The 222127-nt window shown below is 47.9% G+C and overlaps 1 protein-coding gene and 1 long non-coding RNA gene across 2 annotated transcripts; one reads left to right on the top strand and one right to left on the bottom strand.

Moving 5' to 3' along the window:
• Positions 1-7688: 7688 nt before the first annotated feature.
• On the bottom strand, positions 7689-208273 carry ZBTB16 (zinc finger and BTB domain containing 16). The gene is made up of 7 exons (XM_002754425.6): positions 208105-208273; positions 203428-204785; positions 111350-111447; positions 79935-80021; positions 21432-21602; positions 16037-16204; positions 7689-13398 (listed from the first exon to the last, which is right to left on the bottom strand). Exons 2-7 carry the CDS (start codon positions 204693-204695, stop codon positions 13169-13171), a joined length of 2022 nt encoding a protein of 673 aa, XP_002754471.1. The 5' UTR covers positions 204696-204785; positions 208105-208273; the 3' UTR covers positions 7689-13168.
• LOC144578042 (uncharacterized) lies at positions 167686-179596 on the top strand. The gene is made up of 2 exons (XR_013523058.1): positions 167686-167926; positions 175142-179596. It is a non-coding gene; the product is annotated as an uncharacterized LOC144578042 (long non-coding RNA).
• Positions 208274-222127: the final 13854 nt, after the last annotated feature.

Genomic DNA, 222127 nt, shown 5'->3' with positions numbered 1-222127 from the left:
GCTGTTCTTGGTGTAACCAAAATGCAGGTTCAGCTGCTTGCCACTTGTACAGTCCAGCTAACAAGAGCTCTGGTATAAAGAAAGTGACTTTATTCCAAAGTGTAGCTTAGGGGAGGAAGTCCAGGCTTCTGCATTTAAGGCTAGCACTTCACTTTGGGGACAGAAAGTCGGGGCTTTTAAATGGGGACTTGGCATGAATGGCATGCAGGGGAGGGAGCCAGGAAGTGTGCGGGCCACGTGGTTCATGCATTATCTACCAGGTGGTTGGGCTGGTGCCATCATGGGCAGAGCTAGGTTATAAAGTGGTCGTGGTCTTGAGATATTCTTCAGGTGGAAAAGCGTTTTGTAGCAGGCACACTTCAGATTGTAAATTGACTGCTGTCTCTCGAGGCAAGCTCCGGGTAGGAGAGAGTTCTGCTCTGGAACTGCGAGGTGTACACGCAGTTAGATAAGCTCACCCTGTAGGGAGTGTCTGGTGAAGGGAAGGTAAAGGTTAAAATCATTTCTAAAGAGCTAAGTAGGACTCGGGGAACAGGGTAAAGGAGAAAAGAGGAAAAAGAATCAAAATTGTAAAAATTAACTTCTTTTTCTCTTAGACAAATGGAGGTAATCAGTTACATTGGTGCTTGTTTTCTTTTGTCGTCCTTGAGACGTCAGAGCAATCTAATTTAAATGTCCCAGGCTGGTCTCAGCTGTGCCATGGAGAATTCAGGGAAAGGGCAAGTACCCGTGTTTGTGAAGGGGGTGAAGGAGGAAAACTAATCGGCGGATTTCTGAGAGTAAGGTGAGCATCTGTCAAGTTGAGCTGATGGGGGCCAGTGTCCCCACCTCCCCTGTCATTTGTGACTCCCTCCTTCCCAGATGGGGAGTTATTAGGGAAGATCTCTCCCTTACCTTGTCCGTCAGATGAACCGCCAGGATGCACTTCCTCTTTCTCTCCAGCTTGTGTCGCTAGAAGCTCACTCTACTCTGACGACCACATGGGTTGGTATGAAGGGGAAGCCAAGTGAAATGCTGCTGTTCTAAAAACTGCTGACAGGTGATAGGGAGCCAGGGGTCTGCTTTTCTCTGAGGATCTTCACAGTTGGCCAGAGTCCTAGAGTCCTAGAAGTTTCCTGTTGGAGGGGTTTTCCAAACCACTTAGTTGCATCCACTGGAGATGGCTGGAGGTGCCCAGAGGCAAGGAGAGAGACAAGACGGCCTGTCCTCAGATCACTTCCAATCAAATCATCCGTAGACCCAGAGTCCGGGGTTGGCTGGTCAACTAGTTCTGAGAGCTAGAAGTGGGGTGTGGAGGGTTTGGGACCGGCACCAGGCTCACTCACTTCATTAAAAGGGCAGTTTGACAGGAAATCGAATACTGACCTCATGGTCTCACTAAGTGCGAGTTGAACAGTGAGAACACATGGACACGTGGCAGGGAACAACACATACTGGGGCCTGTGCTGGGTTGGTGAGGGTAGAAGGGAGAGTATCGGGAGGAATGGCTGATGCTTGCTGGGCTTACCACCTAGGTGAGACGGTCTGCAGGAAACCACCCTGCCGCACGTTTACCTGTGTAACAAACCTGCACATGTATCTCTGAACTTAAAGTTGAAGATAAAAAATGAAAAAATTTAAAAGGGAAGTTGGATTTAAAGGCAGGAGCTGACTTCCGCGACCCACCATTATGGGTTTTCTAGGCTCTCGGAAGGTTCAGGACCTCAGGAAATTAAGAGTTTGTCCCATTGCCTCTTACTGTCACTTCCCAGGGTCTCAGTGAATCAGCCCCAGGGGCACTCCGGGCTCCTTCTGCAAACCCTTCCACGCCTGCCTGCTTCTTTCTCAGTCACAAAGCTTTCGAATTCCATCTGAGGTTGATCTTCCCTCACGCAAGATGAGGCCGCATGCATCCCTGGAGTTAGGGCTGACTGACAGCAACTTCCCATTCAGGGAGGAGTTGGATTTGATATGGCAAGTTAGTGGATGAAAGAAAAGTCAAGATAGGAATATTGACTCAGGAAAACTTCTGGAAAGCCCAGCTGAACACTGTGCCCCAGCCTCAAGTAGTTAAAGTGTTCTTTCTCTGGCACAAATCTGGACCACATTCCCTCCTTACTCAGCCCTACCCTGACCTGGGATAGCAGGGGACCCAAAGGAACCAAGGCAGGTTTTTTTTGTTTTTTGTGTTTTGTGTTTTTTGTTTTTTTTTTTTTTTTGAGACCAAGTTTTACTCATTGCCCAGACTGGAATGCAATGGCACAATCTCGGCTCACTGCAACCTCCCCTTCCTGGGTTCAAGCAATTCTCCTGCCTCAGCCTCCCGAGTAGCTGAGATTACAGGTGCCCGCCACTAAACCCAGCTAAATTTTGTGTATTTAGTAGAGAGAGAGAGTTTCACCATGTTGACCAGGCTGGTCTTGAACTCCTGACCTCAGGTGACCCACCGGCCTCGGCTTCCCAAAGTGCTGGGATTACAGGCATAAGCCACCGCACCTGGCCAGCTTTTAATGGGATGTGCAACCCCAGTTGCTTTCCAGGCAGCCTGAGCAGCAGAAGCACCTGCAGCCAGTGCCCACTAGGTGGAGACAGAATCCCGGAGATGCCGGCAGCCGCAGTCACTCCAGAACCCCAGGCTCCTGGGTCCCGGCTCCATGGACTCCCGTCCTGCAAATAAATGTCCAGGACCCCAGCTCCCCTTCCAGACCAGCCAGAGCCTGTCCCCACTTATAACTCACATGTTTATAGCACCGTGGTGTTTAGAAAGCCGATTGACATGCGTTACTCGAGTCGGCTTTTCAGTTGTCCTGAAGATGGGTGGAGCAGGTATTGCTGACCCTCAGTCTTATGGTCGAGGAAATGGGGCCTTCAGGAGCCTTTGAGAGGCAGTGAAGGTCACACAGTGCACAGCAGAGCTAGCCTCAAACCCAGGTCCCCTCGAGTGAATCGCAGGTTCTTTCTGCCAAACCTCAGCTGCCCCTCTTCCTCTGGGGTGCCCTGCAGGGCAGCCACCAAGCTATTTGGCATCAGAGTAGATAGAGCCTGGGTACTTGGTTCCGTGGTCGGTATGCTGCACCCTGATGGGGCCCATCTGGTCTTCAGAGAGCCGCTGTGCCCCAAGGCCAGGGCCCAGCTCTGCCTCAGGGAATTTCAGGGCACTCAGAGATGCATGCAAGGACAGCAGTGTGTTACAGGCACTTCTGCACCCCAGAATGGGAGAACTGGGGTGCAGGACTTGAGCACACAGGAGCCCGGAGCAGGCCTCCTCTCCTCAGACATCCCTGGGTGCGGGAGTGCTGGAGGGAAGTGGGGGTGGGTGCAAAAGTCTAACTTAGTTCTGCTCGGTAAAGGCTGAGAATGAAGGAAAGGCTTTTGTCCCAAAGTTGCCAGCAAATTCTGGCCAGGCAGGTGAATGGAGCAGAAAAGTCGAGAGCAAGCAGTTTCAATTCCACGTAGGGAAGGGCTCCTTTCTCACAGCAAGGGGTGGAAGTTGTGGGAACCACAACGGAAATTGTGAAACCTGGCTGGGTGGGGCAAGTGGAGAGGCCAGCTCCTCAGTGCGCTGCATGACTGATACACCACCTACCTGCTGTGGCATCAAAGCCTCAGTTTATCCATCTGTAACATGAGGCCAGCGCTCAGCACCTCATCCCACAAGTGGAGGCTGAATGGCAGCATCCTGAGTGTGCTGGGAATAGCAGACCCCTGTGGTTGGTGAGCTGTTGTGTGTCGTGCGTTCCCACTCTATCACAGACTCAGAACAAGAGGAACCCCATTGGGTCCTGCAGTAGGTATGGATGAAGGCAATGATTCTCATGGTGTGCAAGTAAAGGGGCCCTGTGCCAGGCTGTATCTCTGCACCCCTCCTCCCTGAGAAGACAGGGGAACGGGTGCAGCCAGCCGGCGTACAGTTGGGAGCGGCTGAATGCAGCCTGGCTTTGCTATTAATGTAGTCAGTAAATAAATAAAGGAGGGCTTAAGCTTAGTGTACAGCAATCAGTTTAGAACTACAGGGTAATTAGCGCCGCAGGGGGCTGCAGGGCTGCAGAATCAGGTTTAAATGAGCGAGTTCACTTTCACTGAGGCACCCCCTGGGGAGCAGAAAACGCAGCCCGGAGAGGGGCCTGCCCTCCTGCCAGCCCACGAGTGGAAGTGGGGATGGCGGTGGGGCTGGGCCTGAAACCACACAGAGAGCTGGGGGATGCACCCAAGGACCAGATGTCACATGTGCACCCCTTACCCCCACTTCTGCCCCCCACCCCACCCAGCAACACCCAGGCAGCTCCCAACTATGAAATGCCACTGCCCTGTTGTCTCCTGCTCCTCCCTCTGACACGTGGTAGACACAGGTCAGGTAGGTGGTCTATGAATTGACATGGGCACAGGTGTGGGGATGCAGGATCCCTCACTGGGCCTCTGCCGTGTGTGTACATGTGTCCTGGGGAGGTGCCCAAGTGGGCATGTGATGTTCCGGCTTCCCTGCTTCACTTGCCCCTGACAACTGCAGCATGTGCCCTGGAGTGCTAATTACCTCTCTGTTTCCATCCTTCTCCCTCTCTTTCTTTCATCCATGTATACGACAAAGATTTACTGGGTGCCCACCATGTGCCAGGCAGCATGAGGCTCTGGGAACACAGACAACACCCAATTCCTGATCTCAAGGACTGACAGTCTGGTCATGGTGAAAGTTCAGGAAACAGGTGAGTACTATGGAGACTCTACAGCTAATTCAGCTCAGGGGTCCGGGGAAGGTTTCCTGAGAGTGAGAAGGTTTGAGCTGAAGAGTGAATAACGAGAAGTTGAAAGATCCAGACTGAAGGGGTGTGCGTGTTTGTGTGGCTCCCAGAAGAGGACACAGCACATGCACAGGCCCACAGGGGACTGGATCTCAGTGTGGCCCGGATCATCCGTGGTCGCATTGGCTGGAATAGAGTAGGGGTTGGCCCAGGGGCTCAAGAGTGATCTTGGGATGAAGTCGGCGTGCAGAGCAGGGGCTCTGTCACTTAGGGTGTCTTGGAACTTTGATAGGGAGTTTGAATTCCATCTTCAGAGTACGGAGGAGTCACCAGGGACTCTCATCCAGGGAGTGACATGATGTTATTTGCATTTTTGGAAATTCGCTCCGGGCAGCAAGCAAGCAGAGGACAGAACAGAGAGAGGCCTGGGCAGAAGCAGAGCATGGAGGTCAGTCATCTTCCAATCCCCAGTCTCCTCCCTTCCTGGTGCCAGGAGAGTGGGGGGCTCCCAAGTGGGAAGGCCTGGCCATGCAGCCGTGGACTTGACTGGCCTTATCCCTCTTCTCACAGGCTGCAACTTACTCAAGTCTTCAGAAGCCTCTGCTGGCTCCAGGCCTCAGCTCTCCACCTTGGGCAGGAGGGGAGTTCCTCAGAGCCACTGGGAGGAGGGAGAGCTGCTAAGGCTGACATGACCCAAGCACCTCCTTGAACCCAGCCAAGACTACGGGGCATCGGGGAGCTCGCAATTAAGGTCACTGGAGAACACCCTGCACCCGGCCTCAGTGCCTGTCCCCTCTTCTGACCCCAGCAGTGTGCCCTCCTGGCAAGTCCGTTCTGGTTGAGGCTGCCCACAATTGCCAGGGCTGGGGCAGAGGGTGGCAGCGGCACCCTCTGGGTGAAGGAAGGGGTTGGCAGGGGGGTGGCCTCAGGGCCGCCTGCCCCGGGCAGGGAGGAGAGGGGTTGAGTCAGACCACGGAGGGAGCATTCTCAGGCTGGCTTGGCCAGGGCCCCTTTCTCTCCATGAGATCATATCTGGGTCAAAGAGCATGTAAAGCTGGCAGAGCTGGCGGTCACACAAAGCCCATTCAGCCCAGCCCCTATTCACTCACCTCCTCTCCCCCAGCGCCCGCACTGCCGCGACCCCAGCACAGCGCCTAAGCCCCAGCTTTGATGTCCAAGAACAGAAAACGGCGATTAAATGTTGTTTTAAAGAGGGAGTGCTCACTGCCCTCCCATCTGTCAAGAGAAAGCTGAGGCCTGGGGGAGGAGAAGAGAGCTGGGGGAGGGGCGGGGAGGCGTGTGTGTGTGTGTGCGCGCGCGTGTGTGTGTGTGCGTGTGTGTGTGTGTGTGTGTGGTGTGTTCAGGGGTTGGGCAGAGTGTGGGGGTGGGGAAATAGGCAGGGGCCCAAGAAAAGATGGGGTCAGGATGGCTTGGGGGAATGGAGATAGCCACTCAAAATCAAAACCAAAACATAGAATTTTAGTCGAGGACTAGTTTCCCAGATGAGAAATATGTGGAGAGACACAATCAGGTGGGACAGAGAAACAAAAGCAAAAAGGAAGGAGAAAAGACAAGAAAGGAGGCAGAGAGGGGAGGAGTGGAAAGGAGAGAAAGAAGACTGGGGGAGAGGAAAAAGATGAGGGGCAGGAGGGATGAGGAAAGAGCAGAGCAGATGGCAAAGAGGGAGAGGAGAAAGCAAAGGCAGAGAAGCAACCTCTAGGGGCTGGAGGCCCCCGGGCTGCTCCTGTTCCTCTTCCTGGGAAGATGTCTTGTCTGGGAATAATGGTACTCCAGGTGGTTCTCTGCACAGCAACCCCGGGGTCAGACAGACCCTGGCCTTGGGCTCCGGAGAAAGGGCTGAAATGTAACCCACCCAGTGCCACCCCTGGCAGGCCAGGCCATGCTTGGCTCCCCAGGCAGGTGGTGGTGGCACAGGAATGATGCTGGAGGCCAGGCCTGGCACTTGGCATGGGCTTTCCACATCAGAGAGACCCAACACGGCAATCATGGCTACGTCCCCTAGGTCTTGATGAGGAGAGGGGTTATTTTGGACAGCCTCAGGCAGTGGTGCTGAAGCATCATGTCTAGGATTGAGTGGCTTTGGTTTTACAGCTAAAGACAAGTAGGGCGATGCTTCCATCCTCTGCTAAGAGGAACAGAGAAAGGGCTGGAGACAGGGAGGGAATCGTACCCATGTACCCATGGAGAGTGTTGTGGAAATCCTTTATTCTGTCCATGACAATGCAGAGCTTACACCGCTGCCTCCCACCCATCCCCTCCCCTGCACAAGGCCACCTGCTCTGATCTCCTCTCTTAACAGCTCTTGGCTGCTACAGACGCAGGCAGGGACCTTTGATTGTGTGGAAGCTTCTCGTTGAGAAATTTCTGAAGCTTGTTTAGCTGCTAAGGAGTAAGTCGACAATGTCTCTCTAAAGACTAAGACGGGAGACCCCTGCCTCAGGGGCTCTGGAATAAAGGAACCTGACCTGGTGTCAGGAGGTGTGGCTGGAGTCCTGACTGCTGCTTGCCAGCCGGGCAATCCTAAGCAAGTCATCCTAATGCTGCAACGGGTCGGACTCAGTGTCTCGCCAGCATGGTAGCTCCAGCGGGGGCCGGGGTTTGTCTGCTTTGTCCCTCGCCGTAGTTCCCAGTGCCGACAACAGTAACTGGCACACGGTGGTTTTGCTGAATAAATGCACAGGTGCCTACCTAGCACATTGTACCGAGGATCATATGATATTCCCGTATTTAACAAACTTTTAAAATAAAAGGTATTAGCAAGATGGTATTCAGTGTGCACGTGCCTTGTAAATGTGGCATGAAGGTGCCACCTAAATAAGACTAACTATGCGTAATGTGGAGCTTTTCCCCAGACCCCACATGGAAATCTTCATTCTTCTACCGTGTTCCCCACCCAACAAAAGGCAAAAGAAAAAGACCAAGTACTTCAATAAAAAGGAAGACACTTGAAGCAAGAGACAACTGAAGTAACTTTATTCTCTTCTAACTGCAGATTCAAGGTATACAACTGAACATTGCTATTTTTCTTATGAGACTTATAAATAAAAATACAAAAAATGTTCACTACAAAAAAATCTACTGTTAGTAGGATGTAAAAAATATTCTCTTTGCTATAGAAGGCACAAACTTCACTTAGTGACACATGGAGAAAAAAACCTGCAGCAGTAAATTCATTTTTTCTTTTTTTTTTTTTTTTAAATCTTGTCAGATACACTGAAATTACAAAGAAACGCATCAATCTACACGAAACGAAGGCAGATGCGGAAAGCTGCAACCAGGACTGCACAACGCTGAGTGAAACTGCTTCGGAACTAGAACAGATACGGAGCGGCAAGCACGACGGGGAAGTGGGCTGGGGATGGGGCAGGGGTGGGGGGCGGGCAGCAGAAGGAAGGAGGGAGGGAGAGAGAATGGAGCCAACAAAAATGAGAGGGGGAGTCAGAGGGAGGAGGGGAGTTCGGGAGGGGGAGACAGGAGAGGGCAAGGGCGAGAGGTGGGAGGAGAGAGAGAGAAAGAGATTGATTTGTACAAAAAAGTAACCAGTAAAATTGAAGAAACAAAATTGGGCAACCTCCTAAAATTAGGCTAAGAGGAGGCGCTGAGGTAGACATTACCTAGGACATCGATGAATTTAAAACACTATTCTGTAATACAGAGCAATCCGACTGGCACTTGTGCTGTCACGACGTAAGACAAGCCACAAAAACAAACAAATAACAAAACAAAACATAATACCCAAACCAAAAGGCTTAGTTTTGCTTGGTCCAGCAGGGCAGCGGGGCCCTCAGTGCTATAATTTACATACATATATATATATATTTATCTTTATATATATGGGTCGGATGTCATGTGCACCACCACGGCTTCTTAACCTTACGAAGATCATGCATAACACTATGTGAACAAATCCTATGATACACACCAGGAGGCTGGTACCCTGTCTGCGAAGTGGGATGCCAAGGGCCCAGGGAGGCCGCAGCTGCTGGCTAACTGCAGGAACTGCGCCCCTCTTCCTCCCCACCCTTCTCCCCTGACCCAACCTCTCTGGCTCGTCCTGCACCCTTCTCCTGGCCATCTCTGCCTTTTTTTCCTCTCCCATCTGTCCCACCATGTAGGGTGAGTCTCACTTTCCATCCTTCCACTGAAATATCCAGGTAAGTGCCACCATTCTAGCCCAGCCAGCAGAGGCTCCAGGAAGGAGAAGATAAGATGGGAGGTGGAACGATGACCACAGGATGGGCCTAGGAAAGGTGAATGAACAGAGTCTAATCTGTTTTTCTGTCTGACATCCTGGTGCGCCCCCAGTTTTCACCCTACCTCGGCTTGCCGGAAAACTGGCCCAAAGACTCCCCCCACCCTGCCACCCCCTCAGAGACAGAGTCAAAAGGCTGCCCACCTCTGCTCACTCCCCTATAAGGAGGTAAGCTCAGTGACCCTTTCCCATCCACAGCAGTTGTACCAGTAGCATCCAGAAAGGTACCATACACTTGTGAAAAATTGCAGCAGTGTTTTTTTTTCTTTTTTCTTTTTTTTCTCAACATGGAAAAACTGTTCAGGCACAAAGATTAAACAAGCCCGCGTTGCATCCCTTGGATTGTACTGAATCACTGGGTCCCCCAGCCTCCCTACCCACCCCTGCACCCCAAGATCTGCCTTCCCCATATTCATGGCCTCCTCCTCCTCCAAAGCAGCCCAAAGCAGCAATGATAGTTACTATTTTATATCAGTCTCTTGCTATATATATATCTATATATATCTATATATTCATCTATCCTATATATACATAGGATTTTAATGCTTTGAATGAGTGAAGGAGTGGCTAGGGAAAGAGCACGAGTGAGGCGTAAATGTCACCGAACGCATTAAGGGACACACTTGTAGGAGCTGGACATGGGAAAGGGACTGTTAACCGTGGCCTTGCCAGGCTGGAGAAGTTTTTCACTGTGCTGGGTAAGGCAGTAGCAAGCAGGGTTGTCAGCAGTACCACAGCTAAAGGCAGCCAGGTGCCAAAGGAGTCAGATGGCATGAAGAAGAGGGGAGGAAAGATATTCAGATCCCACCTGGGGAGAGACCCTCCTCCACCCTCCTCCTCCACCCTTCTCCTCCCCCCTTAACTCCAGACACTTCTAAAGCTCCAGACAGCCTCTCACCTTGCCCCCTGGCCACTAGGCCTGGCGACATTAGAACTGTTCCATCGTTGTGGGTAGGAAGGTGAAGAGGCATGTTAGACTCTATCCCGGTGTCTTCATGGGGAGAGGAGGATACGGCAAGTTCAGAGGTGACCCCAGACAGTAGCCCTCAGAAACCACATTCCCCTGAGCTCTCCCCTACCTCCCCTCTGGGGTCTTCAGCGGAGGGGGTCCAGATGCTGATATAGTACTATCCAATGCTGCAACACCAGATTACGACAATACTGCATGATTTAACACACAACCACACACACAAAGCACGCACGCACACGCACACACATGTACAAAGGGATATTTTGGTGGTGGTGGACTTTTATTTTTGTCTTTTGTCTTCCTATTCACATTACAAAAGGAAAGGGCAAGGTTCTGCAGAAATGACGAAGGAACTAACAGATACTACAAAAATATTACAATTTGTAAAGATCAGCTCAACCCTCTGAGCTTTTATGAATGGAGGTGGGAGGGGCCCAGGCTGAGTGGGAAGGGTAAGGGAGGGAGGGGGCCAGCTAGTTCTATGGAATAGCTTTTTTTTCTCTTCCTTCCCCACCCATGTTGAATGACATCTTGCTGTTAAAAGTACTGTTTTCTGGGATTTACAGATCCCCTGAGGGCCAGCCAGTCCCTGCTTCTTCCCAGACCAGAGGAGGAAGCCACAGTGCATAATGATTTCTTACAGACGGCCCCTCCCCCAAATGAGTTCACCCTTTTCACATTGTAATCATGACAAGTGTTCTAGTCACATATTTCAAGTTTAGCTTCTTTTCCAAAACACTAAGTCGTGATCATAGTTGCAAAATAGCATTCTCCCTACTTTACCATCCCTAACGAACAGTCTAGTGACGCTGTCCTCCCAATTCACATCCCCCCAACACACAATTTTAAGGCCTTCAGATTTGGTGGATGAGATTGAAGGGGAGGGCAGGAGGGCTGGGGCCGAGGGACAGGGGGGTCGTCACAGCAGCACCCATCCCTCTGGCTTCCCTACATTCCTCGAGATCCTTCTCCCCAAAACCGCTTCCCTAAATCACTTTGTAAAACCTAAGATCAAAACGCAGCCACAACTTTCTCAGAGAGAGAAAGGAAAGAAAAAATAATAATAATAATAAAAATTCTTACACATAAAGCATGAGATGAAACGGAGGGTCCGTCCCAAAGCAAACACGAATATTGCAAATGTGCTTTCCAAAATTCAGGAGGGTGGGGGGAGGTTGGGGAAAAGAGGGAGGAAGAGCAGCAGAATGGGAGGTGGGAAAGGAACAAAAGAACAACTGGACAAACAGAAGAGGTAGCTTTTAGAAAAACAACACCCCCACCCCAACACAACACAACACAACACAGGCTGGATCCCGCCCCTCCCCAAAGACCGGCCGTGAACACAGACCCGTTCTGGCAATGAGAATGCACACAGAGGTGGGACCGCACAGTTACAAGGATCCGAATACAGGCCCTCAAACTTCAATGGCCCAGCAAATTGTGAAAGGTGGGATTCCCTCCAGAGTGTTTTAGGCTGAACGGATGGCAGCCACAGGTGACTTCATGCCCCGGGCAGAGCCAACAGTGACTCCCTAGTGCCCTTTGGGGACCATGAGACCCCAATGCGACATCCCCTCCCTACCCACTTTTTTGCCCTCCCGGCCCTCACATTCAGATCCTGAGTATCAACTCCTCCTGCGCAGCTCCTTCCAGCTGGGAGGCTGGTCTCCAGGGGCATGGGGAGGGCCTTGGCCAGCTGAAGGCTATAAAAACAACTATTAATTTACACAAGAAACAGAAAAGAACACCCTCCCCATTCCTCCAAGCCCCAACCAAAAAAGAGATACAGAGGTTAAAAAAGCTCATGAGGTCACAAAAAACTGAGGTAATTCAAGTACAATGTGCTAACAAGGGACACAGAAAAGAAGCAAAACATAACACAAGGCCAAAGCGCTTTCAACTCCTCCTCCTCCTCCTCCTCTTTCTCCTCCTCCTCCTCTTTCTCCTCCTCCTCCTCCTCCTCTTTCTCCTCCTCCTCCTCCTCCTCTTTCTCCTCCTCCCCACTGTGGACCGAGGAGCCCTGTGAGTCAGGAATTCTGTGGTACTCTCTCTCAACCTGGGTTTTCTTGCTGAGCTCACCACTTCTGGGGTCCCCAGTGTGACTCAGCAACTTCCTGCCTTGCCCAGCTTCCCTCAGCCCAGGCGGGCTGGTGGGCTGACGGGCGGGCAGGTGGGTGGGGTGTCCTCTTCTCCAGGTGAGGGCCCCTCTAGAGAAAGACATCCACAGCCTTCCCTTGGATCATAAACCCTCCATGGGACTGAAGAGGGGGCCACTGTAGGGACTGTTGTTTGTTTGGTAGGACATTAGATATTTAGCTGTGATGCTTTTCCATTTTGGAAGCAGCGCAGCAGGAATCCTGCTCACGATGGGGCTGGACTAGGGTGGGGTATTCGATTTGTTTTGTGTTCTCAGAAGGCTGAGGGTAGGAGGGCTCTGGAGTCAGAGGCAGCTGTCCCACTAGGGAAGTGGAGAAGGATGGAGACACCGCTAGGTCCCTGAGGGGCGGGGACTCCCCTGGGACTTGGAGGACAGGAGTCAAGGGGAGGCTGGGAACAAAGAGCTGGGGGGGAGGGGCCTCGAGGCTCTCCGAGACCACCAGGGGACACCCAGATGTGGCAGAGCAGAGGAAGCAGCAGGTGGGCTGAGTGGTGGGAAGAGAAACAGACCCCTTCCTCTCCCCAGTTGGCCTCCAGCAAACTGGAGTTGCCATTTTGAGCAACTACCCAGCCCAGCCCCATCTGCAGCCCCATTTGAGCAACTAGTGACGCTGCCCAGCCCCATCTTCCCTCCCTTCATCTTCTGGGGGGCTGGGGGAGGAAGGTCGGCAGAGACTGTGTGGCTCTTACCAGAGGACCGCTCACCTGCTTCTTAGCCTCCGTTTCTGGATACATAAAGGAAGGACTGGGTGGAGGGAGGAGAAAAATCTGCCGCCATTTGAGTGAACGACATACCCCACCCCATAGCAGAAAATCAGGCAAACCTCCAGCCGGGAGGGGAGGGTGGAGGCCCCCAGAGGAGGGGCAGTGGCTTGGCATCCAGGTCATCTGGAGCCCAGAGAGAATCCAAGGCCAAAAAGCTATCAGGTTTCCTTTCTCTTCTCTTTTTTTTTCTTTTCCTTTTTTTCTTTTTCACAGTCCTTCCTTGACTTCATCTTGCTCCAACTCTTCTTTCCTGGCTCCCTGCTTGGCTCCACCGCCACGGGCCCCGCTTCACACGTAGCACAGGTAGAGGTACGTCTTCTCTATCCTCCAGTCGGGCGGGATCTCCTCGGGCTTGTGGCCCTTCATGTGCTTCTGCATGGAGGAGAGGCTGGGGCAGTACTCGGTGCAGATGGTGCACTGGTAGGGCGAGGCGCCGTTGTGTGTTCTCAGGTGCTTGATCATGGCCGAGTAGTCCCGGGAGCGCTGGTGGCAGAGCTTACACTCAAAGGGCTTCTCACCTGAGGGTAGGGAGATGGGGCAGGAGAAAGTGAGGACAGACAGAGGGCAGTGAGGGCCCCAAGTCATCCTCGGGGGTGCCGGAGAAGCTGGGCTCCTGCAGCAGGGATTACTCCAACAGAACTTCCTGGGACAACCAAGGTACCACCCCAGATGGCAGCCACCAGTTACACACGGCTGTGAACGAGGCTGGTTCGACCGGGGCTCTACAGTTTTCCAATTTTTATTTCATGGTAACTAATTAAATAGCTACACGTAGCTAGTTTGCCCAGCTCCTTGTCTTACTATTCTACTTGTCTTACTAATAATCTACTGGATTGCCCAGCTCCTTATCTTACTATTCTCAACTCTCCCGAGGCCAAAGTCTTTCCCTTTCTAATTAAGAAAATGGATGTCTAGAAGGAGAAAGGTCCCAAAGTCCTCAGGAATGGCTCTTCAAGCCACAAGCCACAGTTCCATCCAGGGAGTAGGTGGATCAAGACCTTTCAGGGCTACAGATGGTGGGGAGCAGAGGTGGGGGGAAACTGAGGGAACCCCGAGTGTCCCCTTCAAGTATGCTACACCTGGGGACATGTATCCTGCTAAAGCTGTTTCTTTTGAGACAAAGTCTCACTCTGTTGTCCAGGCTTGAAAGCAGTGGTACAATCTCAGCTCACCGCAACCTCCGCCTCCCAGGTTCAAGCGATCCCCTGCCTCAGCCTACCAAGTAGCTGGGATCACAGGTGCCACCACCACGCCGGCCTGATTTTTGTATTTTTAGTAGAGACAGGTTTTCACCATGTTGGCCAGGCTGGGCTTGAACTCCTGACCTCCTGACCTCAAATGATCTGCCTGCCTCGGCCTCCCAAAGTCCTGGGATTACAGGTGTGAGCGACTGCACCCAGCCTATCCTGCTAAAAACTCTAGACCTTGCCCTGCAGACCCTGCATCCCTCCTGAGGCTGGAATTGGGGGTAGAGCGGGATGGGAGGAATAAAGACCCTGGGAGTGCACAGCCACACCCTAGCCTTCTATACCCCAACTTTCCTTCCACAGAGTCCCCTGGAGGCGAGCAGAGGATGTAAGAGAACCTTGTTTCAATACAGTAATTAACTGGCCAGCCATCTCGCTATCAATACTCCTCCACGCACAGGCCCCAGCAAATAATGAAGTAATGAACAGCCAAAGTGATCTAACTATCGACCAGCTATTTACAATAGTCACTGCCAATACAGTTAATGATCCACCTGCCAGGTCACATCCCTGACAAGGGGCTAGGGAAACCCCAGGGCTCTGGGAAATCCTCTGGGTCACTGTAGTTGTCAGCAATGGACACCTCACCCTCTCCTTGTGGGCTCAAACTGGGGCAAGAATACTGAGCTCTGACAACACACAGCTCTGCTTACTGCTCCTTCGGTCTACCCTTCCCCTCTAAAGGCAATGTACTCTCCCCTAAGCCAGCAGGACCTGCCTGAGGCCACCTCTCCTCCTTCCTCTGGACAGGACAGCTGTCTCCCCTGATCAGAGGGGGCATCTTTGTTTTCCAAGTTCCACCACCTCTTATTCTTCTGTGAATCATCCTTCCCCACAACCAGCAGTGTGCTGGTGGTAAATGTTTAACAACTGGCTTTCCAAAAAGCCCTGGTTTGTAGCATCTGCCAATTGCAATGATGTGACGACTCCTCCCAGGGCCAATTTTGAGCAACCAAGGTGAGGTCACCGAACTTGAAGTTGTGAAGAAATCTGAAAAATTAGCTTTCACAAAGCACGTGCAGCTCCAGGACTCCACTGCCCCCAGCTTGGGAAACTGTGGAAGACCCTCTGCTTATTTTGTCTTCTGACCTCAGGAAAAAGAGTAGCCTATATTTCTTTGTCCAATATAAAGAAGATGTAGCCAGGTGCAGTGGCTCACACTTGAAATCCTAGTACTTTGGGAGGCTGAGGTGGGTAGATCACTTGAGGTCAGGAGCTTGAGACCAGCCTGACCAACATGGCGAAACCCTGTCTCTACTAAAAAAATACAAAATTAGCTGGGCATGGTGGCACATGCCTGTAATCCCAGGTAATTGGGAGGCTGAGGCAGGAGAATCGCTTGAACCTGGGGGGTGGAGGTTGCAGTGAGCTGAGATTGTGCCATTACACTCCAGCCTGGGCAACAAGAGTAAAAGTTTTTAAAAAAAAGAATGTAAAGGCACTCTGAAATGGTAAAACCTCATATGCATACAGGGATTATTAAATGTATCTGCTCCTCTAATCTCAGAACCAAACACGAGCTCACTTTACAATTTCCCGACCTTCATAATAACCTAATTCAATGCACCCTAATTCTTACTCCAACTGAAATTACCCTAACCTTCACTTTCAGCTAAGTGCTCACATACAGACATCATTTTGCATGTCACCTCTGAACCACTGGTATAGCTGCCTGGAGGGCTGGCAGGATCTCATTGGAAAGTGTGCTGGGATTGATTAGTAATGTCTGCCTTGGCCTTGACTGGGGTGTGATGGTCCTCAGGCCACCATACCAGCCCTTAATAGAACCTCTTCTACTCTTTGGTTCAGCCTGGGATCATTCTCACTTAGGCTTCTCCGACAGACCATCGGTTTTCCACCTCCACCCAGGTCTGAGAGCCAGCTCAGGCCCCTCCCTGGCCCTCAGTACCTGTGTGCACCCTATAGTGCGTCTCCAGCTGATGCTTGAGGCTGAACTTCTTGCCGCAGCCATTGCACTCGTAGGGTTTCTCACCCGTGTGGATGCGTTTGTGGCTCTTGAGTGTGCTCTCATCCCGGAAGCAGCTGCCACAGAACTCACACTCATAGGGGTGGTCACCTGTGGGGACAAGGGGCTGGATCAGGTCTTTGCCGTTCCTTGCCCCCTCTTCAGGAGACAGTAGGGCACATTCAGTGCATGAGAGGAATGAGACAACCTGTATTTGCCACCTCCAAAGACAACTTAAAGATCCACACCTCCACTGAATAAACAAGCAATACCTGTGTTCACATGTGTCCATACTTTACTGTGGCCCCGTGATCATCTGTGGGGCAAGGGCCAGTCCTGGGAAAAGAGAGCCCATTTGGTTCAGGGATGGACAGCAGCCCCCAGAAAGCATGCCCCCATGTGGATACATACAGCAGGCCTCAGGGCTTTGAGACCTCACCATCCTGCTTCTTAGATGACCTCTTCTCACGTTCCTCTAGGTTAAGGGTGAAAATCACTCCAGTCTGACTCCGCCTGGAGTCAAAGAAATCTCTCCAATTTGGGGAACTTCACGTTGTCTCCCAAATACCTTCAACAGTCCCCAATTTCTTACGTAGCTGTTTTCTCTGCTCAATTTCTTTTCTCCCTGGTGAACTCCTAATCATCCTTCAAAGCCCAGTTCATACCCCTGTGTGGACTTCCCTTTAGTTCCCCAGGCCAAATGACTCACACTTTCCTCTGTGTCCCCACAGAGAAGAAATGCCCAGAATTTCGTTCTTTTAATAGTGTGGTATAATTTGTACGGGACTTTTGCATTAAAATAGCCCACATTTCCTGAGCACTCAGATGTGTGATGTGATCGTATCAGGTGATCATGGCAACAACCTTAAATAAAGATATTATTCTCATCATATAGTTGAAGAAAGATGAGATGCTTGGAGATGCTTCAACATCATCCCAGTGAAACAGCAAGTAAGGAGCTGAGTTGGGATTCAGGTTTGGGTTTGGCTCCAGAGTCAGGGTACCACATATTTGTCAGCTTGTTGACACACTGTGCTGCATCTACTGGCTTGCCCACCACACCTCCAGCATGGAAGCACCACCAGGATAAGAAGCCAGCCTCACCCGTCCTTGTAGCCTCAGGACATCACACAGGGAGAACCCAGAACAGACTCAGGAAATGGTGTGTCTATGAAACTTGGAGAGAACTGCCTTTTCTAGGTCTGGAATCTAAGTCCATCGGCCTCTTTTTTGAGGATTCCACTCTTAAATCCCCCAGAGCATGAGAGGCTGGGGTGTGGAGAATAACCATCTTGCATTTCATACCCAAAGTGGGGGGTTTGGGGGATGAAAGGTGAGGACTCCAGCTACTTATTTATTATAGGAACGAAGGCACAGACAATAAAGATAGATTGATCACCCCAGACTTTGTTCATGAATATTTAAATATCGCTGATTCGTCTTGTCACTGTAATTACAATTTCTCTGGGCTGCATCTCCAACAACCACAGTTTATGGTAAAGAATGGCCCACTGTATTTCACTTGTCCCTCTGCAGATGTGCGGGGCTGCCAACCGTGTAATGTCCTCTGCATTTCATACATTTTCTTCAGCTGCTGAAGGTTTAAGTCATCCACAATGACCTACGTTTTTTCATTATCCCCATGTCAAACTGCGCTCGTGCCTGGGCATAAATTGTCCTTCTCGTTATAGACTCGCATGTCCGTGCCTTCACTTCCTTTTTAAAATGATATTTTACTCTCTCCTCTCTCTCCCCTCCTCAGTCCACTAACCAAATCTCCCCCCTCCCAAAGCCAAGCCCCTGTACCCACATAAATTCTCATCTCTTCTGATGGCTCTGAAGGGTTTTTAGGGCTCTGTGGGGAGTGGATGCTGGGCTCTTTCAGTGGCTGACTTTCTCATGGGTGGAGGATTTGCAAGAAGTGCTGATGCCATGCGAGGGGCACTTCCATCAGGAATCAGATGGGAGAGGCTCAAAGAGTGGCATCATGCCTTGGCACCAGTTCACCCCAATCTATAGGGCACTGTGCTGGCTCAGAGGCTTGGCCAGCAAGTCCCTCACCTGCAGATCTGGGGATGAGCCAAGACCTGGGGTTCTCAGCTGGGGAAATCACTACCTGCCCATCCTCACTGTCAGAGCCATGGGTACTGCCTGGCCTCCCGCCCTATCAAACCCAAGGGGAGTGGAGGCCCGTGCAGACCCTGGTACTAATTAGTTGTGTGTCTAATACAGTCAGGGCGTGTGTGTGTGTGTGTGTGTGTGTGTGTGTGTGTGTGTGCGCGCGCGCCCTGACCCACTCTCTCTGTGTCTGCACTCACAGCCCCGCCTGGTCTGACAGCCAACTCCCCCTCCTTACTGAATCGGCAACGATTACGACTTTAATCAAAGATTCAGTATCCTCATTAAGGTATAAATAAATAAATAAAGCAAAGGCCACGTGAGACTTCAGCCGGAGCTGGTAATTAAAACATACATCGGCAGCCACCCAGCCGGGGGGAAGGCGGTGTGGTAGGGAGGCAGGGGGTGGCTGCCTGTGCCTTTCACCTCCAGAGGGGTCCCTAACAATTTAAAAAACAAAGGGTTAAGACACAGGAGTTTGTTTGATCCGATTTTTATGAATTTAATTATAAAGTGGAGCACATGTTAAATGAGTTTAAATAGGAAATCTCCTGAGTCTGTCCAGGGAAAAGAATAAAAAGAACTTAGAAGGAAAAACATACAACAAAAAAAAAAAAAAAGAAAAAGAAAAGAAAGAAAAGTCACCAACACACACGTATCCCCATCCTGATTTGGAAGCATGGTGAGCACCTGGCGTGAAATCCTCACCCTGAGAGCTGATTGTGTTGGTGTGGCCATAATGTACACAAAACTGGCTGCAGAACTCAAAATCCAATTTGTGGTATGTTGATTAACTCTGCAGCCTCTTTAATGAGCTTGACATTAAGTGCAGGACAAACGAGACTAATTAGAGCCCCCTCCAGCCTGCCCAGTGCACCTGTGACCCCCCACACCCCCAATCTGTCCTTACTTGGTGCTTTCTCTGGCACTGGCCAAGCCTAGTGTCTGTCGTCCTCCCCACCCCAGCCCCATCCTGCTGGCTCCTCAGGCCCCTCCCTCCCAGGCCCTCCCTTCAGCACAGCTGAGAGTTTATTATATGATGAGCCGTGTGAATCAGGGATCCATCAATGCCAAGAGCACGGCTGGACTAACCTACCAAACACAGCTGCTGGTGCTAAACACCCAGCCCCAGCAGCAAATGGGCCAAGAACAACGGAATATTAATGAGGCATTGTGTGTGGGGTGTGCACAGCCTGTATATGGCTTGTGTGCACAGTGCCTCGCTGGTGTGAAAATGCATGAGTGTTCCTCTGTGTGCACAGGCAGCACACATGCTCCGTGTTTCCTAGAATAAGCAAGGGCTTCTCCCCAACTCTGAAAACAGCCCCTCCCCAGGGATCTGTGCCATGACTGACACAAGGGCATGTGACATTTTCATATTTGAGCTCTGAGAAGGTGGCATGGACAGAGCAGGCCACATTCTGGGTGGATTTAGCAGGACTGAGATCATGCAAGTCAAATGAAGCCAACTGATCTGACCCAGCGGCATGCTCATGCTCAGAACTGGCTGAAAGCTCTCTGGCCGTCTTTCTTTCTTTTCTTTCTTTCTTTTTTCTTTTTTTTTTTTTTTTTTGAGAGGGAATCTCACTCTGTCACCCAGACTGGAGTACAGTGGTGTGATCTCGGCTCACTGTAACCTCTGCTTCCCAGGTTAAAGCTATTTATTCACCTGCCTCAGCCTCCTGAGTAGCTGGGATTACAGGCGCACACCACCACAGCCCAGCTAATTTTTGTATTTTCAGTAGAGACGGGTTTCACCATGTTGGCCAGGCTAGTCTCGAACTCCTGACCTTGTGATTCACCGGCCTCGGCCTCCCAAAGTTTGGGATTATGGGTGTGAGCCACCATGCCTGGCCAAGCCATCTTTTGTAACACTGAATGACCGTGGGGACCCATTGAGGGAGGTGTTCATAGGAAGGTGCATATACCTGCAGGGGAGACACTTATGCAGTCACTGTAGAGAAAGTCCTCGTCAATATCCCACCCTTGGTCCTTCTTATTGAGCCCGACCCTCTGGGCCCTACCTCTGTCCTATGCCAGCAATTTTAAGTAGTTCTGTGAAATCTGGTGGCGCTAAGGCAAGGTACTCCTCTGAACAAAATGGCATGCACAGGTGAGAGCCAGGAAGACTCCTTAATGAGGATACCCACTGCTGGCAGACCAGGCCAGCTCCGTCCATGAGAAGTAAAGTTTTTCCCTTATTTAGCAGAGCCTGCCACCCACATAAGACCTGGCCTCCATACTTAATCTCTGAGCTGTGACAAGACTTTCAAAATGAAGAGAGGGCCTACTGTTCCTTTACATGGCATGCAGAGGTTTTTATGAGTATACACTCTGTTACATACCCAGATAGAGACCTGACCCCAGCCCTCCCTACAAACACAGCACACAAAGGCAGAGCCACATGCAGACTCAGAAATGGGCATTCCTTTATCGAGGTACAGTCAGCATATCCCCAGTTTGGGCACAGAGAAAAGTAGGAATATAAGCCATCCACTCCCCCTGTTAGGGAAGACCGGGGATACCAAGTGTCCCCATCCCTAAAGCCTAGAGGGTGGGGGCAGGGAAAAGCCAGCCCCTGGGCACCGGGCCTCCTTACCTCATAACTCCTCCCTTGTCCCACCACCTGGAACTGGCTGAGCAGCAATATTTCACTGCTCATTGTTTAAATGCCCTCCCGGTCTTCCCTAAACAGGGTTAAGGTCCAATTAAAGGCCTTTGTTATTGTGGGGAAAGTAGGACCACTTCTTCAGCATGCCCTTAGAAGCCCGAAGCTGACTTCAGAAATGTGTGTGGATGGAGCGTGGGGCATCAAGAGTGGTGGGAGGCAGGGCAGACACCGTTAAGAGACCTAGCAGATCAGTGTTTCTCAAAATTCCCTTTGGGTCTACCTACATGAGAATCCCTTGGGAATACCTAATAATAATGCTGAGTCTGGGATCCCACCCCTGGCCCCATGGAATAAAAGTTTCTGAGAGTGGGACCTGAGAGTCTGCCTTTTTAACAAGCGTCCTGTGTTGAACACGGCAAGACTTCCACAGGAGAGGGCTGGGAGAACTGTCCACGTGTACCTGCACGACAGGCAGCCCCTGCATGTCTAAACCTTGAGCAGAAGGGCTGAGGACTGACTCAGCCCACCACCTCCACTTTTCCTCCCTGGAGGTAAAGACAGACCTTGGCTCCCAGAGGTCCGACCCACCCGTCGGCTGGACTGGCCTACCTGTATGTGAGCGCAGGTGGCGTTTGAGGGCCGTGTGGCTGGGGAAGGTGCGGTTGCACTCGCTGCAGATGTAACTCCGCACGCCCGCGTGGACCTCCATGTGCTGCTGCAGCGCGCTCTGTGCCTGGAAACGCTTCCCACACAGCAGGCAGAAGACGGCCATGTCGGTGCCTGTGGGAGACAGGAGAGCGGGAGCCTCAGGAAGGTGGGAACACAAGGCGTGCTCTTTACCCATTTGGAGTGAGAGCCAGCGTCGGGACTCACACCTCCAAATCCCCGTGTTCAGGGGCGAATCCAGAGTTGGCCCAGGCTGCACAACAGTGAGCACCCAGTACGCAGCCCCAGTGACAGGCAAAACGACGTCGCTCCTGAGCTCTGGAAGCTCAAGTCTAGTGGGAGAGGGAGAATCAAATGCATCACAACAGCAAGGGCGATGTGCAGCTGTGTCGGGTGGTATGCAAAAGAAGGCAGGGTGCTAAGAGGGTACATACTGGCTGGGCTTCACAGAGTCTGGGGCAGCATGTGGGGGAGTCAGGGTAGACCCTGCGAGGACAAACGGTAACAAAGATATTATGGGCCAGTCATTGTTCTAACATAACTAATATAAATCCACAACTCCAAAAGCTAGCCTCTGTCATCCTCACCTTTTGGACAAGAGAGATTAAGTACTTTGGCCAAAATCCCATAGAGCAGCAGTCCGCAACATTTTTGGCACCAGGGGCTGGTTTCATGGAAGGGATTTTTCCACGTATGGTAGGGGGATGGTTTCGGGATGATTCAAGTGCATTCTGTTTATCATTAGACTCTCAATAAGGAACGTGCCGCCTAGATCCTGCGAATGCGCAGTTCCCAATAGGGTTTACGCTCCTGTGAGAATCTAACGTCACCACTAATATGACAAGAGAAGGAGCTCAGCTTTGCTCGCTTGCCTCCTATAATGCAGCCCAGCTCCTAACAGAGCATAGCCAGGGTGATGGGGATCCCTGCCACAGAGTCCACAAGTGGCAGAGCTGGGATTCACACTCACACACCCTAGGTTTTAATGCTTTCCCAAGTTTAACTAAAGACCCTGCTTTTTAAAACTACTTAGCCACTCACTAAAGCATTAATCTTAGGGTCTATTCATTCAACAAGTATTACTTGGTGCCTTCCACAAGTAAGGCTGTCTGTGGCACTGGGGATATGACCACGGAAGAGCATGCCAAGTCCCTGCTCTCATGACCGATGTTACCCAGTACAGCAGGTAAATGGCAGAATCCGGAAGATGGAGGAGTGTCTGTGAATGCTCTGGGCCAGAAGGAAACATGGCCATGGGAGGATCCAGCAGAGGAGGAGGAGGCTAAAGGGAAAGGCAAGGGCCAGGCCATGCAGGGTCTTGCAAACCACATCAAGAGCTTTAGGTTCCATCCTAAACCCGACGGGCAGCCGTCAAAGGATTTAAAGCTAGTTGACTGGTATGAGATTTTTATCTAATCCTGACTGGCTGTTCACCCCCACAGTACCCCACGATGCAGGCTGCCATTATCTGCCTGTTATTAACCCCTTTCTGATGCTGCTCTGGAGCGTGGCCTTTCTGGCTGCAGCAGTAAGGGAGGAAGTATCTGACCTCGTGTCTGAGTCCTAACTGGCAGCTTGTTGCCCACCCTTTGGGGCTGTTCCTGAGCACAGCAGCTCCCTCGCAGGCCCATCTGCATGTCTCTGTGCTGATGCCTGAGCAATGCATGCACCAGCACAGAGACTATCTACCTTTCCTGCTTGTGTCCCCCACACCTCTGTCCCCTGTGTGGGGGACACAAGCAGGAAAAGTAGATAGGCCTAGCATCTATCAGTCCAGTCCAGAGTGGAGAGAGGGCCAGAGCTTTGGCTGCTGGAAGCCATGGGCTGCTCAGCGTGGAATGGGGAAGTATCTGGTGGAAGGTAGGGAGGAGAGAAGGGATGGCACGAATAACCCTCCCTGCCTTCCTGGCCCATTGATGAGGACAGCAAGTGAGAGGTCTGGTCCTCAACACCTCCGTCCCACTCATGGCTGGGTTAGGACAAACTAGTAGGCAGGCAAGGCCCACCTTTCACTGGCCCCCACACTTCTGTGTCCCCACACCCATCCTGATACCCCTTCCCTTCGCAGACACTGAAGTCTAAGCACCTGGAGCCATGCCCCATCTCGCCAGCATCATGAAGGCTGAGTAGGGGAGGGGAATAGCAGCCAGCACTGGATTTTGCTCCTGGCCATCAAAAAGCAGGAAGAAGGGGAGCAAAACTAGGTGTTATGCTAGGTGCTTTATCTATGCCAACTCATTTAAAACTTGCAATCCTACAAGGCAGGCATTCTTTTTTTTTGAGACAGTTTCACTCTTGTTACCCAGACTGGAGTGCAATGGCGAGATCTCGGCTCACCGCAACCTCCGCCTCCTGGATTCAGGCAATTCTCCTGCCTCAGCCTCCTGGGTAGCTGGGATTACAGGCACGCGCCACCATGCCCAGCTAATTTTTTTGTATTTTTAGGAGAGACGGGGTTTCACCATGTTGACCAGGATGGTCTCGATCTCTTGACCTCATGATCCACCCGCCTCGGCCTCCCAAAGTGCTGGGATTACAGGCTTGAGCCACCGCACCTGGCCCTCAAGGCAGGCATTCTTATCCCCCTTTTTGCTCATGGAAAACAGAGAGATTAAATAACTTACCTAACATCACACAGAAAGAGGCAGAGCTGGAATCCAAAAATATCTCGGTTTGTCTCCTTTCAGAAACTATGGGGCTGGGCTCAATGCTACCTCTGAGGCTGGCAGTCTGCCTGTCTGGGCTTACCCTAGAAGAGGCCCAGGAAGGACAGTACTCTGTACCCTGTATCTAGTACAGCTCCAGCAATGGCTAGAACTCCTGGCCAGGAGTGGGGTTGGGTCAAAAGGCATAGCTCTCTGAGGTCTTCCAACCCCAGTGGGAGCCACCAAGATCTCTTGGAAGTGTTGAGCAGGGTGCTCAGCTCCACTTGCTGGAGGGGGACACAACGAAAGATGTATCTCTCCGTTAGAGGCAGTGCCAAGAGTTGACAGGAGTCTTCAATGTCCCTCCCCGCCTAACCTACATACACAGGAGCAGAGGGCATCTGCAATGCATTCTGTGCCCGGCAGCCCCTGCTCCTTCAACTCGAGGGTCCCTAGCATACGCCTCCTCTCTGCCCTTAATCCTCACCCCACAGAGAGCCCAATTAAGCCAGGTGTTCAAACAGCTACCTTAAATCAGTGGGGCCAGCCATACCCTTTAAGAGCCAAGGCTTCTCCTTACGCATCCTCTGAGATCCCCTGCCTGCATGCAAGAAACCTGGGCAGAGGGAACATGAATGGCATTCCTAGTGGGATGTCTCAGCCTATACAGCCAGACCCAGAGATGCTCTGAGGGCCAATACCACACAGCATGGCAGACCATGGCACTCTGCCCCCTTGGTCTTCCCAAGGCCCCTCGATGCTGCCCCTACTTTTCAGGGTGACCTGAACCCACTTCATGTCCATTCAGCCAACTCACTGAGCTACTACCAAGTATAGGCACTGTGCTAGGGGGCCAGGGGCATGCTGAGGCTGAGCAGAGGAACCATGTCCCAGATGAATGGGAGATGTCGAGTTGACAACCACCCAGAGGGTAAGGCAGGGTGACACCAAGAGCTTCTGGGATTTTGAGTTAGGTTTTGAAAAGAGTCTCTGAGAAGCCAAGGACAAGAAGTTGGGGCATGTGTGCCAGGCTAAGGAGAGAGACACTGCAGGCAAGTGTCAGAGCAGATGGAGCCGAGGCCAGGCCCTAGGGATAAAGAGAAGCTGGGAGGGTGATGGGCATCAGGTCACAGAGGGCGGCACATACCACATAGGTGAGTTGGACTTTATTCTACAGGCAATGCAGTGCCACAAAGACCAAGAGCTGCTATGGTCCTAATGTTTGGGTCTCCTCTGATTCCTTTTCTGAAATCCTAACCCCTAAGGTGATGAAGGGGCCTGGGGGAGGTAACTGGGTAATTAAAATGGGATGAGTGTCCTTATAAAAGAGGGCGCCCAGAGCTAGCTAGCCCCTTCTACCACAGAGGAGTCAGCAGTCTGCAACCAGGAGGAGGACCCTCATCAGAACCCAAACATGCTGGCACCCTGACCGCAGACTTCCCAGCCTCCAGAGCTGTGAGCAATGCATGTCAGCTGTGTATAAGCCGTCCAGTCCGTGGTCATTTGTTAGAGTAGCCTGAACTGACTAAGACGAGTGGTGCTAGCACGATCCGTCGTGTGTTAGAAGGCAGTGACTCTGGGCAAATGTAGGGGCTGACAGCAGCAGCAAGTGGCTAGAAGCAGCCAGAGGGCTGATGGGCCACTGGAGGAGGGTGGGGACCAGAGGAGGGCAGAGGCTGCCAGGGCGAGGGGAGAGAGAAACTCCTAGAAAGGTGGACAGCAGGGGAGGGGTGGCACGCACAAAATCCAGGTGGCCAGTTTTGTACCTGGACAATATGCTGGAAGTTAGATGGTCACCCCCTGGAAAGTAAATGCTGTGATGTCCCTACAGTGCTCTCTGTCCCCTTCCTGGGACATTCCACAAGGCACAGGGGTGTTCCTTGGCCACGTATCTACCAATCAACGCTCCCAGGGGAAGAAAGGAAGGGCTCTGAGACTCGGTATCCACTTCCCCCATTCTTCTGCTTGGAGACTAACAGCTTTGATAATAGAAAGGTATTTTTAAAAAACTGGAAAGGGTGGGGGAGATGTGGATGAGACACAAGAAAAGCTACTGGTGCATGCGAGTTAAAAATCTAGAGACTAGATGTGAGTTATTAAACAATTTGCTGGTGTTTCAGCCTAGCTGATTGTTCGCATGTATGATGAGTCAGGGCAGATTCTATTACACTGGGAGATTAAGCAAATAAATGCTAGCTTTTGGAAACACATTAAAATGTGGGACTATGGAAATAAAATTATCTAGAAAATTGTATTAGCAATTCATTAGCTGCAGTGAGATGTGCGGCGGGGCGGGGGGGTCGGCAGCACTGGAGCGCTCTGCTCCCTTCAATGACTGCGTTTCGTCCTCTGCTACAGAGAGATGTCAGTCCTGGTACCACCAGGGAGGGGGGATGTGCTCTGACCGGATGAACGAGACCCTCAGAAGTCAGATGGTCCACATGACACGGGGGAAGGAAAAGCAGCACAGGGGCCCAGCTCTCCCACATACTCACCTTGTGGCCCTGAGCAAGTCACTTCACTTCACCAGGTCCATTTGCTCCTTATCTGCCATACTGTGGTTACCAAATACATGGACTGAGACATCCACATGAAGAGACTTTATAACGTGGTCACAGAACCAATGCCAGCCAAACAACACCTTCCTCTGAAAATTGTGGCCCCTGCTCTGGGCAGACTCACAGACCTGGAAGCACACTTACGGCGAGTGCAGAAAGGGCTGGGTTCTTCCTCAGCTGGGTACCCTTGCACAGTGAACAACCTGGATCGTGAGTCAGGGCAGCCCTGCACCATACACATGCCTAAGTTGTTTTGTTGCCTCTGGGCTGTTTCTTTCTGGGAAGCTGACCCTGGAGAAGGCATCTTTGATGAGTTACACCACTTAGGATTCGGTGCCAAGAGCGCCATCTTCCTCTGAGCTCTCACTGTCACATCACGTAAAGCCCCGTATTGCATTTACTTTGGACTTTCAGCTCTGCCTAATAGATTACAAGCCTCCAAAGCAGGAACTGTTGTTTTCATCTTTATATTTCCCAACACACAGCACAGGACCTGATATAGAGTAGGCACTTAATAACTGCATGTTGAATTAGAAAATAAATAAGGGTCTGTGAGACAATAACAAAGGGCGGGGAAGGAGGGATGAGGAGAGTCACAGTACAGACAGAGGGCGAAGGCTGGGGAGGGTTCAGACCACAGTCTGTAAATGAAACCACTACTGAGAGCATCCAACAAGACTCTCCTTGGGAATCAGTCATGCCAAGTGACACACAGGCAGCGCATCCCACTGAGGCCTCCCGTGTCTGTCTTGGGGGCTGGACAGGACTTCCTAGTTCTCACTCCCTGTCTGGACTCTGTTGCTCAGAAGCAAAGACCCAGACCATGGAGGGATCAGTTTTGCCATTTTATATAGTGAAACAGTCCAAAAATGCCAATTCTGGCTCAGAGACACAGCGCTTCTTGGATTTGTAACCCCAGTCCAGGCAGCTGTTGTCCCTAACCTCGGTTTCTTCATCTAGAAAAGAGAATTCATAACTAACCTGCCCTTTCTAACCCTGACTTCAAAGCCCTGTTACGATGCAACTGACAAACGTTTTTGATTATGTAAATCCCATAAATGTATTATGTTGTCTTTGATCAATCTGTAAATTTCAATGGAAATCCCATAAATGTATTATGTTGTCTTCGATTAATCTGTAAATTTCAATGTAAATCCCATAAATGTATTATGTTGTCTTTGATTAATCTGTAAATTTCAATGTAAATCCCATAAATGTATTATGTTGTTTTTGATTAATCTGTAAATTTCAATGTAAATCAAACATATAAATCAGCTTTGACCCAAGGAAGTAATTTTTCAGGTCAAGGAATTAGCACCTCTGCTCTTCTGAAGAATGAATGGGACTCAGTCTTAGCCTGGACTCCCAGGGTATGTGGCTCAAAGGGAATCTGAAGTAGGAAAAGGGAATGGGGAGGGGAGGGGTGGGGAGGGGAGGGGAGAGGAAGGAAGGAAGGAAGGAAGGAAGGAAGGAAGGAAGGAAGGAAGGAAGGAAGGAAGCAAGCAAGCAAGCAAGCAAGCAAGGCAGGCAGGCCAGGGTGGAATAGTAGGCAGAAGGGGTGACATAGATCTAGGGTATTTCACCCAGGTGATAACGGGGTCTGAAATTATGAAACACAAAAACCCTCATGTTTACACCTGTGCCATTTCCATACCAATTATCTCTTTAATAGTAGGGAAGGAAGAGGATCAGAGGCGTACACAGCTGGAGAAGATGTTCAGGTGCTATACCTTCTTGGAGCAAAGCTCTTATTATCTCCTGCTATAAGCAGTTTCCTAATCAAAGGAGCAGAGGGATCTAAATATATTCCAGCTTTTTTTGGTAAGCAGGTTGGGACTGCTGTGTGTGCATGTGCTGGGGTGTGTGCATGCCTGTGTGTGTGTGTGTGTGCGTGCGTGCGCGTGCACGCCCATGTACCCCGGAGGGGCTTCTCACGTCCAATCCTACCCAACCTCACCCAACAAAGGAAGGACTGCCTCCTCTGCCATCCCAACAGCTTCTTCTCCCCACAGAAAGAACATATCAAATTGAGGAGGGTGTGAAAACATTGATTTAAACTAGAAACGTTCCCCACCCTCCACCCTCAGCCCCCAAATCCTTCAGATATGTCTTTCTGCTCCCTCTGATATCTGGGGGATTACTCTTTCCTAAGACACCATCTCCAGCACAGGCAACCATCATGACCACACACTCAAGCCATCACATAAACTGATGCCTTTTTCTTTCACCCATCTTCTCCTCCCTTTGCCCCTAGGTTGCTGCTGAAAAAGGTAGCAGAGCAGCACCATCCACTTTGCAAGAGAGAAAGAGAGGCAGAGACAGGCAGCACAGGGCTGACTCCCATGCAAGGCAGGAAGGCTGTGCCTGCATCTTAAGAGGATGGAGAAGGCTGGGGTGGGGTGGGGTGAGGAATAGACAGAAAGGACCAAAGTCCAGCCCTTGACATCTGCAGTGGCTCCTCCATTTTGACTTCCCCTGTGCCATCATTTAGGGCTCAGCTCCTTTTCAAGGGATGTACTGGACCAAGGGTCAAGAGCCCTCTCTTTATTTCTCCGGTTTTCCTCTTTGGCATGAGTTCCAGGATCACTTGGGATGCACTCCTGCACTCCCAGTCTTCCTTAGAAGGCTAACTAGGTGGGCAACAAAGGCCACGTCAGCCCACTGAACCCTGGAAACAAATCAGCTTCTGGTGAATGGGAGACAAGTTCCCCAGTTCCTTTTACTGGGGTAGAATACACCAAGATACCATCTTAGAAGGCTTGTCCCAAACTCAATTAGTTTGGGTTCATGCATGGGTGTTTGTCTCCTGCATGTAGAGTTCCCCACTACTGGGGCACTCAGTTACATCATCCCAAACCAAGCCAAGAGCCAAAAACCTAAGCATCACTTGTCAACTTCATCCTTGTCAATTTTAAGTTTCTTTATCCAGCCCTCTCTGCCTCTTTTTCCTTCCTTTCTTATCGACATAGAATCATAGAAGGCATCTACACATCTGTACGGCATTCCATGTCCACAAGAGAACAGGGGAATGTTAAGGTTTCAATACTATCAGTCAAGGGAGCAAAAGCATCTTCATTGAGTAACAAAAAAAAGGGGGGGAGGAGTTTGAACGGCTGGCTCCGATTTATTTTAAAACTAAGCAATGGATAAGAGAGTGATTACATTTTTCAAAACAGATGCCCACATACAACTTTCAGTCTCTTGGGGAATGTGGCCGCATCCTCAGGCAGCAGCAGCTAGCAGAGCTGGCTCCCGGAAAACCGTGTATTTGTTTAGCAGTGAGCTGCAGACACAAGTGCATTTCATTACTCGGCACCTCCAGCTACAGTAAACAAATTTGTCAGCTCACTAGCTCATTAAGGTGCGCCCTGGACATGGGGGATTTATTGAGACCTGCACAATAAAAGTAACATGAATGGATTCACTAATTTTGTCAATCACTTCAACCAACGAGCCGAACAGGGGGAGAACATGGGGGAGGGGGACAAGAAAAGGGGTGGATAAAAAGGGAAAGGAGGAGAGAAGTTTGGTTTGCAAGAAGAGAGAGAAAAACCGGTTAAGGGGTGACAAGATCTGCATTCTTTTACTGGGCTCCACACCCACCTTCACTTTCAGTTTACCTCCTATGCTGGGCTGCCCTTTCAAGGGTACAGGGGCCTCTGGCAGGAAGGGTGCATGCTAAGTTACAAGATGCCAAATCAAGTCTTGGTTCCTTGCAGTGCCACACCGATGGCAACATCCTCCTCCCTTCCTCCCGGCATCAGACATGGAACTGATGAATCCGAGGATTAAAAACCATGTTCCAGGAAGTATGTGCTTCCAAGCACACCAACCGAGACTAGTATCCTCTGCTGGCACCTCCCACCTGCCCCAGCAGCTCCTTCTTGGATCCCAGTCCACTGGCTGGACCCTTCCAGACATTCCAGAATGAATTAAAACTTCTCCAGGAGCAAGGGGAGGAAGAAGGAAAGGGAGTGTGAGTGTGTGTGTGTGTCTGTGTGTGCACGCGCGCGCACGCAGTGGGGGGGTGAGTTGGGGTGGAAAGTAAATCCGGAGAGGTATGCAGCCCTCTGGTCTGTAACTTTCAAAATGACAGCAGGACTAGGGCAAAGGTCACTGGGTCCAAGGCCTTAAGCACCTCCGCCAGCTGTGGCAGAGAAGCCTGGAGCCCGCAGGACACCTGCCCGTATAAATCAGCGGTAAGCAGCACCCGCTGAGGGCGAGGACAATGGGCCCACACGGGGGTGGGAGGCAGAACAATGGGGCCTGGCCAGTGCGCAGGCCCGGAACAAATGTGCCCTGGCACCACGGGGGCCCCCATTTGTGAAACTAATTGGCCCACGATTGAAAAATCGGACCAACTTCAACAACCCAGAGAGGAGAAGGGCAGCCTGCAGTAGCCTAACCTCGCCCAGCTCTGCAGAGCAAGCCTAGCCTAGCCCAGCCCAACCTTGGGTGGAGCATCTGATGTGGAAGCCTCTCTCAGGGACTGCCCATTCTGGCAGAGAGGTGCCTCTGAGATGGGACCAGTCTGGGAGAATGATGGACTGTGGGATGGAGCAAGCAGGCACAGTGCCGACTTGAGGGCCATGTGCCCAACAACTTCTCCCAAGATGCAGAGAACTTTCTTCCTTGGTGTCTCTACACTGCTTGTTCTGTAGAGCTATAAAGTTCAAAGGAGAGAGGCACCTGTTTACTCTCAAGGTTCCTAAAGCAAAAGGGCTCCCTGTTTCCTGCATTTGGGGGTAGGTAGGTGGTAGATAAACCAAAAGCTACAACTGGTTCCATTCTAATTCCACTCCCTGGCATGTCTTCTGCCTGTAACCCTCAGCAAGGCTGCATGAGCACTGCAAGAAACATGGGTCTCTTGGTCTGTAACTCAGCTGATCTTTGAGGCTTCCAGGAAAAGCCCCAGAGTGGGTGAGGGAACATCGGGATGGAGCATGAAAGGGATCCCAGTCAGCCTCTTGCCCTCTCATGGTGTTTTACTGCAAACTCCCAACTGAACCGGAACAAACGAACGGAAAACCTGGCCTCTAGTCCTGGCTCAGTGACTAACTCACTGTGCACTCCTGGGCGGATTACTGGACCTTTCTGGGCCTCAGTTTCCTCATCAGTAAAATAAAGAGGGATACAAATGATCCTTAAAGAGTTTTTCTCCACTCTAATATTCAATAATTCTATTGAAGAGGGTGCTGGCAGATTGGTCCTTTCTCCCACTGAGATGGATGTCAGCATTTTCTCTTTCAAAGTCAGACTTCACAGCCTTCTTTTAGCCAAAGAGAATCCCTGTAACGAAAAGGGAACCACATTCTTAGGCTGACAGAGGGACAGTCATAGACAAGGCAAAGAAAGGATCCAACATTGACTGAGCACCCACCGGGGGCCAATCTAGGTTCAACCTTTCTCAAGCAGCACTGTATGATGGGAATTTTTAGGAAGACTGGAAAATTTCACAAGACTTGAGAGAACCTCTAGGTCCCTGTTCTAGGGGACCACCAGTTAGCAACTTAAGACCTTCTAGAACTGGCTGAACACTCACAGAGGCAATTATTGAGTAGCCTGAGAGTACCTAAAGCCTCTCTGTGCCAGGTGAGGGCTGGGCAGATGGGGTGGGGGACATGGAGGGGGAGATTTCTCTCCCAAGCCCCCAGCACCAGAGTGATAGAGAAGACCCCCAAGCAACCCTACATACAGAGCAAGTCAGAGAACCGGACCCTCTGAATCTAGCGGTCTCATTACGAGAGCACAGCGCCCAACAGAGAGTAGGCATTTACATTCTGGCAGTGTCTCCAGAGCTTAACAGAAGACATGGAGCTTCCATGTGAAGATGAGACCCAATTTCCTTGTCTGGACAATCAGTTATTCCCAGGACTCTTTCATCTCTAGTGTTCTCCAAGTGTAAAAGATGCTTTCTATAGAGAGTCACTCGCTCCAGTTTCAGGCATTCCCAAAGTCATCCTGAGGCCCCTGGAGAGAAACTGCAGCCCAGGAGTGGGGTCTTTGGGCAAAAAAAAACAAAAATCTCAGCTGGGCTCTCACGTGAAATTTCCAGTAAACCCATGTATTCCAGAGATAGGAAGGTGGAGGCAGAGGCAGGAGGCAGGAGGCGACCCAGACAGAAAAGAGAGACAGACAGAGGCCAAAGGCCCAGGGAGACAGAATGGAGTGGGGAGGGGAGCAGGGGTTGGGCGAGACAGAAATTCAAAATAAAATGAAATACTGATTGTTTCAGCACCACTGAAATATCTCACAAGCATTGGGCAATGAAAAGAAAAACTACCCCACGTAAATAAACAAAATAACAAAAAAGGAGAGGATGTATTCATTTTACTGACATTTTAATGGCTCCTCTCCTTTCCCCCTCAGAAGATGATTACAAATTAAGCAGCATTTAAACTCTTTTTACTGTCAACAATTAAAAGGAGGGCTGTGGGCCTGAGAGTGTGGTGGCCATTCATTCCCACGGTAACCAGGCTATCAGAGACACCACGCCGCCTTCCCATACTGTACGGCGCACAATAGCCAAAAAGGGAAAAGTGTAGGCAGACACTGTCAATTTTGCAGGACATTCAGAAGCAAATTTCCAGCACAGAGACAGATACCAAGAGCGAGGGCAGGGCAGGTCAAGCTCATGGAGTATAGGTCTTAGCAGTGGCAGGATATACGCACAGCCGGATTACACCTGATTCAGGGTTTCTTGCATTTATTTCACGTCCGCGTGCATGTGTGGGTGCATGCGTGTGTGTGTGTGTGTGTGTGTGTGTTGCACGTGCACATTACAGGCAGGACCAAGGGCAGAGGTTGTTTTGCCTTCCTAGGGTCAGAGGAATAAACAATAAATCGAGCCCAGACACTCTACGCCAGACCCAGAACCAGCCAGGGAGCAGAAAGAGGACACACCTGCTGCCCCAACCTGGGCTTCAACTGAGAGGGCGGGGCCACCAACGTTCACCTTTCCAGCACCTGTGCCACAGCCTTCTCCACTCAAATCACGTGATTCTGATTCCACTGTGTTCAGAGGAAAGGATTTCATCATCCCAGGTGGACCAAAGAAACGTGATTTTTCAGAAATTGACTCTTTTTTTCAAAATTTAAACTTCTGTTACCAATCCATGCCCAACCCCTGCCTGCCCCAGCCCAATACCACCCATCTTCACATCTTTCTGAAAGGCTAACACCCAATCTGTGTTAGGTCCCGGTAAATTCTGTTGCTAGAACTCTCTTTTGGCTAACTCAATATAGTTTCTAAGCATCCATGTCATCACAGGTGCCTTTGAAAGTAATGAAATAATGAAAAGTCAATTCCAGAATAAAGGGGAAGAAAAGAAAAGGGTTAAAGAGATAAAGGAAGCTGGGCGCGGTGGCTCACGCCTACAATCCCAGCACTTTGGGAGGCCGAGGCGGGTGGATCATGAGGTCAAGAGATCGAGACTATCCTGGTCAACAAGGTGAAACCCCGTCTCTACTAAAAATACAAAAATTAGCTGGGCATGGTGGTGCGCGCCTGTAGTCCCAGCTACTCGGGAGGCTGAGGCAGGAGAATTGCCTGAACCCAGAAGGCGGAGGTTGCGATGAGCTGAGATCGTGCCATTGCACTCCAGCCTGGGTAACAAGAGCGAAACTCTGTCTCAAAAAAAAAAAAAAAGAGATAAAGGAGCAGAGAATGTAGCTACCAATTTCCTTTCTAGTCCTTCAGAGAGGGAGATGGGAATCTCAGAAAGTGAGAGTGGGCTACCAGGTGGAGGGCGAGAGGCTGGATGTAGTAGCAGCCGGGCACACTTCTGTACCATAAAGTTTAATATGCAGGAGGGATGACAAGAGAAATAAAAGAGACACGTCCCCTTTAAAAGGAAATATAATTTACAGTGTGCAGCCAGGCGGCCCATAGTTTCAATCTCGTTTACTATAGAGAAAACTCTGCTAGCTGTTCTCTATCCCACAAATCCGATTTAATCAGACAAGCCAGCCAGCGTGGCTTGGAGTAAAAACGGATAATTAGTAAACAGAGAGCTACTCCAGTGCTTCATTGGCATTCGAGTTGGGCTACTGTGTCGCATTTAAAATGCAGTCTGATGAAGTTTACAAAATCAAACCATTTGTTACTCCTATTGAAGAGGCTTCAGGCCACTTGCAATTAAATTGGAATTAGTGCTCAGAATGAGACACAGCAAATTCATACTAAAAAGGGATCTGACTTTGAGACATTTGACTTCACTTCAACAGTTTTCTGTGAGTGTGTGTGTGGGTGTTACTGAAAGACTCCTCACTCACCCCGACTCTGCAGGGCTCCCCGACTCCCCACAACCTGCTACTCTCTGGGTTGGCTGTGGGGGATGGGGCGCCAGGGAAGGGGAGGGACAGCTGACAACAGGGCGCCCGCCAGGCCCTGCATTCACACCAGGAAGATACTGTACTAGGGAAAATGCATCCACAAAGGACCATATGGCTCCCTTCTGCATTGAACCCTTGGACAAGAGGGTGGAAGAGGGCGGGGGAAGCTGCCAGAAGGCACACTTCTAGGGGGCACCGGCCCCGCCCACTTCAGACAGCAGGCTGGCAGCCTGGGGACAGTGGGGGCACCTTTCCCCCTTGGCTGAGCTCCTGTGATGCCCTGCATAGGGATGGCCTCACCCATGACATTCTACGTATCAGCACGCTCCCAGCCCCGTGCACTGCCCCTCTAGGCAGAAAAGGGGAGTACGCTCAGGCCTAGGGATGGCTTCTTAGCCTGGAGTCTACGAAACCCCTAAGCTGTCCAGGGACAGAATTTAGGAGGTTGGTGAACTGAGAGAGGGGAAAAAAGTGACATCTTTATTTTCACCAACCTCCCCAGCTGCAATTCAGTAGCTCCTTCCATCAGGAATATAAGCAACCAACCAGTCATATGGGCAGTACTCATAGGTATTTTCACACCACACTACAAATGTTGCAGTCATCTCAAAATATCATCTACGAAGCCACTCCTGCAAAAATATGGTAGTTATTCAACCACAGCTTGATCTTATTGGTTAATGGGATAACAAAGAATCACACATACTACTGCTACATTACAAATGTTTTTAAAAATTATTTTGATACTTGATTTGTATTTCAAGCTTCCATGATAATCCTGTGTATTTTACTTTCTGCATTTAGAGATCTGATTCTGAGGAAGGGTTCAGAGGTTTTGCCAGACTGCCCACGGCACAAAGACCGTTAAGAATCCCTGTCTAGGTGCCAGGGGAGGAATGGGGAGTTGGTGTCAATGGGTACAGCGTTTCTGTTTTACGGGATAAGAGTTCTGGAGACAGAGTGCTGATGTTTGGATGACAATGTGAATGTATTTCATGCCACTGAACTGTCCTCTTAAAATGGTTAAAAAGGCAATTTTTACATTACATATAACTTACCAAAATTAAAAAATAAAAAACCAATCCTGGTCTCACACTACCTATACCTTTCTGCCACCCAGAAGTATCTAGTCCAAACTAAGGTTTATTCCCTCAAACTTCTCCATCTGCAACGAAGAGCTGAACTAAATGTTCAGCCTCCCAGAAAGCAGGGAGCATGGGGCCTTGCAAAGGACCCTGCAGGAGGCCCAGCCCCAGTCTTCAGCTGTGACACCCACGAGACTCAGAGACTTGCTTTAAGTTCAAGCTGATTGTCTTCCCCACCTGTCAGGATGAAAGCTGCATGAGAGCAGCGACCTCACTTCTCTTATATACCACTATATCTCCTGGTTCTGACAGGGGTCCAGTGAATATTTATTGGATGGAGAGAAGGAGAATAGGTGGATGATAAAGGATTACACAAATGAATTTGATTTCTCTGGATTTTAACTCATCTGTAACAGGAAGGGGGAAAGGCTTTGTCATCCTGTGAAGCTCCTGCTGTTCTAAGTGTCTCCATCAGCATGACATCCTCCCCTATCTGCTGACCACACCTTCCCCCAGGACATGCAGCCCAGGAGGTAGACGGTGGGGGGGGGGCGGGTGCGTGGCGCACACAGGCGGGGGACACCTGATGTACAATGCTGGGGATGACGGGCCACTGTCCTCCTGAGCCCCAGGACTTTCCTGTGGACCTCAGGGACAGCCCTCCCCCAGCTGCCGCACAAAGTGGTATCCTCCTTGCTGCGGTGCTGCTGGAGCCCAGTGGGCTCACCATGCCACCTTCCCTGTCACAACAGGCTGGTGGTGGTGGTGGTGGTGATGGAGGACAGGGGAAGGTAAATGCACAGGCTTATTGAATAGGCAGGCAATGAGAGGGAGTCTGTAGGCCTGAGGGAGAGGCTTTCATACAATGTCAGGCGGCATGCAAGGGCTTTTGAAACCTGGAAGGAGGACACTGTCCTTTTTGCTATTTGGGGAAGGCAAGAGAGGAATCTGATTATGGTCAAGAAAAAAATAAATAAAAGACCACGTTGCCTACCAGCACTTCCCACTACTTCCAAATCGGGAACTACCCTCGTTTCAGGTGGGTTGCTCTCCTGATTTGACTCATCAGTTCCAGGTAAGAAAGATGAGTGTCTGCCAGGTGTCTGGCTGGACATCAAGGCCATGTTAGGTGGTGTGCATACTCCTCACATAGCTGATGGGCAGTGTGGTCCTCCCCCAAAACCCTCGCACGTTCAGACATGCCAGCCCTGGACATTCTGAAGGAGGGTCAGGAGAGAAACCCCAGCCTCAGATGCCGACACTAAAAGGAAAGGCAAAGCTGAATGTCACTTCGTGGTTTGGGGTTCTCTCCTCCCATGTGGGTCTCTTAAGTACCTCCCCTTTCAGCTCCTCCTCTGGAGTTTCTAGGCCACTGCCTGACAGCTCTGGAGCCTGAGGCTGATGTCAGGGCAGATGGAGGCCTTAGGGCTGCCTTTCAGACAAACCACAGGCTGTCCAGCCCCTGGTCAGAAGCCACGGTGGAAAGACACATCAGTTCTAGCTACCCAACACCAGCATTGCTCGATGACCAAATCTTGAACTGGAGCTCCGGACCTCAGGTGATCCACCTGCCTTGGCCTCCAAAGTGCTTGGATTACAGGTGTGAGCCACTAAGCCTGGCCTCTTGATGGCCAAATCTTTCTGCTCTTCCTTTCTTTCTTCCAATCCTCTTTCATTTCCATCTTTGAGTGACGGTACTTTATTTCCACTGGGAAACAGCATTAGAATTGCTTTATGTAATGCTTACTCAGTTACTCACTCGCTTATGCACCTCAAATGTCTTCAGTTCCAATTCTGTATAGAAATCAAACCCTAAGGCTACACAATGCTAAGAAAATACTTCTTGCCCCCAAGAAGCTTACAGTCTGAGAAGTACAAAGCAAGGAGCCTGGGCTTTGAAGTCAGACCAAACCTGGGTTCAAATTCTGACTTTTCCATTTATTTACTAGTTACATAATCATATGCAAATCACTTCATATCTCTGGGTCTTAGTTTCCTTTCTGTATTAGAGTTATAACACCCACCATGCAAAGCTGCTGGACAGATTAGAGATAATAATCAAAAAATGTCTATCACAGTGACACATGATTAGGGGATGGAGAAACAGTAGCTGCTTAGAACACTGATTCAGTGTTCTAAGTGCAGAGCAGATATGTAAATCAGGTGGCTGTGGTGTTTTAACTTAGGAACTTCTTTTTTTTTTTTGAGATGGAGTTTCACTCTTGTTACCCAGACTGGAGTGCAATGGCGCGATCTCAGCTCACCGCAACCTCCGCCTCCTGGGTTCAGGCAATTCTCCTGCCTCAGCCTCCTGAGTAGCTGGGATTACAGGAACGTGCCACCGTGCCCAGCTACTTTTTTGTATTTTTAGTAGAGACGGGGTTTCACCATGTTGACCAGGATGGTCTCGACCTCTTGACCTCGTGATCCACCCACCTCGGCCTCCCAAAGTGCTGGGATTACAGGCGTGAGCCACCACACCCGGCCTAACTTAGGTACTTCTATGGTTTAAATGTGTCCCCCAAAGTTGCTGTGTTGGAAACCTGATCTTAACGCAGCAGTGTTGTGAGGTGAAGGCCTAATGGGAGGTGTTTGGGTCATGGAGGATCTGCCCTGACGTGTGGATTAATGTCATTCTCCAGGGAGTGGGTTCCTTCGGGAAAAAGTGAGTCTATCCCTCTCTTGTGCTGTCTCTTGCCCTCTCACCTTCCATCATGGAGTGGCGCAGCAAGAAGGCCCTCGCAAGATGCTGCCACCCTGATCTTGGACTTAGCCTTCAAAACTGTGAACCCAATACATTTTTGTTCTGTAAACATTATCCACTCTCAGCTTCTGTTATAGCAGCACACACAGGCACACACAGACTAAGACAGGTACCATGAGCTGCACTTAGGCTCCCTCTAGCAGGTGCTTGTAGAGAACGCTCCATGTCTTCCGTCACCAAGAAGAGCTACATCTCGAGAGTGTTATATTCAAACCTCATTCCCACCCTTTAAGTTTTCCCATCCAGTCATTCCCAACAAACCCATTATTTGGTCTTCAAAAATCTCCCTTGCATGGCTTTCCCTTCCTTACTTCTTTCCTATTCAGCCCACATTTCAAGGCCCGTCGTCCAACTCCCCACTGACTTCTGGCCAATTCCTGAACTCCCCTGTCTGGGATCCTTCAGTTTCACCAGCCTGCTGTACCCTAAGCTTGGATCAATCTACCCACCTCCTGCACTCCCAGAGCTGCCTGCCCACATTGCCTCTACCTCCCAACACTCACTAACTCCCTGACCCACTGTCATCCCGCTCCTGCTTTCAGCATACCACTGAGACCAAAGCTGCTCGCCTTTGATAACCAGCAACTCTCATGTCACTAAGTGCAACGGACATTTTTTAGGCTTCCTCTTAGGAGACTTCTCAGCACCATTGAAAATCGACTGCCTTTTTCTTTTTGAAATCTTTCCCTTTAGCTTCCATGACACCACACTCTCCTGGCCTCCCTCCTGTTTCTTCCAGTGACTCCTCAATCTCCATCATGGATTAGGATTGTTCCGGAGGGGTGTACGATGTTGAGATTCCTCTGGATTTTATTCTAAGCTCTCTTTTCTTTCTATATTCTCTTGTTATATAAACTCATGCACTTCCAAGGCTTCAATGATCATTTGTATGTTGATAACGACTCCAAAATAGACACACCCATTGGGTCTCTCTCTTCTGAACTTCAGATACATCTGTATACCCACGTGCCTCCTAGGCTCACTCCCCCTTTGGATGTCACGCACACCTTGCTACTGAAATATGAAAACTGCTCATCATCCTAACAACAACAAAAAAGCTGTTTTCTCTTGTATTCTTCATTTCAGTAAAGAATTCCACTATCACTCAGTTGCCCAAGCAAGGAAAGGGGGCACTATCCTAGATTCCTCTCTCATCTCTCAAAAGAGATCAATTACCGTATGTCTTCAGGTTTCTAGTATCTTTCTGTGCATTACTTTTCCATCCCCCATAGAGCGACACTGGTTCGGACTGCCATATTCCTTTCCTAAACGCTGGCGGTATCGTCCCAATCTCCTCGGCTTCAATTTAAACCCTCCAGTTGAGTCACAACCATGTGGCCAAAGTAACTTTTCCACAATGTCACCTGATGTCCCTCCTCTGATTAAGATCGTTTTATTACTTTCCGATTGTCCCCAGAAAAAGGCAAAAACTACTTAAAATGGTTTTCAGGGGCCTTTCACCATTTCATGGCCATTGACTCTTCTAACCGCAGATCTCAGTCCTCCTCCCCACTACCATTTTCAGTTCCGCGAACTTGGCTTACTCTGTCCCCACTCTGGACGTTTACCTACATTGACTCTCAGCCTGACGTTCTTCCCTTTCTCGCCTATTCCTTCATTGTCTTCATTTCTTCTCACCTTTCAGATGACAGCTTAGGTGACGACACCACCTCCAGGAAGCCTCCCAACACCCCATCCAAGTTGGAGGTTGCTGATATGCACTCTAGTAACATCCTATATCTCCAGTATAGCAGTATTTATCCTGTATATGACTTGCTTATTGTCTTATATGTCTCCCTAGAAGACATGAAACTCATGAAGACGTGGGTTCTGATTTGTGCACCACTGCATTCCCAGAGCCTAATAGGCTACTAGGTACATAATGGGTGTTCAATAAATACTAAATGAATTAATAAACAAATAAATACATTAAAGATAACCTATGGATACTTCTACGGGCTTAAGCCAGAGCCCCAAGCAAGTTATACTTTTCAGGGCCTAACCCATTAATATCTGACTCTGGCCAGCCTCAAGTAAATGTGCCGGCTTACTCTCCTCTCCCAAGCCATCCACCCACTCACCAGCCCAATTCCCTGAGTTGCAGGCTTCTGAGCCCATATATTCCCATATCTTTTAATACATGTGATTGTGAGGTGTACACTCATACCCACGTGTGTTAGGAGCAGGGCACAGGCTTTTGCAGGTTTGGTTTCTCCTCTCGACCTGGACTTATTCATTCATGGGGTACCCAGCGCAGTGCTACCCAGATGACACTTCCTGATGAGGAGTCATTCACATCAATTGAAGACACAGATCTCTGGGTGAACAGCTATTACTCTGTGGCCAAAGCTGTGATTAGAGCCAACGAGCACCTTCATTTTGGGACCTGAAGTCAAACTCGACAACAACTCCTGGGCACTGGGGGGAACACAGACCTGAGGCTGTAGATGTCTCCTGGTGCGCATTTCCTACCTCTTTCTCCTCCAAGCCCAGGGTGGGCTCTCAGCTCTCCCTGCAGGGCCTGCTGTGAGCTGCCCTCAAGCACATAAGCTGACTTCAGAGGCTGAGCCGTCTACACTCAAGTGAGAGGTACCCCCAAATCACACTCTTGGTGGGTTTTCGTCCCTCCTCAGATGGTGATATAGATGATATACTGCTTTGAGATCAATTTTCACAGCATATGGGGATTCTCTAGAACAGGGATGCTAATGGAAATGCCAAAAGCCATGTCACCAGCATGCCCAGAAATTGTGACCTCTAACACTGCTAGGAAAACAAAAAGTGGGTTTAAGAGTTGAACAGGCTTTTGTCAGATGTGAGTGGCTCTCGGTCCTGGCCAAAGATCCTGGTTCTTGTGAATCTAGAGATGATGTGACAGTGGTGGATAAAATGCCAGGTGTCCTTGCAAACAAAAGTGACAATACAGGCAGCCCCCAGGGATTTACCAGCTCCCATACAAAGGATTCTTCTCCTTGCCATATGCATTCGGGTTTCTGCCCAGGATCACTTTGCTCTCTCCCGCACTTCCTAATTCCCGCATCTATCAACCCCTAAAAATAAGGACAGAAAGTCCTGCTTCAAAGCCACATTATCAGTGGCGTGTCCCAAGTACAGAAATAAAGGACCTGTGCCACCCAAGGCTCTATGTAGCTGCTGTGGTGCAGGTCCCTACCCTAGCTCACTCTGTCCACAGCACTATCCCTAAGTCATGTGTGGAACAGCTGATACGTTTACTTATATGTTACTTCATTAAGTAAAGTGGGGGCGTGACTGCAAGGCAATGGGAACAATTTTCCATGTTGCTAGAACTTTCCTCCATCTATGTCTATCAAGCACCCACCAGCCCCCGTGCTAAGCAGTCATGTTTATTCCATCACCTTTATGCTTCTTTCTTAACTTTTATTTTGGGGGTTGGGGGAGCTATGACTTTCAGGCCAGTCCAAGAGGCCACTGACAATTAGACAGCATGGATGATACTTTCTGTTCACTCAGGTTAGAGTAATAGGGGGCTTGGAGTCTTCAGGCAAAAGTCATTGGGAGGAATGGATTGGAAGAGCCTTCCACATGTCCCCATTTGAACCCAGATGGAAGTTCTGTGAAGTTTTCAGTGCCTCAAAGATCAGTGGGAAAGGCAAGCATGAAAGACCCTGTGATTCCGAAGATGATTTCCATCAAGCATGGGTCCACACCATCCCTTGCCCAAGACTCACTTGTTTCATTAGTGTATTCTCTGCCGGCAACACCACAGCCAAGCTGGACAGTCAGTGCATGGTCACGGACACTCTGTAACACGGGTTTCCTCTAGCCACATATCCATCCTGTATTCCTCCTTGGTCCCTCCATTCTCCAAAAGCTCCTGGGTCATACATTCCACTCATCCTATTCCCCTTTCCTTCCTCTGCCTGAGTCAATTCACTTGCAGTTGTTTTCTGAAATGGCCTTTTAAGAGAAGACTGTCATTTCCTAGTAATACCAGCACAGTCAGAGAATGCTAAAGACTGCCTCCCTCTGAGGGGCCTGGAGAATGAAACACTCAAGAAACGGCCCAGAGGACCATTCAAGATCTCAGATATGAATGGGAGAGAAACGGCCCCCAAATCACCCAACTCAGACACTCTGGCAGCCTGAGTCTTGGGTCATCTGAAGCATCTGGTGCATCCACAGCATCTGAAGCATCCACAGCGAGTGGAAAGTCAGGATGGCACGACAGGAGGGTGGAGTGGAGAAGGGGATGCGTGTGGAGTCCCTGCAACATTCTCTAACTCAAATGCTTCCAGGCCTAGGGTGTCTTCAGCTCCCTCCACTGTCATTTGCTTAATATGCATTTCATTTTAAATTTTAAGACCTGGAAACTTATTTAATCTCCAAACAGGCAGGATCTGGCTTGATTCTCCAAAGGAGCTTATTCCCCAAAGGATGAAAGACCCCAGTGATCAGATTTCGGCAGGGCTGGATCAGCAGTCACACACGGTTGGTACAGAAAGTCTGCCTCAGAACACGAGGAAAAGCGTTGATATTAATTAACATCTTCATGGGAAGAAAACTCTCTCCGGGAAATATCTGTTTGATTATTCCTATTTACTCAGTGATATTCCTGCTTGACTCTTCCCTACGCTCATTCCTAAAAAGCCTGAGTGGGTTCTGAAGGGAAAAGGAAATAGCACAGCCTTTGAACGGAGACTGCAGGGCATTAGGGGGTTGTGAGTGGGCTCTTCCACTGCAATGTCGGCCACTACGCCAGAAAAACCACTATGGGGCGCCGTGATGTTCACACGTTTTCTACGACCTGCACCTGCCTGCATGTCTTCAACCCAGGAAACTGGGGAAGCTGTCTACCTGGAGAACTTTTATGACAGAAAGTCCTGCTTCAAAGCCACATTATCGGTGGCGTGTCCCAAGTACAGAAATAAAGGACCTGTGCCACCCAAGGCTCTATGTAGCTGCTGTGGTGCAGGTCCCTACCCTAGCTCACTCTGTCCACAGGACTATCCCTAAGTCATGTGTGGAACAGCTGATATGTTTACTTATATGCTACTTCATTAAGTAAAGTGGGGGCGTGACTGCAAAGCAATGGGAAAAATTTTAAATGTTGCTAGAACTTTCCTCCATCTATGTCTATCAAGCACCCACCAGCCCCCGTGCTAAGTGGGGTCTGGGGAGACACTGATGAATCAGACTGACACAGACCCTGCCCTGTTAGAGCTTCCTATCTACTGAAGGAGACATTAATCAAATGACTACAGTACTTATAGGACTCTCAGGGTTGGAATTTAAAGTTGAGAAGGGCTCCAAGGTAAAAATCGCCCTGTGCCGGCTCCTTACAACACAAACTCTCATCCACTCTTCTGTGAGCCTCGGAGGCTAGAACATGACACATCTACACACTCACACGCATGCATCTCACACACTCATCCCCCGCTCCAGCACCCACAGTAGGGGCCTGAATGGTTGCTATTCAGGGCCAGGGGCCTGGGCTATGTCATTACAGAATAGCAGGCAAGCAGTTGCTCCCACTTTCTTGTACTGGAAGTAGGCTTCTGCCTGAGCTGATTTATTCCAAGGACCATCTGGGCCTAGAGAACAATGTGCTCTCCTATATGAATGACCAGCCTATTAGTCATACCCTCTTAACTCGACCCCTCCGTCCACTAATCTTCACACTTTCCTTCATTCCCTTTGACGGAGGCCAAGGACTGGCTCTCTTTTCTCACCTCTCTCTGAGCTGAAGAAGTTCGTCTAGGACAAAGAGCTCTGGCCTCATGCCTGTGGGTCCAGCAGTCAAACTGGGACAGGCTACGTGAAAAGGGACCCGCAGCATTCCCCCTCACTCTCCCAGCCCCGTGGCCCGGTTTAGACATGGGGGTGAGCTCACCCTAACAGCATTCACCCCAGGCTTTCCAAGGCTTCCAGGTCCCAAGCCCGACAGACTGGAGAATTAGCTCAAGGAAACTCAGACCTAAAAGCTTATCTTGAACTCACCCCACATCACTCTGCACGCATCCCAGAATGTCTGCAGACAGGTATATAATGCCATCAAATCCTTACTCACATTTATCTTAAATTATCCCCTGACTGTTTAAAAGAGGTTATTTTTTTTTTCTTTTTGCTACAGTTCCTCTAGAGCAAGAAAGAAAAACGATCAACTTTTATCTCCCTCACAGCCCAGGACACAGTCGGGCCCAGAGTCACAACTCGATTTTGCAGTAAGAATGACTGACCTCAACACAGAAACCCTAAATCTTCTAGTTAGAATGAGCCTAAGATGCTTCCCATCCCACTGCCCAGAACCCCATCCAAAGGCCGCGCATCTCTGGAATGAGAAAGAGCCAACCACCCGCTCAGACCCCTACTCCAGCATCACACACTCACTCAGGGAATTCTTTTTTAGTTTTAACTTGAATGCTACAGGTTGCTGTTTATGCTCACGTCTGTGACCTGGAGTATTCTGTTGGTTTGTTGGTTGGTTTGGGATTTTTGTTTTGTTTTTGTACATAACTAGAAAGGGTGATGAAATAAGGGAATTGTGACCCATGGGGATGTAATAATCTTCAACTCTTCCTTCCCTATCCTGGTTCACACATGATGACTCCCTGCTGCTGTCTCTTCCATTCTAATGAGGCAGAAATTAGTGAGTATACCCACCACTCTGCCCCAGCCCCACTATACACACACATGCACGTACATGCATATATATGCCAGCACATGGGCACACACAGACACACATAGACACACACACACACACACACACACAAACAGCTCTCACTTTACGCCTTGTGCCAAGACAGAATTGATGGCGATGAGCGCAAGAGACAGGAAAAAAACTCGAGCGGACGATTAGCTGGGTGAGGTTTATGGCAACGGGCGACAAACTCACTCATTTCATGTTTTGCAGAATATAAAAGCGCAGAAACATTTTAATTTTAAATTCTTATCATTGAATTTACTGCTTTTCTCTCGCAATGATTTGTGTTGCTTTTTAATTTTTACAGTCTCTACAGAAGCCAGATGCTACTGCCTAAGGACAAAATAATAAAAACCTACTGCAGTCATGAGTTACAGAACAAAAAAGAAACGAGCAGTTGACAGAAGTTAATATCTCAATTTAACAGTGCTGCTTTGCTAATGATCCTTTGATATGTGTTTATTTAGAAAGGTCTGATCTTGACCTTGAAGGCAAACTCAACCACGAAGTCTTTATGAGAAAAGAAAAAGACTTTATTTATAGATTGGCTTTACGTCAATCACTCCAGCAGCTGGTCCCAGAGCGCCAAGACACTGGAGGAGGGTGTAGAGGGAGAGCGGCCACCATCCCAAATGGAGTGCTCATTTCGGGATCAGTGTCGGAAAGCAGAAGTGGAAGAGGGGTTTCAGGAAGTGTAAAACCCCAATGGGGCAGGACCGAGGGCCCTGTACTCCCCTTCTTTAGAAGGAATCAGGGTGCTTATATTCCCTCCAGATATTGCAACAGAACAAAACATGATGAACCTCAGGAAAGACACAGGCGTGCAAAGGGATGGTATGTGCGGAATGGAACCAGCAAGAGGGGTCCACCTGGGCTGGACTTCCAGGAAGGTCTGTGCAGCAGAGCAGGTCCTGCTCGGGGAACTTTCCAAGAACAGCCTGGAGGACTGCCCATCCAATCCCCCTGGAAGCAGGAGGGTGGATCTGCAATCCCTTAAGGCCCCACCAGTTCTGAGATTGATATTCTTCAGCCTGTCAGCTTCTCTCCTATTCTGGGGCCAGGGCCCTGCTCACAGGAGATCCCTGGGATTTGATAACTTCGGGAGCTGGGCCAGGAGAGCGCTCCTCACCCTGGAGAGCCCATCTATCTTCAGGGATCCCCACACCAGGCCATACCTTGAGAATCCTCCTCTGAGAAGCCTTCTGCACCTGAGGTCCCATGCTTCCTGCCTTCCTCACCTCCCAGGGAGCCTAAGGAGCCGGGTGGAGGGGGCCCTTCCCTGCTGAGCAGTGCCCTTTTCCCCCAACTCGCATCCCCACCATGGCGTTCTGCCCTTACCCCATGACGCTTCATGTCCCGCCATCTGTCCAGGTGAACTCTACTCTCACGGTCTCGGTGACCACCAAGAAGCCAGAAGGGCGCTGGCCCGGACTTCTCTTCTGAGCACAAAATCCATACACCCAGCTGCTCTGTAGATATTCTGCAGACATCTTATATTCAAGCTGAATACCCAAACCTAAACCCACATCTTTGCCTCTTAACCCTGCTGGGCCTAGATCTCCATCTCAGCGGTCAGCATGAACATCCTCTTGGTCACTCGAGCTAGATACCTGGATGTCACCCTGAAGGCCTCTGTGCCCTTCTGCCTGACAGTTGGGATCGGGATACCCCAATCCAGCTCCTTGTCTATCATGTAAGCATCCCTCATCAAGATAGCCACAAAAGTCTCCTAAACACAGCTAACCTCCCTCTGATCTCACCTGCACAGCACCACCAGTGGGACCTATCCAAAAATTTATCTGATCTCTTAACTTCCTTTTTAAAGGCTTCCAAGAACTCCTTGTCATCTATGGATAAAATCTAGGCTCCTAAACACAGCCTAACAAGGTTCTATGGCCTGGGCCTGCCTATGCCTCCACTGCATCTGCCACGTTCCGTCTCAGCTGGGCTGCTCGGTCCACAGCATCGCTGTTTCTTCCTTTTTTTATTTTTTGAGACAGAGTCTCGCTCTGTCACCCAGGCTGGAGTGCAGTGGCGTGATCTCGGCTCACTGCCACTTCCGCCTCCCGTGTTCAAGTGATTCTCCTGGCTCAAGCTCCCAAGTAGCTGGGACTACAGGCATGTGCCACCATGCCCGGCCAATTTTTGTATTTTTAGTATAGACGGGGTTTCACCATGTTGGCAAGGATGGTCTCAATCTCTTGACCTCATGATCTGCCCACCTCAGCCTCCCAAAGTGCTGGGATTATAGGTGTGAGCCACCGCGCCCGGCGTCACAGCATCTCTGTTTCCAAACACATACAGTTCCATCTCTTCGTTCCTTCTCTCCCTTTATCCTGGCTACTTTCTACTTCTTTAAAACCATGTGGTGTCTTCTTCTCTAGAAGCCTTATCTGTCCCCTGAGTATCTGCTGAGCACCCTTCCTCTGGGCTCCCACAGTATCCTGAATATAAATATCTCCCATCGCTGCACTCAGCATTCTGCATTAAAATTGCCTGTTTATGTGTCTGTCTTCCTCACAACTCTGAATTCCTTGAATCAAGAGACAGGGTTTAGTCATCTTTCTATTCCCAGCATTTAAGCACACAGTAGATATGCAATAAATGTTGAATGAATGAGTGGCAAGCTGTCTTGGTTCTTCTGAAAATAACAGGGAATGGGGGATCTTTTAGTGACATGCCAACTCAGTGAGAACAGGGGTGAGGGGAGGTGACTTCTTATTTCCATTTCCAGTCTCCGTAAGTCAAGAGAAATGTGTATGTACTGTCAGCTGCCTTTGGTGTGATGAGTCTAGGCTGAAAGCACTGTTTTCCCAGAATGTTCCTCTGGGCCCCAAACCAGCTGGGTATGCATTCCCCTGCAAAAGGTTGCCAGTGTCCGAATGCTGGGCTGGTGCAGCAGTCCTTTCCCCTGTCCTAGTCACCCAGCATCCTTCTGACCAAAAATAAGGGCCAGGTCAGAGCCCCTGTTGACTGCAACAGTAATTCATCAGCCTGGTAAGGGTGACACAAGGCAGGACATGGCCCACTAGCCAATCTGAGCACAAGGCCAACAGAGGCAAGACTCAAATCGTGGGTGAAAAATGTCCCAGTCCACCTCCAACTCTGCTAGGAAGTAATCACCACCCAGATCAGGGACGCTTCTGCATTTGTCCCCACCCACCCAATAGACTAAAGCTGCAGCCTTTACAGGTGCCTGTGTATGGAAGGGAGAGGAGACCCTGGGAAGAGAGGGTGGGAGAGCTCGTATCTGTCCTCTTCACAGCTCAACAGTCCCAAGGAAGGGTTCGCTCGGAGCTGCAGGGACTGTTCTCACTCAAGATAAGCGGGAGAGGTGGTAACAAATGGAAACCACAGCCTTATCTTGGCCTTCCTTCACCAACGCTCCCACACCCCTCCCCTGTCTGCTCTCTTCAAGAGCTTCCCTCCTCCAAAAGTCCTTCCCTTTCTGGGATGTCTCCCTGAGTGGCGTACTGGCCTGTGAGTCCAGGCTCCTGCCCCAGACTATTACAGACGGGAGCAGCCCACCTTTCTCAACCAGCCATCAAAAAACGCCTGAATTTTGTAGCCAACATCTACTTATGAGATTTGTAATCCCAAAATGATTCAAATCATACTTTCAAAACATATAAAAATGACCAAAACTATAAAAAGAAAAGGGCATGTATGTATGTGCCCACTCACAACTGACGCAGCTCTAGAGACAGACGGTTGTCAGTCTCTCTTAGGAACATCCTTCCAACTCAGGAAGTTCTCACAAATGTCTAACCTAATGCAGCTGCTGTGGCTTTTAAGCTCTTTGCCTCTTGTTGTAGGATAAAGGTAAAAGGAGTCTTTCTCCTAACTTCTATTTTCTTCCCTAGCACACCAGGCAACTTCTAGGTAGAAGCAATACGCTGCACCAGACAGACATCTAAATGAGCCGCCATATCTTTCCCGTCCCCTTTTTGGAAAGAGCCAATGAGACATGAGGTCTTGGTCATCCTGGACTGGCAGGCAAGGTAACCCAGCTCAGTGCTCCAGAATGAAGAGCCTGAGCCTGATCCTCAATGAGAAGAGGAGGCAGAAAAGAGAACACGTGAATCTCTGGGCTACTCAAGAGGAACAAGAAGGGCAACTTCTAAAACAAGTTATTTTACGGCAGGCAGCCAGTGGAGGTCCAGACTGAGTTATGTGTCCTTTGTGTTGAACAACTACTAGTTATCAGGTAAGTCATAAAGGAACATTCGTAACATTAGATTCACCACTTGTTTTTTATAGCACTCATTAAGGGACATAAAAGACAATTCTTTTTAGCATTTTGGTACTGAATTATAAATTCAATTAACTGGATACAGTTAACCTCATAGATCTAGAAATCCTTATATCAAAGAAGCAACTCCCAACTATAAACAGGGGGGAAAAAAAAGAGGATAAGCCTCTCTCTCTGGCATTCCAAATCCCCCCACCCCAACTGAGCAGTCTCTCTGCCATCATCACTCACCTTTGCTTTTCCCCTTCACTCTTGCCTTATTCTCTGCTTTAGGGAAAAAAGTAATTTCAAAATCAGGAAAAAAAAAACCCACACAAACAAAGCCACAGCCTGGACAACATGGCAAAACACCATCTCTACTAAAAATACAAAAATTAGTCAGGTGTGGTGGTGGGCACCTGCCGTCCTAGCTACTTGGGAGGCTGATGTATGAGAATTGCTTCAACCGAGGAGGCGGACATTGCAGTGAGCCAAAATCACACCACTGCATCCCAGCCTGGGCAACAGAGCAAGACCCTGTCTCAAAAAGAAAAAAAACAATAACAAAAACAAATAAACAAACAAACAAAAAACAAAACACCAAAATCCCTGAAGACTTTGAATCCTTCAGCAAGATACAGAATCTCTCTTCAGACTCAGTTTACTTCACAGATAGTAATAGCCATAGGGCTGCTGAGAGTTAAACACAACACAAATAATAAACCTAGCTAAGCACCTGGCAAGTATGCCATAAAAGGTTATTAATATCATTTTCAAAAAAGTTCACAAATAACTATCACAGTTATTTTAACTTTTTTATTGTACTTTAGATTCCGGAGTACACGTGCAGATCATGCAGGATTGTTGCATAGGTACACACATGGCAATGTGGTTTGCTGCCTCCATTCCCCTGTCACCTACATCTGGCACTTCTCCCCATGTTATCACTCCCCAACCTCCCCACCCCCCCCACTGTCCCTCCCTTGCCCCGCCTCAACAGACCCCAGTGTGTGCTGCTCCCCTCCCTGTGTCCATGTGTTCTCATTGTTCAACACCCGCCTATGAGTGAGAACATGTGGTGTTTGATTTTCTGTTCTTGTCAGTTTCCTGAGAATGATGGTTTTCAGATTCATCCATGTCCCTACAAAGGACACAAACTCATCATTTTTTATGACTACATAGTATTCCATGGAGTATATGTGCCACATTTTCCTTGTCCAGTCTATCGTCAATGGGCATTTGGGTTGGTTCCAGGTCTTTGCTATTGTAAACAGGGCTGCTACAAACATACATGTGCATGTGTCTTCATAGTGGAAAGACTTTTAGTTCTCTGGGCATATACCCAGTAATGAGATTTCTAGGTCAAATGGAATTTCTATTTCTAGATCCTTGAGGAATCACCACACTGTCTTCCACAATGGTTGAACTAGTTTACACTCCCACCAACAGTGTAAAACTGTTCCTATTTCTCCACATCCTCTCCAGCATCTGTTGTCTCCAGATTTTTTAATGATCACCATTCTAACTGGCGTGAGATGGTATCTCAATGTGGTTTTGATTTGCATTTCTCTCATGACCAGTGATGATGAGCATTTTTTCATATGTTTGTTGACCTCATATATGTCTTCTTTTGAAAAGTGTCTGTTCATATACTTTGTCCACTTTTGGATGGGTTTGTTCTTTTCTTGTAAATCTGTTTGAGTTCTTTGTAAATTCTGGATATTAGCCCTTTGTCAGATGGGTAGATTTCAAAATTTTTTCCCATTCTGTTGGTTGCCAGGTCATTCTAATGATTGTTTCTTTTGCTGTACAGAAGCTCTGGAGTTTAATTGGGTCCCATTTGTCTATTTTTGCCAATGCTTTTGGTGTTTTAGTCATGAAGTCCTTGCCTATGCCTATGTCCTGAATGGTTTTGCCTTGGTTTTCTTCTAGAGTTTTTATGGTGTTAGGTCTTATGTTTAAGTCTTTACTCCATCTGGAGTTAATTTTAGTGTAAGGTGTCAGAAAGGGGTCCAGTTTCTGCTTTCTGCACACTGCTAGCCAGTTTTCCCAACACCATTTATTAAACAGGGAACCCTCTCCCCATTGTTTGTTTTTGTCAGGTTTGTCAAAGATCAGATGATTATAGATGTGTGGCATTGCCTCCAGGGTCTCTGTTCTGTTCCATTGGTTTATATCTCTGTTTTGGTACCAGTACCATGCTGTTTTGATTACTGTAGCCTTATAGTATAGTTTGAAATCAGGTAGCATGATGCCTCTGGCTTTGTTCTTTTTGCTTAGGATTGTCTTGGCTATGCATGCTCTCTTTTGGTTCCATATAAAGTTTAAGGTGGTTTTTTCCAGTTCTGTGAAGAAGGTCATAGCTTGATAGGGATAGTGCATTGAATCTATAAATTACTTTGGGCAGTATGGCCCTTTTCAGAATACTGATTCTTCCTAACCATGAGCATGGAATGTTTCTCCATCTGTTTGCGTCCTCTCTTATTTCCTTGAGCAGTGGTTTGTAGTTCGCCTTGAAGAGGTCCTTTACATCCTTTTTTAGTTATATTCCTAGGCATTTTATTTTCTTAGTAGCAACTGTGAATGGGAGTTTGCTCTGATTTGGCTCTCTTTTAGTCTGTTATTGGTGTATAGAAATGCTTGTGATTTCTGCACATCGATTTCATATCCTGAGACTTTGCTGAAGTTGCTTACCAGTTTAAGGAGATTTTGGGCTGAGATGATGGGGTCTTCTAAATATACAATCATGTCGTCTGCAAATAGAGACAATTTGACTTCCTCTTTTCCTAACCGAATACCCTTTTTTTTTTTTCTTGCCTAATTGCTCTGGCCGGAACTTCCAATACTATATTGAATAGGAGTGGTGAGAGAGGGCATTCTTGTCTTGTGCCAGATTTCAAAGGGAATGCTTCCAGTTTTTGCCCATTCAGTATGATATTAGCTATAGGTTTGTCGTAAATAGCTGTTACTATTTTGAGATATGTTCCTTTGATACCTAGTTTATTGAGAGTTTCTAGCACAAAGGCTGTTGAATTTTGTCGAAGGCCTTCTCTCCATCTATTGAGCAAATCATGTGGTTTTGTCTTTGGTTCTGTTTATGTGGCAGGTTACATTTATAGACTTGCGTATGTTGAACCAGCCTTGCATCCCTGGAATGAAGCCTACTTGATCGTGATTATCACAGTTACTAATATCGTTTTCAAAAAACTTCAAGTCCCATCTCCCCTACTAAATCTTTCCCAGTAATTTAATCAGCACTTTTTGAACATATAACCTGTACCAGGCCCTAAGTTACGTCTGAGGAATGGGAAGATGTAAGGCACTGTCCCCTTACTATGGGGATCCAGACATGAGACTAAATATTGTGTCCTTGTTAACATATTCCTTCTCGAAAGTCCTCGCCACGCACCACCCAGGTCGGCATCTGATTACACAGTGACCTTTTGCTGGTCTCTGTCTGATTTATATACGTCTATATACAGTGTCTCCCCAGCAGATTTATGTCAGAATAGTAGGAAAAGACAAAACAAAACACGAGCACTGGCATCAGGAAGCTCTGGGTTCAAGCCCAGCTCTACAACTTAAAGAGGCAGCGCAGCAAGTAGTTCAGGTGTGAACTCTGCAGGCATTCACAATGGATCAAAGCCCACTCCACCACTTACTACTGCTGTGTGACTTCAGGCAAGTTACCTAACTCCTCTGTGCCTGTTTCATCTTAAACCAGAATAACAACAACACCTATCTCACAGGGATTTTATGTGGATTCAAGGAGATGATGTGTTTATCATGTCTAGTACTACTTAGCTTAAAGCAAATTATACCCCAGAGAAGGCAACCTGTCTAGCCTTCTCTGTGGTGGTCCTATCTGAATCCAAGAATCTTCATCTTAGAAAGTTAATACAAGGACCAAATAAAATAGTGTGAGGTCGGCACTGCACAGTGTGTGGCACTCAGTGACTTCAGTGAGAATGCAATCACTGCCGGGGTCTCCTCTCATGAGCAAGAAGCACATCTTGCTTCACACCTTCTTCACAGTGGTGCCCCATCAGTCCAAATTAGCATTCACTAATTTAATTTGAATGGGAATGGAAAGCATGGAAAGAAATGAGGATTTCTAATGCTATTCTTTAGAAGACAATTCTTTGTATTGCATGTATTAAATGAGGAGGTGGTGGGATGGGGAAGACAAATAAGAGGATACAGGAAACATGAATTTTATGTGACTCCTACAAATACCTCTCTCTCAGCAAATGATATCTCTGCCTGGGTGTCCACCTTGGTTCAATGAGCTGAGAGTGATGGGCAGAGCATCTTACCAAGGCCTCATGTCACCGAAAGCCTGGTTGAGAGTTAAGAGGGTCAGCGTTTCCCTGCAGCAGCCAGGCCATGGTGGAGCAGCACAGGAGACTGAGGTGTTCTGGCCAGTTGTGGCTCTGGATGGTCCCCTGTGAGCACACAGGGGATTGGGGGAAAGGGGAACAGAGGGTCAAGCTTCCATGGACGGCCCACTCCTGAGCTACAGAAGGAAGAAACAAAGTCAGCTGTCCAGGACGCCCAGACCATCCAGTGATGAAGGTATAGGGAGGGGTGCTGGCACTCTCACCAAGCAGAGGACACAGCCTTCCTGGGCAGATATTTAGGAAAGAGACACACAGCAATTCCTCTGGCACATGTGAGCACAGACTGCCTGCTCCGTGGCAGGTGAGGGGGGGAGGGGGGATAAGCCAGGTGGTCCTTCAGGGGCCCTTCCAGCCCAAAGAATCTAAGAGTGGTTCCCAAGTCCCAAACATCCAGGACTGAACGATGGCAATGATAGCATGACGTTTATCTTCACTGGGCATCCGAAGCAGCTTTGGGAAGCAACGTGGCGTGCTAAAAGGAACACTAGAAAATACAGAGAATCAGCGTCCAGCACCTGACTCTGCAGCCATGCAGCTGTGTGACTCTATAGCAAAGTTTTTTAACCTGTCAAGGCTCAGTTGCTTCATCTATAACAGGAAAAAATGATCAGAGAATCCCAAAGTCCCTTTCTAAATTTGTATGGCTATGTTAAAGGAGAAGAATGACCTCTTCCCTTCCTGCTTTCCCAAGCAGGGTCCACACTAGACAGGAGTGGACAACAACTCCAGGAAACTTTGAAAATGCCTGGGGGAGGGGGAGAGACAACAAAACCCCTCACTTACTTACTTACTTTCTTTCAAAGTCACTCCCAGCTTCTTGGGACACAAAAGTATCTGTTAAGGTAAGTTAAACCTTCTCAAGATGAATTTTCCTGCTACTTTTAATTAAAAGTTCTTTAGAATTTAAAGAACACTATTCAGAAAAGCCTGAAAAAAAAATTCATTGACACTCCCCCCCCTCCCCTCCCCCTTTTCCCAAGGAAAAGAAAAAGCTGTTTTGTGCACAGCTCGCCCGGTCCACACTGTATAAAAGGAGGTGGGCTGGCGGCAAGACACATGAGATGACCCTTTGACCCCGGACCGCTGACAAGTCCTCAATGGCATAAATACCAGATAATCAATCACATGCCAGGAGGGCGAGTCCCCCTGCCCTCGCCCCAGCATTGGGGTTTATGAGAGATACACTGTAAATAGACACTGGCTTCTTAAAAGAGGCCCCCCTCAGCATTCCAGGGCCTGGCCATAATCCCAAACCCGGCCTGGCCAGCTCCTTGACCATCTCGTTTTACAGCTTTCATCGCGAGCTTATAAAGCGCTCTGCCCTCCCCATCCCCTGCTGCAAGCTGGCCTTCCTGGTATGAAATGAAGTCACACTCCACAAAGCGTATGTGCACGGGGACTCTGAAAATCACTGCAAAGACAGCGAGGGCAGAGGACAAGTAGGAAACAGGGCAGGTCGCCAATAAGACCCCAATGCAGGGGAGAGCGGAAGGGAGCCAACCAGGACCTGGGGACATGACGAAGAATCAGTAAGGGTGATATTGATGACAATGGTAACAACTGCGGTGACAGTGGTTAGTACTGGCTCAACACTTAGTGAGCACCAAGCTCTGTGGTAAGCACTTCATGTGTATCCCGTTATCTAGTCAAAAATATCTCTAGGAGGTAGGCACTATTATTGTTGTGCCCTTTTTACAGATAAGAAGCTGGTGGGGGGCTCAGAGTTCAAATAATTTCTCCAAGGCCACAATTACAGTTAATGACAGGGAGGATGAGATTTAAACCCATGGAGATGGCTGAGGTCTAGATATACCTCCACCCCATGCCACCAAGTCTATGGACTTCTGCCTGGAAGGAGAAGAAGGTAGAAATCAATCTGTACTTCTAGATCACTCTCGTGGCTCATGCCTATAATCCCAGCACTTTGGGAGGCTGAGAGGGGTGAATCAACTGAGGTCACGTGTTCAAGACCAGCTTGGGCAACATGGTAAAACCCCCATCTCTACTAAAAATACAAAAATTAGCTGGGTGTGGTGATGTACACCTATAATCTCAGCTACTCGGGATGCTGAGGCAGGAGAATCACTCGAACCCAGGAGGCAGAGGTTGTAGTGAGCTCAGATCGTGCCACTGCACTCCAGCCTGGTTAACAGAGCAAGACTCCATCTCCCTCTCAAAAAAATTATATATATACATATGTGTGTATATATATATGTAATATGAATAGTCAAATCTCCAAGATAGCCAGAAACTAGGCTAGTTTCAGAGGAAAAAGAGTTTTTACATCTAGTCCATAAATTCTGAATCCCACTATGGTATAAGATTCTCATCTCTGTCCTTTAACCCACCTTAGACCCCAGGAGCCCTGGCAGTGAACACCCGGCCTGGAATGTCTCTAAGGTGATGGTGGCCTTCCAAAACTTTGCTCTGGCTCTGAAGAAGTTTACCAAGATTCTAAACTAGCCCCAGCAAACAGGGGAGTGGAGGCGGGGAAAAGAAGACAGACTCTCTTGGTAACTAATTTTGATAATGCTTTTGTTTCAGGGTCAAAGGTCAAATATGGCCACACTAATCTGCTTCTTCCAAAATTAAAGCACAAGGGAGATTTTTCTGTAGCTTAGCAAGAGGGCTTTTTCTCATTGCTGGGGAGGGGGTACTGAACCAGCCCACTGAACGGGGATGCTCGGCTGCTGGAGACACAGACTTGTGCTAATTTGGACAGAACATCCCGGCTCTTGGCTGCAAGGTTAGAATCATTTATTATTAAGACCAAAGTGAAAGAAATGCAAAGCGATTCTTAAAAATTTTAATAGTCCCGCTGTCCCACCCCACCTGCTTTTGAATAATGCTTCCTGAAATGTCCTAGACCGGAGAGAGGAGAGGAAATGCTTGGGAACCTCATATTCACAATCACACACACACACACACAGAGAGAGAGAGAGAGAGAACACACACACACACACACACACACACACACACACACAGAGAGAGAGAGAGAGAGAGAAATCATTAATGACCAACCCGCACATTTGCAGTGTTTCACAGAGTGCAAAGTACTCCTCCTCCTTCCTCCTTCATCTGCAGGCTCACTGGGCAAGTGATTTTTTTTTTTCACCCTCTTCTACCAATGAGGAAACCAAGCTTCTAAAAGGACAAGCGACTTGCCTGAAGTGTTGCTCCTAATAAGTAGCAGCACCAGGGCTAGAAATGTCTTTGTTCCTGTGGCTGTATTCCTGAGACCACAGCAGACATACAGATATCCTCCATAAAGAAATATGGGGTCCCCTTGACAAACATGAGACCCGCAGCAGGATGCCAGAAGGAACTCTGGTCAGAAATGCCTCTCCCGAATCCATTTTCCTGAAGCTTATCTCTGGGCTGGGGTGCACTCCTGAACTGGCAGGTGAGAGAGGGGTAAAGATGCCTGGGGGTATGAAATTGAAGATTCTCTCTCTGTGCCTCTTGCTCTGACCAAGAGCTAATTTTTCTCTTCCTTAACCCTGGTTGGGGGAACAGTCACCACCCTACGGCAGAGGAGAGCTCCCCAGGGAGGCAGTTGCCTTGCAAGAAATGATTGTCCAAGTGTCAACAACCTGCTGCTTCCCAGAGCCTCAGGGTCAGAGGCCAGGAGGGAGCACAATGGCTTTCTGGAGCTGAAGGGTCTGGGGAGAGGGGCCTCTGGGGATCTCCGGAATGTGAAGGCTCTGAATCCAGGCACCGGGATCTCCTGTTTTTGCCCTTTTATATCCTTCCTGCTCCACAAATCCCAGACACCACTAACCTGAAAAACAGTAGACGGAGCAAGGAAGGGGATTGGTAACACCCTACATACACATGCATACACAAAAAAGTATTTCCCAAGAGAGGGCCAGCAAATCCTTCTCCGGCGCACAAAATAAGTGCACCCCAAAGCAGCTGGAGCATCTCTTCCTCCTGCTTCCAAACCTTCCCTGCCCACTCTCCCCACCAGAGTTGGGCTATCCACCTTTTCTGCACCCATAATGAAAGCCACAGAGAGATCTCCTTTGTCTCTGCCTTATTCTCGTCTGCTGGCTGCTGAGGGCAAGTTATCTTCGGATGCTGGCACCTGCACAAGTGGTTGGTTCTCAAATCCCACTGAATGAATGAGATTTGCAAAGGAACTACAGTTTGGGGAATCTCTTCCTTCTGAGACTTTCTACAGTCTAGAGGGTATGGATCTGGGATGGTTTAGCCTGTGGAATCTGTCTCATTGGCCCCTTTGGATGACATTGAATAAAAAGACCTAAGATACCTCTCTTTCTCACTTCTGCCCATCACCTAACACTGAACACTTAATTACTGAATACTTAATCAGTGAATGGACGAGTCTGTTTCCCTTATTATTTTCTCTATCATTCAAAACAATAGTGATAACTTGCTCTCGTACTGCATTCGTGGTGGTACGTGCAGGGAGAGAGTAAGGCAGGTGCAAGATAAAAGAAGCCAAGAAAGAAAAGGGCCCAGAAGAGCTGGGATGGGAGGCTATGCAGAGGGCACAGACTTTGGTGCACTGGCATTGCATTGCAGGGAACCCAGAAGCCAGAGCCCCTGATGTGAAGCCACAGCAAGAGGAAACACTGCAGTGACATCACCTTATATCTGAATCATGCTTTACTGCTTGCAAGACCCTACCCCATTCGAAGACCATTTTGGTCCTCACATTCCTCACTGAGGTATAAAGGACAGGTATGGTGTCCTAATGTTTCAGACAAGGAATCGGAAACTTGCAAAGCTTGAGTGACTCATCCAAGGCCCTTCAGCTGAGAAGTAAAGAGCAAAAATCTGAAACCAGACAAGAACAGATTCTTCATTCCTGCTTCTAATCAGGAAGCTCCCTTTTCCGTTTTTGATTAACCATGCAATAAGTGTTTACTGAATCACTACTTGAACTAACGCAGTAGAAAGGCCTAAGGCCGCAAGATGTTTCAATCTTCACCCTAACTCATGGAGTGGCAAAACAGCTAAGGGCTGCAAGTGGTATACATCTATGGTGCTGAAGACCAGGAGGAGGGTCAACTTTGAAAAGGGTGTCATAGAGGACACAAATGAACTGAGAAGACACTATTAATACCAGGTAGGCCAAGCTGGGTGTGGTGGCTCACGCCTGAAAACCCAGCACTTTGGGAGGCCGAAGTGGGAGGATCACCTGAGGTCAGGAATTTGAGACCAGCCTGGCCAACATAGTGAAACCCTATCTCTACTAAAAATACAAAAATTAGCTGGGCATGGTGGCGCATGCCTGTACTCCCAACACTGGGAGGCTGAGGCTGGAGGATCACCTGAGGTCAGGAGTTCAAGACCAGCCTGGTCAATACAGTGAAATCCTGTCTCTACTAAAAATACAAAAATTAGCCAGGCGTGGTGGCACATGCCCGTAATGGCAGCTACTCAGGAGGCTGAGGCAGGAGAATCGCTTGAACCTGGGAGGCAGAGGTTGCAGTGAGCTGGGATCTCGCCATCGCACTCCAGCCTGGGCAACAGAGCAAAACTCCACCTCAAAACAAACAAACAAACCGAACAAAAACAGGCAGGCAAGATACATGAGAGTGTGGGGGTTAGCAGACAATGCACCGAAGAGAAAAACTGCCAGAAGAGTCTGGGAAATTCTAAGTGGTTCAGTGTATACATATCATAGGATACGGCAGAAGATGAGGCCTGTGACTCTGATTGTGAGGAACCTTCTGGGCCATGCAGTAGCGTCGCATCTTATCCCATTTGGAAATTCTGAACCCTGGTTATACATAGGAATCTCCTGGGGAGCCTGAAAATACACGCATGTTTGAGCCCCATGCGGGAGATTCTGATTCATCTGAGTTGAGCTCGGAGTCTTTGCTTGCTATTAATACATTGTTTTCACAAAGTTCCTCTAAATGATTTCACTGTGTAGCTACGTAAGACAATGAAGGTCTTCTGAAGGATAAGGGATAGAGATGCAAGGGCAGGTATGGGGTGTTAGATGCCAAAGCCATCCTCACCTAGGATGTAACACGAGGCCAGGTACCAAAACCTTGGGCTTGCAGCCATCAACTCTGCACTCACCCCTCCACTACCACCTTGGTCTGATAGGAATGAGGCAGTCATTCAAAGACAACAGGGCATGCCACCATCATGGGGTCTTACGTGATAAACCTCTCACTAGGGTCCATTCCCAGTGTCACTTGCCTTCAGACCAACAAGCTGCAGCCGTCAAATCAAGGGCTCCTGAGAGATCAGGCAGAGAAGTAACATGGTGGAAATGCTATGTGCAGGAGCCACAGGTGTCTGGCCACAGCAGAGAGGATTTCAGGCAGACAAAGAGAGGGGGACACCAAAAACATCACTCTTCAATTCCTTGCGCACATGTGTCACATCCAGTTGCCTTGTTTTGTTACTTATCTTCTTGGATATGTATGTTTTCCTCCCTAGCAATAGTTAGCTTTCCGAAAGCAAGGTTGGGCTCTGATTTTCTATTTCCAAAAGCAAGGTTGGGCCCTGATGTTTCTAAAAATGTACAGAGTGCTCAGAACAGCACAGCTGGTAGACAAAGTGAGGTTAGAGGAACTCCAGGCCATCAGCATCAGGCTTGCTGCGAGGGCTCTTCAGGCTCATAAAGAGCCCCAACGCAGATCTTGACTCACAGTTGGCCAACGAAGGCTGCCTGGGGGCAGAATCTCCTACTCTGGAGACTTCCAGGAAAAGGAAAGAGGAGCTTTTCTGGAGATGGCACGGAGTTGTGGATACAGGGACAGAAGTGATCTAAGACCAGGGATTCCTGGGTTCTAGCCCACAGTACACCTCTCGAGCCTGCTGTGTGATCCCAGGAAAATCACAGAAGCCCTCTGAAGCTCAGCATCATGCTCCCTAAAGCCCCTTGCAACAGATATGCAGTCTAGGAGTCTATAGATTTTAGAATTCTAGGACCCCTAATTAGTCTCTCCCAATGTGAAGACACCCTGACACTGGGCTCAGTATATGTGAATTGTGATTCCAGCCTCTACTGACTCGGTACTGGATGAGACAAGTCCTCTTCCTGAGTAGCAGCCAGGCCCCCTCTTGACATCCAGGAGCTTAAGATGTGGAGCCCAGTGGGTATCCCAGAACAAAGAATCTAAGCTAGGGAGCCTTATGAGGTCAGCGGCCAAGACCTTGGCCTCTGGACCACTTCTCTGGAGACAAGGGATCCCAAGCCATTTCAAAATAGAAAAACCCTTGGTGCTCATTCATTTGTCAAAAGCCTCAAGTGTGTTCCCCAGAGGAGAGCAGTCAGAGCGACTCTAGGACCCAAGGGGCAGCTTTCAGATGCAGAGTCTCCCCCTTGTCAATTCCTGTAACTAAAATGAATATGGAAAAGATAATTACCTTTAAAACATACTTAATACCTGAACACATTATCTCTACCTGCAGAAAAAGAATGTTATCTGATGGGATCTTCCCCATAAGCTTAATCAAATTGCTATCTTAAAACTCTCTGGAGTCCTGTGAAACAGTAATAGAAAATCCGAGGCAGAGGCTGGAAGCCTTTTATATTTGTTTGGTTGAGGGGAATGTGCGTCCCATCTGACAATGCACACTTAACAGACAAAGTCATTTCCAATCTGTAATGGATCTTTTCCTAGCGGGGGCAGGGAACATTGCATCTGACCCAAACCCGCAATCCCTCTGTTAGCTACCTTCTCCTAAGGTTCAGAGAAGAAAGTTTTTTGAAAATACCTTTGTCCTAATGCCTGCTTGGGGCTCATCAGCTCCAAGAAATCTTCCCTAGTTGGGCCTGGGATACTTAAGGTATGAAGATGCTTAACTGGTTACTTAACTCTGGTTTTAACGTGGCAAATGAATTGATGCCTATATTTTCCTTGGTCTTCCCAGCCCCAGGGCAGCGCCATTCGTTAAATTAGTATCGGAAATGAATTACCTGCCCAAATCCAGCTCAGGGCGAGTGGCCACTTGCAAGCCTAGAGAAAACCAAAACAGAAACAATTTCTAAGAAGATTGAGTGTGGGGACTGGATATGTTCCCAGCATCTCAAGCTTGCCTGGAATGGCCAAGTAAACAGCTACTGCAAAACTGCTTGGCAGGCCCAGTTTATCTTGTTGACAGAAGCAGCGATAGGTGAGAGGTAGTAATGAGCTGCATCTCTGTTAGCCACTTCTCCTGCCTGGAGCCCCTGGAAGGTCCTCTGGATATAGGGTCTGGTCTCTGGTGCACAAGTAAGGAACATCAGGGCTTATGGGGGAAAAAAATAAATGGGTGTAGGGAGAACACTGGGAAACCATTAAAATGATCATCGAGGCTGGGCGCAGTGGCTCACGCCTGTAATCCAACTTTGGGAGGCCAAGGCAGGCAAATCACCTGAGTTAGGAAGTTCGACACCAGCCTGGCCAACATGGTAGAACCCCATCTCTACTAAAAATATAAAAAATTAGCTGGGTGTGGTGGCGCATGCCTGTAATTCCAGCTACTTGGGAGGCCAAGGCAGGAGAATCGCTTGAACCTAGGAGGCAGAGGTTGCACTCCAGCCTGGGTAACAAGAGTGAGACTCCATCTCAAAAAAAAAAAATAAATAAACAAAAAGATCATCAAGATATAGGTCTGTTGGTAGGCAAATCAGATTACAAAACAGCATGCACTGAGTATCACAGCCCCATTTATGATTAAAAGAAAAATGGGACTGGGTGTGGTAGCTCATGCCAGTAATCCCAACATTTTAGGAGGCTGAGACAGGTGGAGCCTGAGGTCAGGAGTTCAAGACCAGCCTGGCCAACATGGTGAAACCCCTTCAAATACAAAAATTAGCTGGGCATGGTGGTGCATGCCTGTAATCCCAGCTACTCGGGAGGCTGAGGCAGGAGAATCGCTTGAACCCAGAAGGTAGAGGTTCAAACAGTGAGCCAAGATCACACCATTGGACTCCAGCCTAGGTGACATAGCAAGACTCCATCTCAGAAAAAAAAAAAAAAAAAAAGAAAAGAAAAATGGAAGAAGGACAGTGGGACACAGAGAACACATTTCTTTTGTTTGTAAGTATTTGCTGATTTCCCACACTGAAACCATATAACTGGTACGATTTTTCTTAAAATGAGGTGCCTGGGTCAATACCGTCGATGTCTTGCTTTTGATAAGAGTGAGTGACTCCTCCTAGGCCAGATGATGGCTGGCTTTTCTTGTAGAAATCTACACAGAGTGCCAGGCGCGGTGGCTTACGCCTATAATCCCAGCACTTTGGGAGGCCGAGGCGGGTGGATCACAAGGTCAAGAGATCGAGCCCATCCTGGTCAACATGGTGAAACCCCATCTCTACTAAAAAAATACAAAAATTAGCTGGGCGTGGTGGCGCATGTCTGTAGTCCCAGCTACTTGGGAGGCTCAAAGAATTGCTTCAACCCAGGAGGCGGAGGTTGCAGTGAGCCGAGATCATGCCATTGCACTCCAGCCTGGGAAACAAGAGCAAAACTCCGTCTCAAAAAAAAAAAAGAAAGAAAGAAAGAAATCTACACAGAAGGCAACTACCCCAACTCCTCCTGACTTTGTAGATGTCAAACTCACTCCTTCACCAGATCAGAGTCCTGACCTGATCCTTCCTTCCTATTTCTGAAAATGGAGGAATGGGGAGGACAAGGAGGCATCCCAGAGCCACCCCTACTCCCTGCTGTCTTCTGTGAATAGATGATTCTAAAGGTGCCACAGTCCCCTGCATCAGCTGAATGGTCACTATGATGCAAAGTGTTACCCAGACAGTCCTGTGATGCTGCAGGTATGGGAGATCGGGTTAAGCCTGTAAGAACCAACAACATACCAGAAAGTTGTACTTTGAAATATAATTCATGTACCATAAAATTCCACCAATTTAATGCTTTGCTGTTGTTGTTGCAGGGGGTTGTTTTTAACAGGCAGGGTCTTGCTGTGTTGCCCAGCCTGGAGTACAGCAGTGCCATCAAAGCTCTTTGGAGTCTCAAGCTCCTGGGCTCAAGTGATCCTTCTGCCTCAACCTCCCAAAGCATAAGCCCCTGTGCCTGGCCCTTTCATTGGTTTTTGAGACAGAATCTTGCTCTGTCACCAGGTGCCAGGCTGGAGTGCAGTGGTGCGATTTCGGCTCACTGCAACCTCCATCTCCCGGGTTCAAGCAATTCTCCTGCCTCAGCCTCCCGAGTAGCTGGGACTACAGGTGCGCACCACCACGCCCAGCTAATTTTTGTATTTTTTTAGTAGAGACAGGGTTTCACTACGTTGGCCAGGATGGTCTTGATCTCTTGACCTCACGATCCACCCGCCTCAGCCTACCAAAGTGCTGGGATTACAGGCGTGAGCCACGGCGCCCAGCCCTTTTTATTGGTTTTTAATGCATTCACAAAGCTGAATACCGTCACCACCAGTATCTAATTCCAGAAGATCTCAACACCCCAAAAAGGAACCACGTGCCCATTAGTAGTCACCTCCCATTTCCCCTCCCCAAAGCCTGTGGCGCCCACTGATCTACTACCCATCTAGGTCTCCCTGTGCTGAACATTTCACATAAATGGAATCATACAGTTCGTGGCCTTTCATGCCTGGCTTTTTTCACTTAGCACAGTATTTCCAAAGTGCATCCATGCTGTAACATGTATCAACATTTTACTATTTCTTATGGCCAAATTATAGTCCATGGTATGGATATACCACATTTTGTATATCCACGCATCGGCCGCTAGACAGTTGGGTAGTCTCCACTCTTTGGCTACTGTGAACGACGCTGCTATGAATGCTCACGAGTAAGTTTTTATGTGGACACATTTTCATTTATCTTGGGTTGGAAGTTATTTTTGAAAATTAATTCTTATTAGGTTGTCGCTTGTCTGTCTCCCACATTAAAAACAAAAGAGCACAGGATATTTAAAATATAGTTTAAAAAAAAAATGAGACTTCCAACTACTTGTATTCCAAGTAAGTGATAGCTGCCTGTCCTTACCACACTCCAATCTCACGCAAACACTTTTACTGCATCCCCTCTGCCCCCTCACCCTGGGGCTCTGCAGGACCCCATCCTTAACCCACAGACCTCACCCGCCCAAATTATGCCTCTAAGCAGGAATCTGCACTGCAGCATATGAAATATTTAAGCTGCTTTTCTAAATATATACATTATTTAGCTTACAGTCTATAAAATATTTATATTGTCTCTCCCACCCCTAAATATCTTCATTATTTACAGTACAGTTGGGGAAACACTGCCTTGTATACTTCTTTCCTATTCCCTGTGTCACTGGGATACTCACAGATTGGAGAGAGGCAATAGTCACAGTTCTCTTGCCCAGGTCACCCTGGGAATGCAGGAGATAACAGTGTCCAAAGCCAGATGGACAAGACTGTAGTCATCTCTGTGACCTCGTGGTACCACGGGAACAGGGAGCAAACACCCCGTTATTTCTTGAGGGCAGTGTTGTAGTGTAAGCTCAGTGCCCACTGCTTACATATTGATATGTAAGCAGTGGGCACAGCTGTTGATATTTAATTGCTCCCCAAGTCTCCTACATGGGGAGTCGCTCCCACTTCCAGCTGAGTTCATTCTTATTTGTGGCTTCTGTCGCCCCCTCCAGGTGTGACCCCAGTCCTCAGGTTGGTATAAGGAAAAGCTCTCTTCTTATTCACTTTCTCTGTCAGGCCTATAGTGAACAGGACAGCAGCCCTGACCTCTGAGTGCTGGTACAGGCCCATTCCCCTGTGCTGCATTCTCCATGTGGCGGTTATCTGTTCTAACAGTGGGAAACTGAGGCATCGGCCAGTGTGGCTGAGATACTGATGCCCATGAGCTCTCCCAAAACTCATCTACTGGTATTTGCAGCCTTTTCTTTTTACGATTCCACCTTCCATAATACAATGAGACTCAAAGGTGGCATTTTTCTTATTTGCAAAGTGTCTTTAATTTTTAAAAATTATGTAAGTGATATGTACTTGTAAATGTGCTTATTACTCAAAAACAGATAAAGCAGAAAGCAAAACACCTTTTCCCTGTAATCCCACTTCTAACGATAATCACTGTTAACAGGTATAGAGCTTTATAGACTCTTACAGGATGGCTTTAGTATTGTATACGAAATGGGACCACACTATATAACCTGTTTTCTCTAACCAGCTTTTATCATGCAAAACATCATAGGCATCTTTCCATAACATCATTAACAGATTCCTTACCTTTTGGTAAGGAATTTAGGTCATTCTCATTGCTTCGTAATTACAAATAATGTCGCAATCAGCATCCCTAAGGGAAGTTTAGAACATTTAGTATGTGAAGGCCAAAGCTGGAGATGAAATACCAAGGGTTTCTGAGCATTTGCCACGTTGTCTCAGGGCCTTGCTGATAACAGACCCTACTGCCACTGTGGTCGGTGGTTGAGACACAGGTTCCCAGACCCTTCAGGGAGCAACTCTGGGCCCAGCTTGGCAGCACACGCCTCCTTCACTTAGACACCTCCGATGAAATGCCAAGAGGGTGCAGTGAACTCTCTCCTCTCCTGGCTGTCTAACTCAGGAGAGGTTGTCTTTTCCTCCTCCTCCTCCCCTACCTCCACTCCCCTTGGGTACCTCTACTTACCCTGCCTCTGTTTTGAATCTCTAAAATAATGTGACAAGTTAATGATGGTACAATTATCTAAATGTTTAACAGACATGTTATCTAAGTGAGTCGGATTGAGATTCCATCCCGCTGACAATAAACATCAATGGTGGAGCAGAAAGCGATAGGCAAATTATAGCAAACCCCGCAATTTCAATGCTATTAACTTTGGAGGAATAACAGCCTTGAGGCCTGTAAACTCTGAATAAAATAGGCCCTTGTGTTTGTCCAACTATTAAATCAAAATGCTACCAACATCCTAGAAAAAACAAGGCGATTTATGGCCTTTCAAGTTTCAGTTACACATTGGTTTTTATTAACTCCTTTCTGTCTTCAGGCAGCTGCAGTGTCACTAAGGAAAAGGGTGAGAAGTCAGAGAGGAAAGACAAGAGTGGACAGTGGGAGAGAGAGGGATAAAGGAGAAGCTTGGGGGTGCTGGGCATGTGCGTGAAGGGAGGTGAGTGCAAACCTGAGATCAAGAACTGAGGGTGATAATCAGGACTCGGATGTGGGGACAATTGTGAGTGAAGGGACAACTCAGACCAGTGAGGAAGGTGGGTCCCGCCAGATCACCCCGAGAAACACCAACCTGGAATCCCAGTCCTGCCACTGGCTGAGTCATATTGTTTAAGTGTCTCTGAGCCTGTGATTCCGCATCAGTGACGCAGATAGTGGCACCCTGATGACTATACTGGATTATACACAAAAAGCAACAGTGCTGGGCACAGACCAAACTCCGAATAACGGTCCTCAAAGATCAGACTCTGTCATTCCCCTCTGATTTCTAGAACAGATTTTAAGAGGCAAAAGATCTTCATCTTTCATCCCTTCTTCAGACACAGTAGGTATTTAACACACTGTTACTGAATCAGCTACTTATAAAATGGAGGAATTCTTGTCTACTGGCGAGGGACAGAAACTGCAGGCCTCTAAAAATAACAGTAGCAAGCAGCCACCACATAGGCATACATCAGCCCTTCCCAGGGCTCAGGGCTTCACATGTGTGATTTTATGCAGTTCTTACAGCAGTCATTGATTATCAATCATAGTTTACAAATGTGAAAAACTAACGCTGAGAAAAACACAGGCTGTCCTTGGAACCCTAGAACCCCCAAACAGCCATTTTTCTTGCCCAATTCCCACACTCTACCTTTGAGAGAAGCAAGGAAACGAAGTCATTTGTCCCATAAAAAGCAAGTCCATAGCAGAGCCAGGAAAAGAACATAGTTACCCTTCTCCTAATTCATTATTGCTTCCAAACACCATGCTGCCCCCACATCCCCAACGATAATTTGCGATCACATTTCTGCCAGGGTAGGAGGCCGGGGAAGGGCAAGGCCTGTGTCCTGCCCACTGCTCAGCATCCATGTCCCACCCATGTCCGGCACCCTGGTCCCGGGGCCCAGCAGCATCCAACTCCGGCATCTCCATCCCAGGGCCCAGCATCCATGTCCGGCACCCCCGTCCCGAGGACCAGTGGCATCCGTGTCCGGCTGCCCCACGCCAGGGCCCAGCATCCATGTCCGACTCCCCTGTCCCAGGGCCCAGCATCTGTGTCCGGTTACCCTGTCCCAGATCCCAGTGGCATCCATGTCTAATATCCCTTTCCTGGGCCCAGCATCCATATCCAGCATCCCCATACAAGGGTCCAGAAGCATCCATGTCTGGCATGCCAGTCCAGGGACCAAGCATCCATGTCCGGCACGCCCATCCCGGGACCCAGCATCCATGTCCGGCATCCCCATCCCGGGTCCCAGCATCCATGTCGAACATCACTGTTCCAGGGCCCAGCCTCCATATCTGGCATCAAGTGACACTCAAGATATCTGTGGAGGAAATGAGCTTTAGCCCTTTATATATATATATATATATACACACACACACACATATATATATATATACACACATATATATATTTGGGACAGAGTCTTACTCTGTCACCAGGCTGGAGTGCAGTGGCGCAATCTTGGCTCTTGGCTCACTGCAACCTTTGCCTCCTGGGTTCAAGCTATTCTCCTGCCTCAGCCTCCCAAGTAGCTGGGACTAGAGGCGCACGCCACCACGCCTGGCTAATTTTTGTATTTTTAGTAGACACAGGGTTTCACTTTGTTGGCCAGGATGGTCTCAATCTCTTGACCTCGTGATCCATCTGCCTCGGCCTCCCAAAGTGCTGGGATTACAGACATGAGCCACCGTGCCTGGCCACTTCAGTCCTTTCTAATCCAAACCTGCCTTGCATCAATTCTTCTTCTCCAATCCTAAAACAGCCAAACACCACTGATCCCCTCAAATCACTCTCCAAAACAGTGATGCTTCATATAAAATGTGCTGGGATGATGAAGGGACAGAGTACAAAGGACTTTCAGGGCAGTGAAATGGCTTTTCTGTATGATATGACAATAGTGGATACGTGTCCTTACATGTCTGTCCAAATCCACAGACTGTACAGCACCAGGAGTGAACCCTCATGTGAATTGTGGGCCCTAGGTGACAATGAGGTACCAGCATAGGTTCACTGATTGTAACAAATGTACCACCCATGCGGTGTGGGATGTTGATGGTAGGGGAGGCTGGGCACTTGTGTGTGAGGACGGGGGTACTATGGGAACTCTATACTTTCCATTCCATTTTGCTATAACCTAAAGCTACTGTAAAAAAAAAATGAAGTTTATTAATTTAAAAAGTTGTATGAAGGGCCCCTCCAGAAGGTGGCCAGAAGGACCCTGGGAGCCACTAGGGTGAACAGTGGAGAGAAAGAAAGGCTGGTCTGGGCCAGCAGGAGACGGCTGGGTCGTCCCTCTCTACTCTACAGCAAGCAGCTCAGGCACAGCCAAGAGCCCTGTGCTTGGAAAATAAAACTCTATATTAGGCATCAAACATGCCTTTATAGTAACAGCATGAAATTAGGTCAAGAGTAAATCTATGCTGGGGCACTGACTGTACAAACAGCAGCACATGACCCTCCTCCCAAAGTGCCTATGACGTTCCGCGGCCGTTCTTGAGCCTGAGCTTTCTCATGTTAAATTCCTTGGCACAGAATGTGAAATGCTATACAAATCACCTCTGATATTTATAAAAGTCAAATGCTATTATGTTTTCAATGGGGAGGTCACAACAAACCACATGGAGTCTGCCTGTCCCTCTGATGACTCACTGGCCTGTCCTCCCCATACCCTCCACCTTGGGCAAAGGTTTTGAGGTTCTTTTTATTTTTTTTTTCATGTAAAGTTTACGTAGATTAAGTTATTTTTCATCATCTGGCCCCCTCCCAGCTCCTCTGGGACTGGCCACTAGGAGGCTGTTCTTGGGAGGAGGAACCAGAACAGTTGCTAGTTTTCCTATCATTATAGGACTCCTTGGTGCCCAGCACTGCCCCTGTGCAAGCTCAGGGCAGGAGGGGGCAAGGCCAGCAGTCACCCTGAGGGGAGGAGCACTGCTGCCCACCCTTTTAAACCCTCTGCCTTGCCTGCTACTCCCACCTACCCTCTGCCCCCACCATGATCACCCACACAGAAAATTCTCCAAACAAGGACTCCATTTTCTACCCTGAAGTTCAGAGCCAGGGACTGTCCCTGAAGCTTCCTCCAAGTATTATTAACATATTAGGAGTGTGAGAGGGGCCAAGGCAAGCAGGCAGCCAACATCAAGGTTGGAGATACAGTTCTGCACCTCCAAAGGGAGAGGCTACACAGTGCAAAGACAGAGAGAAACAGGGAGAGAGAGAGAGAGAATATGCCTCCTAACCTCCTTCACACTGACAACTAAGAGGACCCTTTGGGCGGGGTTCCCTCCAATGCCCACTCTCTGCTAGAAGGGAACAGCAGAGTCTGCAGCATGGACCGTCAGCCACCAGGTGTGCTGTTTCTGGACTGCAAGACTCTTGCAGCCAACACACAGTGGATGAGAACCAGCATCTCAACATTCGCATCTGGTTGAGTGGTTTCCCCTGTGACGCAGTAATGTGGAAACTAAGCAACTTTTTCTAGGCCAGTAACAGAAAGTACTTATTTTGTAGTCACAGTGGAGAGAAGCTTGGGCTGGACTTGTGGGGCCTAATTCTAGTTTGGATTGTTTGTTCTTAACTGACCCCCTTTTTCAAATAGGGGCTTTGATCCCCTGATCTGCACATAAGAGCTGACGCCCAGGCCCCCATGGGAAGGGAAGACAATGCTAAAATGTGGGCTTTGTGGTGCAGGAACCCTAGGCACACATTCAAGTCCTGTCCCAGACTGGTCTTCCTTAATCTTTCTGGGTCTCAGTTTTCTCTGGCAAAGATTAGGGAGAGAAAAAGGTCTATATTTTTGGACTAAAGACTTAATAAAATAATAACTCAAAAGTATCCAAGAGTACAGCTATTGAATTATCTGTACCTAAGCCAAGTTCAACCCACATGTTCATTTCCTTCACAACACTGTAACCTTCAGGAAGGCAGGGCCCAAGTTCTATTCACCATTATGTATTAAGTCCACAAACCTGGCACACGGTACATACTTAAAAACTCAGAGAATGAGGAAATGAAAGAACTACAGGATAAGCCAGCTGCACAGGCTATTCTGCCTGCCTATTCTACATAGGCAAACCTGAGTCATTAACCAGGCAGACCTTGCAGAGCAGGTTGAGGGCTGGAGGAGAGAGCTGAATTGCTCCAGGGTAAGTCTAGGGTCTAGTTCAACCTAGTACCCTGGGCCTGCAGAGGGCGCCCTTGAGCTTCCCAGCCTCAGAACTTAAACCTAGGAATGACCTTAGCTATCTTTTGTCTGCCTCTCTGCCTCTTTTTTCTTACTGAAGAAAAGGTGGGATGAGATGGAAGGTTCTATTTGAAGAGGTCAAGAGAGAGAGAATACCCAGATTCCTGCTAATAGCAGACATGGTTCAGGACCCCACTGGGAACTCAAAATTCCTGAGCCTTTGAGGGTACTAGTCACTGAGGCCTCCTCTAAGATGTGGAAGGGCACAGGCCTGATGCTCCTGGAGGCTGGTACACCTGCTTCATCTCAATTCCAGTTTTGTGACCTGTCTGGCCTGGATTTACACATCACCTGTTTAGATACCAATAGAGAATGGTTCTTTTGGGAAGCTCTGGGCATTCCAGACCTCAGGGCCTTAAGATCTTCCAAATCTGCTCTACGAGACTGCTCAAAGTGTGGAGCTTCAGTATGCCCTCACTTCTCTCAGCTGCACTAAGGGCCCCAGTGGCTCTCAGCTCAGTAGGCACACTGCAAGTGTCCTCTTGGCCAGAGAACAGTCAGGGATCCTGGAAGACCCCACCACGACCTTGGAAAAGGAGGTGTATGCTGTTCCTGTTCCTCTGCCACCCTCCTCGTTGACTTGGCCCTTCCCCATCACCTACCCAGTGCGGGAAATGCATGTTCTCAGAGGCCTCTGAGGAAGAGCAGGATGATGCAAGGAGAGGAGCTGCCACCTCCATTTCCTGAGCACTTACTCCATGCAAGGCCTATGTTGAGATCATCCAGTCTGTGATGGGGCTGGAATTTGAATCTAGATCGTCTGACACCAGATCCCAAGTTCTGGGTCACTACCATGCACCAAATACCCTCCACTTGACACTCTGACTTTAGGCTTCATGGGGTTCCACTTCCCTGCAATCTGCATGACAAACCTGCGACACCCTGTTAGGGTTCAAACTCGCCTCGCCTAGCGAGTAATGTCCTCTAGAGACCATTGCATACACTTCCCTGCCTTCAGGCAGGTCTCTTGTCCCCAAGCAGTCATTTGCCCATCCCCCTTTCCTGCTCCCTGGCTCCCTCAGTCTCTCTGGCCAGGCCCACACAAGCCAGCCCTGGCCCCAAGTCCCCCATATTCAGATTTCAAATTGGTGGCTGCTAGGGGTTCCCTACAGATGGACTGAAAGAGTTGAAGGTTCCTACAGGTCACCCTCATGGCCTCCTCATTCAGAACTCCCATTTTCTCCCGAGGGCATGCCGAAGACTGCCTCAGCCTCCTACCCTGGAGCTCAGCAGCCGAGTTATCTCACTGCCCTCTAATTAACACCACCAGATCCTGTCTGTTGCCCCCAGGCCTGTTCCAAGTCCCAAATGGGGATGTACAGTGGCTTGAACAACATTATGATTTGTAAAACCCACTCCTAATTAGTTTGACTTTGAATAAAGAGGGTAATTATTTTTAAATTTATTAACTGCTGCCTGGCCAGAGAAGTTTCCAGATCAAATGACATGGAGAAGCTATTTCTGCTCAGTGATGCAGCAATTTATATTACTGATCGGTCATTAAAACCTCTGGCACAAAACCACTTGTGTTTCCTGAGCCAAGATAGTGTCCGTGTGTCAAATTTCAAACCCAGAGTATAAATTAAGCCATTAATGGTATTTATCAGTTTATCTGGACTTAAATAACTACTTACTAATTTAAGACGTTCTGAGAAGCCAGGTGGTGCGCTGGGTGTGCATGTGGGTGTGCACGTGTGTGTATATTTTCTCACTTTTATTCTACTGAACAGTGTAAAGAAAATTCTGATGTGTAAATGAAGTACAAGCATCTCGGGAACTGCCTAGCTGTTAATTCCTCACTGCTCTGCAACCCAAACATTTTGGAAGCAGCAGTGTTTTGCAATATGTATTTGTCATAATATAAAAGGTGTAAAATGATCTCTGTTTATCTCCTCAAAGTCTTCGTTGTACCAAAACAGAAAACTGAATGTGACAACAAAGCCTGAGCCCAGCCCAACCGTAAGCATGGCCTCCTACAACACCAGCTTGAGCTCGTCAAGATCTTGAGGGCAGAGGGCAAGGAGGGGTCACACACACCAGGACAGACATCCAGGTCAAGTAGGGTCAAAAGGGTGAGATGTGAAGATGCCATTCTCTTGGATAGACTGGAATTGGAAATCATTGCCATGAAATTCATTTTCCAGTTTCAAGAATATATCTGTACGACACCATAACCACCTGTGTTACGCAAAGCCACACGTGAGCTCCATGAACTCCCACGTGGCAGCCTTGAATATGAAACTGATCTAATTCAGGCAAACTGTATCCCGCTCCAGGAGGACGATTAGAGGCTTCTACATCAGGGTATCGGGGCTTCTTACTGAAATGGGACACAGGGATCCAAAAGAGCTCTTTCCAGGCAGGGCCGTGAGCTCACTGACCTCTAAACAGGATCACCGTGAACCATTCAGCCCACAGACTCCTGGGCAAGACTCTGTCAATGCAAAGACAGCCAGGGAGTAGTAGAAAGAGTACTTGAGTTGGAGTTGGATTAAGTTCCAGTTCTCCACTTCCTAGTGGGTAGTGTCTAGGCTCCCATGTTCTCATCTGTTAAATGGGTATAACAGAGAAAAGTCTTTTATAAACTAAGGTAGCAAAAATATCAAGTGGCACTGGCATAATTTTTATTGTCCCAGAGCCTCCATTCCATCTCTTTTTCAGAGCTCTTCCAACAATACCTGGCCTCCTACTTGGTTTTTCCCACTCCAAGAGCTTTAGTGATATTTTCAGCGTTCCCTGTCATCAGGCACCTCCCTTCCTCCTGGGTCCCCTTTCCTGGAACAGAGAGGTCAAATAGATTTCAGACTGTATTCTCTCATTGACTATTAGGAGAACTGAAAATCCACTTGGGTTCAGCAGGAAGTAGCGCTATGAGTGATGAATGAGCTCTGCCACATGTCACAGAGAGTCACCAGGGTCACATAGGACCCCTCTCTGCCAACCTTATCCTAAGGGTAAGGCTGCTGTCATATCTCCCCTCGGCACTGAGCATGACACCTGCCCCACACAAGGAAGTGGCTCTTCCCTACTGGGGGAGCTCGCCCGAAGCTCACACCAAGTAAGGCTGGCAGGGAGCCTTTCTCAAAGCATCCACCTTGGTCTCGCACCCCTAATTTGGATTCATTTTCTCCATTCCCCATCCTTTCAAGAGCTCAGTTTACTCAATCTTTATTGAGCACACCACATGTGGCCTATCGAGCAGGCCACATTTTACCTCAACATCAGCAGGGGGCACTCGGTAGCTGACCTCTCCCTCCTCCAGGAGAGGAGCCCCATCCACAAGATCTCTGGGGAAAAACAAAGGGCCCAGATCACCACATTCAGACCGCCAATGGATTACTTTTCCGCCTTCTCACGTGCATCCATGTGTATTTATGTATTACATCTCAGTAAAGCTATGTATGTGTGCATGTGTGTGTGAGCGTGTGTGGGTCCAGTCATACGTCACTTAGTGATACGGGTATGTTCTGAGAAATGTTCCATTAGGCAATTTTTATCTTAAATAGGGCCCAGGGATCCAAAAGAGCCCTGCCCGGGACAGGGCAGTGAGCTAAATGATCCTGAGCCTTTTTAGCCCACAGACAACACTCAATGTACAGGCAGCTGGGAGTCATGGAAAGAGCAGGTGAGCTGTGTCAAGTTGCAGCTCTCCACTTCCCAGTGTATAGCTTCTAGGCTGTATCATAGAGCACATCTCCACCAGCCTAGATGGTACGGCCTTCTAAGCGCCTGGGTTATATGGTGTAGCCTATTGTCTCTAGGCTACAAACCTTTACAGCATGCTACTATACTAAACACTGCAGGCAATTACAACACAATGATAAGTATTTATATATCTAAACACATGTAAACGTAGAAGAGGTACAGTAAAAATATGGTATTATAATCTTATGGGACTGCTGTCATATATGCATCAATTGTTGACCTAAACATCATTATATGATGTAATATAGTTTGGATACTTGTCTCTGCCCAAATCTCATGTTGAACGGTAAGTCCTAATGTTGGAGGTAGAGCCTGGTGGGAGGTGACTGGATCATGAGGGTGCGTTTCTCCTGAGTGGTTTAGCACCATCCTATTCTTATGACAATGAGTGAGTTCTCTTAGAGATCTGGTAATTTAAAAGTATGCAGCAGCTTTCCCCTTGTCCAACTCTCTCTCTCTAGCTCCTGCTCTGGCCATGTGACATGCCTGCCCCGCCCCTGCCTTCCACATGATTGTAAGCTTCCTGAGGCCACCCCAGAGCCTGAGTAGATGCCAGCATCACGCTTCCTGGAAAACCTGCAGGACTGTGAGCCAATTACACCCTTCTGTAAACTACCCCGTCTCAGGTATTTCTTCACAGCAATGCAAGAACCACTTAATACACAGCACATCACTCTGTTTGTGCATGTATGTGTATATAGAGAGAGAGGTAGCATGAGTGAAACCAGTGGCTCCTCCTGACACTGGCAGAGATCATTTATACATATGTACATACCCATGCCGCTTTTTGGAGAGCTAATATACCATACAATAGGAAATTCATGCTTTTTAAAGTGTACAGTTCAACTAATACATAGAATGGGTCCCTGACTTATGATTTTTCAACTTTATAATTGTGGGAAACCATCACAGTTTTGAAGTAATGTACAGGATATAATAAATTCCATGAGATCTTCAACACTTTTATTATAACCTAGGTTTTATATTAAATGATTTTGCCCACGTGTAGGCTAATATAAGTGTTCTGAGCACATTCAAGGCAGGCTGGACTAAGCTATGATGTTAGTTAAATTAAACGCATTTTTGATGTATTATCTTTTCAGCTTATGATGGGTTTATCAGGACACAGCCGTAGAGTAAGTCGAGGAGCCTCAGTATGCAAAACAGTGTAGTCATCACCACAATCAATTTTAGAACATTTTCATCACTCCAAAAAGAAACTCCATCCCATCAGCAGTCACTGTCCATTTCCCCACAACTTCTCCAGCTCCTGTCAACTACTAATTTACTTTCTGTCTCTATAGATTTTGCTATTCTAGATATTTCACATGAATGGAATCATTTTGCAACTGGCTGCTTTCACGGGGCATATTCAAGTTTATCTGTGTTATAGTATATATCAGTACTTCATTCCTTTTTAGGGCCAAATAGTATGTCATGGTATGAATATGCCACACTTTGCTTATCCATTCATCAGCTGATTGACCGACATTGGGTTCTTTCCAATTTTTGGCTATTATGCACAATGCTGCTGTAGACATTCATGCACAGGTTCTCATGTGAGCATATCTTCTCAGTTCTCTTGACTGTGTACCTAGGAGAGGAACTGCTGTGTCACATGATAATTCTATGCTTAACCTCTTGAGGAACCGCCAGACTGTTTTCCAAAGTGGCTGCACCATTTACACTCCCACCAGCATAATATGAGAGTGATGGTTTTTCCACATCTTTGACACCACTTGTTACTATCTGTAGTTTTTATTGTAGCCACATTTTAGTGGGCATGAAGCAGCATCTCACTGTGGTTTTGATTTGCATCTCCCTGATGGCGAATGCAGTTGAGCATCTTTTTCAGGTGCTCATTGGCCAGTTATCTATCTTTGGAGATACATCTGTTGAGATCCTTTACCCATTATTTGATTATTTGAATGGTATTTTGGTTTTTTGTTTTGTTTTTTTGGTTTTTTTTTTTTGAGACGGAGTTTCACTCTTGTTACCCAGGCTGGAGTGCAATGGCGCGATCTCGGCTCACTGCAACCTCCACCTCCTGGGTTCAGGCAATTCTCCTGCCTCAGCCTCCTGAGTAGCTGGGATTACAGGCACGCGCCACCATGCCCAGCTAATTTTTTGTATTTTTGGTAGAGATGGGGTTTCACCATGTTGATCAGGATGGTCTCGATCTCTTGGCCTCGTGATCCACCCACCTTGGCCTCGTGATCCCAAAGTGCTGGGATTACAGGCGTGAGCTACCACGCCCAACCCAGTTTTTTAAAATTATAAGACCTCTTTCTATTTCTAGCTATAAGTTCCTCATCAAAAATATGATTTGCAAATATTTTCTCACCTTCTAAAGGACTCTTAACACATGCAGAATAAAATCCAGATCTTTTACCAGGGCTGAGAGACTTGCCAGATCCCGCCCTCATCCCTCCTGACTCTCTACAAGTCACTTCCTGCTCTCTGGCCACACTGCTCTGCATGCGGATTCTTAAACTTGGCAGGCTTGACCCAGCCTCAGGGCTTCTACAAGTGCTTGCTCCCTTTGCTTAGACATTCTTCCCAGAAATTGTTGAGTGGCTCACTCCCTCACTTTTTTTTTTTTTTTTTTTTTTTTGAGATGAGGTCTCGCTCTGTCACCCAGGCTGGAGTGCAATGGCATGATCTTGGCTCACTGCAACCTCCACCTCCTGGGTTCAAGCGATTCTCCTGTCTCAGCCTCCCGAGTAGCTGGGATACAGCCATGCACCACCAAGCCTGGCTAATTTTGTTGTTGGTTTCTTGTTTTGTTTTTTTTTTTTTGTAGAGACATGTGAGCCAGGCTGGTTTCGAACTCCTGGCCTCAAGTGATCTACCTGCTTTGGCCTCCCAACTCCCTCACTTTTTAAGACTCTGCTCAGACACTACCTTCTTCCCTAACCATTTTATCCATCTCTCCCTAAATATCCATAATATTTATCCACAATATTTCTTCCTCCCTATTATTCTCTACTCTTTATCCTTTCTTAGTAGCACTTACTCTATATAACCAGGCATGATATCGTACACTTATTTGCTGTTTCTGTCTCCCAGCTACAATCTCAGTTCCATGTGGGGCAGAAATGTCATTTGTCTCATACACTACTACATCTTAAATGCCTAAACAGTGCCAGGCACGTTGTAGAAACTCAGTAAATATCTATTACATTAAATATACCTACTTCTATTTACTGAGTACTTACTGTGAGCCAAACACTCCATGAAATACTTCAAAGAAAATGTCTTATTTCATCCCCACAACGACCCTATCCTAAGAGGTAGACACCAATATTACTCCACTCTTCTAACAGATGAGAAATCTAAATTAAGAAAGTTTGAATAATTTATCCATGGTCCCACAAATAGGAAGTGGCAGAGTAGGAATTAAACCCATGCAGTCTCAGCTCTGAACTATAAGGCTCTACCACAGCTGTCCCCATTACCGACCCCAGCAAGCCCCTTTCCTTTGAGCCTCCGTTTCCTCATCTATGATGTAAGAGTAGCCTCCTATCTTACCTTACAGGGTTTCTGAGAGATTCACCAGGTGGGATCACATAAAGCAGTGGTCCCCAACCTTTTTGTCACCAGGGATCAGTTTCATGGAAGACAACTTTTTCACATATGGTGGGGTGCAGGAGGGTGGTTCTGGGATGATTTAAACACATTACATTTATTGTACACTTCATTTCTATTATTACATTGTAATATATCATAAGCTAATAATATAACTCACCGTAACGTAGAATTAGTGGGAGCCCTGAGCTTGTTTTCCTGCAACTAGATGGTCCCATCTGGGAGTGACTAGAGACAGTGACAGATCATCAGGCATTAGATTCTCATAAAGTGCACACAACCCAGACCCCTCGCATGCACTATGAGAATCTGATGCTGCGGCTGATCTGACACAAGGCAGAGCTCAGGTGGCAATGAGAGCAATGGGGAGCAGCTGTACATACAGATGAAGCTTCACTTGTTCACCCACCGCTCACCTCCTGCCATGCAGCCTGGTTCCTAACAGACCACCGTGGACACCGGTCCATGACCCCAGGGTTGGAGACCCTTGATGCAAAGCACTGAGAACAGCGCCTGCCTCATTGTGAGTGTTCAGTAAGGGTGAGCTGCCGTGATGATGTGATGACAACGCTGATCACAATGATCAGATGACTTCGGTGCGGTGAAATCAATCCCTTTGAAATCAAATAAAGCTCTGTCATTGTGAGTTAATATCGTTCAAATGCATCCTATGTACAGACCGATTTTAGACAGTGTCTCAGCTCTCACTGAGGGAGGACCAGCCCACCGTGGCCACGCGAAGGTTTCAGTTTCATCAGATGGGGTGTGAGAGATTTCCTGACTACGGGAAGAAGAGATTTTGATAACAGCACAGACTGAGGTCTCAACAAGAGCATACTGGGTACCTCCAAGAAGGATCTCAGTGGCCCGTTAGAGGCAGATCCTGGCCTCATCTAGGACAGCCATTCTCATGGGGCCATGCCATACTTGTAAACTCCTGCTGGGCAAACCCCACAGACAAGAGTAGCTGAATGTGTCAGAAGCCCATCCTACTCACAGCTCCCCCAGGAAATTACTGAATGTCACATTTGCTAAAAAGAGGTTGCCACCCAGATAGTTCATGTCCATGTGCCACCAACATTGTAGAAAACCTGGAGAATAGAAATCCAAGTCAACTCACCAGTATGGGTCTGTCTGTGCGTCTCCAGGGCATCCTCCTTTGAAAACTGTGCACCGCACTGATCACAGACAAAGGCTTTGGCACCCGCTGAAAGAAAGGAGAGGCAGTTACCACTACAGCAATAGTCCACTGGTGAAGGGGGACTATTCCTGGGCCACAACTGTGCAGGTGGATAATAGGGGAGGGGACTGGACACCTGCAAAAATCCTGAGGGTCATCCATGGCTCAGACCCTCCTCCAAGAGGTGAACACTCACCCAACTGAGCTCCAAACACCCTTGTCTAGGGCTCTTCAAGAGAGAAAAAGAAACAAAATCAGAATAACCAAGATAAAAAGAAATGGGGTCCAAGTGAGATACCCCAAGAAGGAGGGGGATCTGAAGAGCTAGCTCCAGGTGATGGGAGGACAGGAGAAAAGTGATGCCAATGCAGGGAAATGTGCTCTGTTGCCTAGACTGTACTTTATAGGAAGGTAAGAATTACTGACATACCTCAACCTGGATGCCCACGGGGGCCTCTGACTCAGCGTGTCTAACACTAAATTCACCATCTACCCCCAACTGCTGCCTCCAGCTGACCATTTAAAACCCCTGAATGTCTCCCCAGTGCCTGGAGAACAAGGTCCAAGCTCCTTACCATGACTCACAAAGCATTTCTGGGTGTGCTGCTCTCTCCTGCTCCATCTCTCACACCTCACTCTTGCTCTCTTTTCTCCAGCCACACTGAACCAGGCAGGCTCCCTGGAGGAGCTGTGTTCTTCCTCATTGCCAGGCCTGTGCACATTCTTCTGCACGTCTTCTGCCCTGACATTCTCCCACGCTTCCCTGGCTGCTATGGTGCAGGTGGAGCTCCTGTTCATCACTCATGCACCGGCTTCAATACCTGGGGCCCTGTGGGTAGGTCTCCTTCATGCTCCCATAGCACCTGGTATATTCCAGCTCTTGGCCCTTACTGTGCTCCATTCTAAATGCCCATGGCCCTGTCTTTCTCCCTCACCACACCGTAAGCTCCCTGGCAGAGGGACTGTGTCATCTTGTGCACAGCTGCATCTGCCCGACACACAGTGGAAACCTATTACTATATATATTTGTGGAATAAATACAATTAATTCAGTGCCACTCAATTTAATAAACTTTTTCAGAACTGTTATTTAGAAGGCTTAAAGTGATAATGCCACCGTGTCAAGATGAAACAGTACTTTTTATCACTGGCTAATGGTCTTCATAGCTCTACTACAGTATCTGATCCAGGGGTCGCCTGTCACAAGCCTTGGCATTTTTCCTTCACGATGTCTCCCAGATGTGCTCTTCCGTGGCATTTTGATTGTCACCGCCCCGTTCAGGCTCTTGCTGCATCACACTCAGAACACGGTAAGACACAAGGGTGTTTCCACACCACCAGTCACCTGCAAACTACTCAACAGATGCAGGTTCCTCCAAGGCCACTTGGTTCCTCACACTTTCTTACTCAAGAAGATACAATGGCTCCCAATTTGGACTGACTCTAAATTCCTCTACTTGGCTTCAAGGCCTTCCATACCCTGTCCCGATTAGCCACCCAACTCCACAGGCAAGAGGTCCTCACCAGCCGTCTCTGGGTGCTGCCTGACTTTCCTGAGTCTCTGTGCTTGAGCAATGCCCAGTCCCATTCCTCCACTCCATTTTCAAGAGCAGAGTTTGTGGACATCAAGCACTCCAGCCCCTTACTCTTCTGTCCTTTCCAATCTGCCACTCCACTCTGTTCCTTTCAACATGTCTTAGCATTTCATTGTTACCTTTGAGACAAGGTCTCCATCTGTCACCCAGGCCGGGGTGAAGTGGTGCAATCATGGCTCATGGCAGCCTCAATCTCCTGGGTTCAAGTGATCCTCCCACCTCAGCTTCCTGAGTAGCTACACCTACAGGCGCAGGCCATCACACCCACCTAATTCTGTTTTTATTTTTATTTTTTTTAGAGATGAGGTCTCACTATGTTTCCCAGGTTGGTCTCAAGCTCCTGGGCTCAAACAATCCTCCCACCTTGTTCTCCCAAAGTGCTGGGGGTTCCAGGTGTGTGCCACTGTGTCTGGTCATCTTAGCTCTTCTTTAAATATGCCTGTGTTTTAGTTTTGTATTAGAGCCTTGTAAGAGCCAGAACTACTTTTACATATATCTGTAGCCCACCGTGCCGTTTTCAAATCACCTCAGATTTCCTGAGGGTTGACTATATACCAGGGATGATGCGAGATGCTTAATGTGTAACATTTGGTTCGTCCTAACAACCACCATTTACAGTACATGCTATCATCACCCCCACGTAGCAGATGAGTAAATTCAAGCTCAAGAGGTTAAGGACTTTGCCCAACACCACGCAGTGGGTAATACAGTAAAGGTGAATCCAAACATAGGCAGCCTGATTTCAGAGCCTTCACTCATAGTCCCCGTAGCCTTCGGCCTCCCTAGGGTTCCATCTGCAAAGATATTTCACGGGTAAGACCCCATGGGTGGGGTCTGAGCTCCCTTCTCTGAAATAAAATTCGATTTACCTATTTTACGCATCAGGGTTTTGGGGTTAGAAAAACAGTTCCAATACTTTCCTACAAATCTGCAAACCTCTGCCTTGGAGAATCCGCACATACTTTTAAGGAATGTAACTCCAAATACAAGCTATTCCAGCACAGACTTAAGTACCAATGAACATATCCTACAGTGAAGAGTACAAGGACCCTGGAGGAGGCCTAGAAGGTGGGGTCCTCCGGGGGCATTGACTCGCTTTACCTCACCGACACCTATCTCTCTACTGACCAGCGGGATAGGCTCTAGTAGGTGCCCAACAGATGTGAGTCGACTGGCCAGGTAAGTGGGTGACAAAGTACCCCAGGGAGGATACAAACTCACTTTTCCTGAAGAGCTTTAAAAATAATTATTGTTGGGCCAGGCACGATGGCTCACGCCTGTAATCCCAGCACTCTGGGAGGCTGAGGTGGGTGGATCACCTGAGGTCAGGAGTTTGAGACCAGCCTTGCCAACCTGCTGAAACTCTGTCTCTACTAAAGATATGAAAAATTAGCCGGATGTGGTGGCACGCACCTGTAATCCCAGCTACTCGGGAGGCTGAAGCAGGAGAATTGCTTGAACCAGGAGGCAGAGGTTGCAGGGAGCCAAGATCACGCCATTGCACTCCTGCCTGGGCAACAGGGTGAGACTCCATCTCAAAAAATAAAAATAAATAAATAAATATTGTCATTTGCCTTAGGTGGCTGGGGTTGAATTTCACCTGGAGGCTGGGAGAATCCCGTGGTGACCTCTGGGTGTCCCTTCAAGCCACAGGACATCCTCAGGCCAAGCACCTGGTACATGGCTTAGAGAACTTTGAAGAAAGAGCCAAGAAAACTGCAAAGCAGTCAGGACGTGTGTTCACAGGGGTAGCAGCCAAGGCTACCTTTCATCCATTTATACTCGTAATGCAGAAAGCCCCTCCAAGAGCAGAGTGGGCCCAGATGGGAAAGCTGGGGCTGGGTGAATCATAGCTTCCTCACAATTAGAGACTGCCCCCAGTCCCAAATCATTCTCCATCAGTGATTTTCTGTAGAACTGTAAGAAATCTGATTTTAATTGTATTTCTTCCTTGGGTTCTATTCGCTCTCACAGCTCTCTAAAGGAGAAAGGGGAAGCAAAGGCCCAAGGAGGGAGGCACCGGCTGCAAAGGGGAGGGCGTCCTGTGGACTCCCACACTGGAGCCCCACAATCGGCAAGGAGTCCGCCATACCACAGGCTTCCAAGGGATGTGGTACAGAAGGTTCTTAGAAAACAGCCATCACTCTGGGCTGGAGCAGCTTCTCGTTTTAATGACTGAGAAGCAGAAAGGAAGGAGGCCAGGTAGGAAATAAAGGGCCGGATGTGTACCATCAGACAAGTGCAGAGGAAGATGAAGACAGATAAGCACACACTATCCAGTACAGGCGCTCCCTCGGCCCAAGCCTGACCGCATCTGCTTGCCCTCAAAGTCCCACCTCTCCACCCCCACCTCACTGAAGTCACGACACTGAGCTGAGTATGTGAAAGTACCCGGTCCTCAGTGACTCTGGGCCAGATCCCTCCTTACACATGGATAACACGAATGTCAGCTCCCATTGCTAGCCCCACTCATGAAGCCCCAGTACTCCCACGCCCACCCGGACAGGCTCTGACTTCCCCCCAACCCTCCAGGGTGAGACCAAAGACAGGCAGTTCCACGGACACGTGAGCGGAGCAGGGCGAGACGGACGAAATCCTCTCTCCCAAGGAGGCTTATGCCTTTAAATTGTCTCTGTAATGGCTGGCTCAGAGGCAGAAATATTTGGCAGCCCTGAAATTAAAAGTGATAAATTTCCTCGCCAAGCTTTGATCGATAATAGAGGCCTCATCTGTTAATCAATAAGACAGTCTCTGCCTGTTTACTGTGCATATGTTGTTCACTGCTGCCTTCAGTATGATGTCAGGTTTGCATTCAAAGCAACTCAAGTGTGTATAAACCACATGGCTATTCCCAAAATGCATTACAGTGACATCATGCAGCCACTAATACATTTATAAAGCATCAGTGGGAGGGGGTGAAGGGGGAGGGAAGGAGGTCATGCCAGCTGAACACAGCAGGTGCACATGGACCTAGCAGCAGCATTTACACCCACAAAATTTCCTGGGGCTCAACCTGGAGGGGGGAGAACTGCAGGGACACAGCTCTGGGATGGCCATGACTTGCCATATCCTTCCTACACACAGGGGCTGGTTTTGAATGTCCGGGAACTATATGCCAAGAGGTGGATTACCGTAAATAAACAAAAGAGACGAAATCCCTTCCCTCGGGGAGCTTACATTCAAGAGGGGAGGGCAGATTTTTAAAAAGCAAGTAAATAGAGAACAGGCCAGCTGGTGGTAAGTGATAAAAAGAGAAATAAATTAAGGGAAGAGGGCCAGACACTTTGGGAGGCTGGGATGGGTAGATCACTTCAGCTCAGGAGTTCAAGACCAGCCTGGCCAACAGGGTGAAACCCCATCTCTACTAAAAAATACAAAAATTAGCCAGGCGTGGTAACTGAATTTTAAATCCCAGCTACTCAGGAGGCTGACACAGGAGAACGGCTTGAGCCGGGAAGGCGGAGATTGCCATGAGCTGAGATCACGCCATTGCACTCCAGCCTGGGGAACAGGAGTGAAGCTCTGCCTCAAAACAAACAACAACAAAAACAAACAAACAAAAAAGGCATTAAGAAAAGACAGACGGAGAGTGCCAGGGCTGTTCTTTTACAAAAGGTAGTCAGGGAGGACCTCGCCGATGCGCTGTGGATAGGTGAGAACAAGGCCACCACGTGGGAACACCCACACCAGGCAAGGGAAGACAAGCCAAGGAGGCTGGCTGAGGATGGACTGAGGTTGAGGTGGGAGATGTGGGGGTGGGGAAGTTAAGGAATAGATTGCAGAAAGAAATTAAATAGCAGAGGGAGAATAGCAGAAGATAAAGGGGGCTAGACCCTTGCCCTATCCACAGCAATCACAGATCCAAGTGAACCGAGGAGAACAGCAGGATCTAAGTCGCAGGCACCAGGTCCCACGCCTAACTTGGCCACTCACTGCTGTGGGCATCATACGAGTCATCACACCTTGATGGACTGATTTCCCAGTCTGGAAAATGGGAATGAGCCTGTCTGCCTGCCCCCCTGAGGCTGCTGTGAGGAGCAAATGGGCTAACAGACATGAATGAATACAAAACTCCTTGTCAATCACCAAACACTGTGGACAGCAGAGGTCCTTGGTGGGTTTTGTACCAAGGATCAGACAGATTGGCGGTCAAATCGTCAGCAAGCTGCCAATCTCAGGGAGCCTGTTGCCTCGGCTGTAAAATGGGAGCAGTGAGAGGTGGTCCCTCGGAGTTATGACATGGTGGGGAAAGTGCTCCACCCCACAGCGGGTGGGTAGATATGCAGAACCAGTGAGTCGCAGCAACCATTATCTCCAGTCACCTTTCCTTTAAAGAAAGAGCTCCCTTCTTGCAATTAAAGTATGATTGATTTTACTGGAATTGGACATACAGTTATTTGGGGGCCATTTATCTTGTGTAAAGTGAGTCTCACATTCATAAAGACATATGGCACCACACCTGCACATGTGAACACACACACACGCACACCCCACCTTGTTCCTCTAATTTAAAGATGAGTGATTGTTTTGTTGAGGGTAGCAGAAAAATCTGCCAGAGAACCAGTATGTCGGTATCAGCAACTATTCACCAACCTGGCTCTGAAATCTTCCCTGGACAAGGCCCTGGAGCCCCATTCAACTGTCCTGTATTTGGGGCTCTCTTCCATCTTCCCAATGGACTGTAAGCTCTGTGAGAGCAGGTTCCCAACTGTCTTGGGCTTTACCATATCCTGATACCCTGCACCATGCCCGGCATACAGTCTGTGCTTACTAAATGCTTGGTAAACAAAGAAGGCCCCAGGCAAGTTCCTGGTTGCAGAACTAACCTGAGAAGGGTAAAGTGGCCACTCAGGGCACTGCCAAGCTGTCTGTCCCCTAGGGGGTGGCAGAGTCCTTATTCTACACACTCAGTTCTCTACTACCCCTTTTTAAAAAACCCAAGGACGTGGTCTCTGGCTAGGTCTCACGGAGTTGAGAGGAAAAGGAAGGAAAAGTTAGGAAGTGGGGCTGTCTGCTGCTTCTGGTGCAAGACCTCCCTCTCATCAGCATGTCTGCTCCCAACCCAGCCCAGTGTTCACTGTGGCAGCCAACAAACAAGCCCTCCCTCAGTGAGCCTCCTGCCCCCCTGTCCCCAGGCAATGATCTGCTGAGCCACTACTCCCTACCCGAGGCCCTGAGTTTATCTGACATTCCAGGTAGGAGTTGTGAAACAGACAGTCAGATATTCTTGCCCCTGCCAGTCTCCCAGGGTCCCTGCAGATGAGAGCTTCAGGATGTTCTAAGCATCGCCCTGCAGGGAGCAGGGAGCTCTCTGACTGTTTCGGGTTCTCCAGACCTCTACTCTTCTCCCCTTTTTCCCTGACTTCTTGACACTTCCAGAAGGCTGGGGATAAAGGAAGGAGGAAGGTTCAAAGCTGGTTAAAGTTTGATGGAAAGAGAGAATGCACATACCAGAGGCAGGACTCAGGCCTGCGTGTGTGGGAGCCTCTCTCCCTCTGTGCCAAGGATCACCCCAACTCACAGGAATCAGAGGAGGGAACAGCCAGCAGGGCACTTCCAAAAACATAAAGCTTTCTCTAAATGCCCAAGATCTCAACAACAATGAAGCTGCAATCCAGTAGTTCATGCAAGTTCCCCACAGCTGCCCTCTCTCCTTTGACAAAGAGCCTCCCTCCCTGCCCTAACAAGAAATGGGGCTCAGGGGGTCCCAGGCATCCAGGAAGGAAGCAGAAGATACTGCAATCAGATACGCATGGTGTCTCTCTGAAGGAAACAAGGCAGAAGCCAGTGAGTGAAGAAAACAAATCCAAATCCCTCCCTTTCCAAAACTTCTCCCACCCCATGCTAATAATAAGAAGGGAAAAAAAAGGAAACACTGAAAAAACACCTAATGTTTGCCAGCAACTAATGTTGAGTGGTGTGTCCTTTTTATTTTTTTTTTTCAAAATTCCTTGAGATTTTAAAATAAACATCTTGAATGTTCTGATGAGATCTGCACGCCTGCTTACATAAGGAAGTACAGAGTGTACCAAAACAGCAGACCCAAAAAAAGCATAAGCTGTCAGAACAATGAGTACAGACTCGGGGCATTTTACAACAGGCCACGGTGTACAGTTTTATTTACAGTACCTCTTATCAGACGGAGAACAGTACACTGGCTGCCAATTCCAAAGGCCGGCACTGCGTGTTCTTTTCCCTCAAGGAGATGTGTACTCCTGGAGAGGAGCTTGAGGGCTCTCTCTCTCTCTCTCTCCTCTCTCTCTCTCACTCTCGCTCTTTCTCCTTTATCAACAAAACAGAAAGCTGATCCAGAACCAGAGTTTCTGGAAGGTACACAGATTCAGGACAGACGGAAAAGGGAAAGCAGGTGGGCAAACACTAGCTGAAAGGAAAACAGCCAGGCCCATTGATCAGCCCAGGATGCAGTTCACAGGTAGCTGTGGGTGACAAGGCTGCAGGGAAAATCCTGAGTCCAGCCTCACTACAGGACGGGAAGGTGAATGAACTAATGATACAAGGCCCCGCATAAAGATAGGATCCTGGGCTGAGCAACAGAAAAACGGGAGTCACCTGGGATTGAGGACAGATGGTTTTCAGATCCCCAAAAGCCAGTGTCCCACCAGTGACCTGGCAAATGACTGACACCTGATGTGTGGCTAAATATCCACTCGGCAGAAGAGGAAACCATGGAATGGGTCAGGAGAAAATGCTGAGACATCTTTATGACTGAGAGAACATTTCTTATCCTACCCAATTAATGTCATGCTACCAGGAAGCTTCATGGTGCCCTTGTCTCTTACTGGGATCCCAGTCCCTCTCTTAAGTCCCACAGAGAGCACACAGGTCTACCTTGTCCCTTATCCCTGCAACTCCGTTCTCAGCCAGAGAGGCTTGGAAAGCTCTTTTGTTACCACTTTTAGCACCAGCAGGTAATCCGGCAGGCTTAGAAACACTGTTCCAGCCAGAACAAACAGATGCACTCAACGGGACGGCAGTTAAGAGCACGCTCTCTGGAATCCAACAAACTCCGGTTCAAGTCCCAGTTCTGCCATGTCTAGTGACCACCCTGGAGAAGTGAATTATCTTTTCCAGGCCTATTTCTTCACCTAGAAAACTGGGCTCAGAGCATTTATGCCACAGGGTCAGCTGAGGGCTGATTAATTTACAATAATATATGTAAAGTGTTTACATATGCCGTGTCTGGCATACAGTAACTGCCCCATAAATGCTCAAGTTGTCATTAACACCAACATCCTCATTGACAACAGGAGGTAAAATAATAGCAATGTACAAGACACACACAAACATCAAATGCATGTAACATTTTACATGCATCACACAATTTAAAATATTCTTACCTTTCCAACCAAAACACACCAGTAAAGATGGGGTCAGATCAGTCTTTCCCAGGAGGAGATCAAGGAAATGGCTCCCATCACCACCCATGGCCAATGTTTAACGGTATTACTACCTTCCTATTCCTACCCAGAAGGGAACCAGGGAATGCAAACCAGTTTGAGATGAATTATGTTTTTAAAAATACATAAGTGGGCCGGGTGCGGTGGCTCACGCCTGTAATCCCAGCACTTTGGGAGGCTGAGGCGGGTGGATCACGAGGTCAAGAGATCGAGACCATTCTGGTCAACATGGTGAAACCCCGTCTCTACTAAAAATACAAAAAATTAGCTGGGCACGGTGGTGCACATCTGTAGTCCCAGCTACTCAGGAGGCTGAGGCAGGAGAATTGCCTGAACCCAGGAGGCGGAGGTTGCGGTGAGCCGAGATCGCGCCATTGCACTCCAGCCTGGGTAACAAGAGCAAAACTCCGTCTCAAAAAAAAAAAAAAAAAAATATATATATATATACAAGTGAATTATTTTAAATAAAATACAATAAATAGGATAATAAATCTGTTGCAGATTTTAAATAAGTATAGGCCAGGTGTGGTGGCTCATGCCTGTAACCCCAACACTTCGGGAGGCTGAGGCGGGCAGATTGCCTGAGCTCAGGGGTTTGAGTTCAGCCTGGGCAACATGGTGAAACCCCATCTCTACTAAAAATACAAAAAATTAGCCAGGCATGGTGGCATGCACCTGTAATCCCAGCTACTGGGGAGGCATAAGAATTGTTTAAACCGGGGAGGCAGAGGTTGCAGTGAGCCACGATCGTGCCACTACACTCTAGCCTGGGTAACAGAGCAGTACCCTGTCTCAAAAAATAGAAACAAAATAAAAATCTTCCTGAAGTCCAAAAGTACTGACTCAATGATTCATCTTACCATTGCCTCTAATCTCTTTCTTCTCCTGGCAACTTCTATGCCTGGGCAATCATGGTATAGCGGTAATCAGCACAAGGGCACAAAATCTCTCTTACTGTAGGAATGTCAGCCCCTGCCGTGATGAACCAGACTTCCTTCCAGACGTGCCTTGCCAACTGAGAAATCTCTCAGAGGTTGATGGCCAGGGCCCTCAAAACGAAGTCCCACAGCAGCTCAAAGCCAGAGATGGCTTTAGGGCGCTTACCACTCCTTGGTGGTGTGGTACCAGCATCAACTTTGCAGCCTCACTTCCCTCCTGAAAATGAAGCTATTAATCCTGATAGCTTAAACAAGAACCTATATGAAGTACCTGGCACATAACAGGTGCTCCAGTCACAGTCATTAGCATGATGATAGAATAATTTCACTTCATTAAGCTGATGAGCCTCAGGAGGACAGCCCCTGGCCACACCCTACAGGATATGCAGCCCACGGTGTTTCCAGCCCCACAGCCCTGGGTGAAGGCCAGGCCCAACTGTCATGAGTAAATGGCCTGGGTAAATGAGACACTATGTTCTTTGGGGCTCTCATCTACATGGTATTATGCTATTTGGAATGGGAGACAGGACCACCCTTAGATGAGGCAGGGTAGACGATTGGCTCAAGGAAGGTTCTGCTGGCCAGCGCACACAAGATTTTCCAAAGTACCAAGAGACACTGACTTGGGGTCCGGACTGTCACTGTCTGAGCTGTGTAACCCTTGGTGAATCCTTTCATCTCTCCATCTTGAAATGACAAGTTTTAAACTGGGACATCTCTAAGGGACAAAAGATGAACGGGTGTTCATGAGAAGCTGCATGCTCACGGCAAAGAAAGCTAAACGTGGCCATACATGAGAGTTCAAATGTTTACAGCCCTTGGTGTCGGGAAGGTACTGTTGAGACCAAGTGCACCCTAAATATGGCACGGGGGATTTTACGCACACACACGCACACACGCATGCATGCACATACCCTTCTCCCATGAGTAGGCTTCACAATATTTCCTGGGCAACAGAAAAAAGAACTGGGTTCCCTGGTTAGGCCAGCAGTATCCTTTTCAAGGTGAATACTCTGCTCTATCAGGTGGGTAAAATGGAACAGAGAGTCCAGACATTGGGAGAATCATTAGCTAGAGTCAGGCTGAGCCAGTGAAGCTGTGCCGGAGACTGACCCCTGAGTTCCAGGGAACACCTGGGCTTTCAAGTGTTCATAACTTTGTTTTGTTAAAAGAGATAGCTTTGCAGCCTTGGCATTTGTGAGAGGCTGGACAATAAGGCCAGAGACATAGGAGTAAGGGTTTCTGCCACGATTTTATGGGACATCTCCCCAATTCCTAACCTCCAACAATCACCCTCCTCCCTAGGTCCCCACTTGGGAATTCTCAAGAGAGAAGTTCAGAATGAAAAGTCAGGTTTCTGCTGGCCCGCAGCAGCCCCAAAGCTCAGCCTGTGATCTGAACCTTTGGTCTCCTCCTCCCATTCTCATTTATTCTGCTCCTTTCTTCTGAAGCAACTTCATAAGGCTCCGTCACAGGCCCGCACCCTAAATATGGCATGGAGGGTTTTACACACACACACACACACACATGCGTGCACACATACACACACGCATACACACGCACATGCACACACACACACACACACACACACACACACACCTCTCCTCTGAATAGGACTGACAATATTGCCTGGGCAACAGAAAAAAGAAAAGACCCCTACAAGGGTGGTGGCCAGGATCCAAGTGCCTACCCATCCTTTTCAAGCTGATACCTGTCCCTGCCCCAGTCCCCCAGCATCCCGACACTCCTGCCGACTGACTTTTCATCTGAGGTATTTTAAAGGGGATAGGAGGCAGCGTTCCTCAGCCTCAATGACGTTCTGGTCCTCCCGTGCTTTCTCCAGGCTAGTCCCTGCCTCCCTCATTTCCCACTGACTGAAGAGAATGCCTGGTCCTCTCTCAATGTTGGGATCTCTTGAGAATCTCGATATTGACAGTTCCTTCATTGCTTGGTTCTCAGAATCCACTATCCTCTCCATTCTCCTGGCCACTTGCAACTGTCTTTGTAGTGTGTATGTATTTTATTTGTTTCTAAGTCCTTAGGTAATAATATTTCAAAAAATGACAAGAAATAAATCATTTTACAAGGCTCCAGATGCTGCCACAAGAGTGATAACCATTGCACTCTTCAAGAAACCAATTGGCAGAGTTCTGCATACAAGTTATCTGCTGACAATTGGCTGTGAGCTGTACAAGCCCTGCGGATGAGAGTTTCTCTTCTGGAAACTCCACCAAGAAGCACTGCCAGAGACCCCTAAGACATCCAGGTCAAGCTGCAGGGAAGAGGCAGGGTTCAGTCTGCACAGGAGGCTATCTAAGCCAAGGCCCCTGCTCCCATCACAGGCGGTTTAGTGACGAACCAGGGCTTGATGCTGACAGAACTAAGATGGTAGCTCAGCTACCCACCAGCTACATCAGGAGCATTAGCAGCTTAACTCTCTGAGCCTTGGTTTCCTCACCTATTAAAGGGATGATGATGTAGCCTTCCTCCCCTACAAGCAGGACTTCTAAGTTGTCTGACAGCCCTGACACCACTCACTCAGAAATGGGGCTATAAGGTCGTTGGGAGGTTTAAATGAGATGATGCACATGAAGGTGCCCAGCACGGAAAGTGCACTCAACAGGCACACAACATCAATACTTTCACTCCTTCGCTTCCAAGGATCCTACAAAGGCTGCCCTGAAATGAGTAGTCACAATGCTGCCGCTGCCATAGTGTTGACAGTCATCACAATAAAAATACTAATAACATGTGATGCCCATTCATAATGATACAAGCACTGCACTACTTTACATGCAATATACCATTTGATTATCCCAGCGACTCTACAATTACCCCCATTTTATACACATGCAAACTTTTTTGAGACAGAGTCTCTCTCTGTTGCCCAGGCTGGAGAGCAGTGACGTGATCTCAGCTCAATGCAACCCCCTCTCCCAGGTTCAAGTGATTCTCCTGCCTCAGCCTCCCGAGTAACTGAGATTACAGGTGCCCACCACCATGCCCAGCTAATTGCTGTACTTTTAGTAGAGATGGAGTTTCACCATGTTAACCAGGCTGGTCTCAAACTCCTGATCCCAGGTGATCTGCTTGCCTTGGCCTCCCTGAGTGCTGGGATTACAGGCAGGAGCCACCTGTAATCCCAGTCTTAGATGTGCAAACTGAGGTTTAAAAACCTTAGTTCTTTTACCCAAGATTTCATAGCTAGTAAGCATAAAAGAAAAAAAAAACACTTCAATCAGGGTGGCAGCATAGGAAGCCCACCTAACTCTCTTCTTGGAGTCCTTTGCCCATTAAGAACAACGCTCACCTCCCGGTCCAGGCATGAAGCAACACTGTCTACCCAAGAGAGCCTGGACTGGGAGCAGCACAGCGTCTAGACCGGGCTCTGCTATAGACTTCAGTATATTCTAAGATCCTGCTTTCCTTGGCCTGTTTCTCCATCTACAAAGTGGAAGTCATGTTTCTAGCCCCTCCCAGACACTTAAAGCTATTATAGAGAGAAATGAGCTCAAAGGTGTGAAAACATGTAGGAGGAAAAGGTACAACCAATCTTCTGGAGAAATTTATAACAAGACTCTAATTAGGCATCTACCTCCATGCTTGACTCCCTTCTTAGGCATTCTCCTTTTGACTTCCAAGCAAGAAAGATCTTCTATCATAAAAAGACAATCAGTTGCATTCACTGAAAGCAGAAAAAATGGACTCTCACATTGATGAATGATAGCAAATGACAAAGACCGACATCAACAAGGTTTCTTGGTTAACCTTCAGTTCACCAAAAAGTCCTCTGATTACATCTTCTCTGAGCATCCTAGTTAATCAAGGCTTTGCCGAGCAGATCCTCACTCTTGGCTCTAAAGGTCTCTGCTTTCCCATGTCCCTCTGCTTATGCTCCTTAAAGCCTCCCCAGAACAGCAAGTAAATTCAATTATTTGGGGCTGAGTATGTAAATTTTAGGCCGTTATCCATCCTAGAGACTCTGGAGTTGTCAGTTACTTCAAATTCATTAATACGCATGTACAGGTACAGATGTGATTCCACTGTGACTCCACCCTTGGTGACAGCTGGGAAAGAGGCCCTACCACCTGACCCATCCATCCCAACACCTACCGTCTCCATCTCAGACACGGAGCCCCAGAGACTGCCACTCTTTCTCCCCCTTCCCCGGGCCCCTCAGTGGCACCTTGAGGCTGCCACTCTCTCCAGGCCTGCTGTGGCTTTTAGAAAACAGAACATGTCTATTTTTAGCCCTTCTCAGCCTAATAATACTCCCCAACACCCATTCAGCTTAATCACTTTATTGAGGACAAGAAGCGGGGCTCTCTAGCCTGGGTGCTTCTGATGTTAGGAAGTAGTAAAATGTTCAAACTGGTTAAAAATGACACTCATTGGCTTGCCTTTGGTGTTTCTGAAACCTTAATTGTGGCTCAGGCTGTGGATCTAAAGAGCCTTGCAGGTTTCAGAGTCTGGCTTCCTTACCTCCTGCACCATAATTGAGGTGTTACATTACAACTACAGCGCTGACATTTGCAGGCTCAAAATTCAGAAGCCTTAAGATGCCACACTTTTCAAAACAGAAATACTGCCTGTCACACTCAGTGCCCATTCTGAGTAGGAATCACCTCCCCGCCAGAAAAAAACAAACCCAAACTCATCTTTTCTGACTCCCCCCATGCCAAAGGTCAAGGTGGGAAACTATCTGCTATATTAAGCCCATAGATGCTTGAAAACAGAAAGGGTTGTTTGGTGTAATTAGAAGACCTGCGAGTTTGGTGTGTACAGAAAATAGACTGTTGGCAGCTCTTCTGCGTGCACCTTTGAGACTGTGACTTCCAAAGCTTCAGGGTGAGCATCTGCAAGCAAGCAATCTACCACATGAGCCGTGGGCTGGGAGAAGAGGGCAGCCCGGAAAGGGGATGGAAACAGCTTTGCTTCAGAAGTTAAGACCAAGGGCTTCAGGCTCACGCAGCCCTAGGATCACAGCGCAGCTCTGTCTCTTACTTGCGAGGTAATCTTGGGCAAGTCAACGCAGTCTCCTCATCTGTAAAATGGACATCCTAGTAGTACCAACTTGAAATGGGTCTTGTGAGGCTCAAATGAGACGAAGTAAAGCACTGGGCACAGAATCTGGCACCTGAGGGCCTCCAGGAAATGTTAGCAGCCGCTGTCATTGTCATCTTTGGTTTCCTCCTTTCTGTCACAGCCTCCTTCAAAGACCAAGTGTTTAGTCTTTGTCTCTTCTGCCTTGCCCAAGACAAAAATGAAATCTGGGCACTAGAAGGGCTAACCATGACCAGCTGTGTGTGGTCGCAGGACATTCTTAGACATGCAGTAGGGAACTCCTATGGACTCAGAGTGGGTAGATGGAGATGGACCCACAGCAGGAGCATTGAGGGGATGACTTCTCGGGTCCCATTCAGCTAAGAGTGAAGGGCACGCCCCAGGCCTGGAAACTCACCTGGACGAGGCTCTTCTACGTTCCTGGGCAGCTTCCCCTGCTGCTCCTGTCTCCCTTTCTTTCCTTCTCAGGCAGGGCGCTTTGAAGCACCTTCATAAGCACCCTGCTCTTCAGCAGGCAGAAGCGGAATGCCTCATTAACTTTCCTAGCTAATTTTACAATTCAACCAAACACCACATTCCTGCTTCGATTCAGCCAGCCTCTGACTGTGACAAACTTTTATAATTTTGAGATTGGAAAGAGGGAGTCCAGGCCAGGTAAAGTCCCAAAAACTAAAGTGGGAGATGGAGAACAGGGGGTCGGGGGGAGAAAAAGTCACTCAAAAAAAATAAAACAAAACCAAAAAAACCAGCTCTATGTATGCTCCCAGGGCAGAATTCCAGGCTGTGTAGGGCTGAGCAGTAGGGAAGAAAGCCATGCCGGCCTTGTGGTGTCAGAAAGATGGAGTGCTCCCGTGACAATGACTCTTCCTGTCACCTCGGGGGGCTGGGGGCTAAATCGGGAACACAGTTACACGCTGTCCTCTGAGGAGCATGATTCAATGCTGATGGGCAGCAGGCCAGAGGTGAGGCAGGCCACCCAGAGGACAGGTTCAGCTTGGCAAGGCCCCAGGGCCCCTTCCAAAGGACTTTGAAAGGCCCTTCCCAGCCCACTGAGCCAGCTCCTAGCTCCTGATAGAGATTCTGGTTGGGGGTGGAGTTCGGCGGGAGGACTGCCTGTCTAGGAATGTTTCACCATCAAGAATCCTATGGCTAGAAAATATCCCCACGCTTGTCATCACAGTCCTACATATGCAGGACCATGCTTTACTCAGCCAGGACAGACAGGACCTCAGTAGAGATAGAGAGTATCATTTGGCCTCATTATCTATAATCAGACCCTGCTCTCGATGCATAGATAAGTAATGAAGACAGTGTGCTGCCCTTCTCTTTGCTCCCGGGTCAGCTTCAAAGGCTGCACCTGTCCCTCTTGAGCCTACACTCCAGAGTGTCTGACTCCAGACCCCAAATCTCAATTAATGCAAAACTGGCCCCCCAGTAGAGCTCTCTCAGATGTGCTGGATTATGTCCATGAGGCGCCAATGAAGGCGCTGGGAGATCTGGGATATTCAGGCAAGGCAGTAGCCTCCCAAAATATCTGGTCTCTGGGCCTTTATCCCGGGCTCATATTAGCAAAGGCAACCAAGGAAGGAAGACTACAGCAAATCAAAAGTTTCGGAGAGTTCTGCCTTTACCCGGAGTTACCTTGTTACTGAAAACGACTGTGGCCTTGCATAATTACTCCAACAAACACAGCCGCCAATGAGCTCCCTGTGCTCAATTAGCTTATAATAGTCAGCGAGAGAGCTGCTGAGGTTTAATCCAGCTACCCCAGAAGACTTTTTATCCCAACTACCTAATGAAAAGTTTAGAATTTGCTTTTTTTTTCCCTTGTCCCAGGCAAGTGAAAGAATTCCAATCAAAACGGGACTAGGTCGGGGGAAGGAGGAGGGAGTGCGTTAACTACTGGGGAAAAGTCTGGAAGAGATGTCTTTGTCAGGCTGAATCCTGGAGGGAGCCAACCAAAGGACCCCTGACCACAGAGGCATCCACCCCTCTCTCCCACTGGAACCTGGGATCAGGTTTTTTTTTTTTTGCCAGAGCACCAGAAATTTATTAAATCCCCCACTTCCCCCCAAAATACAATCACCCACACTCGGCAAGGGGGCAGGGATGCCCCCAGCCTGATTTATGTAGCCTGTGTCAGGAGGACCAGCATAAGGACACAGGGGCCGTCAGGCAGGAGCCAGGCTGGGGGACAGGGGGACATGGAGTGGGCGGGACAGACAAGGTAGTGCAAGGGCAGAGGCTTCTGGCTGGAAGTCCTAGACCCCCAGTATAAAGCAGGGGAAGAAAAGAGGGGGTTCATGTAAAGCAGGTGGGACCCTGAGCCCTGACAGAGGCAGTGTGGGGGGGCACGAAGAACGCGGAGGATAAAACCAGCCCTCAGGACACGGCTCTGTCCTGGGTCTCAAGGCACACACACGCAGGTACACACACACACACACACACTGGCTTCCATCTATGACAGGAACAAGCTCAGTCTTCACTAATGGCATACACTGGGGCTTCACCTGCGTGGTCCGAGAAGGTGGGCTGGAGCCCTGGGTGCCCCATCCTGAAACAGTCCTCACACTTCCTCCTCTTTGCCCTCCAGGGTGGCCAACTCTATCCTCAGCCTCACCAAGAGGCAGCTCTCTGAGCTGTGTCTTCTGGACATATGGCGCTGTAGGCACTCGTAACATATTTTTTAGTCCATCAAGTCCTATATGAGAAATTTATCATCTTCTGGGTCTTCACCCAATTTTAAGCCTCACTTTCACGTGTTTGTTTTGGGGATGCCTTCACTTGGAGGGGCCCCCTGAAGTGGCAGCTTTTCATCTTGAATGCAGTGTTTCTCAACCTGTAAGCCACAGAGGGCCACAGCCATCTCAGGGATCAGAGGACTCCCAAGGGCAAGAAACTGGACTCTAAGTCTCTTCCAGGTGGCTGTGGGCAGAGGACAATGACGAGGAAAGAGATGCCTGGCTGGCTGGTTCTAGCTCACAAAAGTTCTTGCTTCCTCTTGTCCACAAAAGGAGGTCCACTCCCACCACAGCACTCCTTCTGGGTACTCCAGGAGCAAAATCCCATGACCCTCCTACCCAGAGCCTTCCTCATGTCCCTGGTTCTTGGGAGCTTCTCCCTGCTCTAAACGCTGCAGCATTCACTCCTTCCTCTTGTGTGTGTGGTCACAGGCACACCCAGCCTTGCTCATGGCCTTCTCTTGCCGGGGGGCTCATGTCACCCTCCCAACCAGACCACCAGCTTCTTACAGACAAGGACTCTGACTTCAACCCCTCTGTCTGCCCTGCCAAGCTTTGCATACCACTGGCCCTCAGTTCAGTTGCTAACTGATGAATGAATTCGCCACACGTGTGACCCAGAGTAGCCATTGAGGTTTCTCTGCTACTCAACCTTCCCCATCTGGTTCCCATTTGGCTGATGTTTCACTCCCCAGAGAAGGCTCCAGTGTCCCCAGCGTGTGCCTGGAGAAGATGAGGCTGTCAGAGAACAGACATAAGCAGCCTCATGTCAAGTGGTCCAGCTTCACTGGACATAATCTGAAAGGTCAGGGAGGCTGAAACCTTCCTGATGGTCACTCCAAGACGCTTGAAGTCTAAGGTGCTAGTAATAGCCCAAATGGTCACAGCTCTCACATTTCTGGGCTGAAGCACAGGTCAACTGCCCCTTTCACCCCACCCCAGCATCACAGGGTGCATCTGCCAGAAGCAGAGCACCCAGCTGTGTCACCACGCAGGAGGGACCACAGACAGCTCTCTCCTCCCACCCCTCCTTCTTTACGTGGCAGAGTAGTGGGGAAGAGGAGTGGGGACATGACACAGTCAAGCTCTCCTTGGGTGGGAGGACCGCACACTAACCCACGAACCCTCCTGCAATGCTCCCAGAACTCTCCTATCCCCAACCCTACAGGGCACTGTGGAGGAGTCATATAGCCACAACTCACGACCACTGAACACATGCTCCTCTGGCAGAGCAGGAAGAGGCTAATAAGACACACCTGCTCCTGGTGGCACAGGTGCAAGGCACTCAGGCAGCAGCCAATTACTATGCCACCCTCCCCACCCCCAGGACCCTTGGGCACAGGGCCTTCCTGGTCTCAGCTTCCCAGTTTGAGAGATTGGTTAGCTCTACAAACAGAGAAGCAGGCATTCAGGTGCTCAAACACCACAAGGCCAGGGGCTAGGTACAGCAGCACAGCATACTGTAACAGAAAAGCAAGACGCAGCAGCGTGGAAGGAGAGAGAAAGAGAGGGAGGTTTGAGTCCAGCTCTGCTACTTTCTAGCTTTATGATCTTAGGCAAGTTAACTCTTTACTGTCCTCACCTGCAAAACAATCGGCATATCTGTCTTTCAAAGTTCAAGAAAGACTGAGTTCAGATATGCAGAACACACAGCACTGTGCCTAGAACACAGCAAGTTTCAACAAATGTCTTTCTCTCCTTCCTGCATCCAAACCATGCATCCTGAGCCCTTCACTTCTTCAGTGGATATCTCCTGAGAGCCTGCTATGTGTCCGGCTGTGAGGATGCAACAGAGCACGCTTCTGACAAGGTCTCCACCTTCCGTCCTTGTCTTCCCATCCAGATTGCTGGCTCCTGGGGCTGGAGGAAAGCAGGCAGTGTCTTGGGTCTGTTCCTTACCATGTGTCCATCCTCATGCCTGCTCACTCACCCATTAGGTTATTTTTTAAATGACTGAGTTATAAACACCATTCAGGTTACTAAGCGAGGTAGTACAGGGGACACAAATAAATCACATGTTCTCAAGAACCTTAGAGTCTAGTAGGCAAAAAAGACCAAGCAAATAAATAGCTACGCAACAAAGAAGGTGACAGGTGCCATAAGAGGGGATAGATAAATGGCTAGGAGCAATCAGATGGGGGTGGCCTCTTGTCCTGCCCAGACAGACGCATCCTATGGCTGAGTCGGCTGACTTTTCAAAAGAGAAGAGAAAAAAGAACACTCGCCGGTCTGGCACCAGTCCTAGCACGGGAAACAGGCGGGACCGATTTAAAACAACTAGAGGCAGGTTAGAGCCTTTTCTGGCAAGTCCCAAAACTCTTGGGGCTGACCAGATAACCAGATAGAACCAATACTGTCAAAATCCTACGGATTTTTACAAAATCATTCAGCTGTTGCCAGGATGATAAAAGACTCTTGCCATTCAAAGGAAAGGTCCAGGCTCAGAGGAAGAAGGGGTTGCTGGGAGAGGAGGAGGGGGTTGGGGAAAAAAGGGAACGCCCTACAAATATAGATCAGGGTTAGGGAGAAAAGCCAGACGGCCAAGGACATTTATGCATTGTAGTTGCCTTACTACCTAATTAATTCAGTAATTTCAAAAACAATTTTATTTATGTTCCATTTACCACATCAAAGGTGAAAAAAAATCCTACTGATGCTAAAATAATACCTCAAGGCATCTATTTTTAATCAGTTTTTTAAAAAAGCAAGGGGTGGAGGGAGAGTTTGAAAAAAAAAAACAAAAACTCGCCCTGAATCTCTCTTGGGCAGACCACCAACCCTGAGAGAGAGAGAGAGGGAGAGAGAGAGAGAGGGAGAAAAGAGGAGAGAGGAGAGAGAACACAGCCAAGCTCTCTCCGAGAGCCTTCCTGGCTGCTGAAAACCAAGCTTGTCAAAAAAAAAAAAAAAAAAAAAAAAAACCACAAATCCATAATGGCCCGAGGCTCCTCTCCAATCTATTTTCTGCTCAGCTGGTTTTAAATGAAGTTATTATGAGTCATTAAAACACCCGCAAGCCAGTGGAAGTCAGCCAATTACAATTTTAAATTTAGCCTGTTCTCTGCCCCATTCTCTTGTTTTCTTCCTTTGCCCACAGAATGCTGCTGCTGTTATTTTTTCCCTCCCTTCCTTTACCCAAAGTGAAAGAGACAGTTATGAAAATGCATAGTATTGCACAGAGCACAGAATCATTCATATGAAACTCAAATTATTAAATTAAAAAAATGCAAACTTCTGCCCCCTCCAAAGTCAACCCAAGTCTTGCCTCAGCCCATTGGATTCCTCAGAAACTCCAGTCTGAGCCCTAAAGGTCATGGGGCTATTTTTAAAATGAAAAGGTTCTTCCGTGGGGTCTCGTTGAGAAACGTTCACATCCATCACACAAAATCAACATTTTCATGGCTGAATCCAAAAGGTTGAAACACCACCACCATCTGAGAATTAATAACCAACAATGAAGCTGATATTCAAAGGTAAAGCAGGCTTTGCAATCAAGCATGAATGTCGGTGGAAGTCACTCGATATGATGAGCTCATTTAGTTTTTAAATCTTCAAGGTAATGGTCTGTGTGGGCCCATTACAGCCAAGGAACAAATTTGAGTATTTCATGTAAATGATTCTTCTCAATCTCCTTTTTCCCATGCTTGCACACACAAACACACACATGCACACATGGTGTTCTGATGAGGACTCTGCCCCCCATTTCTGGGACCATCACCGCAGGTATTTTCCATACCCTCTAACAAGTGAGTCCCTCTACCCAAATGACTGTCCAATCCAGCAATCTTTGCCAACCTCAAGTAATGGATGAGTCTGCAAGCTCCACAGAACAGATGCCCACATGTCTGCATACACTCACCTCCAGGCCCCTTCTCCCTCATGGTTACACACACACACACACACACACACACACACCAGTCCTCTGCCCCACCATAGTTACAATTCTACTGCCACAAGAAGGAAGGAGAGCCACAGCCACAGACCTAGGCAGTTGAGCACCTGGGAGAGGAGTGGATGCCATGCCATTTCATTGACAGTCACCAAGGGTCAGTGTGGAGGCCAGGGTGCTACCAAGAGGGGCTGCCTACCTGGTGGTTCTAGGTGAGCTGGAACTCACGGTCCATCCCTACCAAGGAGCCTCTCTGAGAAGAGCGTGTGAAATACTATGACATTTCCAGACCCACTGCGACCTGGGGCCATTTACCAAAGGCAGAAGGATTCAGCCTGACCTCTATGGAACATAGACCTGAGGCCTGTGAGCCCAGATGTCCCACGCTCTGAAGGTCCCCAGAGCTGGGCAGATGTCACCCTCCTATCCTCAGCCCTGAGCCACCCCACTCAGTAGTTCCAAGTGGGGCCCCTCAACAGCAACCTCTCACGTGTTCACCAAGGCCTGAAGCTTCAGGCCTCTCCCTGGCACTGGCCCCTTCCCTGGGAGGGGCTCTAACACTTGGTATTTATAATCCTTTTCTGAGAGATGGCACCCAAAACTGAGTACGCATCAGGCCCCACCAAACCCAGGTCTTCCCTAGTTGTACAAACACTTTTATAACATGACCTTCACGTATTTGACAAATACTATCAGTGCACAATACTCCTATGCACCAGGCACGCTGCCAGGGCATGAATGTGTGAGGGCGGCTGCTGAGTCCTGCACTCAGGTGCCCAGTACAGGCCCAGGCGAGCGCAGCACCACCAAAGTCCAATAAGGACCTTGCAAAGCCTAACCCTGCGCAACCACTTGCCCGTCCTCAACACAACTGGGGTTTTGAGGGAACATCCAGGGACCTAGGAAAAGCAGGGTCCAAGCCAGAAAAGCCCCACTCTGGTCCCTGAGAGGCAAGGGATAGAGCACATGAGGTTCTAGGTGCTGGGAGTACTCTAGGAACACTGGCTCAGGAGTCCTTCCCTTTGGGGAGACCTCTGGGCCAGAGTGACATTTTGCTTTCCACTCCAACCACTGCCCAGCTTCCAAGCTAAAAAAAACTTTGAGGTAGTGGGTTAGGGGAGGGAGACAGAGACAGAGAAAGAGACAGACAGAGAAGAGACCAACCAAGACAGATGGAGACAAAGACAGATGAAGACATAGGAAGGAAGACAGAAAATACAAGAAGGAAGTCAAGAAAAGGCTGAGGCACAAAGGACAGGGGCAAAGAGATGAAGTGAGATGAAAGAAGACGGGGGAGAAATAGAAGGAGAAGAGAAGAGCAAGGCTGAGAAATCAATACCTGCCACCACAGAGACCTCGACGGGAGCACTGAGAGTAAGCGCTGAGGCCCAAAGCGGGGTGGGGCCTCTCGGACACAGCCTGACATGCAGAGACCCAGGCCCAACCTGATTACAGGGCTAGAGAACGCGGCTGAGGGCAGGAGAAAACAAGGCAAGGCCTCCTAAGAACCGTTCTGGCAGGGTGCATGTCTGGGAAGCCGAGGGCAGACAAAAAGGCCCTGGAAATCAGAGATGGCACCGCCACTATCGGGTTGATCCCATGTAAATATCCTTCCAATAACCCCTTATCTATTCATCCTCAGACAAAAACAAGGGCTAGCCAGGCAGCCCGGAATGTAGGAAGGATGGAAGGAGCAAAGAGGAGGAAAAGGAGACCAGGAGAATAAACATCAGACAGACAGATGTCCCAGCATCCATCCCTCCAGGGCACCATTCATTTCCTAATAAGAGCGTCATCCTTGAGCTGTGCAAAATCATGTGGTGGCATGAGAGAGGGTATGTGTGGAAGAAACCACCCTATGCTGAGATAGAAAAATCATCGAGAGAGAGAGAGAAGGAAGAAGGTTATTACATAATTTCCACTTTCTTCCCTCCACCCTCAAAGTAATGTTCTATCTGACAGGCTCCTCTCTGAGGGGGGGAAAATGACAAATCCAATCCAAAATTCAACAGCCTGTGTTCTGTTCAGACAGCACACAGTGTACTGTACAGCCCATAAAACTCCAAACAGCCTCCAGACACTGCCGCAATCGTCCTCCATCAAAACACTTTGTCTTGCATACAAAAATAAGATACAGCGCTGAACAGAATACAAAATCAGCCCATTACAGTACAGGGAGACTGCTACTTAGCAACGAGGGGGCTCTAAAGCCTCCATGCTCTACAGGAAGCAAAATCTGTCGAGCCTGTTGGGCAAATGATAAACATTAGCAGTATTAAAAAACACAAAAGCCATGTAAATGGATAGACATAATGTGGAAACGAATTTATAGAATAAATTGGGATGGGGGATTTGCGGGGTGGGAGAAGAGGCTGGGATCCAGAGGGGTAGATGGAACGAGCTTCCCCAACCCCTGCTAAGGCACCATATGGAGATGGAGACATGTGTATTTGGGGGCAGGGACATGTGAACCCCCTCTTCACACAGGGGCTGTAGGTGAAGGGGTGGGAGAGAAGCGGTGAAAACGCTGTTTACAACCATGACCTGCCATGAACTTTCCCAACTTTCTCCGTTCTCCTGGCCTGACTAGGGCTGGAAGACCCAGGCATGCATATCCTCAGCACGAAGCGGGCACTTATGTGGGGCACTTATCTGCCCTGGGGCTAGCATCACACCCAGAACCATCACGGAACCTGATACTGCTGTAAACAAAATCCCTGGCCAAAAAACAGAAACCAAAAACAACCCAGACAACAAAACCCAAAACACCCCATCTGGGCTGGAAAATCAGTATATTTCATCAGGTAAAGGGGAAAAATACTCTGGCTGTGAATCAGCAGCAGGGTTTCGGATCTCAGCCAAAACAGGAGCTAAAAAGCAAAACCATATTCTTCTGGTCTCAGTTTAGGCTCTTGAGGCAGAATGCGAGAAGGGGCGGGGGCGGAGGTGAGGGGGGACTGAGGATGGGTTGGGGGGAGAGTAAAAGGGGAGAGGAAAGAAATGTATTTTTCATCAGCCAGTGTATAATTTATAAACAGCATTAAACAGTTTTTGTTTTCTTTCTCCTCTCTCCCGTGTACGGGCTTGGACGGCAGTCAAGCCTGCATTAATTTCTGCTTTGGGTACAGTGTGTTCTTGGAGACGCATCTGCAAGCGATCATAAACGCGCTGGAATGCTGGCAGAACATCCAGACCTGCCGGCAGGCCAGTGACGACACCACTCTGGGAAAAAGTTCGGGAAGGAAGCCAAATTCAGAGTAGGGAGAGAGAGAAAGAGAAGTGTGTTCAAGAGCGAGCTGGAGGAAAGCGGCTCCCTTCACCCTTTCCACTCTCTGCATCTACATCACCCATGCGGACTGAAGGGAGGGCAGCCTGGCCTCTGAGCCACCCCCATCTAATCTTCTCCATTTCCTTGACCTGAAAACCAAAGGTGCCCCGCATAAGGCATGTGGACAGAGTGGAGAAACCTGAGCAAAGTTTCTTCCTGGTGACCTCCCGGGTTTGCCCTGATGGTAGGAAGCTAACCAGAAGGGAAAGCTGGTACTGACTGGAGAGGGGGCAGAGGGTGCATGGAGTGACTATGGGCTCTCACAAGCCTGGGCAGCCCCCAGTCTCCTGCCCTGAACAGATACCCAATCTGGGAGGAGAGAGGTGAACGTGAGGAGAGGCAAGGTGAGGGGAAGCCATCTTTGGACCCAAAGGCACCTCTCCAATCATCAAGGTGGGGACCACCTCACAGCATCTCCACCCAGTTACACGGAATCTTCTGGCTACCTTTCTCCCCTACCTTCTCTGTCTTGGAGAAGAAACTGAAACCCATAGCTCAGTGCTCCAAAAAAGAAAAAAATAAATAAAACACAACAAGGACAACCCACAGATCTTTGCCATCTTGTAATGTTTTTTTTCTTTCTTCCATCCGACCATGGCAGAGGAAAGCAGAAGAGATCCAATCTGGTGGACCCCTCCAGCCCTTTTCCCTGCCAGAAGGATGACCGAGGTCCCAGGTGATATGCCCCAGTCACTCCATGCTGCTGCTGAAATCAGAAACTCTATCAGCCAAAGCCCTCATTCTTTTCCCCATGGCTCTGACTCTGGGGAAGAGCCCCAACGCAGGAACACTTCTCAATAGCCAGGCTCACAGTGCCTGACAAGAGTAAGAGAGAAGTGGGAGGATGGGGCCTGCCACCTGGCAGAATGGGGCCACATGGCCCTAACCAGTGCAGAAGGCACAGGCCTTTCTACACTCCAGCCACACCCCAACATAGACGGCCGGTCTTCATGTTCTCCAAGGGGCTTTACTCAGCTTGTATTCTAGCCTTGTCTATATCAAAAAGCCCAACAGTCCTTCTATTCCAGGCACAAAAATATGTCACCCTACTATGCCTTCAGTGGCTCTCCAGTGTGTCAGGGACAATGCAGATCATTTTGTCACTCCTTCCAGTTTTACCCCATCCATCTCTTCTAGACCCTGCCCTCTCCTCTCTCCCCGCAGGCCCAGCCTACGCTCACGGGTTACACCACCCAGCTCCATAGGTGGCTTGGGCTTCCCCAAACTGAGACCTTTCAAAATGCCATTCTGTTATCCTCTGGCGCAAAACTCCCTTTTACTCCGAATTTCTCCGAGAATTCTTGGCATGCTGCACACACTACCATCTTGTGTGATGACTGTATAGTCATACTGATCTCCCTCTTTAGACTTAAGCTCCTTGAGGGCAGGCATGCGGGTAGCAGTCTTCACTGTTAAGAGCACAGAGCCTGACACACAATTCGTGCTTATTAAATATCCCCTAGCTCCAAAAATGAATGACACTCCCAGAATAGGAACAGGCCACATAAATACTCAACCCCTAAGCATATGCAGCCAAGTCAGAAATAGGGGCAAGCGGTTCTAGGCGAGCTCGCTTATGAACCACCAGGACACTAAGTCAAGCTGTGGGAAATACTACCTAATGGGAAACCTTACACTGGCCAATCTCAGAACCAACTTGAGTCGCTGCATGTGTCTGTGGTCTCTGCATGGACATCTCAGAGCTGGGAATCACTTCTCATGTTACAACAGAGAGTGCCAAAGGGACAGTGGATCCACAGATGCTTCAAGTCAGATCCCCACGAGGGGTAAGGTAGCAGAGGGTGAGGAGGGAGGTTTCGGAGTCTTGCTGGGACACAGGAAGGGGAGGGGCCACAGTCCTACACCCGAGCTTCACCCTCCACCAGGGACAGCTTTGCAAAGCCTTGGAGGCTATCTCTCTTCCCACCCCAAGCCTCTTCCCAACACTCAAGCCTTTCTGACAGCCCCAAAACCACCTCTGAGAACGCAGGGCCTGGCCAGATCATCTCATTAGTTCATGAGTTAAGTTACTGTGGATTAATTTAAACTTATTGGGATCATCAGGTATATCTCATAAACACTTGATTAGTTAACACAACAAACTGAAATTAAAACTTCAATTAAACCAAAATTCACTACTACCATTTAGGGTCTTTAAAAAAAAAAAAAAACCCTAAAAACAAAGTATGGGAGAGAGAAAAAGGGAAGGCACTGTCTCTCAGAAGGGTCTCCTATACGGCAAACTTCTAATTAAACAAATTGTCAATTTCAACACAATGAATACTGATTTAGGAGTGTAAATTTAGTATTCTAGTCACTGAAAATAAGACCTGCACTGTCAATCTCCTACAGGCTGATTCCATCTGATAGGGAAATGAGGAGGAGAGGAGGAAGACAGCGAGAGAAAGGAGGAAAAACGGCAAAGGAAGAACAAGCTGGAGTGCTGTCGCCCTTTCAGAAATGACATCTCCGCCGAATTTAATGCAGCCTATTCTCGAGCATCGGAGAAACGCTTTTCTTGCCTCCTCCTTCACCCCACCCCAACCAGATTAGAAAAAAAAAAAAATTAATCGTGTATGATGACAAACTTGGCTCAGCACTCACTGTACATACTGTACCCACAAGTCTGGCTCCCAGCCAGGCCTGGCCTGGAGCCAGAACTACAATAACAAACACAGGCGATGCTAGCCAAGAGGGGGTGGGGCAGCACGCAGAGCTAGCCAGGAAGTGAGCGCTGTTCAGCTCCACTGAGCAGAAGAAAACAGCAGGAATGTGCTGGTGCAAGGGCGGCAGCATCTGGGGGCAACCACGACCCCTACCCAGATCCTGGACTCGGTCCTCTGCAGTCTGCCCCTTTTGAAAAAAAAAAAAAAAAACATGCCCCCCAGCGTTCTGGAGTGACTACTGTTCTTCCAGGCTGTAGGCTGCTTCAGCCCTTGGTCATCATCTGTAAAATGGGTCCACTCTACAGACCTGGTGCCCCCATTCTCACTGTCAGCTTTCTTCACGGAGTCTTCATAATAGAGCAGCAGGAAAACCTCTCATCATCTAATTCAGTGTCTCTTCTAGAACATCACCTAGCTCTGTTTTCAGGCATCTGGCAGTAGGCATCAGAACATGTAAACCACTACTGGAATCTGTAAGCAGACTCAGAGCTACCAGCCCAGCCCAGCCCTCTGACCCCAACTCCCTCAACAAGACCAGGTCACTCCAGAGGCCCCCAGGGCCTGTTTAACAGGGGCCAAACCATTCAGGAAGTGGTCTAGCCTCACGAAGCCCCTTGTGCTATTTTATTTTTAAGGCCTCTCAGCACGAGGGTGAGGAGTATAACAGACAACAGAAAGAAAAAAAAAGAATAGAAATATCAGACTGTGGGTCGTGAGCTATCTGCAAGGGTGGATTAAAACACTACTATGACTCATCGCACCTGCCTAATCATCAAATCATTCTTTCCAAGGGCACTGGCAAGTGACTAGCAGAGGGACGAATCATTTGACACAATCAGCCTTCAGTGCCCAGTTAAGAAAGGCGTAGAAAGAAAAAACTAGAAAAACAGGACCCAACTCCCAAAGCCTCTGGAGCAGCCATATGAGATCAGGGGATGTGGAAGCGGCAACTCAGGTGCGACCAAAGTCAGCTTCCCCAGGGAACCACCAGCTCCAGATGGGGGTTGCGCAAAGTCACACTCTTGTCTGAACTGGGGACGCCCACCTGACATGAGTATGCAAGCGGTCCTTTCCTCTCTGCAGCTGCTCCCACCAGCCCCACCAATGCTGCTGATGTGTGATTCACAGCAGAGACAGTGGCTAACTCACACTTGGTCACACTGCCTAAAAGAGGGATACGATATGAGCCACGGGGCTCCTGGCTGACTCCCTGCCCTCCCCCCACTGCCCTGCACAAGGAGTCCTTGGGACATAAACAGTCCCTGTCACAGGAAGGCCTCGTCTGGAGAGTGGAGTTTCCTAGAGTCGTTCATCAGCCTCCCAGGCTGCATCATTCACTCAGCAAATACTTCTTGGCTCCAATAATGTGCCAGGCAGTGTGCTGGACATGATGGGGACAGGATCTGCCCCATTACATGTGAGGCACGGTGGTGCCTCACAGCTTCTCTAAGATAGCGTTAAATATTTTCATTTTACAAATGAGGATACTGAGGATGTAAGAGTTTATGGTTCTTGCCCCAGATCACAACAGCAGTAGGTAGGTGCCCAGGTTCCTTCCACCAGGTAACCTCGCTTCCCATTAGGGGAGATAAGACAAGTCCATAAATAACCATAACACAAAAGACACATTGCCCACAACGATAGCTTCAAATAAATAAATACGGACACAGAGAAGCACAATTGCTTCTGGCTAGAGGTGGGGAATAGCTGGGGTTGGCATCATGGAAGGGACCTTGGAAGATCTGGGAAGATGGAAGATAGGTTATTCCAAGTAGACAGAATGGGGTGAACAAAGCCACCGAACTCAGAAAGCAATGAGCCCATAAAGCAAACCAAGAAAATGAGTCTGGCCAGAACCCTGGACTCAAAGAAAGAGCAATAAGAAAAGATGCTTACTAGGGCTGAGAGGGCAAGGAGGCTTCGCCAACAGGCTAGAGGTGCACTGCCCCAAAAGTGCCCAGCACCACCCAGGGGTCTAGGGCAGGAAGCAAAACAAGTGGCAGCCCCACACTTTGCAGTAAGGCAGTGGTGAGCTAAAGCAGAAAAGAATGAGGACCAAGAAAGTAAGAGAGGGGTAGCCAACCTGGTGGGCAGACAGTTCATGAAACCTACCACATCCTGAACCTTAAATAGCATACAAAGTTGCAGGGAAGCACAAAGATACAAGGTGTAAGTCATTAAAACAGAAGAAAACGTGTACGTGAGTGCCAAGCAGATGCGGATGCAGGAATGCCTGGACTCAGGGTGCTGGACCGACGCGAGACAAGCGGGCAGGAGGAGGATGACTGGGTGGAGCCAGAGGCAAAGTGGGGAGGGCCCCCAGGAAGGAGGACCAGAATGCACGAAGACATGGGGACAGCAGACACGCCAAGACAGGCAGCTGCCAGCTACCTGGTGTGGACAGACCCCTGTGCCTGGAAGAGAGAAGAAAGGGAAATGAGAAGGAGTTAGGACACTTTAGGAAGGGCCATGAGAACCGGATGGGCCCTGCAGCAAGGCAGTGGTGAGCTGCAGCAGAAGAGGTGACCGAGGAGCACTTCCACGACTGTACTGACGATGGGCTGCGGGGAGAGAGGGTGCAAACACCCAGGGAGGCAGGGAATGAGTGTAGGGGGACATGCCCTCGGGGCAACAGGCTCAGAAACAAGAATGAGGGAGGAAGGTGCAAGCAGAAACCACTGACATTGATTAAATGCCAACTGTAGGCCAGGGGCTTACTATAGATGCCTTCAACATATATTCTGTCACCTAATCCTCCAAAACATTATATAAGTTAACAACACCCGCACTTGACAGATGCAGAAACTGAGGTTCAGAAGATGAATGTAGCTAAGGTCACAGAGCACATATCACAAACAGGATTTGAACCTTTGTCTGCCCAATCCCAAAGCCTATTTCACAAACACCAAACTGCCTGGCGGGCCAGTTTCTGGAGCCAATATGGGGAAAGGAGAAGCAGGCCTTGGCCTACATGAGGAGAAAGCAAAACCAAATGAAAGAACAGTCCTCTTCCTCTCCCCTAAAAAGTGACTCCAAGGTTGGAAGGCAAGAGAATGAAAGGGAAGAGAATACGAGCCTGGCAAAGGAGAGTTGAGGCCTCTACAGCTAAAGTCAGGTGACCTAAGCCTCAACGCCATCAGACCTGCTACCTTCCCTCCACCAAGAACACCCGGGCATGCCAAATGTCAGCTGCTTCTCCCCATTCCACACCTCATGGGGCAGAGCAACTGTGCCCAAACATAAGCAAAATTACCAGCAGTCACACAGCCGACCTTGCTAGAATTGGATAAAATTAACTTGCAAAAGACAGCACGCTATAACTAGCTTTGTGTTCCAACCTTTCCATATCTATTTAATTAAAGGCTCCTGTATAATGTGAACCCAATAGTCAGATTCATTAGATGGTGAGAACCTAATTCCACAATTGTTTCGCTAATGAAACTGCAGTCTACTTTGGAAGGTAGATCACATGGGGCACTGCTGGCCAGTGATGCCTGGGAAACCCTTGAGAGCTTGAAGGTGGGTTCATCCGGGGTGGCCCCGCCATCAGGATGGATCTTCTGTGTCAGGAGCCTGGAGGGAGAGTCCAGGGAACAAGATGGACCAGGGCCCCAGCTGGCAGTGGGGACATGCAGGCCACAGCAGGCTCTGAGTAGGGGCGAAGGCAGACAGGAGGTGGTTGCCTGTACCTGAACGGGCCACTGAGGCGACCTTGCCTACCTGAATGAGCCAGTAAGTGCATTCTCAGCCGCAAACTATCCAGGAACCGCTTCCCGCAGAGCTCGCACCCGTACGTCTTCATCCCACTGTGCAGCTTCCTGTAAGGGAAAGGAAAAGAGAGGTTGCTGCTGCTCTGGCTGGAAAGGAGGCAGGGCCATCTCCTACCTGGGTGCTTGGCAACCATCCCTGTGGCAGGTGACAGGTGGAAGGGAGCAGGAGGGCATCAATGGAAACACATCCCTGGATCCTCAGACAGTATAAATCTCGCCCTCTGCCCAGGGACTACTGCCTGTGAAGGACCCATTCTTGGTCTTGTGCACAGGCTTTACCACTGGCACGCGGACCAAGAAAATAAATCAGATCCAATTCCAGAAGGAGGAAGGATGAAACACCCAGGACAGTCAGGCAGACATAATGCTCACTGTCAAACCAGCACAGACCTCATAGGAGGCCCCGAGCCTCTGCTCACCTCTGTACAGCACTGCCGTCCCCGTGTGGAGGCTGTGCACAAGCCTGTTGGACCCAGGAGGGCCACACCTGTATCTCTTCTCTCTCCTAGCTCTAACTCCCATCACAGTGACTGGCATGAAGCAGGCTCTGAATAAGCCTATGAATAAACTAATGGCCTTACAGACACAAGATGCTTCTTTCTCTGGCATCCAGATGTTCTTAGGACTGCAGTGACCCACCCCAACATGCACACCTTTCCCCTAAAGCCTGGCTTGAGAAGTGTCTTCTCTCGTCTTGCCCCAGCAAGAAGCAGAGTTTCAAGAAACCAGGTAATATCATTCTATAAATGTAGGGTGGTCATAGTCATTTGTGGCTCTAAACACACATTCTCTCATTTTGCCATCACTATGATTCTATGAGGTGGGCTGGGACCATGTTATCACCCTGGGGAAGACCGAGGTTCCAGTAACAACTGGTCACAGGCCCAACCTGCAGCAGTGCTCCCATCCCAACTCCCAATGTGGGGCCTCTCCCACCAGACCCCTGGCTCAGTCATGAGCTAGCTTGGGAGCTGGTGAGAGGCAGGGAGCCGAGCACTGGGGAAAGGCTCCAAGCTGCCGCCCACCCACACTCCTGTTGTCAAGCCCATACATGCTATTGCTGGATCCAGGAGCCAGCCTCCACCTCCGCCCCAGTCTCTGCACCATCCCTACAACTTCCCCAGGGGCCTTGGCCCTCAGGACAGGGCAGGCATGACAGCCAGAAGCAGGATCTGTGGGAAGTGGAGCAGGTAGAAGGGAAAACAAGGCCTTCTATCTACATCAGAATGTTGACGTGTTAAGACCACAGTAAAAGGGTGGAGAGCTGGTACTGATCACAGATAAAACTGCAGGTGGGGAGAGGGAGTATTACACACTCAAGCTGGCAGCATCTAGATGGTGGCAAAACCGAGCCACCCACTGCCACCACCGTCCAAGTCCCAGAATGAGAACCCAGCAGTGTGTCAAGACCATGTGGGGCACCCAGGTGAGCCTCCTTAGTGTCAGTTGATGGGCTCCCACAGCATTCGGACCAGCATTTGGTGTCGACTGTCCGCAGCCTTCTGATAGGGATCACACACAGTTCTCCCGGCAAAACTCTTTCTCAATCACGTTGTTTTGTTTGCTTGCTTTCCCTTTCCCCACTTGCCAAAGACAAACGATTTCTCAATCACAAATACACACACACACACACCCTTATCTATGACACTGTAAGGGTACCCGCCCCCCCGGATGTTCTCTTGCTCCTTGCCATGCTGATCCACCCAAATTGAGAAATATTAACAGTACAAAACATTTTAACTGAACATTCTTAACTCTAAATATATTTCACAATGTTGGGCACTGGGACCTGTCCTAATAGCATTTTGGACGAAGTATCTTTTAAACTATGTACCTAGTATGTGAGCACATGCAAACACACAGGATAGTGGGCTGTTCCTGTCACTTGCCCAGGGATGAGAGACAGTTGCTTTTCTAGGAGACGTACTATAGAGTGGCAAAGGCTCTATCCACAAGGGCTTCAGCAGGTGAACTTCTCACACACAATCATGGTAAAGTCTGGTGGATAGCAACATAGGGTTTCAATTGATTTTCATCCTTTTCTTCGAAGGAGATTTGTTAGCTCCCGGTGTGCCCACTTCTCAGGGGTGGCTGCCAAGAGCAACAGGACGAATACCCATTTGGATTTGTTTTCCAAAAGGACACTAGAGTGACTGATCTTCAGAGCTGGGAGCCACCACCAGGCTAACTCCCATGTGGTGCTCCCATCTCTTCTCTCTGAGGGTTCTAGATCAAATCCCTCGCCATGATAAGCACTCTTGGTTTGGGTAACACCCTTGCCTTTTCTCTAGGGAGGAATGGATTTGCCTGGCATTGGTGGAAGTGGCTTATCTTGGCCAACTGGATCGGCTTGGTGTGAAAGGTGACAGGCACTTGCCCTTTTACTACGGAGGTGGCAGGGCACAGAGAAGAATACTCAGCCAGCAGCCAGATGACCTGTATCCTCCACCTGACTCGGCCATTAAACTTGGACAAGTCATGCTATCACAATCTCTCTGCATTTCACCACCTATAAAGTGACGTAGATCACATCTAATATTTACAATAGAGACAAAATTATCATTCCAAAGTCTTACCCATATCCTTTTACGTGGCCTCTAAGGCGGTCCTCGAAGGAGCACTATTATTCTCCCTGAGCCACGTCCCACTCATTACTGGGCACTGTGAGGTCCTCTGACACCGAGGCAGCCAGGCTAGGATCGTCCAAGCACACCTCCAGACCCAATCCCAGCAATCTAGTTATTTAAGACCTAATCCATGTGGCCCGAGTTTTCTCCTTTTCTCACTTGCTATTTATCTTTCAATGAAAGAAACTTCCAGAAATTACCAACAGAGTCATCCTCGGAATGACTCTGTTGTCATGCGTTTCTTCGCCTTCAGAGACCCTATCCTGGCTATTCCTTGGGGTAAGGTCACTGCCCTGCAACTGATCCACCAACTCAGTGCCCCACACAGGTTACCAGAGATGAATATGGTATCCATGTGATTCCACATGAAGTACAAGGGCAAGGTCTTCCCTCACTGGCAGAGAGACCTGGGCAAAGAACAGCAAGTTCATTAGAGAAAAAGGGAACAACCTCACAGGCCTGGGTGTTCAACAGAGCCCAGCACTGGTTTGCTCACATCTCTAATTCTTGTTCATATACCAAAGGAAGAATGTGGAAAAGTGAAGGCTTCTCCTAATTCAAAGAAAATAATGGTGGAGAATTTCAATGCAGATCTGGCTTCAGAGAGACCTGGCTATCGGCAGACTCTCCATGGCACAGTCTGCAGAACAGCCAATGTGGAAATAGAATTCCAACTGGTTCCCGGAGCAAAAGTGCAAATTCGTGTGAACTCACAGTCTATTCCCTCTTTAGACCACAACCTCCCACCACCACCATCACCACATTATGCAACTGCAAAGCATTTAGATCAAAATGGAAATTCTATCCACCTCCTTCTTCCTTACCACACACACTCACATTTTCCCAATCCAGTCCTATCTTTTCATAAGGTCTAATTGCACGTGGCCATCTGAGATTGTCAGCCTCCACTGTGACAGGAAAGGAAGACATCTGGGGACATTTTTGCACCTTTCTGTATACTGCTTTAGTTGGTGGTAGACTTTTCACACTTTCCTCTGAGAAGAAGCCACCTTGCTGAACACCATTTTGAAAGTAACCCAGTTCTAGAATGTCCCACACATCTCCATCCTACACTCAATGGAGATTCCATTGCCCCTATATGCTTCAGGTCCTCAATCTCCATTCCTGGGGAACAGACTCAAGTTCTCCACAACTCTTAGTGGCTCATTAGGTAAACTCACCTTGCATGTAACAGATTTTTACTTAGGTCCAAAAAGACAAAGAACACATTAACCTCTAACAAGTTTCTGTTTTCTCAAGAAAGCTGAATCATTATGAGAAATTCAAGCTAAACAAAACTGAACCTTTTAACAAGTAACTGAAGAGCTCATTACTTCTCACTGGTTTTCAACCACACAACTCTCACTAGTAAAACCAAGCTAGCAAGATACAAGCTCATCATTTGAACCATTTCTGTGCTACTGAGAGTCTGAAAACCTGTAAAGATTTCATCTGGTTTTATAGTGTAAATCCCATAATGGCAGAGATCAGGCCTATACTTCCTTCCCTCATAAGGCTTCATTCAAAAGGGACTGGTCAAGGATGCTGTAGAAATCCCTGTGTAAATTGGCATCTATGGCACTCCTTTGCTCATCCTAACAATATTCTAAGTACAATGACCTCACTGGTGGCTTCCAATTCAAAACTGGATCCTGTCCTGTGGCTCCTGAAGTCCATACAAGGAAGACAAATGGCTACTGCATAGAGGCATGAAGTCTTAGCTTTAGTCCAACCTGTCATCTTCAGGATAAGCCTTTATCAACCTAGAATAAATGGTAGGAAGGAGACACCCAAGCCATACTCCATCCTCCCTACTCTCAGCTTCCAGAGAGAGCTGACCACAACAGCTGAGCCCTAAGGGGGCATCCACCATGTCTACTCTCCACAGGGTAAGCTCAGCCCGCTTCCATCGCATGCAGCCAGGGACCAAGGGGAGAAGGCTATGAGAAGAACCCACTGCACTAGGAGGTGTCAAGGGGAAAAGCCCAGCAGCCCTGGCTGGCTGAGAGAGAGGAGTTCACATCCGAGCACTGCCAATGCCACATTTCTTCCCAGGTTCCTGAGCCCAGGGGAAAAGGCTCAAGCTGGAGCAGACCAACAGGCAGGGAAGGTTTAGAGAGAATCCTCAGTTCCAATAAGTCAAGGGTTGAAATTGTCTAACCTATGAGTTTTACTCAACAGACCACCACAGGGAACTAGGACCTGTAATTGGGAAAAATGAATGGGAGGGTTCCACAGCTGGAATACCCACTGCTCTCTCCCACCTTTGAATGAGGAAAAATAAAGTGGGAAATCTATCCTGTAAGGGCATTTATAAGATAATGTTGTCCTTGTTTTCAGCATAACTGATCTATCCTCTGAAACAACACTTGGACCACCAGATCAATGCAGTACATAAGTACATATGTCCTTCCAACTCACCCTATGGTAGGTCTGAGGTCTTTCCACATGCAAAAGTCACCCCAATGCTTTGGGTTTTTGCTTTCTGATCCTATAACCATCAGTTTGACCTTCTCAGTGCTTCAAAGGGGTACTCAATAGATGGAAGCAGATGGGAGATTCTGTAAGATCCAAACCATGACCTAAACTATCCTCTCCTCTCCAAAAAGTCTACCACCTCCATGAGAACCAACACTCTCCAAGATCATCGACTTACCCAGCCACCATGCAAACTTCCTGGTCCTCTCGAGCAGGACCTGGGAAGTTGGTGCTGACATGCGGCCTTGGGCCCCATGTGAGGACAGCATAAGGTAGGTCGCTTGATGGAGCTCTGCCAATGCTCTCAGCCTCAAAAGCAACCGACTCTATTGTGAGGTTGCTCAGTGATAACAGACCCTCACCATAGCCTCATTCACCTTTCCAAGTAGATACAGAATTGAGCAAAGGAAAAGCTTATGTACTTTAGTAATAGTCTCACTCTTCCTCCTTAGACATTTAAGTAAAAAACACACTTTCAACATCTATTTCCCTTTAATTCAAGTGACAAAGAAAAAGTGTAACAGTCAATGGCATTCTGTGCTCTCATTTTAAGAGGAAGAGATGAATGAAAAGTTGGGAACTATCAGTACCTCCTCCCCAAAGCCAACTTCCATGGAGACTGCAGAGTGTTTCCATATTCAGTCCATTCTCCTGTGCTTTCCTTTTTTAAAAAAATTGTTTTTAATAGAGACAAGGTCTTGCTATGAGACCCAGGCTGGTCTTGAACTCCTGGGCTCAAGTGATCCTCCCACCTCGGCCTTCCAAAGTGCTGAGATTACAGGCGTGAGCCACTATACCCTGCCTAATTCTCCTCGTTGTTCTATGTGTCTTTTTGTGAGAAAGGAATACTCTGGACAGAGCCTGTTCTACTAGTGGACTCCACCCTAAGCCAAAACATGCTATTCACAGGGCATCAGGGATACTCTGGGGAATGTTCCCTTCCTTCTAAGAGTGACATAATATCTTCCCAAGGAATGTCTCTTAAGGCCACCAAAAGTGCCACATTCCAGGCTAAGTAGGCCATTAGTCACACCCAGTGCCATTCTCCATACATATTTTGTAGGAATATTAAGTTCAAGGTTCAAGATGAAGCCATTTGTAAGTTCCTTAAGACTATACACTCTGTGGGGGCAAGAACTATGTCTTTATCTCTGTCTTTTACGGCCTCAGCACAGATTCCGGCAGACAAAACAGACATATGAGAAGCTATTGCTAGTGAAGCAATTTCCAACCACCCTAAGACAAACGGATACCTAACCACTAGAATCTATCCCCGGGACTGCCTGGAACCAGAGAGGAGGCCTGGTACCCCAGGGGAGAAAAAGAAGCAATCATTCTAATGTTGGCTAGGGAATGGGTCACTTTCATTTTCTCAAGACATAAGGGAAATTACCCTTTTGGCCACTTTTTTTTAATGTTGAGATTAGATAGTCATTTGACAAGCTGTGAGTGCTTAGTGGGTATTACCACAAATTATCCTTCTAGCAGTAGAGTTCGTTGCTCCCTGACTAGTCAATATTAATAAACATTACCGAATGCTTTTACAACACAATTTATTTTTTAATACAGCTTTTTATGTATGCCATAAAGCAAATATACCAATAAAAGCCAAGGATTTCAAACAACAGATTAAGAAAAACAACCAAGAACTAACTGAGTGCTAGTTAACACCTTCCATGCTGCAGGTTTGGGGAGTGCACAGCAGGTGCCTCTCTAAGGGAGATCCAGATCCGGAGAGTTATGGAAGACAGTGGTCATTGGTTGTTTTGGAGCTGTTTAAAGGGAGGGGGAGAAAATACTAAACCGGATGTGTTTTCTTAAGAATCGCCTTCAAAAAATGTGGTATGTGGACCATGTATATGTGTGTACATATCTATACATTGGGCTGAGTGCAGGAGACCTGGCTTTCACTCCAGCTCTGCACGTATCCATCATATGACCTTGGCCAAACCACTTAGTTTCTCTAGATTTCACCTGGTGCTTTTGCAACAATGCAAAGGTTGAGCTAGATGATGTCTTAAGCTTTTTCCAATCAGGTTTACAAAACTGAAAGGCCATGGGGCTGACATGGGGCTGTGCTGACTGGATTGTATCTCCTGCATAAAGGATCCATACTAGATTCGTCCTCTGAATCTTCACCACTGAGCTCAGAACATAGTAGGGGTTCATTTTTTTGTTGAATGAATGAGCAAACAAGAAAGGGAATCAGAAGAGAAAAATGGAGAGGTGGAAAAAACCCTGCCTACACACATATCCAGACACACACACACTCCAGTAAACAAACTGTTTCGTTCCTACTGTCCAAAAGAGAAGCCCTCTATGGAGTTCTTAGAAAGAAAGCCATGCATCCTACCGTGGCCTGGATCAAGGCCAATCTGGAGCTGACCAAAGAGTGGAGGGAACTGTCCTGAGCCTTGGAAATATGAGGAAGGACAATGGCATTCCCTGGGGCCGTGACCACACCAAGCACAGCACTTTCAGATAAGGCTGACTGCGAGTGCTATAGACAACGTCAGAAATGGCAAAGGGGCACACTAATCTCCCCGCAGCAACTGCTCAAGGAGGGATCTTCATGGCTGCCGAGCACCAGGAGGCCTGGGCTTCTGGCTGTTACGTAACTGGTCCTTTGTTTTAAAAATACTGAGTTCTCTTAAGTCGTTTATTTGAAATATCTCTATCAACAAATTTCACCAAGAACAAAAGTTTTTCATTTGTGCACTGGGCTATAGGATGATCTTATCGCACACAATCTCATACAGTCTCTTTCAACAAGGTCTTAGCGTGCTTATCTGTGAAGTTCCTGGTAGCCAAATATGATTGAAATGTTCTATTTATGCTCACTGGATTAAGGAGATGTTGCAAAACTGCACAAAAACCTGGCAGATGTAAGCAAGGTATTACAGCCAGGGCAGTTAAGATCTGAGGGGAAGAGATCAATACATACTTTTGTAGTTTTCTTTCTTTTTCTTTTCCTTTTAAGAGCCCAGAAAAGTTGTGCTTTTAGAAAAGGAAGAGGAAAAAATAGTAAAATGCCTTAAGATTTATAGCTTCTCTGAGCTTTTTCCAAACCCAAAACAGGGCACCATGATGCATGCTTGATGATGTCAGCCCAAGGGAAACAAAAATAAATCCAAAATATTCTCTCCAGATCCTAAAAGGCCCTATAAGGGAATTAAACTATGGTTACGGATGAACAGGGTTTTTGTTCTCCCTCTCCCGTACAAGGCTTTTCACCAGCACAAATAACCGATTTCTGGGAAAACAGTTTTCAAAAAGCTACAGACTTTTCCTTTACCTCCTTGCTGTGCCTGGACACATGTGGAGGACATGTTGTCTCCTGGCTATCTAGGATCATTTTTATATATTTCCACTCTACCCAGGAAGCCACAATGCTACCTCCAGATCCCATGGACCAGCCACGGAAACTCAGAGATTGTTGAGAATAACTGAGGTTTATTAAGGGTCTACGAAGAAAGTTTCTCTGGAATTAAACCATTCTGAAAACCTTATTAATGTATATTGCCTCATTCTTTCTGCTTTAGTACACAGAAAATTAAATTACTTTTCTATGAGGATTCTGAGCTGGAGAGCTATCACTCTAAACATCAATTATGAACGCAAGATAAGAGATTGAGCAGATGACCTGTATGGGCACCAAATCACATTGTAAATGTTGTTGTCATTTTCATGAAGAAAAAAGGCAAAAGCCAAATAGATATTAGCTTCTTTACTGGTTCTTTCTTTCTTTCTTCTAGAAAAATGCAAAAAAGAACATCTAGTTAACCGAGGTTTCCGTTTTTTGCTCTTTTTCTTTTCTTTTTTCTTCTTTTAAGATGGAGCCTCACTCTATCGCCCAGGCTAGAGAGCAGTGGCGCAGTCTCAGCTCACTGCAACCTCTGCCTCCCAAGTTCAAGCGATTCTCATGCCTCAGCCTCCCAAGCAGCTGAGACTACAGGCACACACCACCATGTCCAGCTAAGTGTTTTTTGTTTTTTGTGGGGTTTTTTTTGGTATTTTTAGTAGAGAGGGTCTTTCACCATGTTGGCCAGGCTGTCTCGAACTCCTGACCTCAAGCAATCTGCCTACCTCAGCCTCTGAAAATGCTGGGATTACAGGCATGAGCCACCATGCCTGGCCTCAACTGAGCTTTTAATCACAAAGAAGGTAATGCATTTACAGATCACGTCTGACTTTGAAAGGGTTTCCTGAGGATCATCTCAACCACCCTGCGGCTGGCCTGGAGAATACAGAGCCCATTTTGTGGATGGGAAAACTGAGGCCACATGACTTACTAGTCCATATAAACAGGCAGACATCACCAGACTTGTCAGGATCTGCCTTCACATTCCTACCTAAGCCAGTCTTCCTGAAAAGGGAAGGAAAACCAGCAGCTAGAAAGGAGTCACTGAGATTTTCCCAAACTAATCAAATAGAAGCAAAAACAGAGAGGCCTCCAAGGAAAACAAAATAAATTGAATGATGGAACCCAGAGTCCACTGACAAGCTGGGTCTCACAGGGACTTTATAACTGCCTACAGAAAAGACAAGACGACTCATGCCCTGCGACTCACCCTGTATCTGTTAAGTGCCTACTGTGTGCTGGACTCCAGTGAAGTCAGGCTGCTCCTGAACGACAGCCCATCTAGGTAGGTTGTCCATCAACACAATTTTCCATCATCACATTTTATGGATTTCCTTTAGAGCATTTAACACAATTTTCAGTTATATATTGTTTTTTTATTAGTATTATTTATCTCTACTAGACTATAAGTTACATTAAGGCAGAAACCACCCACTATAACCTCAGAGTATGCCAGTGTGTGCTGTATAGAGTAGGCATTCAGTATACTTTTCTAAACAGATTTGTTGAGGTATTTTCCACATACCATAAAATGTATCCTGTCAAGTATGCCATTCACTGGCTTGTAGCATATTCATAGAACTGTGCAACCATCGTCACTATCAAATTCCAGAATATTTTCATCAACCTGAAAAGAAACCTTGTACCCATTAGCAGTCATTCTCCATTCCCCTCAAACCCCAGCTTTTGGCAACCACAAATGTACTATCTTCCTCTACATATTTGCCTGTTTTGAACATTTCGTATAAATGGTATCATACAGTATGCACCCTCTGGGGTCTGGCTTCTCTCACACAGCATCATGTTTTCAAGTTTCATTCCTATCATAGCTTGTACCGGTACTTTGTTCCTCTGTATGGATATACCACATTTTGTTTATCCATTCATCAGCTGACGGACATTTGGTTGTTTCAACCTTTTGGCTATTGTGAATAATGCTGCTATGAACATTTGTGTACAAGTTTTATGTGTGGACATATGTTTTCACTTCTCTTGGGTACATACCTAAGAGTGGAGCGCCAGCTCATATGGTAACTCTATGTTTAACCTTTCAAGGAACTGCCAGACTGTTTTCCAAAGCAGCTGCACCACGTTACATTCCCATCGACAATGTATGCGGTTTCCAATTTCTCAATACATTTTTGGACTAAGTGAATAAATGAATAAAGATTCCTTGGGCTGTAAAATCCCCCCAAAAAGGGGATGCAGTTCCGAGGCTTCTTCGGTAAACTGGCATGTTCATCTGTAGACGGGGATGCAGTTCCGAGGCTTCTTCGGTAAACTGGCATGTTCATCTGTAGACGGGGATGCAGTTCCGAGGCTTCTTCGGTAAACTGGCATGTTCATCTGTAGACGGGGATGCAGTTCCGAGGCCTCTTCGGTAAACTGGCATGTTCATCTGTAGACGGGGATGCAGTTCCGAGGCTTCTTCGGTAAACTGGCATGTTCATCTGTAGACGGGGATGCAGTTCCGAGGCTTCTTCGGTAAACTGGCATGTTCATCTGTAGACGGGGATGCAGTTCCGAGGCTTCTTCGGTAAACTGGCATGTTCATCTGTAGACGGGGATGCAGTTCCGAGGCTTCAAAACACCAGACAGCTCAGAGTGGGCGCTACTTTCACATACGTGATTTCAACCCCTACCCTCCAGCCCACGTCTAAACTCAATAATTGAATAATGCACATTCCTTGAACAGACTTAGTTGAAAATAGAAGAGGGATCCCAGCTCAACTGAAGCCTGCTTTGGTTTGGTCAAGGGTGGAGGAAACATGATTTGACAGCTCTGCTGTCTCCAATAGAAAGCTTGAAAATATACTTAATAATTATTAAAACAAAAATGCACAAATAAAAATATCCCAGGCCAGCTCCAGGAGTGGGACCCACGGTGCTGGAACCTGTTAAGAAGGTAAGACAGCCAACGGCGAGAGCCTCACAAGAGTGGGCAGGATATCGCAGGGCAGGCTGCGGCGAGAAGCGCTGTGAAGGGCTCCCCAAACTTCTCTTTCTCCCCCTTTTCTTTTTTGTCAAAGAAGTCAGCCGTATTCCTTTCTGCACAGACTCCTTGCAAAGAACAAACAAACAAAGGCTGGGACAGAGCAAGGCCCTCGCAAGCTGCAGGTAATTAAAACAGCCTGTAAATGCCCCAGCAGAAAGCACTTCAAAGAGACAGTCATTCCAGCAATGGCCAGTCAAGGCTGTGTGGTGTAAAAATTATGAGTTTTCCCAACAGGGAGCTTTGTGTGAAAAGGACAGGGGTTGGTGGCAAAAGGAGGGTGAGCCACACAGACGAGGTTTACAATTGGTGTCCATGCCCAGTGTGCGTGGAACTCGTGTGTGTGTGTGTGTGTGTGTGTGTGTGTGTTTATGTTTGGCAAACACACAGACCAGTGAAAGGGGATTGTGTGCATGTGTGTGAGAGCACACATTTATCAAGGCTGAGACGGTCCAAGCGTGTGGGCACAGAGATAAAAGGAAAAATAAAAGCAACAAATACGAATCCTCTTCCCTGCTGGGGCTCATTTTCATGGGGAAAAGTACCAGGCAGCTTGCGTGTGCCTCTTGCTCCTTACATGCAAGGCTGCCGAGCACACAGGAAATGCATAATACCAATGATTCCAGGCCCAACAAGCAGCCAAGGCCAAGCAGAGGCTCTCTAGAAACATCCACACTTTCAGCCTCACAGAGCAACACAATACCCAACAACATACCACAAGCTATGTAATCTTGAAAGGGAGAATGAAGAGACAGATGCTTAACCTTGACTCTGACTGCATTTGCTAAGTCACCTGTGCTACCTGCCTGGGTGCCCTGTGCTTAGATGATGCAGTGACCAGTCCATGGCACGGAGGAGAAGAGAGGCTGCAGCCACAATGCACAAGGACGTTGGCCCCACTCTTACAATCTACAACACAGAAAACTCAAACAAACACACATCAGTGATCACCTGACCGCAACATCACACATCTGGGATGGAGACAGGACCTATGTCTAGCATTATTTTTTCTACATTTTTGTGTAATCGTCCTGTAGAAACCTGGCACTTCCAAAAGGACATTTCACTAGGCAAGAGGGTCAGTGCCATCCCTAAAAGCCTTCCCCAGTTCCTCCCCTTTGTCCCCTCTCAAAGCAGACCCCCTTTTCCCTCCGGCCCCTGTCTTTTGAGTGTGTTTCTATTGGAGCAGATGTACTCACTAGGGTGCATCTGCTTGTTTCTCTGTCTCTCCAGCTGGATGGGCAGCTACATGAAGACAGGGCTTTGCTTCATTCATCTTGTATTCTCAAGCCTTGCAAAGGGCACAGCATTAGTGGTGCTAAAGAAATGTGTTGTGAATGGATGGATGAGGGGTGGGTGCATCTTAGCTGTTCAGTGGGTAATAAACCAATCGGGATTTGGATGGAGTAGAGCATATTGCTTAGAGCTGGTACCCACAGCGCCTCACCCTCATCAGCCAGCACACGTGCACCCTGTGCACAGGAGCCTCAGAACCTGGGAGGGAAGGTGGGAGCAAGCCCATGCTCACCAAGGCGGCGGAGAAACCAGCGCTGGCCAGGGGCTTTATTTCCCCATAAACAAAATCCTGTTCTGCCTCCCTCACAGCCCCACTCACTAACTCCTCCCTGACATGGCTGGTTTTAAGCCCACACATAAAAATGTCCTTTACTATTTTTATTTAATGAGCTTTCAGTTTTCCTCCCCGTTTTTGTAAATGAGAAAGCAAAGCCCACCTCTAATGGGGATGGGGGGGAGGAAGCAGAGTGGAATCTTTTTTAAATGGGCCATAACTTTATGAAAAGCTTTCTCCTCCACAATCCCCCCAGCTCCCCCTCCCCAAGTCCCCGTGCTCCTCCATCCTCCCTGCATCATCCCTTTCCACCATTCGAAACAAGATGCATGGATTTTGGACATTTGATTACTTTTAAGTATATATTTTTCCCTCAAATAGACTGAATACAATGCTTAGGAAATGTGACAGAAAACTATTCTGAGCCATTTATTGCCTTAATACCCACCTTTGTCCAACAGGCAGTTTTGACAACAGCGATAAATTCCAAATTTATGTCAACAGAGCATATGTTGAACACCTCATTTCTGAGCTAAAGCGGCATGCTGCCCTATAAATCACCGTTCTGTTTGAAATGAAAGTAGATTACAGGCCTGTGTTATTGAGCAGTTAGAGCTATAGTCATATAAATCAGAACTTTTAACTCTAGGCAATCCGTTGTGCAATTAACTAAAGGTACTTTGTCATTTCAAGGCTTGTGCACAGACTCGGCAGGGCAGAGAGCTGCTGGGGAAGGGGGTGGGAAGGCAAAAAAGTTTTTAGGCAACAGGAAGGTTGTTGGCTGCAGCCTCCACCATACTCCACACAATGCTTTAACCCCCAACCACCACCGCCACAAGGACCTGCCAAGCCTGAATATAGGCAAAGACAACCTCATAATCAGCATCTGACACAAAGGCAACATCACACTGAGGATTTGTCACCAAGTCACCTCCCGAAACCCAAGTGCCTTTTCAGTCATTCATTAAGCACTTCCTGAGCGCAAGCCAAGAGCATAACATCATCTCAGGTGCTAAAATGATGTCAGAGACACGAAAACTGGTAACTGTGATACCAAAACAACATTTCGATGATACTGATGATGAGGAAGAATTAGAAGCAAATCCGTACAAGACATAGTTGAGCACTTACTATGTGCCAGGCACGATTCTGTACATTTTCATGCCTTATCTCATTCAATCCTCAGGACAACTCTATGAAGCAGGTATTTTTATTTCTATTTTTTTTGCTGAGGCACAGGGAAATAAACAACTCGCCCAGGGCCTGATACAACTAGTCAGTAGAATGAAGAGTTTAAGAACTGACACGGACACCAGCCATGTGCCAATTCCAGATCTCTAACTCACGAGGCTCTAAGACTCTGGGATCCTCCAAGTCTCGGTTTTCTCATCTGTCAAGTAGACTAGCAATACCATTACCTCAGAAGGTAGATGAATGAAACTGTGCATATGAAGCGACTTAGCATGACACTGAGAGCATAATGTCTTGAATAAATGTGTAGCTAGTATAAGGCTAAAGAAGAAGAAAGACAGGACCCTGTCCTGGCCAGTCCATAACCTAGTGGACAAAAAGATAGTGCTAGAGAAAGAGACAGAGAAGGATGTGGTGATGTGTCAATATGTCAACAAATGACTATGGGTGTGCAGAAGAGGAGCAGATGAGCAGCAGGTGCTGTCACTGGAGACGGACTGAGAACGTGGTGAAATCCAGCTGGTCCTTTCAGGGGCTCTGGAAGCTCCAAAGGGTTCTAGCTACCTATGTTTGGGAATATTAAGAATGGAAAAAGCCTTGGATGGGGTGAGGGGAGCGCATGTGATGGAGGCATCGCAAGAGCCAAGACTTGGTGTTAGAAATGAGTACGTTGTGCCAGACAAGCCTTCAGGAGGCCATCCTGGCTTACCCACAGTGCGCGGGTGGTGAAGACAGTGGTGAGGGGCCTGCAGAGGCAGCAGGGTGGGCTGATGATGCAGAGTCCTGAGACTGACGCTGAGGACTTTGGTCTCAGAGCTGCAGTCCTCGAGCAGCCCCAAAGCCCTTCTCAAAACAATGGAGGTGGCTGGGCGTGGGAGGCTCAGCATAGGCAGGGACCATAGAAGGAGACAGACAAAGGAAAGTGCCCAGTGCTAAACTGAGAAGGAGAGTGTTTCCAAAGACAGTAGTTAGGTCAGCCTTCCAGAACAACATGCCAACACTATGACTGTCACACATCTACAGGATATTTCTATTCCCTAAGAAGGTACAAGAAAAGAGAGACTGGAACAAACCTCCTGTCTCTGTCTACTCCCGAGCACAGGGGCCTGAGTGACTCCATGGAGTGCGAGTTACCATGGCAGGGAACTCAAAAGAACCAGTACCTCTGCTTGTTACCTCCATCCAACTAAACATGCCATTGTGTACTCATCGGAATGCAGATGGCAGCAAGAATGGGCAGCCAAGGAACTACACTTCTTTCCTTCGGCACCCCGCACCGGCTACCGACTCAACACGGCTGGGAGGCAGGAATCCTCAGGTCTCCTCTGTCCTGGGCCAAGGCAAGTTGAGAATCCTTTGATTGACTGATAGGTATTTATTTGGCACAGAGAAGGATACGACAAAGCATAAGAAAACAGCCTACCCTCCTAGCACTTTAGTTGAAGAGGGACTACAATACACAATATAACAGAAATCAGTACTTACACGCGCACATGTCAGGTCCTGAGGACAACCTCAACATCCAGGCTGAGTGGGAATCAAAAGCTCAGGCCTCCCCAAGGAGGGGGGACTCATGCCTGGGCTCAGAAGATACCAAGGAGGCAGCACAGAAGAGGAGAGGGTGTTTCAGATGAGGGGGAAACAGGCACCAAAGCAGCATCACTCCAGAAGTAGGGGAAGCCAGCCCGGGGGCAGGCGAAGGAGAGGCGAGGCGAGTGTTGTGGAGTGGTGTCCATGGTGAGTTTAGACCAGAAGACTCACGGAGAAAGACGGGGCTGGAAAGCAGACAAGGGGGGAAGCATTGTTCGTTCCTGACCGAGGACGGAAGGGGGCATGAGGATTACAGAGTTCAGGAGCTGACGTCTGACACGCTGTGGGAGCCCTCGGTGCTATCCTTCCTGTCCTGACATATGGTACTACAGAACATCTGGCCTTGGAGGCTGGCCAGCCACTTGCTCCCCCGACCTCCTCCACAGCCGCCCATTCATGGAGAAGTAGATTCTTTGCGTGAATATCAGGGTGACAGGCCTTCCGGACACTCACTCTGTGTTTGGTCACTTGCCAGGATGCTTCTGTCTTGCTCCACAGTCAGATGCCAACAAGGCAAGGAGATGCTGCAGAAACTGGCACCTTCCATAAGAATCCCCTACTACACACACACACACACACACACACACACGTGGACCGCGGGCATGTACCCACACACGCCATCTCTCGCCATCTGTCTGAACAAACTGCTGGTCTCTGAGGGGGAAAAAAGGAAACCTCTTAGAGATATTTGTTTAATATCTGAGCAGTGGGGGAGCAGATGAAGTATGCAAGTTTCATTTAGAAAATCGTCAAGAAACTATTATAGTAAAATGAGGCTTCCAGTTTCCAAATAAAGCTGAAACGATCACATGGAACAAACTGGCGAAGCTGGAGAATGAAAAAGCAGGAAGGAAGTACAACAAAAATAATAACTGTAGGAAAATAGGAAGTCACGAGGTGCCAGGGAATTAGTGGCAGCCCCCATCCCCTTCAGGACTGGGGAACAGTGTGAGCAAGTGGCAATGGGAAAACCACAAATCAAAAGCGACAGCCGGGAGAAGGGTCTCCTTCTGTCTTCAGAAGTGTGGTCTCCATGCTCCAGGAATTCCTCCGTTCCTAGATGTCCATTTGCATCTCAGGACTTGCATCGTATAAATCCTCACAAAATCTTGTTGGAGGAGAAAGAGATTGGCATCCACCTCTTACCTCTTATTTTAGAAATTTGGGCTGGGAGAGCAGGTGAGGAGGAAGACAGCAGGAAATGAGTAAGTAGCCCCATAAGAAGAAGAGAGTAGGCTGGGCACGGTGGCTCACACCTGTAATCCCAACACTTTGGGAGGCAGAGGCAGGCGGATCACTGAGGTCAGGGGTTCGAGACCAGCCTGGCCAACATGGTGAAACCCCATCTCTCTAAAAATACAAAAATTAGCCAGGCATGGTGGTATATGTGCCTGTAATCCCAGCTGCTCAGGAGGCTGAGGCAGGAAAATCTCTTGAACCCAGGAGACAAAGGTTGCAGTAAGCCAAGATTGCACCACTGCACTCCAGCCTGGGCAAGTGAGCAAGACTCTGTCTCAAATTAAAAAAATAAACAATAACTTAAAAATAAAAATAAATTTTAAAAAAGAGGAAGGGAGTACAGAGTGGTAGTTGACTCAAAAGTCAACACAAATTTATTGCCTACTAAATGCAGGGCATAGTATTAGCCACCACAGAGAGATTCAAAGAAACATAATACACATGCAGTGCCTTCAAGGAGCTTACAAGTAAGTAGGGAATGCAAGACATATGTATGGAAAAGACTTTAAAGCAGTGCACTCTAATAATGTATGATGGGAATAAGAGAGATGCAAAGCTCAGTGCTAGATGAACAGGACTCAAAGTTTGGAATGTAGGCTCCAGGCAACCTAAGTGGAAAACAGCCTCTTCTCTGCATGAAGCTGACTGCGTCTGGGAACACCACACCCACCACCAAATACCTGTGCCTCCATCTGCAGACCTCGCCTCTTCTCCTGGCCTCCATTGCAAAATTCTACATGTACCAAGCTTGAAATACAAATCCAACCTATTCTGCAGTCACATGGCTTGTTTTACTCTAAAATGGAAGCCCACATAACTGTCATTTTTCATCAATCCCATGACCGGTCCTCCTACCCTCCCATGCAGTTGTCTCTCTCTCCAGCTTGGGAACAGAGGCTGGCAGCTGGGCCTGCCAACAGGTCCTGTGCACCCTTTCCTCCTGCTCCATGACAGGCTTTTCCCCAAGGGCCCCAGAGCCCATGCCTTGCTCCTTGCCTTCCTAAGAAGCTGCCAGAACAGCAGCACTTGCCTGAGCGGTCCTCTCACTGATGCACAGCATGGGGCTGGCCACACTCATCACTAGGACACATGGATGTGCCCAGAACAGCCAGGCAGTCCCTTCCCCACCTCTGTCCCCTTCCCTAGGGGAAGAAGGAGGCTCCATCCAGGTCCCAGAAAGCCCCCTACTCCATCCAGTGTGGCCATTTCTCCATTGCCTTGCTACACTGTTTTCTCCAGAGAATCCATCCTATTCCCTCTGCCCAAAGAAATGGGCATGGTCAACCTTAATGAAATAAACTGTAATAGAGTAGGCAGGGAACTTCGTCTCCCTTCCAGAAGACACAATCTAATTCACACTCTAATTGTCTCACTGGAAGCCTCCAGGCCTCTTTCCACAAGTGGGCTGGAAGGATTTGGAAGTGTCATGGCCTGGAAATCCTCGAGTCTAGTCATATAAATACTTAATTGCCATCGGAACATCCACACTGTGTCACTTTGGTATACCCAACCAGTGCGCCGCTAAGTCCCTTCCCCGGCGACACTAAGACATGAGAAATGCCATCTGCGGCCTTTTCATCTTTCTCTTTCCACTTTCATTTCTTTCCCAAGACACCCCCGTCTTGGAGAGCTCTTCCTCTGGAGAGCTAGGGAGAGGTCAGCAATATGAGTGGGAAGAGCAACAGCTGCTTTAACTGCTAGTGGCCGTGACCTTAATCATGACAATGAAGTTTAGTTTCTCTTTTTGTAGAGAGATGAGAATAGCAGACTTCAAATGGTAGAGAAGGGTCAGTCTCCTGAACAATGTACCCCAAAGGTCACCACTGCATGCAGGAAACAAGAGAAGACACAGATGCAATGTCTGTTTCCATAATAGTTTAACCTTCTAAGAAATTGGATGGTTCAGAGAGCCTGGGAGGTCCCTGGGCCCTCTATGCTTACAGGAGTAAATGAATGTGCTCAAGCATTCCAGACAGATCCCCCAAATATTTTTTTAAAACCTCCAGGAAAGCAATGCCATATAGAACCTAGAATAATTGTGGTGATCTTGGTGGGGCAGGAAAATGGGATGGTAAGTGTGAGTACAGGACACGTGACTAAGGAAAGAGAACTAAGCCATAAACCCCAGAGACAGCACAAGGTGACCTACAAGGGGCTAATATGCTGCAGTTAAAACCACACTTGAATCTTAAAAATAAAACTGAAGCCCTGTAATCCCAGTACTTTGGGAGGCCAAGGTGGGTGGATCACGAGGTCGAGAGATCGAGACCATCCTGGTCAACATGGTGAAACCCGTCTCTACTAAAAATACAAAAATTAGCTGGGCATGGTGGCGCGTGCCTGTAGTCCCAGCTACTTGGGAGGCTGAGGCAGGAGAAGTGCCTGAACCCAGGAGGCGAAGGTTACGGTGAGCCGAGATCACGCCATTGCACTCCAGCCTGGGTAACAAGAGCGAAAGTCCATCTCAAAAATAAAATAAAATAAAACTGAAGCGTCCAAGACAAAGTCATCCTCAGTAGAAATATTCTCAGGTTCTGTGATGAAGAGTAAAACCTCCTCCCTTCCCAAAAGATCCACCCCTTTTAGTAGGCAGTGATTTGGCTGATGATTACTTTCGTTTATCTCTTGGTGGGAGTGCACTGGAAAGTTCATCTCTGTAGCTACCACCACAACACATCCACAGCCCTCAGACTGTAATCATCAGAAGGTAAGAACCTCAGAATATTCCAAAAGTCACAGAAGTAGGGTGACCAACTCTCAGACTGTCACAAACTCTCTGCAAGATCTTGCATGGACCACTTATGCTCTCTGGGCCTCAGCTTCCCCCTCTGTAAAGTAAGATGTTCTTTCCGACAGACAGCCCGTGGACAGAGCTGTGATCTATGAGCTCAAGAGTCGCTCTCTGATACGTACAACACCTGGAGAGACTGCAGCCAGACTCTGTGTCCACAGCTGCTTTTGGGTGGCCCTACATAGAGCGCCCTCAGCCCCCAAACGATGGGGACTTTAACCTTCGCAAAACGCCAAGACACTACTTGAAGGCTCACGCTATTTTTAACACTTCTAGGAGAATTCACTCATTTTGAAAACCACACCCAGGTTGTTCGCAGAAGGAAGAGAAGTTACAAGAAGGACTCCAGCAAAGGGAGGTTGAGAGTGACATCAGCACCCAGGCGACACTCTTGCTCGGGTCCAAGCCTAATGAATCCAATGGCATTGCATGCAACCCTCATCCCTTACTCGGAGCCCTTGCCATGAGATTCCATACCACAAAGTGAATTCACTGCAGAAAAGGAACCTCCCCACAAGAAGGAAGTGAGGGCTACAGAGAAGATGTAGGGAAAAGGCAGATGCTCATTCCTTTGAGCTGAATAAGAAGCCAGGCTGAATAAAAGTCCATCCTGCCTGGTTTTTCAGATAAAAAGGGCCTCTCGCAAGTCATTTCCTGTTGCAAGAGCCCCTGAGAACAGTAAAAGGAACAGCACTGGCTCCCATTTCCCTGAGGATGAGCCCCAGATTTCTTCTGCCTCACTGTATTAGTTCCCTTTTGTTGCTATAACAAATTACCATAAGCTGAGTGGCTTAAAATGGTACAAATGTGTTATCTTATAGTTCTGTAGGGAAGGAGTTCAAAATGGGTCTTGCTAGGCTAAAATCAAGGTGCTGGAAGGGCTTTGTGGCTTCTGGAGGGTCAAGAGGAGACAGTCCCCCTACCTTGTCTAGAGGCTTCTCTCATTCCTGGGCTCACAGCTCGTTCCTCCTCTCATTCTGACACTGACACTAACTCTTCTGCCTCCCTCTTCCACATTTAAAGACCCTTGAGGTTATACTAGTTACAATGGATGTACCTGGATAACCCAGCATAATTTCTTTATCTTAAAGTCAGCTGGCAAATAACCTTAAGTCATTCCTTTGCCATGTAATCTAACATACTCATGGGTTAGAGATTACGATGAGGACATCTTTAGGGAGTCACTATTTTGCCTACCACACTCACAAACTGTGCATCGTTAAGAGTGGGTGTTTCTGTCCTAATTTCATCATGGCAGCCACAAGCTGCCCTAAGAAGGTGAAGTGTCCCATGGAGGGACTCATAAGTCACCTTCCTAATACCTCAGGCATAGTACACTAGGAATTTCTGGAGCACTGGAAGGTACAGCTCCCACCAGCATGATCTACTAGCTGTATCTACCTGTGTGTGCACACGTGTGTACAGGTGTGTGGTCTCAACCCCCAAGAGAAGGTATTACAGCCTATATGCATTCCTGCATCTTCCATCGGATCTGGCACAACTCTGGAGTCTGAATGACTCAGTGGATACTGGTGGCTTATTTGATCCTAGGGCCAAATAATCCCAGAACCATGGAATTGCTAAACCTTAGCTTTGCAATTAATCTGAAAGGTATTTATGTAAAAGCGCATGGCAGTGTCTATCTACAAGAGGCACTTAATAAAAGTTTTTCGCTCTTTCTTCTCTCTCTGGTTCCATTTCTTTAATCCATTTTCATTGTTAAAAAATGACTTTACAGATGAGAAGAATGAGTTAAAATATGAATAAGGACAAATAATGAAGCTTTTGGTACATCTGAGAATTTTCAATTCTTAGAGCCTTACCTATCTCCCACTCATCAACTTCGTGGTCACAGGAACCCGAAATTTCAACTGTGCTAATTAATTTCAACTATGTGGTCAATCCTAAGTATAAAGGGCTGTGCCCAGTTTCTCCAGTAAGCCACTGAGTGATCCCATTCCCATTTTATTTTTATTTTTATTTTGAGATGGAGTCTCACTCTGCTGCCCAGGCTGGAGTACAGTGGCACCATGTCAGCTCACAACTTCCGTCTCCTAGGTTCAAGCAATTCTCCTGCCTCAGCCTCCTAAGTAGCTGGGATTACAGGTGCCCAACACCACACCCGGCTAATTTTTGTGTTTTTTAGTAGAGACAGGGTTTCACCACGTTGGCCAGGCTGGTCTCGAACTCCTGACGTCAGGTGATCCACCCGCCTCAGCCTCCCAAAATGCTGGGATTACAGGCGTGAGCCACGACTCCCAGCCCTCATTCCCATTTATTCAAAATATAACGAACTCTTTCCTTAACCTCACGTATTAAGAGACAAGTGAGTCTCTAAGCCTGCAATACCAAAAGCCCTTTATTCCCCACCTTGCTTTTTCCTACTGAGTCTGGATGCCAAAAAAGTAGAAAGAAAAAGAAAAGACAATGAGAGAAAGACCCAGTACGAAGCTGTCGTGTGAAAATGCAGTTCTGTTTGGCAGTAATGCAGCCAGAGTTGGGAGATCAAACCAAAGCCGCCAGAGGTTTGCAAATCATCTTCTCCCTGTACCTACTTTGGCGCCAAGACAAACACCAGGGGCAGAGCAGAAGGCAAATGCAGTGCTGCTGGTGAGCTCCCAGAGTCCTACTAAATTAAGTGTGGAGCCCATATTCAGATTATGTTAAGCATTTGTAACAGCCCTGTCCTTGCTAAGAAAAACTGTCATGAGCCAGTGTTGAAACACAACCAGCTGTGCTCCTGTGCATTTCAGGAGCCACACTTTACACCTGCCAAACTCTCCACTCTGGGCTTTTCAGGTACTGGTAAAAAGACGAGGCCACTGAGCCCACCTCCACGGGAGATGTCAATATTGCACCAGCCTGTGGGGGCCTCTAAGGAGAACCACGTGGGCTAGCTACCTGAGAAAGGTGTTCTTTGACACTGCAGTCTGGCCATCAGCCTGGTCTGTGGTCCTGCTGTAGTTGTAATAGGTTTCTGAGGACCACGGGCCAAGCCAATGGAACACCTGTGCCACAATGCCCTTGGGCCACCAGGGGAGAAATTTCCAAGGATGCTGACCTGCCAGGAGACCATTTCCTCTACTTAAAGACCCTGATCTAGTAAACCAGGGCCAAGGCCACCGAGGCTCCATTTTCCTGCCTTATGCTTGGGGTCACTGAAGGGACCTGAGAGGGAAATCTTACCAGCCTGATGGCTGCTCTGTGCAAGGGCTTCAACTGAAGCTCAGACCTTAAAAGGAAAAAGCCCCTCTGGGGTCTGCTGGACCTCAAACTCACCTGTTGTTTTTTAAATTCCAAAATCACAGTGAACTCTGGAGAGGCTGGGCCACCTCTGCTCAGTGGCTGGTGGGCATGCAGGAAAGAGGCATGGCAGAAAAGGCAGATAGAGACCTTCAAGTGGAAGACCCAGTGGGCACTCTGCCAGCAGGCCCTGCTGAGGCTGACCAGCACCACAAGGTTCCAGGGAGTGGGGCAGGCCTGGGGAGGAGCCAACACCTCTGGTTTAGGACATTCATTAGGATTGAAAACTGTACCCCCCACATTCTGTAAATGGATCCATCAACGAAGAGAATCTGGACACCTCAGCAAGGCAGGTCACCACTCAATTTTGTGAAGAAGAGAGCAAAGAGATGGACAGACAGCAATTTTGATTTTGGCAAGATCTGGAAGGTTACCAGCCCTGTGAGTAGCTGCACTATAAAAAGAGTCAGACACTAAGTATTTCCTTTCCCATAAAATATTCATTGCCGCATGGAAGAGCCAAGAAGCCGAAACCTCAAGCATTTCTAACTTTGTACTGCAGTAATAACAGAGTTTTATAGGAACCTTCTGATTGTACTTACACCAGGCTATAAATACACTTCCATCTCAGAGAAAGGAGAGGAGACACATCTCCCCCTTAAGAGGCTGTACTGTAAGAAGAAAGACCCCAGGTACACCCACAACTCCATTTAGCCCTTCAGCTAGCAAGCAGCAGATGGAGTGATCCGTGGTAATAGTTCTTAAATGAGTGCCTGCCGAGAGGCCCCTCTCACAAACAATGCTTGAGATGGACTCAAAACCTGGTTTATAAATGGTATGGCCATTGGTTAACAATGGAACAACATCCAGAAAACTTTGTATTTACTCAGCTGTTGGAAATTTACAGAGGGCTTTCCCATCCCTTCATCCTGAAAACAAGATTGTAAGGGGGCAGGATGGAGGCTCAGGGAGGGTAAACAATGTGTCCAAGGTCGCACAGCTACAAGGCAGCAGAACTAGACCAAGAACTTCAGCCCTCTGACTCCGCCCCCAGGCCACTGGGCCTGCCATCGTCCCTACTGACAGACACTGTCAGGCAAAAGGCTAAAATATAACTCGAGAGATGCACCGTGTTTGGGCTGCACGGCTGCCCTTTGTGATTTAGAAAATCAGTCATTCTTGCAGGAACAGTTTTTTCCTTTTTAGTTTATATAATAATGAGCCCCTGCCAGAGGTTCCCATGATAGGTAATCTGCCCAATAAATCAAGTATTGAATGTCTCTAACTACTTACATGCATTCACCAGACACACACGGACTTTATTTAACCATTCTTTACAGCATTCTAGACATAACAGGTGGAGGTTAATAAAAGGATGCGTGACAGTTCCAGAACAGTTGACACTAAAGTTTCATTTGAAATTAAGTTTAAACGTAAAAGATTTTCTTTTACTGTAATAAAGGAAGTCCTTCAGTCTTCCTAACTTCCCCGCCTACTGCTTCAAACACACCCAGTTAGATTCTGCGTATGACTTTTTTGGTGAAACCCCGTCTCTACTAAAAAATACAAAAATTAGCCAGGTGTGGTGGCACGTGCCTGTAATCCCAGCTACTCAGGAGGCTGAGGCAGGAGAATTGCTCAAACCCAGGAGGCAGAGATGGCAGTGAGCCGAGATCACACCGCTGTACTCCAGCCTGGGAGACAGAGCAAAACTCTGTTCAAAAAAAAAAAAAAAGCCTTTTTCGTATGTGAGCTCATTGACTTCCAATGATTTCCTCAATGAAAGTCAAAGATACAGTGTATGCAAAATCTCCCCATTTGCCCCAAGAAACATATATCATACCAAAACCAGACAGATTCTGCCGAAGACTCACTTAGAGCCATTCAAAACCAGTGAACATGTTTTTATATTCCGAAAGCAGTTCAAAGTCTGGCATTGTCAGATTGACTCTGACCTACAGTACGCAGAACAAACCTCGCATCATCAGAAAGTGCTACCGGAAGTCTCTGGGTATTTTAGTTTGAACTGCAATGAAAAAAGGGGGTGAGCTATGTCCCCATCTCGGATTGTGTATTCTGCCTCGCTCAACTTAAAGCTAGTGTGGCCCTCATGGTTTTTAATGGCCCTAAATGACTGAATGAATTTGGGCATTCACTGGAGGGCCATCTGGGGACAGGCCTGCCGATCTGCAAACTGGCAGACTTCCCTGTTTGTTCTGTGGAACAATAAACGTCAATGAATTCGAAGTTTCAATTATTCAGAACGTTTCCAGCACCTGACTCTTAAAAAGAGAAAGAAAAAAAAAAAAAAAAAAAACAGAGAAAACAAAAGATTTTGTGTGCAAGAATTTAGTAAAAAATTTTGGAGAAAAAAATTTCGAAAGGGTTTCTCAGTCTCAGCACTATTGGCATTTTGGACCAAATAATTCTTTGGAGTAGGGTGGGGGAGCAGGAGAAGGAGACAGTCCTGTTCATGATAGGGAATATAGAGACATCCCAGCCAGCCGGCGTGGTAGCTCACACCCATAATCCCAGCACTTTGGGAGACTGAGGTGGGCAGATCACCTGAGGTCGGGAGTTCAAGACCAGCCTGACCAACATGGAGAAATCCTGTCTCTATGGAAGATGTAAAATTAGCTGGGTGTGGTGGCACATGCCTGTAGTCCCAGCTACTTGGGAGGCTGAGGCAGGAGAATTGCTTGAACCCAGGAGGCAGAGGTTGCAGTGAGCCAAGATCACACCATTGCACTCCAGCCTGGGAAACAAGAGCAAAACTCTGTCTAAAAAACAAAGAAACATCCACAGCCTCTACCCACGACCCATCAGCAAACAACTTCCCAGGTTGTGACAAGCAAATGCATCTCAGGCACTGCCAAATGTGCCCTGAAGAACAAAATTGTCCCCCGTTGAGAACCACCAGAGAAGGGTAAACCTGAATCCAAGTTCTACACCTCCTGTGTGCCACTGTGCAATCACATATGATAACCAAAAGACTAGCCCTCATGTGCTGCAAAATCATGAAACATCAAAGGACATAATCACTTCACTACCTTCTACTTACAAAAGCAGGAAAATATCCTACTCTGTTTTGCAAAGCATCTCAGCAGCACTTAAACCAAAAGGAGTTTCCAGTTAAATCTCAGCCAGAAAATGTGATGACTTATCATAGCTCCATCCCGAATCTTTCAATTAGTTGTTTCATTCTCTTTACGTTGGCATACATACACAAGCACGGCATCACCTGAAGCCATGCTTACTTAGCCTCATAAAGAAATTCAACTCTCAGCTGAAAGCAGCTATTTTATTTAGGAGCAGTTGGGAGTACAAACTGGGAAAGCAATTGCAGAGGAGATAAAATGAAGTTTTGATCACCTCACTGGATGCTGTCTTTTTGGTTGTCCAGAGCTCGATAATAAGAGCCACTGCAAGTCTAGAGACCGCTGCCTCCCCACAGGCACAGCCAACCTATATACACAGCTCATACAGATCTTTAGACGAGTGTGCTTGGAAGCACACATGCCCATACACAGCCAGCCATCAATGCTGACACTTATGAATTATACACAGTCATGCCCTTGGGGCACAGCATCAGTCCTAGATTCACAAGTGCCACATCTCAACTAACCTGATATATGAAAGGAGAAGTGGCCAGGGAGAAGGCCACTCTCCAACCGAGACCCTCCCTCCACTCTTCTGGGTGCACAGGGGCCTCCAACATGCCTTGGGGGTTTTTCAGCTCTCTCCAAAGACAATGTAGCTGGCAGTGTCCAGAGGGATGCATTCCCTAAAGACCTAGGCAGCCACCTGGATGTTGCAATCTTCTCAGGGCCCAGAACATACCCTTGGGACATTTGCTGTTTTCCCCCAGAAAGACAGTGTGCCTCCAAAGCAAACAGGCCTCTCTCCCAAGCTAACAAACAGAAACTTTTCATAAGTGAAAGAAAAACAAAGCCGGTTCCTCCCTAGGCATCCTGTCTCTCTCTAGGACCATCATTAAGAGACACTTGATTTCCACACACACCTTGCTCGTCCAAGGAAATCAATATGAAAATCAATTCATCCACTGATATATTTTATCAAGATACATGTGGCAATGCCACATTTCATTTACAGTGCGGCACTCAGAGAAGCCAAGGTCACTGGATAGAAAGCGGGCTGCAGGAGAGAAGGAGGGGGAGAAGCCCATAGTCTGTGCTGGCTGCAAATAGAAAAGTGAATGAAATAGGAACAGAGATAGAAAAGAGAGCCTAGGGATGCAACAATCACCGTACGTAGGAGGCCCAGCGTCGTTGCGGCTTGCCAGCTTGTTTAAATGTGAAATCGTTGGTAGATTTAAAATGCTAACTATTTTTCTTCTGACCATGGCAAATGAAAAACGGTTTCACAAGCATGCCGGTCAGTAGAATAGAAAATATTTGGGGGCAGGAAATGAAGAGGGAGGAAGAAAAAAAGGGGGGCAGGGGGCAAGCGAGATCAGACGGAATCTGGCTAAGACAAAGAATGAAAGGGAACAGGCAGGTGGGCCAAGGGGCGCATGCTGGGAGCTGGCGTAAGACAGGAAGCAAATGGGCATTTCAACAAGCCTTGGGGAGGAAAATTATGATATCTGCATGGCTGCAAAGGGGCATATTTTTAGTAAATTTGAAAGTGATTTGCCACACACAACACTATCCTACTCCGAGGGTTCTCCACCGGCTCTGGTGGCTGCACCACGGATCAAATGTACTCAGTAATTGCAGAGTCACTGCTACACTCTCACCTCTAAACAGAGCAGATTAAAATAGCATGAACAGCTATAATAACAGGTTTGGGATTCAGCCTTTTTACAGCCAGAAAAATGCTTATGGAAATAAGGGTTTTGCTGACTATTTTCAAAGTGAAGCAAAGGAGAGAAAGTAGCCAGTGGAGCTGAAGACAAAACTGTACCTGGTACCAAGTGGTCTCTGGGCTACCACACGCCCCCACCCATGCAGACCAAGATGCAAGTGGCCAAAGAGATTCTGGGCATCTGAATGCACATGGGGAACTGCCCTCTGCTCCCCACGAGCCCGCCACTGACACTGGGGCCTGTCTCTGTCCCTTTCCTTATTCCAGAGCTCAAGAGGTCCTGTAAACTCTATTTGGGGTCTTGGAGGCTCTATTTCTCTCGGGCATTTGCAGTAGCCTCCTCTGGGCTGCTTCAGTGCCCCGGGGCTTGGGCAGGGTAAACAGCACATCGGGGGCAGATGGCAGGCGTGTGCCCACCTCTAGTGAAGGCACTAACTTAAACCCCTTCTAAACTAGCAGGTCTTCAGCGGCCAGAATCCTAGCCAGACCCTGCTTGTCTCTGAGGACCTGAACTTCACCCTGAACTTCACTCTACAGTATCACAAGTCTCCTACAAACACACCCAGGACCTGCAAGCACAGCTAATGCTCACGCAGTGCTTACTATGTGCCAGGTGCTAAAAAGGGTTTTATTGGTTTCGCCTCACTGCGTCCCACAGAACACCCTAGGAGCTAGTTGTGGTTTTTACCCCCCAACTTCACAGGTGAGAAAACTAAAGGTCAGATGTTTAAGCAATGTGCCTGAGATCCTACAGCTACAAGTGTCAGAGTCAGGATTCAAACCTAGGACTGTCTGACTCCAGAGGCTGAGATCTTCACTCCACCCCACTATGCCCATGTGGCTGGGGCCACACAGAAGTAATGGGTGGCTGTGGTATCCAGGAGGTACTCCCAGGAATTCCGGCTGGCATGCGTCTGGGCAAATTGATCCTGGTCATGCAGGGTCATTGCTCTTCCAAACCACCACCACCTTGGGATCTACCCCCAAGGCTCTCCTAAGGAAGGCACATAGCCCTCTAGTGGCTTTTCACCCATCGCTGCAGTGGTAGACACATTGTACTAAAGCCAGGGACCAGACGGGATATTAAAATGGGGACAAGGGACTGAGTTTGCAGAGAGAGAGACAGAGATTTTCCAAAGTCTATAAAAACTGAGCAAGAAAGGCTTAGATGCAGACAACTCCCATTCCTGTATCCTTCCCACTGAATCTTTCTTAACTTGCTGCAAGTCACTAGCAATGCAGTCAGGAGGCTGGGGATGGAGGAAGGACTTCCTTACTCTCAGTTCCAAGACCCTAGCCTTCCAAGTAGGAAAGCACCAAGATTCTGCAGCTCCATCCCAAGACATGTGCTGGCTGAGCTTAGCTGCACTGTCCAGGGCACAAGACTAATCACATAACCCAAAGCTCTACTCCTGGACTGTGGAGGAAGCACATATGGCATCAGATGGAAATCAGTCTGCATAGCCATGTGCTAACAGCGGAGGGAAGATTCAGGCTTCACCAGCAAGGCAGTAGGCCCCTCTCTGAGTTCTTCTGCCTCCCCAGCCCCCAAAGAACTCCATTCTGAGGTTCCCTTTCTGATCTTTCCCTCCTCTAACTAGTCACACAATTCCTAGTCAAGAGCTCAAAATCAGGCACTACCTCCTACCCATCCACAAACACCTGAAAAGCAAAGTATTCTTAGCAGCAGCAGCAGAAGCAGCCAGTTAACAAGGTGTGTATGTGTGTGTGTACTGGGGTGAGGAGTGTGAGGGACATCAGACTGTGACATTGGTTCTCTAACTTTAGCATACATTGGAATTATCTGAGGGAGCTTATTGAATACAGAGTTCTGCTCCCACTTCAGGAATTCTGATTCTGTCCCATTCATGTGGGCTGAGAAATTTTCACATGCACCCCTTTGAGAATCCCTTGATCTGCAGTGGAAGAGAAGAGACATCTAGAATAAGGGATCCTCATGAGAGGAGCTGTACCAGGAGGTTATCACACAGGAAAGGCTTTGAAAATGCACCCCTCCCACCCTCATCCTGCAATGAAGGGGATCCGGGAGAATGATGTGATCCAGGAGAATGATGGAGTTGGGGGCCAAGGGGGAAGTGCAAGAGCCAGGGAGTGCTAACCCTGGGGCCCAAGGCTGGGCTTAGAAGCCAGCATTCCCTAACCTCCACTCCAATGGAAGAAGAAAAGACAAGATCCTGGCCTTCAAGATGCCTGCAACCTGCTGTAGAGAGGAGGCTATTACACCCAAAACAATCAACGAACATGACAAGCTGATCTCAAAATAACCGCATTTTTGTCAGGCAGAGACTCCATTGTAAAGTGAATTGGGAAGTGGAGAGATCATGGTGGCCCCTCCTGGGTCAAAGAGCTCACTGAGTCCTCAGGCCGTGAGTGGCTTCTCTCCCAAGGTCATGTGACCTAGGCCTGTAGTTTCAGCCAAGGACACACAGGGCCTCCCTGCAGTTTGTGAAAATCTCCAGGGAATAGACTTCTAGAACCTAACTCAAGAGGCAGTAAGGTCTGACCACTCCTTCAATCTCTCACCTCACCACGGTCACTGCAGCCAGATGCCTACCCCCATCCTTGATGAAGACAATGCCAGGGCCCGTCTCAACAACACTCAGCCTCCTTAAAATAGATGCAAAGGGCCTCACTACCTTCTCTTTTCTAGACCACATCCACCCAGCTCTACCCAGGACCAACCCCAGAAGACCCAGTTGGGCAGGCTGGCCCAGATCTACATTCACCCATAGCCACTGCTACCTCAATAACTTGCCATGTCCCAGAGGTGGGAATGGGGCCAGAATGGGCAGCTGCCAGGAAAACTTTGCATGGATAATGAAACAGAGAGAAAGAGCTCTTAAGGTTCCTATTTTATGGCTCCTTCTAGATCACGTATTTCAATACAGACCAGCAGATTCACCTCACTTTAAGACCAGATGGGATAGAGCTAGCATTAGACAAAAACATTATCCACACCCGGGCAAAAAGGATGATTCCAATGAGAGATCACAGACGCAAAAGGCTCAGTGCCAGAAAGATCCTAAAAATGGCAGAACCTATGGGCACAGCTTGTTCCAACCTTTCCATCCAGGAGGACACATTTAGCAGAGGCAGGAGGCTGTGGGTATGACTGAGGACTTGCTTCCCCATGTACTCCAGACCTCTCCCTTAACAAATAAGGACACATCACTCTAAGAGGTGGAATGTGCAAATCCAGATCTGGCTCCAAAAGGCCGTGATATTTTCACCTCTTCATGAGAAGCCTGCTTTGCTCATTGTGTTCCCTCTGTTGCCTCTTCATATGAAAACAGACACGTACTGTGGAGTGAATTTCCTTTATGGGGGTCAGGTAGGACCCTAAAAGACCTCTAGCAGTCTGAAATGAAGAAAGGTCTGAAGTAAGGTGGTGCTCCACCTGCGACAAGCAGCATCTAGACCCCCTCCAGCCAGCCCCGCTTCTGCCCTAGAGGGAAAACCAAAGGAGGCCAGGAGGGCCCGCTGGTCTCCGGGAGAAGACTGGGAGGATGCCTTTTACCTTCGGCTTTCCTGCAACCATTTCCTCCTTGCAAAGCAAAGAGAGGCCCCTTCTGCAGACTTGATTACAAAAAAAAAAAGAGGCCTATGAGGAAAGAGAAAAATGAAAACAAGAATGACATCATGGGGAGTGTGTGTGGGAAACCTGTTGTCCGATAGTTAGATAACCCTGGGCACGCTGCTCAACTCCTTGGGGCCACAGCTTTCTCACCTCCAACACAGAAAAAGGTAATACCACCTGCCTCCTCCTTCAAAAGGCTTCTCCACGGTTGCATGAGATCAGGAAGGAAACCAGTGGGGCAAACTATTAAAAATCAGCAAATTCCAAATGGGTAAGGTGATATGGGTGCTCTCTGTATTATTCTTGAAACTTTTCTGTAAGCTTGAAATTATCTCATAAAAATAAGACACATTCATTTCCCTAGAGGAGAGTTGAAATAGAGAGCAAACAAGAACACTGTTAACTCTTTAGATATCACTGTACCGCCTCTCTTGTTAAAATGAGCGTGTGTGTTACTGTTACTACTGTCATTTCCTTTTAAACTCCAACCAAACTGTAAAGGAAAACAGGCACATGGGGAAGGTAAAGGATCTGGGATCTGTGGCTGACCCCGAGAAGAGGGTCAGGCCCACTAAGTATGCGCCTCCCTCCCAACCCTTAGCCCACTCCCTTTGTGCTGGAAGAGCGAGAGTGTGGGCAAGACCATGCCTCCCCAAACACAGTGCAAGCTTCCTGAGGTCAAGAGACCGCTTCTCTCTTCCTCGTGAACTCTCCTCCTCCATAGGCCCCTCGTGTTGCACTCCACACTCCATGGTCATTCAATACCTGTGTCCAGCTGACAATGAGAGCAAGTGAGAGGCTGGAACAGGTGTACCCTGCACAGTCATTAGAACGGAGAGATTTTCATCGGCCTGACTTGGCTTAACTGTCTCCGCCTGGTACATGAAGCTCAGGTTTCAGGGATATGGCCAAGAGATGCTGATTTGCCAGTGGCCGAAATAGTGAGGTCTTCTCAGTGCTATGGACCCAAGGGGTTAATGTTTGGGTCGTTGTTTTGCTTTTTTTTCCCCCCTCTTCCTCCATCCCCTTTCCAAATGACTGGCCTTAATCCCAGAGCTTAGCAAGGGTGGAATTCCAGAACACCTCAGTTCCGGAGCTTGTATGGTAGGGGGTTGGGGAAAGAGGTTCAGGGAGAAATGCTAAGAAAGAAGAGAGAGTGGGAGAAGCATTTGGGGATAAATCTGGGGACTGTCGCATGCCATGGCCTTTCAGTCATCACATCCATGAACACATGGCCACCCAGAGCCCCTCTTCTAACCACCACTGGCATAAGCGCTGGTGACAGTGATATATTGAAAAATAAAGAAGGCTGTTTGCTTCCATGAGTTACCCTGACCCCGCGACGATGGCCTCGCATCACGCTTACAGTGACTGCTAAATTGAGCAAACATGACACAGATGTCCTAAGAGTCACAAAGAGTATCGAGCTGGACTTCACTCCCCATTACCGCCGACCATCTCCCCAAAGCAGAGTGACCTTCAAAGCAGAATACATCCGCTGAAACCCTGTTGAAATTATTCATATGTTTTGATTCCTAATTCAGAAATAATAAGTGGTTCATGGGTTCCAAGTTTAAAAATATATTTATCATCTGGTCTCTGTTGCGGCACGTATCCCACTGGCGCGGGAGGAGACGCCACAAAAGGCTCCCGTAGCCACCTGGCACCCGTATATCCATTTAGCCATAGGTGACAGGGAGGGTGGCTCCATTGCTCTTCCTTACATTTTATTAAAACCCTATTTTAAGGCCATTGTCAAGAAGCGTGACTTAATTCCTTTGGAACATAGAGCTAAGAAACGGGCAAACTGTAAATCTGGCTCTTTCTTGACTGTTCCTCGGAAAGTACAAGAAATGGGAATTTAGACTCAATTTCAAATACCATGTGTAAACTGACACACGGGGCAGCTCATCAGGAGTGTGTTCACAGTCAACAGGAACCCAAGGCCACCCTCAAACATTCCTTTTCCAGAAAATCCTAAATACACACACACACACACACACACACACACACACACAGAGAGAGAGAGAGAGAGACATGTGTATACATACATATGCATATATATCTACCTGTACATACGTATACATATATGCACACATCTATGTATATGGATACATACATGCACAGCAGGGCTATTCACCCCAAGTGCAATGTGTTTGAGGTCAACAATGAGGTTTAGATTCTAATGTGGCACATGGCATTGTCTCAGCAGGGTGTTCAGCTTTCTTATCTGCAGTGGTCTTCTTCTGGGGGAGCCAATGAGCCCCATTCTGTTCCCAAGGCTCAAGAATGGATCCCAGCAGCTATGTCATCCTACACAACTTCTGTAGACTGAACTGTGCCCCTCTAAAATTAATATGTTGATGCTCTAATCCACAATGTGACTGTTGTTTGGAGACAGAGCACACAAGGAAGTAATAAAGGTTAAATGAGATACTAAGGCGGGGCGGGGTGGGGGGGTCCCTGGTCTGATAGAATAGTGTCCTTGTAAGAGGAAACACCAGAGAGCTCACTGTCTTTCTCTACCCTATGAGGACTCGGTGAGAAGGAGGCCATCAACAAGCCAGAAAAAGAGCCCTCCCCAAACACCAAATACGCTGGCACCTTGATCTTGGATTTTCCAGCCTCCAGAAGCACGAGAAATAAATTTCTGTTGTTTAAGCCACCCAGTACGTAGCGTTTCGTTATGATAGCCTGAGCAGACTTAGACAAACAACACTCAGCACGAAGTCTTTATTGAGCGATTGGCCAAGAGTGAATACCTATCCAAGCTGCATCAGACAGACTGTGTCTCTTTCTAGAATCTAGATACACACAGGGAAATCTGAATCAAGTCTGGTCACATGTAAGCCTGGGAGTCTTGGGGTGGTCATTTTTAGACTCTGTGGTCTGCAAAGAGGTGAAAATGAAACTAGGTGCAAAGGCTAATATTTGCATGAGAAAGACAGAGAGAATAGCACCTAAGTTTCTAACTGGCTCATTCTTAGTTCTGTTCATTTGCCTTTCCAAGGCGAGGCTATGTTCCTGTCCTTGGGCTCCATAAAACCCTCCTTTAGGATGACATTAAATCCTCGTGTTTAGCTTAGGCTGGCATAAATTGGTTATTTTACTTTCTACCAAAAAAGCCCTATGTAATAGACATTTACAGCCAAGCCAGTGTCTTCTGTTAGCCACCTACCCCCACAGTAAATGTGCATATTCTGCACAGACCGAATGACAAACATCCATTGAACTGAAACCAACAGGTACATCTGCCAAAGAACACGCCACAAACCAAACACGGCCCAACTCCAGATAAAAATCCGTCTGAAGCAACACGTACTTCTTTCCTGAACCATAGATCTATTACAGATTTTAAGGATGCCATGTTTTCCTCCTATATGCCTCACATACAGGGCGTGCATTCAGGAAGTGAAGAATAAAAGGCCGTTTCCATTTTTGATCCCACCCTCTCTGCCAACCATACCAGGCACACATCTGCTAGAATAAATGGTTGCTATAGAAATCACCATTTTTGGAACAGGCAAACTCAGTGTCTAGGAAGAATACAGCCATTTCAGTCCTCAGTGAAATCTGTGGACTTGGGACTCAGGAAGTGTCTTAGAGGACAGCCAGTACCTTGCAGCCAAACTTACCAAAGACAGGGTCATGACATCTCACATCTCGGGAAATCCATCTTGACAGTCCAAAATGAAGAGCTGCCAACAGGAACAAAGGTTATACTAGAGGACCCTGCATTGAGAGTAGACTCCGAATTGGAGATGTCTGTGAAAAGCTACAAAACTGCGAGTCAAATATAACGGGCGACAATTTGGCCTCTGGGATCAGACAGTTCTGATTTCGAATTCCAGTTCTACCCATCAAAGGCTGCAGAACTCTGTGCAAATTACTGACTCACTCTGTGCTTCAGTTTCCTCACCTGCACAATGGAGGTAACACTAGTCCCTATGCCATGGCCTTACTGGCATGACTAAGTGAGCTAATGGACCTAAGCATTCAACCACTGGCAGCAGTATGAGCGGGATCCTGACTCAGCAGCCATGGTGCTAGCATGAGACTAAGACAGACAACACAGCCAGGGGCTTGTGTTTTGACTTGGTGAGAAAATGACCTCCCCACCTTACTGGCAGCCCCACCAAGGATTGGCCACAATCAAGAACTAGGCATGAGACTAAGAAAGACAAGACAGCCAGGGTCCTGTGTTTTGATTTGGTAAGAAAATGACCTCCCCACCTTACCAGCAGCCCCACTGGGGATTCAACTTCCACTCTGAAGCCTAGGCCCTAGGACCACGAGAGCCGCCACACTTGCATTCAGACGCCACGGCGTGTGGGAGCTGGCTCACACCACTGCGCACACCTTTTCTCAACTCCGCCTTCAGTGACCACACCAGCAGCTTGGAATTAGCCATGGTGGGAGTATTTACACCGTAGAAATCATCAAACACTACCAATCTGGTGTTTTTCACCTGGATTAAGCATTTCCTAGCACATTAACAGAAGAATATTCTCACCAGGAAAGTGGGATCTGAAAAACCTAGTTTGATCGCTAAGGTTCTGTACAATTCTGTGGTGTCTCTGAACACGGGTCAGGTGGGATTCACATGAACTGCAAATGAGCATCCCTGGCTGGCTCTCCAGTCTTTTTTCCAACCATTTAACTGTGCAGACTGACTCCCCGAGTAGGTGCTGCCCATGGAGGCACCCTCTTGAAGCAGCCAAAGCTGTGTGACCTCCCAGGAGAGGGAAGAAAGAGTTGCAAAGGCTGAAAAGGAGACAGGTCCAGCACCCACATGGCTCTGCCCCCCTTCCCCTTTCTTCTCCAGCTTTCAGTGCTTCACCCTGACTCCAGCCAGTCACCATCTCCACAACCTGCAGACTCTGACAAAGGCCCTCTACTCCCTCGACAGGCCCTAATGTGACACTGTCACCCTTTAGAGTCTGTGGTTGGCTTAAGTAAATAAGGCATTCAAAGAGATGCAGAGAAAGCGTGCAGGAGGATGTCAGACTCAGTGGCTGCCAGCAGCAAATGTGGAGCGAGGACCGAGGGGAAGAAGGGTTGAGGAAAATGGGACAAGTTAGAAGAGTAACTTTCATTTCACAGGACGGTGATCTGAGGAGTCGGGATTTCCTTCTTTCCTCTTCAGGAAAGAGGATTCGGCTTTAAAGGATGAGATACAGCATGGACTGAAGGGATGAAACAGCAGAAGAGGGGAAGGGAGTTCAAGACGAACAGAGCCAGGGGAGCCAGGGGCAGTCTGGTGGAAGGGAGTCCTCTCTAAGGTGGTCTTTAACCCTACCTGCTCCCGCCGGCTGCCCTGCCCCTGTCCCCATTCATCCCATAACATCAGATGTCTTGGCTCTGCCTGGAGTGGTTCTCAGAGAACCTGAAAAACAAAGGCCTGGGGAGTCTGGGGTGGGTCCTGGGAAGGTGCAGAAAGATACCCTCGGCCTCAGGAAATCGCCTTCCGCGTGATGGAAGGTAGAGCCCCATCTCCTCTCCCTTACAGATCTCCCTCCTGAAAAGGCTCCAAGAGGCCACTGGGTCATCCCACTGCCTCTAGACAAGACTGTGTCCCCGACTGTGTCCACAGGATTCTGCCCCTCTCATAGTCATTAGAGAAGACTCTGCAGTCTTCCTCCGAGAAATTCCTCCTCTAAGAAAAGTGCTCACTCTAGAGTGAACAATTCCCAGCGGCAAGAGCTTTCCTCATCGAATGCTGAAGATGGCAGCGTGCCATGGTAGTGGAACAGGCTGGGGCATTCGTCAAGATCCTCACTCCACTGCTTGCTAGCTGTGTGACACCAGGCAAAGCACTTAACCACTCTGACCGCAAAATTGTGAGGATTAACAAAACTCTGGCTCTTAAAGAACCTAACGCAGAGACTGGCGTGAGGCAGGCGCTCATGAGATGAGAGCTACTACTCCTGTTGTTAAAATCCACATTCCCCTGTCACTGCAGAGACCCAAACAGAAGTTTTCTGTCCATCCCTGAGTGCCCCACCAGCTCTAAACTTCTCTGATCCTACAACCCCCATGCAAAAAAAAACACAGCACCTGTTATGGTTTCTCTTTCCAGCGTCACTGGGACAGTCTGTGCCTCATTGAGGATAGCGGTGGACACTGCATTAGAGAGCTCCTGGTAGGAAATCCAGCAGGCCAGTCCAGGTCAGCAAAGGGGAAAACAGTGGTAGAAAGTGACCCTGTACACACACATGCACACAGACACACACACATACACACACACATACACATGTGAACTCATATACAGCACTCCCTAAATTCCTTTTTTTTTTTTTTTTGAGATGGACACTCACTCTGTCTCCCAGGCTGGAGTGCAGTGGCACGACCTCAGTTCACTGCAACCTCCGCCTCCCAGGTTCAAGCAATTCTCCCACCTCAGCCTCCCAAGTAGCTAGGACTAAGGCACCTGCCACCCGGCTAATTTTTTGTATTTTTAGTGGAGACAGGGTTTCACCATGTTGGCCAGCTATTCTCAAACTCCTGACCTCAAGTGATCCGCCCGCCTCAGCCTCCCAAAGTGCTGGGGTCACAGGTGTTAGCAACCACACCTGGCAGCCCCACTAAATTCTTTGTAACAAAAATCGACCTAAAACCTCCACCCGAACTCCAAGTCACTGTTGGAGCCATCTGCGCATCCTCCATTCCTCACTGTTGTAATCGAGGGCTGGTTACTTTCAGACAGGGGGAGCCATGAAAGCCAAAACACTCTGTCTCATCACAGAGTCACGTACTCTCCTTTTATTAGAAACATTTGTCTCTTCGTAACCCCTTGCTCAACACAAATTATCTTTTATCTGTTCTCCTAGGGGTGAGAGTCTAGAAATGCAATATGAAACACAAGGCCCCGGTTCCAGTCACTTCATCTCCCCAGGCCTAAGTGTCCTCAGGCAAGATAACAAATTGTCTGATCCCCAAGTGCTAAGATTCCATGATAGACAATTGAGAATTACTCATGATGACAGATAGGTAAATAAATCCTTCCCAACTGCCCAATAAATAAATAAATAGATAAACAGATAAATAAACAAATCCTTCCCAAAACTCTACCTGGGCCAGGCCCAGTGGCTCATGCCTATAATCCCAGCACTTTTGGAGTCTGAGGCGACCGGATCACTTGAGGCCAGGAGTTTGAGACCAGTCTGGCCAACATGGTGAAACCCTGTCTCTACTAAAAATACAAAAATTAGCCAGGCATGGTGGTGGGTGCCTGTAGTTCCTGCTACCTGGGAAGCTAAAGCAGGAGAATCGCTTAAACATGAGAGGCAGAGATTGCAGTGAGCCAGGGTTGCACCACTGCACTGCAGCCTGGGCAACAGTGACACTGTCTCAACAATAACAAAAAACACCTCTAGCCTGTTTTCTCTAGACCCTGTGGATTTCAGAAACTAATCAAATATGCAGTTAGATTCAAAACACTCATTTCAGACACATACACACACCTGGGGTCCTGTGATAAAGTCACTTGTGCCTATACAGCCAAGGATTAAAATTTCATAGAGCCATGATTTCATCAGTCAGTAACTACAAAGGATTAATTAGGAGCAAGGGAAGAGTTTATAGCTCACGAACCCAGACCTAAAGAAAATATCTATCTCTGTTCTCCAGATGTCAGCACACACATGAATGAAGGTCTTTGATAAAAACACTTCGCATTATTCAAGGGACTCCACAAATACTGTTTGCTGCCATGGAATTAAGATACTTCTCATTCTTGTTCATTCTAAAATATCAGAACTCAATGAATACAAGTGAATTAGTATATACCGACGACTTCTGCTTATCAAAATACCTTCCCTTCAAGACCCACTGCAAATACACGGACTACCTCTACATAAAGTTTTTCCAAGACCTCCTCAACCACCATGTCCAAAAGAGACTTGGGTTTTCCACCCAGAACTCCTTCTCTATTCCCACCATGTACCAGTTATCAAAGCCAAAAGCTCAGGAGTCTCAACCAACTCCTTCCTCAAACCTCACCCCCAGTCAACAAGACCTGTTCATCTCCCCCTACAATGTGCCCTTCGCTCTCCACCTCCTTTGCTACTTCTCTAACTCTGCTTGCATTCCCTCTCACCTAGACCACTCAATGGGCTCCTAAGCAGTGCCCCTCAGTCCCACATATCCATCCTCAATGCTGATGCTCCAAGTCAGAGTTCCTATTATTTCACTTCTGGGATTAAAATCTTTCAATATCTTCTCCCAAATTCAGAATAAAAGATCAGCTTCTCTCTCTGCTGTGCAAGCAAGACCTTTCTGATAGGCTCACAACCACACCTCCAACTACCATCTCTGCCAACCTCTTTACACATCTCAAGCGCCGATGAAACCAAATGGCCTGCAGCTCTCTCTCCCTCCTTCCCCAGGCCTTGGCATGTGCTGTTACTTCTACCTGGAATGCCTTTCCTTCTGATCTAACCAGTGATCTTCCTCTCATCTTTTAAGATCTTGCTTACAAGTCACCTTCTCAGCAAAATCTTATCTATAGCCCCTCCCAAAGCATAGTCAATTGCTGCCTCACCTCCATTTCCTCTACACTTTGTTCTACATTTTATTACCACTTGTATTCTACTATAAAGTGCTGCTCTGTCCCAATGTCTGCCTCCCAGATTAGCTTATTAGATTCTTGGGACAAGGGTCAAGTTTTTGGATTTCTGTATCTCCACTGTCTGGTGTATAGTAGGACTCAATAAACACTCATTGAATAAGTAAGTCAGATGTGATCATTCCCCACTTGGAGCTTTCGCTGCATTTCCCAATTGTCTTAGGGAACATGTTTTATTCTATCTTTTATTACAGCCATGTGTGTACTAGTTATAACCCCAAATTAAGAGCGAGGGAAGGATTACGCCTCACCATTACTTCTCCAAACACATCTAGTAGGTATTCAGTAAATATTTGATGAGTTGAATAAAGGGAGTTCAAAGCTGCTCCCCAGTGGAGACCTAGCTTTAAAAACAGGAGAGGAAGACAGTGCAATGATGCAATGCTCAATCATCTACTCAGGAGGCGCTGAGAGGTTTCCAGATGCCCAAATATCCATCTTCTGAGCTGAGGGTTACAGAAGGTCAGATTCCAACCTAAGCATGAGGAGAAGTGCAGCAAAGCCTAGAGGAAGACTGTACCATTTCAGGTCAGTGGCTCCCCAGTCATTAATGTCCCCATCATCCCTCACTTCACCAAGGCTGTCCATTAAAACACATTTAAACACATGGACCATATTCTTATTTCTTCTAGAGCTTTCTGCCCCCAATTTCAGTAAACCTTAAATCTGGGAGTGAAAACCCTGAAGCCTGAAGTGAAAATTTGCTTGTAAATAAAAGAAGACAATGGGCCAGGTGCGGTGGTTCATGCCTGTAATCCCAGCACTTCGGCAGGCCTAGGTGGATGGATCACAAGGTCATGAGTTCCAGACCAGGCTGGCCAGCATCGTGAAACCCCATCCCTACTAAAAAATACAAAAATTAGCTGGGCATGGTGGTTCGTGCCTGTAATTCTAGCTACTTGAGAGGCTCAGGAAGGAGAATTGCTTGAATAGGGACCTGGGAGGCAGAGGTTGCAGTGAACCGAGATTGCGCCACTGTACTCCAGCCTGGGCTACAGAGTGAGACCCCATCTCAAAAAGAAAAAAAGAAAGAAGAAGACAACATTAATCCATTTGCAATAACTGTTTCCAGCGGTTTTGATGTCCTGCTTCATGGACAGGGTGGGGAGGGGATATAGCCAGCTGCCCATGGCTCTGAACTGAAATGTGAAGCCCAGGGCACAGTCCCCTAGAGTCAGCATGTCAGCGCATGCTCACTGGGAGCCGGCATGGAGATCCCTTCTGCAGGGCAGGGGCAGCGCCTGCCTCTCTGTCCTTCCCCCCTCCCTTCCTCTGGGAAAGATAAATTAGCAGGCTGTCAGCGGAGGACAGCCACAGCAGTTGTGTTTCTGTAAAGGGGCAGTGGAAGTGTCTTTGATTAATGAAACCTTAATATGTGGCTGTTAGACAACCTCTCTTCAGCTGCTCTGAAGGAAGACAGATCCCTTCAGACAGGCTTTAAAAAGATGGGAAGGAAAGCTGGTGTACACCCAATACCCCACTGGGAAACGTCCTCAGCCAGCAGCAGAGAAGAGGTGAGGCATTGGCACCTTCTCCTCTAGGGGTAGGAATGTGCTGGGACCCACCTCTCTCCCCTGGAAGAATGTGGGACTCTCGCCTGCTCACTAAAACCAACACCTGCCGATGTGCTAAGAGTCCTCTTGAAGTCCCAACAATAGACATCAAAGCTGATGTTTGGAAGTTGAGATAACCAGGAAAGGGAGTTAAAAAAAAAAAAAAAAGGAGGAGGGAGGGAGGGAAACAACACCAACAAAAAGTCTGTCTCACCTTTGACCTCTGGAGAGGCAACAGACCAAACACTTTAAACTATGCTGGAGGACACACACCGGTCCCTGCTCACCAATCAAAGCAATGGTTCTTTTCTCTGGAACGTCCTTCCCAAAGATGGTGGTAAAAGATTCCAGGGTCTCAGATGAGGGTACAGAAATGAAAGAAGTATACAGGTCTGCAGCAGTAGTCCATCCTTACACAACTCCCTCCCACGTCCCTCTTAACAAAAGAAGAAAAGGAAAAAAGAAAAGAATGAATGCCCAGAGATCTCTATTTCTGTGCCACTGTAGCCCATCAACATGGAATGATCTGCGCTGGGCCTGGTGGCTCACACCTGTAATCCCAGCACTTTGGGAGGCTGAGGCGGGAGGATCATTTGAGCTCCGGAGTTTGAGACCAGCCTGGGCAACATGGAAAAAGCCTGTCTCTACAAAAATTAGCTGGGCATGGTGGTGAATGCCTTGTAGTTCCAACTACTCGGGAAGCTGACGTACGAGGAAAGCTTGAGCCTGGGAGGCAGAGGTTGCAGTAAGCCAAGGTTGTGCCACTGCACTCTAGCCTGGGTGACAGAGTGAGACCCTGCCTCAAAACAAAACAAAGCATAGCACAGAATGATCTGTAGGACTTCTATGCAAATCAGCTCAGCACTGAAACATTCCCGGGACATCTTTACTTCCGCCTGATTTCCATCCCATATAATGAAAAGTGTTTTCTGTTCCTGGAAAGAACGTTTTGATGAGAACTGAAACAAACTCTTCAAACACTATGCCTTAAGTCATCTCCCCGTTCCCTCTATTGAGCTAAGGCTGGAACTCCGCAGGAAAGATAAAGATCAACCAAATGGGAGAATAGTAAGAAACTGTTTAAATATTTCAAAAGTTTGAAAGGTCTAACAAATGATAACAAACTACTCACATACACTGAAGCCCCCGTGGTCCCTCCCCAATCAGGTTTCCCTCCCATCCACCTCCTCCCAAAGTAACATATCTTGTAAATTTCCTACCTTTGGACTTCATCCATTATTCTGTCTTTCAACAGACAATCATTGCTCCCCGACACTATGGCAGACATGTGCAAAGTCTCAGGGACAGGTTCTCCAGAAATCATCTCCAATTAGAATATCAAATTATTCTGGACCCCAGTATCTCTACTTATTTCCTGAAGCTATATCATGGAGATAGAAACAGCACTATTTCTACTGAATCACCTAAAGGTTCTAAGACAGTCATGGGATGAGTTTTTATCCCTACCACCCATTACTGCCACTAACATATCAGCTTTCTAATAGAAAAGAAGTGGGAGTTTCGTCATCCCGTGTATTTAAACTTGGATAATTTAGCTAATATTGATTGTGCAACTTTTTGTTGAATGGCTAATTGAATACATGAATACAAAAATAAAAGAATGAATTCCAAGTTTCAGTTCAGGACTAACTGGATGATTAGATAACTAACTTATGTCTGCCCCAATAACCTCCACAGAATTGATTTGGAAAAAGACAGCCATCAGCTTCATTTAGGAAGAGGAACAGACAGAAGTAGTCAAAATAGAATAAGGGATTACACAGAAGGGTCATTTACAGAATGTCTCTATTATTTTAAGCCCTCTTCCTGAACAAATTTTCTAAATCCCAAACTAGAGAACAGCTTCAGAAGGGCAAAGACCTTTACTTACTCCTATTTGCCCTATAGTGCCTCTCTCAAAACAAAAGACTTGTCAGGTACTCAAGTTTAATAAGCTGCCATGGACCCACCCTTGGGAACAGGTCATGATTACAGGGTTTTTAGACTGGGAATATTCTGAAATCAATGCTACCAGCTCTGAAATTCCTTCTTCCTCGGCTCTCTCCCTATCACTCTTCCCAAAATTCCAACCAGTTTCCTCAACCTAATTTATGCCAAATACCCGAAGTGTTGGACTTCAAGGCCCCAAATATCGCTTTTGAAGAATGTTCCAGAAGAACATACAAGAGAAAAGAATGAATAAGAATTGACCTGTCTGGTAAATCACTCGTGTATTTATAAATGGTTATTACACACTACTAAAGACAGTATAGAATTCAAAGATTAGCGAGACAGAAGACAGGGTCTCTGCCATCAAGTGACACTCTTAGAAGAAAGATTAGACATGCAGAAATGTATCTTCCATAACCCAGAAGACAGCAGGTACTCTGAGAGTAAAAGTGAGCAGTGTGAGCTGGGTGCAATGGCTCCTGTATGTAATCCTGGCATTGTAGAAGGCAGGAGAATGGCTTGAGCTCAGGAGGTCATGAGCAGCCTGGGCAACACAGTGAGATCTCATCTCTATGAAAAATTTAAAAAATACCCAGGAATGGTGGTGCATTCCCTGTGGTCCTAGCTACTTGGGAAACTGAGGAGGAAGGATCACTTGAGTCCAGAAGGTCAAGGCTACAGTGAACTACCATCAGGCCACTGCACTCCAGCCTGGGTGACAGTGTGAAACCATCTCTTGAAAAAAAATGACCTCTGCAGAAATAGAGATGGCTTTATGGAGCCTACTTTTCAACCAGGTCTTAAAGAGCTGGTAGAGCTACGAGAGAGAACAGTAGGGCTGCCTTCTGGACAGGCGGCTCTTAGAAGACGTCTCTTCAGAGTAGGAAAATCTTTATAATGCAAGTACATGCCGAAAGGACAATATTCCCCTTAGAGAGAAGGAGTCTTCTGAAAACAGCCAACATTTTTACAGGAAGAAAAATCAATCTTTTAATATCATTCATACTCATCAGTCTCTCTTCTCTTCTTCGTCCCTCTCTTCCTCTCCTTTGTGCCCTCTCTGTACCTCCCCTGCTCTCCCTCTACCTTCTCTATCTCTCATTATCCAAATACTCTTCCCAAATTTAAATTATAAAATGCAACCATCAGATGCTTTATAAAATCTACTCTACAGACATCACCGTGACATTTTGTGGGTTAAATAAATTATAGAAATATTCTATGATGAAAGGAACCATAATCAAAACTGTAGGACAAATGACAGACTGGGAAGAATCTTTGCATTTAACAGATGAAAGATTCATATTTCTGATTTTTATTGAAAGAGAACTAACAAATGTGCAAGGAAAAGGCAAAAAAAAAAAAAAACAAAAGAAAGTCATGGAAAAAGTTTTACATTTTTGATGTAGTCGAATTTACACATCTTTTCCTTTATAACATTTGGGTTTTATTTAACACCTTTTAAATATCTATTATTTAAAATACATATCCCTCACAAAAAGTTACTGACACCACAGAGAAATTCTTTATTGAAATGGGTCTGGAAGCTTCAAAGGAAAAAAAAAGACTTGGGGTAAAAAGGGAAGAGGAAGAATGTGTCTCAACAGTAGCCAACAAAAACATTCAAGATAAATAAATTCAGCATTCTGGCATCTGTGGACCCAGAAAAACTAGACTGCAGATTAACTTAATTAGGAAAACCACCCACAACACGCCAATGGCACCAGGAGAGGGAGACGAAAGGAGGAGACTGAAAGACTGAAGCTTTGTCAAAACAGAGGTGTCAGAATCACAAGTAAAATAACTCCCCAAGGAGCTCTCAGCCCTTCACAGGACATGGTGGTCTCTGCATCTCATTCATAATGTTTGCCTTGGCTGAGGTTCTAAACCACAAAAACATCTGTACAGAAGGAAGCAACCAATTTCAGTGAAATCATTCGGGAAACTTTTAACATTATTTAGAGTCATTTCATGAGAGGACAATGCAGTTAATGTTCCCCACTGGAAGGACGGACTTGTGGTTCGCAGCGCTAGGCAGCTTCTCTCTCTCTTTCTATTGGTTTGAAAGTGAAAGAGAAAGAAAATGGAGATTTCAGAAATGGAGGGAAGAAAAAGATAAACCATTTAAGGAGCACAGCCAATTATATAGGTTGGCTTTAATTTTCAAACTAGTGCTTAAATACCAATGGTATTGCCTTCAGCTCTCTAGAAACTACAGTGTAATTAGGTTCACTCAACTTAACTTAAAACATGCCCAGTCATTAAAATTGTTCTTGATCCAGCCAAGTTATCACGCGCACACTCACACACACACACACACACAGCCCAGATCTCTAAGCCAAAAGTACATCACGTCCCCAAGAAACAGCAAAAACATGTCACTGCTTTTCGGAAACCATGCTCATGTTTCCTGACCTTCCTTAAAGATAATGTTCTCACGATTAATTAATTTATGAATAGTTTCCCCCCCAACATGCACAACAGGTTCCATGCAAATTCTTGAGCTTTTAAATTATACTGTTAATGAAAGCAAATAAAGGCAGTTAAAAGGCAATTTGCTCAATTGGTGTTAATATTTAAGCACAGCATGTGTAAAAACAAGATCACAGAATTCAGTTTTTACCAAGAAAACTTTAACCCAACTTCATTTCCAAAAGATCAAACATGTTGCCAAGAATCTTTTTTCCCTTTACCCTTCAGCATCAGGTAATGAAGCTTTTTATTAAGTAAATATTTCACATCAGCCTCATCAGTTTCTATCACTTAGAAATTTCAATCCATAAAATCAAATCACCTTAATCATGTTTAGATTAGATCCTGCATCCTGGAAGCAAACTATTTACATCCTCACTCTCCTTGGCACATTCAAGCACCAAGACTTGAAGACATCAGAATAGAAAAGTTTCCTCCACCTTCCTACTCCTGAGGTCTCCCTGGGCCTCCTTCTTGAAATCTGTGTCAGGGAAACCAACATACCAGCCTCGGCATCGGCAAATTCTTCTAAACCAACCTCACACAAAAGCCCCAAAAGTTTACTGACTGGTCAAAGGCTGTGGCTCTGGCTTTCCCTGGAGTATTTCTAGATTCTCCTATGAAAAAGAAAACTACCTAGGTCAGATTAGTAACTAACTTTCCCTGGTGACCCCGGATTGCTGCTTTGGAGGGGTCTGTACACAGGCCGTCACAGAAGACTGCTCTATGCCTGATCTTTGGCAGTAGGGTCTGGGTGACATGCTCCAAATCTCCAAGAAAGTCTGAGCTTCTCATAAGGACAGGAAAAGAGGATGGGGGCACAGTGGAAAGGGTTCGCTTCTCCAGGACACAAGTGGCTCCCGGTAGAGCCCTAAATATCCCCCAGCACAAACATTCGTACCTAATTCCCCCACATTTTTCACACCCCTTCTCTGAAAGTCTAGTCTCCTCAAAACAGAGTTTCAAAATGTTACGACATTAAATAGACGTTGAAGGCCTTCAGAGGACTTGAACTGTGGGCTCCTTCCAGAAGTCCTCCTGTGGCGACTGCCGTCTGCTCTTTCCTCCGTCCTGTTCTTCTAACGCATGTCAGTTTCCCTTGCTGCTCTGCCCAGCTGTTCAGCCAAACCATGATTTCCCTTCCTTTCCCTCAACATTTCACACTGAGAGAGCCAAGTTCCCTAAGAGACCCATTCCAGCCTGCACTGCACCAACTCCACGAAGCCAGTTTTCTCTCAGGACCACTGGGAGGATGGCCCCCAGACAGCTCTCTCCCTAAATCTCTCCCCTCCCCCAACTCTTCCTCTCCTATGTCCCCCACCCCCAACTTGCTCATCGCCCAAACTGCTTCTATTTGATTAAGGGGATGGCCTCAGCAAGGATGTTTACATTAGGCTCACTTCCAGGCCGTAACCCATCCTGCGGGAACACATTCCTGATCCGGGAAATGGAAGAAACTATGCAAAACATCTCGGCCTCGCCATGTTCCCCAACTCCAGCTTTGGAGAACCCCATCAACCTCCAGGTCTCTCCAACAGTGAGGGGCACCAGGGCATGGCAGACAGAGCTTGGCTGTAAGAATTTAAGATATGAGGAAAAGGTGCACACATTTGCAGTTGAGCCAAAGATGTCACACCTCAAGGTACAATGATCCAACCTCACTCACCACAGACCAGCTATTATTTCTAGGAAACCAGCATTTTCTAGGAGCAATGAAGCCAGAGAGTGCTAGGACAATATTCCTGAGACAACTGCCACATTCAGATGGAGAGTTACTAAAAGGTCAAAGTGAACCCCACTAGAAAAACAGACATCTGGAGGATGCGGCATGCCCCGTGCTCCTCTCCTTCCACCTGACTGCCCCCAAAGCCTCCACTTCTGCAGTGCCAAGTCTCAGCTCCATTAGGCCTGTCACGGATTAGGACACAAATCTGCCCCGTCCCTACTCCAAAAGTGGGACACCTCCCCCCACAGGGAAGCACATGCTGGAAGCAGGCATAGCTACAATTGGCAAAGCCAGGTCTGGCTGGGTACCCTTACCTGCCCATCAACACTGAGGCCAGCCTGTCCCAATAGCCAGAGAGAAAATCCAAGAGGGCATTAAGAGCTCAAGCCAAGCAGTCGGGCAAACCTGAGCTTGATTTCTAGCCACCAAACTTAAAAGCACGAGCTAAACATCACCTCTTTGAACTTCTCTGTAAAGCTGAAGTTTCTCATCTGTAATACCAGGATGCCAGAGGCCTGTTAGGGATTGAATGAGGATGTGTGTACCGTGTACCGTGTACCACCACCGCATTCAGAGGCAGGCAGATGGTAAGTGTTGAACCCAGGCAGCCACCCCCAACTAGCCTCATCAGCCCGGACTGGAAATTTCTAAATAGCTGCAGTGTCTTTTAGAGAGTTGAGCGGTGAAGGGGAAGGTGGAGGGGGAAGAAGGGAGATGAGTTCATAGTTTCACCAGCGTTAATGGAACTCCTTCCAGAACAAGAAGGCAGAGAACAATTACTAAGGAGACTCAGCAAATAAGCTCATGACCATCAGTTTCACTCAAAAAGTCAGATACTGTGACTACTGCTGCAGTCATAGAAGCTGGCTCACAGATTCGCACTGGGCTTTTTAAAAAAAGACCTGAAAAGGGATTCTCTAGATGCTGGAGATGAGAGGTGTTCTAGCTCCTGAGCCGAAAGACTCGGGAGCAGCTTTCTAATGGCTGCAACTATTCTACACACTCAGCTGCTCTCTGCATCCTCTTTTGTCAGGGCCTGGGGTCTCAGAGCTAATGCAGACACCAAAAGACCATCTGGGGCTGCATCTTACACACAAATGTTTAAATAGCTCAATGAATGAACCCAGGAATTAATGAATGATAAAGCCGTATGGTCCCGTCAACCCTTCCTCTCACAAGCAGCATTCAAACCCTCCCAGCGTCCTTTACAATGTTTCCTAAGTACAAGCTAATGATAATGATAATCATAATAAAGGTGGGAGGAAAGGAGGTGCAAATGGGATCCCACTATAAGGAATTCAGCCTTAAAAAAAAAAAAAGTCCCAAATTTCCCACTGCATTTTCTATTCACTCCAAATCATTTGAAAATCTCTCTCCTCAAATAAAACAGAAAACAAAAAAAGTAGACTGCACACTATCTCCAATCCAAGCTCCACTCTTCTCAGCTCAGCTCCGTTCCCTCTTTGAAAAATACTCATCACCAAAGTCATTTTTACCAACATATTATAGAATCAGATGCATGATGCATCTCCTCCCAAGATGGGTATATCTCCACATCACACGTTGAGAAAAAGTCAATGCTTCGCACCCACCCTGGGAAAAGAAAATAATCTTTTAGTTGCTTCTCACAGCTACACACTTGTTCTTCTGGGGTGGAAATTTTAGCACAGTAATCACTTAGGTCGGCTCAGAAATCATGCTCTTCGGAGGAGAGACACCGAGGGAGAAAAGATGTCTTTGGAAAGTGACCTGCACAGAGAACCCCTTGGCAGAGTTGTTGGATTTGTTTACTCTAAACACCCAAGCATTTCATCACCGGGGAGAACAAAACACAAGAACACAAGGTGAATCTGAGACTTGAGGGAGTGAAGCTAGATCTAAATGCAAAGTGTTTTATAATGCACATTACAAGGTCTGTAGGGTTCTTCTCTGGACATCATCAGAAACAAAACACAAACAGGCTTCAAGACAGGTGAGCCTTATACCTCCCGTGGGCCTGGAAAGTGGATCTCATTCTGGCTGTGACCCTTGTTGACAGCATGACCTTGGGCAAGTCACTGATCCCCCTGTGATTCCATTCCCTTATCTCATCTAGAAAATCAGAGTAATCAGCAGGGCTCTGGCACCTCATGGCTGGGATCACTCTAGCAGGTTCCAGAGCTGTCTTTCTCAGGGGGACCTATACGTATGTGCATTTATCTCCATCTGCATCCCGCCCCTTCCCAAGTCCAACTGGTAAAAATAAAACTCATCAAAACTACTGTGCTTTCAAAAATAAAAAGCCCATCTAGCAGGGACTGGGCTATGAGGGCTGGTGTGAAGGGAAAATTTGGGGATCAGGGGAACTCCACTACAAAAAAAGGAAGACCAATGCCATGGAGACGTCACAACATTTTAGAAGCAGAATAAGAAGGAATGAGAAAGAGCTAGATTTCTTTTTCATTAGAAAAGAGAAGATGGACCAGGCACAGTGGCTCACGTCTGTAATCCCAGCACTTTGGGAGGCTGAGGTGGGAGGATCACTTGAGGTCAGGAGTTCAAGACCAGCCTGGCCAACACGGTGAACCCCTGACTCCACTAAGTAAGTTTTTTTAATGAGCCAGGCATGGTGCTGCACGCCTATAGTCCCAGCTGCCTGGGAGGCTGAGGAGGGAGAATCGCTTGAACCCCGGAGGTGGAACTATAGTGAGCCAAGATCATGCCACTGGACTCCAGCCTGGGTGACAGAGCCAGAGAGCCAGATCCTGTCTCAAAAAAAAAAAAAAGAGAGAGAGAGAGAGAGAGGAAGAACAGATGGTGAAATCACAGACCAATATATAAAGTTTCTTCTAATCAAATAATTCAAAAGAATCCAGAGCTAAATGTTCAGGTTTTATTTCTGTTTTTTAACTTTCCCATGTAATCCATCATAATGACGCTTTTTTCTTTTTTGAGACAGAGTCTCACTCTGTCACCCAGGCTGGAGTGCAGTGGCACGATCTTAGCTCACTGCAACCTCCACCTCCTGGGTTCAAGCAATTCTCCTGCCTCAGCCTCCCGAGAAGCTGGGACTACAGGCACACGCCACCACACCCAACTAAGTTTTGTATTTTTAGTAGAGACAGGGTTTCACCATATTGGCCAGACTGGTCTTGAACTCCTGACCTCGTGATCCACCCACCCTGGCCTCCCAAAGTGCTGGGATTACAGGCATGAGCCACCGTGCCCAGCCCAATGATGCTTCTTAAGAGGCAGCAATAGGAGTAGGAGCCACAATGACCCCCAAAAGAGAATAAATACAGGCATGAAACAGGCCAAGGGGGAAGGGATGAGTAGCCTCTTCCATACAGAAGCGGCAGAACTCTTCAGAAAGGCCCGCGGCTGTTACGCTGCTGAGAGTACTTGCTCAGTGGGAAGGAGAGGCGGACAGGCACCATCCAGACCAGCATTCCTCCTAACAACCCTCAGCTATGAAAGGTTAATACAGACTGGAGGGGTGGGGTGAATGTGGGGGAGAAAGAGGGAATAGGGAAGCATTACACAATATTAGAATGCTACTTTTATTTTAAAAGCCATCATGTGTAAAGCATTAGTGTTTTTGAAATTGCATTCTTGAGTTAATTAAATGGACAATCTTTTATACATAAAAGTGAAAGAAAGCAATTAAAAGCTAAATGAAGAAAAACCACTTTCCCCTGGTGATCTGGGCTACCCCAATCCCTCTGTACTAACATGAAGCAAAGACAAGGATCTCCCCAGAACGACTGTCCAAATGTCTGTTTTATGGTACCCTCAGTGACAGTTTGAGAAGTGTTTGTCTTCCTTCTAAGTTTACCTATGAGACTGCTAGGATAAGAGGGGGAGGAGAGAACAGCAGGGTGATGGAGGAGCAGGGGAAAAGTTCATTTAAGCAGTTTACAAACAAACAAGGAGCCCAGGGAGGGGCCAGATCTCTGTCTCAGATGAAACTAAAATCAATACCCCCTCTCTTTTTGGTTACCTCCACCAAAAACCAGCCCCACCCAGCATGTCACTCAAGAGAACTGGACTGGACATGGTGGCTGGTGCCTGTAATCCTCACACTTTGGGAGGCCAAGGCAGGTAGATCACCTGAGGTCAGGAGTTTGAGAGCAGCCTGGCTAACATGGTGAAACCCTGTCTCTACTAAAAATACAAAAATTAGCTAGGCATGGTGGCACATGCCTGTAATCCCAGCTATTCAGGAGGCTATGGCAGGAGAATTGCTTGAACCCAGGAAGCGGAGGTTGCAGTGAGCCAAGATTGTGCCACTGCATCCCAGCCTGGGCTGGACTGAGAGAGACTCCATATCTCAAAAGAAAAAAAGAAAGAGGCAGAATTAATTCAGAGTTTTGGGCTGTGGGGCCAACATTCACTCACAGACTTTTTCCAAGAATTAGAGAAGTATATTCGGATTACAGCAAGAAAAACTAGGTTACTTATCATGAGGAACTTCCTCAGTGTACCACTGTCTACCTAACAGGTACCAAATCACCAACTTGTCTACAGTTTTGCAAATGTGTCTTCCGCAGGTGAGTGGGTGGTGAGGGGTAAAGCAGCTGCCCTGCTCTGCATAATGGGTCAGGAAAAGGCAAGTGCCATTTTCTGTGCGGTAATGACAGCAGTGACACACTCCCCTTCTGATGCCCCAGTGGACTTACTCTTTACTCATAATGGTTGCAATGACTCTGGTGCCCCTACAAGAATGTCTAGATGACAAGAGACACTACCTTTCTCTTTGGTACCAGAAATAAGAAGAGCGAGAATTGATCTATGTCCATTCAACAGATTGTTTTCCAGTGGAACACGATGCTAAAGCTGCAATAAGGTTTCCTATTTCACGGACTGAGTCCTGTGGTGAGTTGTTCCCAGGGCCCAGGCCTCGGGGTCTCCAGGCTATGGGATCTCCTATCTCTCAGCTGCCTGGAGGTCCATCCCTTCACTGAAACAGTCATCCAAGACAGATTTTGGAAAATGCACACAAACCACAGCAAAACAACACCGATCCACTCTTTCCTAGAGGGCCTAGGGCTGACTGCTGGCTGCTCAGGGGTGCTTTACTTTCCCTTCCTGCCATGGAAGAAGGAGGCAGAAAGAAAAGGCATGAAAGAAAGTGCAAAGCAAAGACAGCCTGATCCAGGAAGAATAAGAAATGCTTACATCTTGGGTGCTGGAAGTGAGGACTGATGTATTTCACCAGCTACCTCTGTCTTTCCCAGCAAGCAGGCAACATCTGCAGGCTCGCATGTGCTTGGTATTTACTTGCAGTTATGGTAAACCACTGCCTATGCTACTTCTATCCTTTCTGCCTTTAGCAATGGCCGTGAGACTGAAAAGAAGAATGTGGTTAGGTACCAGTTTTCTACACATGTTCAGACTGGGATAAAACTGAAAATCTAAAGCTCTGCAGAATCCAAATGCACCGTTGCAGAAAAGAGCCTTGTGTTGTCAGACAGGGGCCTAAGTTGGTTTCTACTCCCTTCCCTACTTACCTTTGGCAAATGAGTTCACACTGGGCACCGTGGCCAAAATGCTGGTCTGCGAGGAAGGCGGGAGGATGAGAAGAGAGAAGAAACTGGTGTGGATAACACACAAATTCGTTCAGCCCACACATGAAAAAGAATAATTCGGTTTCTCTTTGATTCCCTGGGCTCCAAACCTACACACTAGGGTCAGGGAGGGGTATTCAGCACGCCACTGATGCCACCACAAGCCCCCACACCTCCGTTTGAAATAGAAGGCCTGACATTGTTTGCTCCAGCCAAGCCTCCCTCTGCTCTGTAGTTGAGTTCATGAAAGGATTCCAGGATGGGTTAAACGTTACCTCTATCTCCAGCCCGCATCTCCTAAAGCATCTGATAAGTGCTAGAGAAAACATCCTGTGTGCAGAGGTTTAGATGCTGACACAGGGTGGGGGAGCACCAACGACCCAGGGGCCACAAGGAGTTAGTCCTCCGAGAGATAGGGGCCTACTCTTTGGAAAGTTCAGAGAAAGCAAAGAGAAGAAAGATTCCACCGGCTGTTGCATGTGGTTACCAAAACACAAATGTAGGTAGAGACTCTGTAGCCCAAAATTAAGAAAACAACCACCAGAAACTTCTTCAGTCCAAGCAGACGGTACACACACACAAAAGAAAAGAAAAAGTTTTTAAGCGGAGTGTCCAGCCAACTGCTCATTCTGCACATGACCCAGGACAGAGTTAACCTGTGCTTTAGTCTCAGGCTTCAGGGGGGGGTCCACCTTCTGAATTCCAGGTCACCATCTATCTTAATTCCCTCTCCACACACTCCGCATTTGTCTCTCCTGCTTATAACACAGGCCTGGCCGAAAGGCAGAATGTTTTCAATGGCCTCAAGGCTCCCTCAGCCCTTACAGTTGTGAACCTCAATAATCACAGTGTTGTGGTTCAAAGCAGAAACAATTATCAATGCAATCAAGTGCCATTGACAGACCTCCCGTTTCAGCATCACTGATACAGTAATGTTTGCCTTCAAATAAGGTCTTTTAATGTGCGCAGCAGCTGAGAGGAACAAGACATAATGCTTTGGAAGGGTATCCATGGGTTAATATGGGCACACACAAAGAAAGAGCTTTAGCTGGCTCTTTTGTCGCTCCCCAATATGTGGGCGGCATTGGGGGCTGCTACGAATGTTGGCGAGCATCAAAGGCTTCAAGCCCAAGAAGCAAGCCACACTAAAAGCTCTAGGATTGGCCTTTTTTTCTGGGATTGCTCTAGGCTCTCCTGCCTATAAAATTCTCCAGGCACCCCATAAATAATTAAATGACTGTTCAGCTCTTACTAAACCACACCTCAGGATCACAGGACCAACTCATGGGCTATCAACAAAAAGCGCCCCTCTTTCTACATATGCCAAAATCATCCCAATCCCAGAATAACAGGCCCATGCATTTCCTAACACATTCACTTCTCAGAAAATGGGGAAGGGTGGGAAAAGGGGAGTGGGAGAAGGAGGACAACTTTCCTGGAAGAAAAAAACAATCTGAACAACTGATTCCACCTTCTCCCTCTAACCACTGGTGTGATGAATGAGAAGAGTGATGATGAATGACAAACCTTTCTCCTGAAAACCCCAGAGTAAAAAAAAAATTCAAGGATCCAGAAGACGGTCTATGCATAAAAACGCAAGGGCATGTCAGGAAGAGCAGTTCAGCAGCCTCAACCCCCAGTGGGATTTAAACCCAAACTTGGCTGCCAACAACCCAGCAGCACCTTAAAGCCATGATAAGAAAGCCTTCCCAGAGCATTTTGTTAAGGATTTTTTTTTCCCTAGAAAGGGAAATAGCAATGGATAATAAGCCTACAGGGCGAAGCAGCTGAGGCCCGTGTTTTAGAGGTCTGGGAATGAGGACGTCCCAGTTCTCTTCAGTGTTTTCACACCAACCCCAACACGCTCAGTCAAGACTCACACCACCAAACCAACAGAAAAAATGTCCTCACTACAGAGGCCAAAAGGCAAAGGAAAATGTGACTGTCCCAGAGATATCTATTCCCTAGAGCCACATCCAATTTCATAAAGAAGTTAAAAGCCACTGATACAACCTTAGCTGCCCTTACCCATCCGGGATACCACCAGTTTCTCGATCACCACTGCAACATAAACAAAAACGAGCGACAAATAGACGAATGTGTCTCTCTTTGAGCAATGACATGAAAAATGCAGAGAAATAAAATCAGGTCTTCTGCTCTCAAGAAGAAAAAGGAGGATAAGGGAACTAACATTTACTGGGCACTCCAATCATAGCCAGGAGATCTACGTGTAGGTTTTCATTTGATCTTCGCAAGAGCCTTACAAGTTAGGCAATGTCGTCCCCAATTCACAGGAGAGAAAACTGAGTCTCAGAATGTTTATGTGGCTAAGGACACAAAATTTTTAAAGTAGCCGAGCTATCAATCTAGGCCTGTCTTGACTCCAAAATTTGGGATCTTTCTACCAAATCACACCATGTTGCTCTCTTCAGTCACTCGGTTTCTAGTAAACCCTTCAAAAAAAACCTGGTGAAATACACAAACCAATCAGTCTTGGGAAAACATACTTCTATGGCCCCAAAGAACCTCAGTGTTAGAGAATGAAGGAAAGGCTGGATCATAAATGAGTGGGTATTCTGAACTAACTATCCAAACACCCACATACACATATACACCCCAAAACAAGGCCTGGCACAGTGGCTCACACCTGTAATCCCGGCACTTTGAGAGGCCAACGGGGGAAGACTGTTTGAGCCCAGGAGTTCAAGATCAGCCTAGGCAATGCAGTGAAACCTCATCTCTACAAAAACTTTAAAAATTAGCAGGATGCGGTGGCATATGTTTGTAATCCCAGCTAGTTGGGAGGCTGAAGTGGGAGAACTGCTTCAGCCAGGGAGGGCAAGCAACGTTGTAGTGAGCTGAGATTACACCACCGCATTCCAGCCTAGGCAACAGAGTGAGACCCTGACTCAAAACAAACAAAAACAAAACAACCAGCTTGCAACTTTCTGGCTACGAACCCCACTGTGGACCCCCGACATGCTGGCTGCCATGAGTATCTCCCCATTACAAACCACTCTAGGTCACTCACCATGCTAGGGGCTGTCTGGATTTCCCAAGTCAGCATTAAGTTTTGTGAAAGCAGTAGATCACTGATCTTTAGAAGAGCGGATTCTGACAGCCACTGTCTGGCCCAGCTGTATGTTCGTAAGTATCCCAGTCTGATAAAAGGTTAGTAATTCCATAAAGTGAAATGTGCAGCATCTTACAAAAGGGCCCATCAGAAAGGTCAGTCACAACCGTTCTCCGTACTATTTGACAAAAGTCTTCCCCCAAAACTAAAATAACTGGAAGGGACCTCACCGAGTTACATCTTTTTCTATCTGTGCCTGAGTAAACTCAAGAGGAAAGGGGCCAGCCTTGCCAGCACCTCCAAATCCCCACACTGTTCTATGCCTATTCTCCCGAGAGGGAGGATAAAATACTTGCTCAAATCGGTCTTGGTTCAAACACTTTTGTCATCCAGGCAGTTCAGGGATACAAAAATTAGATGAAATATCGAATACATACTAGCCCCCTCAACATAAGTCAACCCCCATGCCTACTATATTACTGGGGAGTAGGGGGCAGAGCAGGTGGTAAAGAAAGAGTATTTTCACTTGAATCATTGGATCCCCACACAGCCTTTCAACCGGCTGTGCACATATAGCTTCGGTTTCCCCAGCTTTGACCTGGTGCAGCCAAAATCACCACGTCCTCCTACCCCAGCCTACCTCCATCCAGCTTTTTTTTTTTTTTTTTGAGACAGAGTCTTACTCTGTAGCCCAGACTGGAGTGCAGGGCGTGATCTCAGCTCACTGCAACCTCTGCTTCCTGGGTCCTGGTTCAAGCAATTCTCCTGCCTCAGCCTCCAGAGTAGCTGGGATTACAGGCACACACCACCATGCCCAGCTAATTTTTGTATTTTTAGTAGAGACAGGATTTCACCATGTTGGCCAGGCTGGTCTCAAACTCCTGACCTCAGGTGATCCACCCACCTCAGTCTCCCAAAGTGCTGGGATTACAGGTGTGAGCCACCGCGCCCAGCCCCTCCATCCAATTTTCAGTGTCACCTTGGGCTGACCACGAGCAGAGAGAGATGACTGGATAAGCCATTTAGTGTTACATGGAGAAAGGAAAGAGACATTTTGCCACTATTGATTAAGGAGAACCTGCCAATCTGGGTTAAAAAATACACAAACAAAAAAATCAGATCTCAGAATACATTAGTGTCATTAAGAGATCATGTCCCCAGTCCACGGGACTCCCAGTGCAGGGCAGCAACTCAAGAATGTGACTGCTTCTGGGTGCTCTAAAAGAGAGCTCATGTTTCTTTTCAAATCTTTTAAGGAGGACCTGACGGTGCATGTATCAATCCGCTAGGACAGAGGACACACCTAGGGTTGAGAAAGACAGATACCTCTCAGGAAGGCACAGGAACATTGAAGAGTATGTGTCATGGGCACCCACAAGGGCACCAACACATGCATGTTTTTTGTTTGTTTGTCTGTTTGTTTTGAGATGGAGTCTCGCTCTATTGCCAGGCTAGAGTGCAGTGGCACAGTCTCAGCTCACTGCAACCTCTGTCTCCCAGTTTCAAGTGATTCTCCTGCCCAGCCTCCCGAGTAGCTGGGGCTACAGGCGCGTGCCACCACACCCAGCTAGTTTTTTGTATTTGTAGTAGAGACAGGGTTTCACTATGTTTTGGCCAGGACGGTCTCCATCTCTTGACCCCGTGATCCGCCTGCCTTGGCCTCCCAAAGTGCTGAGATTACAGGTGTGAGCCACCACACCCGGCCCACAATGCATGCTTTACACTTTGAAGTTCATTGACTTTGAAGCAATGTGTTTGGAAATGTATTATTTTTTCTACCGAATCCCTTAGGCAAGAAGATAAGTTGTATAATCGCTCCTGTTTTCCAAAATGGAAGGCCAAGTCAAGAAGACCTGGGCTGTCTTCCTTCTCTCTCCAAAGCTGACTACCTCATCATAGCCCCTCACCCTCCAATGCACGCACACCACACACTTGAGCTGACACCACACAGCTTTAAGAACCACTGACTCACCAGCAGGCTAAGCCATGAGACTACAGTATCATCCACTAGTTAAACTAAAACCACACTGGAGACTTAGATTAAAATGCATGCTTCCCAGCAGCTGCTATGTTTCTTGTTACTAGTTTTTTTTTAAGTCAGGTGCCAAAAGAGGAGATAAATCTAAATAATAAGGAAGTGTAGACTTCCTTATTATAAACTATACTCCTTTTTTAACTGACCACATCATAAACATTATAAAATAGATTTATTTTATATATGTGTGTGTGTGTGTATGTATATATTCAGAGTATCTCCATCTCCTCCTCATGGGGAAAAAAATCATGGGCTATAAGACCACTATTTAGAAGTGTAATTCCATACTTAGAAAAACTAAAATCAATATCTGTTGTAGCACCTCTCTCTCCCCAGTAAGATCACGGTTGTTCTAGGAGGATACGAGCTTCTGAAATGCAGCCTTAACAAACAGAACATTGCTCAACTGTTCTAGAGGCAGGTGTCATAAACAAGCAGCCACATGGCAAACATATTGATTTCTCAGCCCTTATCTCACAGCAACCAGTGCTCAGTTACCAGGCTACTTTAATATGTAATTTACTGCAGGGAAAGGAGAACAGGGCTGGGGATGTCTGAAATATTTACTGTAGAATTCGGCAGCACCATAGAGGCTTGCAAGCAAATATGAAGAATTCTGGGCTGAAAACCACAAATAATCAGCATTTCCAAACTATTGAATGAAAAGACCCCTCGTCCATTTCCTTTTCCCCTCTCCAAGAACCCATTATTTGATATTATTGATCTTCAGCAGCTATGTTTACGCTATGAAAATCCAACCCACCACCACCTTTATCTAAACACAGATGCTTAATTTCTGACAAAACAGTCCAAGGAAATTACTTCTATCTATTAGGTATGTTACACTGGACTCTTCCCTGCTTCTCGGCCCACCTGACTCAAGATAAAAATAAAAAGGACAAGGAGGTTAGGATTTCTAAGGCTCCCATGCTGGTTTTTGCAAGACTCGTGAGAATGTCAGGAGTTAGCTTTTTTTTTTTTTAATGTAAGTCAGACTTTTTATATATCCCAAGCTGCAAAACACCAAAAAAGATCCAACACTAATTAAAAGCAATCAATGTATAGTTACATTAAGTGGGAAAGAAGCTCTGTGTCTGGCGTTAAAGGTTGTAAGTTTAAAATAAACCTAGAAATGCCAAACTTAAGCTTTTTCAGATCCGTGCCAGCGCGCCCACACGCCTGGTACTATATATATGGTGCGCCTCTACCTTCACGTGCAGGCCATTAAACCTTCAAAAGCACAGAACGAGGCTGCTGGCTATGATACCACCACGGGGGCAGAGGAAACTTCCATTTCCAGAACTTATATTTTCATCTTGAGATCCTGACTTATTTGGGCATAGATTTTCACTTTGAATTTCCTTATGAGTCTTTACATTTTCATGTGAATAAAAACCAAACAAAGACGAAGGGAAGGAAGAGCAGGAAAAAGATGCTGCTGAGAAGCTCACAAAGTCTCTGGCTACATCTCTGCCAGTTGCAGGAGGAGACAAGGCCCATCGCAGATGGTGCATATAAAACCTCTAAAAACCTGACCACATAAGTACCAAGTCTAAAAACAGAACTACCTCTCCCATAATTTCCAGACATTTTGCAAATGTAATTGAATTTTCTTCCTCACTGAAACCTCCCTGTGTTGTAAGACCACAGATATTATTTAATTATTTAACTGCAAAAAAGAAAAATCAGAGTGGAAGATTTTCCTTAATTTCCCTCTGGGAAGAAGCCAAATGGAGAAAGTCTCAGAGCTGAAAAGGGAGACTTTTTTTTTTCTAGAATCACATGACAAACACCAACAGAAGACCTCAACAAGTAATCATACCACTTGAGAGATAGCACCTAATAAAGATCACTTTAGCAATACCCATCATGACAGTTAAAGGGCAATGCTAGAGTGATCGCTGATACTCAAGAGCACAGGCAATACGTGTTTAAAAAAATTAGCAGAGGGTTTTTATCAGTATGATATTCTCAGTATTTTCTAAAAATTTGTTGTCTCAAATGTCAGGTATTGCAATTAGCATGAAATACATTTTTATTGTAATAAAACTATGTAACTAAAAGTTACCATCTTAATGTTTGTAAGTGTACACAGTGTCATTTAATACATTCGTGATGTTATGTTGCCATCACTACCATCCAGCCACAGAACTTTTTCATCTTACCCAGCTGAAACGCTGTACCCACTCAAACTTAACTCCCCATTCCCCTCTCTCCCCGGCTCTTGGCAACATCTATTCTATTTTCTCTCTCTACAAATTTGCTTTATATAAGCATAGGTACCTCATATAGATGGAACCATACATTCTCTGTCCTTTGCTATCTAGCTTGTTTCACCTCATATGATGTCCTCCAAGTTGATCTGTGTTGTAGCATGTGTCAGAATTTCCTTCCTTGTTAAGGCTGAATACTATTCCATTATAGGTCTATACCACATTTTGTCTATTTATCCATGGGTCAATGAACATTTGAATTATTTCTACCTTTTGGCTATTTTAGCTAATGCTGCTATAAACATGGTCATACAAATATCTGTTCAAGTTCTTGCTTTCAATTATTTAGGGTGTGTGTGTATGTGTGTGCATGCATGCATGTGTGTATGTATATACACACACATGTACACACACGCACACACATACACACACACACACACATATACTCCATGAAGTGAAATTGCTCACAAAATATATTTTTGTTCTTTTAAAAGGAATCCATCGTTTATGCTTTGGTATCCAGCATTCTCATCAAAACCAAAAAAGAAAAAAGACAGAATTAGATGAGAAAACTGAAATTAACAATGCTGTTGAAGAGGAAAGCCACGCCAGGGCACGCAGTTGCAAAAGTGCCAGTAAAACGCTGGGCTGCAACCCCTCAAGTTTCCTTACTTGATGGGGTGTGCGGTTTTGGTTGAACCCCAGAAGTGCACCTGGATAAAGGGTTCCTAGGGTGCAAGAAATGCGGCGGCCCAGTTTATGAGCAGTGTCAATATGCCATGACTGCCCGGTGCCTTTATGAGACAACTCTGTGAAAAACATAAGCGTATTTTTTGACACAACCTTCTTTAAATCTGCTGGGGACTTACTGTACTAGGCAGCACATGAAAACCAGCATGCTGACATTTTAGGACGAGGAAGCACACAGGAGACCACAGAGGTCTATTCTCCCATCTTTCAACAGCTTAATAACTTAAAATGCCAAGATAAAATGTGTGTGTATCTCTTTAAGACAGCATATTTTAGAGGTTTATGTCTTACCACAAATCAGAAATAATAGATAAGTCAAAACCTCCAAATTTTAATGAAAGCCGAAACCACATCGGCTCTCCAATATCCAAAGCCCGGCAACATATTTCAGAAGCTCAACTGGAGATAAAAACTAGAGACAAGGGAAAAGGCAATTTTAGGTGCCTCGAAGGAAAGTCTGGAGCTTTGATATGAAAATATCCCTGGTTGCTCAGACCATGAGGAATTTACTTTTTCATAGAATAAACTTTTCTTTCATGCTCCTTTTTTAATACAGTGTCTTAAGTAGATCTTTTGGAATTTACAAGATAAATACTGGTAATTTGATTCTTATCTTCTCTAAATCCAATTCTAAGCCAATTTTGTGTAAAGGACACTAATTATAGCCTACAGGGAGAGAAAAGGTAACCTATCAGAGAGAATACACTTGAAACATTTAAAAAGCTAGGGGACCCTGAAAAGTTCAATAGATTTCAAATCTATTGGAGTAAGAATAATAATTAGTTAAATGGAAATTATTCTCAGAGCTTGGTCTGCTTCCTGTGGGTGCTTCAGAGTCTTGTCCACACAGCACCCAAGCCCGCTAAGGTAAAGGGGATTTAGGGTTTAATCTCCTTGCCCCTAGGCCTGAGCCTCCGTAGTTGCTTTCAAAAGACCCTGCATCAGTGAGTAAAAGTATGAGAAAGTGGTTGAGTGAAGGAGGTCTCTTGCGAAGGTCCCAATTGTGCCTTGTTTGCATACCTCTTTCTCCCCACTCCACATTCTATGTATAAGAAATTGGTGGCCGTGTGCGGTGGTTCACGCCTGTAATCCCAGCACTTTGGGAGATGAGGTGGGCAGATCATGAGGTCAGGAGATCCAGACCATCTGGCTAACATGGTGAAATCCCATCTCTATTAAAAATACCAAAAATTAGCTAGACGTGGTGACGCGTGCCTGCAGTTCCAGCTACTTGGGAGGCTGAGGCAAGAGAATCGCTTGAACCCAGAAGGCAGAGGTGGCAGTGAGCCGAGATCGCGCCACTGTGCTCCAGCCTGGTAACAGAGTGAGACTCCACCTCAAGAAAAAAAAAAAAAAAAAAAGATAGAAATTGGTTACATAAGATGCCGTGGTTTTCTAAACTAAACCCTAAAGATGCGTTGACTAAGACTGCAGGGCGCGTGCATATGCATCCTCATTCCTCACCACTCCTACCTCTTTGTGCTATTTTTCTTGGCCCTGGTCACAAGAGACAGTCATGCTAAAAGGGTGCCATAAACCCCACCTCACATTTGCAGGCAGCTTTATGGATGTTAGAACATTCAGACAGGCCCCCAGCTTCTCTGGTATGGAGGCCTGTGACCTGCAGCCCAGTGTGAAGCACCCTGGAGGGTCCTCTGGGCTAATGGGGCACATAAGCTGGTTGAATGATCAGTGAAAGCGATCCCAGAGGCCTCGGCCTTTGGAAACTTTGAACTGATAGCTCAAAACATCCCACCAGGACAGCTTTCAGTTCACAGCCACTCCAACCATTGAAACCCCTGGGTCTAGGGACCTCCTGCTTCTGACTGAGGGGCAAACAGGTTTGAGATCCAGCCCCAACCAGCTCACCAAGGGACAGACCCTAGTTAAAAGCCACATCCACCCACAACAAGGGTACCTTTTTAAATTCACACAAAAGCACTGTACGGACCATTAGCAACCATGCTTGATCCCAAAAAGAAACTTCTCGAGCCCAGCAATGGCTCTCCCTGAAAGCTACCTCCTCCTTCCTACTTTTCCTACCAAAAGCCTAACCAGAAGAGGGTTCAAAGTCTGAACCAATGATGTGGCCACTGTTCCAAGCACACAAATACGGAAAGGAAAAAATGTCCGTGGACAATTCAGTTTCATTCCACCCAACACCAATACGTGCATACGGCACGTTGTCTCCAAGAGCTGGTGTGATGCCTTTTTTAAAAACTATGTTGAAACTATCTAGAAAATGGACACAGGTGAAAGGGCATAAATAAAGCTTTCTACTCTGTTTACAGATTAGGCCTCCTGAGAAACCAGGCAGCAGGGAAATCAGTGCTGGCTGAACGGGAAAACTTCCTGGACCGCGTCTTTACCATCTTTCTTCTACAAGCTCCAGCTGCTTCCAGGTACTGGACACAGGAGTGGCCTGAGAAGTGAGAATATGCTAAAGAGAGTCTCGGAGTCTGGTCCTAGTTCTACCTTTCAGGGCAATGCTCTGTCATCCTTGGGCCCTTCTCCTTCTAGGAGTCCTGTTGCTTCTAAGTGCCTTGCTGATTATTCACCGCCCCCCTAAAAGATGGGCAAGGACAAGAGGGGGAGTTGTCCCTTGGGAGCAGCAGCAGTGGTGAGCGTAGTGGAGGAAGACAGGGGAACCAGGGAACAAAACGCTGAAAAGGAAGCCCGCCCCTCTGGAGCAGGGAAGCAGCAACACCCCCCGAAATACGGTGTTCGCCTCTCCACAGTACAGACCACCCAGAACTTTTCAGACAACCCACGCCTCTCTGGGAGAGGCCTACATTGAACCATTCTGTGCCACTGCTAACCTGCGGCTGTGAGTTCCGGTTCTGAAAATATAGTCCTGAAGATACAATTAAAGTGCAAAGGCAGAAACACGTGGGACCTTAACTCGCCATGTGGACTCAGCTACCGAAGTAAGGCAGGCCGGTGAAGTCTGCATTATCAGGCTTGTCACAGTTTACCCATGTAGGGCAGGCACTGCTGCTCTTTTAATCTCCTTTAAAAGGGTGGTTTTGGGGTGTGGTGTGGTGTGTGTGTGTGTTTTCACATATTCTACAACCTCAAACTTTAATCTTTCAAATACACTTCTGGAGAATTCTTTCTCTTCCCTTATCACACAATGGAGACCAGAAGGGGACAAGCCCAAGGAATCCCCAAGAGCCAGGGAGAGGTGGAAGGAGGATTGGGGGAACTAGAAAGTGGGGTCTTTATTTTGGGTCCTCAGACTCATAAAAGGTCCATGGCCTGATCAGTCTGAAAGGAGAGAGCCCTGTGTGAGCCAACCCCATGAGTTATCTGACCTAAGCCTTACAATGGCCCTATATATTAGGTAGGGACTGGCACCTCCCAGCCCATTTTAGAGATGCACAAACTAAGGCCCAGCAAGATAACTGGGGAGAAGAAGAATGGAGAAATGAAAGCTACAAGGAACAAAGACCCCACAGAAGTCCACTGCTGTCCCTGAAACTTCTCTTTGGAGAGAAGAGGAGGAGTCGGGGAGAGCGGGTCTCCTCAACCATGGCTGGTGTGAGGACAGCAGAACCATCTGGAGAACACAAGGAGAGAGCAATCACTTGCTCCACACAACAAGAGGATCGAGGCAGTATGCCCCCACCCCAACCCCAGACCACAAAATAGGTTTTAAGGAGCAGCCTGGAGCTGTCTAAACAGGCACTTGCTCACAATCCTGAAGGCAGCTCCCACACTGGCTCCCCCTCGCTTCTCCCCTAAGCCAAACTACCAATGACAAAAAGCCCCTTCAGTGCTCCGGGTGCCCCCACCTTTGTAGCCAGCCCTGGAAGGCCTGAATGCACAAACACAGTGCCCTTTCACCGGAGCCTCTCGGGGCTCCTGTTTCAGTGGGGCCGTGAAAGAGAGCACTGTAAATAGAAGAGGCCTGTGTGACCTGCCCCTCTGGCTGGGACCTCCTTCCACTCCACTGTAACAGAGCTGTCGGCCAGCACGGCCTCGGCCTCTCTGCTCAGCCCTACTGCCCACGCCCACTGGGCACCAAGGGGCAGCGAGACAAAGGGTGAGGCCCAGCCTGGTCTAAGGGTGTCAGCGAGAAGGGGCACACAGGCCTGGTCACTCCAACGACTCGTAAGCATCAAAGCACTTGTTTAAACGGTTGCAGGGAAAATCACCCCAGAACACCACCGCTTGACCGGTTTAGGAGAGGGGGAGGGGAGGCCATTTGGTTTTGTTCTCTTTGTCCAGCCAACTGGACAAAAACAAGAGGAAGGGGAGTGGGCTGGGACACTGGAACCCACCCTCAGTGGCGGCGCACAGAGGAGACTGTCCCAGCAAGTCTGAGGGATAAATAGGAACTGTGTCATGCTAGGTGCAGCCATATACTTCAAACAGGAAAGCGGAAGGAAGGAAGGAGGGAAGGAGGGAAGGAGGGAGGGAGGGAGGGAGGGAAGGAGGGAGGGAGGGAGGGAAGTAAGGAGGGAGGGAGGGAGGGAAGTAAGGAGGGAGGGAGGGAGGGAAGATTGGGGAAAGGAAAGAAAAAGCAAGCACAAAGAAGAGCAGAAATGGCAACCATATTCACAAGTATAGAGAAACACAAGCCAAAGCCCCAGGACCTGCTGAGACATCTACCATGACCACTCAGCACTAGCATTTATAGAACGAACATCCACAGGCTGAGTTGAGAGTTCAGGCAAGTGGGTGGAGGAGAGGAATAGAAAGACATGAGAACATGGTCTTGTCTTGTCTTGTCTTGTCTTTTTTTTGAGACAGAGTCCCACTCTGTCACCCCGCTGAGGTGTAGTGGTGCAATCTCAGCTCACTGTAGTCTTCACCTCTCAGGTTCAAGCACTTCTCACGCCTCAGCCTCCTGAGTAGCTGGGACTATAGGTGCATGCCACTACCCCTGGCTATATTTTATTTTATTTTTTTAGAGATGTGGTTTCACCATGCTGCCCAGGCTGGTGAAGCAATGCTCCAGGGCTCAAGCAATCCTCCATCTCAGCCGCCCAAAGTGCTGGGATTATAGGCGTGAGCCGCCGCACCCAGCTGAAAGGGTCTTTACTAAAGAAGGTTCATTGTCTTAGTGTGTGTCACGTGGTATAAGGATGTACAGCTCTTTTTAACCATCCCACTACACCTACTGCAATTTGCACTAGCCCCACCTTAAGGCAGCAGAAGGGGTGGAGAAGGATGAAATCTGAAACTCCGGGGGGAAAATAAATAAGTGGAAACCAAAAATCCATATATATGATTCTTAAAATTTCTCACAAAGACAAAATGCTACAGAAAACAACAGACACAAATTGAGGGTTTGGGAGGGATATTAGTATCTTCCAGGAATCGGGCAGCAGGGAAGCCATGGGTACACCCTCCCAGCCTGTCCAGGAAACTGAAGGGGGTTTCAGGTCTCTCCACAACAGCAAAGGAACTTCCCACACAGCATTCAATAGAATGAAACCCTTTTTAAAGTTTTAAAATGAGTCTCCCAGGATTGAGGGATGAAAAGGCTGAGAATCGAAGCCACACATTTGGAAGCTCTTGCCTGCCCAGACCTCAACCCAGCCCTCCAAAACCATCTTCTCACCACCAGAAAGTCCAGACGTGTCTATGATGGGGGTGGAAAGGGGGGCAGCAAAGGGGAGAGAGGAAGCTTCCCTAGCTAGGCCAGGCATCCGTACCCTGCTTTCCATGCCAGCAGGCTGCCGGAGTTTGCCAGACAAGACCTCAACCCAGAAAGAGCCAAAAGTTCCAGAGGCCATTCTGTCTTCCTCCATCCTTCCTCCCCATTACAACCCTAGGAAGAGGACCAGGACATTCCCCAACACACTCAGGCCAAAGACACCTAAGACACAAAAATCACCTCACCCCACAGAAAATACACCTCATTAGCCAAGGCAAGATCCCTCCCCTAACCATCCACAGAATAACCTGGCCGGGAACGGAAGAACAGGAAGCCAAATTTAACGGCTGGAATAGCCATGGTACCACTGCAGACCTTAGTCATTTATCCATAAAGTGGACATGAGAGCAATAACGCTACTTTTCTTGCCTGAGAGCCATGAGATGACCTAGATGACCTCTGCATGTCCCTTATGGATACATTGCAGGTACAATCGCAGCAGCAGCACGCAAGAGCAGGCAAGTGACCCAGAATCAGTGGCTTCCTGCCCTGAGCCTGGATGGCCACCCCAGGGAGGCCTCAAGCAGAGGCAGAGACCCACGCGTGCTATCTGGATGCCTCTAAAACCTCTGAACCTCTACATGGCAAACACCTTGGGATTTACCTGCAAAGTCTAGAGTGGGGGCAGCCAGACCTCCTATCTGCAAAATCTAGAGGGGAAGCAGCCAGACCTCCTAGCCTCTCTCACCTCTGTTTTCTACTCATACCAGGTTCACAAATTCTGCAAAGAACGCACAACACGTTGACTAACTCAGATGCAGAAAGATGATTCCCTGATGGGTACATTAGGACCGTAGCTAGGTCATCATCTTCTCTGCCTCCCTGCCAGCTACTTCAGCAGCCTCCATCTCCCATTGGCCAAGCCCAAGTTGGAGAGAGGAGGATTCACAGGCAGTCTGGAGCAGACTGATATTCTCCCTCATCTTTGGGATCAGAGACCTCCTCTACAATTCAACCCATCAAACATATGGTGGATCATCACACTGTGCTATCTGCCAGGTTGGTAGAGAAAAGAAAAGGTCACAGTCCTGCCCTCAATGATCTTCCAATCTTCCTGAAGAAAATGGCATGAAAAATCAATACAGTGGTATAACAACTGGGTTAACCAAACCAGCAAGTGGTACTGAATACCTACGATGGACAAATGAGACCGTCCCTGCCTGCCAAAGATCAGACACCTGCCTGTCCCTCCAGGATCTGCGCTTCACAGGGAATCAGTCATGGGAAAGCCCTAGCTGTGAACCAGCGACGCTCCCCGCAGATCCCTGCCCGCCACTCCCAGCAAAGCTCTTCATCAAGGCTCTTCCACTGCCTCTTACTTCGATGTGGCCCAGTCAGCTGGGTACTGAGTGGGGTGAGGAAGGAGAAAAGAGGACCCAGCTGCGGGGCTCGCCGTCACCCTGCAGGTGCACACACACTGCAATGTGTTCATACCTATCCTGCACAATCAGGCCTTGTGTGGGGGGCCCCCGGCCACCTCCCTTCACACAGACTTCACACTCCCCCAGCCCTGCCTGGCCTATTCCCACCACAATAAAGATGCCAATTAGGACAAGGTTTCCCCCAATTAAAAAGAAAAGAAAAGATAAAAGAAAAAGCTTCAGAGCAAAGATGACTCTGCTTTGACAATACCTGAGTCTGGGCCTGCTTCTGGCACCACTCCGCACCAGTACTGCCTGAGTAGTTAACCCCTTCCCACAATGTAGATATTCACCCCAGCTTCAGAGGAACACCCCTGTCCACTAGGCATCCTCCTATTCCCAAGCCAGCAAGAGGCACTGAATACCTATGATGTCCAGGGCACTAAACTCTGAAGGGAGCAGTGGACAAAGGGTGGCTGTATAACTGAATAGGACTCCAGATACTACCCACAAAGACGTACAGTTTCTTAGGGAAGAAATAAACAGAAATACCAATAATGAAAGGTCCAGGCGGGGCGCTGTGGCTCACGCCTATAATCCCAGCACTTTAGGAGGCCGAGGCGGGCAGATCACTTGATGCGAGGAGTTCGAGACCAGCCTGGCCAACGTGGGAAAACCCCATCTCTACTAGAAATACAAAAATTAGCCAGGCATGGGTGTCGGCACCTATAAGCCTAGCTACTTGGGAGGCTGAGACAGGAGAACCACGTGAACCTAAGAGAAACGGGCTGCAGTGAGTCTAGTTCATGCCGCTACACTCCAGCCTGGGCAAAGAGTAAGACTGTCTCAAAAAAAAAAAAAAACATCTGGCTTTATCTATACCTCTTTTGGTGTGGGAGTTCAACAGAGGGACGTATTATTTCCAACTGGATGCAAGGAGGAAGAATGCCTCAGGACAGGATGCGTGAAGGAGAAAGCATTGATGCTGGAGCATGAGGGATTCGGCCCTGTTGAGATGAGCAGAGAAGGCTCTGGGACGGGCAGGAAAGCGCGAGAGTTCATTCAACAGCAACATATGCTGAGCCGCCATATGCTAGAGAGTGGACTGAAAGGTTGCAGCACAGATGTGCAAAAGATGGTCCCTGCCTTCAGGGGTGTACATTCTAAGAAATATGCTGAGAAAGGGAAGAGGAGCGCAAATGTAGCTGGAATCCTAGGATCCCAGATGGCTTTGAATGCCATACTAAGACATCTGTCATTTCTTCTTTAGAATAGGCCATAGTGAGCCACGGCAGGTTTTGGAGCAGGACGGCAACCCCGTCAGAGCCCTACTCTGCTCAGGGAAGTGTGGTGATGAGCCCTGGTGGGAGGCACTGCAGGAAGGCTGGTGAGGAAATCAGGACAGCCATCTGGTTAAGTAGGCTGGAGAGGCAAACGGTGGATGTGGAAAGCAAAGGGAAGGCAGGAACCACAGATGATGGCAAAGCCCGCAGCCGGGTGCCTGGGGAGAGGGCAGAGCCCAGGGAACATGAGGACACAGGAGATGATTCCAGAGGAATGGCGTTGAACTAGCTCAAACACATGACGTTCTAGATCCTTGCAAGACTGGCCTCAACTCGGAAAGATCCAAAAAGTTCCCGAGGCCATTCTGTCTTCCTCCGTCCTTCCCCCACGATACAACCCTAGGAAGAGAACCAGGACATTCCCCAACAGGCTCAGGTCTCTGACACCTGAGAATATGTGAGAGACAAGAAAAGACAACGAAAAATAACTAGAGGGAGAGATCTGGAAATCACCGCAGAGGGGTGCTTGCGGAAACCACGAGATTGTCAAGAAAGAGACTGGGGAGACAAGAGAACCAGTAAGGTCATCTTCTTTTGAAGCATCTATATTAGGCAGGGAGGGTCACATTCAGTTTCAAAAGATGTAGACTAACAGCCACCACCTTTCCCGTGAGAGGAGAAACTACCAGCGTTTTGCCGATGATGAAGCAGAATCAGGGAGACGGGGGCGGGGGGGGGTGGCCAAAGTGCGTGCCACTTAGAAAGGGGCAATGCCAGGCTTCAAACACAGATCCCAGGGGTTCCAGGTACCACACAGCACTCACCCCAGGGAGGGAGTTCCAGGGTGAACTCCGGAGAAGGAGGAGGAGAAGTGGGCAGAGACAGGAGGGTTCAAATGGAGCCAATACTGCAGTCCAAGAAAGTATTAGTTGTCACAAAAGCACCTGCAGTTTTTGCCATTGAAAGTAATGTCAAAAATAGCAATTACTTTTGCGCCAACCTAATACAATGCTCTTGAGAACTAAGAGGTCACAAGCAACCTTTGAACGGACAGCAACAACATAGCCGAGGAGCTCTTAGTGCAAATGAATCGAGAGGTCCGAAGCTGGAGAGAATAACTCTGAAAGCACCCAAGCATTCCTTTCAACAGGCTTCACCGCACGGTTGTGAGGATGGGATGTGTCAATGCAAGTAAAACGCCTTGTCCGCAGTACACACTCAATTAGCTACTATTTCCTGAGCACCTACTATGTGTTCAGCATGGTGTCTGCAGACAGCTGAGGGAGAGAGGATAAACCACAATCGCTATCCTTACAGAACTTAGGTTTTGGCTGGGGGAACAAAACTTAAACTCAAAGAAGGCAGCGGAGCTTATACTCAAACGGTGCGAACGAGAGACGGCACAGGAGACAGAAGAGGAGGTCAGCAAGCACCAAGACAGACAGCGCTTTCCAGAGAAGCCTGACTTGAGGAGGTCTTGAAGGCTGAACAAGAGAAAATCAAGGACACTCCAAGTGGCAGTGGGAGTGGGGGAGGAGTGAATGCCAAAAATAAAAGCATTTCCGTTCCAAATCCTGCTCTCCTGACCACGCCCGGCTCCCCTGAGGCCCAAGGCTGAGTTTGCACTGCTGCATAATGTTTGCGAAGGGTACACCATGGATGTGAAAAAGGACAGGTGTGTGACTAGCCTAATGCCCCATTCAGTGTCGCTCACCTGCAGGCTCTGCAGAGCAGGGCAAGACTTAGGTGTGAGAACTTCAGACAAACCGCAAGAGCCCAAGCCAGGCTGCCTGCAAGGCTCTACCACCCCCACCCCCACCACTAAATGCGCACAGAAGGCTGGGACCGCAGAAGGCTCCTCAGTCTGCATTCTGAGCAGGCACATGGTCTCACGACCTCCCCAGTTTTCTCTTCCAATAAAATCTCAGTGATTGATCCAACCCCCTATCAAGTACGCCTTGCAAATGTCCAGAATGCTGGCTTGGTATTCAAATCATTCTAGGACCTGGCCCCAATCCACTTTCCCTGCTTGATCTCTGCTCCTGCCCCATGCCCATCTCCCCATGCCAGCACACTAGCCTGTATACGGGCACCTGCCTCCACTCATACACTGCCACACCTTAGCTCATCCCATACCTCACCTTAGCTCATCCCCTACCTCAAAGTGGTAGCTCCTATCTCCACTGTCCAAAGCCTAGCCATTCTCCAAAACCTGGCCAAATGCCACCTCCTCCATGAAGCCCTCCTGAATCTTCAATCAAAATTCAAAATTCAATTCCTCTCCTCTGCTCCCCCATACCTCACTTATGTAATTTCTGACCATACAGTCTGATATATATACATATATATATGCATACACACATATACACACACACACAAAGTCATACGTATATGGCTGTCATTTCTGTTTCACAGTGAGCTCTTACAGGGATTTATTAATTTCTCTGCATTATCCCCATAGCATTTAGCAACCACCTGGTACACAGTTGATGCTCAGTAAATATTTTCTGAATTGACTATCCATGGCTAAGGCCTCACTGGTTGGGGGACTTCCTCAAACCATGGGTGGCAATCCATTAGTGGGTCTTCGTTAATGTCCTTAAATGAAATAAGATAGAATGGAAGAGAAGATACCTGAGCATATAGTAAGGATAAACAGAGTTTCACCGAACCTCTGGTTTGAGGTGCGTTTGTGGGCGCGCTGGTTTGAGATGGAAAACGTACTGCTTGCTGTCGGCCATGGCCTCCATTCCAGGATAAACCAACGAATTAAAAACCCAACTTATCAGAGGTAGCATCAAAAACACAACTTCTAAAGAATTCCTGGGGGTCACGACACACTCCATTCAATCACCGCCTACCACAGCTTTGGAACAGCATCATCATGGTAGGTTTTTGGAATTTGCACAAGAATCCTCAGTCACTGAACATTCCACAGGTCCCCCAGACTCTGCCCACTAAGGCAGGAAAGCACAGGGCTCCAAGGTGGGAAAATCTGAACTGGCTGGAGGATACAAACAGGATGCAGGATTTAACTCTTGGCTAACCAGTCCACGTGCCTGAACAGCCGTTCATCTAAACACTGACTGTATTTTAAACCCAGAAAGCAACATTCCCAGATGATCCTGAGCAATGAGGCTTCCTCCCAGGACTTCTAACTTGGGGCTCCACATGGAGAAGGGTGTCTGATCTGGACTTGATGGAACAGGGCTCTGGGCTGATGCATGGGGGTGAGGGCTCGCTCCCCTGCCTGACCCTGGCACCTGCTCTCAGTCTCACCACCTCCCATCAACCCCCACCCCCTCACCTGCTACCTGAGAATCACACAGCTGGCCTCAGATCTCTAAATTAGTTCAAAAGCCACCTCCTCCAGAGCTCTTATCCCTCTAAATAATGAATTTCTCAGACCTAATTAATGCAAGAAAAGGGATGATATACATTCCTCTGTTGCTTTAAGTTACAGCTGGCTGGACACTTGGAGGGAAGAGCAGCCTCTAGCTAAAGGGTTAGATAAGCTAAAATCAATGTAAGCCACCGCCTCCAAATCTTTTAAATCACCACCTTCTCTCCCCTGACCATCTCTAAGCCAGATGCCTACAGTGGGCATGGAGCAATGTGTAAGCCTAGACGTGACTACCCATTCAAGCTAATGGTAAGAGAGAAATCAATCCCCTACTCCCGCCAATAAATAAAATAATTAAAATAACTGCAGCCCCTGGGGGCAATCAGACAGCCAAGAACAAAGGAAATAACCTGACAGCGTGCAATGGAAACAGGATGGAGACACTCAGTGGACAGATTAGTAGAAACCTAACATCTTCAACAATGGAGGTGAGAGCCTGGTTCTTCTACTAACTGACCAAAGCCTCCTGTTTACATCACTGAATATAATCACCTTGATGGGATCAGCTGAAACAGCGATATACAATTTATCGTCCTGGAGATATCTGAGAGAGGTTATGAGAATCACGAGAGGAACTAAAATCACAGACAAGAAACTGCTGCCTAAATCAGGAAGCCATGCCATTACCTTATAAATATCACCCGCAGAGCAGAATTCCTGGAGGGTGGGGCATTAAGAATACCTTGAAAATGAAACGTCCTGCTCAAAGAACAGTTACATCCTTCCCCTGGCTACAGGAAGGGGGAGTCCAAGGAGAAGCTGCCTGGTACGGAACACAGGAGAGCCTCTAAGTCCCTTCCAGCCCATCTCCCATCATGTAGAACAGGGCAACCCCAGATGCCAGGGTACTGGATTCCATCACCCTAAGAGGGCAGAGGGCACAGTGCGGGTCTCAGCTCATCTGAAAGGGTTGTGGGTGGCTGAGGAAGCTGGGAGGGAAAGGCAGCTTATGAAGTACAATATATGTTCCACCACGGCTTCCTGGAGCCAGAGGCTGGGACGTGAGACAAGTGGGCGTGGCTCCTTTTCAAGCCAGAGTCTCCAAAGCCCATTCCTTAGAGCCAGCCTCCAGTGGCCAGTGGGCTTCGGGAAGGGAAGGAGGACGTCTATACCACAGGTTGAAGTTTAATTTCTATTTAGGAACTGTTTGTTTTATTTTGTTTTGGGTTAAAGGTGGTAGATGCCAAGCCAGGCTGTCCCCCTTTCAACTTCTTTTTTTAAAAAAAGACAAAGAAGAGAGAAAAACAAAACAACCAAACACCCGTAGCCCAAGGACATGCTGCGCTGTGGGCGGCCCACATGAGCTTCCTTTATCCAACCACAAAAAGGCATCCGTGGAACCAGCGAGGGGCCCTGGAGCGGCGTTTCCAAGGCCGGCCCGCTCCTCCGTTGAGGTTAGCAGTTACCCAGGGGCCAGGAGCCACTCGGGCAAACAGCCCATGCCCCTCGTTACACAACGTCGGGGCCCTTATCTCCCCGTGCCACTGTCGGTTTGCAGACATTGCGTAGTGCTACGACCACAGCCGAGACTGGCCCGCGGGAGATAGCGTCGCCGCCCGCTATCAGGGAGGCAAGCGAGAAGACTGGGTTTCTATTAAAAGAGAGTCAGAGAGACGGGTAACAGTCCGGCAGACCAGCTTCAGAGTGTCACTTCCTTTGATCCTGACAGCTAAAGACCCCCTCTCCGCAGGCCCCCTCTCCCAGCTCCCCCGCCCACCGAGAGGAGGTGGCAAGGGTCCATTTCACGTCCTTTCATCAAATCTTGGTAGAGTGCCAGGTACAAGATGCAGGGGAGAAGTCTCCTTAGGCGCTGCTAATCACCCTCTAAACTCCTTTTCAGACGGGCTGGTGAAGGCAGGGAAGGAGCAAGGGGCAGTCAGATACATACATGCCCCGTGGATGTCACATCAGTGTTGAGCACTCCAGTCACGACACTCTCCTTTTCAGACACCTTCTAAGGCTCCAACTGCCCCAGGGTAAAGTCCAAAAACAAACAACAGGTACGTTTATTGAGCAACTACATTGTTCCAGGCACTGTGCAGGGTGTGCTAAGTACACTACACCAAATCCTCAGAATATCCCACACAAGAATTGCACTTTAGGAATGAACAAACTACAGTTCATGGGTGGGGTGTGTGTGTGTGTGTGTGTGTGTGTGTGTGTGTGTTTAAATAGAGATAGGGTCCTACTTTGTTGCTCTGGCTGGAGTGCATGATCATAGCTCACCGCAGCCTTGAACTCCTAGGTTCAAGCAGTCCTCTCTCCTCAGCTACTGGAAAAGCTGGGATTATAGGCACACACAGCCACATCCAGCTGATTTATTAATTTTTTTTTTGTAAAGATGGGAGTCTTGGTCTCAAACTTCCGGCCTCACACAATCCTCCTGCCTTGGCCTCTCAAAGCACTGGGATGATAGGTGTGAGCCACTGCGCCCAGCCAGTTCACAGTGCTTGATGGCCAAGATCACACAGTTTGCAAGTGGCAGCGTGAAAATCTGAACCCAGGTCTGCCCGGCTTCAAGCCTGTTTTCTCTCCATTCTTCACACTAGCCTCCTCTAATCTCTCTCCCCGCATTTATAGCACCACAGTCTGACCCCAGCCTACCATTCCAGCATGAATCACCCTCATTCCTGCCAAAGGAAGTTATTCCTCATTTTCTCCCCTGGCCCTGACCACGATTTTCCTTCTTTCTGTCCCATCTTCAAATCCTACTTATCCTTTAATATCCTGCTCATGCGCTACTTCATCCAGGATTCCAACACATATCAAAATCGCCCTTAACACAGTTATGGGCAGAACCGCTAACTAAGGATCTTTCTCTCTGGTTAGGAAAGTCCCAGGAGGGGAGACGTCTTGTCTGTCTTGCTCATTGCAGTATCCCCAGGGCCTACCCAAGTGCCCAGCAGACAGTAAGTGCTCAACAAGGTTTTAAACTTTAAAATGAATCACTCCAGACTGAAGTCATTTCAACTCTGAGTATATATATATTTATCATAGTCTTTCCATTTTCTATTCTCTGTCATAGTTATAAACATACATATTTTAACTCTTCTGTTCAAAGTATAAGTTCTCCAAGGGAAAGTCCCACGTCTTATCAATCTCCGTATCTCAAAACCCATAACATAGGGCATTGCCTGTAAAGCCTAAGGAACTGATGTACATTAGTCTGCTCAGGCTGACCAATAGAGAGGTTAATGAGGGCTCCAGCAGCAAGTCATTATGCCAAAACCACCCAGCATCCCTCACAAAGATCTGAAAGTACCCTCAAGTCACAGTCTAGTCTTGCCTCCCCCTTGGCAGAAGCAGAGAACAAACCTGGACAGTCACAGGCAGACTTGTGAAGGACGAATTAAAGTGGGCTGGGAGTGAGGGATATGGTCTGGTGCTGGTTTTGCTACTAGCTGCTTGTGTGACCTCAGGAAAATCACAAAACCTCTCTGGACCTCCACTTCTTCCTCCCTAAATGAGCATGTTGAAATAAATGATTCCAAGCGTGCTAAAGCTCTAACATTCTGTGATTCCTGTGACACCTTGAGAGCCCAGGCAAGCAAAGCTGGTGGAGAATGCCTTCCTCAACAGGTGGCAAGAGGAGGAATGGAGACAGGGACACTTAGAGGACACCTCTGTGCTATTCCTCAACCTTCCAAAAATAAACAAACCTTAGCTGGTGAATAAGCCACTCCCTCTCGTTAGCCAGAACAACAAGCATGATATGAAGGTGGATCTGAAGTAAACAGAAGGGAGGAAGCAGATACTGAAATGGATTTTCAGTAAATAACTTCCCTCTAGTTAAACCTGAATTTTTTCCCACATATGTATGCTTTCACAGATCCGGTTTGGGAGCATTCAAATTAGCACAACCTGGCCTTAAATACTGCGCAAAACACATAGTAAGCATTTTGCTTTTATTTATGTCATCAATGGTTTCAATGGGAATGACTCATCCTTCCTCTTTAACACTCTGTTCTAATATGGTTTACTATAAATAATGCAGAGAGAGAAAGAGAGAGAGAGAGCGGGAGCACCAGAGAGAGCGAGCCTGTGCAGCTCAGCACAGGGCCCCTTCACTGCTAGGTCACAAAAGAGCCTAGTCCAACAGACAATCCTAAGGTGAATCTCAGCTCAGCGGATGGGCGGATGATGATGGTTCAACGAAGGGGAAAAACAAACATTCCTCTCTCTGCTATCCAAGTGATCAGGGCAAGAAACGTTGCCCGGAAAGGGGAAAAAAATACACGCTGAGTATGTGCCAGGTCCCAGGCTAGGAGTTGAACACATAAGCTCCTTTAACCTTCCAGAGCTTTCCAAAGAGGCAGAGTCAGAATTCAAACACAGGCTACTGTGCCTCCCAGGCCTGCCTACTCCCTTGGGGCATAGGGCTCAAAACTCAATCCATTCTTTCTAACCCCAAGCAACATCTACCAGTGACAGTCCTGGTTTTTTTTTTTTTTAACAACAGAAGTGCCTCCCAGGAGCCCAAACTCACAGGAGGCCAAACCACAAATGCAGAAGCATTACAGCAGTCAAGAGGAGTCTTCCCAGTCCAGGCACATGGCAGCGACTCCTTCCTCACTGGGAGTCAAGCCACAGTAGTTGGAAATCAAAAGCCCCTTGGCCTTGTCTACTTCCCACCTAAGAAGAGAGGCCAACACTCACCCCAGAGCTGAGCCAACAAGCCTCCCCCACACACCCCTTCCAGAACCTGCCTTCCAAATCAGACACAGCGGCCGACGGTGCTTATCACACACTATACACCAGATTTGTTAGTGCATTATTTTGACCATTTCCAAAAGTCAAATCTACTCTCTCAAAAGGCAAAGCCAAAGAATGCGGCATGGACTTCAGAAGGAATTCCCAAAGAAGATTTCCAGACTCTGTGGGGCTGTGGCAGCATCACAGGATTAAGCAATTATTTATTAGAAATGTGGCTTCTTTAGAACAGCAGTAGCACTTCGCAAATGGAGACTCTTATATTTACAATGCACTAACGTTATTCACCTATTATTTCACCTGCTGGCTGTTAGCACGGGGTTCGTACTATCATCAATTTAGCAGTGCCTAAAACAAAAGATTTCACCAGTTCCTTTCATAATTTCTCCCCTGGGGCTGTAGCAGATCTACAGCACAATCATACCTGTTTGCCCAGTCCACCTTCACTCTGCTATGCACTTTACATGTATTTTTTATCCTCATCACCACAGACAAGGTGGTCATTTTTCATAAGAAAAGTAAACAGGGGCTCAGAGATGTTAAGCCACTTGCCCAAAACATACAGTTAACAAATTTTGGAGCTTGAGTCTTCATCCAGGGTGCCTTCTTTTTTTTTTTTTTTTTTTTTTTTTTTGAGACTGAGTCTCACTCTTCTTGCCCAGGCTGGAGTTCAATGGCGAGATCTCAGCTCACCACAACCTCTGCCTCCCGGGTTCAAGTGATTCTCCTGTCTCAGCCTCCTGAGTAGCTGGAATTACAGGCATGCACCACCTCACCCGGCTAATTTTGTATTTTTAGTAGAGATGGGGTTTCTCCATGTTGGTCAGGCTGGTCTCGAACTCCCGACCTCAGGTGATCCACCCACCTCGGCCTCCCAAAGTGCTGGGATTACAGACATGAGCCATTGAACCTGGCCTCTTTTTTTTTTTTTTCGAGACAAAGTCTCACTATCACTCAGGCTGGAGTGCAATGGCACCATCTGGGCTCACTGCAACCTCCACCTCCCAGGTTCAAGTGATTCTCCTGTCTCAGCCTCCCAACTAGCTGGGATTACAGGCGCCCACCACCACACCTGGCCAAGTTTTATATTTTTAGTAGAGACGGGGTTTCACCATATTGGCCAGGCTGGTCTCGACCTCCTGACCTCAGGTAACCCGCCCACCTCAGCCTCGCACAGGATGCCTCCTTCTAAACAGTACCTTCTCCCCTTCATTCCATGCTGTCCAGTCCCACCCCTCTCCCAGAAAATCTCCTTCTTGAGCGAGGAGCCCCCTCCCCCTCAATTCCTGGGCTGTATTTCACTATCTTTAGCATCTCTTGGACTTTGAGCTAGCTGTTTCAACTTCCCAGTGAGTCTGTTCCAGTAGATGCCCCCTGCTCTAAATAGCACCCTCGGAGATCTGCAAACATTACAAGGACATCAAAACAAAGCTATCAGCTGGTCCTAGCTTTAGCAGCCAGTCTAAACTCTTTTGTTTGATTCTCAGACAGCTTATTGACTAGGTGATGAGGTCAGAAGTTTTCTTTTCACCTAGCCTCTTCCAGAAGCAGCGGCAAAGTCAGGGCAGGTAGAAAAAGTCCACCCATTTAAGATTTCAGAGGTACATCGTTTTTCTGAGCACCAACTGCTTACCAGCCAACAACTTGAAGGGGTGGGAGAGGACTGAGGGAGAAAAAGATGGGAACTTAAAAAGCAAAGATAACCTCCACCCTTTCCCATCTTGTATTAATGTAGGTAGGCATAGGCAACCCACTCAATGAAATGTTCTCAGAGACTTTGCACGTCCACATGAAGGAGGAGAAAAGTAGGTGAGGGCAGGAAGCTGATCCACCGTGTGATAAATGCACCTGCTGTATGTGACAAGCTACCTGTTCTCTTTCATCAGGCTCTTTCACACTTCTCCACCCCATCTAAAAGAGGGTCCCGGCTCCCCACCTGTGCCCTCCTGCATAACACACCACCCCTCCTCACCCTGACCCCAACAGTTTATCTTTGCATATTGGAAAAACTGGCATTTATCAAGTAATCTACTCCTCATAGGTTGTTAAACAGAACACAGGGGTTATCAGTGGGGCTGATATAGGAAGATAAATAGCAACCTCTTATGCAAATAGCACTAAGAATGTGGGACCGGCCACAGGACAAAGCACAGTTCAGGAGAACGTGAATCTTAACACTTCTCTTCAGTTGCAATCCTGGAAACCCACAGGAGCCTGGAGAAGGCTCTGTTGGGTGGGTTTTCTTCTCCCTTTCTTGCAGGGAGGGGCAGGTATGTCGGGAGGGACAGGTGTGTCGAGAGGTGCAGCCTGCTTTGCAAGAAGAGTGGCAACTTCACGTCTGATAAGACAACTCCTTTCTGTGGACATAACCTTCTCTGTGCAATAGCTGTTTCATTTTTTCTGAGATTTCAGACCCACTGGAACATGCTTGGTTCGGGTTGAGGAGGTGTCGGACTAATTGAGAGAAAGAGAAGGTGTTCTCTAAGGTGAGAGTGGGGGGTCAGAGGGCAGTAGGAAACACACACACACACACACACACACAGAAAACCAGGAGTTCTGGGTTCCAAGATGCAACCCACATGACCAGGAGATGCTCTTCAGATCTGCCTTTGCTGGCAAAGAGGTGGGCGTCGGCCTGGGGTCCAGGTGGCATCTTTTCAAACCCTGCTCATTATTTTAAGGGCAAACTCACATCAAAAACCAAGAGGAGAGTGGCTCCAAGTGACAAAAGAATTACCCTTGGAGGAACCGAGCAAGCGGCTTCTCACACCAGGCTGCAGGCTGGGGAGGGGGAAAATGGAAGCAGAATGACAGAATCCAGGGCTGGCCAGAATGAAAGACTGAATGGAATAGGGTAATTTACACAGGAAGTAAGCACTTACCAGACCCTTCATCTCAACACACAAAACCCTCCGCCATATCTGGAAGCAATTACATCCAGTTAACATGATCTGCTCGCCACTAAAATTAACTGCAAACAGAAATATTTTTCACTTTTGCAACAGGGGATGCCAAGGTTTGGCCTATTCTCCCCCACCCCAGCCACTGAATCTGGCTGCTGGAGAATATTTAGCAGCTCCTCAGCTCAAAAAAACAAAACTACTCTTGTAGCTGTCAGGACACAGAAAGTAAAAACGTGGATAATTATGAAGGGGGGAAAGGCGCGGGAGAGGTGGCAATGAAAACCATTGTGCTAGAAATTGAGGAAAGGGGGCCAGGCACATGGACCTATATAGGTCTGCATCCCTGACAAGTCCAGTCTGGTTTTCCACACTGAACTTCAAGGAAAGAAAAATGTTTTTAGAGTCACTCGATTTAGCAGCCGCTTCACATTGTTTTTAGGTACCATCTTTATCCCTTCTGCCAAGGGGGCGGGGGTGGGGGTGGGGGGAATGCAGGGAGGTAGACTCACAAATGTTAGCGGATCCTTAATTTAGCAGATCATTTAGGGGACAACTGTCACGATTTAACTTTTGCATTGAACACTTCCAATCCCTACTCTACAAACGCCTTCGAAGCAGCTTTCACCGGCTCTAAGCGGGGCAAGAGCTGCTTTTAATTTGAGACGTACGCAGTTTTTTCTACGTAAAGTGAAGTGAAGCCCACGAGGAGGTGAGAACTGGCCTCCGTGAGCGTTCGTGCCCAGAAATGAGCCAATGGCCCTTTCTCCAAAACTCCAGATCCAGCCGCCCCGACTGGCTGGCCATTCCAGTCCTTTGGCTTTGCACCCAACCCCGCCATCAGATAAGAACTTATTCTTATTTTTTCTTGAACTGCTGTCAACGATGCCATAAATGCCAGAGACAGATGGACAGATTTCTTTTAAAGTTCCTGAGGAGGCGTCATCTCCAAACCCTTCCCCCAACGGCCCCTCTTTTCTGGGCCAGATTCTGTCATGCTTTCCCCGAAAGTGCAGTTCACTCCTTTGTCACCAGGGGCTTTTAAAACGGCAGCGGCAGTAACAGCAGCAAAAGTAATGCATCCATTTGCCAGACAACTCACAAACATTTTTTTCTCAAGAAGAGGCAGGCAGAGAAGTTCCCCTCAAGAATGAGGTCAGACACTGCTGTTCTCTGCAAAAACCACACTTAGAAACATTACTCGTGGGAGAAACAAAAGAAAAGGAACAACTTAAGTAGCCTTTTTTAGGACTTCGGGCTGTAATGGGGTGGGGGGGGTATAGTCTTGATCTGTTAAAAAGCAAAAAAGCACTTTGCCATTCTTTTTAATTTTTAAAAACTTAGGCCCGGCATAGTGGCTCAAGCCTGCAATCTCAGAACTTTGGGAGGCCAAGGCAGGTAGATCATCTGAGGTCAGGAGTTCGAGACCAGCCTGGCCAACATGGCAAAACTTCATCTCTACTAAAAATATATATATATATATACACAAAAATCAGCAGGGCATGGTGGTGCACACCTGGGGTCCCAGCTACTTGGGAGGCTGAGGCACAAGAATCAATTGGACCCAGGAGGCGGTAGTTTCAGTAAGCCGAGATCGTACCACGGTACTCAAACCCGAGCAACAAAGTAGGGCTCTCTGTCTCAAGAAAAAAAAAAAAACCACAACTTAATTTTACAATGAAAAAAATACAAAGTATATACATCCCTTCAAGTGTGCAAGCCGAGGCCATACCACTGGCCTGACACTGTGCTACGACTTAACACTATACCACCAGCATGAATCAGAAGTTATTAATTTCATCTCACAGATGAAAAAGTGAGTGGTGAGGAATCTTGCCATGGTCACACAGCCTCTAAGAAACAAGATTAATTCGAACCCAGGTTCAATTCCAGACACAATGCTCTCCAGCTTCTCACCACTTTGCAGCCAACAACTGTGGGAAATTCAGATGCTACAAGAATGCAAGGAAAAGAAAAATGAAAAGGAATCCTCTCCTGAAACCCACCCCCTCCCAGAAACAGCCACTGTTAGCAAGTGGGGGTCTCTCCTTCCCTTGATCACTCCACACACACATACCTAGGCACACACGCTCACAACACGGCTCTGTCACTGCGTAGCCATCCAGGCATGGAAACAGTTAAGTAGCCCTCACTGCATAAATCAAAAGTTCAAGGCTGCAACATACCACAGTGATTCCCTCTTTACATATGACAAGAACCAGAGAAGGGCTGAAATCCCAAGCATCCTGCGCAGGGTCTCCCCGGCCCGCACAGGTTATGCCGCCAGGGTCAGGGCCTCGGACCCTTAGCGGCAACATTCATTTCCTGAACAGGACAACTTCTCCTGACCATAAAGCTAATAGGAACTTCCTCGCACGGCGAGCTCCGGCTGACAGGGCTACTTGTCACTGGCCACGCAGGAGGAGAGCACTGGTTCCCATTAGTGGGTTATGATGCCAGGTGCTACTAATAAGGTACATCGGCAAGAAACAAGAGCCTGCTAAGTTGTCTCTCCAACTCTGGAAGTAATCAGGCCTGGGCTTCGGGGTTGGGGAGGGGCCTTCTTTAAAGAGATGGTGGGGAGAGCTGAGGCTTTGCCACAGTAGACCCCAGCAGCACCTAACCTGCTGAACAGCTTAAATAAATAAATTTCCAACAATCCCTCCACATTTCCCCCAGCTACCATAAAAGGCTCCCCCAAATTAACAACTAATAATGGCTGCCCCAGCACTGCAGGCCCATGGATCACCCTAAGGGCCATTACAGTCGGCCACATCTGCTTCTCACTATGGCAAGGAGAGCAGTGCCAACAGGCCTAATGGCATTAAGATCACGACGCTGAGCTAATCCACTTAGAGCACAACGCCGGGCGAGGGTGGCAGGGGACTCAGCGGCTCCCTTGTCGGGCTGGGGTCACAAGAGAAGCAGGAAGTAGGGAGGCAGCCTCACACTCGTGTGCTTTAGGTTCCAAGTGATCTCATTAATATGCTTTAAAAACCACATTGAGAGGTAGGGGCTAGCCTCGCCTCACAGAAAAGGATAGCTGCTTCACAGAGGTGAAGTCATTTGCCCAAATTCACCACGGAGCACTAGCACCCAAACCCAAGTGGACCAGACGTCAGTCTTCCTGCGCCTGCGCTGCCACCCCACCTCCCACGAAGATAATGGTTTCATGGCACATCTGTCCTGTTTAGCAAGGTGGCGGTTTATGTGTGTGTATATCTTTTCTTCTTATTTCAGGGGGATCCAAGTGGCCCTAAAGAGGGAAGAACTCTAAAAACCACTTCAACTAGTCCAAAATGTCCCCTCTTCATCAAAATGTCTGTGACAGTCTTCTAACAACAGTCTCTAACAACCCCAGTGTCTCAGGGAGTCCTTTTGCTTATCTAACTTGGACCCTTTCTACTGCAATGCTGAGCATAATCTGTTCACACCAGAGAAAATCAGGTCTTGAGGACAGAGTCGAAAGTGAGCTAAGAATTCAGAATTAAGCAGGATTTTATAAGTCTTTAGCCGAAGTTTCCATGCTGACAACAAAGTCCCAGATCCCCTCCTCGCAGCTGCAGAGATAAGCCTCACGTAGGCAAAACCCAACAGCAGTTTTCCAGACTGCACCAGCATAATAAGGACACCGGGGCTTTTAAGGGGAAACAGTAGAAAGGGGAATTTCTGATTATGCTGGCATGAAATTAACAGCATGGGATTTTTATTTTTGTAAATGGGTTTCTTTTTTCTCTTTTTCTGTTTTGCGAGTCAGCATAAAAGGCCTCTATCACTAGAAGCTGATCTCTCTGTGTTGGTAAGAGATGACATAGCAGTCCTTGGATCCATGTGGCCTGGGCCCCTGAGGAGCTGAACCCTCTGCAGTAACCTTCCGCCTCTCAAGAAGCCACCAGAGAAACTGAGGAGGCCAGAGCTGGTGAAGCACTGAGCCCCCTGATCACCCAGCCGCAGAGAGCACGGAGCCAGAAGATGGGGGCACAAATCCTGGTGCAACTCTTTACTACAGAAAAGTCCACTAACCTTTTGGGCTTCCTTGGCCCATCTGAGAATATGAAACTGATACCGACCTTACAGGACAGCTACAGGGCTTACAGAGATGCCGGCTGTGAGTGCACTTAGCACAGAACCTGACATGTAGCCAGCACTCAAAACCATGTCTGCTGAGTCCACACTTCAGAAGCATTCTGCATTGACAGGCAGGCAAGGGAAGAAGCTCTGGGTCCCCCAGCACTCGCAAGCCCAGCCCCAGGACCCTCATCAGTAAGGTGGTGTCTGTGCTCCTCATCTCTGCCATAAACACAGTGATGTGCATGCCTGGCTGAGTGCACAGGCAACAGGACACCGTGTCAGGGAGCCTCCCCGACATTTGGACCTGACGGCAGTGGAGCGCTGCCCAGCTAAATTTAAACAAGAACTGGAATGACTCACCAGGCCTCAGGTCAATGGGACAAAGAGTACCCTGGCCACCACAGTACAAGAGATCAGCTTCTGAGGAAGATGCAGGTGCAGTGTCTCAGCCCCAAACACGAGGCGCCTGAGGCAGCAGTTTTACAGCGCTGTACAGATGGACGCCCGTGCAGAAGAACGGTCTCTGGGAGAAAGCAGGACCCGGCCCAACAGGAACACATTTTTCACCCTGCACGGCTAGCATGGCCTGCTTCACACAATGACAAGAAAAATACCCCAGCAAACATCTGTGGACCACTTACTTTGTGCTACCCTTCCTCACACAGGATAAATACTTTCTGATGAATCCTACAACAACCCGATGAAGTAGATGCTACTATTATTTGTTTCACAAATGAGGCAAACAGGTACAGAGAAGTTAAATAACATAACACCGTCACAGTTAGCAAGTAGCAAAATCAGGATTCCAACCTGGACAGTCAAAATGCACATTTCCTATGGGTAAAATGTTGGGGGTGGGGGGGGGGGTTGTAGCAAATTTCTTACTACTTAAATAACTGCCGGAGAGTAAGAGCTTTTACCGCATGCACACAGCCAAAACAGAACAGAAACTCTTTAGTTATGGAAAATTCAGAAACCCTCCAATGGACAAACTGAGGCACATCTTTTTTCATTTAGTAAGACTCTGCAAGTTATATACACTTAGGCTTTCAGCAGGATTTGCTTTCAATTTATTAATAAAAAACTTAAAGTGATTGGAAAGGTTTCTCTCCTGAATTAGCAAGAAATCAAAGAGCTGTGAATAAAATTTGATTTTAACAGTTTAGGATAATCACTATTTTAAAGATTCATAATAGTTTTCCTAGAATGAGCAGGAGGAAAACGTGTGGCTAAACTATAGCTTTCTCCCTCCCAGCAATTAACAGCTCCATCCAATAGTGACAGCAAATTAAAATGGGACTTCTCACTGAGATGAAAGAGCGGGCAACTCTCCTCCATTGAAAATAAAATAAAGGAAATCATCTTCAAAAGTTCCAAGAGTTCAGTCTAGATCCCAGATGGCTCAGTAACCCTAAGCAGGTTAAAGTATTTTAAAAAAAACTAAGTCAGAGCATACAGAATCAAACCAAACTGACCGCCTACTTAGCCGGCTGAACTGCCAATCCAGATTCCAAAACAGCAAAATTCAATTAACCAAAAGGACTTCATGAAGATATAAGTGGGTACACAAAGAATAAAAGAATTTTTTAAAGAGCTCAACAATCAGAAAGAGCTCACTGAAGTGCCTAGTTTTAAAAATGAACAAGTTTAAGGCTCAGGATGAAAAACAAACTACGTCAATGGTGACAGAGCTGAAAAACGCAGAGCTGGGTCTAGACCTGGCTTCCCCACTACAGAGTCTTCTGCCATCTTCCTATCTTCACAACCAACGACCTCTCCAAAAGACCAGATTTCCAGGAGCCCAGGAGATTATAAACTTAAGTCATTCATTATCCCTAAAAAAGGATACTTCCTGGAAATAGAAATGGATTCAAAAAGGATTTGAGCAAATCTGTGAATGACAAGGCAACCATAAATAGCTACTAAGAGAAGCTGGTATACACCTGACCTTTAGGATTGACGTCAAGGAAGATGTCTGTAGCCTCCAATGGTGGTGTCTTAGGGATGATGTTGGCAACCGAAGACTAGGTCAGATGGGTTTGATCCAGAAGAGCAATGCTCATGTTCTTATATGGCCTGGTGCTGAGCACCCAGGACTGTGAATTGGAAGGCAAGCCTGGTTCTACCCATTTATAGCTGTGTGACCTTGGGTAAGTCACTTCTTTGCTCCAAATCTCATTTTCCCCATGTGCCAATACAGAATGATAATCACTCACAATTCCTTATCCAAAACCTGTGGGTTCTTCAACGACCAAAATCCTTCAGATTTTAGGAAGGTGCTCTTGACACCTATCATGTTTAACAGTCCCAGCAGAGTCTAGGGCAGCACTCTGTAATCAAACACATTAATATTTTTGCGGCAAACATGAATATTCAAAATGAGCAGGATAAATATAGCATCACGTCAGTTCACATCAGGTTTTGCCACTAAATGAGTTTACTGCAAACCTTTTCTTTTCAGGGCTTTTCAGACTTCATTATCACAGATGCGGGATTACGGACCTGTACCCCCCTCAGGGGAAGCGGTGAGGGTAAGAGAGATAAAGTCATTAGAGGTGCTTTCCAAAGAAGAAAATGCTGCAACCCATGAAACGTATTATTAATATCATTGCTGTGGCTATCATTATTCTACAGCACGCCCTTTTCCAAACACAATTTAGTTTGACATCAGAGGCTCTGGGCAGGATGATGAAAGAAAACCAAGAGTCTCAGGCAACCTCAAAAATCCCAAAAGTAGCCTAAACCAAGGTCAACACCTGTTGGCCTTCTACGTGATCAACCACTAAAAACAGAGCAGCCGATCATCTGAGAGAGACCAAGGCCAAGGGTCAGGCAGAACTCTGAAATCTTAGCCACATGGCTCACGCACCGTAGAGCTGGCTCCACAAAGCCTCCAGGAAGGGCTGTACACATACATCCAGAAAGCTGGCTGAGACATTCCCTGTGGTTCCTGAGAATTCCCTTCAAGACCAGGCAAGAGTTGTGATGGTGTCTGTGCACAACAGACACTGCAGCTGACCTAAGTGCTTGTCTGTGTAAGATCCAGGGGGCCCTGGAAAGCAGACCCCACTGTGATTCTGCAGCACTAAATTCAGAAACACATAAGGACCAGGCTGTATGAGCCACGGGAGACTGGGGACCGTAAATGAGGACTAGGTTCACACTTAAGTCTCCTACACTGTTCCCTGCAATCTTACCACACATGTATGTAACTCTGAGAATTACATGCCAGATGAGGTGCACCTGGTCCAGTTGAGCTGGTTCCTAGACCATATCCAGAGAAGCCTATATGCACAACTGCTCCAGCCTTTCAGAATAAGAAAGGGAGAGTCAGTGTTCCAGAATCCTGAGACGACATTCCCCTTCCTCAGACATTATCCTCTGTAATGCGGACACACTGGTAAAGATCTGGGGACCCGAACCTTGCTCCTTCATCTGCCTCCAGAATACTACTTATTTATCGGATCTTCTCACTGTTCTGACTTCCTTCTGCTTCATTTAGGTAAGTCAGTCCCATTTTATTTACCTGTGTGGTGCCTTTGCCTGGTCTTCCCATCCATCCATGACTACACTTAACACTGCATCTCTTTTGCACATGTCGCTCCTTCACTGCATGGCTTGTATATCTTGCTGTCCACTGTAGGGAACAGGACCTACAACACCACTAAGTTTGATTCTATCTGTTGAGCCAACAGGTTACCCCTCACCCCACCCTGGCTTGGGATCAAATCATGGGGAAACCTACCAATGACATTCCATAATAAACTCCCTGCCTTCCTGCCTCACTTACCAGCAATCTACCTTCATTTCCTCTCCATTCCCTGCTGCCCCCCACCAAAAGAAGAAATGCAAGAAAGACTGCTGGGTATCCAGTCTTTACCAACACTCAGGCCTGTTGGCTTAAAGATAAAATAAACCCTGTAGCCTGTTATTTCATCACTGATACATTTCCAGCAAATGCCACGGCTTCCTGGCATCAAAATCTCCCCTTCCCATCTTTTTTTTCTTTTTTTTTTTTTTTTTTTTTTTGGTTTGTACTGGTTATAGGGTGGTGTTTTCTTCTACCAGAGCATTTCTCAGGCTGCTGATGGGTTGGGGGAAAGACAGAGAACAGTAGGAAAAAGGGAATAGCACATTAATCTTGGAGTTTTGAGGGTGAGGGGGAGAAAAAAGTCTTCCACAAAGTACATCTAGCTGGGTAGCTGGGAACTGAGGGGCTGCTGACCCGAGTGAGGGCCGAGCACACACTGGAATATTTTCTTCCCTCTCTGATTTCTTTCGACCCCCAAGCTTCCCACCAAAGGCACTGCCCTTGGCTCTAGCTTCTTGAGCTGCAGCTGCTGACCTTCCACCCTCAGTCAAAATCATATTCTCGGCCAAGCATGGTGGCTCACGCCTGTAATCCCAGCACTTTGGGAGGCCAAGGTGAGTGGATCACTTAAGGCCAGGAGTTCCAGACCAGCCTGGCCAACATGGTGAAACCTCATCTTTACTAAAAATACAAAAATTAGCTAGGTGTGGTGGTGCACGCCAGCTGCTCAGGAGGCTGAGGCAAGAGAAGCGCTTGAACCTGGGAGGTAGGGGTTGCAGTGAGTCGAGATCGTGCCACTGCACTCCAGCCTGGGTGACAGAGTAAGACTCTGCCTCAACAACAACAAAAAGCACATTGTCCCTGTCAGCAGCCCAAAGCGTGATGCCAAGGATTCCAGGGCCAGTGTCTCGCTGTCACATGCTCACAAGGAAAGGAACATCCTCTGCACCACCTCACGGTTAACACAACTCCCATGGAGGGTAGCCCTGTGGACACTACACACTAGAACTCAGAGCCAGTGGGGACTGTGCAGAGATGAGGCCTGAACAACACAGGGTGCTGAGGGTCAGTTCTTCACTGCTGCAGTGACTATGTGCCTATCACAGCTCTAGTGATTTCTGGATCTTACTTCATTAATTCAGCACCAACCTTGCTGACTAGCTCCATTTTAAGAAGTGAGTGAAACAAGGCCCAGAAAGGTTAAATACCTATCACAGGCTCTCACCACTAAACATGGCCAATTCCACCATCCAGGTTCTTTGTAATACAACACGGCCAACCCTCCCTCTCTCCCCAGTAGAATGAAGGTCTTGCTAAAGGGGAACTTGGAACTCTCAAGAGAGCGCTGTCTTTTGTGGCCCTCTCAGGTAAAGAAAAGCAACCAGGAACCAGCACCTGATCAGAGTCAGAAAAACAATCACTTCCCACCATACCCCACTTCTCACAGCAGAAATAATGCACATCCGGAGAAGATGATACATGTCTCTGGTCAAGTTTGGGGAGGGGGTTTCCTTTTTTAGGAAAGTCTGAGCAACAACAAACACAACCTCAGTCTATTTCTGAGCAGTACAAGCATCAAGAAGACACACCTCAGTGGCAGTTATTTCTCACACCCACTGGAAAAAGTCGGCTACGTTTAGCTCTGCCACACTTTCCACAAGGTAAGCCTCTGAGCTGTCGAGGAGGTAGGGTCAGAGCAGATTCCGGCTAGGGGTAATGAGATCAACTTCCAGATATCCACACCCCAACCCCTCTCACTCACATCCCCCATACATGAATGAGCAACAGAGGAATGGAGGTGAAGCGGGGGAAGTGGAAAATCCACCCAAGATCAGCAAAACAGCAGACCAGAGGGTGTACAGCAAAATGCCATCATCAATACAACAGAAAGCTGGATTTCTTGACTCCATTCATCTGACCCAGAAACTAGAGGGTAAAATGATGGGCATATGGTTTATGACAGAAGCAAGGAAAAAAAAATAAAAACTTGTTACTGATCCCCTCTGTTATTTACTCCACTTCCAATAAGCAATCTTCCAAACCCTCTGTTCCATAGGCAGGATCCTCTTCAAGCCTAAATGACTCCAAGAGGCAGCAAAGTACCAGGGGGTAAAGACCTAAATTTGAATCCAGCTCTTCCTCTTACTCTCTATGTGACTCTGGAAAAGTGACTTGACATCTGAGCCTTAGTATAGTTCATGCAAAAGAAGGACATTACCAGCCGGGCACGGTGGCTCACACCTGTAATCCCAGAACTTTGGGAGGCTGAGGTGGGTGGATCACCTGAGGTCGGGAGTTGGAGACCAGCCTGGCCAACATGGAGAAACCCTGTTTCTACTAAAAATGCAAAATTAGCCAGGTGTGGTGACACGCGCTTATAATCCCAGCTACTCAGGAGGCTGAGGCAGGAGAATCACTTGAACCCAGGAGACAGAGGTTGTGGTGAGCTGAGATCACACCACTGCACTCCAGCCTGAGCAACAAGAGCGAAACTCCATCCCAAAAAAAAGAAAAAAGGGACATTACCTACCTCAAAGGGCTTCTGTAATGAAAATGCAACTGATGGAAAGTGCTTAGTACTGAACCAAACATGTCATAAGAGCTCAATGAATGGTTATTTCATAGAGAAGGAAACGGAAGCCGGAGGGAAGCCAATGCTAGCCTGAAGCAGCATTTAATTCAGTGTGAGCAGAGATGGGATAAGAATGAGACTTCACAGGCTGCAAGAGCAAGACTCTTATACCCGTCCTTTCCCCTTGCATTTAAATCAATTCCCCCTAAATGCATGTGCAGGATCAGAGAATGAGAAGGGACACAGCAAGGAGATGAATGCTCACCAGGAATAAGGTTTGGACCTGCAGCTGCTCTTATGGCCTAAGTAGCCTCCAGTCCCTCCCATTCTCCCAAGCAGCAGAAAGGGACTGCCTGTCTTCACAAGAGCCACTGCATGGGAACTTGAGGACCTGGAAACATGATCAGATCCAGGCCACAGGAGACCCTCATCCCACTTCCTTTTCTCCTTCTCTCCACGTTATCAGTCACTCCAAGCAAAGGAGAACAGACCAGACAGCAGAAAAAACAAACAGGAGCAATAAAGCAAAAAACAGAGGGAAGGGTCTATTAAGAAGATGGGCCCATGAGTGTCCCCTGGTGCTTTTGGGACAGATCCTAGGCCCCCTCACTACGGTCTAAAAAAATCCCCTCCCCATCCCCCTGAACTTTTGAAGAAGTGTTTTGGTTTTTTTACAAATTGCCAAGAAGACAGGGGAGCCAGGCCCCTAATGTGGGAGCAGCCAGGGTATGAAGGAAGTGTGTGAGGGCCTCAAGTCCCACATCAGGTACGGGGCTGCCGCGGGGCTGCAGTGGGGCCTACCTGTGCTGCTCCACAGCCTCGTTATCAGGAAGCTCGACACCACACACGCTGCACTGCTCCCCGATGGTCCGGCTCTCTGACTTCATGCCCACAGCCAGCTCCCCCAGCTTGCTGAACAGCTCCCTCTGGATGAAGCCCTGGGGCAGAAGCCCCCCATAGGTGCTGAAGTCCATGGAGACGGCCAGGGCAGGCTGCACATGGAGGCCAGAGGTCACCGAAGACGGCATGCTCAACACAGCATCAGCCTTGTGGTTGGGCAACACAGAGTAGATGCCCAGATGCTTCTCAGCTGGGGGTGCTGGGTGCTCAGGTCGGCTGGCAGGGGCCTGGCCAGCCTCAGCTGCGGGTGGCAGCTGCTCAGCACTCTCCTCTCGCCCATAGTGCAGCTCCCTAGCACTGGTGATGACGCTGCTTCGAGTCGGGGTCCCGGGCCCCTCTTTGCCTCTTTCCTCAACCTTGTCCCCCATCCCTCCTGAGATGCTAGACTCAGCTGCCCCAGGGCTGTCCTGGCTGGGCACCTCATCCACCTGCATCATCTCCGTCTTCACCTCTGCCACCCCAGGGTGCCGTCCACCCCCAGCCAGAGTTGGCTCCTCGGGCCCTGCAGGTGGCTGAAGAGTTCCCTGCAGGAGAGACTGTCCTATGGTCATCAAACTGTCCACTGCAGCCTTGGTGGGACTCATGGCTGAAAGACCAAAAGAGGTGGAGACTGAAGGGCTCTGGTCCACCATGGGCCCAGGGAGGCTTTGTCCAGCCACACTGGCATACCCACTCTCCTCGCTGGAATGCTTCGAGATGAAGATGTTCTTGAGGTACCGAGCCTTGCGGTCCTCTTCTTCCTCGGCCCCGCCGTCAGCCATGGTGGCCTCCGTGTCATTGTCATCTGAGGCCTGGATGGTCTCCAGGATCTTCAGGCACTGCTCCTCCAGGTACTCGATCTCCAGGATCTCGGCCGCATACAGCAGGTCATCCAGGTCCTCCGCCTTGGCTTGCAGCGTGGCTGTGTATGCATACTCCAGAATCTGCTGGAAGGTCTTTGGCGAGAGGAAGTCCAGAGTATAGTGCTGGCTGTTGCGGTGGAAGAGGATCTCAAACATCTTGCTGGTGCAGGCCAGCACCGTCCGGTGAGCGTGGAACTCCTGGCTGTCCACCATGATGACCACATCACACAGAGTCCCGGCCAGTCGCATCTGGTTGGCCTTGCACAGCAGCCCCGTGGGGTGGCTGGGGTTCTGCAGTTGGATCATGCCCATTTTTGTCAGATCCATGGTGCTCCCCTCGGCTCAGGCATGAGGCTCTCTTTCCTTCTGGGCTCTGCGTGGCGGGGCAGGGTGGGCTTCCTGGGCCAACAGAAGGGACTAGAGGGAAGAAGAGGCGAAGAAGCAAAAGAGGTGAGAGAACAAAAGACAAATTCATGTGTCCCTAAAAGTAAGAATTCGACCGCTACAACATGCCCCCTCCTCCCTCCTGCCAAGCCCCCAGCAAGAGGAACTTAGAGATTTTAATTGAGGTAGCTTCCCAGAAATCTACAAATCTGCCTTTCAAGCCCAGGGATGCTGAGAGTAAAAAGAAGCTTCTGCCACAGCCGATGCCTAATTCCCTACCCTATGACATCTGTTAGATGAAGTGAAATGAAAACGGCACTGAAGTCCTGTGAGTCCTCAGCTTTCTCCATAGAGAGTAGGGGCTCCCTAGGCAAGTCCAACATTCATTATGACGAGGTACATTTACTTAAAATTAGCAAGACTTTAGCCTCTTCCTTATCAGCTTCATGCCAACCCCCTGGATGTCAAACCTCATCTTCAAAACAAAGTTTTTCTAAACTCTGCCTCAGTGCAGGAGCCCCAGGAAAAGAGTCAGACTCACTGGAGGCCAGCAGCCTGTAGTCGTGACCCACAGAAATCTATGGGTACTGGGCTCTCCTGGGCTTTCCTCCCCAAAGCCTGTCCTCTCACCATCAGCCTTGGCCTCTGGCCTTCTACTGTTCTGAGGGTTATAAAGCACTGGCAGACCCAAGCCTTGCCCCCATCTCAGGGTACTAACAGGAACACACACACAACCCACACACTAACTTGGGTCATTTCTATCCACGGAAGACTCAAAGTTATTGAATATGTAATCTAAAATCTGGACTGTTTGTATGCGTATATGTACATCAGCCAGAGACAAAGAGAAAGATGTGTGGGGCTGGGCGGCAGTGGCTCACGCCTTTAAGTTCAGCACTTTGAAAGACCGAGGTGGGTGAATCACTTGATGTCGGGAGTTCGAGACCAGCCTGACCGACATGGAGAAATTCCATCTCTACTAAAAATCCAAAATTAGCTGGGTATGGTAGCTAACACTTGTAATCCCAGCTATTCAGGTGACTGAGGCAGTAGAATCACTTAAACTGGGAGGTGGAGGTTGTGGTGAGCCAAGATCACGCCATTGCACTCCAGCCTGGGCAAAAAGAGTGAAACTCTATCTCAAAAAAAAAAAAAAAAAGTGGGTGTACACACACACTTACATAAGGTGCTGTACCTACCCTCCTACCCATAACTGAGCAGTGGACAGGAGGATCTAAAAAACAAAGAAGGATGAGTCATTAAGGTATGGAGAGAGCCGGTAGTAAATATGCGCCCCTACAGCCAGGAGTGCTCATGCTGGGCTGGGTGTGTGAACTCCACGTGTGTCCCACAGGCTCCAAGGAGTCTGCAAGTCCTGTGACCAGGGGCAGCAAGGGATGCTGGCCATGGCTCAGAGGCTCCGGACGTGGTATTGGCACCAGCATCTGTGGTGTGAGTTATAACCAGTACGAAGGGAAGACAGGGCTGGGAAACAAAGGCCTCTCCCTGAGCCTGTTCAGGATCAATAAGAGGGCTCCTGTACTCCGAATCCCGCTTAAGGAGTGTTAGAAAGACCGCCCAGGCCCAGGGCCCTCCCCGTGTCTGCCTTGCAGCGGCCAATATTGCAGTGAATGAACTGGGAGCAAGGAACAGCAAGGTCTCTCCCTCACTCTTCAAACACTGCTTACTTGCCTCCACCCCCAGAAGGAGCTCTATCAGTTCAGGAGCCTCCACGCTCACACAGAAAGGATTCACAGGACGCCTGATCAAGACACTTTTGCTGCCCACCCCGGGGTGGGGATGGAGGCCGCCAAGGGTGGGATGACCATTCAGCCGAGCCTCTCCACCTCGTGCTTTCCCGCAGACATCGGGACTTCTGAAAACTAGGAGAGAGCAGCCAAAAGAATGGATGCTTGGCGCCCCAGAACAAGCCGTTTGGGTCCTGAGGGAAATCGGGGCACCCTCAGGCAGCCGTCTTCCCCACCCACCGCTCAGCGCCTGCGATCTGGCCGGAGCTGGCTGCAGCGTCCAGCCGGGCGGCGCAGGGAGAGCCGGCGCTAACCCGCCAGAGCCTCAGGATCGACTGCGCTCTCACACGCCCCCAGTTCCCAGCGACCCCCACCGAGAGTTGGAAACGACTTCAGCAAACTTGGGGAAGCAACTTTTCCCGAAGAGCTAGACACCTGAAAGAAGGAGAGCTGAACTAGGGGCAGGGGAAAGCGAAAGAGACGGGGAGGAAAAGCCACAGCCCGGGCGGGCAGGACTACGCGGCGGCAGGAGGCGGACCCGCCCCGCGGCGAAGGGGAAGCACAAAAGCCCCGCAGCGAGTTGTGGGAGGAAAGGCGAGAAGGGGTCTGCCGGCCCTCCCTCTCCGACCCAAGGCCGTGACCCCCAGGAGGGACCGGCTGGGTCCCGGGCCTCGGGCCAACAGCGCTAGCGGCCGGCGCGCCCGGCCCAGGCTCGGTGCGAGCGGCTCGGGAGCCGGCGAGCGAGTCGGTGCGGAGCGCTCTGTGCGTCTCGGTGGGTCCGCGGGCCGGCGGGACCGTGCGCATTTCCAGCGCGTGCGGGAGTGTGCGAGGCGCTGTGCGAGCGAGCGGCGGGCGCGCCAGGGTGGGAAAGGCATCCCGAACGCATCAGGTGCAGAGCCTGGCACCCACCGAGAGCGGCCGGGAGCGCACGGCGAGCTCCGGCGTCACCGCCCGTCCCGCCGAGAGCCGAGGAGGGCCCGGAGCGCTGGAAACCCTCTGGAGCTTCCCTCCCTCCCCTGCAAAAGGGGGATCAAGTCTAATCAAGAAAAAGCCCACCACGTTTTTTCAAAGAGAAACAAAACGTAAGCCGTCCCAGTCCTGCTCTCCTCCGCCCCCGCATCTACTCGTCAGCTTCTCCAATTCTAGCTTCCCAGCCGGCCGGCGAATAAACACACAAATAAATAAACCACAACCTTATCTCGCGCCCGCGCACCGGTCGGCAAACATAAGAGCACCCACGGGCTCTGCTCCTCTGCCCGCCCCTGGCAGTACAAAGCCTCCAGATCCCCGACCCTCTGCTCACGCCCTCAGCCCCCGCAGACCGCTACGCCCCCCACCTCTCACCCCGACCGTGCCCCGGAGAGGAAGGGCTGCGGAGGCAGCTGCGCCCAGGCTGACAGCCGGGGCTCCCCCTTCCAGCCGATCCCCAACCGGTGGTGGCGACGGCTGCAGCGGCAGTAAGGGAACACGCCAAATAAAAAAGGCACAAGCCCAGCGGCCGAGTGGCCGAAGCGAGCGCGCGCCCCCCAGACCTCTCCAGCCCCGGGGGGGCTCGGCGCGCGGCGTTCGCTGGGCGGTGCGCCTCTCCCCGGCCCCTCACTCACCGCAGCCGAGCCGGGCACTGTGGGGTGGGTGTGCGTGCCTGTCGGGGGGTGTGTGCCTGTGTCGGGGAGGGGTGTTGCTGGGGAACTGTTGCTCTCCGTATCACGGCGGCAGCGACGGCATCGCCCGGCAGTTCGCAGTACCCGCTCTCATCGCCCTCAACTCCTCTCTGCTGCGAGGTTAGCAAATCACCACCGGCTGCTGCGCCTCCGCCGCGTCCCACGTCAACGCCGAGCCCCCTCCCCTGCAAGGCCCCGGCGCCTCTCCATCTTTAGTGCTGGCGGCCGAGCCCGGCTCCCTGCCCACAGCTGCCCCCCTTCCCTCCCCCCTCCCGCGCCGTCCCCGGGCTCAGCCCGCCCACCACCCCGCACTGGCCAAGCCCGCGCGCGCTCCCCGCCCCACCCCTCCTTTCCCCTCCCCTCCCTTCCCCGCGCTCCGCGCTCCGGGCTTCGCCTGACATCTAGCTGCTGCTGGGGCGCCGGCGGCCGCCGCTCACCGGCCGAGGAGAGAGAAAGCAGGGAGCTAGAGGACAGGAGTGCAGGGAACTCGGAACCCTTAATGGGGGCACCGAGGGTGAAGGGCGCGCAGCAGCCCCCACCTACTCCCAGGATTTTAATTTCTATCGGATACGGGTTTGTGCCCCCTCCCCCGCACTCCGATGCTCAAGCACGCAGTTTTGTCCCCTTTTCCAATCTTTGCCCAATTCAGTGCGTGTCATCTCGCCTTTAACTTTCTTCCTCTTGGCTCGGGGCTGCGTTCCCAGGGGCCCCTGACATCAGTTTTAAAAGGCCGCTTTCCTAGCCCAAGCCTGGGCTTCCCATCCTTCTGGCTACTGCGCGCCTCCCGGCTTGAGCATCCGGATTTCAAGAAGTCTCCAGATGCAGAATTCGCGGGCCCTGGTGAACCTGGTGCCATAAGGTCCGCTGGGATCTACTGTCGAAGCGACACGCCCCTTTTTAGATGTCGCGGTTGCTGGAGGCCAAGGTCGAGTCCTGAGAAACTTTTATCTCTCCTAGTCTTGGACAACCTCTCAGCTCTGCCCCCCCCCCCCCCCCACACACACACACACACATACAGAGCAATCTGGGTGGAAACAGTTCTCTAGAACTGCCCCCAGCTCAGCACACAGTCTTCAGGGGGCAGGGGAAAGCTTGGAAAAGCTCTGGGCCCCTCAGAAGCGCGTCCTCCTCTCAGCTGGCCGCCCTACTTTAGAGGGTAGAGCAGCCAAAGAAAATGTACCTTTCCTTCCTCTGCTCATGTGAAGGTAAAAAAAGGGGAAAAAATTTTTTGGAAAATAAAAAAAGAAAATGTACCCTTCCTCTGACCGCAGAAAGCTGCTGTCCCCGCTTTTCTCTGGAGCTGAGTGAAGATAGGGGGCCAGAGGCACTGGCTGTGGATTCTGACTGAAGCCTAGGAGGTTGGGGTGGGAGGTGGGGGTGGCCGAGAACACCATGCAGGGGTCTCAGGCTAGTCAGCCCTCGAGGTCACGCGGTTTTAGCAAGGTGGAGCTTACATCACCCAGGCCTAAGCTTCCGTCCATGACTCGTGGGTGGGCCAAAGGTTTTCCGCAGGACTCACCTAGAATCACATATCCATGCTTGCCTCTGGCATTGCTGCTGACTGGAGGCAAGTCACTGCCCCAGACCCAGTCCCATGAACTGTAGGGTCATGGAAAATGGCAGAAATCTGTATCTGGCCGCTGAAGGCCGGGCGGTAGAGTGTGCATATCGGAACTGATCCGGGTTCACAAGAGCCGTTCATGAGGCAGCCCCAAGGACGGGTCATTCCATCCCAGCAAGAGCCACTCCTGACTCCCAGGAGCAGGGAAAGCTCAGCCCAGCAGGAGTCTGCAGAGAGAGCTGGGCAGGGGAGCACACCTGAGTGAAGGAAGGGCTCTGGATACAACCACATCAAACTCAGGGCAAGGGGAAGGGGGAGCCAGTCCCTGGGTATTCATTTCATTAACAATGAAGAGCAATCCCTATTTAGAGACTACCTATGTTTCTAACTCCGGTCTATATACCTGTTAGAGGAAAGAGATTTAAAGAAAGTTAGGCAAGAACTGGTCTGCAAGGAGAGCAAGAGTGGAGGGATGTAAGAAGAGGAGAAAAGACTCTCCTGGTGCCTCACCAGGGAAACAAGAGAGAATCGCTGCACTCGTTGAGCTTCTGCCTACACGGTGCCTGCTGAAGATTTCCGCTTTGCTGTCCACATCCACCTACCAGCCTCTCCTCAGTGCAGTGGCAGGAGAAGCACACAATTAACCCCTGATCCTAATCTCCTATTAATCCTCAAATCAGAGAAAGAGAGAATCTCTGGAAACAATGAGAGAGAAAGCACAACCCTCCATGGCCCTGGCCTCCCCACCCCGGTGCCATATTCACTCTATGTGAAAATCTCCCTTGCTTCATAAACTCTGCCCATTAAAAAACCCAGCCCTTGTTAGTAAGTGTTAAAGAGAGATTAATGCCTGAATTTAAGAGGTGGAGAAGGTAACAAAAAGGAAGAAGGCCGGCAAGGCTGTGGGCTGAGTGCCAGCATTGGGCTCCAAGCATTTCCACTCAGTGCTGAAGGCTGGCTGCACAGCAGTTTGATAAGGTTTATTGGGCCCAGATAAAGCAGCAGCAGCTCCCCCACCAAAGCTGGCACCATTATAGCCAGAGCTATGTCCTTGGGTCCTGGGAAGGCTGATGAGAATCCTCAGTTCAGAGATTTCATATGGCAGCACCTAAAAACAAGCAGAATGGAAAATTACAGGAGAATACTCAATCTCCCGCGTGCACGCACGCCCGCTCTCTTTCTGTCTCTCTCAGGTTCACGTATTTAGAATGATTTTTCTTTTAAATTTTTTCTTGAAGGGTCTGCTAAGGGAAACCTGGGTATCAGTTCTAAAAATACAGGTTCAATCTTGGGGGGAGATCATGCTAGAGACGAAGGAATAGATGAGCTGGCCTTTGCGTAGAATTCCATTGCTAAATCTTCTTAATCCCTCATCTCCTCCTTTACCCGTATACCTCCCACCACTGGCAGCCTTTCAGAGCTCACTTAGTGGAAGAGGAAGGCATAGCAGTTCTAAGAGATCATACAGGAAGGAGACTGAAATAATAACTCATTCTGAGCACTGACTATGAACCTTAACACATTACCTATGTTGTTTTATTTAATCTACATAACAGCCCTATTAATGCAGGTGCTATTATTTTCCCAGTTTCTGTGGACATGAAAACTGAGGCTCAGAGAGATTAAGTGCCTTACTCCAGACTGTAGCTCTATTGAACATCAGAGGTGAAACTTTAAATCAGACCATTCTGACAGCAAAGTTCATGCTCTTAACTTCTAGATTATATAGCCTCTAGTGAAATAGATCAAGGAAACAAGGACTTTTAATTTTCCTTCTTCTCTAACTCTACTGAGGCCAAGATCTATGCAGCAGGCAGCCAAGCTGCGACCAAATGGTTCTCAGCTTGGTCACCAGATAAACTTAGATTCCCCCAGGATCTTATGCGTTTTCTCCTCCTCAGAATCTCAGGCAGAAGTTGGGGAGGGAGCTTTGAGACACCAAAAAAAAAAAAAAAACTTCAACTAAAGACACGGGAAGAAGAATATAATGGTGTTTTGAGTATTCTGATTGAGTATGAATGGAATGTTGCAACTCTTTAAGTTCCAATTCTTAATTTGGAACATATATTTAATTTTTTTATTTCAAAGTAAACTTTTCTATCATGATAAATAAATCAAGGATTCCGACCTTTTGGGGAGGAGGTGCTACTTTGCATTTCTCCCAAAACTTGTGAAGAATGGAGAATGAACCATGTTCAGGGAGAGGTCCAAGTAGTGATCCCCTGAATAGAGGAAAATTCTCTGCAGCTGAGAATTCCAGATTGCCGCTGGGGAGCGTACCAGGGCATCACACCTTTACCTACCGAGGACTGTTAAGGGAAGACACTGAGAGCCTATTGTGTCCTTTTCTGGAGTCCAAAAAAATCTTTCAGTCTTACCGTCCTTCAGATCATCATTCCAGACATCTACTATAGAGCTGTAGGTAACGTCAACAATGAGGCGGAGTAAGCCAGGCGCAGTGGCTCATGCCTATAATCCCAGCACTGTAGGAGGCTGAGGCAGGCGGATCAAACTCCCGAGGTTAGGAGTTCGAGACCAGCCTGGCCAACATGGTGAAACCCTGTCTCTACTGAAAATACAAAAATTAGCTGGACGTGGTGGCACACGCCTGTAATCCTAGCTACTTAAGAGGATGAGGCAGGAGAATCCATTGAACCCAGGAGGCGGAGGCTGCAATGAGCTGAGACTGTGCCATTGCACTCCAGCCTGGGTGACAGAGCAAGATCTCATCTCAAAAAAAAATAGGTAGAGTAGAATTTACTCCTGTATATGTTAACATATTTTTTTGTTTGTTTTTAAAGTTTAATTCTTTCACATTACTTCCTTAGATAGCCCCTCCGAAAAGCAGAGGGGGAAATAATCAGGTGATGTGTGTGTTCTGGTCAACTGAGGCTCAGCAAACCAAATAAGATGGCTTCTTTGATTAGTGATTGCCATCGTCCCTCCTCCCCCACCCCACCACCACCACCATCACCACCCCAACAAACAGAGGCCTGGCTAGTGGTGTTTACAAACTTGAGTTTCTCTTCCAGGTGCCAAGTATGCCCTTCCCTCATCTGTAGAGCAGAGAGTAACGTTTCAAAAGGGTAGGAGAAGGGATTTTTCTTTTAGTACCTGAGTCCTTAGGTCACTGTGACCCCAAGATCTTCGTGATTGAGGAAGAAAAAGCTTTTTCTTCTCTCTCTATCTCTTTCCCCAGCATATTGCAAATGGTGTTGGGACCTAATGTTGTCAACTCAGATAGCAAATCTGAGTCGTTATTAGTGCAAAGCTGCCCTAAGGGGGTAGGCAATGAGGATGAGATCTGCAGCGAATGTTATGGGGAGTGTGTTTATAATTATAATGGGATTTAATGTACACTGGGACCAGATGATGGCAGCCATTTAAAAAAGAGATGCTTAATAAGAGAGGTCCCTTAATGACAGGCAGCAGGGCTCAGGATATTATGGAAGAAGCACAGTGTTTCACTGGTGTCACAAACCATGTGCCAGGTTTTATGGGGTTCCTAACAAAGCTTTGGGGTGAAACATAGCAACCATTGATTGCTGTCAGCTATTGGCATAATACTTGAATATTATCTTTGAAAGGGGCACATGCACACAGAGGAAGGCACATTCTCCCTTCCGGATACACATACACACATAAGCACGGACACATGGGCTCTAAGCCAACATTGAATCATTTTTGGTATTTCTGGAAATCTGCTTTGTTCTGCAAAAGATAGCCTTAATTTCAAAACTAAAATTTTGTCACTAGAGAAGGGTGCGTTTTTCATATCGTGTGCATGAAATGAAGCAGCATGAGTTCTATTATGGGTAATGGGAGTCTCACAGACAGATCCCCAGACACCATGCTGAAAACCCCCAAGTCCTCATGGGGAGACATGGGCTTTTTTTTTTTCTTTTTGAGACAGAGTCTTGCTCTGTCACCCAGGCTGGAGTGCAGTGGCACGATCTCAGCTCACTGCAACCTCTGCCCCCAGGTTCAAGCGATTCTCCTGTCTCAGCCTCCCAACTAGCTGGGATTACAGGTGCCCACCACCACACCCAGCTAATTTTTATGTTTTTTAGTAGAGATGGGGTTTCACCATCTTGACCAGGCTGGTCTTGAACTCATGACCTTGTGATCTCCCGCCTCAGCCTCCCAAAGTACTGGAATTAAAGGCATGAGCCACTGTGTCTGGCCCACATGGACTTTTTTAACAGTTTGATGTTTCTTTGGTGGGGGCCCAGGAAGAGGGGCATGTAACAGTTTCTTATGCTTTTTAACTATAATAGCAGACTGCTTAACTTTTGAGTTAACTTTATGGATTTCAATCCACGGCAGATATTTTATAACAGGAGCATTATAGTAATGGACAAAGCCATGCAAAGGGAATACCATGCTCCTTGGAGGTGCCACCACAGTCCAAAATACAACTCCGTGTCCTCTACCAAGTTTATTATTACTACTTTTTCTCTCTTCCTCTCCTGATATGAAAACGTCACTCACCTCATACAGGCCTCAACCATAGTTACTGTGTTGAATGTTCACAAAACATGAAATGGCCAGCTTTAAAGCCGAATATTCCATTTATCCTAATGGAGAAAACGCTAGGGATAAGCGAACACTGAGCCTCCAGTCACTTATTCTCAGAAGCTGAGTTTCTGGAGAAGCCACTTTTCAAATAGCAGTGGTATGTCAGGGGTACACAAGCCACAAGATGGAACTATTTTACTTGCTAACAGGTAATTTATGCCAATAATATTAAAATTATTATAGCAACACAAACGCTCATATCTTGTGGAATGGAACTGCAAAATTTGTATGGATTTGTAAGATGAAATGAGAGAAATCCCTGGAGTTATCCCTTGAGAAAAGCTAGGTGCCTTTCCCCATTAGGACTGAGTGAGTTACAGGAGGTGCCCAGTGGGCTCTGAGCCAGACACTTGGACTCTGCCTCCCTTGCCAGGCCAGGTTCGTTTGTCTCTTTTGGAAGTCATTGCTGGCTCTTGGATATAATCTTCTCCACCCACCCTTGTATCAGAATTAATTTCTCCTATTCTCCATAAGCCCCTGAGCACTATTTGAACATTTATCATAGTATTTTCCACCATCTGCCTTGTTTCTAACTGAGTCATGTGCATTCTGACCACCCCCTCCTTTGTGAGTTTCTGGAAGGCAAGGCCTCGGTCTTGTTCAATTTAGTATTTCCACTCCCAAGTCCCAGAGCCTAGCACACTGTCAAACAGAGTAGATGTAAATGTTTGTCGATGAACTAATTGAAAGCATGCATGCATGAATGAATGAAAGAACACAGAGACCAAATATTTTAGGAATTAGGGGGAGAGGGGACCATTCTGTATTCAAACATTTAGAGCAGAATTCTTTGTGCTATGAGGTTTTCACCAACCTTTGAAAGATGAATGAGTTATAGATAAGGGTTGAAGATATCTGTTGATTTTAATTGTATACAGCTAATTGAGGGTATAACTGGGCTGTTTCAGTTGATGTCTTCCCCAAGGGCCTAGAACCAAGCTTTTCTCAGTAGCCTAGGAGTTTTAATAGATATTTATTAAATTGTCTGGGCATGGTGGCTTACACCTGTAATCCCAGCATTTTGGGAGGCTGAAGTGGGAGGATGGCTTGAGCCCAGGAGCTGGACACCAGCCTGGTCAACATAGTGAGACCTCCTGTCTACAAAAAAATTAAAAATAAATTAGCCAAACATGGCGGCGTGCACCTGTAGTCCTAGCTACTTGGGAAGATGAGGAAGGAGAATTGCTTGAGCCCAGGAGGCTGCAGTGAGACATAATCGCACCACTGTGCTCCAGTGTGGGCAACCACATTGAGAGCCCATCTCGAAATAAGTAAATAAATAAAAATTAAATCACATTGAATTGAAGGGAAATGAATTTGTTTGAATCACATTGTTCATCACTCTCACAATGGCCTTGTCATCCCAATCCCAAGCAGTTAACCCAGGCAGAGAGGAGAGCATATGTCCCCTCCTAGGGACCCTAGTGGATGGAGCACCAGCATACGAGACACGCCATTAGGCACGACTACTGACACACTTACTCTGTTGTTACCAGGTGTGGCAGAAACTGGCTAGCTGTTCCCCAAACTTCTTCCTGGGTACACCTACATTTTTTGGCTTACCTTGCAGTTAGGTACAGGCCATGCTGAGTGAGTTCTGGCCAATGGATTGCGAGCAGAAATCTGTGCCACTTCCAGGACTGGCCCATTAAAACTTCCAAGTGGAACTCCCCATTCCCTTCTCTTTTCTGTGACTTGACTCCATGAGCATAGAGATATCTCAGAAGCTGAGCAATGAAAGATGGCAGAGCTAAGATGGACAGAGGCTAGGGCCCTAAATGACAGCTTAGAGAAGAGCTGCCTGCCTTCGTCTATTCTGGACTTTATATAAATAAGAAATAAACTTCTGTGCTCGCTTCAGCAGCACATACACTAAAATTGGAAGAAATAAACTTCTGATATCTTCCATCGGGTTGCCAAATAAATTAATGAAAATGTAAAATTTGAATCTCAGATAAACAATAAATAACTTTTTAGTATGCCTCAAATATTGCATGGAACATAATTATACTAAAAAAATTGTTTCTCTGAAACTCAAAAGTTTCAATTTTTTTGGTTTGTTTTTATTCTACTAAATCTGGCAACCCTAGTTTTGCAGCTTATTATAGTAGCTAGCATTACCTTAACTAATACACCTTGGTTTCGTTTGTCAAAAGCAGCAAGGATACAGCACCTGAGCTGGGATTCCACCTGGGACACGGAGATGCCCCCAGGTCTGCTTGACCACTAGAAAATTATGCATGGGCTGTGCAGACAAGGCCAAAGGGAAACTGAGGAAAGATCCTGACAGTTTCTAGCTTATCCTTTTCCCTATGAGCCTCTTTTTCCTTCCACCCAACTGTGAGTTCTTGTGGGTGCAAGGATGGGGGCAGAAAGGAAAGCATCACAATGTGGACCTATTCAAGACCTTGGTCAAGCCGTGATTTTTTCATTCTCCTCTTCCTCCTTTGTACCATAAATACGCAGTGTAGCATAAAGGCTGAGAGCTTAGGCTCTGATTTAGTCAGGTGTGTCTGTATTCAATACACCACCACCTTGATCCTGGGTGGTCTCAGGAAAATTATTTAAGCTCTCTGAATTGCAATGTGCTCTCCTGTAAACTGAGGACAATTAGAATATCCACCTCACTAAAGTGTCTATGAGGATGCTCACGGAGTGCCTGGACCACAGTAAAAGATCTGAAAATGTTAGGTTACCTGACAACACTAATATTACCTTTCTTCCTACCCTCTTCCTCCAAAATACCTTACTATAAATATTTGGAGTAAGGTGTTGTAATTAATTTTATTTTGGTTTTGGTTTTTGAGATGAAGTCTTGCTGTCACCAGGCTGGAGTGCAATGACGTGATCTCGGTTCACTGCGACCTCTGCCTCCCTGGTTCAAGAGATTCTCCTGCCTCAGCTTCTCAAGTAGCTGGGATTACAGGCGCCTGCCACCACGCCCAGCTAATTTTTGGGTTTTTTTTGGGTAGAGACAGGGTTCCGCCATGTTGGCCAGGCTGGTCTCAAACTTCTGATCTTAGGGGTGATCCGTCCACCTTGGCCTCCCAAAGTGCTGGGATTACAGGCGTGAGCCACAGTGCCCGGCCAATTTTAAATCTCTTTAAAAGAATGAAGCATGACCTGTGTTTCTTGGCTTCTAATTGCAGCTGAGTGCAGCTGTTTGTGGCCCTGTTCTCCCAGTCTCGTCTCCTTCAGTCTATTGAGAGTGAGGTGAGCAGGCAAATGGAGAGCGAGGCAGGGTGTGCAGGGGGTGGTGTTAATTTTCACCTCATAGCATGACATGTTTATTAGTGTGTACGTACGTTAAGCGCAGCAGCCTGGTTTCCTTGAGTTAAATAGCAGTCATGCCCAACTGGCTCTCCATGTACCATTACTCCAAGTGATTGAGCCAATTTCTCCCTCTGCCATGAGTTTAAGTTGTAAACCTCTCAGCCAGACAGGGAGGCAATGATGGGCTGCCTGTTGTGATTATTATTAACCTTTAGCATTTCACTCACAAGACCGGGGGGTCTGTAGAGACGTCCAGGGTGACGCAGGCACAGACTGTGGGATTCCATCCACACACCTCAGTTCAGCTGCATCTCTTCTCGACAAGAAAGGCACACATGTGAGTGTTCACTTTGCCGTGCTGGGAGGCTCCAGCCCACCAATCTGAAGTAAGAGATGGCTTGTGCCGGATGAATAGAGAAATGTTGGGCATGCTCTGTTCCATTTGGGCAGAGGAAAAGAAAGGGCATTGCAGGAAAGCTGGAAAAGAGATTCTTTTCTTTTCTCTTCTCTTTTCCTTTCTTTTTTGAGACGGAGTTTCGCTCTTGTTGCCCAGGCTGGAGTGCAATGGCACACTCTCGGCTCACTGCAATCTCTGCCTCCTGGGTTCAAACAGTTCTCTTACCTCAGTCTCGAGAGTAGCTGGAATTACAGGCACCCACCACCACACCCAGCTAATTTTTTTGTATTTTTAGTAGAGACGGGGTTTCCCTATGTTGGCCAGGTTGGTCTCGAACTTCTAACTCCACCTTCCTTGGCCTCCCAAAGTGCTGGGATTACAGGCAAGGGCCACCGCACATTTCCAGAAGAGATTTTCTAGAGATGCCTCCGTATTCAGAAATCATTTGCCAGCCATAATTTTTTCTCTTTGCCATATATTTGTCAGCCAGCTGCTAAGTTATCCAGCCAAAATTTGCAGGGACAGCGGCCACCCCCTCACTGTTAGCTAGTTGACCAGGACCACATATATTTAGCATCATTATGCCAGGAACCTGAAGTCACAGAGGGCTACACGGAAGGAAAAAGTGGTAAGGAAGCTGTCCATCCCAGATCCACAGCTCTCCATTGCTTTCCCTCTTCCAGTCCATATTTCTTTTCTTTTTCTTCAAGAAACCAAGCTTCTTCCTTGTTGATTAATCATGAATTGGCAGGGATGGCAGTTCCCTGAATATGGACAGCTTGTTTTGCTTTTCTGAACAGTTTGGTCTCTGCAAAACTCTAAGAAGAAAAAAAGCCCACCGCCCAACTCTAGGGTGCTTGTGTTACTTCTTGGTTAAAAATCCAAGTGTTCCTTTGGGCTGGCACTGGGGAAGTCTGCGATCAAAAAAAAAGTAATTCTGCCCTCGAGAAGGTTACAGTTTAATAGGCTGGAATCAGGAAGCGCAGGTGGTGGAGGCTTTGTGTGATTATTGTTTCCCAAAATGAAAGAGGACGGGTGGAGGAGGAGGCATTTGGGAGGACAAGCGCCACACAGCCTGAATGGGTCAAATGTAACAGAGTAACCAATGAAGCCCAAATGTGACTTTTCCATTTCCTGTGATCTTGCTGAGCAATTTCCCACAGCCTCTTGGAGGAGCCCTCACCAGCAGCATGATAAACTCAGTTGTTTATATAGAATGCACACTGGTCTGATAGGCATAAACAAAGGTAAGCCATATCTTCCATTTATTTTTGCCATGACATTTATGAAATACTGCTTACGAGGGAATAACCTATGGCTAACACATACTGAGTCAGGCACTGGCTCTTGACATGTGTCGTCTCCTTCACTCATCCAAATAATCCCATGAAGTGCGGACTGCTGTCAAACCCATTTTACACCTGAAAAAACTGAGGCAGAGAGAGGAAAGCAGCCTTCCTGAGGCCACGCAGCTAAAGAGAAGCCACCTCCCACAGACTCCACGCTGGACCGCTTGTCCTCATGCTTCCTCTTTGGATTAATTTCCATTCCTGGTGGCAGAGGCATTTGGTCTTGCATCAAGAGAAGGGAAGGAGATGGGACTGGGCACATGGCTTATGCCTGTAATCTCAGCACTTCAGGAGGCTGAGGCAGGCAGATCACTTGAACTCCGGAGTTTAAGACCAGCCTGGGCAACATGGCGAAACCCTGTCTCTACCAAAAAATATATAAATGTCAGCAGAGCTGGGCATGGTGGGCTGCCTGTAGTCCCCACTACTCGGGAGGCTAAGGCGGGAGAATCAGTTGAGCCCAGGAGTTTGAGGTTGTAGTGAGCTATGATCACACCGTTGCACTCCAGCCCTCTGTGACTCCAGGTTCCTGGTATAATTATGCTAAATAGACAGGGTCCTGGTCAACTAGCTAACAACTAGGGAGCTGGCCATTGCCCTACACATTTCAGCTGGATAACTTATCATCAGGCTGATAAATACATGGCAAAGAGAAAAAAATTCTGGCTGGAAATGATTTGTGAACATAGAAACACTCCTAGAAGTCTGTTCTGGCTTTCCTGCCTTGTCCCTTCCTTTCCCCTGCCAAATATAGCAGAGGACACCCAACATTTCTCTTTCTTCCTTTTTTTTTTGAGATGGAGTCTCACTCTGTCCCCACGCTGGAGTGCAATGGTGCAATCTTGGCTCACAGCAACCTCCACCTCCAGGGTTCAAGTGATTCTCCTGCCTCAGCCTCCCAAGTAGCTAGGACTACAGGTGTGCACCACCATGCCCAGCTAATTTTTGTATTTTAAGTAGAGACGAGGTTTCATCATGCTGGCCAGGCTGGTCTCAAACTCCTGACTTCATGATCCACCCACCGCGCCTCCGCGCCAGCGCACCCAACATTTCTCTATTCACCCGGCACAGCCATCTCCAATCTGAGTGACAGTAAAACCCTATCTAAATAAAATGAAATTAAAATTAAAAGGGAAGGAGATAGGATGAGGCAGATTTGTAAATGACCGAGCTTTTCAGATCTAGCCATCAGAAGCAGATGGGGGGCTCTGTTTCTCAGAGATTGAACACCGGGATCCGCCCCCAGCTTGCTGGGGAGCAGGTGTGCAGCTCCGTAATTGGCTTTCCCCACAGCCTGAGCTTCCTCACGGTTCTCTACAAATGAAGAAGAAAAGGAATTTACCAGCCTAACCCATTGGGGAAGCAGTGTAGCGAAAGGTGGGCAGGAGCTTTACCAAGGGACCTCCTTTGTAATGACAACATGTGAGGAAGGACATTCATGGTGCTAGTGTAACACTGCAGGAATCAGGAGATGTGAGCTCTAGTCCTGGAAGGAAGCAGTGAAAGCACCCCCGCCCCCTACCAGACAGGTGGATGGTAAGGAGACGGGACTTCCCAGTCTTTTTCTTTCCTCCAGTTTGAGGAGAGGAAATGGGGTGGTGGGTTAATATGAAAAATAAATAGGCTGGTAAAACTGTTATGTTCATTTCTAAATGAGTACTCACCAGGCGCTCATGCCTATTCATGTACATTAGGTATAACTAAAAGGCAAGGCAGTTCATGTTTCCATTTTCTTTCTTTCTTTTTTTGAGATGGAGTCTCGCTCTGTCGCCAGGCAGGAGCACAGTGGTGCGATCTTGGCTCACTGCAATCTCCACCTCTAGGGTTCAAGCAATTTCCTGCCTCAGCCTCCCGAGTAGCTGGGATTACAGATGTGTGCCACCACACCCTGCTAATTTTTGTATTTTTCATAGAGACGGGGTTTCTCCAAGCTGGCAGGATGGTCTCGATCTCCTGACCTCGTGATCTGCCCACTTCAGCCTCCCAAAGTGCTGGGATCACAGGCATGCGCCACCGCACCTGGCCTCCACTTTGCCATTTTCAAACTCACACAAGAGTTTGCCCTCTTCAAAACGGTTGCCCTCTTCAAAATGCCAAATAGACTCTTAAAAGCAAAAGAGACTTGAAGTATCAACTAGTCGTAAGGTGGGTGATGGGACTCAACTCCAGAGGCGGGTCTCAGACACCAGACCAAAGTGAGGGCTAGCTAAAACACAGACTGACAGAAGCACTTCCATAAGACAGCCCACCTGTGTGCCGTGTCAGTTTACCATTGCCATGGCAATACTTGGGAGTTACTGCCCCTTTCCTTGGCAATGAACTAATGACCCAAAAGTTACTACCCCTTCCCTGGAAACTTCTGCATAAACCACCCCTTGATTTGCATGTAATTAAAAGTAGGTAATTAACACCACTGGAGCTATAACACGGAGCTGTAACACAGGTGTTGTCTTCTACCTCAGCTTGCCCTTGAATTTTTTCCTGGGTGAAGAAAATGACTAAGTCCCATGTTGGGGTTCACCTGCCCTGCATCAGTCCAGTCTCACCATGTTAAAAGAGAGGAAGCAGAACAGAGAGGTGGTACAGCATTCCCAAAGCCATATGGCCGATGAGAGCCAGGACTTGGGACCCGAGCCAGTTTGGGGCCATCATGAGGATGTCATTGAAGCCATTCAGCCATTCTTGGAGATCTTTTGGTATTGCTTTCCAAGTACATAACATTAATCTTTTGAAAGTCTTCAGCCTTGCCCATAGAGGGAAGATTTGATTTTCAAAACTAGCACCAATATCTCAAGAGGGTGATGAAAC

The sequence above is a fragment of the Callithrix jacchus genome, chromosome 10 (assembly GCF_049354715.1).
Source record: "Callithrix jacchus isolate 240 chromosome 10, calJac240_pri, whole genome shotgun sequence".
NCBI classification, from domain to species: Eukaryota; Metazoa; Chordata; class Mammalia; order Primates; family Cebidae; genus Callithrix; species Callithrix jacchus.
The sequence above is the reverse complement of the archived record's forward strand: the minus strand, read 5'-3'. Positions and strand labels throughout refer to the sequence as shown.

Bases quoted from the DNA above. Each gene is read 5' to 3' on its own strand.
- ZBTB16 (XM_002754425.6), bottom strand. From the start codon at position 204,695: ATGGATCTGACAAAAATGGGCATGATCCAACTGCAGAACCCCAGCCAC. The intron at 111,448-203,427 runs GTAGGCCCCACT...TTTCCCTTACAG, and splicing joins GAGGCTGTGGAGCAGCACAG to GAAGCTGCACAGTGGGATGA. The intron at 13,399-16,036 runs GTACTGAGGGCC...CCCTACCCTCAG, and splicing joins GCACTATAGGGTGCACACAG to GTGAGAAGCCCTTTGAGTGT.